Consider the following 288,358-nt stretch of genomic DNA (forward strand, 5'->3'; position numbering starts at 1 on the left):
GGCAACTCCGGACAAGAAATTCAGCCACCACCATGAAAGAATGAAAGGAATTTTACTATGATTTAATATTTAATTACCATTACAAGGATGGGCTAATCAAGGGTAGATAGGGCAACACAAGCCATCGAGACTTCTTATAAATATCCAAGGACCCTCCACCCAAAAATCACACCATTATGAAGCAAGAAATACTGAAAATTTATAGAGCCACCTTATGAAAAAGTTCAAAGTTTTGATCAAAGTGTTGATGTAGTCATCGAAGTGTTGTCCATGTTTGGAAAATTATTTACATCGCTCCATTGCATAGAATTCAATCTTCACCGTTCGGAATACACTATCGTATGTTCTGAATAGCATATCCAAAATTATGCCAAATCCAACTGTTATGTTTTTATATAGAGCTTTCACAATAAAATTGCTCACATTCTATACGTGAATAACATAATTATTGTTTTTCATCCGTAAACATGTCAAAACAACTTCCAAACCCGATTTCGACCATTCGTATTTGACTTACTTGTGGACGCACTATACAAGTTTAAGTTCGATCCAACAATTAAACAAGTCGCAAAGGATTCTGTAAAACGGATAATTTTTCGATCGAAGTGCCGCTGCATTTTCGTAGTGTCTTTTGAGTGATCTTTCTTTGGTTTTCGAATTTTTCAGTCAATTCAAAGGTAAGTTGGATTGTTTTAAAACTATAATGTTTATGGCTTAGTTCATTTTTGAAAGTTTTGATCGAGCATGATTCATCTTCTTCCCCTTCTTGTGGTACGACACCATATGTTTTGGCACTGTGAGGATTCAACCGAATATGAGTCAAAATCATAACATACAATAAATTTATGACCCTTGCATGATGAGATTGTAAATGTAACATGGACTCGTCCCATTAGAGGAATATAAATTAGGGATTAATATCAGTAAGCCGTGGAAAGTTGAAGAATATCAACATCTAAGCCAATTTTATGTTTATGTTTATGGTCATGATATATTTTATACGAACTATGTTATGTATGATATGTTGTGTTCGAAGATCATGTGTATTTGTTATGTATGTGCTCAAACTACCTCACTTGCTAAGAAGGATCATATCACTCACTCCTTACTCTGTCTTCCTAGATAAGTTTGAAGATTAAATAGAAGAAAAACAACAACAAGACTAGTTTTGAGGTTGGTAACCTAGAGGAATCAAGAAATCCATTTAGTTTTTTTTTTTTTTTTTTTTTAGGTTTTATTTAATTCAAGTTAAGACACTTGTGTTTTTAAAAAATTTTACATTGCAACAACAATGTTGATTATGATTTATAAACTAGTTGTTTCTAGACTTTGATATATGAGGCTTGTTATTTTCAAATGTGTGGTTGATAAATAAAGTCGATGTCGTGACAGTAAATTAGGGCGATTTTTTTTTACTGTGTCCCTGGATCCATCACTCGCATATTTGTGTGGATGTATTGTAAATTTTCTCAAGTGCCTTGAGAATCTTTAATAAAGTGTAAGAGGTATGTTTTGGATAAAAGAGTCCAAGCAATTACATATGGATGTATTATGGAACTTTGAAGCATATATCTCAATATTGGATTCATTATTGGGCTTGAGAAGTCGTTAATGCTCCAATATTTGGTTGAGACATGTTGATTAAAACAATCATGTTGCATGCCATTTATTGCTTAACTTTTTTGCACCTACTATCAACTTTCATTTTTTTCTAAGAGGCAATAGCATGTTGTTGCCAAGAGATTTTTATGTGTTCAATCCAAGAGTAAAGGCAATAGTTCCGATATTGGTGCGATGTACGAAAACCAAACCAAGACAAACCATGTGTTTCGAAGATCTTGTTTTTACGGACTAAATCGTATCACAAGACTTGATTATTGATACAAAACGCTAACACAAACGTAGAAAGGTCTAGTGGTTAATTCTATAGTTAGTATAGAAGCCTATATTAAATTTTGGATACTCAGGTTGTAAGGTGATGTAATTATTACAAGGTCGTCGGACTGGCTTCAATTAAAACATGATACTTGATATTATTAATATTGTGGGGACCCGAACTTAATTCAATTCTTAATCACCTTCTGGGAATAATTAATCAATTATAATAAACATGGTCTAATTTTTTTTTTTAAATACGAGAGTACGCAGCATATGAAATAAGTCTTATCTCATTTACAAGATCACTAATCAGATCTAAGTACAAGTCCTGTACAACAAGAAATCATAATAACTACTGTTTCTTCACTACATCTCAGGTGATATAACAGATATACTCCTAAGTCCGGATCTCCACGGTAACTGTCTTCTCTCATCTTCTTCTTGACCCTGATCCAGCCCTATCTGTTGTCATGCACACATACAAAACAAGACAACAGTCGGATAACTCCGGTGAGAATAAATCCCAGTATAAACAATGTACACATGCAATCATATAAAACATATATAAAAGCATATAATAAATATTCATAACATGTATCAAATCAGAAACATAAATCAATACCAAGCAATGAATCACACTCAGACTCAGACTCGACTCAAACAACACGTCGTCTCATACTCGACTCAACTCTAACCTAGGGATCCCGATGTTTGGATAATGATAAATATACCGAATCTCAGTCGATAGGAATGAATCAATCCCTAAACGGCATCGATATAATTTTATATATCCAATGTCTGGGCGAAACAGCCGCAGAATTGACGAATCAGTCAAGAATTAAGCAAATCAGCCAATAACTAGACGAATCAGCCAGTAATTAAGCGAATCAGCCAAAGTTTAGACGAATCAGTCGATAACTAGACGAATCAGCCAATAACCAGACGAATCAGCCGGTGACTAGGCGAATCAGCCAATGACTAAACGACTCTGTAGTCAATACATGCAGTGACTATGAATCAATAGACTACAAACATCAATCTCATCAATTTCAAATATCAATGCAATAAACTAAGTATGTGATTTAGGGAAACTCGAGTCAAACCTCGCTCGAGTTGTGCAATCCCAACACAACATTAATTTATATCTTTATCTTCTCGCTCTGACGAAGACGAAGTTCCGAAGTCAATTCTGTCTATTTCCAATCTGGCAATGACAATATCAAACAGACACAATATCAATATCTAACTCAATTCAATACCTGTTCTGATCAATATCAATCAATCGATGTTTTGAGGGCATAACAGTACAGTCTCGATAACCCCGTCAGTCCAAACATCACAAATATAATACCAGACTTCGTAATCAGTATCAATACAACTCATAATCTCAATAACAATACACCTCAGATATGAAATCTCTGTTAAATCGATTCCAAAAATCATAACAATTTCATAATCAGTCTGTTTCTCAATCTGACTTCGATTCTATGATGTCTAACATGACAAGAACATCGTATATGAATCTTATTCAATTCTGACAATAGCATAATTTCAAAATATGTCAAAACGTAGCAAAACTTACGTCACGTTGTAGCCGTCGTCGCTAGGAACACTGTACTACAGTCGGATTCAAAATCTGAAGGACAGATTGAAATAAAAAGGCGTATTTACGTTTTGCATGCCTGGCGCATATGCGCGTAAGCTACCTCGTCCCTTTCTTCAATTCTCAGAATTTGAATTGCTTGTTCCTTATCTCTATATATATATATAAACATATACACGTCGCACATACAACCAAGTGGCAAATTTACGTTTTGCATGCCTGGCGCATATGCGCGCCCAAACTCCACGCATATGCGCCGGAGGCTTTATCCAAAACTTGCTACTGGAGTGCTCGCGCATATGCGCACTGACACCGCGCATATGCGCCGGAGGCTTTATCCAAAACTTGCTACTGGAGTGCTCGCGCATATGCGCACTGACACCGCGCATATGCGCGAGACCTACTGTCTCCGCACAATTGTCCCTCGCGCATATGCGCGCACCATCTCGGCGCATATGCGCGAGAGGTTCTGGACATTACGCGCATGTGCGCGCTTACTCGTCACGCATGTGCGCGAAAGATTCTGTGTAGTAGCCCGAATTCCAAATTGGGTAATTAACGGAGTAATGGTGATTAAGAAGGTTTAAGGTGTAATTTTGACCGAGTCATGATCGGACGGACCGAAGATGGTTCGGAAGCACCGAAGAGTTCGTAAGGTCCGAAGTGAGTTCGGTGGATCCGATCATTAGGTGTCAAGAGTTGATCGACACGTGGGAGTTCGGACGTTCCGAAGTGTAGGTTCGGTGGATCCGATCATGAGGTGTCAAGAGCAGCTGGACACGTGCATGTTCGGACGGTCCGAAGTGTATGATCGGAGGATCCGATCATGAGCTGTCAAGAGCCAATGGACACGTAGCGTTCGGACGTTCCGAAGTGGTGTTCGGAGGATCCGAACATGGCCTATAAATAGTGCTCGGATTTCTCATTTTTGACTTGCCAATTTCTTGAGTTTTGCCTCATAGTTGAGAGGATTTGGAAGGTTTCTAGGGTTAGTTGTTGGTCGAGCGATAGCCAAGAGCTGCCAGGAGTAGTAGCGTAGCGGCGCCTGAGTTACGAGGCAATCGACATCAAAGGGCTGTCGACGGACGAAGGTAAACCCTAAACCTTTGGTAGTACTGGTTTTGCTAGTATAGCATGGTAGTATTGTTCATTGGGTATGCTTTTGATGCGTAGGCTTGTTCTAGAACTGATTAGCGGTGTTGCGTAAGGATAGGCTTGCTGTGATAGAGGTACGAAAGTACTATCCGAGATATCCTGGTTGAGTATACATTCTTATATGTGTTGCATGATTATGTGGTGCATTGATATATGTCATATGATGCATGCTATTATGTCACGTTTATTACTGCACGTTGCATTTCATGTTGAGCCGTATCTTCTTCGAGATAGCCTTTACTGTTGAGCTGTATCTCTTTCGAGATAAGCTATATCTTGGGGCCGCTCAGCCCTGTCTTGTGGACGCATGGACACCGAGAGTACACAGTGGCCGACGGGTCGGGAGGGCTTCGGTGGTCCGGGACATTTTAGGTCCACGTCTGTCTTGTAGTGGATGCAGTGACCCAGAGGTTGGACCGCGCGGCACTATCCACTTGGCGCCTCTAGACTGAGCATTGTTGAGATCCTTTTGTGACTCCTGTTTCTTGACTACCCCGGTATCATGATCATAGCATGTGCATTTCATATAGGTCTGTATACTCATACTTTTGTACTGGGCGTTCTTATCGCTCACGTCCTCGGTTTTGTTTATTCTTGGACACCCCATTTCCACGGGGCAGGCCTCAGGTTGGACAGCTCAGGAGGAGCAGGAGGAGGACGTGAGTATCTGGTTGGTTTAGTTTATCGGTTTTTTGTTGACTATTTCCGCTGTTATCTCTGATTATTGTTAATTAAGTTAGTTGCATGCTTAGTTTTTGATTAGTAGGTGATTCTGGAACGGGTCACTACATTTATGGTATCAGAGCATGCATACGATTTTGGGATATAGATTTCTGTTTTGGGATTTCCGTTGACCAATTTACTAGTTTCCCCATTCTATGTTGTAGCAATGGCTGACCACTTTGGTGATGAGAGTAGTCAGGGAAGTGTAGGTCGTTGGGGTGACCAGGACGATTTGTTAAGCGTCATAAGTTACCGCATGTTTCTCTAGATGTCATTCTTTCCGTTTCTAATCCGATGGGTCATTCGGTTTTAGCCAAGCGTCTAGTGATGGGTTGTCCCTTAGATTTTGAGGGTAATGATGTTGTTATTTCGTTTTGTTCATTCTCTAAGCTTGATTTCGAGGACGAAATCGTTTTTAAGGGGGGGAGAATGTAGTAGCCCGAATTCCAAATTGGGTAATTAACGGAGTAATGGTGATTAAGAAGGTTTAAGGTGTAATTTTGACCGAGTCATGATCGGACGGACCGAAGATGGTTCGGAAGCACCGAAGAGTTCGTAAGGTCCGAAGTGAGTTCGGTGGATCCGATCATTAGGTGTCAAGAGTTGATCGACACGTGGGAGTTCGGACGTTCCGAAGTGTAGGTTCGGTGGATCCGATCATGAGGTGTCAAGAGCAGCTGGACACGTGCATGTTCGGACGGTCCGAAGTGTATGATCGGAGGATCCGATCATGAGCTGTCAAGAGCCAATGGACACGTAGCGTTCGGACGTTCCGAAGTGGTGTTCGGAGGATCCGAACATGGCCTATAAATAGTGCTCGGTTTTCTCATTTTTGACTTGCCAATTTCTTGAGTTTTGCCTCATAGTTGAGAGGATTTGGAAGGTTTCTAGGGTTAGTTGTTGGTCGAGCGATAGCCAAGAGCTGCCAGGAGTAGTAGCGTAGCGGCGCCTGAGTTACGAGGCAATCGACATCAAAGGGCTGTCGACGGACGAAGGTAAACCCTAAACCTTTGGTAGTACTGGTTTTGCTAGTATAGCATGGTAGTATTGTTCATTGGGTATGCTTTTGATGCGTAGGCTTGTTCTAGAACTGATTAGCGGTGTTGCGTAAGGATAGGCTTGCTGTGATAGAGGTACGAAAGTACTATCCGAGATATCCTGGTTGAGTATACATTCTTATATGTGTTGCATGATTATGTGGTGCATTGATATATGTCATATGATGCATGCTATTATGTCACGTTTATTACTGCACGTTGCATTTCATGTTGAGCCGTATCTTCTTCGAGATAGCCTTTACTGTTGAGCTGTATCTCTTTCGAGATAAGCTATATCTTGGGGCCGCTCAGCCCTGTCTTGTGGACGCATGGACACCGAGAGTACACAGTGGCCGACGGGTCGGGAGGGCTTCGGTGGTCCGGGACATTTTAGGTCCACGTCTGTCTTGTAGTGGATGCAGTGACCCAGAGGTTGGACCGCGCGGCACTATCCACTTGGCGCCTCTAGACTGAGCATTGTTGAGATCCTTTTGTGACTCCTGTTTCTTGACTACCCCGGTATCATGATCATAGCATGTGCATTTCATATAGGTCTGTATACTCATACTTTTGTACTGGGCGTTCTTATCGCTCACGTCCTCGGTTTTGTTTATTCTTGGACACCCCATTTCCACGGGGCAGGCCTCAGGTTGGACAGCTCAGGAGGAGCAGGAGGAGGACGTGAGTATCTGGTTGGTTTAGTTTATCGGTTTTTTGTTGACTATTTCCGCTGTTATCTCTGATTATTGTTAATTAAGTTAGTTGCATGCTTAGTTTTTGATTAGTAGGTGATTCTGGAACGGGTCACTACATTCTGCCCAATGCGCGCATACTTGTGCATCCCGTCGCGCATGTGCGCGACTACACACCCTTGCACATGTATTTCGCGTCTTTTCCCGTCTTTCCCGGTCCACTCTGTTCCGTCTATAATTACCTTGATTAATCAATAAATCATTTCAGATTAATCTCAGATTACGGTAATTATACCCAAATCATTTCAGATTACGGTAATCAAATTCTCGGGCCTTACAAATACAGACGTTGAAACAATCACAATCGCTCTCTAGTATTTATTACATCTAATAAAAATGTGAAGTGTTTAATTGTATAGTCGATCTAAGAGTCAAATTGCATATTCGACATTAATTCATAGGTTGTTTGGTGGTGAAATTATTTTTGCAAGGGAATTGTTGGAGAGCAAATGTCGTCTCTTTAGTAGATCGATTGAAATATGATATTTTGGATACATGAAGATGTTAGAGATTTGAAATACAGGCTCCTACCAGCAATACTTATCACTCGATCATATATCATATACTTCAAACAATATATTTCTTTATATAATTACATGTAATTGTCTCTTTCCTTTATCAATAAACAAATTATTATTTTTTAAATAATAATTTTCAATTGATCCAAGTTTCGAATATGATTTCACACTGTTAGTAAGTAAATGTGGATTTGTAAATAGAGATTGTTATTCTTATTTATATAAATATAGGTCTCGTGTGAGACGGTTTCATATTTGTGAGACGATTAGACCTTGTTCATATATGTAATGAAAATTAATACTTTTGTTATAAAACATAATACATTTTCATGTGTCGGGTCGGATAAGATATTCGTCTCACAAAACTAATCGTCGAGATAATCTGATGGAATTTTTTGTGTTTATATAAAATTTATTATTAAATTGGTGAAATCCTATTGCAAAAAATATACGTATTTAAAAATTTGAAAGAGAGCACAAATTTCTGTTGGGTCCAATAGCATAAGACCGCTTTCCATGGTTAAGATACAACCATTTTCATGGGGTCTTCGAAATATTTTCAAATTTTTGTTTCTAGCAGAGTTTTGGATTTCTTTTTTTATATGTATTAGATTGATCTGAATATGTTTTTTTTTTCTAAGTCTGATGAATCAAAACTTAATTAAGCATATTTTTTTTATTATAATTTTAAGTATCTAGATTCATAAATTTTATATGATGAAAATAATGAATCCAGGATTTTTTTTCCAAGAGAAGAAGAATTTAGATTAATTAAGAAAATTTTAAACTTTTAAATATTTTAAATTCTTGAAAATATTAAATTCTTGTAATTTTAATTTCGAAGCCACTGGCAACATGAGCTTTCTTGGATCGGTAGGTTACTGCTGGAATTTTGTCAAAGGGTTCTACTCGATAACCGTACCACTAAAAAAACTCACGCATAAAAATTTCGAGTTCATTTGGAGTGAAAGTGTGATAAATTTTTTCAGATATTGAAAGAAAAGCTCGCATCCACGCCGGTATTAATCTTGCCCACAGATAATAAGGATTTCACCATCTATAGTGACGCTTCTAAGGAATGTCTGGAATGCGTACTCATGCAAGAAGAAAGGGTGAATGCTTATGCATCAAGGCAGTTGAAACCGCACGAGCGGAACTACCCTACTCATGATCTGGAGCTAGCTGCGATTGTATTTGCTTTAAAAATTTGGAGACACTACTTCTATGGCGTTAAGTATGAAATCTTCACATACCATCAAATACTTGTTCACTCAAAAAGAATTAAATATGAGGCAAATGTGATGGATTGAACTTTTAAAGGACTATGACTTGACCATAAAATACCATCCAGAGCAAAGCAAACAAACTGGCTGATGCTTTAAGCAGGAATACTGGGGTTAAAGTTACCCCAACTTCACTCTCTGCCCAGCCATGTCTGCAAGAAACTATCAATTTGAATCAGGATCGAGTCCCAGAGCTGACTAAGCTAAAAGAACAAGTTGAAAGAAGAAAGTCTCAAGATCTCTGGATCGACGACAAAGGGGTCCTACGGATGAAAAGAGGGTTATGTGTACCTAACAGCATGGCCTTCACCAAGAAGTAATTACGGAAGTGTTAGGAATTGAACTTTTAATGGACTATGACTGACCATAAGATACCATCTGGGGCAAAGCAAACAAAGTGGCTGATGTTTTAAGTAGGAAGACTGGAGGTAAGGTTACCCTAGCTTCACTCTCTGCCCAGCCATGTCTGGAAGAAACTATCATTTGAATCAGGACCGAGTCCCAGAGCTGACTAAGCTAAAAGAACAAGTCGAAAGAGGAATGTCTCAAGATCTCTAGATCAACGACAAAGGGGTCCTAAGGTTGAAAGGACGGTGGTGCGTACCTGACAGCGTAGCCTTCTCCAAGAAGTAATTACGGAAGTGTTAGGATTGGTTAATGCAGTTTGAGTGTTTAGAAGAGGGGGTTGAATAAATATTCTGGATTTTTTAAATCTTTTGGAATGTGAAGCAGTTTTTTGATTGAACTAATTCTGAAATCTTGTTTTTCAATGTAAATTAGTCAATTAATGATAGTTCGGAACTACACTGAAATGCAGATTGAATACTTGGATTGATATGCCACGGAAAATGAGTGGACAAGAAAGTAAAACACACTGGTTTTTATGGATGTTCGGAGACTTCAAATGCTCATACGTCATCCCTTTTATCTGACTCTAAGATAAATTTTTCACTAAAAGACTTTGATGTATTAATACAGATTGTAATAATACACTTCAGTTGGACTTATACATTGTCAAACTGAAACTTTTAGCTTTTCAACAATGTTCCATAGATAACTGAATAGCTCTAGAATACCTGAATGCTACGAATAAATACAAAAAATGAGAGCTATAATATGAGATTTATAAACTAAAAAAATGCTTGAGATTGTATCACGACTGATTGATGATTGTAGATAGTTCGTTTTGCGTGTTTCACTATCCTTCTTCAGCTGAATCGATCAGTTATATATAGTCTTCAACTCCAACGTTTACATTGAATGCATTTAATGATTAATATCCGTTGAATAATCGTTTAGTCCAATGTAGATGTTTTTTCTGATAGTGGTACGATGTATCAAATTGTTCTGCTTTGGTACGGACCATCAGTTATCGGCTAATACAAATGATGATGTGGCTTAACTGATATTAGCTTAAATTGGACTATATCAGTTCTAACTGATGTCTCCTCAGTTATGAACACTTCAGTTGATATATGTCTTTCCAGTTCATTTTTGTGAAGTCTTCATTTCTAATTTCTATTTTGTTTACTGATCTTTGAGTCATCGATTTCAGAACTTATTCGTCTTTTTTCAGTTTCAATCTCTTAGTTATGTTCGATCAGTTTTGGTTCTTCAGTTCTCTTGCGGATTTGGTTGTCAAACTCTAAAACTTACAAGTTCCAACAGGAAGCACACAAGTCAAAGTTCTCCGTTCACCCATGGAATACAAAAAATACCGAGATCTTAAGAAGAATTTTTGGTGGAACAAAATGAAAAGAGATGTGGCAGAATTCATCTCCAGGTATCAAGTTTGTCAGTAGGTCGAAGAATAGCACCAGAGACTTGGAGGATTACTGCAATCTTTAGAAATCCTCGAGTGGAAATGAGCGCATATTTCTATGGACTTTGTGCTGGTATTAACAAAGTCAAGGCAAGGTCATGATGGGATATTGGTAATCGTAGATAAGCTCACAAAATCCGCACACTTCCTACCCATCCGCACGAATTACATTCTTGACAAGTTGGCTACAGTGTATATAGACAACATTGTGCGACTGCATAAAGTGCCAATGAGCATCCTGTATGACAGAGATTGAAGGTTCGTCTCACGTTTATGGAAGAGCTTCCAAGATGTCATGAGAACAAAATTTACTCTTAATACAGCTTATCACCCTCAAACCGATGGTCAAACTGAGAGATCGGTACAAACTGTAGAAGATATGCTGCGACCATGTGCCCTTGAATTCAATGACAATTGGAGCACTCATTTACCTTTAATCGAGTTCGCATACAACAACAACTATCACAACAGCATTGGAATGGCCACATATGAAGCTCTGTGGAAAGAATTGTCAATCACCCCTATATTGGAATGAAGTGGGAGAAAAATCTGTGATAGGACCCGAACTTGTACAAATAACATTGGACAAGGTTTCAATTGTGAGAGAAAAACTTAAGGCAACTCAAGATCGACAAAAGAGCTGAGAAGATCTGAAAATAAGGCCTGTAAAATTCAACGTTGGCGAGAATGCTTACGTGAAAGTCTTGATGAAAGGGGTTGTTCGATTCAGAAAATCTGGAAAGCTAAACTCCCGATATGTGGAACCATCAAAATCTTGGAGAAACAGGGCACGCTGGCATATAGATTGATTCTACTGCCGAACATGTCAATAATCCACAATGTGTTTAACGTGTCCCAACTAAAGATGTACATCTCAAACCCAAGTCATGTGTTGGAAGTAGAAACACTCATGATCGAAAGTAATTTGGGAGAAGAACTGAAGTACGAAGAAATTCCCATCAGAATCGAGGACACCAAGGAGCAAGTGCTTAGGCGACGTGTTATTCCTTATGTCAAAGTGCAATGGTCCAACCACACGAAGCGAGAAGCAACTTGGGAGGTTGAAGATGCATAAGGAATATCCCGACCTATTTGGAGAACAAACAAACTCAAGTTTCGAGGACGAAATTTCCAACAAATGGGGAGGAATGTGACAATATTTTTGGGAGATATAATTATTAATTGATCACATACATATATAAGATATTTTTTTTGAATTATGCAAATAATAATAAATTCGAAAATATTGATTAATACATGGTATTCAAAAAAAATTTCCAGCCAATAAATACATGAAATTCGAAATCTAGTGGAAAATACACAGTAAACTCGAAATTAAGGCTGTATATAAACCTACTGGATATAAACCTAATTGGAAGGATATATTGCATACAAGACAGTTTTCTCAACAAGGAAGCTAGCAAATTTACAGTACGGTCCAGATACATTATGAATCTACATAAGAAAATCGTATACGCTCAACCATCCAGTCTTGGAGTAAATTTCAAAATTCAATACCTAGTATACACGTTTTTTTGGCATGATTTTATCTGTGGAATAAGCATATCGAATTATGGAATAATTATCTCAAAATTTTGGAAGGAATATCAACCGAATTATAGTAAGATTTTTACATCACCCATATAAATACCACCCTATACCACTCGAATTTTCACACCATTCAAACACTCCACATTTTCGAAATTTTTCTCTCCAAATTCTGGAGAATAGCGAAGCTCTGCTGTAGTTCAGACCCAAGGGAAAGTTCGAAAATCCTAGTACACGAAACCCTCCATGTTTCTTTCATCTAGATCTGAGGCAAGTAGGCTTGTTTTAAAAGTATGAATTTTGTTTATGCATCATTTTAAAAAAAAAATTAGTATAGTGCAATTCTTTTTCTATCACCTTTTTGATACGATTAGCATATGTCTTATGTGTTGAAACTGTGAGGATTCAACTAAATATAGGTGAGAATCCCAATATCAATATGTTATGGCTCTTACACATTGAGATTGTAATCGTTATACGGCATCGCCTCCTTAGAAGAGTAAAACTTAGGGATTGATATCAGTAAACCATAAAAATAAAAGAATCTCAATGCCTAGGTCAAAAATATGTTGATGATATGAATCATGTTGTTCTCGAAATTTATGTATGTTATTGTATGTGTTCGAACAACCCTCACTTACTGAGTGACGACCATATCACTCATCCTTTACTTTATCCTCCTTAGATAAGCCTGAAAAACATATCGAAGAAGAAGAGTCAGACCAGTTATAAGGCTGGTGATTCACGAGAACAGTAGTGTGGTATGTCAGCAATCCAAGTCAGCTATCCAAGTGGACGGTTATAAGTGAATCAGTTAAGGAAACTATAAGTTGGTTGGTTGGTTAGGGATGAGCTATTGAACAAGATCAGGACAGACACTTGAGGTCGACTTATGGACATTAAGTGGGAATGTTCCAAGGTGGTTGGCTATATAAATAAGCAGAGAGAATAAGTGGCAAGAGGTACATGGTGAAAGAGTTCTGATATCATCCGAGAAGAGTTCATTGTACTTAATTGATTCAATACAGTGAAAGCACCTCTCGTGGAAGTAGATCGCATTCTTGATCGAACCACGTAAATCTCGTGTTTGTGTGTCTTGTGTGCTCTGTTGTTATTTTCGTTCGAGTGTTCTTAATTGTTGTGTGTATCAAATCGAACACCTGAAATCAGGAACCTGGACTCAAGTTGATAAACACTACAAGTAGTTTAAGTTTACGTTTTATTTAAGTTGTAAAACACTTTCGCATTATTTTATCGTTTTAAGTTATTATGTTGTAAATATAATATTATTTCTTTAGAATTTACGATATAAATTGGCTTTCGTTATATTGTATTACGAGGTTTGTTGTTTTCAATTGTGTGATTGTTAAATAACGTCTGTGTCGACTAACCATAGTCTCAGGACGTGACAATATAGTCTTTGATACGATGAAAAATTGACAAATCAATATTTGATACATACTAACCAATGTGACGCCATTATCAAAATGTTATGTAACTTACATTTATATTTATTTATCGTTAAAAATATTCAAGCTATATATACTGTTGTAACTAAATCCTATCTTTTATGTAGCAACTAATAATCTTTCTCATATACATGAGCAAGTAGGGCACTTTTTTACCCTTATGGGCAAGTAGGACAGTTCCTTTTACACAAGGGATATAAGTTTTCAATCAATAATCCATGAATTTCTTTTACACGTAATATTTTTTATTATTATTGTAGGAACAAAGTTTACCGTTTTTACCAAAAACTATAACTGATAGTAATGTTGCAACTCAAATCTTATAAACTTCGTAATAGATCAAGTGTCGTTATTCTCTATTCACATGGACAATGATTACACCTCAATCATATATCTCCCAATAATTGCACTATTTACAATCAATGAGAATCGAACTTATAACCTTGCCTCTGATATCGATTGTAGGATTGAGTGTATGTCGTTTTAACAAAAGATATAATTGTTGATAATAGTACAACTCAAATCTTTTAAACTATATAACATAACAGATGTCATAATTCGATCGCTCTATCCGATAGTTACAGTTATTGTAACTCAATAATTATTATTATTTAATAGAATATCTTGGTGGGCATTAATGGTGAATATAATTGGGGACAGGGGATGAGCTGGATGAAATCTTGGTAAATTCGAGGACCCCATATCTTGTTATTAAATTGGGAATCAGATTCACTTGTGCTTGCTTCCAAAATGTCCTTAACTAAGAGACACCAAGCATAGTAGAGACTAGAGGTGTTTTTGCATGCATTCTCTATCTTAGGTTTTATTATTGATAGGTCTTCTTCTACACGTATGAGCCAAAAACTACTTGGTGTCATGGATTTCTTTAGAAACCATCTTAAAATTCTCAATTATTTCTTTGATACCAAATGTTGTCGACGATATCGACCAAATCTTTCGCTCTCTTGTTGCCTACAATATTTACATTATCTTCTATTTCATTTTCGAAAAATAAGCCTTGAAATTTTAAAAACAAATTAAGTTTCATCGCTCCGAAGGCGACCATATTATTATATCATGTTTTAAAATTCGGCATGTTCAAAAAATATATATGTAGTGTAAATTGATATAAATTTAATGGAAAGTTTGGTCTACAATCGACCTTAGGGTTCCCCATATCTTCCACCTGCTGAAAAAATAACCAATTTTGTTTCATTTTAATTATTTGGATTAGATCTCTTAGGAGACGTTCTCACGAATCTTTATCTGTGAGACGGGTCAATCCTATCGATATTCACAATAAAAAGTAATAATCTTAGAATAAAAAGTAATATTTTTTCATGGATGACTCAAATAAAAGATCAGTCTCACAAAACGATCCGTGAGATCGTCTCACACAAGTTTTTGTCTATAGATATAGTGCATCGCCACATTTCAAGAAAGATATGAAATACACGTAGTTGATCCATCTTTATTAAATAAATATATATATACAAAGTCAACATATTTTAGGTCTAAAGATTTCAAGTTCTATAAGAGGATCGAGTGAGAAAATGATCCATATAATTTATAGATTTTTGGTTTTGATTTTATACATTTTAAAATTCTAACGATTTTATTCGTTTTTCAATTGAAAATACTGATGTAGAACTGCAAACATAAACGATATCTAACAGTAAATCAACAACGTTGAAAAAAAATATAAAATAAAAATGATATTTGTCAACAAAAAAGGTCAAATCGACCTAGCAAGCGAAGATCAAATCTAATCAAGAGTTGTGTTTGGGATTTGACAAAGGCGACATATGTGGGTGACATCGAGTAGTCTAAATCAACAGAGCTGTTCTTCGAGACTCTATTATTGAAATTCTTGCTACATAAAACAAGCTGCCCCACTTACTTCTTGTAGAAATAAATTCATTTGATATGTCGGAATTTATTTGAGTTTTTGGGAATATTTCACCTTACTTCATGGGATACTGAACCCATGAGGAGATCAAAGGTCCAGTTTTAACCACACATATGCGGGGTCCACCAATTTCTTTAAAATCAACGGCCCAGATCCTGTGAGGACACTGCCCCACAGGTAGCATCGACACTACCGAGTTTTAGATAGATCATAATTATATCTTATATATGCTGAATGAGATGAATTTGAAATCAAGTACAATGATTTCATTTAAAATTCGTTATCAAGTATATTTACCTAAATAACCAAATGGATCTGCTTATGAATTTGAAATCGATAGCAGCCTTATAAATAATTTTTGCTAATCATCATCTATTATTAGTCTCTTTTTAAGGAAATGAAAATTGCCCTCTAATAGGATAATCTGAATCATTGCCCTCTCAAGCTTGTTTTTGACCGAGTTCAAGCCGAGTGACTACTCAAGTTCTAATCAAGTCGAGCTCGGATATACATAAGTGTACAACATAAAACTTTTTATTTAAAGCAGTGTTTAAAAAATCCGCTTAAGCTTGAAGCTCGACAAAAACGTCATGCTTCGGAGAAAAGCGGAAAAAAGCGGTTAAACTGTAGTTTGATCGAATTAAGCGTAATTAAGGCGTTTAATTAAGTGTGTTTAAGTACAATTAATCACATATATTTATTTTTAAATTTTTTTATTTTGAAGCTATGTATTTTTGTTTTAAAATAATTAATTAGTTTTAAAACTTAGATGTTTATTTTTTAATTTTAATTATAATTAAGCATGTCTTGTAATAATTTGACAAATATTTAGAATTTTTTAATATGGTTTAGTTGCAAAAACAAGTAAAGATTGTAATTTTGAGATTTTTATGCTTTTATAAATATGTGAATTAATGCATCAGACTTAAATTTATCATATTTATGTATTATTTTATCTATTTATTGGTTTGAAATAGTTACAATTACACTAAAAATAAAAAGTTTTTTCATGCTTAAGGCTGTGCTAATCTCGCTTAAGCTTGAAAAGCTTGGAGCTTGACATCCGCACTTCGGGACGCTTCACGCTTTTTAGAACCTTGATTTAAAGTGCTAACATCCTTAACACAATATTTGGTACATATTTTCCTGATAGTTTTAGCGATTATTTTTTTATTAAGATTGGTTCCACGATTAATTATTCTATTTTATTTGTTATTCTTAAAATCAAATGATTTATCAATTCTTAAAGCACCTCGTAAATTACTAGTTTTAGTGATTATTTTATATTAAGATTTGATTTTAGCTTTCGACCTTTTGAAGAAATTACGTAGTGTGAGGTTCGGTGTGATGCAATTTGGGCCAAAAATAACGATTTGTGAAAGATGGGGCAAGTATATAGTCTGTGGACCATTGTTTCCAAAATTGATGGGCTGGCCCAAATTTTTTCGAGCCGAAAGCGTAAAATGAAAAGAGGAAATTGAACATGTAACATTTTTTTACATTTTAATAACTATTTATTTACGAAAATATTATTTTTCTATGTTAAAAATATGACTACCATTTTTAAAATTTAATGATTATTTATTTATGAAAATATCACTTTTTTATATTAACACTTTTATATTATTTTCTCACTTTCCTTTTTTGGTTGGTTTTTATTACAAAAAACTGCACCATACGACATACTCCCAAACACTAATATCAATTAGCTTTTTAATACACTATATTAATGATTTTTTTAACTGCTGGTTATTTTCTTTGAATTTCATATTTGAACCAATCATAAAATTCACCATTCCAAATGTAAATCTAAAGGGTATGAAAATAAATAAATTTGAAACAACCATACAAAAATAGAAAGATTATTGCCAATTACACTCATTCAAGCCTCTGCCATAGTTCTTCAAATTTCAAAAAACGATGCCATTTCAAAACCAAAAACCATACATTTCATAGGAAACAAGCAAACAGCAGCTCACTCGACATCTTCAAACAGTAACTTTTCATGAATAAAAATCATGTTGCGATTACCGTCCATCAGGAATCTGGCAGCTCCCAAATTTTTTTAGCCAAGTTGGTTCGGTTAAAACGAATACGAAATCTAAAGTTCGAGTTACATCCTATTCCAAGCATTTCGCAAAGTAGGAAGACAGAATTTTGAACATTAAGACTAGAAAATCTGCAGCTAGAACCAACATCATCCATCCGAATTCATCTAACAAATTTAACAAAGAGACTACAGTACCCTTGAATGCTGGGCTTTGTCAAGTCTTGGCGCACTCAATGACATGGTCCTTGAACTGTTGAAGCTCTTCCAGAACTTCGTCCTTGGGCCGGTATAATAAATCTATCATTCGCCACAGCTATGCCAAACCAACATAAAACCATCAAACACGAAACCAACCGCAGGTCAGTGAAAAACTTGCGCATCGGAAAAGAAATTGAAATATCACCTGCAAGGTACCACCTCCACCAGAGAATTCCCCATCATCCGATACACTAACAATTGTCCATGGATCATTGGCGTTCCAGTGGAAGTCAACAACCTTGTCCCTGGAACAACGATAACAGTTTTTAGAGGAAATCCATCATTGAAACAAAATTACATTCTCTCTATGACATAAATTGTACGATATCAAAGAGCCCGCTTACTATAACACTACAATTATTAGATTATCGGTTATGCATACGACATTTTAGGGGAAAATATAGCCAAAAAACAGAATGCAGACATTGTTTTCAAGTGTCTAGCTTCTGTTAAATAGGACAAGTTTGATTTTTCAACAACCTGCTTTTCACAGAAAGGCATCTGCATATAGCCATGGTATTTCTTCTATCAATTTTATTCTCCCACCACAATCACATTCTTCCTCAATTACTAGGACGTGTCACCTTAAATCGAAAAGTTTACTGATCGTCTTCTAACACATAAATTTAGTTCCTCAAACAATGTTTATGCTATTACACAGCTAGATACTACCAAAGATAGACCAAACAAAGTCATCTGAGAGGAACATTTTAAAAGCGCTTCTAAATAATTTGAAAATAAGATCCGGCAAGATTGTAAACAATACTTCTCATCCATTGTAGCAAAGCATAAAATAATTATTATTGAGAAAAAGGTTGCCAAATACTTCACATATTGTTGCAACGCATTAACTGAAGAATTTGGGGGAAAGGGGTCATGGAACTAATTTACATTATAATACAGGAAATAAATGTACATCTACCATATAAATATAACCGCCAAATGATTGACAGGTTCAATTTTCATTTTCTAAGAAGAGAAAGAGTCTAACCTGTGTCCAGCATGTTGGAAAAACAGCCCTGATGGAGTATTAGGAGATTTGGACGCAGCTTCTTCCTGGTTACCAACCTGCAGATTAATAAAAAATATAAAAAGAGCACGTAAAGATCCATCTGTGAGCAGATTTGTAGGGTCCAGGATGCAGGGCAGGTAGGAAGTTGATCTAATAATGGTGCTTTACTGCTTTCCGACCAATAAGATATTTACATCAACGTTGTTCACATATAAAAATTATTTTTCTAAAGAAAGTGCCCAAAATCTTTGAATAGAAGTTTTAAACCACAGTGAATTTAACTAAGAGCATGAGCTTCATCACCTTCTCATAGTCCCAAATGTTCAACAATCCATCGTCCGCTGAACTCCCAAAGACTGAGCGCTTGTCAGGTGACCACTAAAATTTGAATTATGCATCAGGGATTCAGGATTAAAAATATATCGATAAACCATGTATTAGTTATGCATCATAGAAAAGTTATTTACAATATGAAAATACAAATGAAATACCTGGACACAAAGAACAGCAGCAGTGTGACCTTCAAATTTATGGACAGGCGATCCAACTCCATCAGAGGTTAAACTACGGCGATCAAACATGCAAACTGTGTGATCCGCGGACCTGAAATAATGAGAAAGTAGAATAACATTCTTTTAATGAATCAAGTTGCTAATGTCTGGTAATATTGACATTCACAATCATGGGATAGACAAACACATACCCAGTTAATATATAATTTTCATCCTGAGAATTCCAATCTACACAATGAAGATCAGCATTATGTGCCTTTTCAACCTAATAATTCAAGAAATATTCCAGTTGAGTGAAATACTAAAACAAACTACAATAGAAATTACTATCAAAGGAACACAATTCAAAGGACAAAAAATTAGAGAGAAGAAAAACATGCATCATGACAAAGTGAATTTTCAAACCTTGAACTTCTCTAACCGGTATTTTTCAACCAACATAAAGTTTTCATATTTCACACTAAGATCAACATAAGACAACACCAAAGAGCTCTGCCTTCTAGCAAAGTTCAAATAACCGTGTATGAATAATTAAAAACAAATAAAAAATAATTGAAGTTGACTGATGAGACATGGACAAACGATGACATTACAAAAAAAAAATAAGATATTAAAATAAGTTCTACTGGATGTACGATCAAACCAAATATAAAATCTGGGAAGCAACTATGCTTATGAAAATATAAACATCTAAATGAGGTGGTCTATGGTAATTAAGGAAACGTGAATTAGTTCATTTCTTATGCTCAAGGAATCCAGACCATTCGAGATTGGCGAAGTTCAAATTAAGAAAAACATGTCATTAAGATTACACCAAATAACCTATTTCCAAACCCTGAAAACATCCTGATGTTGCATGCTCGAACAATCTTTAAGTCTAATATCCAAAAGGAAGTAAAGCAAGTCCTATTAACAAATGAAAAAAAAGATCTGCCAAACCTTAACAACCGGACTGTTGCCAATCCTCGCGTCCCACAGTATCAAGCAGGAATCATCTCCGACACTACAAAACTGCTGCGAACTTAACAATGCAACAAATATGTCAGCCACACAACGACATAACCAGAAGCTATATCAGGATATTCAGAAAAAAGAGAAGTACGAAGACAAAACTTTTCATGGTGGAAAGCAATGGCAAATAAAATGAGTTAAATAGAAAGAAAATCGCCAAGTTATAAGAGAAAAAATTTACTTTGAAGTTTAAGATTTTGCAGCTGTTTAACTCAACCCAATCATATTCGTAAGATTGAAGTTACATCACCCATCCAATTCAGGAGATCGATAAATAAAGTAAACCTAGAAAAAAGTTGTTGTATTCAACATTATCAACAATCCAATCACAAGAGTAAGCTACCTTGATGGGCAAAATTGAACGTCCTCAACTGTATCAGTGTGCCCCTGAAAAATTCCACGTGGACCAACGGGAGAATTATCAGCAGCTTTCACAATTGAACTGGTGGATTCAGCAGACTGGGTTAAATCTGTGGCCAGAGATGAAACATGATCCTGAATACTCCACAGTACCACAGTTTTATCCTTCCCTGTTGGAAACCTCATCATTATAAAACTTTACTAAAAAACCTAGAAAAAGCTCAGATGAGAGACATAGATTAAAAAAAGTCAAGTTCAAACCTCCAGAAAGTACGAAAGGTTCAGCTGGGCACATTGCAAGAGCAAATTCTGCATTATCTTGGTGTCCAGACAACACCTAGTGAAACAAACAGTTCATGTTTGGTGCTCCCAATCTCAAAAAATGAGCAATAAAAGTCAACTCCGATAACTAAACTGTATAGTCTTGTGCCTACCAATTTTCAAGAGGCTTAAATGGCAAAGGAATAAAAGTCCAATCTATGAGTCACTAGGAATTATATAGATGTAAGAGACTAAGAGGCTCATCTATTTTGGGAATTACCGAAAAATTACAGGTAACTTTTTGCCATAGAGTAGAGGATTATATATTGAGAATATAACTATATCTGACTCAGTACCACTAGTATGTCCCAAAAAAAAATCTCAAAAAGAAATTTTGTTGTGAGTAATTTAATTTCCACCGACAAATTTTCTGACACTTCAAATTTGTAAGTTAACATTAGAAGAAATATACAGTCACAGAGTTTGAAGTTTTCCACAACTTAAGCAAGAATACAGCACATGGTGTTCTACTGAAAAGCATTAGGTGCACAACGCAGAGAGAGAGAGAGTAAATAGATTAAAATAAAATTCAAGAAACAAAAAATGCACCAAATCCGGACGAGATTCAGCAGCTCCAAGGACAGCATGTCGATTAGGTTGGGATTCAACATCCCAAATAAGAACCTGATAAGAAACAAAGAACCAACAATTTTTAAATGTTCAAACAAAATATAAAGCATGTTCAAATAAATTAAAACATAAACCTTGAACAAACACTTACTTCAGGACAATCAGTGTGTGTTGCTACTATATTTTTATTCTGAGGCAGTTCTCTGATTCTGTTCACCTGATAAATAACCATTTATGTGAACTGGTTGTCAAAGGTTGATGATGAATACAATGACAAAAACTTCTATAGTGACCATAAAAACAATACATGCGATAAAATAATTAAAATTTTCAGAGGTTTCATGGAATATCATCTTCAAGTGTCAAGGAAGATGATATGGACTTCTCATGAAGTGAATTTAAGAATCAGGATTGATCATTATCTCAAAACAATGAATATAAATAAATAAGCATGTCATGCAGGCACATAGTTTTAGGGGATTCAGATAGTTGATACCTCTCCTGGATGTAAGATAGTTTTGTACTTCTTGACGTACGGCGAACGCGCATCTTCATTGAACTAGTAATTCAGAATAAAATAAACCAAATCAACATGAAACCTTATGCTAAAAACATTACAACATAAAACAGTAAATGAAGTACATACATTAGCAATGTGATTTTCTGAAGCAACTCGGGGCTTGACAACTTCACAATTTGCTATAATCAAAGTGTTTGGTTGTGTGTGATCGGTCTGATCAAGGCATAAACAAGGTAGAAGCAATTAGCTCGATGATGTCAAATAAAGGAACGCAAAGCAAAAGCTGTAAATTTAAAATAGTCACATTCATTCAGCTACAAAAAAGATCCAGAAAATTCCATTGGAAAGGAAAATCAATGTGCCAGTAATTTTTCATTTATTTAGACAACAAAAAAACAAATGAAACCATCAAGCACCAAAAGTGGAACTTTAAGAATGAGGATGCAGCACCGGCTAGGAAATAAAAAACATAAAATATCAATTTTTTTAGCTCCAAATGCCCATGAAGCATTGAAACTCGGTTGCTTCGATGCTACATGTGGAGGCACTGGTTTGGATGGACAAGATTCACACACATATGTGATTTTAAAAAATTTAGTGGGCTCCATGTATGTGTGGCTAAATTTGGGCTCTTGATTCTATCATGGAGGTAACGCCCCTATATGTAGGCAGAAGGATGGAATCAAACTTGAAACTCTATGGATTATGCATCCACGGTTAAATAAAATTAATGGTAATCCATATTTATAATTTTTGACATATATTCTTGTTCAATAGATTGTAAAGTATCTATTGAACTCCATACAATATAATTTTCCTCATATATCTAAACTTTAGAATATTGAGGATTATTAAGCCTCATTGAGATTAAGAATAATACCCCCACAGATTAACGACTATATATATAGTTATTATATAAGTCAAACATTTTCTTAATAATCTTATTTTTAAATTCCATAGCAGACAGGGATGTACATGAACCAAAACTCTCGTGAGCTATTCGAGCTCAACTCAGTAAAAAGCTCCTTTAAGATCATTCAATAATCTTATCAAGTTGAGCTCAAAATTAAGAATATTTGACTCGAGAGCTCGTGAACATTCTCGTTTATAAACTCGCGATCCTGTTCGCGAGCTCGAGTTCGGCTTGTTTATGTGTGTTGCGAGCTTGAGCTCGGCTCGTTTATAGTTCACAAACATGTTTGTTTATATGTTTCGTTTATGATTTTTTAGGTTTTAAGTTTGTTGTTTTGATTATTTATGAATGAATTTAAAAAAATTGTCTTAGTTTAGCATTTATTCATACAGATACATTTAGTGTATGTTCGAGCTCAATTATATATTTAACGAGCTCGAATCAAGTTTGAACTCGAGCTCTATGTAGGCTTAAAGAGCCCGCTTAAAGAGCTCGAAAACGAACCAAACTCGAGTAAGGCTCGTTTAACATGATATATGAACTATTATCAAACCAAGCTCGAGCTATTCGCAAGCTTAGTAATTTCAAAACAAATCAAGCTTGAACCTCATAATAAAATCTCGAATCGATCTCGAGCCTAGATAAATCTTTAACGAGCCGAACTCGAGCCTCATACCGTTCGGCGCGGTTTGATTCATTTATATCCCTAATAGTAGTCCACGCGTTTAGGAAAAAAGATTGTACAATTATAATATAGCCAGTATTCATCGGAGGAAAAATAGCCAAAAATATATTACAGGAATAAAATGTCAATTCAATGGTAGAGCAATGCATGAAATTTAGTTACCCATGACTAATAATGATTAAATTTTAAAGTCAAAACAGAAATGAAAGAACATGACATCTGTCTTGGAAAATCTTGTAGAACCACACTAAAAGCAGGCCAAATATTTCCCCCCAAACAACTCCAAACTGAACCATATGCAATTTTTGCAAATATGTCCACCACATATACAAGTGACCGCCAACATAATTATAAGATATAAACCAATCATATGGTTAGAACTCAGTTGTAATGGTTGACAGTCGTATATAATTTCAGTTCAGACATTCACAGGGTAGAAGGGATCCTTGTTTCTTCCAAAATATTTAGTCTGGGAAACAACCATTTGTCAACTGCACAATCGATAGCAATTTCACGCGATATAAATCGCAGGCATTAGTACTACAAAATTGTCGTGGAACTAATTTTTTTTTTCAAAAAAAGGAAAAAAAGCATTCATGGACAAGATGAGAATGCTTACTTGTTCAGATAGATAAAGACGCTGTTTGGTCTTGTAGTTTCCTTGCTCAAGAACTGGGCCCCAACTGTGACCATTAAAAAACATCATAGTAAACCATCATTACATTGTTTTAACGTGTAATTGTTAATCATAAATTGAAAAACAACAAGCACAAACTGAACAATACAGCCTACGGACATTACAGATATTCCAGCCAACAAAAAAAAAGTCCAAAGTTTCAACTTGGGCCCGCATTTCTATCAGATGTAGAGAAATCAAGTTACTGCTTATTGGAGGCAAGAGAATGTGGGAATCACCATACCGCAACCAAATATGAATTCAACATCGCTAGTTGCAAAAAATAAAGTTCCCGAAACCCAATCACATGGTATGAGCACATATAATCCTTTTGTCCATAGCAAATTCAAAACCATTTCACCAGTTTAACCCCAAGCAACACTAATCATCCACGCATACACTTTTCCACATAAAATCACATCATGAAGTATTCCAAACAACACATACACTCGCTTTTCAATAAACATTTGACTGCAAACGAAGACCTCACAAAACCCTAACCAAAAGAATAAAACTCCAGAAAGCTATACCGGCAAGAGAGAGACGGCCAAACTAGGTTATGATGCGCGAGCCAGTCGTACAGCACCGGCACCAGCAGCTTCCAGTGCGCGTAGCTCTCTTCGGCGGCGGCATTTCTCTTTTCACCACCCGAGCCTCTCATTCTGGGCTGCGCCGCCCCTCCCCCACCGCCTGAGTCTTTCTCCTTGTCTCCTTTGGATTTGGTGGAACCCTTGGGCCTCCCACGCTTCTTCGGCTCAGTAGTCGGCGTAGCCTCCATTTTTCCCTCCCTCTCGCTTTGGTGTTATTTCCAGAGTTAGTGAGAATTTAAAAAAGGAGCACGGTGAAAATGGTACGGAGGTGACGTCATCAAGGCTCTGTTTGGCGCATTCCTTCATTAAAGAAATTGGGACTAAAAACTTTGACTAAAAAACTTTTTTTAAAATTAATTATTTTTTAGCAAACTTTTACCCAATTACAAAAAATTAACATTTAATCGTATGATTATTTTTAGAATTTGGGGTGCTTGGATTGATTAATTTGATACCGTAAATTTCAAATTCATTTTGTTTGGATGGAGAAAATTGAAATGGATTTTAATTCTTTTCCAAAAAAATATATATTATTTCAATAATAATTGCGATGAATTTCAAATATATCAACGACGGAGTGTCATTTGAAATCTATTATTTAAAATCCTTCCAAAAAATTTTAAAAAAAATCTTTAAATAAAATAGATAAGAATTTGTCTGGTTTCTTTTTGGGAAACATATTGTTAATATAGAGAACAAATTATATACTTAAGACAAAAATTTAGGTGAGACGGTCTCACCGATCGTTTTTTGTGAGACGGGTCTCTTATTTGGATCATCCATGAAAAAGTATTATTTTTATCTAATAGTATTACTTTTTATTGTGAATATCGGTAGGTTTGACTTGTCTCACAGATAAAGATTCATGAGACCGTCTCACAAGAGACCTACTCTATAATTAATTATTTATGTTTTGAGAAACGAGAATAAAGATATAATTGTTTTGATTTCACGTAGGAAAATTTGTTTCTCCAAATTAAAAGCAAACCGTAGCATAAAATTTTACAATCATTAAATATTTTTTTTTAGAAAAAATATCAGTTTACTAAAATTATGTGATGAATATTTGAAATTTGTGAAATGCACTTCGATTGGACATAAAATTTTATAATCATTAAGTTTTTTTAAAAAAATATCAGTTAACGAATGATTTAAGCTTTCTTACAAGAACTCTCCGGTATTCTGACAAGAACTTAGATATTCGATTTGATTAATTCAGAAATTCGATTTTAATTTTAAAAAATATCGCTCAATTTCAATTTTTGATTTAAAAGACAAGTTAATTAATTTAATCTATATAATAAATTTTTTATATAAACTAAATAATATTATTAATATATTTTTGTTGTAGACAGTAGACTTCAATATTTTATATTCTAGTTGACTTCATTTAACCTTTTTTTTCCCGAAACATCGGTTAATTATATCACTTAACCGATTTTAAATATTTTCGGTTTATTCAGTTTTCGGTTTTATAAAAAAAAATATGTTCAATTCGATTTTAGAAAACTCGTTTAAGTCCGTACTGAACTGACCGAACACCCACCCATATCCGCATAGCATTTGAAATTGCTTAATAAGTAATGAAATATTTGACATGCATCATGAACAACTAAAAACTACGAGTTTAAATGTATTTTAAAAAATATCAAATGCTTAATTCAAATTATTATTTTTGAATATAATTAAAAAAAAATTTAAAGGAACTACGGTTGTGCTGCAACTTGAAGCAATCTATTGAATTGTATAGAACGTGCTGTCAGTAACAGAGAATGGATATTTTAATTTCTTCTAGTATCAAAATGGGAGGAAATGTGAATTAATCATAAATATTGGCATCAACATTCACCAACATATGGTTTTTTTTTCGAGCAAATTCGACGTTCTGAAATCAAACATAGACTCCACTAGAGAGTAGCAAGAACAAAGATCCGAACCCCTGCCCAAGGATGGTAAACTCGATATCACCAGCGAACGGAAAAGTTAAAAATATAACGGTGAGAATAAGATGAGTCTTATAGACGTACCAAGAAGACAGATGCGACAGCACCGGCAGTGAGTTCTTTTGCAAGACTACGGTTCTTCCTCGAGGATGTGGCCTCGTAGCTGCACGTAAATGCCAAATAAGACGATTGCTAAGACGAGGTGATCATATAGCTTTGCCATATTTATTAAAGGCACATTGATATCCTGGAGCCTAGGTGCATGCCAGACATGCGTCTTATATAAACTACTCCACTAAAGTGTTGTATTCTAAAATCTGAAATCATGATATTAATTATTTTAGATAGCATGTAACGTTCATCAGTTTCAGTGCAAATATGATGGCCTCCTACGTCACATTTCACCTTAAATTAACTATATGTTCATCATATAAACTACGAAATCGTGGCCTTCAGCCTATGGCAAGCCAAGAAACATGCACTAGAACAATAGGGTTATGCCAAGGACAAAGGAGCACATAATCAAAAGACATTACTTCACTAATGAAATAGCTTTATACACTAGAAAATAATTGATGATTGAGATTGCTCCTAGATACCGCCTGCCTACAGATAATGTTTCATTTTTTCAAGTGACAGATTTCTTCCCAAAGTAATAAAAAAAATAAAAAGGCGATTTCACAACCTAACAACCACTAATTTTGAAGGTGTGAAAAATAAATCCATCACTTCTTCAGGCCTGTTTTAATATCCGCTATATCCAGCTCAATTCAAGGTAGAATACCATCAAATCTTGGGACATTTTATGAAGGACTGGAAGGCCACATTCATTACCAAAGGTTGGAGGACTCTGCTATATGTTTCGATTCTAATGTATTACTGTGTTGGCCTGGGATGAGATCGACATTTATGCCAATGACAACGTAAAAATTGAAACTTGTTCACTTAGAAAAGTTCCTAAACTCAATAATATCATAACTCTCCGCTAATATTCATCATGGTTTACTTAAATTTAAGCCGAAAGTTTCTACCCATTTAATATATAACAGATAAAAACTATCAAGTGACAACAACCATCACAAAGCTTAATGAATACAGTCGATGCTTAACATAAAATTGTAGTTTATTAAAATTAAAAAAAAAAAAAAAAGAACGAATCCAGATGCTGTATAACGCCCAAGCTATGGATCTTAAAGAAAGAGATACTGCGTGAAGAAAGAATGAACAATGAAACCATCAAACAGAATGAATTCTGGTGGTGCATAACACACAAGGTATGAATGTAAAAGAAAGATAAATTGCATGCAGAAACTATCATGCACCAAAACCATCAACCCCATTAGATCCATAATACTGTCGAGATCATCCACAAGATTAGGCATAATTCCACATAGATACACATGAAGGGTAGACTGTGTCATTATAGCTTCAAAATCATGTAAAATTTTAACAAAATGTAGATTTTGTCACTGCTAACGCGCAAATTTCTCATCAGCCACTGCCAAGGTTGTAAATGGCGGGAGGCGGTGGCGGGGCGGTCTACCGCCTCGGCCGCCCAGGCGGTTGAATTTTTTTAAGTAATTTTTTTTTATAGATAATCATGCCATATAATCACAAATATTCATCGTTTTTTATGTAAAATGTGCAATTAAATAATGTTTGAGCACAAAATATAATATCAAAGTTTCAATCAATTATCCATCATTAGAACAAGTAGTAGACTAAACATAACTAATCTTCCAAATCATCTACATATGCACAATCTACTACATCCATGATCCTCTCATCATCGGACTCAAAATCAACATCTTCTTCATTCTCCTCCTCCGATTTATCTAAATCTTCGTCAAGTTCTCTAATGGGGATGTTCCTTGCACTCCTCCTTGGATATAGCACTTCATCCGCTCTCGAGGCCTCCGCTATCATTCTCCAAGTAAGTCCTGAACCCGGCTCGACCTCGTCTTCATCACCATCATCAACAAGCCAACCTTGAGCTTCACTAGCTTGAGAGGATAAAAACAGATCTCCACCCATTTCTCTTTTACTCTTCTTTCATAAGATTGGCATTGAATTTGACATATACAAGATCATTCAATCTTGATGTCTCAAGCCTATTCCTCTTCTTAGTATGTATCTAAAAATTTAAAACCATTGTTAATAATAATAAAAAATGATAGATAACATAATTTATGAATTAGTTCTCAATATTTACCCCTTCATTCACACCCTGATGAACTACTTGTCAAAGAGAGAAATCTCATTGCCATTTTTTGTAAGTTTGGAGTGTCACCACCATAATTGGACCACCATCCAACTTAAAAAAGCAAAGAGGAAAAAAATAAATAAAACAAAGATGGGTAAAAAAAATACATGTACTGACATGAATAAAAATAAAGGAAAAAAGATTAACCCGGGTCAAAGTCATGTTACACATCCACCTTCTCATATGCCGCGACCGTCAATTTTTCTTCCAAAGTTTCCAGATTTACTCTTATACTTCAGCAATTCATCATTAGCAATGTTAGATTGCATGTCCTCGTCAGTGGCAAAAATTATCTCCAACACAATTCAAAAACTCATTCATGACACTGGTGTCATTTGATATGCTTGAATCTTTGAAGTAAAAAAACGGATTCAACAAGTAAGCGGCATAAAGCAAAGGACTATCAAGTCTACCCTTAGACTTCTCAATTCTCATCAATAATCTTCAAAATAGGGATGGCATTTTCCTCTTTTTGAAAGACTTTTTAATATCTTCTTTGGCTTGTTTAAGAGCACCAAATAACCATTGAGGGCTTCTTATCACCGTCAACAAGACGTAAAACTTCACGAAAGGGGTGAAAACATTCAAACCCAAAGAAACACCATTCCAAAAAGATATACTTGTTACTGTCGCTTCCGCCGCTTTCTCCTTCACACTACTACTTAACTTTGTTTTGCTCCATTCATCAGATGTAAACATGAGTCTCAATTGATCTTTCTTGTCTTTGAGAGTTTCCAAAGTCAAAAATGAAGTAGCAAATCTAGTCACCCCGGGCCTCACAATATCACTCTTCTTGGTATATTTCCTCATAATAGCCAAATTTCTATTATGTGCATAGATGAATATAGTCAAGGCCTTTGCTTTCTCAAGTATTCCGCTAAACTTGAGTAGTTTTCCAATTGCTTCAAGCATGAGGTTGATTGTATGAGTCGCACAAGAGGTCCAAAAAATTTACCTTCAATAAATCTGCCGCCCCCATATTGTTTGTGGCATTGTCCGTCACTACTTGAACAACATGTTGCATGTCAATCTCAATGATATATTTTTCAACAAACTCAAATATATAAACCCCGGTGTGTGTCTCCATGGATTCTTCAATAGAACCAAGAAATGAAGTGCCTATCTTGCAATTAACACATATATTCATAATGCTTCTTCTCTTGCGATCGGTCCATGCGTAAGTCATTATGGAACATCCATTTTTCATCCACTCTTCATGTTTTTAGAGAAAATTTGATCCTCTCAACTTCTTGCTTCAAAAGTGGCTCTCTTAAAAGATATTGACTTGGAGGTTTGTAGCCCGAGCCGAATTGGCCACTCGCCTCTACAAGTTGTCTAAAACTTTGATTGTTAATTGAATGAAAAGGAATCCCCGTTTCTTAAATCCATCTAGCAACATACTCATGCACATCATTTGTAAACTTTAACTTCAAGGCATCATTTATGTTGCCTTTGTTGGATCGATTGCGGATGTCCACTTATCAATAGACCTAAGATTTGTTGGCTTTTTTCTGAATTATCTCCCATCACTTCACAATCACCATCCTCTTCATCAACACATATGTTTACCTCCGCTCTTTCTTCTTTTGGTTCTTCCACCTTTTGACGCTTTTTATCATTGCTATGTTCAAGATAGGCTCACTCTTTTTTTGTCCTCATCGGATGCTTTAGGACATGCTTCAACTTGTCCTACAATACCCGTAATATGATGCTTCATCCTATAAACTCCTCCTTTAATAAACCTCTTACACAACTTGCATGTGATCCAATCTTTTTTCTCTTTATCATACAACACCCCATATTTTCAAACAATATCATTAGACTTTGGCTTAAATTCCAACTCCGGTTGTTTATCTTTTTCCGTCATTAATCTTCAACAATAAATCAATAATAAAATAATAAATTAATTTTTATAAAAAAAATTGATTTTTGAAATCACAAAATCTGAAATATTATAAAAAAAATATATGATAACTAATAAATATGCAATGCCTAACTTAAATATTCTGTCGGCGGCGGCGGCGGGTGGCAGATTTTGTGTGGTGGTTGAGGCTTTAGAGTTGAGAGTGAAAACCAAAAATAAAATAAATAAAGTGAGGCGTGTTAGAGTTTTGATATTTAAAATTGGTTGACTTTGACCAGGTTTTTAAAATTGTTGACTAGATTTTTAAAATTGTTGACTACAACTTAAAAATCTTGATTGTCTGCCTAGCTCGCCTGCTCGCCGCCTCGAGTCACCTTGAGCCGCCTCCCCAACCCCGTATTGTTTGGGCCGCCTAAAACACCCGCCTCATGCATAGGCGGTGCGATCGAGGATCGCCATTTAGAACATTGCTATTAAGGTGGAATTCTACTATTATCATCAATTATGGAAATTTAACAAGCTCCACAGTCCACACCAAACAGCCCAAAATAAACACTAAATTAATTTTTTTAGAAAAACACAAATGGTGGAGAATCCAGGTATCTCTACAAAGCCATTAAAAAAACACTTGTACATCATAAACTAAATAATGCAACTTTTTCTACAAAATCGTACAAGGTGTAGACAAATAAATTTGTGGCTGCGATCCCATGCAGACAACAGCTATATAAATTATATGCATCAAGCACATGGATCCCAGACAAAATAAACAGAAAATGCCACCGAAAACAAGCTGTGCTAAAATTCAGATCCAAACCCCGCAACTAATTTTTTTTTTGAAAAAAAACAAACATTCTGTAAAAATCCAAACTCAACCCACCAAATTACAACAGAATACAAAATCAAGTGAATAAATCCTTACATGAAGAAAGAGGCGGTAACAACGAGGCCAATGGCGAGCATAAAAACGGAGAGCGTTGGGTACCAAGCGTCCGGGACTGGGCTTGAGATCGGTTTCGCAGATTGAGCCTTTTTTGCGAAAATCAAATCCAAATTAGCTTCACAATATTCCGAAAAAACATAAAATCAATTAAAAAAAACAGTGGAGATCAATGCTGATGAGTTCAAGATTACCATTTCTTGTTTCGAGGGTTTAAAGCTGCAGTACTATTACTAATATTATATTATATGGAAAAGAAATATGTTGACTTTAGAGAGAGTCCTGAAGTCGCTTCTTAATAACGAAAAACGCACTTCTCAATAGCAACACGTTTTATAAGCATCAATAATTATTTCAGTTGGATACAAAAATAACTCAAACTAATTTCAGTTTTCTTTGTTTTAATTTGATGGATAACTTGAATAAAATCAGATATTTTAATTCGGGATAAAATCATAAAATTATTAGTTTGATGCTAAGCAAGTGTGTGTAGCACACATATCGAGATTATTGAATTTGAACAGAACTCGAATATATTCGAGTTTAATTTGAACATAAATTATTTTATTCGATAGTTTGTGAGTAATTCATGAGTTTTAATATTTTTTTAATATAATACAATTAAATATATTATATATATTAAATAAATTTATTTCGAGCATTTATTTTTTTAGTAGCTCACGAACATTCTCGAGTACTTCGAGTTGAATTAAAATTCGAGTCTTGATTCAAAATGAATTCGAGCAAAAAGGGGATCAAAATTTAACTAATTACTTGCACCAAACATTCAGAAATCAGTAGCTATAAACATCAGAATGATTCAATGAAACACTAATGAGATCCCGGCCACAGTCGATGGAACATCCTATGCTCGCTCACGCTCCCCCCTGATAGTTGCCTCATCGTCCTCCAAACATGACTAGCTCTGCTTGTTCTCAAAGGTCCGGAGCTTGAATTCCACCTAAAAGATTCTGAATCATCTCTCCCGGGTTTTGTAGAACTCAAAAGCTCCGACATGGAAAGATCCTTGTCGGCATCGAGTCTATATTCATAATCAGAAACCGGGGACTGATCGAGTAAAAGATGGGGCAATCTATCCGAGTTAGTACTTTTCCTAGCTTCAATATCTATGGACAAGTCTTCTTCTTTCGTCTCCTCGCACTCGTTGTACACCAGTTTTAAGGCTTGAACAACTTCTCCCATAAAGGGTCTGTGTGATACCTCTGGTTGGACACACATTGAAGCAATAGCAGCAACTTTCGCTATGCTGTCGAATGGAAAATCGGGCCCCAAGGATGGGTCGATGATCGACTCTAAACCTTCTCGACTAGTTAGGAGCGGGCGGGACCAAGAAACTAGATTTTCTTGACCGGGTGGCTGAGACAAGTCTATGGGTTTTTTCCCCGTGAGGAGCTCTAGAAGGACTACGCCGTAACTGTAAACGTCACTTTTCACAAGAAGATGCCCTGTCATTGCGTACTCAGGAGCTACATACCTGGTATGATGCATAAATAGCGGTTAAAACTCAAAATATTGATACGAAAACAAAAAAAAAATGCAAAAAGAATAAAAAATGATGCTACAATTTCTCCCCAACAGGACGATGCGTGCACGCAAGGACATTATGTTTTTCCATAAAAATGAGTGCTAAGGAGGTGGGTTCATCTTTTCTATTTAAGGATCACATCAGTTTTTTTCAACAAGAGATATTAGAAACGAGTTATACCCGAAGGTTCCCATGACACGGGTCGAAATATGTCTGTTTTCCTCTTCCAATGCAGTACGAGCTAAACCAAAATCAGATACTTTTGGCGTATAATCATCTTCCAGTAAGATGTTGCTGGCCTTGAAATCCCTGTGTATGACTCGGGGGCTTGAATCTTCGTGCAGATATGCTAAAGCTCGAGCAGCTCCAAGGGCAATTCTAAGCCGGGCACTCCAGTCAAGTGGAGCACTTTCCTTGTCAATGCCTGAAAACAAGTATGGGAATAAAATATTGAACATCTAATGGAAAGAAATATAAATTGACGAGATATCAAAAGTTCATACCATGTAAATGAGATTCCACACTGCCATTTGGTATTAATTCATACATTAAACATCTAGTACGATCCTCAACACATATACCAATAAGCTTGACCAAGTTCCTATGATGAAGCCGGCTGAGCATCTCAACTTCCGCTAAGAATTCACGACCGCCCTGCTGATCGTATCTCTTGAGCATCTTCATCGCAACTTTGGTCCCATCTTCAAGCATGCCACTGTAAACAATTCCAAAGCCACCTTCGCCAAGTATTCTCTTTTCGTTGAAGTGATCAGTTGCTCTCTCTATATCACTTAAACTAAATGTTTTCGCAGTGGCAGTATAAGCTGCAATACTTGAACTCAAAGACAAAGAAGGAGAACTGGGGCCACTTCCGATCATAGATACTGCCCTGCCTACATCATATGCATTATATATTCTCCTCAGCTAATTTTTTTAAATATTTTTTTAGAAGTTCATAGAAAAATTTCAGATGGAATTAGTGTCACTATGATGCTTACAACCACTGATGAATGTATGCCAGAGGAAGGGAAAAAAACATACTCTACCTGATGATTTTGCGAGGGAACGGATGGTAGTTGGTGGAGTTGGATTAGATAGGTAGCCAAGCTTTCTGTGTTTGAACATGAAAACCCATGCAATAACACAAAATAAGACAAAACTTATGAAGGCAGATACAATAATTGATGCCAGAATGCCTCTTTTTGGTCCATCGTTATGCTGATTTCTCCTTACGTCCACCCCAAAGGGATGCACTGTTCTTGCATTATTGTCATGACCAGGGTATGGGTTACTTCCTACAATCCCAATGGTTGACGGAGGCAAAGGCGGAGAAGGGGGAAGACCTAAGATTTGTGAGGTGGCAACTCAAATGGTAAGGTCAAACCACAAACACAACCCATTCAAGAAAACTAGGTCCACATCTTTTCAAAAAAAAAAAAAAAAAATCTAGGCCCACGTCATTACCTGGATATCGCACATATAGTACATCATAATCACCAAACAGTGACATACTTATAACCACTTGCTTGTGCCAAAATCTTTGAAATGTTAAATATGCTGTTGTGTCATCAAATTTTGCTCCGAGAGGTATCAAATCAATAAGAACGATGGTCTTTTGTGGATTAACTGCATTTGCATTTGCTCCCATGATGCGAACTTGGCTTAGCTTCATGTATACTCCAGTAGCAATTTCTTTTGCGAGTTCTGAAACTAAAGGAAAGAAGGTGTACAGAGCTACAGTAAGGCTGAGCCCCACTTGTATTGGCAGCACACAGATGCAGGGAGAGTCAGGAGGACCATATGTTAATGGCTCGGTGCACGTCAGAGGAGCACAAGCTGTTAAATCAAATAAATGATTGAGTTCGTTGACAGATAATAACTAAAGCACCAGAGAAAATTGAGTATCTTTCGCAGATAATCTTTTTGAAAAAGGATTCACAAAAAAGTTATTTTTTTTCTTCCTAAGAAAAATGAAGTTTGGTGAAAAAACTTACCTATATGAGGAGGTGGAGGTGGCAGTTCTTGCAACGGGGACGGTGGCGGCATGTTTGGACCTTTTGTTGTTGACCCAGAGGGGGGCATTATAGGAGAAATGAACGGAACTTCAACACGATGACAACACTCGTTCAATCACTCATAGTAAAGTGAAAACAAAACACAAAGGCAGCTTTTCAACCACGTGGAAGGGCAAAAACAGACACAATTACCTTTGGCAGGCTCGGGTGGAGATTTTGGAGGTAAAGAAAATATAGGAGGAGGATGATTCCCTAAGGAAGGAATTGGGGCAAGAATCGGAGATGCATATTGAGAAGAGCCTGTCATTTGACATTATTAGACTTACAAGCACAACAACATTAACGTCATGGTAAGCTGTGGTCAGACAGAGTATGAACAACCTGCAGTTGTGGGTGGTGGAGCATAATGCCAGAAATCTGCCATTGGACCTGAGCTTGGAGCTGAATGGAGAAACAATATGCATCAGAAATAAAGTATGAAGGTAATATCATCAGAAAAAACTTTTGGGAGTATGAACAAACATTGTGTGCTTGAAGTAGGAGGGATTATATGGAACAATGGAGCAGGAGCATTGTTATAAGCCCTTGAATGATGCGACTTTTTCATTGGATAAGGCCCTGGAGCCAACTCGGAATATGGATGAGGAGGAGCACTAATAGAATGTCGACGCAGTTTACTTGTCGAAGGAGCTGAACCAGAAGAGGTGCACATAACTTACACTTAAGAGTCCATTTACTATATGTCCAGATTATCATTAGAAAATAGAAATTTTTTGCGAACCTTCCGATGGGGAATGGCTTATAGGTGCATAATGGATGGCCGGATTATTTCCGGGTGATGCAATTGGTATAGCACCTGTTACACTTGGAGGAGTAGCTGATATAGGAGAGGCACTTTGTTCTGCCAGAAAGGACAGCAAAACAGTTGAACTAATAATATCCTCAATAGAGATGTTAGTAATATCATAGACTGGAAAGCATTTTTTTCAAGAAATATAACTCTACCAACTGTGACTAAAAATTGTTTCTGATTCAAAACAGAATTCATAAATACTGATAAAAGTGAACTTTTTGTTCTTTATCCATGGAAGTGCATATTTGCAAGATACTCGAGCGATATCAAATTTAAACTTCCATGAATTGTTGCTTACTCCACAAGTTTTATGACTCGTTCCAGCATGGAATTGACCCAAAGAAGAGACTCAAGGTTTTTTTAGTGAAAAATGATCAAGGCAACATTCAGCCATTTAGCTCAACTTAGCTATATAGTAGCAAATTGATGAACAATGCAGCTGAACTGGAAGAGTCAATAGCAACTGTGCTGATAAACTCAAAAAAAATACACAAGTGTCACCTGGTGGACTGGACGGTGGTTCTTCAGGTAATATTGGATCAGTAGATGGGGAATTTCCAGGAGAAGGTGGAGGTGAAGACATGTCTGGCACTACGTGATCAACTCGTCAGACAATCATCTTCAAGAATGATTTGGTTGAGATTTACTCAAAGGGTTTTTTCAACAATAATGTAAGAGGACAAAACTCATACCAGGCGGAAGGGAAGGTGGTTCTTCAGGTAAAAAGGAGTGTGAGGGTGGCGGACTGCCTAAGATACTCGTTGGAGCTGATGCATTTGATACTGCATTTCAAAATACCCAATATTAAGTGAATTTAACTGCAGGGTAAAGAATGATGAGATCAGAACAAATCCTCAGCTTTGAACAACCTGGAGCTATTGGTGAGTGGGGAGCGTTATTTTCAGGAGCTATTGGTGAGTGGGGAGCATTATTTTCGGGTGCTATAGCTGGACGAGAATTTGGCGGCGGAGATCTTGGTTCCAACGGCAAACTAATAGAAGGTGGCATACTCGGTACTGCATAATGAAAATCTAAATCATATCGAACCAATACAAATTGACAAGATTTTATAATATTACTAGTTATAACTAGTTACCTGGATTATCAGACATAGAGGGAGAGGGAGGGTGTTCTGCGTGCGGAGGATTCTCTGGAGGAGGTACTGGTGGCATGGCTGGGACAGCATGCTGAATAGATGCGGTGGGAGGAACAAGAATAGTAGGAGGTGGTGTTGAAGGAGAACTTGGGCTTGGGGAAAAGTCAAGACCTTTTGTTGATTGAGGTACCGGTCCAGAGCTGCGAGGAGGAATTATGAGTGGAGGTTGGAAACCTGTCCCTGAAATGGTGATTCATCTGCAGGTTAATTTAATATCGAACGACGTATTGAAAATGATAGTACATTTATGAATACGAATGCTACCATAGGATGGAGGATCTGCAACAGGTGCTATGCTGATTAGGATATTTTCGTCATACAAAAGGCCAGGCGTTCGTTCCCCAATTTGTAAACCTTCAGAAAATAAGGAAAGATGCAAAATTATGAATATGCAAAACAGAAGCAATATAAACTAAAAATAACTAGCACAAGGAATTTTGCATTAGAATTTATAAAATGAGCAGATATCATACATTGCATGGCCAATAATCCAGAATTCTATTTTCTCGAGAATGGAGTCGCAACCAAATTTTTATGCACTCCGGGAGATGGAACAAATGAATTGTGTATAGATACAAGCCAGGTCTTTGAAATTTAATATGCACATATCTACTAACGGGTGGATAGATTTGGAGAATACGCATTGAACTTCGATAAGCCTATGGCCGATGTAGCTTAGCAGAATCTTTCAACTGTCGAAAGGGCCAAGCTTACAAAATTAGAAGAATGGCCACTAAAAATTTGAAGGCATTTGTTGCTACATCAAGAGATTTGAGGCAATTCAATGGTCTGCATCCTTCACAATTCACCGACAAAATCTTTAAGCGGTGGTAGACTGAAATTCCAATTCGGTGCAACGAATCTATCTACATAAATTACAGAACTGGTCTTGGCAAACAAACTTGAGAACATGGAAAAGTTCAGGAATGAACAATGGGTGAAGATTTTGAGCAATGTGTGAAATTCATAATTCACAAATCATATTTGATATCCAGTTTCCACCCTTACTTCTAAAGAATTTTAAAAAATAAATACCAAAAACAACTAATTCCTCTAAATCATGAAATGCATTAATAGTTTGATGTTGCCAAAACCAAATCAAAGTAGCGGCAAGCCTCCAAACTAGAACAATCGAATAATTTGTTCCAAACACTGAGGAAAACAAAAGCTTCTCGGATCTTTGGATAAAATATCAAGCAAGAACAAATTGAAAGAATTACCAGCAAGTGCGTGAATCACCATAAAACAAGAAAAGGCACAGGCTTTCAGCACCAATCCAAGAACTTGAAGCATCACCACCCCCATCTCACTCAAAAATCCAAACAAGAGAAAGGGAAACCCCTCCACTCAATCTCAATGAAAATCCATTCATCAAGAAGCTACATAACACCAAAATAAGGGAAGCCCAGAAAACTGATCTTCCTCACAAAGAACAATTCATCTTCAGAAATTAGTGCAAGAAAGATAGATGTCTTCAAGCAAAAACAAAAGTGGTTAGATTAAAGATGGAGACCCACTGGCAGAAAGAGTGAGAGGTAAGCAAGACACGAAATAAGGAGGGTCGGTTCCTAGCAAAACGCAATCCAAACACTCGATGATGCCATGAAAATAAACCCCAAAAAAAAAAAACAATCTTTTCTAGTTCTTGATTAAATGGGTATTACAGAAATTGGAACCAGATAATAACAAGATTTGGCAGCTGTGAATAAAAGATTCAAAATTTTCCGGGCAGAACAATCAAACAAGTGAGAAACAACCGTTTCCACTGACATATGTGCACTTAAAGAATAGTGCGTACAAAAAGCTACCAATATTTAAACCTTTCTGGCAAAGAAAAAAAAAATGAACAGTCTTATTGCTAACGAGTGTTGGTAGCTGGTAAAACAGCGACAGCCATGTTTGTTTTTGTTCAAGATTTTATGAATTTCTCCCTCCTCACTCACATGCACACATGAGAGACACAGATGGAATATCTGAGAGTGATTCTGTCAAATTTATTTATTATATTTTCAGTTTATGGATGAAAAAATAGTGTATATTATTTATTCTGTTCTTGACTAGAAAGAGAGGAGATTTTCTTTGATATTGATTGCAATTAATAGCCAATTAATGAGATAGTTGCATGAAAAGAAAGAAAGAGATGTCATAATTAGAGCCTCATTGAAATATTTCACAAACTTTTTTTTGTTAAACCCAATTATTTGATGGTTCTTATATAAAAACTTCAATATATATATAAACACGACTGCACAATGAACTTTTTTAATAAAAAAAATGACGCGAAAATATCATAATCACGATTGATATTATTATATAAATTTATTCAGTCACACATTATTATGCTTTTAAAATGGATAAGATTGGTCAATTGATATGTATCATGGACAAATTCAATTAACAACTCAATTTTAGCGCAGAATTTAGATTCAAAAAAAGCATAATTATGTAATAAATATAAAATTTATCTTCAATCAATAAATTTTAAACTTTACTTTAAAAAGATATTCACATAATATTCTTTATTATTTTATTTACAAATTTTTTATTCAATAACTTTTAAAAGATTATTTACATTTAAGTAGCTTACATTAATAGTTTAGTTCATTTATTCAACTAATTATTCAATTGTGTTAATAACAACTCAAGTATTGATATTTTCAACAACTTATATATCATAAAATAATAAATAAATAAGATGTGAGATCGAGTTTTCGTCGTTTTTCCAAAAGTTACCGTTTTTAACAGATTAATAGCATTGCTTATCCTATAAACATATATAATGCTTATAAATATTTATCATAAATGATGAAAGAATAAAATAAGTACTTTAGTTAGTTATTAAGAACTAAACAAATGAATTTAATTACTTACACATTCATCAATTTAATTATTTGGGCTAGTTTTAAAATTATGGACATAATTAAAAACATAAATTAATAAAATACCTCAATGCTGCATCGGTCAGTGAAAATTCAGAGAGGAACTAATTTTTTTTAAAAAAATATTTACTTACTAAATAAATGAATTCAAGTAGTGAATAACACATTTGTATAATAATAATTCAATCAAATCATTTTTAAATTTATTTAAATGTTTAAAAATAATAAAACAGGTGAATACGAGATCGTTGGCGCTACGCGACACCATACTCGACGTCTTATTTAAATGTTTTAAAATAATAAAACAGGTGAATACGAGGTCGTTGACGCTACGCGACACCATCATCGACGTCTTATTTAAATGTTTCAAAATAATAAAACAGGTGAATATGAGGTCATTGGCGCTACGCGACACCATCCTCGACGTCTACAATGACGTTGGATTGGAGATGATCTAAAAATAGAAAGAACTATTAAAGTTTATTGTTTAGATGAATGGTGTAAGAGAAACTTAACTAAATCTTGCATATTGGAACAAAAATTCTTCATTTACTTTTTTTAAAAAATAAAGAAAGGTGGAATCATGAGAAAGTCAGCCTTTTCTATTGGGAATGAGTAACTTTTGCAAAAATAATTATTAGTCCTTAAACTAACAATAGATGGTCAAAAATTGTAAGATAAAGAAGCGTAATTAATTATTTTTTCAAATAAAATAATTAATTATTTTATTGACTCAATTCTTTTTTGAGTATGGGATTTGAGATATTGATGTGTGCACGTGTGAATTGGCATTTGACACCTCACCAATACTTATTCCTACCACAGTTGTAGATCAATAAATAAGTGAGGCAAATCCATTAATGTTGAACTGCATTCTGCGCATTCACTAGCTTAGGTTGTAATGTACTATCAAATCAAGTTAAGGATATTAATCTTTCTGGATCGTTAAAAAGTTCATATTAAAAAAAATTACTTAAATTTGTGTGCTTTCTTGAACACACATCCTCATGTTTACAAATCTGAAACACATGCGTTCTTGTTATCAAAACCATATAAATTATAATAATCGAGATCACACCATTCAAATTTTTAGGGTAACAACCATAAATATATACACACACAACGCTTGGAGAGGCATATACACTGACCATATAACTCTCACTGAGAAGTACGATAGATTGGGTTTTATCCTTATCTCCTCTATTATCGCCAGTACTCCATATATGAACATTACATTATAAGTGCTCTGCTTAGACCACTCATCACCCAGTTGGACTATGGACGTCGTGCTGCCATGATTACCATCCACACACAAAACAGTAATTGCCTCTGAAAGGGTGAATAATAACCCAATATATAAAAAAAGAAATAAAAATAATGTGTACTAAAATGAATGATATGTGAATGTAATGCATGATAAGAGTAAATCCACATGCAAGGGTAAATAAAATAACGAGAAAAGCACAATCGGTAATTGCAGAGTAATAATAGCTCGAGCAACATGCAAAGCTTGGCTACATTGCCGTAGTGACCACTCCACCAGTCTACTACCATGTGTTGGTCAGCTCTTCAGGGACTACAGACATATTGCGTCTTATCGGCCTACAACATCTCTCGGGCTAGTGACAACTCCTTATCATCTCAACAATTACCTCGATCATACACGCGATATCAAAATGACCATAAATAGGATCGAGGCTCAAAATGTCATGCAATGCCATGACATAGATCAATGCTAATTTTATATAAAAATATGTGTGTAAATATATTTATTTTCATGCATCGATGTTTATAAAAATGCCACAAATAAAGGAGAAGTTGGTGAAAAATCCCCAATCAAAACATTTCTTTGGGTTCACTCCCTACCCACAAAATTGGAGTACTATGTCATACAAAATGTGGTACACTTCATGTGGAAATGTGGTACTAAATAAGTACCCAGGGACTGAACACAAAAAAAAATCGACGGCTGGAGATTGAAGGCCAATTTCCCGTTAAAACCACGAAGGCAAATAAATGTCAGTTAATTCATTTTCAACAAATATCAAATTTTACGAGTACCAGTTGCATATTACCCGAAGTTATATTACCCAAAAATAACATACATTTTTCTTATGTGATATGGTTAACTATTGTTAAACGAATAACTGCTCCAGGTAGGAAAATAGTGAATCCAACTTCTATTGAATTAATTGGAAATGTTTGTACAACCTCCCATATATAGAAGCTTAAAGAAACGTGAGTTTAAAAGCAGTAAAACCATAAGATGCGACTTTACATGTGTAAATGGACCAACTTCAGTACATTATATTGGCCAATTACAGATGTACACTAACTTGTACTAACACACCTCCTTCAAGCTTGGAACAGGTTATGGACACCAAGCTTGGACGGTAGAAAACGACGTTGATCGGTACCCAATCCTTTGGTGAAGATATCAGCGAGCTGATGTGAGGAAGCAACGTAGGCCGTCTGAAAACAACCAGCTTTAATCTTGTCGCGGATGAGGTGACAATCGATATCGATGTACTTCGTGCGTTCATGAAACATGGGATTTGCAACAATGTGTAAAGCTGCATGATTATCACAATACAACCTGGCAGGCTCTGTAAACAACACCCCCATATCAGACAACAAACCTTGTATCCAAACTATCTCAAACGAGGTGGTAGCCATGGCTCTATACTCTGCATTGGCCGAAGATCTTGAAACGGTACTCTGTTTTTTAGTTCACCATAACACCATTGAATCACCCAATTTAATGCAGAAACCTGTTAGTGATCGATGAGACATGGGGAAGGAAGCCCAATCCGAGTCACAATAGGCAGATAACTTCAGAGCGTTGTGAGCGGACAGAAAAATGCCCATACTAGGATATCCCTTGAGGTACTTTACAAACCGCATGGCAGCATCCATATGTGAGTGTTTAGGAGAGTTCATAAATTGGCTTAAACATTGAATGACATAATATATATCGAGTCTAGTAATGATGAGATATATCAATCAGCCAACTAATCGTTTATAGGAGTGTGGATCAGTAAGTACACTATCCGAGACACCAGCTAATGGAGAGGGAAGCAAGCGATCAAATTCATGGGAAGTGAGCTTTTGATGCTGTTCAGTTGGGGTATCAAAAGGTTTGGCTCCCAGAACCCCTGCATCAGCAAGAAGATCCAAAACATATTTTCGTTGATTCAGGAGGATGCCACCGGTAGAACTTTCTATTTAAATCCCCAAAAAATACTTTAAAAGACCAAGGTCTTGAAGCTCTAGTTTAGAGTGTAAGAACATCTTTAAGGCATCAGATGCATCCATATTATTATCAGTGATGACAATATCATCAACATAAACCACTAAAATAATATTGGTATGAGCATCATGATGAGTAAATAAGGAATGATCATGCTGAGATTGCGCAAAGCCTGCTTCAATTATCACAGCAGCAAACTTTTGATTCCATTGTCGGCTTGTTTAAGACCATAAAAGGATTTGCAGAGTCGACAAATTTTATTCTGGTCTTGAACGTGATAACCGAGGGGCAATTGCATAAAGATCTCCTCATCTAAGTCCCCTTGGAGAAAAGCATTAGCAATATCCATTTGAAATAAACTCCAACCTCGAATGGCTGCTATGCTGAAGAAACACTGGATGGTGGTAATTTTAGTTGTAGGAGAAAATGTGTCATGGAAATCAACTCTAGCATGTTGAGTATAGCCCTTAGCAACCAACCGCGCTTTAAACTTATCAACATTTCCATTGGGCGAGAATTTCAGTTTATACACCCATCGACACCCTATTGGCTTGACATAGGGAGATAAATCAACAACATCCCATGTATGGTTAGAGACCAGAGCTGCTAGTTCTAAATCCATTGCATGCTTCCACCTAGGATCCATGATGGCCTCATGGTAAGATCGTGGTTCGGTGGTAAAGGAAAGTGCAGTTAAAAAACTTTGATAGGACCGAAAAAATTTTGAGTAGTTGATATGGTTGGAAATGGGATAAGAGCAAGGAGTAGTGTAGACGTGAGACAATGTGCGACAAGAAAAATCTTTTGTCCAAATGGGTGGCTGGAAAATTTGAGAGGATATCCTCAAGGGGATTGGAGGTGTGTGGGCTGGAATAGTTGAAGAAATGGGGTCATCTGACAAATTGTGATCTTCCAATGGGAAGGACCGAATAATGAAATGGATTCAGGAAATATGGAACTGGGCCGAGACTTTTTAGCAAATGGAAAATGAGATTCATGAAAAACATCATCCCTTAAAACAAAAAATCACTTGGTGTCAAGATCCATTACCCTTTATCCTTTTTGAAGAACGGAATAGCCCAAAAACGCATTAGCCTTAGCTCTAGGAGAGAACTTGTGTGTGAGATGCAAAGATATGGCATAACAAAGGCAACCAAAGACTTTCAAATGCGCATATTAAGAGGTATTGCCAAAAATGACTTCAAAAGGACTTTTGTTGGTAAGGAGGGGGCTGGGAGTACGTTTATGAGGTATACTGCAGTGAGGACACAATCTCCCCAAAATGGAGGGGAACAGACAATTGGAAGTGCAAAGCTCGGGCCAAGTCAAGAATATGACGATGTTTCTTTTCAACCACCCATTTTTTGTTGAGGAGTATATGGGCACGAGATTTGATGAAAAATCCCAAGCAACATAAACAGCGAACCACACTCAAATTTAAAGAAATCAGAAGCATTATCGGTTCGAATTGTTTTGACTTTCAAGGAGAATTGAGTAAAAACCATGACAAGAAACTGGATTAGAAGTCTAAGAATATCCAATTTGTATTGCATAAGATAAGCACATGTCCCTCTAGAAAAAGCATCTACAATTGTTAAGAAATAATTTTCTCCATTATAGGTTGGTGTTCGAAAAAGGCCCCAAATGCTCATATGTAGTACTAGTTAAGTTCAAACAAAGAAGAAGTTTTGGACAAACTAACTTTAGGAAATAAACCTTGTTTGTTTCGATTTAGGACAAATCCCACAATGAGACATATCTATGCTCTTTGACAGAATAAGTAACAAATGCATTCTAGAGATGACATATGCCCTAGTCTTTGATGCCACAAATCTTGAGTAACATAGGTACAAGAAATTAAAGTATTACACTGTGGTATGCTAGATGTTATATGGTGTGCAACTTGAACTTGAGAAGGCTGGGATAGTGTTGTTGATAAGTGGTAAAGTCCATGTTGTGCCCTACCAGTCCAAATTATCCTCCCATTTTTACGGTCCTGAAATGTACAATAATGAGGATAAAATGTGACATAGTAGTTATGGGATGTAGTGAATTTGGAAACAAAGAGAAGGTTGAATTGAAAGTTGGGAACATAAAGCACATCATGAATGGGAATGTTGTATAAAACAGCCACGGACCCTTTAGCACTAACTAGAAGTTGAGCACCATTTGGAGATTTTCCAGCCATGTTTACAACATTGGTGTCCCATGCTTCCAGAGTTTTAGCAGCGTTAGTGTTTGATAAATGTAGAGTGGTACCTCCCAGTAGTTGTTATATCTCAGCATATTGAGCTGGGGTAAAGCTAGAGACAACCCCTGTAATGGTCTTTGGTGAGGACTCATTGTCTTCTCCATCAACATTGTGAGCTACAACCCTCATCTTGGGCGTGTCAAACTCTGGACTAAATCGTTTAAAATTTCATTTATCTTGTTGTGGTTTGTACAACTTGTGGACTGGAGGATAGCCTATCAACTTAAAACAATGAGCCTTGACATGTCCATTCCATCCACGATGTTCACATGTAAGCACATCTTTCCTTCGCTCATCGCTCTGTCCTTGTCTTGAGTAGAAGACTGAAGCAGGTTGATCAACCGAGGACAACAAATGATGAGATTCCTCTTGAGAAAGTAACAAAAACGCCTGACTAAGTGTTGGTAGAGGCATCATCATCAAAAGCTGGCTTCGAATATCCATATAGCTATCATTAAGGCCCATCAGAAACTGCAATAAACGATGTTGCTAATCATGCTCGACATATTTTCGCGCTGCAGTACACTCACACGAAGGCAAGGTGACCAAGGAACTATATCCATCTCACAGTTGTTTCAGCCTACAAAAATACACTGAAATTGTGTTGTTTCCTTGTGTCAATCTCCCAGGATCTCGGTGAATAGAGAAAATCCACGAGCCATTCACCTTATCGAATTGATCTTTCAAGTCTAACCAAACCGTAGAAACATCATTAGAATATACAATTCCACTAAAAATGTCTTTCGAAACAGAACTCATAATCCAAGATAATACCAATGCATTACATCTTTCTCACTGATTCAAGGTAACATCTCCTACAGCTGGTCGCGCACACGTTTTCTGTCAATAATCGCTATCTATTCTTAAAACGAAGTGCGATTAACATAGCACGACTTCAAATGCCATAATTTTCAACCCCTGTCAATCGTTCACCAACAATAGTCATACCTGGAGCATCGGATGGGTGCAAGAACAGGAGATCGTTGAAATTACTATTGTTTGCCATGGATCTATCAACTTGGAGCTGGATAAAAACGGATGTGCAAGGAAAAAATGAAGTACTCAACGATCTCAATCGATTGAATGTAAAATTAGCTGCGAGCCAAGACGATTAATAGAAAAATTGGCGATGAATCTCGCGAACATGATTCCCGGGAGATGTGGCTCTGATACAATGTTAAACAAACAACCGTTCCAAGTAGGAAAATGGTGAATCCAACTTCTATTGAATTAATTCAAAAAGTCTGTACAAGCACCCATATATAGAAGCTCAAAGAAACGTGAGTTCAAAAGCGGTAAAACCCTAAAGCTAATATGCGACTTTAATACATGGGTACATGTACCAACTTCAGTACATTACATGGGCTAATTACGGATGTACACTAACATATACCAACAACTATATTCACAATAAAAAGTAACACTTAGCATAAAAAGTAATATTTTTTCATGGATGACCCAATTAAGAGATATGTATCACAAAATACGATATGTGAGACAGTCTTAAACAAGTTTTTGTCATATTCCTATTACGCCGTCTTTGTTTAACAAACATTAGTAACAGCAGCAATATATAAAGAAATATTTACACTAATGATGCTTATTTAGACAATATAGAGCCATCATTTCAAAAGGAAGACTTTGGAAACAAAATCTTATCTTTGTCTATAATTAAAGGTGAGGCTGGACAATTTGTCTGATTGTGAGGACATATTGCAAGGATTATCATAAGCTATAGAATGATTACAAAGGCAAGTTGCGTTTACTCTACGGTCGAAATTTGATTCACCATTTCACCTTTTTATGATTATATACTTTATTCTAATTATTATTATATAAGTAAATAATATATATAATATTTTATAAAGTTTTTGTCAAATTAAATACGAATGTAAATGTATATATGCATACATGAGTGTACCCATTTGTCTAAATATATGTACATTTATACATTTTTGTCACAATATATATATATATATATATATATATATATATATATATATATATATATATATATATATATATATATATATATTATTTTATTTAATATCATTATTTTTCGGGACCTTACAATAATATATATTATTTTATTTAATATCATAATATTAAATAGCTGTGACACAATGTCATAATATATATCATAATATTAAATATATATTAAATATCATAATTTAATATATAATATTAGATAGCTGTGACACAATATCATAATATATATCATAATATTAATACCATAATATTAAATATATATTATTATGACGCAATATCATAATATATATTATTTTATTTAATATCATTATTTTTCGAGGCCTTACAATAGCTGTGAAATTTACCGAAGTAATTTCGTTATTCTAATACGTGGTTGTGGCTTAATAAACAATATAAATATGTGATAGAATGTTCGTGTTTCCCATCCAACCGTGTATTGTAAATTTTATGGTGATTTGCGCCACTTTTCGGGGAATAAATGGTTGTGATTTCGACCAAATTTATGTGATTTATGTTCTTACACGAACACCTCAATTTACACATTTCTTATGTTAGAAAGATGGCAAAAACTTGTGTGAGACGATCTCACGGGTCGTATATATGATACGGGTCTCTTATTTAAGTCACCCATGAAAAAATATTACTTTTTATGCTAAGAATATTACTTTTTATTGTGAATATGAGTAAAGTTGACTCGTCTCACAGATTATGATCCGTAAAACGGTCTCACGTGAGACTCACTCTAGAAAGATTTATTTAATCATTATTTTGACAAAAACTTGTGTCAAACGATCTTACGATCGTATTTTGTGAGACGAATATCTTATTTGAATCATACATGAAAAAATATTACTTTTTATGATAAGAGTATTACTTTTTATTGTGAATATCGATAGGCTTGACTCGTCTCACAGATAAATATTCGTGAGACCGTCTCACAAAAGACCTATTCTATTATCTTTGCGATACGACTATCTTAAACTAACCGTGTTGGAACACATTGTGATACCTATGTCAAATATGCCACGTCATATCTTTGGAACCAAGATAAAAAGAAATAATAACCAACGTGATGTAGCACGACGCGCACACATATATGTAGAGACATTCCCTAAATATTTGATTATGCCAAATCTTTTTTCTAATTCAGTGCTTAAAAAAATTAAATATTAAATCAACTTATATTGATATAAAAAAATTTATCCTTCGTATTTCTTATTTTTTTCATAGTCCCAACACTTATTTGTAAGTAATAGGATTGATTATTTATCCACAACTAATTACATTTAATTCTCAATTATCAGTATATAATTTATCATGTATTATTTACTTGTGCATATGGATTTGAAATATGATTAAATTAATAAAGGAGTTCCCACGTTAAACTATGTTCACCAAACCAAAATTTATATATTTTAAAACAATAAAAACAACCAAATTACAATAAAACAAAAATGAAAAGTATACTTATAGCCACCACCTGGTGGTTGGATTGGCATAGTCCCTGATAGATAGAAGAGAACGTCCCAACGGATATCTCTCCAACATTTGAATTCAATGTTTGAATTTCATTGTTCATCTTTACTATTGGGCTAGCATAAAGCAAATAAATAGTGTACATTTGTATATATAATTCAATATTATTAACAACAGAGAAAATGCCTTTCCATCTCACTTGAGACCAAGAACTCTTTATGGTAATGAGAGGACATGGTTCGAAAGCAAGTAAAAGCATAATACCCCCACTCCCTTGTTGTCATAAAAAAAAGGTATATTTGTATTTAGAGGTTGACTTACTTGCTCTTGTATCAGTGGTTTGGATCATACTCCTCAAATCGACATTTAAAATCGTCAGCCATTTTTGTTTCTTCATCTTTGGTCAGTTGGCAATTCCTCCAATCAGCCTTATCAGCTATATTCAACAACCCAGCCAGAACCTACAATATCAAATGTTGTAAAGTTAAGATGACCAAAATTTCATGTTCGGAGATGAAGTTGAAATTATGGAAGTTCCCAAAAAAGGGGAGCTGATCTCGCATCTAGGTTTGTCGAGTTGACAGAAATTGTGGAAGTCAATAAAAGGGGGCCGACTTTGCATCTAGGTTTTGACAAGTTGAATGAGCAGTCCACTAAAAAGCAACCTGATATTAGAATGCTGAAAAAATCCGAAAAAAATGTACCACATAGGAGGGAAAGCATGTGTTTTCACTAAAAAAATAAGATAACGATAAGAAACTTATAGTTTTCTTAGCGCGGATTTTTTAAGTTGTAAGTTGGTCTACTGAACTCAATCAAGCACTAGCAAGCTTGTATCGCTTTTTAAAAGATCGGGCCCAGATTAGGATCCAGTGTTACGTGAATCGTGCAATTGTGTTATACGGGATATGATATCGTACACACAGTAAAAAGCAACATTGGATTTGTGTTCCTGCAGAAAGAGGTTGGAAACAAGTATACAGTATAATTTGATGGCATTACTTCTAAAGTGTTTTTAGAGTTCAACGCAACTTTTAAAGCCGAGAAGTTGCAAACCTTGTTTTGTAGCAGTTTCATATTCTTACCTCGCGACCAAACTGAGCAGGAAATTTTTCATTCTCCTCGATGACATGTGACATGAATGTTCCCCCAGGAGCTTCCACATAAAATAAACTCTGATTCTTATCGAGATGCATCTGCAGTAATTTCCGTCCTTCAGAACTATTATCATCTGAATAGAAAATAAAGAAAGAGATGAAGTGAAAGTGTTAATGATAAAAAAACATACAACTTTACGTTCATTCTTAGCAGCCCTGATATGTACGAACTAACATGGAAGAAAAACCATAGAAGCACTTGATAGGGCAAGAGGTGTTCCATTCTTATTAAGGTCTAGAACAATTATCTTTGAGTACCAATAACTTTACAGAGCTTGTTATCCAGTTTAACATTGGATAAAGAGTAAAATTGTTGTTTTTCCAATGAAAGAATTTCTAGAGGATACCTGTCCCGGGGGTACTATATTTGGAGTCTTGGCATCATTAGATCACGAAAAAATGAAGTTAAACCTTCCTTGACTATGTTTTTATAAGAAATGAAATTAATTAACAAATATAGAAGTTTATAATCACTGGGAGGGCAAGACATCCTAGTCCTGTACAAGCTTTCAAAGATTTAAGAGTCTTCATCTATCTTGTCGTGCCCAAAGTAAAATCTAGTACTCAATACTTTTCCTCACTCAAGTTTTGGCTCATTGCACTCGCTTGATATCTGCTTGTTCCTTCATGTCATGACTCACTAGTAATTGCTAATACCACAGGCCATTAATTAAGAAGGTAATTTTCGGGTTGATCAACCTCAAGGGAAGCCATAATGGTAGCCACAGATTGTAGCACAGTCAGCAGTTTTCAAGAATATTTCATGATACCAATAATATTTTGGAGATATAATTCGGGAATTGGAAAGCGGGGCCAATGACCAGCACATAGCATACAACTCAAGCCCCCAACTTCGAACACACCAAAGTCTCCATAATACCCAAACTCATTTACTGCACATGAGAATTTTACCCAGGATCAACATGTAGAACAAGCAGCAGCAAAAAATGACAAGTATCTTAAAGATGAGACAAATAAGAAAGGATGAAAAATATCAAGGAATCAGGAAAACGGTTATATGCGGATTTGAATTAACGGTTGCTAGCAAGTGTAGGCGGGTTTAAAAATAATAACGGTCATTTCGAAAATGGTATGTTGGAAGTTTGAGATTTAGATGCAAAATTCTGTTCAAATATTACAGTCCAAAGGAAGATCTTTACATCATAATTTCAGAAATCAATTACATGAGAGTTGGGAGAGATCAAAGTATGTGATTGGCTTCAATTTGAGGCTAGAAGATCTTCCTTTGGACTGTCAACCACCAATGAACCGAGCAGTTGGGAATCCACAATACCATCCATTCCTTATATAGAGCCTATTACATCTAATATTAAGCCAGCAGATCCACCACCGGTTCCTAGAAAACTCAACCTCCATGAGCCAATTCATACCAATTCTGGAAGAAACCATCATCGTCAAGAGAATATACAAGTACCCACACAAATTCAGACTGTTAATGAAATCTCCCCAATAAAAAATGCAGGTACACACTCACAAGAATTAATCATTACTGATACTCATGGGATCAACAACAGTGATCTTGTTGATAGCCTTGATGAAAGACCTATCGTTCTACGAAAAGGAATTCGATCATACACACAACACCCTATAGGCAACTTCATCTCATTTGAACGTTTTTCACCTACGTATTGTGCTTTTCTTTTCAATTTAGATCAGGTCCAAATTCCCCCCACCATAGATCATGCTTTAGATGATCCAAATTGGAAAATTGTAGTCCTTGATGAAATAAAGGCATTGGAAAATAACAATACATGGAACGTCACTGATCTTACATGATGAACAACCCGACTGAGGAACATATGGCAGCTACATATCGTGTGTTGAGGTACCTCAAATGGCTTCCTGGTAAAGGATTTCTACTCAGAAAAACTACAGACCGAAGAACTAAAGTCTACGGTGATGCTGATTGGTCTGGATACCCTACAGACTGACATTCCACATCAGGGTATTGCACATTTGTACGAGGAAACCTAATGATATGGCGAAGTAAGAAGCAACCTGTCGTTTCCCCCAGCAGTGCGGAAGCTGAATTTTGAACATTGGCCCATGGGATCTGTGAGGAGATGTGGCTCAGAAGATTGCTAACCGAGTTAAAAGTGGAAGAAAATCTCCCAGTTGAATTGTTGTGTAATAATCAAGCAGCTATCAGCATATCAAATAATCCAGTACACCATGATCGGACGAAACATGTTGAGGTAGACCATCACTTCATTAGTGAGAAGATTGAGGATGAGATTATTATTGTCACCTACATTCCTACTCAACTACAAGTGGCAGACATACTAACCAAGGCTATGTTTCGTCCAACATTTTATGAATTCTGTTCCAAGCTGGGAATGATCAATCTATACCCTTGAGAAGGAGTGTTGATCATATTTACTTAGTTGGATAAGAACTTATCCATCATTTTATCTCTTTATTTGTATCTTTGTATTTTAAATTCCTAGGATTAAGTTATCTTATCTCCTTAGTTGTTTATTTAATCCTTGTAGACTCTTTAATCCTTGTTGACTCTACATTTATAAAAAATATACGGTGTTTCTCCAATTCTCACTTTATTCTAACTTCATATACCTTATATGTTTTAGCAAGTTTCAAGGGCATTACAGTGTCGGGAAGCTTCGGAGCTAGTGTCGACTCGAGGGACACGCAGATCGAGGCGTCATCAACGGACGGACGACAGACACAAATATAATCACAAAACCTTAAATAATGATTTAAGAATCATTAGGAAGGACTTTAAATGTGTATAAATAATAAAAAAATATATACTTAATCAACCGGATCGGTGATCGAAGCTAAACACCGACATAATCATAAAACCTTAAATAAAGATTAAGAATCATTAGGAAGAACTTTAAATGTGTATAAATAATAAAAAAATATATACTTATCAACCGGATCGATGATCGAAGCTAAACACCGATAGTCAGACCAAAAAGCCATTATATTATATAAATAATAATATAATAAATAATATATTTTAAATGTGTATAAATAATAAAAAAGATATACTTATCTAAGTTTAAAATCTAAACATACGTATAAGATACATATAAATATACAAAAAATATATATTTACCAAAGTTTAAAAACTAAATAACTATATACATATATCCAAAATTCCAATTATAGTTATATATATTTTTAAAACAAAAACAATAAATTAAATAAATTATATAATTACTAAAATAATATTTTTAACGAAGTCTAAATTCCAAATAATTATGTACATATAGAACAAAATATTAAATTTACGATTTAAAAAATTAATTTTTCAAAAAAAAATTCAAAATACTGGTTGAACCGATTTTCCGGCATTCATAGGCAGTTCAACCAGTTTTTGACCGGTTTGACCGCTAAAATGGTTTTTTAAGGTGTTTCAAACTAGACTCAAGACCAGTTCCCGATCGAGCCGGCCTGGTTTTGAAAACACTGTGTGGGAGCCAAAACATGCCTATATATTCTAGATTACACACTTATAGATCTCTAGACTGAACATGAGATTCTTGACTTGATCCTTGATACCGAGCGTATTGCATTTCACATGAATCATATTGCTTTGTATACTCGTACATACTCGTATTGGGCGATTGTCGCTCACGTCCTTGTTTTTATCATGGGCATTCCATTCCACGGTTCATTCGGCCAAGTCACTGACTAGAGTAGTTGGGTTTTCGGTGGTGATCCAATGAAGGTTTTATTTGGTTTCTAATATTCTCGTGCAAGATTATGATTTCGATATCGGTTGTATTAACGTTTAAGACTGCAATCATTGTTCTGATTTCGTTTGGGTTGTAAGATGATTAAGTTATTTGGTTTTCGCTATTTAATTATTGTTATCAAGTTTAATTGTGCATGCTTATAGTATATTTAGTAATGGCTGGGGTAAGGGCGTTATATATGAAGTGTTCAAATTGCAACCAACAACTTACGCATCAATGAACATAATTCCAATCACCCTTTTTTAAAAGTAAATCAAAATGAATCAACTATATTTTTCAAGATACGAATCACATTATTGGACTCCTTCCTACACATATGGCAATGACCTTTGTTTCCAAATACACACTTATTTCAGTCAATGATGCTTGACTGCTTCCAATTTGGCTGTCAACAGTCTGAATCTTCAAGTTAATAATTCAGATTCACAATTTACATTCATCTTACTGTTAGGTTTTATTTATTAAAATTATACAGCGAAATATGACGGTCTTTGCGATTAAACTTGCATCTGTTTCATGATCTTATGCCTAATAACAACTCTGATTCCACTATTTAGGGTTAGTTTCATATCTCAGTTATATGTATAGGTATCTATGAGTTGATAGTAGCACTTGAGGTCAAAATAAAAGCTTACTTTCAACTGTTGTGAACTTGAAACCCAACTTCTTCGCTGCTAAATTGAAAATATCTTTGACAGAAGTTGCACGAGATGATGGTACAGGAACAGCCTGCAAGAAGATAAACCAATGGAGTCTTAAAAATCATAAAAATACTAGAGGAATCACTCAGAGATTTTTCATAAAACTTTAAAGCCAATAACCTATATAAATTGATGGCTAATGAGCAGTTGACATTCATGTATATATTGGTCAATGTACATAAGGGAAAATGATGTGAAGTCGAGAATATAAACTCAATGTCAAATGGAAAAACAAAACACAAGCAACAAAGACATAACACAAAGTAAACAGGACTATTCCAGGTACATATGGGCAACAGGACAAGCCATACTACCAGCAATTATCAGTAAAACGTGCCCAGGATAAAAGAGTATAACTTTTCATACCTGAAGATTGGTATGTGTTCCACGTTTAGATATCCACTCGAAAAAAACTCCTACTTTCCCTTGGCTCTTAAAGTAAGCTTTAAGGCTGCTCTGGAATCTAGATATGCGTGCTTCACATTCTGGGGGTAAAGTAAGTGTGCTCGGCACATGTTCAATAGGTATTATGAGCACATGATCTTGGACTAATGGTCCTTTGGCGAGTGCACAATAGTAATCTTCTCCTATCGAGGCGATTAGATGAGACTCCACACTGGGGCTTGACAAACAAAACCAGCATTCTTTGGACCTGATACACTAATATGTTTATAGTTGTTGATTTATGTCACGCCAGAAATGGAAAGAACCACAAGAAAACAATATAGCATGCCAGTGCTGCATAAAGCTATGCAGACTTTTTAAGTCAAAACTATGATCTATACGGATCTTAGATCAAATTAACAAATTCATAAGATTCTATATTTCTGCTGGGTTTTATTAAATCAAAACCTTGTCCAATTTCAAGCTTTTAATGATACTTCATTTTGGATTTATGATTCTTACAGAGAATCAAAATCATGTGAAAGGGCTTAACTTAACTTCTACCATTTGCAGTAATGTTTTGATCCACAACTAAAGAGTTTTTCATCTAACGAATTTTAAAGTCATTTGTCCATCGGCATTTAAGCTCCACGTAAATTCAAAAGTAACTATAGAACAAAACTTCAACAATCTTGTACCTGTTTGAGCTTCCAGTGCCAGATTCAGATCTCCTTCCAGAAAATCCTTCTCCATCTTCTAGTAAACTGTGCTTAAAGATGCACTCTGGACCTCTTTCACATTTTCCCTTGTTTAAAAAATAAAAACACACACCCCTGACAGATTGTTCTCTTGCCTCTGCGTCATGACGAAAGTGGCACTTCTCTCCTCTTGGACACAACCCAGAGGATACAAATTTAAAACACAACTTCTCACCATCACCATCTCCATGTTTCGGTCTTTTGCGAGAGTCATCATAACGCCAATATTGTGTATCAGAACTACTGTCTCCAGATCTTTTTACTCCTTGATCAGCAGAGCTGGCATTTTCTGAAAATGAATAAGGAGACAAAGTAGTTTTTGGCGGCTTTGTGCAAATCTCAGCAGCAGACATCATAGATGCTGGCATAGGTGAAAGCGCGTGAAGGAACTTCTGGAATCATAAGTAAAAATTATCAAGTGATAGTAGCTTTAGTGTCATAAAAAATATAAAAAGCATAACACTCTACATGACATTCTTCAGGTTTGCAAATCCAGAATTTATAAGTGCAGCAAGAATTTAGAAACATACAAAGCAGAAAGTCACATGTGAGGAAATGATAGAATAAAATTTGAAAAAGAACAAAAACCTGTTTGTTTTTATTTCCAACTGACCCAAGGGCTAAAAAACGAGTCACATGGACAGCACCAACGTTAACATAAGGTTCCCGATCATAGTAGACACCAACTGTCCCTGCAATATGGTAGCTACCATAAAAGTGACCTCATGTTAGAAATTATGTCAAGGGCAAATATTGCCGTATCATAGCAAAACGTTACAAAAATCATTTTCACACGTGTTTTCCAAACACCTACTCTTCGACTTATTTCACTTTTCAGAGATTTTGCATTTCACTTTTCAAAGATTTTTCATTTCACTTTTCAGAGATTTTGCGAGCACTGCTGACTGGGCTAAAACTGTCACTGCCACAATCTACCAACTAAACACTTAGACAGTAAACTTACTAAACTCTTTTAGAACAGTTACCAGTATAATTTACACAATACTACGTGTTACCTGCATTCCGCATGCTGTTTCAGAAGTTATATTTTTTTCCTCATAATACCAGCCATTCTTTTACAGGATTGATTTTTGGGAAATTCTCAATGTGGATCTCTACAAAGCTTCGAGGGAATTTTTTTCTCGAACTAAAACTATTAGTTGGTAGACCCTATCTTAATTTCTCATTTGGATACACATGGCCAAAGTTTTAGATTTGCCTTTTTGATTCGTTATGTTTCTAATTTGGTTTTCATAGGTATTAAAGTCAAAACCATAAACTTTTCATGAGTTTACCAAAATCCTCTGGATAAACAATATCACATGAGCAAATTAAACATTCCTTACCGTGGTTTGATCTCTGATACTAAATCTGATAAGGTGGGGTCACCAGTAGATGAATCCAATATTCCAGAAGTAGCTTCAGATGCAGCAGCTCTATTTGTGACCCCTTTGGGCCATTCATTAGTAAAATCAAGTGAAGGAAGCAAAGATCGTGGCAAGAGGAGAATTTGAAAGAGAGAGATAGTGAGAAAGAATAATCAAGAACTTTATGTTTATAAGTAGGATATGTAAAGAAAAGATCCACAATTCCATGCTCCTCGGAGAATGCCCTCAGTGAATCAACATCATCTTGACTGTAAGTCCCAAATTGTTGAACACTTGCAGACTGCCTACCAGATAAGTACACCACAGAAAGACCTGAACACGAGTTTTCATATTAGCACAGGATGCAAAATGTTAGATATGCATGATACAACCCCTTGAAGGCCTGAACCATAACTTTCAAGCGCTAATCAGCTTTCAAAAATCAAAAAGTAAATAAATTAAGGTTACTTACAAAAAAATGTAGACAAGGGAAAAGCATGAAGAAAATCTACACTAAAAAGCAGGCACTTTAAATTGAAAACATTATGCAACTTCCAGTAGAGATTTGAGGGAAATAACATTGTTATCTAATATGCCCTGTGAAGTTAGGCTGTTAGGGTCCAAAGACACAAGCCCGTTGCAGTTTAAACAAAAACAATAACATCTACTGAAGCTAGTCTGACTTAGATTTACACCCCAACATCAATTATTTTTTCTTTTTTCAATTTTCTTTCTTCTTTTTCACCCTCAACACAAAGTGCCGTTGTTGATATGATCATTAAAAAGTCCAGGTATACAACTTTCATCTACACCCAACAGAAACATCCTACGATTAAAAGGACTATAAACAACACATACAAGGATAAATGTGGTGTTTAACTTCATTTGTTACATTTGGTTAGTAGCCATAGGGATTCGAATAATTGGTAAAGCACATCAATATCTCATGAGGTGAGGCTTCACGAGACAAACAGTTCTAGTTACGTTTTTGTTACGTCCATCTCTTTAATTACTGTGTCGTCAAATTGCAGCACTACATTTCGAGCACTTAAACTTAAAAACTCATCCTACTAAAAAAAGCCATACATACACAGAACGTATTGAAGAACCAGTTCAAACCACGAGCAAAAAGTATTCAATAGGTAACTCAAATTAAAAAGGCAGAATTGTTAAGACTTAAGAGTAGGTAATTACATACCGTGTAGCGTGAACTTTCCACTGCCTCTCAACCAATACAAATTCTCGCAGACTTTCAAGCCATCCATCTTAAACCCTAGGTTTGCCGAATTTTTTGCAGCAGCAGACAAAATCTTTGCGGAACCAACACCATAATCGCCGATGAAGTAAGTCGGAATAGGGATTTGAGAGCGTCCTTCGAGGTAGTCGTTGAACTCCTCGAGCTGGTCCGGGGATTCAGGGAAAAACTGACCAACGCAAAACAACGCATCGAACGGACCTGCCGATTTGTTCACCTGCAAAGTTGAGATGGCGACAATACATCGAAAGTTTAATGGAGTTGGAATCGATAAATGTGTGTGTGTATGATGACGGTGAGTGAGTGTCGAGGTGTATTGCATACAGAGGAAACACGCTTGAAAAGCTGGCCGATGCGGCCGAGGACATCGCCGGAGAGAAGGATTCTAGGAGCGGCGGCCATGCCGGAGACGGCGATTAACTTCCAGAGAGCTGAAACTGAACTACGTGAAATGAAATGGTACGACAAATAAACGAATCTTTGGAAAATATGTAAAAATATATGTTATAATTATGATTTTAATTTAATTAAATAATATTAAATAATTAATATGAAATTATTTTAATTTAAAAAAATTGTTTGATTTAAAAAAAAATTGTTTAGATTTTTTTATGTAAAATATATTATGATTTGACGAGTTTTGGTATGATAAAAATGATAATTATAAAATTAAATATTTCGGTATCATTTAAAATATTTATTTTAAGAGTCTCACAAGATAATATATATCATTGAGAATTACAAATATCTTCTATTAGAAATAATAATAATTTTTTTTACAAACTCGAGATCTTGTAGTTTGGTGAATAGTAAGCCAATTTTTTTACATATATTCAGTTCCTTATAAAAAGGGACGGTTAGAAATAATAATAATTTTTTTTACAAACTCGAGATCTTGTAGGTTGGTGAATTGTAAGCCAATTTTTTTACATATATTCAGTTCCTTATAAAAAGGGACGGTTATAAAAAAAAAGGATGGATACATAAATTTAATTAGTGCATCGACGCGTCGTGTGTTTGTATAATATTTTTTTATAATTTATTAGTTATTCTGCACACGCGATGCGTGTGTATATAATATTTTTTATTATTATCGGTGGATTAAAGTGAAATTTGACAAATTATGGAGTGATTAAATTGATATTTGAATGGTTGAAATAAAAAAAATAAAAATAAAAGTGTGTGTTGAAATTTAAAAAATAAAAACAAAAGTAATATTAGTATCATATAAGGGTAAAATTGAAAAAAAAGTTGGTGTCCTCTCTAGGTAGTTATTATCATATCTTTACAGTTAATAATATAGTATAGATAGTATAGATTTTGTTTAGAGTAAAATGAGGATCAAAATGTAATTATAGAAATAATGAGAGACAACATTGTAATTTTGATATATGAATTAAAAAAAATAAAAAAAAATGAGGAAAAAAAAAAGAAAAAATTAGGAATTGAACCTACAACTTGATGCTTAGAAAACCAAAACTGTTATGGGGACCCGAACCTAATTCAATACTTAATTGTTATTAAGATCAAAGTTAACAATTAAGTAATAATGGGACATAATTTTTTTTTAATATACAAGTGCGGAAACATAAGATAATAGATCTAATACACGTGTCAGTGTAATAGTACAAATCTTGCACAACATTTATTTAACTTAATTAAAGTTCAGTCGTTATGTCAAGTCCTGAAAATCACTCTAATCTAAGTCCAGATCTCCACGCTAATCCTGAATCTCTCATCCTCTTCTTGATCATGATACTGCCCTACCTGTTGTCATGTACACATAAAAACAAGACAACAGCCGGATAGCTCCGGTGAGAAATACATCCCAGTATAAACAATGTATACATGCAATCATATATACAATATAAAAGCATATAACAGATATTCCTAACATGTATCAAATCAGAAACATAAATCAATATCAAACAATGAATCACACTCAGACTCAGACTCGACTCATTCCTAATCTAGGGATCCCGGTGTTTGGATATTGACAAATATATCGAATCTCAGTCGATAGGAATGACTCCATTCCTAAACGGCATCGATATAATTCATATATCCAGTGTCTGGGCGAATCGGCCACATAATTGACGAATCAGCTAATGACTAGGCGAATCAGCCAGTGTGTGAGGCCCAGGGCCGAAGAGGGCGGGGGTGATCGCCGGTGCCATCAGTTGCACGGACAATGAGCGGCTCCTGGCAGGCTTCTAGGTGGAGAGAACATGAATGAGCCGTTCTTACACCGGCAGGAGAAGGATTCCGAGACTGTTCCATGTAATGGACTGTACAGTTGAAGAGGGCTTAAAACATTTGATTGGTACTACTCATATCACGAAGGTGCATCTTCTTTTCGGTAGCTCATCACATAAGAACTCCAAAGTTAAGCGTGCTTGACTTGGGGCAATTTTGGGATGGGTGGCCTCCTGGGAAGCTTCCTAGGGTGCGTGTGAGTGAGGACATAAGCACGCTGGAAAGACACGTCTTGATACAGTGAGGACAGTCGTCGAATCTGGGGAGTTACAAGTGGTATCAGAGCCGACCTCTCCGAGTACGGTGTGGTTCGAGGACGAACCAAGCGGAAGCTGGTGGGCATGTGAGGCCCGGGGTCGAAGAGGGCGGGGGGTGATCGCCGGTGCCATCAGTTGCACGGACAATGAGCGGCTCCTGGCAGGCTTCTAGGTGGAGGGAACATGAATGAACCGTTCTTACACCGGAAGGAGAGGGATTCCGAGACTGTTCAATGTAATGGACTGTACAGTTGAAGAGGGCTTAAAAGATTTGATTTGTACTACTCATATCACGAAGGTGCATATTCTTTTCGGTAGCTCATCACATAAGAACTCCAAAGTTAAGCGTGCTTGACTTGGGGAAATTTTGGGATGGGTGACCTCCTGGGAAGTTTCCCAGGGTGCATGTGAGTGAGGACATAAGCACGCTGGAAAGACCCGTCTTGATACAGTGAGGACAGTCGTCGAATATGGGGCGTTACACAGTTACTAGGCGAATCAGCCGATAGCTAGACGAATCAGTCTATGACTCAATACATTGCTCCAAAAGGTGAAATCGCCCACCTTAGGCGCCTCTCATCCCCGGCCCGACAGGAATGTGAGAGGAGATAAATCATGGTGACTCAGCCAACCAACAACAGCTAGACCTTATGCTACGCCGTGCACAAGGAGCTCCCCCTCATTGGAGGGAATTTAACTCCCACACTACCGCTTGCGAGACTCGATCCCTGGTCATTGCTCCAAGATTCACTGCTGCTGACCAACTGAGCTAAGCCTATACGGGCAAAAAAAAAAAAAAAGGGTGCAACACAAGGACTTCCCAGGGGGTCACCCATCCATTGTCTATGAATCAATAGACCACACACATCAATATCATTAATTGCAAATATCACTTCAATACACTAAGTATGTGATTTAGGGAAACTCGAGTCAAACCTCACTCGAGTTGTGCAATCTCAACTCAACATTAATTTATACCTTTCTTTCTGTCTTTCTGAATCTGTCGAAGTCTCGAACGCAAAGTCTATCAATACTCAGTCTGGCAATGACAATAACGAGGAATACAATATCAATATCCCAATCAATCGGTACTGGATATAATCAGAACTAAATCACATTTTGTTTCAACGGTATAACTGCACAATTTCAATATACCCAGCAATACAACTCGACACATATCAATTCCTGCAACTCATGATCAATAAGGATACAAATCTGATATCATATCTCAACCCAATCAACTCTGAAATTCATAACAATTCCATAATCAGTCTGTTTTTCAATCTGTATTTGATTCTACGATGTCTAACATGTCAAGAACATCATATATGAAGTGTATTCGATTCCAACAACATCATAATTTCAAAACATATCAAAACATAACACAACTTACGTCCAGTTGTAGCCGACGTCGATAGGAACACAGTACCGAAGTCGGATTCAAAATCAGACAGTCGGATTTCTCGCGAATCAAATTCCAGTATCAAGAATCAAAGCTTTCCCTGGATATCCGTTTTCTTCTTGTTCTGAGAAGAAAAGGGCCGATTTATATATATATAAACATTTCATGCATGAAAAGGGGCAAGTGGCTTATTCTTCATAAAACACGTTGCACCGCGGGTGCGCTGAGCCTACGGCCTTTCTTCCAAATTTTCAAAATAGACGACCGCGGGTGCGCTCACTTTTGTACCGCGGGTGCGGCGTCTCTATTGTACTAATATCATACCCTACTGCCCAACTACCGCGGGTACGGTAAAAAAACAGGGCGCGGGTGCGGTCTCCCTTTACCAATAAACTCAAATTTGGCAACGTCGTTTCCCAACGTATGTTCTTCCATCACCTTATTCATAATATATATCAATTCAAAAGTATCAAACTCAAATCTCGGACATTACAAAAACTCTATTTGTTAAGCTACATATGACTTGGATTAAATTTTTAACAATTTGTTAATATATATAATTATTAAAAGCATACAATGATATCAAAAATTAGTTACAGGGTTTCAAACTTAATAATATAATATAAATTTGAGTGAGCTTAAATTTTAAAGTGATAAATTATTTATAGCAAAAAAAAAACACTCATTATATTATATATCCAATGAATTTGTGCCTTAAAAATTGGGTTTTAACTTAAAGTAATAAATCAAATCTAAAATATTGATATGAGAATATTTGTCAAAATGACATTGGTCAATTTTTTTTTTTTTTTAAAAAAACTAAGGATTCAAAGTTTATTTGAAACACTTGAGATCTATCGACCAGTTTCATTTAAATTCAAAATTTTCATTTTTTAAATTATTGTTTATTATATTTTAAGCGTACTTTCAAAATTAAATTTTATTAAATAAAATCGATAAAATAGATGGATATTAATTTGTTTGAAATTCATATTACATTCATAAAAAATTTACAGATTAATATATGTGTAAGATATTTTATATACTAATAAAAACATTAATAATTTATTTTGGTTAACAACTTCACACATCATTCTACAACATTTCTTTAAAAATAATAAATAATAAATCGCCAACAAATTTTTCTTGCGATGTGTGTACTCCATTCTCTAACCTATGACGGGCCTAATGTTGATTTGTCCCTGTTTATAAAGATATACATGTGTCATCACATGATTTTTTTTATTGTTTAAATGATAAATGAGAATCGATGAATAATACTTAAATAAATTAGTAAATATACTATGAAATGATTTTATAGATCTATTTTCGTGAGACGGGTAAATATGATACATAGTTAAAATAAAAGTAATATTACTTTGGATCCTTAGGTTTTCTTTAAAAAAATTAATGTACTTTCAAAGGTAACTTTTATTAAATAAAAATTTGATAAAATAGATCGATATTAATTTGCTAGAAGTTCATATTACAACTATATTGAAATATGTTATCAACATTTATCGAATTTGAAAAAGAGTCGGAAGAAATGGTTTGATCATCTTATCTTGATTTCTCGAACCGATAATTCCATGAATGCGGATCCTAATGCATATAGATACAAATGGTCCAATGGGAGCAAGAATTTCCAAAAAGATTTGGAATGCTTGGGGGAGATGAAAATAAACATAGATCCGAAGATTTCGAATAGGATAATCTTTCGAACTATAGCTGAATCTATCGTCAAGCAAGAGTTTAGAAATTAATATATGCGTACACTAATAAAATATTAATAATTTATTTTGTTTTAACAGTTTTACACATGTCATTTTACAATACTTATTTTTTAAAAAAAAAAAAAGTGGCGAACAACTTTTCATGCAATGGGTGTTGCATACACTTTATACACTAATTTATTGCAATTACTATAGTTTTTTTACCAAAATTTTTGGATGCACGGAAGCTGATCGCACCTTAAAAATGGTGCTATTTTTTTTTTAAAAAAAAAATAGCAGTGTTAGATCCGTCACTGCTTATAAAGACATACATGTGTCACCACGTGGTTTTTATTGCTTAAATGATAAACAAGAATCGATGAATTATACTTAAATAAACGAGTAAATATCTTGTTTGCCGGTTTTACAGATTTATTTTCATGAAATGAGTCAACTCGATCCATACATAAATAAAAAAGCACTATTTTTAATACAAAAAATAATAATTTTTCATGAATTAAGTTAAATTGAAAATTTGTTGATATGTGATAACGTCTTACACGAGTTTTATGTGAATACTCTAAATGATCTTTAATGGGCCTAGAATTTGGACCATTTTCTAAAGCCCATTTCTTTTGGGCCCAAACCGATGTACGATTATGATCGATCGTTAGGTGAAGCCGAAATCAAACTGATTAGCTAATGAAACTTCTTCTTTTTTTATTTGTGTGGAAAATATTTTTTTTTACGACAAGACATATTACAAATCCATTTTTCACAATCTGAAATCAGAAATATTAAAAAATATATACCAATGGTCAAAATGGGTTCACATAAATTTACTGTTTTTTTTTATCACGTGAGAATATGCAACTGTACGTTACCCTTTGATGCATTGGATAAAATCTAGGTTTTAACGCACAGCCTATAAATCAAGTTAGTCAGATAAACAAAACTAGACAAATTATGTTCAACAGATTGACCCTATATAAACTTATTTTGTTTCATATTAAATTAGTCTTGTGCAAAATACTCATCCGAAAAGCATATAAACTTACTTTTTTCATGAGGGTTATGCTTTAAATGATTTTCTTTCCTTCACATTAATATATGTATCTGTTGTAATCTACTTATCTTGTATCGTTCTTACTTAAGATACCAATATTAGAATCAATTGCATTATCAATGAATTGAGGGATGTTATGATGAATTTAAAACTGAGAAACAAATACGAAATTGTGAACATTCTGGAAAAAAAAAAAATTCGATTTTGATTGCAACGAAAATGAAATTTCGGTTCCATTATTATTAGAGTGGTCAAAACGAATCGATGAGACGGATCTACCCAGTATCTTTCATTTAGGAGAGATGAGAAATTTCCAACCTAACCGACCTATTTGACTGGGCGTACCGATCCGAGGACTCAATTTATTTTGACGGCTCTAATTATTTTGTGTGTGTGGCCTTATAGTATATATTGTGGTTTTAATTTGCATTTAGAACTGTTTTCAACAAAGCCCCACCTGGCTACCAAAGTCCATATAAAGCCTAAATAGAATTATCATTGTGTCCAAAAGTAAAACACCAAAGAAAATGTATGATCGTCAAATTTTATAACTCGAAATATTCGTATTACTTTATTTGTACAATTTGATTTGCTTCACGGAGTGTCTCGTCTTTCCTTTCGAATTGGTCTATATATACTTTTAGATAGGAATATAAATAAAAAAAACATTTTATGTTCGTGGAGAGAAATACATTGCCAACTCAAGAAATGAAAGATTATTTTTTGGGAAAATTGTTTTGTTGGTCATTTATATATATTTTTTTTTGCGATTTTGATAATTTATGTTGTTAAATCTCAGTTTTAGTCTCGTATATTTGTTTTTTGACAGTTTTATTCAATTTTTCTACGTGATATGAATGCAATGTTGACGTGACGCTGATGTGTATACTGTCACGTCAACAATCACGATGAAAAAAATACTAGAATTACCAAAATTGGGATATCCTTGACTAAAACTGAAATTTTATAACAAAGATGAACAATATCGCAAAGAGACAAACATACATGATCGAAAACAGAAGAAGCGATTTTCTCTTATTTTTATTGGTCTCAAAAGGGTTGATTTTTAAATATTTGTGTGACATCTCAAGGTAAGCCCCTCGTGCAATAATAAAAGGGCAAAAGTAATAATTGTTCCTATGTTATGCACGCATGCATTGAAACATAATAATTTCTTGTCTATAATGCCAATAATTTGCTAACTTAGCACGTGAAATTGATTTGGGATATGATTATCTAATTGCTTTTCACATATAGATATAATGATTTTGGAATATACACAACAAGATTTTGGACAAAAAATAGATTTTAAAATTATTTTAGTTTTATGTATGTAGGAGGTTTCATAATTTTTTAATATTTAATTTGCGTGAATTAGATAATATAAGATTACGTTACATAATTTCAAATGATTTTTCAAACGATTTAATCCAAATATATTACGAAAGATCCGCCATTTAAAAAATGACTTCAATCATCAAATTAACTTTAAATTAGTAAAGTTGTGCTTGGATGTATGAATTTTAAATATATATTTTTATTGTTTGGAGAATTAAGACTACATACTTAAAAAAAATTCATCTAAAGTATGTTTAGATAATCTTTTATGTTAATTAGAATGAATTTTGAGTTAACTCAATAATCATAATGATATGTAAATAATTAAGACGTGAATTTAAGATTTAAACTATTGTTTAATTGTAAACAATAAATTCAAATATATTTATCAAGAGTATGTCTCTTGTGAGACGGTCTCACGATCTTTATCTGTGAGACCGACGGGTCAACCGTGTCGATATTCACAATAAAAAGTAATACTCTTAGCATAAAAGTAATACTTTTTCATGGATGACCCAAATAAGAGATATGTCTCACAAAATACGACCCGTGAGACCGTCTCACACAAGTTTTTGTATTTTATCTAAGAACATCAATTCAAATTTAAATCACTCCTTCCAATTTTTGTGCACCTTCCAATCCACCCCAAATTCATTTCAAGATTCTTACAACATTTTCTTTTTACATTTTCAAATATTTAACAAAAAAATTACCATTATAATATATTTTACACGACTCTATTTTTAATTAACAAATTGATGTGAAAGGTGATTAACCAACCACTAGTTTTTGTGGGCTACCCTTGTCTTAGCTCTATTGGAGCATACGATGTACAAGGTCAAAATCCTTGAAATATTGAAGGGAATCATGCGACACTTCCTTCACATATGAAACCTTAAATTTTAAAATATTTAACTGAATTAATCTTCACTAGCTACCACCTAATATATGGACTTTTCCCACAAAAATCTTGCTAATTTTTTTTTTTCTAAACTTTACTGTGATATCTTATATTATCTTTGTCGAAGATTCGTCGGGAAATTGGCATTCAGTCCCCAGCCATCGATTTTTTTTTGTGTTCAGTCTCTTGGTACTTTTTTAATACCACATTTCCACATGAAGTGTACCACATTTTGTATGACATAGTACCACAATTTTGTGGGTATGGAGTGAACCCAAAGAAATGTTTTGATTGGGGATTTTTCACCAACTTCCCCAAGATTCGTATACATCGACTGGTTAAATTGTTTTTTTTATCATTTATGACAATATATATGTATGATTGAGCTTATAAGAAACATGCATGTGATTAAAATCATACAAATATATAGTCATTTCTTTAAATCGCATTTTATTTTTGTCGAAAACCGAATTTATTAAGGAAAAAGCTTGTGTGAGAGGGTCTCACGGGTCGTATTTTGTGAGACAAATATCTTATTTGGGTCATCCATAAAAAAATATTACTTTTATGTTAAGAGTATTACTTTTTATTATGAATATCATTAAAATTGACAGTCTCACAGATAAAAATTCGTGAGACCGTCTCACAAAATACATACTTATTTATTAATATGTATGATCTTGGTCTTTCTCAAAAGATTTTATACGACTGTATCATATCTAGCATCGGCTAGTTAGTCCTATTCGTATAGATATTGCACCTATGCTAAATTGTTTTCGTTGAGATTCTTTAGTTAGTCAGTTTTCATATGTCATATCAAGGGCTTCTCACGTGAGAGAGTAATTTATGAAATTATCATGAAGTCCAATCATCTAGAATTTCAAATTGACCAACAATTTATTTTCGAGAGGACTGAAAATGATTTAATTGGGACTATCTTAATTTTAAAAATAAAATGAGAAAAAAATACTAATATTTCCATTAAGAATCAAAGTTTAAAATTTTATATTTAGGAAAATTATATTATTAGTTATGTAACTTATACGTTTTTTTTTGTTATGGTTATATTATCTTTGAATTAACTTAATTCTTCTTATTTGTATTTTCTTCTTCAATTTTAGTCATTTTTCAATCGAAATTTAACATAATATTATGACCGAGTTAGAATTTAGAGAGATGTGGATAAACAAGTTTAAAATTTTCTATTAAACCCTGTCAAATAGTGTGATCGGTCTTGATGGTGTTAAATATCAAGATCAGATTTTTTCAACTTCTTAAAAAACGGTACGATTACAAATTGTGTGAAACGGTCCGATGAATTTTATAACTAATTTATACTAAATAAGACAATTTAAACAAGATAACTAAATATTGTAAGGAAATAACACAATTAAGATTTTGATTTTACAAAACTTATAACAACCCGCTTCAAATTTAGGACAACAGTTGAGACACACATATTCTAACAACGAATATAGATATAAGATTATTAATCCTTCGACTCAAACTGTCGAGAAACTTCTCAAATGATCTTGGCAAGAAACAATCCAATAGTTTGACAGAAACCCTTGAAGATCCTTAATGATTTGAATAATATTATTTGGAACGATAGCTGATGAGCAGTGAGTAAGTATCAAAGTGATAAGTGTTCGTAAGCCTTTTTAAGAATGCATGCTTGAATCGTCTATCTGATATGCTCTTCTTGGCATTCTCTACTAATATTATCTTTTGTATTTTTCTGTTCAATGTTCGAATGTAAATCATTAAATGAGCATTAATGCAAAAACATTGTTGATGTCGCCCTTTCTTGCTTTCTGGTGCCTTTCATTTAATGAGCAGATATGCATATACCAAATATGATTAAAAAAAAAAACGATCACTGACAGCATAAAATAACTAGCTCTGTTGATTGAATTTTGTGGAAAACTTCTAATATTCTAATATCATGTTTGTTGGGTATGATCAATCGATCAATCAATCAATCAATGTTTCTAAAAAGTAGGTAAAGGATCCTTATAAGATGTGTTTGTTTATAGATATTATTGGATACAGTGACCAGTTGAGTAGTTTGCCATAGATTAATATGCAGGAGACGAACGCGTAGCTTAACATTGCGAGATCAGTTGAACGGATTCTACTGAAGTGTTTGAGTGCCTAAAATACGGAGCAAACAGTAGTTTGATCTAACACAACAAGTTATTGTTTGTAATAATCAAAACTAAAAGATCAACATAGAACATCATACAAGTCAGCAATGTTTGTCACTATATCAGTAATTTTCGGTGGCACGCCAGCATTTTCAGATATCATGTTAGTATTAAGATGAAAAATAACTAAAAAATAAACTAAGATTGTAAATTACAGACAACAAGACAAAAAATGGAAAATGGAAGTTTCATAATTTTCCATTTATATTATAAATGTATACTAATATCCTCATAAGTATTTTTTATTAATCAAATTTTCAACACTTTCCATAAAGTTTTTTTATTTATTATATTTTATCCCAGAAATCGTATTATTTTTTTTTTAAAAAAATTCAGTTTCGATCCTTTAATCTGTATTTGTTTTCTATTTTTAGTCTTGTTAACAGTGAATTTTCATTTTTAATCTTTTAACATTTATGCTTTTTTTTGGTCATGTTACGGTGAATTTTCATTTTTAGTCATGTAACTTGTATTTTTTTCTTCCCAATTTTAGGCTTATAACTTGTATTATTATTGTCATTTTTTGATCGAAAAACATGATGAACTCGGTTCAAAAAAAAAACCAAAAATAAAACACACATACAAGTTAAATGAGTAAAAATGAAAAATTCATTATAATAAAACCAAAATACGAAACGTAATTTTCTCTATCTTCAAAATTTAAAATAATTTTACCCCCAAAGAACTGCTCCTCTGGCTTGTCTAAATTTATCCCTGAATCGATCGTACGGCCCTACATGAAGAAAAATAACGTGAAACACTGCATCCTTCTCCTTGTAGTTATTGGAGATGGTACACATCTCAACAACGTAAGCTTGCAAAGTACAACCAATCTCTTGTCCGTGTGATCTTTGAGTCAAATCATCAAAGATTTGAGTTGAACGTTTCATTTAAATTTTTTTTTTTTTATCTTTGATTGGACGACATCAAGCTTATATGCTTAGGAAAATCTAGTTAAGTTTTAGTATACTACTATTCACGTTACGAAGAGATCTTGGTCTAGTCCCACGCTTGTCGTAATATATGCCTATTTAAGTTATAACCCGAAAAAGTTATATAAATAGCTATTAAGCAATTAAAAAACTTACAAAACATGTGAGAAAGGTACAAATAAAATGTACCACGTATTCTCGTGGGGAAAGATGGACAAGGCAATAATGGTTAGAATTTGACTTTTGAGATCTGCACGTTGTCCCTTCGAACACATACAAAAGCGTAATCTTACGACAATCGGGAAAGAAAGAAAGAAAATATGGGCATGTTTCCACTTCTTTTGTCTGAATATTACCCTTCATACATGACTCAATTGATACGTCAAATCTCAATTGATTTGTTTCATTGATTCTTTAGTTATTGCCATCATCACCATTATAATTCTCAAATGCGAAACAGATTTTGCAATCAGAAATGTTTTCCCACCTAAGAAGTTTGTTAGTAGATACCCTCATAAGAGCTCAGGTCGTGAATGACCCGGAAAACTAAATGGATAGTCCAAATCAGAGTCAATATGCAGACTAATTTCTTCAGCAGCCGGGCATGAGATTATACGGGATATGTTCTACCCGGGCAATCAGGAGCCCGAGCTCTCGTGCAAGCTCCCGAGAACTTTTACCCGGACTACCTCGAGAAACGCACCACACTCGAGTATATCAGTATGAACTACCTCATGCTTTACAATCATTACTGTCAGAACTACATGGGTTTGGTGTGTCAAGGAAGTAATCAGAAACAGTGTATGGGCCGCCACCTTACCATGCTTAGCAGGTGGACACTGAAAACTAGGTAATCATGAGATTTCCTCCTATAAATAACAGTTATACATTTCATTTACGGATTCTGGAATTTTGAACTCTAGCACTCACATATATCATCACATATACAGCCATTTTACATTTCATCTTCATCTGCTGACTTAAGCATCGGAGTGGTTATGCCGGACACTCTCCGGCCCATTCACGAGTTCATCTTCTTGTTTGCAAGTCACGGTTGAGGTCATTTGACAGAAGAATAACTTCATCACAAATTGCATTCCCTTGCTCACTTTCCTAACACACAACACTTATATCATAATCTGGTAGATTGCCCCGAATTTGCTCACCCGATTTACCCGGATCACATCATTCGTGTTATGGATAACGGCTAAGGGTATAATCGAATCGAATATGAAGGAAATTTTAATGTTCAAATTTGGTTCGAATTATATATTTTCGAGCTTGAGTCTAATTTGAAACTCTAAATCATAATATTCTTGCTCGAATTTGGTTCAAATCAAGACTCAAGTTCGAGGTCGGCACGAAATATTCTAACACGTTCACAAGTTACTTGAAAATGAAAGCTTGAAATATATTTATTTAACATGGACTCAAGTTCTATCATTTCGAATATACATAAAATCTTTTCGACCTGACTTGATTTATTACACCACTAAATATCATTTTCATTAAAAGCACGCATTCAAGGCATTCCTTGAGTTCATGGGCTCATAGACCATAGTGGACTACAGGACTGTGGAGTAATAATTATCCATATTTGGAAGCGATTTAAACGTGGGTTTGGAATATTGTGCATTTTAAGACATATGACCACCGACGAAAACTTTTGATAAATTAAAAAATTATATATGATAAATGTTATGATATTAAAAATTCTGCACTCAATCTTTTCACAAAAAAAAAATATCTGGACTTAATATATATTTTTAATACCTGCAAGTTAGGTAACTTCAAACATAAAATTCATGTGAAACCGTCTCAATGATCATTTATGTAAGACAGATCTCTGATCCGATCAGGCTTACGAAAAATATTATTTTTATGTCAAAAATAATAATTTTCACTATTGATGCAGTAAATCGAATATGAAATTTGTTTATATAATTGACTCTTCAGTAGTGTAACTTGATCACTTTCAAGTTTTAATCTTTAACTTTTCAAGTTTAATTTGCGTTTTGTAAGTTGGTATTTATTATCATTTTTTTATCAGAATGCTGACGTGATGCTTGAAATTGCTGACAATAGTGAAAATAAACACTGAATCACACTAAAACTGCGACTCGAAAACTCACAAGGCTATAGATGAAAAATAGTCAAGTTACACAACCAAAATTATAATTTCCCGCCATTTAAACCGAGAGAGTATTTGTTATGTCGTTGACTCGTTGGTTGTGATGTTACTTAGCTCCCGAGCAAATTTATATAAATTAATTTTTCTCAATTTTGTGTAATGTGATTTATAACAATATACATTTGATGTACCAAAAATTATCCCAAGAAGAATAAATATTGTTTTAATTTTCCAAGTTTGATATTTATAAACATTCAATAATATTTTAACCTTTCAAAATCACCATGCCCACAAGAACTAGGAATTCTGTGGGTGGCTTTGAAATCTAGCCTTGGTCCCGATTGTTAGTGCACGTACAACACTTGCGAATCGAATCTCAACCATTATGTATATTCGCCTACGCAATCATTTCATGTTGGATTTGATACATCTTTTCTCGCAAACAAAAACTTTGCATGATTTCATTTTTGAAAAGTTTTTTTTTCCCCTAAGAAAGAAATATCTTGGCAGCCTTATAGCTAATTTTTTCTAATTATGAAAGTTGTACGGCATCTTGAAATATTATTCAAATATAGAGAGGTGGAATTAGAATGATTGGAAAATTTACAAAATCCCTTTCGTAAGTTGATTTGGTTTTTCTTTAATTTGGATATGATGATATTAAGATTATGGATATGAGTCAATTCCATCACAAAAGTTAGTTTAAGCGGGAAGATTGTTCAGGTTCATATATACAATTCACCAGAACTTAATCCATCCGATTTTGAACATCTTACACACTCCTTTCTCATGCTCATGAATGAATAACTATAGTGTGAAGTTTACAAGACACTGACAAATGGCCTATAAGGATAATAAAAAAAAATTACGGTTAACCTGACTCTGATACCATATTAATATTATGGGCTTGTACTTTATCTCGAAATCTAACTCAAGAAGAGATTATCCAAATCTATATATACAACTTTCAAGAACTTAGTCCAATTAATACGTGACATTTAACATATAAACCATCAAAATTTTATATTAGTTCTAAAGGTTGGATTTTTCCATCATCTATGTCGGCAAAGTTGACGTCAAGTCAGCGAAGTACACAAATGAAATGGATTAAAAGCGAAAAAAAAAGACAAATTAATCAGATTAATTCAAAATTTGAACCATTTATAGGACTAAAAATTCAAAACCACGAATTTTGCGATTCTTCAGAAGGAATGATGCATCACAAATATGGATAAACGAAAATTTTAGTCACCCTAGCTTGTACATATATTAATGATCATGATATATGAAAATCTACAATAAACTATATAAGACATAAAGTAACATTATAAAAAAAATTTACATCATTGATTATATTTTATATCTATATATCCACTATATATATGTGTGTATTAAGAATTGATCTTTTTTGGACACCCAATATGGGCACTCATATGAGGACCGTTGAGGTAAAGTCTATCTATTAGATGTGATGAAAGTGTAAATCCAATACGTAAATGTCATCTCAGTTGTGCGCACGTAAATGCTGATAGTGAGTGCCCAATAGATCGATCAATCCTCTATTTGTATCTTGACTTGACTCTAATGTATGTTTACTTATTTTTCTAATGAATATCAAATGTCATATTTAGACCGTTTTACAATAATAGTCTCTCCCTATCATAGGTTTTTTTTTTAAATATATATATATATATATATATATATATATATATATATATATATATATATTAATTATTGTGTTTGCTCGTACATCTATATAATTCAACTACATAAAAACAATTAAATTTGATGTCATGGGAATGTCATCATGGTTTAGAACAGAGGCAAAAAAAAAAAAGGCATCTTAAAGTCTTGTCCTTTCGTATCTTTGATATGAATTCATGCATCACATGTCCAAGATTTTTAACCCCAGGCCCCAGGATTCACCTCCCCAGCTTCTTCCATGCAACCCTTTGTTTTTCCTCTACAAATAGCCTCTCCATTTCCACACAATTCCCCTGTAAAATCAACCTCCATCTCTCCATTCACAGCTTCTCGAAAATGGCTGCAGCTAACCCTTCTCCGATACTCCCTTCGTATTTCATCTTCATGTTTTTCATCATTATTCCATGTGCTACAGCACTCCCAGATGAAATCCTGCGAAAAGATATCGCCGGGCATCTCCGAACAGACCCCGAATCCACCTCGAAAGCCTCTGCTGACTACGGGAACCTTGTCCGAGAAACCCCATCCGCAGTCTTCTACCCTTCCACCATCGATGAGATAATCAGTCTCGTCAAGCTATCGAACAACCTCTCGACTCCCTTCTCCGTCGCCGCGAGAGGGTGCGGCCACTCTGTGAGAGGGCAACCGATGGCGGCGGACGGAGTGGTGGTGGAAATGACTTCCCTGGCTGGAAATGGGGCCGGTGTCGGGGTCGGGGTTAGGGTCTCCTGGAACCCCGCATTAGGGTTTTTCGCAGACGTCGGGGGTGAGCAAAGGTGGATTGATGTCTTGGAGGCGACGTTAGAACACGGGCTGGCGCCGGTTTCTTGGACAGATTATCTGTACTTGACCGTAGGAGGAACACTGTCGAATGGAGGAATCAGTGGGCAATCTTTCTTACATGGTCCTCAGATCAGCAATGTGCATGAACTTGATGTTATTACAGGTAAAATTTATTTTATTTTAATGTCTTTTTGTATTATATATTTTTAATGGGGTAGGTTAATTTTTTTCATATAATAGGAAACAGTAACGATATGCGTGATACATTGTATCTATAGATCAATAAATACATGATAGTCGGTCCATAAAAAATGTGATATAACAAGTTATAACTTTCCAATGGATAATTTTTTCTATTTTTTATCTATGTTATATAGTTTCATTGACTCAATTCAAAGTTCATAGATTTTTTCGATTTTAGTCATTTTTCACGTGAAACATCGTAATCATTATATGTAAATGTATGTATATAATAAGTGGGTGGCATATTTTTCTCATGATATATACACTTTGAATGGTTGCTTTCTTCACTTTTACTTTGGTTTATAAGAATGTTCAGTGGGCCAACATTGACAACAGTACTAGGGAGAGTTACCCCTCGGATCTAGGAAAGTGACGATGAAGAAGATTTAATATATTTTTAAAAAAGTTATATTTTAAGAAAATTATGAATGTTTTTAAAATTAATTTTGTACGTGCATGACTTGCTAAATATTACATATGCAGAAATAAACGACCGATTTGCATTTTTTTTTAAAAAAAAGAGATTCTATGGATTAAAGTTGTCTAGGAATATTTTTGCATGTGTTAGGTACAAAGTCACAAAAGGTATTTCGTTTTTGGACTGATGAGTTTGGAGTCAGTCTGAATTGAGTGATTTATCATGTGAATGGAAGAATCTTTCGTGATGGATTTTTTTTTTTGTATGCATGTGATTTATTTTTATTTTTATTTTTGCATGCACGTTTAATATGAATTGAAATATAATCGTCTCTATAATCATATTATAAATTAAACGAAGAATTATAATTTTAGTCTCATAAATTGGTCTGTTTTTAGTTTTGATCTTTTAATTTGTTAACATTTGGTTTTCATTCACCAACTCGGATTTTTGTTTAGTTAGGTCATTTTTTCACACCGAATTCACTCGATCTATCAAATATAGCTTATTTGAACCGATACTCTAATACATACTCATATAACAAGAATATAAAGCCTATATTATACACACACTAAAATCTATATAAGAAAAAATAAAAAGAAATGACAAGCTTTTTTCTCTTATTTTGAAATATTGAATTTCGTTTTGTTTTATTTTTCTCTTTTGTTTTTGTTTAGATTTACTTTGATCAATGTAATATGAGTTTATTCTCATTATATGAGCTATGTAGAAGAGAATTAATGTCAAATAAATAATATTCGAATGAGTTAGTTGCTTTTGACCCAAAAAAAAAAAAACAAAAAAAAAAACAAAATTAAAGTTACTTAATTAAAACTAGAAATTGACAAACTACGAAACTAAAGGCCATATATGTCAGGTTATATACTAAAATTGCAATTTTACGTAAACTAAAAAAAAAAAGAAATATTATGCATACTTTTCTTAAAAAGTTCGATATAATTGATATATAAGATTTTATATCCCCCCGCCCCCCCCCCTTGCTAAGTAACTAATGTTCTTTCTTTTTCATGTATTTGATTCAGGCACAGGAGACTTCATAACTTGCTCTAAGGACATGAATTCTGAGTTATTTTTTGCTGTACTAGGTGGTCTAGGACAATTTGGCATCATTACCAGAGCAAGAATTCTCCTACATAAAGCACCATCAAGGGTAAGCACATAAAAAGTCATTGGATCTTCTTGATTCATGGACTCAAACATATTCCTATACATCAATTAAATTTCTCGTCCCGAAATATTAACACTAATCGATACATGCATGCATGAAACGACGGAATTTTCTGATATGTTTTTTTTTGTGTGTGTTAGGCCAAATGGGTGAGATTGATTTACAACGATTTCTCAAAATTCACAAGAGATCAAGAACATCTAATCTCCTCGGATAGTAATGGTCCGAACTATGTGGAAGGTTCTCTTATTACAGACAATAGCCCTCCAAATAACTGGAGATCTTCCTTTTACTCTTCCTTTCATCAATCCAAAATCAGGTCTTTATTGAAGAGCAACCAAGGTCTCCTCTACTCCGTCGAAATCGTCAAATATTACAATGATCTTACCGCAGACACCATTGATGAGGTATACATTCAAAACATTTATACACTTATACACACACACGAACACTATTTTTTCTGTCTAGTATGTATAATAATTTGTAAGAATTTAATGTGTGAAGATTAACATATGTTCCTGTTGTCTGTTGACATTATTATTTGGATATATGGGTTTAATGTCACAAATGGTATCATAGTTAATGTCACGAATTCGAATGTCCGTACATTTTTCGGGACCGGAGTACTATTTTGTCAACATGCATGCAGCTAACAAATTTTTTTTTCTTGGTGTGGTGGTTGTTTTTCATCAACTCTCAGGAACTCGAAACTATGGCAAAAGATTTGGAATTTGTTCCGGATTTCATGTTCAAGAAAGATGTGCCGGTGATCGATTTTCTAAAGAGAGTCGCGATCGGAGACAACCACAACTCGGAAGTTCATCCATGGCTGAATCTGTTTGTTCCCAAGTCAGCCATTTCGGATTTCAATGATGCTGTCTTTGCCCAAATCATTAGGAAACACAACCACACCATCTCAGGACCCATCCTTTTCTACCCTTTTAACAGAATCAAGTAAAATATTTTTCTAGCTCTTACAAATATAATTAATAATTTCTATTCCATAAATTGATATAACATTTTCTATAGGATAAATAGTAAATTTTACAATCCCTGTTAGCCTGATTAAATTTGATTTAGTCCTCTGATCAGTCAAATTAAGGCTCTTGTGTAATAACTTACTTGTTCGGTATACAAGCAAAGATCAATACTCTTTTTATAATATCTGATGTAATATCAGCACTCTGATAGAAGAAATGATAAAAGTATAAGAGAAGTCATGAACGTTATTGCCCTAACGTACACCTAATTCTGGTTTATTAGATGGCTGAAATAAAATTTATGTCGATACGTTTTATTTTTCCTTCAGATGGGATGACCGGACGTCTGCCGTTATACCGGACGAGGAAATTTTCTACACCCTAGGGTTACTTCATTCAAGTATGCCTGATGAAGTGGAGAATTATGAAAAACTAAACAATGAGATACTTGAATTTTGTGAAAAGAGTGGGAGGAAGATTAAGCAGTATCTTCCACATTACAAATCCAAGGAAGATTGGGTTAAGCATTTCGGCTCCAAATGGGATTCTTTTCGTGAAATGAAAACAAAGTTTGATCCGAGAATGATATTGTCACCGGGACAAAGAATTTTTAATTCCATTTGATTCTTGGATAATTATACTGATCAAGTTATTGTATCAAGAGGACTAGCAATTTGTACAATAATTAATTGATATTCTATCTAGAATATTGGTCTATTTTTATAATACATTTATGGCAATAAATCATTTCACTTTTGTTCTATTTTTTTATGGGAATAGAAATAATTGTTGAATTTTGAATAATGGTTTAAATGTACCGAATAAATCAATTGTCACTCAATCGGAAAAAGAAAAAGATAATTAATCAATTCTGCAAATTGTACCATATAAGATTTTGATTCTCTAGCTAATAGGGACAAACTTTGGTTATAATGCAACAATTTTAGATTCTTTTGTACTTTAAATCCTTTTTAGGTTTGAGTGCTATCTTTAACATGATCTAGTGTCATATTAACTATATGGTAAAAATTTATGTGAGATGGTCTCACAGTTCGTATTTGTGAGAATGATCTCTTATTTGGATAATCCATGAAAAAGTATTAGTTTTTATGTTAAGAATATTACTTTTTATTGTGAATATGGGTAGGATTGACCCGTATAACAAATTATATATATATATATATATATATATATATATATATATATATATATATATATAATTTGTTATGGGTAGGATATATATATATATATATAAACATGTTTGAGATGGACAAACCTATCGTTAAAACGAAACTAATTTCGTTAGCAATAGTTTTTACCACCGTCACTATATCTGTCATCCTTTTTTACACTGAAAAAACCCATTATCGGGCAAAAAGAGGAGTTCTAGGTCATAATAATCATGATGATGTTGATTTAAAAAAAGGGACACAGAGATATAAAATGGCGACAAATCCCAATTAGATGTTCCTTATATTTCATGCATAAAAAGCAAGGTTTTAAAAAGCGTTCCGAACCGTAGATGTCGAGCTTCAAGTTTTTCAAGCTTAAGCGAGATTAGTACGTGCTTATGCGTGAAAAATATTTTTTATCTTTAGTGTAATTGTAATTATCTCAAACCAATAATAGTTAAAATAATACATAAATATGGTAAATTTAATTCCGAAACATTAATTCTCATATTTATAAAATATAAAAATCTCAAAATTACAATCTTTATTTGTTTTTGCAACTAGACGACATTAAAAATTATTGAATATTAGTCAAATCATTGTCAGACACACTTCATCATAATTAAAATTAAAAAATAAACATCTAAATTATAAACCTAATTTATTATTTTAAAATAAAAAGACATACCTTCAAAATAAAAAAATTAAATAATAAACATATGCAATTAATTGTGCTTAAGCACGCTTAATTAAACGCGTTATTATGCTTAATTCGATCAAATTACATTTTGACTGTTTTTTCTGCTTGTCTTTGAAGTTGGATGTTTTTGTCAGCTTCAAGTTTAAATACACTTACGCTTCTTTTAGAACATTGAAAAAAAGAGAGGATAAAATAATATATGATATATCATTCATTGGAGGAACTCGTAGCTGCCAAGATTAAATAAATTTAATAACTTTTTTCGATAATATTTATATATTAAAAAGCAATAATGTTTCATTAAAATTTATCGAATTAATGATGGTGTCGCTTTTATTGGTTAATATTTCATCATCAGAACGGCTTGATATATTTTGTCGGTTGGTGGATCAAAGTATATATGTATCTAATTTGTTAGCTGGCCGGGGAGAGTGTGAATAATTAATTTATTGTGTTTTCGATCGAGGGGATTTTTTTTCCCTGTTATCGAATTTCAATTTTTATTATATAATTTTTCTTTTTTTTTATTTTAATTATTTTTCATCGAGAATACTGATGTGTCACGACAAGTAACAGATGTCAGCTACACATCAACAACATATTAGTGTAATATTAGTATCATATCGAAAAAATGATATAATTGTCAAAAAATTATCAGAGTTTAATGAATAAAAATATTTTTATAATATTTTTAAAATATTTTAAAATATATTTTAATCATTTATACGATTTATTTATATAAAAAATCATTATATTATACATTTATAATTTTTACTTTTATTATAATTGAACATATATTTTTATTATTCAATAATTATAACAGTTTTATACAAAAAATATGATAATTATTTATTAAAAATATTTTAACCAATGAATAATCTTAACAAATAAAATATATATCTAGCTGAATTTAATAAAAATAATTGGACTTAAAAGTAATTTATTTTAATAGTAAAATTGACTTTTTAGTTAGATCATATACTAATTAATTTATTCACAATATTTTATGTACGAATTTGTCAATGAACCAATGGTCAAAATAATTTTTGCTCTTTTATAAATGAACAATTATATTTTATCAATCATGTATAGGATGAAAAAACTAAAAGTTATAGTTAGTAGTAATCGTTCAACTCAAATATTTTAAGTCGTAAAACGATTCAAGCGCCACGTACGGATCATTAGTAATTGTGTTCTCTCTAAGCCAAAAGAATCGATAAGACTACCCAAAGTATTAATCTCAGCGTAGATCCACTGTCATAATAATTTACCACTTTTTTTGGGGAGTAAATAGAAAATTCACACATGATGTACTAAAAATGTAAATCTTTACACTAGATTTTGTGTTAAAATCAACGATGGGACTGTTCCTAGACTACGGCTTCTTGTTAGATACCCATAAAGATTTTATGTATCTGTTCATTTATGGGGGCTGGAATAATTTTTGGACCACATCAATTTCAGGCATTCATAGTGCTACGGCATTTGTTTTGTGTGTGTATATATATATTTTGATATGCTGTACACATACCACCAGGGGCGGATTTAGTGTAGGGCGAACGAGGGCCACGACCCCCCCAAAAAATAAAAAAAAAATTTAGTATATAACGATATAGCGACGGTTAGGTTAGACCCGTCGCAATATAGCGACGGGTTTGCAAAACCCGTCGCCGATCCAGATCGGCGACGGTTCTTGTCAAAACCGTCGCTATATTGCGACGGGCTTCTCACCACTGTCGCTATATAGCGACGGTATCATGCTTTACCGTCGCTATTTTTCTACATATACCGATTTCGTCCATATCAGGTAGTTGTTATACTCTTATCAATTTTTTCGGAGTATCGATTTTTTTTATTTTGTACTGACATTGTTTCGTATTTATCTCGTAGATTTGCTCGTCGATGTGATCTTCCATCTGGTTCTTCGTGGGCTATATTGCTGTAATTAATTAGTTTGTTCCATCTTTTAATATTTTGCTCTTTGTTTTATTGCTGTAATTAATTAGTTTGTAATTTGTTCCACCTGTTTCCAGATTGATTTCCTCACTATTTCCAGTCACCGGCAAAGCTCCGGCGTCTTCTTCGGCGAGCCGCCGTCCCGGGTCAGCTAACAACTGGATTCAGATGCGTTTTTGGTAATTATTGCTGGAAATAATTGACAGTACTAATACTTATTTTCAGAAAGCAGGTAATTCTACATCCTCTTGAACTTATGGATTATTGAATTCATGTTTGATTTATGAGATTTTATTGTGTTATGATGTTAGTTGATTTAAACGATCAGATTTTATTTATTGTTTCAGGTGTAGTTTTTTTTTCATAAATGGGAAAATCTGGTACAATTGATAAATTCTTTAAGAGGAAGATACCAAATCAATTAGATTCACCCAACTCTACAGCTCAGTCCATGGCCTCGGATGATAATCTTCCACCTGAGGTTGAGTCTCAAAAGTTTAGAAAGGTTGAAAATATCGGGGTTGATCTTAACTTGTTAGAGCGTGATCCAGGATTGCGTCGACAAATATGGGAATACTCTCCCAATGAGCAAGAGGAAATTCGTCGAGCTTATCTAAATCTGAAAGCATTTCAGCCAATACTTTCAGAATACCCACTAAACAAAAACAATCTTCATCCTCGCAAGTGTCAATCGTCCTGGTATGAGCTTTTTCCTTGGTTAGAGTATTCCCTAGCAAAAGATAAAGCTTTCTGCTTTCCATGCTTTATCTTTAACAAGCCATCTGGATGTCCGAAGCAAACTGCATTTACAGTTGATGTATTTGATAATTGGAAGAAGATTCGAAGTGGAAAAAAATGTTCTTTCCAATGCCATATTGGAAAAGATAATGTATCATCACCCCATCGTATTGAAGAAAAGGCATGTGATGATTTATTGAACCAACATCGACATTTATTGAAAGAGAAATTGCTAAAAATATTTGTATTGATACTATCACTGAAGATTTTGAAAACTTTAAGGAACGTCGAATTCCTTTTAGTTAGAAATACTTTTGTTAAGAAACGTACGGTTGATGTTTTGTTCAATATAACCCGTAGAATTTTTGTCTTTTCCCTTCTAAATTTTTGTTTGTCTTTTGTAAGCGCCCCCCCCCCCCCCCCCAGTGTCGAAATCCTAGATCCGCCCCCTGCATACCACCGTAAACACCTATGTGAGTACGGATGATGTGTCACTCATCCATTGGATGTGAAGAAATATAGAAAAATTGCGCATCCAATAAGTGAGTGGCATCTCATCGATGCTCACATAAGTGTTCACGGTAGGCGTGCATCCTATCAAAACTGATATAATATGTATATATATATAAGAACTTAGAGTAAATTTTTTAAAATAAAATTTATTCCTGAGTTTTTGTTATGCTAGTTTCTTTTTTCTAATATGGTGATATATATGGGGGAAAATTGGTTTATTTTGGATACGAAGATTGAAATTTTCAAAATAATAGAATATATATGAGTAACACTAAAATTTAATAATATTATAGATCAAAATCACAAATAGGCAGACATACATGACAAAAAAATATCATTTGCCTACACTTAATATATATATATATATATAAATATATATATATATATATATATATATATATATATATATGTATATGTATATATATGTATATGTATATATATATGTATATGTATATATATGTGTATATGTAGAAATACATTATAAACGGATTTACATTAATTTTGTCGATTAACATTAATTTTGTTGGATTGTATATATATATAATATATATTGGGTTGTGCATGTAAACGAGTTTTTCATCGTTTGTATGAATTGAAACTAGGGAACATGAGAAAATAAAAATGGTATAAGTGAGCTTACATTGAGTTGTACTTTGTGAAATTGTAAAAATGATTGGTCAATAGCTCTGTCTTGCGCATGCTTGCGCGGGAGAGGTGCAAATCAAATGCCCGATTTACAGTGGAAAAGGCTTGACTTGTGTTCAAGCATATGAATACGACCTGAGTACGTTCCACGTGCCTGACTGTTGGTGCTCCATACGACAAAGATCCTTCATTATTAAATAGTAAAAGATTCACGCGCATTGCTTGTGTTATTGTTAATTTGATCAAATAATACTAAACAAGTAACACAAAATTATTTTCAATTTAGAAGAGTTGTTCGATTTAAAAAGAAAGCTTTGTTTAGATTTTTTCTATGTAAAATATAGAGTGACTCATGAGATTTTAGTAAAGTAAAAAGGGTAATTATGAAATTAAATATTTTAGTGTCCTCTAAAATAGTTACTCCAATGATCCCATACTTAATAATATAGTATAGATTAAGTTGCATATTTATTGTTATTATGATTATTATTTAATATGTAAACCAAGCTAATGAGATATTCAGTTGAATATTATTGGTAAAGTAAATACATGTGAGTACAAAACTATAAATATAGTATAAGCAATATTGCAATTTTATTCAGGGAATCAACCACTTATTACACTGGTTATCAGTGGAAGAGATGATATTTTAAAAAGTGGGGAAATTTTATTTTATCAACCTTTGAAAAAAAATAATTAACATCTTTTTGATGTAGTGATATAAATTTCTTCGATAGGAGAAAATATAAGTTCTTCGAATCTAATTTAAAACAAAAAAAATCTACCCCTATTATGAGATTATATATACAGAAGAAAATAAGTGTTAGTAATAGTAATATGGGTTCATTTTTGTATAACATTTGTATTGATTATATTAATATATTTCACTTAAAATATGAAAGCTCATTTATTTTTTCTAGAAATTAGATAAATTGATCCAGACAAATCGTTTGGGACTGCTCCATGAATAAGGAAAAATAAAGTTTGAATCGAGAATTTTCTCCGTAATAGATTATTATATAATATTGATAGATTTTGACACACGCGTGAGTGTGTTCTATATATAAAAAAAAAAGAATGAGAGTCTTTAAATTTTAAATAAAAATTGTAAATTTTTGATATTGAAATGGTAAGATATAAAATAAAAATAAAAATGTTATTATAATACAATAAAATCATGGAGTTAGTTTGATAAAATGAATAGCAAAATTGCACAATAAGTACTTTATATAGTTCCTATAAACTACTCTTGTATATACATAGTAATAGATAGGGGCGAGACTGAGTAGGGACCCGTCCCATAATCCTCATACTCAATACTCGGCCCGATAAAATTTGAGAGTTTTTTTTCTCCCGATCTTATACCCAACAAGTGTTGAGACACGAATGTTCCGGATCCCGTAGGGTAGGGATATTGTTGGGTGCAATAATTGTCTTTGCTTGGTAGAGTGATCGAACCGTGGTGCTTGTGCTGCTGTGCGGTTTAAAAGATTTGAGTTGCACCATTACTACTAGCTACAGCTTTTGGTAAAGCGGTAATCACTCGGTCCTACAATTAGTATCAGAGCCAAGGTCACGGGTTCGATTCCCATTGATTGCAAGGAGTGCAATTATTGGGAGGGAGATTGTTGGGTGCAATAATTGCCCATGCTTGGTAGAGCGATTGAACCGTGGTGCTTGAGCTGTTGTGCGGTTTAAAAGATTTGAGTTGCACCATTACTACTAACTATAGCTTTTGGTAAATCGGTAAACACTCGGTCCTACATATATGATATCCCAAAAAAAAAAAATTAAATCCCTTGAAAGATACAATTCAATAACCTAATAAATAAATATAAGAAAACAACGCTGCAACTCAACAAAATGGCAAGCATGCTTGTGCTGATCAAGACATCATATTTGTTTCATCAATCATGAACTGAAATGAATAGCTAAGGGATAATGACTTCATAGTCATTATTGAATTCAAATTCAACTATTTTTATTTGATCAAAAGCATATTGCTTAATCGACCATATGACTCTCAAATTCATAGCATCAAAGTAAACATAAACTGAAATATAATGATAATGAGTAATCAGAAAGCGGTAAAAACATTACATTGATAACAAAATAAAACTGAAACACGGTGACATTAAAGTTTATACCGAAACTTTCAAAGTAAACATTAAATTGAAACGCAGTGAAATAGAAACCGAAAAAAATCTTGATTAATCCACACAAATCCAAAATAAAAATTAACATATCAAGCCAATGTCTCATTAAACAAGCGTTATGAGGACTTTTTTGACATTTCTTTACGAAGGATCTTTCGTGAAGTGCATAAACGTCTTTTCTCTGAAGAATAGATAAAATGTTCTTCTTTGATCTTCTCTCTGTTTAGAAATTGAAAATGTCAATTATAAATTCATAATATTAATAATAATATAAAATTTTAATAATATTATTTTGGATCGGGACGGGAATCCCGTCGTGAGGAGATCATATGCCCGATCCTTATCCCGAAATTAATCGGGACAAGTAAAATCCCAAAAAATCGGGTCGGGAATTTTTCGTGAAGGGAATGGGACGGAATTCGAGTTGAGTCTGGATTTTCGGGTTTTTTGCCACCCCAAGTAATAAATAATCTTTAATCAAATCAATTCGGGCTACATTATCGTAATTTAATAGCAAAAAATATTGCTACGAATAGACACGATGATCATAAACTAATTGCTACGAATAGACCAAAGTTATTATTTTAACGTGTCAATTTTAAAATGAGATATTATGTTTCAACACAATTATAATAATTTTTCTCTATCGAATAAAATTAATTTGAATACTTATATAAAATTATAAACAGATTATGTAATGTAAAAATGTTAGTGTTCTAGTGAGAAAATACAAGAGATCTGAGGTAAAATCACATTGGTAATCAAGGGTAGAAATGACTTTCCACGTATAATTTAGAAAATTTCAATTGAATATGAATTGATGGATTCAATTTGATTATATATCTCATGTACCCCACATGATACTTAATTGAATAAATTAAATTATTATTTTTAAAAAAAATTAAATTAATTATCATTTAAAAAGCCTTTAAGATGTTTTTGACATATTTATTACATTTCAGTAATAAGTTAATAAATAAACTTTACTAATTTTTTTAATACAAAAACTCTAAGGGTGTGTTTGGTTGAGTGAATTAAATAAGGATAGATTAATAGTCACATATTTATCGTTAAAATTTTAAGATGTTTTAATAATCATTTTGACCCGGTTTAAGATCCAATTTTATTAATCAAATAGTTATCCATAAAGGGTGTGTTTAGTTGAGTGACTTAAATAAGGATAGATTAATAGTCCAATATTTATCGTTAAAATTTTAAGTTCTTTTAATAATCATTTTGACCCGGTTTAAGATCCAATTTTATGGATAATTATTTGATTAATAATAAATTTTTTTTTGACAAATATTTTATTGAGATTATTCATAAAAAAATATTATTTTTAATGTCAAAAGTATTACTTTTTATTGGAAATATGTAATAGGTCTCTTGTGAGACGGTCTCACGAATCTTTACTTGTGAAACGGGTACGCCATACCGATATTCATAATAAAAAATAATATTCTTAGCATAAAAAGTAATTACTTTCTTATTGATGATCCAAATAAGATATTTGTATCACAAAATACGACTCGTGAGACTGTCTCATACAAGTTTTTGACGTAATATGAGCAGAATTTACATGTTTCATGATATATCCGTGAAACTGTCTCACAAGAAATCTAATTTTTTTTTAAAAAAATAAGATTATGTTAAAGTTTGATTGACTTTAAATCAAATTTATCTGAAAGCATATTAATTTTTATTCTACTCGATTTATCATTAAAATTTTCAACATATCTAAATAAATTCATGATACAAATACTATATAAATAAAAATTAATTCCATAAAATTACTTTCATATATGTATATGTGCATTTATAAAGACCGGCAGTTATAGTGTAATTTTTTATAAACGAAAAATATCCATATAAAATTACAAAAATATATCATCATTTAATAATAAAAAAATAGCATAAAAACGCATTTTAGTATTTGTTTTTGTTTATTTGTAAATATCACATCTCCATAAAATCTTTCTTTATCATTATCTATATTTTTTTAAGTTTTCCCTAAAATAATTTTTTTTTTTTACAAAAACTATTATTAATTTTTTCTATTTTGATATGATCTCTAGACTTTAATAAAAAATGAGTGAGTCTCATGTGAGACCGTCTCACGGATCATAATATGTGAGACAGGTCAACCCTACCCATATTCACAATAAAAAGTAATACTCTTAGCATAAAAAGTAATACATTTTCATGGGTGACCCAAATAAGAGTTTCGTTTCACAATTACGACCCGTAAGATCGTCTCACACAAGTTTTTGCCTAAAAAAATATTAATTAATATGTAACATAGCGCGTCAAGAAATATTAATTTATATAATAGTTAACTAAATTAAAGTTGACTTGTTTGGACTATGAAAGTAACTAATCAAGTCGGTTAGTGAGCTAACCAGATAAATATTTGATCCGTATTCAAAATTATAGAACTCAAGCCTAACTCAAATATCTTCGAATATATTTTTCGAGTCAAACTTTAAGTCAAAATTATTTTGCGCATTCAAGAACCACTCTCAAACCTTAATATTTATTAATATATTATAACTATATATTATATATCTATACTTCTATACTATATTAGTAAGTGTAAAACCTTTAGAGTAATTGGTTTAGAGAACATCAAAATATTTAATTACATAATTACCCTTCTTACTTTATTAAAAACTTCATCAAGTCACTCCATGTTTTATATAGAAAAAAAATCTAAACAAAACATCCATTTTAAATCGAACAAATCTTCTAAATCGAAATTAATTTCGTGTTAATTATTTATTATTATTTGATCAAATTAAAAAAAATAATAATACATAAACACATATATATTTTTTCACTAGTGTATATAAAGTCTTTTTGATATTTTGAGTTTCTGAAAATTCATTGTCAAATCTTAATGGTGGAGCAATAATTCGGATAATTAGGGAATAAGCTCGGACCAGGTTGCCGGCTTTCAAGATTTGGTTTTAAGGCCCAATTTACGAATGCAAGCCGACCAGTGTTCCTTCTTCTTTATCCATGGTGGCAATATCTATACTGTGACCCTGCATCGTCATGGCACTCTCACCCGCGCGTTTGAAGTTTCCAACGTCTTCACAATCAAATTATCCTTCGCAATGTCCCAGAATTCTTATATTTCATCCAGAAATCCGTTCTTTAAAACGATTTAATTCGCATAAGCTTAGGATTTCTTGTTGCCAGCAAACAGTTCAGCTCAAGAATGATGAAACCCATGAAGGGAATCTCCCCACGAGGAAGAAGAGGAAGCCTAGGCCGAGTTTTCTTGATCAAATTCAAGGCAAATGGTCCCTCAAAACGCCTTCTTTGAGAGAGAGTTTTCCTTGGGAAATAGAAGAAAGTGGTAGTCGAAATCAAAGATTTGAGGCACAGCCGTTACGTTTTCCCAAGGATGTTTCTTTAGAAGCAGGAGTTCAGGTGATTGAGTCGGTTGGCGGTTCTGATTCTGCTGTAAAAAGTAAGTCGATTTTGGCTCCATGGGTTCATGGAAGGGAGAATTCAAGGAAACTTCATGAATCTGTAGGCAACAGAAAATTTCAAGAAAATGATGATATAAAAGGCCAGTGTCAAAAGGAGGAATCTTTTATTAGTTTTGTTCAAGTTTCTGAGGATTTAAAGGAGGAAATTACATTTGATGGCAATTTTGAAGAAAATCATGGAAAGTTTGATGAGTTTCAAATTACATTCTCGGAGAAAAAGGAGATTTTGGGTGATGGGGACGGTGAAGCCGCCACTTTTAAGAAGGATTCATCGCCTATTAGCCGAGAGATAGGCATCTGGGGAGGTTCTGCTGCTGCGAATGGTTTGAATAGATTACCATGGGAAATGGGAACCGGTGAAAATTTGGAGAAAGGGGAGAAGTTAAGGAAGAGTAATACAGAGTTGTCAGAGATATTGATACCCGAGAATGAGTTGAAGAGGCTTAGAAATGTGGCATTGAGGATGGTGGAGAGAATTAAAGTCGGTGCAGCTGGCGTGACCCAGGCATTGGTGCATGCTATCCATGAGAAGTGGAAGAATGAAGAGGTGGTCAAGTTAAAATTTGAAGGGGCGCCTTCTATTAACATGAAGAGAACACATGAAGTGCTTGAGGTTAGCTGCTATAATCGAGTACATTTCCTTGATAGAACAAATAAACGAATATTGATTTAATTATTATGGGATTCATTAGATTCATTTACTGAGTCATATTAATCATTGGGAGTTATATAGTGTTTAATCTTTGAGGTTTATATTGGTGCGTTGTGTTATGTTATTTATCAGAGAAAAACCGGAGGTGTGATAATATGGAGATCAGGGAGTTTGGTAGTGGTATATAGAGGAATGGCTTATAAGCTCGATTGTGTAAAGTCATATGGTAAACACATTGAAGCTGACATTCAAGCATCGGGCCCTTCTGAAGATTTAGTAAAAGATTCTTCCCAAAGCATTGGTGTGAAGCATGTTAGTCGAGCTGCAGAATCCTCCGAAGCTGATGCTTCAAATTATTCGAGAAATATATCCAATGAGGAAGAAATGTCATTGCATGAGCTCAACTGTCTTTTAGATGAGCTTGGTCCGAGGTTCATAGATTGGTCGGGTCGTGAACCACTTCCTGTTGATGCGGATTTACTCCCAGCTGTTGTTCCTGGATACAAGCCTCCTTTTAGACTTCTTCCTTATGGGACTAGACAAGCTCTGAAAGACAAAGAAATGACTTATTTGCGTAGAACTGCAAGAATACTGCCTCCACATTTCGCACTTGGTGTGTGCAATAACACTGACCTTTATTTGCTAATACATACAAATATATATTCTTTGTATTGAGTTTCTTTACATTGCTTCATTTAGGAAGAAACAGAGAACTGCAAGGTCTTGCTATGGCTATGGTGAACTTATGGAAAAATAGTGCTATTGCAAAGATAGCCATCAAGCGTGGTGTTCAGAATACTTCCAATGAAAGGATGGCTGAAGAGCTCAAGGTGTGGGTTATTTAACATGTTAGCTATGTATTCTGCACATGACTACCAATTATATTGTTCCTTCCCCACTAATTTTCCCAAGAATATAAAGAAATAACAAAAATATGAAGAAAAAGAGCGATGATGGTTTCTGAAGATTCTTTTGGTCGTGATATGCGCCAAAAGTATGGTTGATCATACAAAAAATGAATATTAATGATTAAACAGAATTAGTTTATGAGGTATGACCTATCTTATCATTAATGCAGATATTGACCGGAGGAACGCTAGTTTCCAGGAACAAAGACTACATTGTCTTCTACAGAGGTAATGATTTTTTGCCTCCTGGTGTTTCAAGGGCAGTAGTTGAGGCCGAAAAAAGTACTGCTTTCCGACAGGATGAGGAAGAGCATGCCCGGCATAGAGCCGCTACGTTAATTGATTCAAGTGTCAGAACACCCAAGCAGCCATTAGTTGCAGGTACCCTTGCAGAGACGGTTGCAGCAACCTCACGCTGGGGAAACCAACCAAACAGTGCACAGATAGAGAAGATGATGAGAGACAAAGCTGTTTCCAGACATGTTTCTTTAGTCAACTCTGTTAAGAGGAAGCTAGCTTTTGTATGTTTTTATATTGAAAAGGAATGATAACCGTAATGAGTTTGATCACATTCAATTTTGATCACAAGTTACCGTTACCATATCTGGTGCAGGCAAAGCATAAGATCAAGAAGGCTGAAAAATCCTTGCAAAAGGTGCTAGTGAATCAAGAACCGGCAGACCTGCCAAGCGATCTGGAAACATTAACTGATGAGGAAAGGTTTTTGTTTCGTAAGATTGGTTTGAGCATGAAACCTTACCTGCTTCTAGGTAACAGCTACATCATACTATGTTGCTGGCTCATTGTATTATCTGGAGCTTATTTTTTGTTTATCCTGTAGGGAGGCGAGAAATTTTTGACGGCACTATTGAAAATATGCACTTACACTGGAAGTATAGGGAGCTGGTAAAGATTATTATAGATAGGAAAAAATTTCCACAAGTCAAGCATATTGCAGTTTCTCTTGAAGCTGAAAGTGGTGGGGTGTTAGTATCTGTAGAAAAAATTACCAAAGGCTATGCTATAATAGTCTATCGTGGAAAGAATTATCAGCGGCCTTCTACATTCAGGCCGAAAAATCTTTTAACAAAAAGGCAAGCATTAGCTCGTTCTATTGAACTTCAGAGACGTGAGGTAATGCCTTGTTAACCATCAAATAGAAGATGTTTCGTTGTGGTTGTATTTTTTGTCGCTGACTTATCTTTCCCCACAAATATTTGCAGGCTCTTAAACACCACATTTTGGAACTGGAGGAAAACATCGAAAAGCTGACGGACGAACTGGTATGATGTGTATTATTACTCTATCAGAACGATACTAGAACTAAATGATATTTTATCAAATACCGAATACAAACTTACAGGAAGATATGAAGACTGCAAGTGAAAATGATTCAGAGAACTTGAATTTAAGCTTGGATACTGCATCTGATTCATCATGACAACATTGGGCATGCAAATGGCGATTCGGGCATAGAGGTAATCTTATGCATGCTTTGAAAAATTTGGCTAGTCTTGATTGATTCACCTAAGCTTTTATTTTTATGATTTCTTCTACTCTCTAGAAGAATTTTTCTGAGATTTTTGCTTTTTCTTTCTCCCCAAGTGTATTGTAGCAATCACAACAGCACATAATTTTTCAGAATTTAGAACAATATGGTTTCTCACCTTTTTCTATCCTATCATTTCCTTTTGAAGTTTCTGTTTTTATTTCACAAGGCCAATGAGCCCATTGTCACAAGCATGAGAGAGCATCAAGGAGTACAGAAATACTTGAAGAGTCGGTGCAGTAATCTGCAGGTCCCCCACCAATAAGGTTGATAGTTTCTTTTATAGAGCAAGAATAGCTGAATGAGGACCCTTTGAAATGGAAAAAGGAACACATAATGCGGAAGAAAACGTGTTCTACATATTTTAACAGGCACAGTTTCTAGAAAGCGATCGCATGGCGTTGTATAGAAGCCAAAATCTTTCTTTGCATTCCTCATTGATGTCAAAACTGATTTGTTCCATTGCGAATAAATTTTCGCGGAAAGTCAAAATGGCAAATGCTGGATGGAGGTCATTCCTAGGGAATAACCTTTTGGACCAAACAAGCCGTAGAATCTGTTGTCAACAATCTGTGTAATGCCTGGACTTCTTTATATAGTCTAAACCATTTATTTAAAATCTTATCAGGACAATACGACTTTTTCAAGAAATAAAGGCCTCAGTCATTTTCCTTTAGTTCAAATTCAGACATGTACCTTCTCTCCGATTCTGCATAAAACTCGATGGATTAACTATAGGATGACATACATGATATCAAGCTTGTTATTTACACAGATGAATGCTGAATTTTTACCATTATATACCATTATATAAGTTCCATCCAATCAGACAGCACACTAAAAGTTTGGTAGGTATAAAATTTTTATTGAATACTCACTTATATATCACATACTTGAAGTCAGACACAAGACTATACATCATTTATTTTGCTTACTGCAGATATTATTTCTTGCATATAATCCACAGTGGCCTCAGCCAATTTATCTTTGTGTAGTGCAGCCATGAACAGCTCCTTCTATAATCATTAGTCCGTGGTTTGGTATAATCTTGTCGAATTCCTTTGCATCGCCTAACTCGACAAATACATCAACAGACCCGTGGATCGTCAACACCCTGAATAATTTGTGCGAAATTAAGTTTACATAACAGAACATAAAAATGCATAGTTCCAGAACACGAAAGGAGGGCTTTTTTTTAACTTTATGTATGTCACTTTCAAAATTAAATACAAATAATTGACAAAAAATTATCGGCATGGCAACAGTTGTAGTATCATTTATTTGAATTTACGATATATGCTTAAGTGAAACCAATAAAATAAGACAAAAATTTGTGTGAAACGATCTTACGGGTCTATTTTGTGAGACAGATGTGTTATTTGCGTCATCTATGAAAAAAATAAAAACTATAAAATGTGTGAACATTTATAGTTTTTTATTGAATCAACATAAAATGTACAATAAATAAAGTATCTGAAAATGTATGGTTAGTTTTGAATTATACATTTGATGGCCAATACTATTTTCAAAAAATAATTAAATAATTGCTTTCATTTTTTCAGGGAAAAAACGAAGAAGATTTTTTTTTATTAAATAGCCATAAATATTCCAGGTGGATTCTTTTGAGTAGATCTTTTGAGAGACTATCTCACGAGGCTATATCTGTAAGACAGATCAATCCGACACATGCTTATATTAAAAATATATTCTTGACTTAAAAACTATAATTTTTCATTAGTTAAGTCAGGTTATAGATCCGTTTCACGAAATTAATCTGTCAGACTGATACGATCGTGGATGATCAAAATTATAAAAAAGCATGAGAACAACTAAAGTTGCCGGAAGGACTAATAACGAGATAGCGAAGCAAGAAGTATAAGGAAGCTCTTTAAAGACACAGAGTGAGCTACCGAGAAGTGCCTAAAAACATGTCGTCAAGGCTAGAAGGGTTCGGGGACGTGGCAATCAAGTTGAAGGTCATTGCGACATCATTCAAGTGTTAAAGGACCAAAAGGACATCAACAACCACACGTTCCAAGCATGCAGCCCTGTGCGCAACGCACAAAAAAAGCTCCGGACCGGACCAGGGGTGCCCTAGTCCGCCCTGCCTTGTCGATCTGAAGTAAAGAAGTGCAGTAGCCTGCGCGCACCAGGACGACGCGTAAAAAAGATTTTTCTTTCAGTATCTGACTTTTTTTTAACGATATCCGGTCCGATCCAACTATTGAAAAATATTACTTTTTATGTCAAAATTATTAATTTTCATTGCATATGAACCGGGTTAACGCATATCACATATATAGATGCGTAAGACATAAGACACCTACTCTTTTGTTAACTTTCGACATCGCCCTTGTATATTTTGATAATTGTCATTTTACCCCTAATGATTTTATAATTACTATTTTAGTCCTTTAACAATTTTAAACTTTATTGCTTTTACTCTATCATAATGCGGTCATTTTCTTACGCACAAGTTGAATTAATTCAAAGTTGATTTTTTTTTTAAATGATTATACAAACACGAAACGCGTGTGCTGAGACACAAATAATAATAATACTAGAGGATGTTATCTTTGTAATCAGGTTTGCATGGCATAAATCAGGTGTCTGACCCGAAATAGTTGACAACCAAATTAATCGGGTCGGGTGTTTTTCGACTTGATCCCATGTCAGGGAACTATTTTTTAGATAGGCTAGTTCAATAGTGCAGCCAAAAACCATGTTCAAATACAAGTTGGAGCTGATATAGTTCTCTAGAATACGAATAGTTAAATGAAATGCTAGAACAATGGCAATACCCTGGTACAAGATCCGATGGTTCCAAACTAAAATTGGACTCTTAGATCTAGCATGAGATATTACATTATGCTGCCATAACGAACCAAGATTACCTAATTGATATGTATGGTGCCATGATCTTTGGACAGAAGTGCAAGTTCTAGTTTGAAGCAAGTCCCTGAATTTCAAACACGAAACAGAAAATCCTGCTCATCTCCTGTGATGGGTATTAGTGATCTACTTGAGTTTGAAGCAAAGGTTGATCTTTTTCCAGAAGAGCAAGACTCAGAATGGATCACTCACAATGATGCAAGCAACCATAAAAATTTTCAAAGACTCGTCACATCACTGAAGAGCAACATTATCGTACAAAATAAATTCCGTCCAACACGGTATATTTTATTCTCGTCTATCAAATTCTTGATATCTGGAACATACTGTGTTTACATAAGAAAACAATGACACTGAAGAAAATATCCACCTTCTATCATTCACGGCATATCAGACAAGATAGATTGTTGAAGAATGATGGATGGGCACTTAATGTCATTTGACTTAATAAACAATACTGTTTGATCACACCAACCAAGTTTTACCAATCTTTCTATCTTAAGAGAGGAGCAGGGTTCCGGATGAGCCCAATTGTCAAATTTTCAAGAACCATAAGCTCATTATCGGAAGTTAAATTTGTAAAAATATTGCATACTTCAAAGTAAACATGTTCAGTCTCCTATTCGGAGACTTCTTCAGCCTGCTGCATGCATTCCTTTATGAAAGGCAAAACGGCTGAAGATAATGCATCTTGATGTGAAGAATATCCATGATTGGCCCCATCTACAATTTGCAACTGGTGGTTCGGTATGATCTTGGCGAACTCCAGAGCATCTTCAACTGGAATAATTTCATCAACTGATCCATGAACTGTCAATACCCTATAAACGCATTTCGAAAAGTCAAAGACAAGTTCCCGTGCATTATTTTCAAGATTTATGGCCAAGTACTTGGAAGCCAACAATGTAGCATGACGTGATCACCAGAATCTAACTGAATTACGCAGATGCAAACCCAAGATGACAAACCAGTGGTTAATTTTTTCGTCTTATGAAAAAATTCATGACCTGACTGTGGAAACAATTTTTTCACTCATTCCAGAATACGTGACATATTGCGGCAGATGAATTAGAAATTTTAGAAAGAGGTAATAATGGGTAAAATCTAAAGGTGGCTAACTTTTTTCCAGTTGAATGTGATACGACCAAAACGAGCATATCATCAGAAAAAATCGGTATCATCATTACCTGCATCCCTTGTCAATCGAAAGACATGCTTCATGCATGTTTGTATTTAATCGATCCATCAAACTTTCCTTGGTGACTTGATAATCTACTTCTCCTACGAAAAGAAATGAGTGAGGTAACTTTGTCAGTCAAAAGTGCATGTGTGCTACAAATAATATTATCAAGCCATTCTCATTTCTCAATGAAACTCTTACAGATGTACATATCTCAAATTGAGGAAAAGCAATGAAATAAAGTACAGTGCTCATAACCCACAGAGATAGTTCAGTACTCCATGATAGAAGTGTTTAGAAACCGAACAAAACGCTTGAACCATAGGTTTTTAATCAATCACAGTTTGAATTCATTTTACAATCAACTAAACCGAAAATTTTGGTTTATTTCAAATTTTAGGTTCGATAAATATAAACTGTACCAAACTAATCCAAACCAATTACATAAATAAATTTTGTTAATTTAGTGCTATTTTCTTGGATATGGAAATATTTTATTTGTTTTAATTTGTATTATATTATGAATGAGCTTTGAAACAATCTAATACATTAATAACTTATTTATTGCATATTTTAACCCAAATAAACATATCCACATCTCTAAAAATTAAGATTTTTTATAAGTTGCAAAATTCTGAAACCTGCATAAGTATTTTAATTAACTGTATTTTACTTATAATCAATTTTTAATTAATTGTATCTCAACTTCTATCAAGTATCAATTGTTTTTTCTACTGAATTACAATATCATATGTATTAATTCAATATGAAGCTCAAAATTTAAATTAATCTTCCAAACCAGTCCATACCAAACCAAACCGAGATTTATGATATAGTTTGGTATGGATATAAAAAACCCATGGTTTGGTTTGGTTTAAAATTTTGTAAAACTAATATAATATGGTTTCATTGGTTGGGTTCGAATCTTTATCCAAACCGAACCAAACCGTGAACACCCATACTCCATGACAATATACTTCTCTGACAGGTAAAATGTTGCAAAAGAAACAAATTACTGTTTACTAATACACAGCAGAAGTGGAAACCACAACGAACCCCTCAGATTTTTTTTACCTTTTTTCAGATTTCTGTGGCCTCTCATCAAACGGGTTATCAGAATTGTGCAAAAGAGAACTATCAAACTAAGGAAAGCTATCCTTCAGGTTTAAACAGTAGGGTTTGGAATTCTTCTTCTTTCCTTTTTTTTTCCTGGTGGTTTTGGAATTCTGAAGTAATTGAAATTGGAACTAAATATATTAAAAGAAAAAAATTAAGGCTCATAAATTTTACGTCATTATGAAATGTCTAAATATTTATGAGTGACATCTCCTAAAGCACAAATGATGCTTGAGTGTAGGGTCACATATTCAACATCAAGTTAGGAAAAAACAAGCAGGGGTCATCACCTAAAAAAGTGTATGATTACCTGTTCTCGTTTTAATATCAATATATCCTTCCTTGTCGAGTCTTTCTAAAAAATTTTTACCCAGCCTTTCTTCAAGGCCTCTCTTGAGATCATAACGACCAGAGACATTCACGACAGCAGGAATATCATGATATTTAGATGCATACAGGAGGACAACGTTTCCACCTGCAACATGTGATAACAAAAAATGCAAGGAGAATCAACAGATCGCATTTTGAAGCCTTAGCACAATTGAGTGTTTAAAGAGAGGATTGTGGGACGAATTATATGCCATAATCACAAAGCAAAACACTATAAGTGAGAAGAACAATAGATCCAGTTTTAGCATGGATTTTTCCTTATAAGGTTCTATTGTATTAGAAGGAAAGGGGTATTTTTCACTCTTAGGGGGAACACATAGTCATCCACCGCTGCACTAAAGTTGTAGTTTGAAAATTTAAAGAAAGACCAAACTAACCATGAAACAAAAAAAGAGTGGAGAGACAAGCAAAACTCAAATTGAAAGCATTTCCTTCGGACTAAAATAAAATAGGCCTAAATGTCTATGTTGTTGCAAACTTATAGCCCTCAACCATATTACTGCCTTGCATGAATTTCCAGTTGGCTAAATTGAAGGACATTCCAGCTAATAAAAAATTACTCGAGAAAAATTTAAATGGAAACAAGACAAATTCAAGAATGCTCTTCTCTAGACTCAACGAGTAAGTTCAAGAATGCCCCTCTCTGAAGTATATAAGGCGCCGAGTCAGACTATGCTGTCGCCTGTCAGATCATCTAAATGAATCATTTGATACAAGCTTGTCAAACAAATCATCAGTAATAGCTAGATACACTTAGTTGTGCATTTCATTTTATGTACACATGTTAACGTGTCTATTGAAAAACAACAACACGCATAAAGACTTGGGTCTAGTTTTTTTGGATTTGGTAACAAAAGGTAGGGGTACTTGGAGTAAAGAAAAGAACCAGAAGAAAAGTATGAAACATTTGTGGGTAAGTAATGCATGTCTGTGTGTGGGTCTGAGATTTTGAAAAGGGAAGGATGTATTGTATGGCAAACCAGGTAGAAGGAAACATTTGTACCATGGAAATTGTAGAAATTGTCAAATCATGGAAAATCGTAAGATTATGATAATGGACATGACAAAAAATCATTTAAGAGAAGCGGGTGCGGGGTGTCTAGCAATGATGGTATCGCAGGTCAAATAAAATGAGAGAGGAGGTCTCAGGCTCAGCTGGTATTTCCACTCAGTTGGTATTTCCAACAGGTAATGGAAACATACAAGATACTCAGTTTTGGATACAAGTTGATACGACCTTTACTGTGCCCAAGAACCACAACTGCAGCACGTTTTACACTTTTGAAGTATTCAGTAACAGCTCTCAGGTCTTCAACTTCACTTAAGTAGTTGCCAAAATGAAATGAACCTTCACTTTCCCTGCAAATAGGATAAAAGCGTACAACCAAGTAAATCAGCAGAATGTTACTCGAGCATTAAAAATTAAACAAATTTTAGATGTTTATGAGGCAGAGGAAAAATGTAGCATAGTATTCAGATGAGTTGGATATGAAAGCAGGAACTAGTTCTCGGTCTGCAACAACATTTATAAAAAAAAAATAACTCGGGTGTATCAGGTTATTTGCTCCCGCCATCTTATTGTCACTCACCATACCAAATATGATGAAACGTAATACATTTGGCTTAAACCTATCAGGAAACTTTTGCGCCAACCACAGTTATGGGAGGCAAAAATTAAAGCTAACTAAAGTAAAAGATGGAATACTCATAGGTTGTGAAGTGCAGAAAGTTTTATTCCATTGAATAATAAACAGATGCTAGATACAGATTTATATAGATCAACCTAGGAGTCTTATCAAGAAAAAGAAATTCCACTAACAACCTATCAGATAACTCTTTTTAAATACAAACAAAATGATCCAAATCCGCCAATTATCTGGATTATATGTTATTAATATCTAACATTCCCCCTCCAGTTAGGGTCATATATGTTGATCATGCCCAACTTGGAATTCATGTCTTCAAAGTTTGGCCGGTGAAGAGAATATCCGTGATTTGCAGCAAGTGAGAGGGGATGTAGTTGAGATCAATGACTTTCTTCTCAATCTTCTCATTTATAAAGTGTAGGTCTATCACAATTTGCTTTGTTCGATCGTGAACTGGATTCTTGGCTATACTCATAGCTGCTTGATTCTCACACATCATTTTAAAGGGATGACCATCTTCAAGTTTCAATTCAGTGAGTAGTATGTTCAGCCACATTCCTTCATAGGCCATGTGCTAAGGCTCTGTATTCTGTTTCCGTGATGCTGCGTGCCACTATAGACTGCTTCTTACTCTCCAAGTTACTAAGTTCCCCCACGCGAATGTGCAATATCCTAAAGTTGATCGCCTATCAGTATGCGATCCAACCCAATCAGCATTATTATACACTTCGAAGTTTTTGACTGAGGACTTTTGAAGCATCGTCATTTCCTGGGTTTCTTTTGAGATATCTCAATACTAGGTATATTGCATTCATGCGGTCCTCTGTTGAGCGATTCATGACACGCACAAAAAATCCAATATTCAGTCGTGTGTGCGAGAGATAGATTAATTTGCCAACTAATCTTTGATATCTCCCTTTGTCAACCAGTGGACAGTCATTCCCAGATGTGAGTATGACATTAGCATCCACAAGAGTGTCAACTGGCTTCCTCCCCAAAATTTCAATTTCCTTCAAGAGGTCTAACACGTATTTTCTTTGAGAAATTGAAATCTCGTGGGATGATCTACCCACTTCCATTCCCAAAAAATATAATATATGAGATTTTCAAGATCTTTCATTTCAATTCCTTCGAGAATAAGATATTACACATATCATATCCTCGTCGTAATTCCATGTCAGTAAAATATCGTAAACATAAACTAGTAGGATTGTGATCTTTCTTTCATATGAGTGTTTGATAAACAGTGTGATCAGATTGACCATGGGTGTACCCATTCTTTTTCATAACATTTGAAAAACGATAAAACTAGGCCTGAGGAGATTGCTTCAAGTCGCACAGTGATTTCTTCAATCTGCATGTTTTATGAGTTGTGGACTCGGACACAAATCCACGTGGGATATCCATATAAATTTCTTCCTCCAGATCTTTATTTAGAATAATGTTTTTAACATCAAGTTGAAACAACGACCAATCCAAGTTTGCAACAAGTGATAAAAGAACTCGGATGGTATTGAGACTGGCAACAGGAGCAAATGTTTCTTGGTAATCAATCCCATATGATTGTGTGCATCCTTTTGCTACCAGTCGAGCTTTAAACTATTCTATGCTACCTTCAACCTGTTTGTTTCCCTGCAGGGAGTTGAGCGATGACGGAATGTCGCCTTCCATTTTGGATCTTGGAGAGCAATCTCAATGGATGAAGGAATCTAAACCTGGTCCAATCTGGTCACAAAACCTTGATGTGCAGATGATAAATGTTCAAGTGAAACAAAATACATATAGGGTGTAATGAACATGATCGAATCCCTTTCCTTAATGCAATAGGCCTCTCATCAATATCAACATGTTGGATATGGAAGAATCACAATAGGACCAGTATTAACTTGTGCATTTTCAGCGAAAATTGGCTTCGGGGAAGTGTTGAGGTTTTGCTTTGCTGATTCTGATGAGGGTGTAGTTTTCTCCAAGAGTACACTTGCAAGGGCTAATATGGTGGACTGTCAATCGCTGTAGGAGCATGAGTTGTGTTCTCATGAGGTTCTAATCGTGGTATGGCAGGTGTATGAAGTTCCAAATTGTTAGATCCTCTAAGTTCCGTCTCTCCCTTAATCGAAGATTTGTTATAAAAAGGTTCATACCCAGAAAATGTGACATCCATAGAGGCGTAAAAAAAAATTTTGTAACTGGGGAGTAACATTTGTACCCTTTTTGATTTGGTGAATTGTAGAACCCGTAAATTAGACTACGTATAAGCCATGCATAATTCTAGTATTTTAAATTAAAATGATTTTATTCCAAGAGTATTTAAATGCTTTTCTTTAAAGTTAATTATTTTATGCAGTAGTTTAATTTTTATCTTTTCAGTTAAATTCAGTGAGGCCGGACTGGAGTTGGAGATAAAATTTAAAATTTAGAAATCATTCCCAGAGTTTATTTTAGCTAGCTAGTAAGTTGATTTAAGTATCCTATTTTTCCAATTTTACTTTTCTCCTAAATTCAAACTCACCACCACTTCCCTCTATCAGCCGCCCACCGGCCGCCCACTAGCCGCCGCGATTCCGGCCGGTCACCTCCAACAGCCGCTTCCGGCCGCCGTCGGAGCGCAGCCGGCCGTCGGAGCACCTCCGTTGCCGGAGTAAAGAAAAAAAATTATAAAAAAGGACAATTTCGTCATTTTATCAAAAAATTCAAAATTATCCCATACTTAAAAATCATACCAAACATAATACTATTTTACGTCATATATTATATTTCTATCACAATCATTTTTTTATCATTTACATACTAATCATTAGTTTATCCTATCCTTCCAACCAAACGTAGCCTAAAGGTTTAAAATACACTAGCTAAGCAATATTTTTCCCCACTTATTAGCTTAAATTCGGTCACCCCTTGAGTGAGATAACATTTCTTTGACACCTCACCACCTTTAACTTCTTCTTTATTATTTTCTTAGCATGATAATCCTTCATTTTTTTAATCACCATTTAATTATTAATCCATCATTATCCTAGACTTGGTTGACATGTAGAATCGGTCATGGCACATCCATATGATCCCTCCAACAATCATTTGATATCAAACAAATTCAAATTTAAAAAAGAAGCAAGACTTGGTCATACCATTTGAATCCCTTTATTATTGGATCTCCCCTCACTCTCCTAACCATTTCCCCTCTCCCTAATCTCGAAAATCAGTAGCCATTCAGTAGAGGAAATCGAGAGAATAATAGCAAGAAATAATTGAGTAGAAAGAAGATCAAGAAAAACGCTCTATCTCCTCCGCGCCGCGTCGTTGCGTTTCGTTTTCTTTTCAAAACGAAACCAAGGCATGTATATGTTCTTCTTTGCTCTTCAATCAAGCCATATTAATATTTTGAAACATCATACTCATGATTTTATTAAGCCAAAACCGAAATACATGACCATATTTTTAAAAAAATGAAGTGCAGATTTTCGGCTTCTCCTTCCATGCTTCACGGTTTGCTTGTTTTTGTGAGTACAGGTGGTTGGCTCGACTCAAGGCTCCCAATGCTGCATCTAGACATGTTCTAGGACATGTTAAGATCATATTAGTCCATTCGTTCAAGTCTCATACCCGCTGGAAATCAGAAATGACAGCAACTCCCCAAGCTTGTCCCTTTTTGCATTCGATTTTCTTTGTTGCTGTCAAAGGTTGATGGATCTGGTCCTGGCTGCCCTAAGGGCTATAGCCATGGTTAGAACATCTCCTGGTGATGTCTAAGACGTGACCAAGTTGCCTTTTTGGAGCTTGGTCCATGGTGGAATCGGTTTTTAATTCAAACAACAAGAACAGCCCCTTCGACCTTTTTTAAATTCTGCATGTGTCCTCTCGGTTTTGGGTGTTGGTGTGGATCTTTGTTGGCTCTTTAGCCATGGTTCAAACCATACCCTAGGATGTTGGTAAGAGGTTCTGGTCGGTGGTTCAAGACCCAATGTCCATTAGCCTCGCAAACGACGCAAGGAAACCAAAGCACAGCTGCTGTATTTAGTGGACAGCAACTTGCTGCTTCGGTTCAGTGGCTCGTTCGAGTTCTTGGTTGGCTTCTAGCCTATGGCCTTGGACTGGACAGTGTCTCATCGAGTTGGGAAGGTCATGTTTTTGACCGTTCGTGATTCGGATCATTTTAGAGGTCGTACGAGGAATTACGGTGCGATGTGCCAAATTGACTCTCGAAAGAACGTTTCATGTTTTTGCCTCTATTCACCAAAATTTCGGCCCTTGTCATTTTAGGAGCATTATTTCATCATTTTAAGTGTATTTTAATCATGACTAAATGATGGTTCGGGTTGGCACGGAGTCATGATTAAATACGAAGTCGTTGGGCGTAATTGTATCGTTTTTGGATTCAATTACAAAGTTTGGTCAAGAAAATCATTTGCATATTTTTCATGTCAAATTTAGGTCGCAGCGAGCTTGGGAACGATCCAATCAATGCGGTAAAATAATACAGGATATTTCATTATGCCAGTTAATTATATTACGTGCATAAAAATAAGAAAATATTCATTTTTGAGATTTATGCGATATTGGTTTTGGTCATTTCACTATCATGGGAGCATTGTATCATCCGGTCGCCAGTTACCGGTCAGTTCAGTTATGTACCACCCAGTATACTGTGGCATTAATCTGATCAGACGTTCATTACTTCACCCGGTCGCCAGTTACCGGTCCAGTCAGCGCAATTCAATACATGGGCCACTTGCGTAGACCATAATCTCAACAAAAAATTTATGACATGTTATTTTATTCAGGGCTCCAAGGAGCAAACATTTTCACTGCGATTTTCAGTTCAATTATGCACGTAGTATAATTGCTCATGATAAGTTATTTTCACATTATGACTCATGACATGATATTTTTACTCCCATGCAATTTTACTATATTATTTACTCGTTATTTACGATATATGCATGCTGAGTCTTTAGACTCACTAGACTTGATTGTTGTATGTACTGATGATGTCGGGGCCGAGGGCGGGGAACAGTGAGCTAGCTTGGGTCGACAGTAGTGGAACCCGAGGACCTCATTTTAGCATTTACCATTTTTATGCTCAACATTTTATCAGTTGTTGGATTATTCTTAAATTGTTATTTTGCAAACAAATATTTACTTCCGCTGCTATTTTGAATATTAAACTTTATTTATCCGTTTAACTTATGAATGAGACATTTTAATTATTTGAAAAGAAAATTTTAAATTTTTCGTAAATTTTTAAACACGAATTTTCGGGCCATTATAGCTGGTATCAGAGCAATGGTTCTGTAAAGGGTTGTACTACTACTGACCACGAGAAGCTCATGAAGTCACGTCTTCGGTCTTTAAGTTTTACATTTACGCATTTTATTTAAAGCATGAATTATTTAACAGCATGTTTTCATTAAATATTTTATGTCCAGATTTATTTTATTGTTCAGTATTTAAATAAATTATGGAATTATGCATGTTAGTTACGTATGAGTTATGTATGGAACAGTATGCCCCCTAGACGCATTCTCGAGCGCACTAGAAATGACGAGCCTCGCCAAGAGGACAGAGAGGAGCAGAGGCAGAAGAGAGATTTACCACCTCCACCTCCACCTGACATGATGCCCAGATGCTAGCTGGGATGACTCAGTTCTTCGCACAGTTTGCGGGGAACCATGCTGTGGCGCCCAGGCCGACAGGGCCCGAGGCTTTCTATGAGAGATTCATGAAGATGCGTCCTAAGGAGTTTTCAGGGACGACGGACCCCATGATTGCCGAGGGCTGGATCAAGTCCCTCGAGGTTATCTTCGAGTTCATGGAGCTTGGAGATGCTGACAGAGTCCGATGCGCTACCTACTTATTCGGAGGAGATGCCCGCTTATGGTGGGAAGGAGCGTCAATAGCCCTGAACTTGGCTACGCTGAGCTGGACACGCTTCACGGAGGTATTCTACTCCAAATATTTTACTGAGGAAGTGTGCACCAGGTTGACCACTGAGTTCATGAGCCTGAGACAGGGAGATCTGACTGTTACGGAGTTCATCCGTAAGTTTGAGAGGGGTTGTCATTTTGTGCCCCTGATCGCGAATGATGCTAAAGCCAAGTTAATGCATTTTCTGGTGGGTCTACGGCCGATCTTGCGTCGTGATGTTAGGGTGTCTGACCCTACTACTTATGAGGTCGTTGTCTCCAAAGCTCTAGCCGTAGAGCAGGATCAGCGTGATATCGAGAGAGACCGCCAGGGCAAGCGCCCAGTCCAGGTACCGCACCGCCCTCCTCCTCGCAGCATCAGCAGCAGAACAAGAGGCCTTTTCACGGACCGCCTAGAAACAGAGGTCAGCAGCAGCAGCAGCCCCGAGGACTTTTGAGCACACAGTTTGCCCTAAGTGCTCACGTCGCCATCCTGGAGCATGTATGTTTGGCTCAGGGAAGTGTTACAAGTGTGGCAGTCAAGACCACATGTTGCTGCAGTGTCCTCAGAGGAATCTGCCTACCCAAGGCAAAGTTTTTGCTCTCCATGCCACGGAGACGAACCCGGAGACCATGCTTATGACAGGTACCTTTAAGCTTTAAGTTTACATTGGAGATTTAATGTTTTGGGTTAAGATTTTTTAACATAGAACTAAACTTGTAGACATGCAATCCTACTGCAATTCTATGTTCAAAAATCTTAACACAAAACATTAAATCTCAAATGTAAACTTAAAGCTTAAAGGTACCTGTCATAAGCATGGTCTCCGGGTTCGTCTCCGTGGCAGATCTATCTTCGAGAATACCGAAGCTCCCTGCAATTGATCAAATAGATCCTCAATCCGCAGAAGTGGGTACTTGTTCTTCACTGTAACCCTGTTCAATTCTCGGTAATCAATGCAAAGTCTTATCGTGCCACCTTTCTTCTTTACAAACAAGACTGACGTGCCCCATGGTGAAAAACTCGGGTGAATGAACTCTTTTTTCCAGAAGTTCCTGAATCTGCTTCTTAAACTCTGCCATCTCTGTCGGTGCTAGTCGGTACGGCGTTTTGGATATCGGAGTCGTACCTGGCATAAGCTCGATGGAGAACTCCACCTCTCTCTCCGGTGGCATACCAGAGACGTCCTCAGGAAAAACGTCTAGGAAATCTCTAACAATAGGAACATCTGAGGCTGACTGACTGGGCGCCTCGAGGACAGATACAAAGGTCGCTAGAAACGCCCGACACCCTCTATGCATGAGCTTCCTAGCCTGGACATAAGGAATAATACGCGGTAGAGGAAAGTACATGTCTGGCTCGAATAAGAACTGCGTCATTTCAGGCGGTCGGACTAGAACAGATCTCCGCTGGAAGTCAATCAAAACTCTGTTCCGCAATAGCCAATCCATCCCTAGAATAATGTCAAACTCTGGCATCTGCAGTACGATAAGATCCACATAAACAAAATTGCCATGGAGCTCAAGATCTATGTCTCGGATCACATTGGTAGCTGCCATCTCCTCACCAGAAGGCAATACTATTGAATAGGCTACATCTAGCCCAACGGTCTTGACCTTGAAAAATTAGCAAAGACCTCCGAAATAAATGAGTGAGTGGCCCCTGAATCTATCAAGGTCCTTCGTAGCAGAACCAGATATAAAAATTCTCCCTGAAAGATCGGAACTTTAAGTTGAACCCAATAGTTACAAGAACTAAATTTGTAGGCATTCAAAGGCCAGAGTTCTTCTAACCTAATTCCCGAAAATAATACTGAGTAGAGCGTGCAATCCTACTACAATTCTATGTTCAAAAATCTTCACCCAAAACATTAAATCTCAAATGTAAACTTAAAGCTTAAAGGTATTTGTCATAAGCATGGTCTCCGGGTTCGTCTCCGTGGCATGGAGAGCAAAAACTCCGCCTTGGGTAGGCAGATTCCTTTGAGGGCACTGCAGCAACATGTGGTCTGGACTGCCACACTTGTAACACTTCCCTGAGCCAAACATACATGCTCCAGGATGGCGACGTGAGCACTTAGGGCAAACTGGGCGCTCAAAAGTCCTCGGGGCTGCTGCTGCTGCTGACCTCTGTTTCTAGGCGGTCCGTGAAAAGGCCTCTTGTTCTGCAGCTTATTCTGCGAGGAGGAGGGCGGTGCGGTACCTGGACTGGGCGCTTGCCCTGGCGGTCTCTCTCGATATCACGCTGATCCTGCTCTGCGGCTAGAGCTTTGGAGACAACGACCTCATAAGTAGTAGGGTCAGACACCCTAACATCACGGCGCAAGATCGGCCGTAGACCCACCAGAAAATGCATTAACTTGGCTTTAGCATCATTCGCGATCAGGGGCACAAAATGACAACCCCTCTCAAACTTACGGATGAACTCCGTAACAGTCAGATCTCCCTGTCTCAGGCTCATGAACTCAATGGTCAACTTGGTGCGCACTTCCTCAGTAAAATATTTGGAGTAGAATACCTCCAGTGAAGCGTGTCCAGCTCAGCGTAGCCAAGTTCAGGGCTACTGACGCTCCTTCCCACCATAAGCGGGCATCTCCTCCGAATAAGTAGGTAGCACATCGGACTCTGTCTGCATCTCCAAGCTCCATGAACTCGAAGATAACCTCGAGGGACTTGATCCAGCCCTCGGCAATCATGGGGTTCGTCGTCCCTGAAAACTCCTTAGGACGCATCTTCATGAATCTCTCATAGACAGCCTCGGGCCCTGTCGGCCTGGGCGCCACAGCATGGTTCCCCGCAAACTGTGCGAAGAACTGAGTCATCCCAGCTAGCATCTGGGCATTCATGTCAGGTGGAGGTGGAGGTGGCAAATCTCTCTCCTGCCTCTGCTCCTCCCTTATCCTCTTGGCGAGGCTCGTCATTTCTAGTGCACTCGAGAATGCGTCTAGGGGGCATACTGTTCCATACATAACTCATACGTAACTAACATGCATAATTCCATAATTTATTTAAATTTAAATACTGAACAATAAAATAAATCTGAACATAAAATATTTCATGAAAACATGTGTTAAATAATTCATACTTTAAATAAAATGCGTAAATGTAAAACTTAAAGACCGAAGATGTGACTTCATGAGCTTCTCGTGGTCAGTAGTAGTACAACCCTTTACAGAACCATTGCTCTGATACCAGCTATAATGGCCCGAAAATTCGTGTTTGAAAATTTGCGAAAAAATTTAAAATTTTCTTTTCAAATAATTAAAATGTCTCATTCATAAGTTAAACGGATAAATAAAATTTAATATTCAAAATAGCAGCGGAAGTAAATATTTGTTTGCAAAATAACAATTTAAGAATAATCCAACAACTGATAAAATGTTGAGCATAAAAATGGTAAATGCTAAAATGAGGTCCTCGGGTTCCACTACTGCCGACCCAAGCTAGCTCACTGTTCCCCGCCCTCGGCCCCGACATCATCAGTACATACAACAATCAAGTCTAGTGAGTCTAAAGACTCAGCATGCATATATCGTAAATAACGAGTAAATAATATAGTAAAATTGCATGGGAGTAAAAATATCATGTCATGAGGCATAATGTAAAAATAACTTATCATGAGCAATTATAATACGTGCATAACAGAACTGAAAATCAGAGTGAAAATGTTTGCTCCTTGGAGCCCTGAATAAAATAACATGTCATAAATTTTCTATTGAGATTATGGTCTACGCAAGTGGCCCCTGCTTACCCGTGACCGGACCAGTAACTGGCGACCGGGTGAAGTAATGAACGTCTGATCAGACTAATGCCACAGTATACTGAGTGGTACATAACTGAACTGACCGGGAACTGACGACCGGATGATACAATGCTCCCATGATAGTGAAATGGCCACAAGCAATATCGCATAAATCTCAAAAATGAATATTTTCTAATTTTTATGCACGTAATATAATTAACTGGCATAATGAAATATCCTGTATTATTTTACCGCATGGATTGGATTTTTCCCAGGTTCGCTGCGACCTAAATTTGACATGAAAAATATGCAAATGATTTTCTTGACCAAACTTTGTAATTGAATCCCAAAACGAGACAATTACGCCCAACGACTTCGTATTTAATCATGACTCCGTGCCAACCCGAACCAACACCGAATTATCATTTAGTCATGATAAATACACTTAAATGATGAAATAATGCTCCTAAAATGTCGAGGGCCGAAATTTTGGTGAATGGAGGCCAAAACATGAAACGCTCTTTCGAGAGTCAATTTGGCACATTGCACCGTAATTCCTCGTACGACCTCTAAAATTATCCGAATCACGAACGGCCAAAAACATGACCTTCCCAACTCGATGAGGCATTGTCCAGTCCAAGGCCATAGGCTAGAAGCCAACCAAGAACTCGAACGAGCCACTGAACCGAAGCAGCAAGTTGCTGTCCACAAAATACAGCAGCTGTGCTTTGGTTTCCTTGCGTCGTTTGCGAGGCTAATGGCTATTGGGTCTTGAACCACCGACCAGAACCTCTTACCAACATCCTAGGATATGGTTTGAACCATGGCTAAGGGCTAAAGAGCCAACCAAGATCCACACCAACACCCAAAACCGAGAAGACACATGCAGAATTTAAAAAGGGTCGAAGGGGCTGTTCTTGTTGTTTGATTTAAAAACCGATTCCACTATGGACCAAGCCCCAAAAGGGCAACTTGGTCACGTCTTAGACATCACCAGGAGATGTTCTAACCATGGCTATAGCACTTAGGGCAGCCAGGACCAGATCCATCAACCTTTGACAGCAACAAAGAAAATCGAATGCAAAAAGGGACACGCTTGGGGAGTTGCTGTTATTTCTGATTTCCAGCGGGTATGAGACTTGAACGAATGGACTAATATGATCTTAACATGTCCTAGAACATGTCTAGATGCAGCATTGGGAGCCTTGAGTCGAGCCAACCACCTGTACTCACAAAAACAAGCAAACCGTGAAGCATGGAAGGAGAAGCCGAAAATCTGCACTTCATTTTTTTAAAAATATGGTCATGTATTTCGGTTTTGGCTTAATAAAATCATGAGTATGATGTTTCAAAATATTAATATGGCTTGATTTAAGAGCAAAGAAGAACATATACATGCCTTGGTTTCGTTTTGAAAAGAAAACGAACGAAACGCAACGACGCAGCGCGGAGGAGATAGAGCGTTCTTCTTGATCTTCTTTCTACTCAATTATTTCTTGCTATTATTCTCTCGATTTCCTATACTGAATGGCTACTGATTTTCGAGATTAGGGAGAGGGGAAATGGTTAGGAGAGTGAGGAGAGATCCAATAATAAAGGGATTCAAATGGTATGACCAAGTCTTGCTTCTTTTTTAAATTTGAATTTGTTTGATATCAAATGATTGTTGGAGGGATCATATGGATGTGCCATGACCGATTCTACATGTCAACCAAGTCTAGGATAATGATGGATTAATAATTAAATGGTGATTAAAAAATGAAGGATTATCATGCTAAGAAAATAATAAAGAAGAAGTCAAAGATGGTGAGGTCTCAAAGAAATGTTATCTCACTCAAGGGGTGGCCGAATTTAAGCTAATAAGTGGGGGAAAAATATTGCTTAGCTAGTGTATTTTAAACATTTAGAGCCTTAACGATCCTTTAAATAATTTAGTGAATTAACACAAAAAATTATGGAACCTAAATGAACTTATTTCCTACTTACCTCAAGTTACTAAAATAATTCCTTAAACCTCCTTTTAACTTAAATCAACTTACTAGCCAGCTAAAATAAACTCTGGAAATGATTTCTAAATTTTAAATTTTATCTCTAACTCCAGTCCGACCTCACTGAATTTAACTGAAAAGATAAAAATTAAACTACTGCATAAAATAATTAACTTTAAAGAAAAGCATTTAAATACTCATGAAATAAAATCATTTTAATTTAGAATACTAGAATTATGCATGGCTTATACGTAGTCTAATTTACGGGTTCTACAACTTACCCAAGGAAAAGTCATTTGATCGCCCGAGATGGAGTTTACCATGATCATGTAAGTGCATGAAAGTTGAGCAACCAAAAATTTTCAGGGGAATATTGTGATTTAGGTGTGTGGAAGGAAAGGAATCCCGAAGTGTCTGGATAGGGCTTCTGTAATGGAGGACACAAGATGATTTGTTGATAAGATATGTAAAGAATAGTGATCTGGCCACTTCAAGTAAGTGGGGATTCTTTAGCTCAGAAACCCCATTTTGTTGGGGGTATAGACACATGAGATTTGGTAGACTATACCTTGGTTTTGGAGGTAGGTTCCTAGAATGGAATTGAAGTAATCTTGGGATCTGTCAGTTTTCAAGATATTGATAAGGGTCGACAATTGGGTTTGAATCATGACATTGAATCATTTGAAAAGCATAGATGTCTCATATTTGTCCTCAATCAAGAAGACCCAAGAGACACGAGTATGATCGTCAATAAAACGTAATAACCAGCGAGAATATTGGGATGGCTTATATGTTTGTGGTGAGAAAGTAGCACGTGTATGTTTTGACAATTGGCACACATCATAACGAATAAAAATTTTCATGATATAGAAAGTTTGGATGCCCTAATCGAAAGTGCCATGACAAAACATCATTATTCTCAATTGAATAAGTTAAAGAATCAAAAAACAAAGCTCAGGTATTGCTCAAGTTTAGAGGGGAGGAAACTAACGACAATTTGAGAAGATACACCGCGTCACAAAATTCAGCATTGTCAATCTTATTCCCCAATGCCAAGTCGTGAAAAAACACAAGAATCATTCGTATAATGAGTGGTGCACTTAAGATCCCGAGTCAAACAGCTGACAGACAAAAATTACAATCAAGGTTGAGGACAAACAAAATAGAACGTAAAGAACAATTTCTTGATATAGGAATTGTTCCTAAACCCAACACTTTAGAGCACGACCCATTTGCAATTTTTAAGGAGAAGCCGAGGAGGCCGAGTACGGACGATACTCTTGGAAGAATTTCATATTCCCCATATATGCACTGATGCACAGGAATCAATGATCCAAAAAAAAGATAACATGTGCTGCGTTAATAAGGCTGTAGAAATGATACCTTGGTGTGCCATACTTCCAGCACGAATAATCGAGGAATTAGGATTTGGAATTGTCTGATTGAAAAGTCTGAGCAGCATCTCAATTTGTTCCTTGGAGAATGGTTGTTGGTCAATTGAAGTACCCTCCACAAGTCTGCAGTAACAGAATTGGCACGTCTCTCCCGGGTTGGCTTCAAGTTAACAGGCTTGCCATGAATCCTCCCCAACAAGTCTCCGTAGTGTGTTTGGTTTCTTGCAATTGTCACACCAAGGTCGGCCATTCCGCATATTGTTGGAGGCAATGGCTTGGGAATTAGGCCCAAGAATTTGGGAGGAAGAGTCGACAGTGGAGGACGCATGGGGAGGGACGCGATGAGAGGCCAGAGCCATCAATAGTTTCTATTATGAGCACGGGTAAAAGATCGGGTTATGAGCAGGTGAAGGGGTTGATCGTTTAACTCTGAGATTTGTTTATGGCTTTTTCTACCTTATCCACCTATTTTTTTGGACCTTCGAGACTCGTTTGAGAGAATCTCGCGATCTCAATATTAGCTATATTTTTATGAGAAAAATTGAATGTCTTATTCTTTTCATCAGTAGTAGGCCCTCCCAATGCACTAAGACTTCATATTAGCGTTGGTTCATGCGTTTGTCCAGTACTGCCATTAGTGAAGGATGAAATACTTCCAGGAGGGAGGGTGGAGGAGGAAGTTCTGGGTCGGAAAAGGAACCTCCTTTAAACTTCTTTAATGACGAGACATGAAAAATTGGGTGAGTCCTCAAGTTCTCTGGAAGGTGTAGCTTGTAAGCCATTTGCCCTACTTTGGCTAACACCTTAAATGGACCGCAGTAGCGAGCGGAAAACTTTGCATTTCCTCTGGATGCTAAGCTTTGATGTCGATAGGTCGGAAGCTTGAGAAGTACCACATCCCCTTCCTTGAACTCCATTTCCATGTGTTTCTTGTCACAATGCAACTTCATAACATTCTGAGCTTGTAGCAAGCGATCACGAGCCTGGCGTAAAAGTTGGTCACTATGTTGCAATTCGTGATCCACGGAAGTTCTGGGTTGGAGAAAGAACCTCCTTTAAACTTCTTTAATGATGAGACATGAAAAATTGGGTGGGTCCTCGAGTTCTCTGGAAGGTGTAGCTTGTAAGCCACTTGCCCTACTTTGGCTAACACCTTAAATGGACCGTAGTACCGATGGGAAAGCTTTGCATTGCCTCTGGATGCTAAGCTTTGATGTCGATAGGTCGGAAGCTTGAGAAGTACCATATCCCTTTCCTTGAACTTCATTTCCGTGTGTTTCTTGTCATAATGCAGCTTCATAACATTCTGAGCTTGTAGCAAGCGATCACGAGCTTGGCGTAAAAGTTGGTCACTGATGTTGCAATTCGTGATCCACGGCCTCCAGACGTGCCTGGCCGGGGAGATAAGACAGAAGGCTTGGTGGTTGGCGACCATAAACAATCTCAAAAAAGGTGGCCTTAAGAGTTGTGTGAAAGCTTGTATTATAGCAAAATTCAGCCCAAGCTAGTCATTCAAACCATTTCTTCGGTTGATCAATTGTAAAGCACCTCAAGTACATTTCTAGAATGCGATTTATCGCCTCGCTTTGTCCGTCGGATTAGGGATGATAAGCTGAGCTGAAACACAGTTTGGTGTCACTCAAACGAAAGAGTTCCTGCCAAAAAGATCTTGTGAAGGTTACGTCTTGATCGCTTACTATTGTTTCGGGTAGCCCATATAACTTGAAGATGTTGCCGAAAAAGATTTTGGTGACTGAAACTGAGGTGTATGGATGAGCTAGGCCAATGAAGTGAGCATATTTAGAAAAGTGATCGATAACCACGAAAATTGCAGTCTTCCCTTGTGAGGTAGGCAACCCTTTGATGAAATTCATTGAAATGTCGGTCCAAATGTGGTAAGGGATGGGCAGAGGTTGTAGAAGTCCAGCTGATTTCATAGCTTCCGTTTTGTTGTGTTGACATATGGAACAATTGAACATATTGCTTTGACTTGATGTTTCATCCCTGGCCAATCCAAATCTTGTCGTATGCGGTGGAGAGTGCGCGGGTAGCCTTCATGACAGCCTTCATGTACCATTGCAATAATAGGAGCAGTTAGTAGGTGATTGTGGAGGAAGGTAGATTTTGGATTTAAACCACAAAATGTCGTTTTTAACTTCTCATGGTCCGAAAGCTCTCCATCGTGAACCTCTCGAATTATGCATTGCACTTGTGGGGTATTAGAGTGTGCTTCTCTGATGGCTGCCAGAAAATTCCATCGTGGTTTCGAAATGGCCATCAAATAGCCCTCTTCACCTAGGCGTAAAAATGTGTCCGCCACGACATTTGATTTTGATGCCCGATACTCTACCTTAAAGTTATAACCCATTAATTTGCTTATCCTCTGTTGTTGTGGAGAGGTTGAAATACGTTGTTCGATCAAAAATTTGAGATCATAATGATCCGTACGAACGATGAAAGAGTTTCCCCAAAAATAAAAGTGCCAATGACGCATGGCTTTGGTGAGTCCGATGAGTTCGTTTTCATAGGCGGGTAGTTTCCTAGGACGAAGGGCAAGTGCGCTGCCGAAGAATGCAATGGGGAGCCCTTGTTGTTGAAGTACAGCCCACATTCCTGTTTCTGATGCATCACACTCTACGATGAAAGGTATGGAAAAATCGGGAAGAGCAAGGACGGCTGTAGAAGTGAGCACTTTGTTCAATGTTTCAAAGGCACACAGGCTGTCAGTTGTCCGTGAAAAGCCTTGTTTGCGCAACATATTGGTTAATGGGGCAGCAATAACTCCAAAGTTTTGCAACAATTTGCGTTAGTACCCTATTAGTCCAAGGAAGCCCCGGAGTGCCTTTAGAGTCATGGGTTGTGGCCAGCGTGGAATGGGTGCTATTTTATTTTCATCCACACACACCCTTTTCTATGAAACCACGTCCCAAGTAAGCAACCTGACTTCGAGCGAAGTAACATTTGAATTTATTAAGGAATAAGTGTTGCTATTGCAGGATTGTGAAGACCGTACGAAGATGGAAAATGTGATCTTCCCAGGTTGCACTGTAAACGACGATGTCATCAAAGAAAACCAAAACAAATTTCCATAAAATGCCGCCGAAAATCGAATGCATTAATGCTTTAAAAGTAGATGACACATTAGTGAGGCCAAAAAGCATCACCATAAACTCAAAGTGGTCGTGGTGGGTGAGAAAGGCCGTCGTGTGGATGCTACTAGGGTCCATCAAAATTCGATGGTAGCCGGATCGCAAGTCTAATTTAGAAAAATATTAGGCTGTCGTGTAATTCCTCCAATATTCGTTGATCACCGAAATGGGGAACTTGTCCTTCACTTTTTTTGCATTCAAGGCACGATAGTCGATAAAAAAGCGCAAGGTATCATCTGATTTTTTGACTAACAATATGGGTGAGGAGAAAAGGGATGCGTTGGGTCTAATAATTCCCTTTCGTAGCATCTCATCAGATTCTTCTCAATTTCATCTTTCTACATATCAGCATATCGATAAGGTCTAACAACAATGGGGTTTGTACCTTGTTCCAGTCGGATTTTATGGTTGAATCCTCTTGAGGGTAGGAGTCCTTGAGGTTCCTCGAACAGGCTGTTGTAGGTTTCCAGAATGTGTTGTAGCTATGTAAGGGGGGTACCTCATCTAGTATAGTTGCTGAGAGGTTTCGGTGTGACAAAATGTAGGATGAGTCTCTGTGCTATGTAACTAGCATGCCCTCCTTTACAAACTGCATTTGCATTTTGTCAAAATCCCACATGATACTTCTTAAGGAGCGGACAATTTACTCCCATGACAGCGCCAAATTCTTCTAGTGTGAGGACGAAAAAATCAACATGGAAGATATGCTTCCTCCAGTTGGATCGAAACAGCCGAACACATTCCCGAACATGGTAGATGCTTCCCATTTGCGACCTTCATAGATATGTCTCCTCGTTGTGATATTTCAAGGTTCAATTGTGAGACCAAGTTGGAGTTTAAGAAATAATGAGTACCGCCGGAATCAATAAGGACATGGAGAGGCATCGAATGGGTGTATCATATTATTTGTATAGCTTTGGGTGTTACTGATTCTCGTAATGACGTGAAGAGAGACGTCTGGATCGTCTGGATTAATCTTGTCAACTTCATCTTCTGAGTCGCTGTTCTCGACTACTTCTAGGTGAAACAATCGTTTGCAACGATGTCCTGGAACGAAGAGTTCACCAGAGTTAAAGCACAACCCTCTTGAGCACCGTTCCTCCTTCTCTGCTCAATTGCCTTGTGATCGATGAGCCTGTTTGTTGGGATGGTACGTCCTTTTGGATAATTGGGTTCTTGTCGTAGGCTTCTTGTGCGTCTTTCAAACAAACGGGCCAGGTCCATAACAGTTGTTAAATCTTCTGAGTGGTGAATGTCTACCTTAATCGCAATGTGTTCTTATAGGCCGCTGATGAAAATTTCCATTTCTTGCTCGCTCGTGAGGAAGCTCATGCTGAAAGTTGCTCCAATTGACGTTGGTATTTTCCTACCGTGCCTATTTGTCGCAATTTCGATAGTTCTCCCAATTTGTTGGTGCGAATCGGTGGCCCAAACCTCACGTGGCAGTACTATCAAGTTTTAAGAACCACAGTTGAGCGTCTCCTTCAAGACGAAAAGACGCGAGCCCCACGCGCTGGTCTTTGGGCGTGCGTTGATGGCAGAAAAAATGTTCACATCAGATTATCCAACTAATGGGATCGGTTGAACCATCATAGGTCGGGAAATCCATCCTCGAATATTTGGGAATGAATTGATTCGAGTTACCAGCTCATTTGATTTGTGTTGATCTCTCGTGCGTTAGTCAGATGCTCCGCTGATATCCTCATCGTCCTAGCTGGTTTTTGACACTTGAGAAGCCAATTCTTCAAGCTTTTTGTGTAGATCTTGTTTAGTGCGTTCTTGTTCATCTTGTTTGCGTGCTTGGTCTTCTCTTTCGGATTTGAACAGGTTGAAGAAGGTCGTAAGTTGCTGTTGGATAACTTGGATTGCTTGCAAATCGCCCATAATTACTGGCTCTGATACCAATTTGTTATGAGCACGGGTAAAGGATCGGGTTATGGACAGGTGAAAGGGTTGATCGTTTAACTCTGAAATTTGTTTATGGTTTTTTCTACCTTGTCTACTTATTTTTTTGGATGTTCGAGGCTCGTTTGAGATAACCTCGCGATTTCAATATTAGCTATATTTTCTGAGAAAAACTAAATGTCATATTCCTTTCATCAGCAGCCATTTAAATACAAGATAAGCATTAAATTGGCATCCAAGAAATATGCCCATTATTCCCCTATCTAGGCTCGACATCCTAGCATTTATTAAAGAAAAGTAAATAAATTCAATCAATCCAATTCCTTATTTTCTAAACTTCCCATGAGTAAACCTTTGATATAGCACATCCTTGATTTTGCTGCTCGATTCTTGTTTGAGTTGGGCTGGGCCCCGTGGATTGAGTCCCTGACAGTTCGCTCTTCATGGTGTACTTCAGAGAACACCTCGCGCACGCTTGTACGGGCTTTATCGCGAGAATTTTACCATGTACATCGTCCAGTGGTGGTTGAGGTCCATTAAGAACTTAAACACTCGATTCTTTTCAACAATAATCTCGTAAGTTTTTCATCATCTTGGAATTTCCACTCAAACACTTCAAACAAATCCAATTGCTGCCAGGAGCAAGTGAGTGAGGTGAAGTAATGGGTGACTGGTGCATCCCCTTGTTTTAAGTCATGAAGGTGCTTTCCATCTCAAATAACTCAACAATGTCATTGTAGGAGTAGGTGTCTCGGGCAGCCTCCCAGACCTCCTTCGCTGTGGGATAGAGCTGAAAATTTTCTCCAATATCGGGGGGCCATGGAGTTAATGAGCCAGGACACGACCGTGTTGTTTTCGGCCTTCCAAATTTTAAATCCGGCATCATCCTTTGCAGGGCAGTACTAGCACCTGATAATATGTCATCCTTGCCCTTTCCGCATATAAACATCGTCACAGATTGGGACCATTGGAGATAATTTTGGTCATTCAATTTATGGTTGGTGATTGGAATGGATGTATTATCAGAGATAACCAGCGTGCCATTTGAAGGCGAGGAGGAATCATAGGATGCGGATGACATATGGCCATACTATGCCATGGACCTTTCAAAGGCTCTGATACCATTAAGTAAAAGATATAATACTAACAACCTATCAGACAACTCTTTTTAAATACAAACACGGTTATCCTAATCAACCAATTATCTGAATAATATATGCTATTAATATCCAACAATGACAATGTGCATCAATCATATTGTTTTCAATTAAGGTCGAGATCATAATTTCTTAAGAAATCATTTTACAAATATAGCTAGCACCCAATGATCTGAGACCTTACCCGTTTCCAGAAAAATCAAAGCGAAAAGCACTGATTCCATTGTTTTCTAAAACTTGAGCAAGGTTGACCATGGTGTCGAACTCCTGCAAATATGAAATTAAGTTAGATGTAACCTCACATCAACTACCACCATGGTTGTTCACAAACTGCAGAAAAAGTTATCTACAATTTGATTTACCCAACCATAGGAGCCAAATTCTATGAGTAGGATAACAAAATAACTGCATGCGGCTTTGAAAAGTAAAGCCATATGTCCATGACTATATCGTAGCTCCTGTGGTTGATCGATATCATTACTGCTGAAAATTCTACAATATTTTTCCAAGAAAAAAGACAAATATATCGTTTTAAGGTGGATGAATAATGTTATGGTTTAATTAGACTAAATTAGGATCTTTCTAATTGTGTTAAAATTTTAGAATATATATTTACTTATATCTACAGGTATCTTATGATCGTATCCTACAGACATGATTGTATCTTTGTCATTTGCACATCCAACAAGCATATAAAGTATATTAAGAAGAATTCAACAACATAAACTCGAAATTTTAACTCTGGGAGACACTGGTACAGAGACAGTTTTTAATAGATTATTAGGTTTCCTAAGATATAGCACATAGTGTGCGGGGGTAAAGAGAAGTATAAAATAACGAAATCAAAGGCGACAGAGAACATAATATGAAGAGCAAGAAGTCTGCAAAAAATAGGAAGTAGAAACAATAATAAAAATGATAAATGTCTTCAAGAAGTTTTCTTTCAATAATCTGCAGTTTAAAACACGAGATTCATCAATTACATATGAACAATCTCACTGTCATTAATCAGAGTGGGAAGAAACATTGTAGGTATCATATGAATCGACATTTAAATTTTGATTGCACAAAATAACAAAATCAAAGCATCCTTCCAACCTTTGAGGATCGAAAACCATGGCACAAAACCACAACTTTTGCTGATCCGGTCTCATGCAAAACACCAAAAAGTTTTTCGCCACGCTTGTTTGATATTGTAATTTTCTGCTGCATAGCAACTGAAATATAAATTCCACTGATCAGTGATATGTCAAGAGTCAAGAATTCCTATGATCTTTCGGGTATGATGGTGAAGACAGAGGAGGTATATCTTCTATTCCAAAACCCGCATACAGTAAATTTGAGATATCATTAAAGAAAACCCACAATGCAAGTCCACTTCTCAATAACCTTGGATAAGTTTTTAATGGAGAGAGAGAGAGCTTTAAAGAACAAAGTTTTCTAAATATTTAACAGCTAAAAGAACATAAAGTAAAAGGAAAATGAGACTGTAAGGTATTTTTGGCTCCATGAACCTTCGCAACCTTAGGCAACACAATTCTTTCTCGTTACAAGTCTTTTAAGTGATATAGAATGAGTGCAGGTTGAATTTCAAGTAATCGCAGTCAATCTTAGGATGTGATATACTGTGTCCGCTCATTTCTCATCAATATTCTCAACCATCCTCCAGCATTATTTGGTTTCACACACAATAACTTGCTTAAACCACAACATTATATCGAACATAAGGATATCCAGTGGCGGGGTTCGTACAAGATAAACATCGATCACTTAGTGGCACTTGAAGGTTGCAGTCATAAATTGTCATAGCTTTCATGCCTTCATAAACATGCCATCCCCGCACCCACCAAATACCAACAAGAGTAGAGACCCTTTTCAACTCAACACGAGATAAAAATACTTCCTACTTTGGCAAGAATGGACTTAAACATTTCATTCATGTTTCTCTACAAAAGAGAGAAATAAAATAATGGCTTGATTTAGGACATAGCTATTATTTACCAAGCAGATTGAAATCATGGCCATATTATTTGGAGTATCATTCCACAGAATTCCGCGATTTATTCATTGGCTTGGCTTTTCAGATCAACTAACTTGACTATACAAGATCAAAACCATTAGTTGCCAACAAAGTTAGGTACAGATCATGCTGAAAAATGACACTTCTTAGTGGCTTAGTCCTTACTGCGGCAGATTACGGAATAAAACTCATTGGTCCAATTTGCATCTCATTTTTGCCACACACCCATGATTTTTTAAGCAAGCAAATATTGTCCATGACTGAAATTATTATGAACACGTATATTTGTGTAGTAGGGGTTATTGCAAAAAGTGGAGCTTTGGTGCAGACGATTTCACTCCTCAGATTACAATAGCAAAGTAATAAAAATTAATTACAAAGAAGACCAACACCCAAATAAACATCGGTTCTAAAAAGTCAATCTTTCAAAAAAAACAACCCTTTTTCTAACACAAACCAAAACAAAGATTTAGAGGACTTTTTCACCTGGGTTTTCAGCAACAATGGTGCTTCTTTTGAATTGGATCTTGAGGTTGCCGGAAGACAAGTTGACCTGTTGAAATGTGAATCTTTGGCTAGTCAAATTTGAGAGCCCGTTATTCAAAATAATTAGCATATTTTATGGGGAATCTAGAATATAATCATCTAAAAAATTGACTCGAAAGCATATTTACGTAGTGTGTTGGATACGGAACCTGGCGCCACCACCCAAGAAGCAGTGGGAAGGAGAAAAACAATGACGATAACAAATTTGGTCCGCTGAATCTTTGGTAAAAAAAATCGAAATAAAATGAGAAAATGTATGCAAAAATTCGAAAAAAATTATGCGTAAATATTTATAAAAATATAGAAAATCTAAAGGTTGAAAATGTTTAAGTTTGTGCTTGGGTTGAATAGTGATATTATATAAATATTGAATTCATTGAAATAATTGGATCCGATATAGAATAATAATCAATAAATAACTAATAATCGAGAAACGCTCAAATGATATAAAAAAAACCTTCCACACGTAATTTGAACCTAGTTAAAACAATGGAGTAGGTCTCTTATGAGACGGTTTCACGAATCTTTATATGTGAGACGGGTCAATCCTATCGATATTCACAATAAAAAGTAATATTCTTAGCATAAAAAGTAATACTTTTTCATGGATTATCTAAATAAGAGATCTGTCTCACAAATTACCATCCGTGAAACCGTCTTACACAAGTTTTTTGTCAAAACAAGACTACCAACCATATCTACCACAATCTACCACATTTGAATTGCAAATAACTTCAGCTGATTAGATGTTAATATAAAGGTAGTATCTTCACACTACATTTAAATGTTCAATTTTAATTTTGTTATTACATATCTCATACATACAAATCAATTTTAAACATTTGGATTTAGCATTGGTGCAAGTTTTCCAACATCATACATTGTCAAAAATCAAAATGTTTTTTTTACACAATGGAACGTGGGGGATGGTATTCGATTCACTCTTCTTCCGTTGTGTTGCTTCGGACAATTATTTAAAATGCCTTTTTTTAGTACTTTCTCTCTTCAAAATCCCGAGGACCAGAGCTTACCGACCACCACACATATGCGAGGTTCACCAATTCATATGCGAGGTCCATCAATTTCTTTAAAATCAACTACCCAAATCCTATAAAACACTGCCCCCACAAATAGCATCGACACTACCACCCACGAGATCATAATATGCTTTATCCATTCTACCGTGTGTTTACCGAAATCATATGTTCGAAGTTGTTCGTTGTTTTAAAAAAAGAAAGAAATAAACAACAATAAAGGGGTGAGTTATTTTAAAATTTTAAAACAACTTAATGGTGAAACTTGTGAAAAAGTTTTTTAAAGAAAAATATTTAAACTGCGCATTTCATCTAATTTTTTTCTTTATTTAGTTCAGATTGATTTTGAAAGACAAACAATGTAATCATTGAAATTCAAAAAGAACCCTCAACCATCATTAATACAAAATTATATGAGCACTATGCTTGTCTCCATGCAACAAGCAGTTGGCAAGCAACAAGACAACTCCACTACTTGAACATTACCTCACAGAACAATAAACCGAAAAAAAAGCGAATAAAAAAGAAATGATCTTCAGCTGATCCGAAGAAAAATGAGGAATAGACTCTCGAGGCTGCTCGCGAGGGCGTAAATCTATGGTGAGTTGTAACAACCTCTGGCATGATTGAACACAAACAAAGCCACAAGAATATGGAATTCTGATAGACACAATTCAACAGCTACTGCTGCTTGCATTCGGGAGGCCTCTCACCTTGCTGTGCATTGATAGCAGGCGGCCTTCCGCTCTTCTGTAAGTTATCAGATAAACGAAATATCAGGATTTATTTGCAACACATTAAAAAGAAAAAAAAATTGAGAAGTAAAGAATCACACCTTGCGTGATGCTGGTGACTGTAAATTGGAAACAAATAGAACAAAAGGATCAATCAGTCAAATACTAGGTTTTGAAGGGAATAAATTTTACCAAATGACACTTAGATTACAAGAAGAAATGTTATATGACCTTCTTCCGGGTCTTCTTTTCATCTTCTTCCTCTTCTTCGTCTTCTTCATCGTCATCTTCTTCGTCTTCTTCGTCTTCATCATCTTCGTCTTCGTCAAGATCATCGTCTTCTTCCTCGATATCATCATACTCGTCCTGAGCAGCCTCGCCAGTGAACCATGATACTGCATGAGGAATAATTTTGTCTCTAATAGTTGACCTACACAAAATCACTCCACATTTTAAAGAGAGACTTATTTTAAAGGAGATACAAATAATAATTTAACGAGACAAGTCACAAGTGTGCCTAAAGAATGATAATCAAAAGAAACAAGGCAGGAACAACGTGATATGGCTACAGATATAAAATAGGAACCCAAAATTTCTATTTTCACATCAAAATTAAAAAGCTTCCCCCTCGATATGAAATTCAGGCGTTAAAAACACTGTACACTTATCCAGAGGAACAAGGAAGAATAAGAGGGAATGGCATTAAATATCTCTTAGAAGGTTCCCCTTTCATCGATCTATATGCTTTAAAAACATTGAGTTTCGTTAAAAGAATTAGATAATGAAATTTACATATTTTAATGAAAATTTATTTACCTGTAAAACTTAATAGAAGTTCTAATCACAAAATTAGCTAAAATAAAGACAGCGATGCCCCGATCTTAAACCATCAGAGTTCCAACCACAAAACAATTTCCTACAGTAGTTATTTAATTCAACATTTTTCTGATCTACACATAGAGAGCTCAGCTTACTAAAAGGAACCCAGTGAAAAAGATGCAAATGGATACCCATGTAAACTCACCCAATGTCATAATCTTGTTCCATCAAATTTTGGAGTTCTTCAGCCTGTTGAAAGCACACAGAATATTAAAGAAATAAATTCACTCGATAAGCAATCTCCGGAAATAAATCACCTAATTCTTACAGCATCTTCATCGATGTCTTCATCCTCCTCAGGGACTTGTGGTGGACTAAAGAAGTTGAAGAAACTTTCACACTGTTCAGTTTTAGTAATTGGCTTGGCATTTTTGGACCCTTTCTTAGGCTTCTTTTTCAGAATCTTTTGTGTCAAACATTTTCCAGGATACCATTCTATCTCCGTCCTACAAAGTATCATAATTTTTAAAAAAATATTGAATAGGACTTTCAGTAACTGTTTCAAACATCCCTGTAGGACAGGACTGCACATCGGTGATGGAACAGAAATGATTACCCGATTGCTTTCTCCAAAATAGGTTCATCTTCATCAATCATGTGATAAGTCTTAGTTAGAAGAGAGTTCTTGAAGAATGGATTAGTATCAAAATAAAATTCAAGCTTGAACCCTTTGGGATTATCCACTCTGGACCACTTTATATCTTTGAGAAATTTTAGGGCTCCTTCATCACGCTCGGATATCTGTCACCAACATCAACACAAATAACAAAATTAGAAAAAGACAAAAAGTTGAGTAAAAACTGCCTAAAAATACAGAGAGAACGGTAATTTTCTGAAACAACTAACCTCCTCAGAAAGCACTTCATTATTCTTCATTGCAATCAGCCAGAAATCAGGAACTCCTTTTTCTGGATTATTTGTAAAAGTTTTCAGCAAGATAAAGGATTCCCTCTTTAATATGAAATTCTAAATTGACATCAAACAGACCTTCGCCCTCATTGTCCACATGTTTTATTGGCTCTGCATCGGTTGTAGCACCTCCAACTTCAACACCATTCACAATTTCGTATCTCTGCAAACATCTAACATTAGTCATAATGAAATCAATAAAACAAAAATAAATGCACTCTGAAATGCACAATTGCTCACACCTTGACATAGAGTGGCTGATACAGCTTTTGATATTTAGCTTCAAGTGCTGCTCTTTCCTCAGAAAATTTTGCCTCTAAATCATCATGTTGAGCCTGAAAACAAAAAGAAAGGGTTTTAACAGCCACATCAGTAAGAAGACCGAATAAACTAAGATACTTTAGCGCATATCGATAACATAGACAGTGAGAATCATATTATTGAATCACAAATTTCAAATATTTGATCGTATCTCAAATTTGACCAATCCATGGAAGAACAAAGTTTGTGAAGGGGAAAAGAATAGCCGCATAGACTTACATTCAATAGCTAACATAAACAGCTTCATATCAATGAGTTCCAGTCTTAGAAAAGTATATAGCATAAATAAGGACTGGCATTAACACATCTACGAAGTGAAACTAACATTCGAATAGATTAATCTAATACGGACATAATTCTAATATAGTTTAACTAAACACTCTTCTTCCCTAAAAATCAACTTTTTTAACATGAAACTGCAGCAAAAAAAATTCGATCTCAGGCTAACATAAAATGCAACTGCAGACAGGGGCAAACCTGAATTTCCTTTAGCACGTCCACACGTTTCTTGACAGCGGGGGAAAGATTCTCAAGAACATCCGAGTGCTTACCAGCAAGATCCTGAAGTTTGTTCTGCAAATTTAAAATAATAATAATAACAGCATTGCACAGTCCAACATTTACATATAAACCCACAAACTTGAACCGGGAGAAGAAAATATGAAAAAGGGTCAAGAATTTGAGCGGCCAAAGTTAAAAAAAACAAGTGAAAGAAACAGTAACCTTGAGAACATTAACAAGGTCATCCCTGCCCTCCGCATTCAAAGCTACAAACACAAGAAAGCATCCAATTCATTAAAACCAAACGAAACGCGCAACCAATCAACACAAAACCGAAATTAGGGTTCCACTGAGGTGAATTACCGGCATCGAGATCGGAGACGTTGAAGGCATCCTTCTTGTTGTTGCTCATTTTCTACCAAAAACCCTAAATCAGAGAAAGTAAAACCACGGAGATAGGGTTACAGAGGAGGGAGCGTTGGAGGGAAGGAGAATGGTGATAACACACTCGGAAAACAAACAAATAAATAAAAACCTAGCACGTATGTTATTTATATGTGCAAGCTAAGGCCGTGTTTGGATCTTTTCTATTCTCCGATATATTGGGCTTTAATTTATCCGAGTTTTATGGGCTTTTTGCGATTATTTGTCTACAGAATAAACATGTGTGTGTGTGTGTGATGTATATACATATTGTTTTTCTGCAAATTTATTCTAGGACATTTTTCGAGAACTACTATGAGTGGAATTTCTGTTTCAACTCATATATTTGATTTAAATTGGAACAACTTTGTATATCTATGTGTTTAAAGTATGGAATTTCGAAATCTGTATATATATGAAGCACTGAAAAAATATGAACTAATTGTAGAAGTATATATTATGAATATACCTGATTCTAATTATTTTTTATTCATATCTTACCTATGAGACGATTAAAATATAAGACTTATATCAATTGACTATTAAACATGGCAATGGGGTAGGGTGAGGTGAGTTGGGGATATCTTCCCTATCCACGCCTTCATCCTCGTGTTTCTGATCGAATATTCCTCATTTAATATCCGCAGGAGTTAAGTTGCCTTCGAGCCCCATACCCAGTTCTATCATATTGGCCTAAAAATCTCATTCTGATTTCGTAGACATTAAATCTTCACTCTAGTTCTTATCGCCTCTTCAAATAATCTAGAAACGAGAACGAAGTAAGCCGAATTTGTCATCATCATCCCTGACCTGACATGAATTGAATCTTTATCATCATCACCTCTGCAATAATGAATGAATCATAAAAAAAAAAGTCCTCAATCACTTAAAAATATTGATACAATCATCCAATTATATATATAAATACTAATAACAATACAATTTTTTTGTAATTCATAGTTTTAATAAACAAAATATGAAACCACATAATTATCATGAATCATAAACAAGATTTAAACGTTATGAATTTGAGTTTTTTTTTTCTTTTTGTTAATTATTAGGAAAATCAAGTGTTACTAATAGTAGTAATGATATTATTATTGGACATATCGTGAAGGTTCGAGGAGAATAAACTAAGCGGCCCCCTCAGTGTCGAAATCCTAGATCCGCCCCTGTTCGAGGATGAAATAATATTCTCATATATGTCCCCGATTTTCTTCGTGGATCTGAAAAATCTGCAAACATGTCTCATTTCAGGTTTTCTTCGTGAGAAAAACTGTCATTCCCACAAGTGATCACTTGCCAAAACACAACTCTCTTAAAAAAATGAAGAAAAAATGAAAAAGAATAACAAACCAAATTTATGGAGTTGGTGAAAGAAATTCGTTGGATGTTGTTATTGTAGCTTTAGTTTTTATTTCATTGTGTTTGTGTGACATGTAGTAATTTCTGTTATTCCTTTAAAGTTGGAAAGGCAACAGTTTATAAATTCAACTATCAAAAATTACATATCATAATATTTAAATAAAACCGAAAAATTCATTTGGAAATTTAGATAGTTGGATTTTTATTACTTGTATAATTTATTCAATATGCCTCATAAACACATATTTTGTACTTATATTCATTCATATCATAACAATTTTTATTAATAATTGGATTACCAGGTATCTAATCTTAGCGAGGTATAATCCGGTATTTTCTCTTCTACCCGATAGGAAATATATGAGCCAACAAAATCCAACGACACCCACTTTTCAATGGTGAAGTTAAGACAGTAGTTCAGTGTAGACAACAATATATTATTAAAAATATCAAAGACAGGTATGGCTAGACCCAAGACTGACCCTACAAAGAAAACTTTGACCCATTACCCGTCTCACCCGTTAAATATTTTTCGAACCCGCTCCACTTCAAATAAGAAACGGGGCTAGTTAGACCCGTGAGACCCGAATTTTTTTAAAATAAAAATATTAATTTTCTTCTCACATGACTGAATTATAAAAAAACAAGCCTTTAAATTCAACACAATATAAAACTAATTTATGTCTTTGACCATACTAAATAATGACAAACAAAGTGTCTTCATGACATAATGAATTGCATTAAAAAAAAAGTTACTAACTCTCCAAAAAAATCTTGTCATCTCCAAAAATAGGTCATAACAAAACTTAAACATATCAATATAAAATCAGCGAGTAAACAATATTTCAGTTACACACTATTCAGGATCATCTTTCTCTTCATCAAGAATGCTGAGACAAGTTGGAACACTACTTGAAGAATTATCTACAAAATTAAAGAAAGAAAATATACTGAAAAAATAAAACTGTAAAAAAATGTAATTTAAAGAGAAAAAGTACAATAACAAAATTAAAATAAAAGTACAATAACAAAATAAAAGTGTTATTTACTTACCTTCCACTTCAACCGCAACCATCTTCACGAGCACGTCAATACCTCCAAAGTCGATATTAGATATACCTGAAGTCCCAACAATCCCTGAACTACCACTATTTCCCAATAACGTTGTTGCACTGGATTGGTAATCAACCAACAAATCACAACCCAATAATCTTGTTGCCCTGAATTGGTAATCAATCAATAAATCACAACAATTCTATTGAGCTTCGTCAACTTTAGATTGTGATTTTTGACCATAAATTAGGGGAAAATAAAATTCAACAAGCTTTCATCTTATATCTAAGATCCGATATAGCGGCAACCCCCATAACAATATGACAATTAATCCCAATATTCATCATTTTTTTTCAAACATCTTTTGTGTCATACCTTCAATAATTGGATTTTGACTCTTCAACCACTCATCTAACTTTAATTTGATATCAAAAATATTTGGAAAGTAAAAATAGTTGTGAGGTAAAATGTTCCATAAAACATCGTTAGTCACCTGACAAAAAGTTTTTAGTTTCTCACATATATCAATTGCATTCACCTCATCCTCATCAGTTGGCACATTTCTGTAATATCTCTCTCGGTATTTAACCAAGCAGATTCTAATATCAAATAAGTTGAATTACAACGAGTTTTACAATCAAGAGATAAATTTTTACTACATTTAATGTGCCACTGACGAGAAACATCCTCAAAATTTCTATTCTAGCATGTGGAACAGTCCAAAATATAACACTATCATGTATTCTTTCAACTTGCACCACTAATTACATATATACCATCTTTCACAATCAAGTTTAGAATATGAGCACATGAACGCATTGTAAAGTACTTTTTCATTCAATAGTAAATCTCGATTCGAAAGCTTGTCCACGAGAAGATGAATCATAGAATAATTGGTGGTGCAATTATCCAATGTGATTGTTGACAATTTACGATCAATATTTCACTCTATAAATGATTCAACCAATAGACCAAACAACACATCGGACATATGTGGAGCGGAAATATACAAAACTACAATAAATAAATAATAAAAGTACATAATTTTTTCTTTCTAAAAATATTAATGATTCTCAATAAAAGTAATACTCTTAGCATAAAAATTAATACTTTTTAATGGATTATCCAAATAAAGATTCGGCTCACTAAAATACTACCCGTGAGACCGTCTCACACAAGTTTTTGCCTTATAATTATACATGCAATATTAATATATTGTTCAGAATTGTTTATCTATCCATCTATGAGTGATCAAATTTTTTTATAAACTACCTGAACCGAATTACACCGCGTCGTTTTTTCTAATGTCTTATAAAAATCATGATTAAAAAAAATTACTCATAAACTGTACCATCTACATGATTCGGTTATTTTTTTTGTCAAGAATCGTCCTATCTAAACCTCTTGTCATAATATTTGGCCTATGATTATAATAATTTGTAAATAACAAACTCTATTAAAGAAATCATCATCCACTGTATCTCAACTCTTTTCCAAATTATTACTCATACAAAGTTTCTTAATATATTTGGCTAAGAGTATTATTTTTTATTGATAATATCAGTAGGGTTGATCCGTCTCACAGATAAAGATTCGTGAGACCGTATCACAAAAGACCTATTCGATTTGTTAATAATACAAAATATAAAGTATTTATTTGAATGAATGATAGGGAAATGATTTTGTATACAGAATATTATTTATTTTTAGAATTCGGTCTCAAATTCGGGGAGATATTGGGATAATTGATGGATTGCACGAGAGGAGGAAAAAAAAATCCTTCCTATTCCTATTATTTAAAATATTTTTTTATCGTTTGTAAGATGGTCTCGCGGATTAATTTCACGATACATATATTCTATTTGTATCACTCATCAAAAAATATTATTTTTATATTATAATATGAGAAGAGTAAACTAGTCTTACCAACAAATATGCGTAAGAGCATCTCACTTATTAAAAAATTTTTATTATATATCTACTTTATGTATGTGATTACTTTGTATGTATTCCTCGTGTAATGCACGTAAGAACAAAACGTCTGTTTTTTTATTAAAGATGTTGAATTCAACAAAACAAAAAACCCCTACCAAGTATTTTGAAATAAATCGAAATATAAATTTGTGGTTTGTAAATTTAGAAGGTTTGGGAGACATTATCTCAAAATAATGAAAAAATTGAATAATCAAAGATGAATTGTCAAGAAGAACGAATATCATATTAGGACAGTTTCAAATTCACTCCGATCCCGACCAGATCAACGTGTTATTTCTTAAAAAGTTATGAGATTTATTGACGCTATATAATTGTAACTTGTAAGAACAAAACCAAACAACTGGATAAGTACTTCCACTCCACCAAAATTTATTTAGCAATTTTACTGGCTCGAAAACATAACAAGCAGCCGAGCACGTTTACCTACCGCTCAAGAACACAAGTATATTATTGCTTCACCAAAAAAAAAAAAGAACACTAGTATCTTATATATGTATACACACATACAAATACATGTAATCTCATAATATTTTGGGAAATTATATTTTTAGAGAGTTGTAATTTTTTAATTTAGTATTTTCCTTCTGAGTGTTGACGTGACATCGAACATGTCAACAATATCTAACACTAGCTCAAAAAATTCCGGTGATTGATCATCATCATCATCATTTTGTGACGTCATTTCATCATTTATCGATGTCACGTCAACACTCTGATAAAAAAACATAAAGTTGAAAAAAATACAAATTAATAGATTAATTAAGAACATGTAACTAGACAAAAAATTAAGAACATACAAGTTATATGACTTGATTGATATATAAAAAAGACAGCTACCAATTCCACATAAAATAAATTTAAAGATATTTAATTGAATCGTGTGAGATTATTCAACAATTTGTTGATCTCGTTTAATAGATTTATTGGTTGCTACTTTGTTGATTTAGTGTGATAAATTAGAATTGACTCCTCCCATTTCTTTTCAGACGGACCAATCATTATCTGAAAAAAGCTCATATCTCTAGTATTCTTTTATCTCTAATATTCTTTAATATGAACAACAAATACTTTAGATATCTATATGACCATCGATTTGAAACAATTCATTCTTATATATTAGGAGTAGTTGAAAACAAAGAATTTTTTGATATTCTTTTTTCTAATCAAACAATCACTAGTATATCTAATGTGATTTTTAGTTTAAAAAAAAAAAAACACACACACACACACTATTAAGTCATGACAAAAACTTGTGTGAGATGGTCTCATGAGTCGTATTTGTGAGACAGATCTTTTATTTGAATAATTCATGAAAAATTATTATTTTTATGTTAAAATATTATTTTTTATTACGAATATATATTGGGTTGATCCGTCTCCTGACCCACTTTTAAGTCATAACGTTGAAAATCTGTTACGAGAATTTAAAAAGTCCAAATGGTCTAATCAGAATGTGAGGCGTCAAACCGTGACTCAGCACAAGCGTAGTGATACAAATGGCAATAGCTAAGCAGCACAAGGGGGCCGTACACACCTCCATGCATCTTTGGACAATTTTCCAGACAGCGCACCACTCTTCGCATTAAATTAGATCGGATTAGGTTGCTTTTATCAAAAACAAAATGAAATCTTGGGTACTGATGAATTCTTTATTATAAGTTATCTCTCCCTTCTTCGTATTCTCACCACCTGTATAGCGATTTGTCCACTACTGTGCACCTATGCTCCTTTTTTTATTGAGCACTCCTCCCTTCTCCCGACGCGTGTTTTTGGATTTTTGCTGAGGCATCGGTGTTGGGTAGACAATAAAGATAAAGTCTTGTGGTGCCTCGGGATGAGCAAACACATATGATCTCTGTAGTAGCTGGAGATATTAATCAAGAAATGGTGGGAAATGGTGGGGATGGAGCTCTGATCGGTGTGAAGGAAGAACCCTTCGTGTTTCTTGATGAAACTGAGTTTTCTGGAGGTGGGTATAACGTCAAGAATGGAGGTGAGGATGAATGGGGGGAGGAGTCGGAGCATCTCCCCAAGCCGTTAGAAGGGCTGAGAGAGATCGGGCCGCCGCCGTTTCTGAAGAAGACGTTTGAGATGGTGGATGATCCTCAGACGGACTCGATAATATCGTGGAGTGGTGCGGGGAATAGCTTCGTTGTGTGGGATTCGCACACTTTCGCCACCGATTTGCTCCCTAAGCATTTCAAGCACAACAATTTCTCCAGCTTCGTTCGCCAACTCAATACCTATGTAAGAATTTATAACAGTTCTACTACTGTCTCGTATTTCTTGAATTTTCTTGTCGTTCAAGTGGAGACGTGAATTGGGTGGCTTACGGAGCTCTTGATTTGGGTACTGTTTACAGAGATTCAGGAAGATTGATTCGGACAGATGGGAATTTGCAAACGAAGGCTTTCAGAGAAGCAAGAAACATATGCTGAAACACATCAAAAGGAGGAAGCAAAGTCCCCAAATCATGCGGCCACATGAAGCAGCAGCACATCCTTGGCAGTACCCCACAAGTCATGGAGTGGATTCAGAGCTTTACAAGATCGGAGCTGAACAGAACGCACTGAGACAAGAAATCATGAAGCTAAGGCAGCAACAAGAGTGCTCGCAGCGCTACATAGCCGCCATGGAAGAGCGTCTTCACGCCTCCGAAATGCAGCAAAAACATATGATCATTTTCATGCTCAAGTCCTTGAAGGATCCCATGTATTTACTGGATTGTGTAGACAGGATTAACAGGAAAAGGGCACTAAACAGCGGAGTGATCTTGAAGAGGAGGAGGCTGTCCGAAAACTCGGGATCCATTGATATCGAGGACAAGAAGTTCCAAGTTCAGGAAGAGTTGAGTACCATCCAATCCGAAATTCAGACATTGTTCTCTCCCGCTGAATCAAGGAGCCCTGTACAGGAACAAAAGGCCGAATCATCCTCTGAAACGAACAGCTCCGACAATTTCATATTGTGGGAGAAACTTATGGAAGATGACATGATCTACGAGGAGGAAGAAGGCCCGGAAAAGCAACAATCCGATGATGTACGTAGAATAGGAGAATTTACCGCATTGGGATTTGCATATTAGCCTGTTCCAAGGTATGGAGTTTACTCGAGGTTAAAAATGCAGTCTTTTGGAAGAAAAAAAGAAAAGAAGTGTTATATATAAATATTGTATTGAAGTAAATTATTAGTTTTCTTAGCTTGTTAGGTAGGGAACTAGGATTTATAAATGAAAATGGCATTTTGCAGAGTCTGCCATTGATGCCATTGTACATATATATTTCTCAATCAAGAAATAAGACTCCTCCCCTTTCTCTGCTGGAGCGGCCTTCTCTTTGAATCCCGTGTAAGCTGGTCAATTCTGCTCCCAGGGCAGCTTCTTGTTCCATCGTTCAGTGGTCCTTTATCAAGAAATAAGACTCCTCGTGGAAACTTTAAATATGCTTTAAGTGGCCATTGGTGGTGAGCAAGGGAAAGATGCGATTGATGTATACATCACAGCACATGGAACTTTTTTCAGTAAATTTTTTATTAAATTATTATTATTAGGGTTTTTTAAATAATTATTATAAATTAAAAACAAATTTAAACATGTCTCCTTTCTGTCATTGTTTTTTCTGAAACAAATTAATAAAAAGTTTGAGATCTTGTCATGGTTATAGCAGTCATAATTGAAAATGAGTGTTTTGAAAAAGAAATAAAAACAAAAGTTCAAAATTAAATGACAAGTATACACTTGGTCAACGATCGGTTTCAAATAATTTTATAAAATGATTTGTTGAATTTGAACTGTCAGGTTCTGAGAAGAGTTTGAAAAATGAAAACAAAATGGAAAAACATCATAAGTTGAGCTGATTATGTATTAATTATTAGTTGTTAAAATTTTTTCTGGAACAACAAATTTAGTTGGATCATATAAAATTATATTGAGCAGTTTAATTATACTTAGCGATAAAATATATATTCAATATAAGCAACAACTAACAAGATGTCTAGATAAAATCAGTCAAGTAAACACTAAACATGATAAAGTACTCAAGTAAAAACCCAATTTATTAATGTTCAGAGATAAATGTTATTATGTTACTCATTTTTCTAAATCTTATCACTTCTTCCAGTAAAGAACGAATTCATTAAAAATTTTGTTTATACGTTCTCTAACAAGTCACTTCGGTTAGGATTTATTCGGTTATAATTTATTTCTGTCTAAATCGAAATTTTTAATGATATCTCAACACAAACTTCCCCCGTTTAAAACTCTCTGTTCATCAAAAACCAATGCAACAACCAATGGTTAGCTTTGACGGCTAGAGATGGTAGAGTGACACAAAATGATCTCTGGAAGATCTGATATGTGTGTGCTAAATGTGACACCCCTGACCTCTTTAAATAAAATAAATACACAGCGGAAATAAAATTTTCTCTTTTAAAAATATACGGAAGGAGTTTCAAAATACATTTCTTTAAATATCTTTACAAAATAAATACATGATCATTTAAATGACATAACAAAAACAAAACATCATTCCTATGATCATGCCAAAATCATCCTTCCAACGGTGTATGCATATGACCCCCGATCTACAGTCAACGTCCCGGAGCACCACTCTGATCTGCATCACATGAAATAACTGGAATGAGAATAAATCTCAGCAAGTGGAACTCTTATATAACAATGAACAATAACTCTGTAAAACATATCTTTGAAATCATAAATACCATCAACTCTGAACTGTAAACTCTGAATATCAATAACATAGCAATAGCATAAAAATATGATGGTATTTCTCTTTTGCTCTGGGGATTGATATCAATAGTATCTCTGCTCTGGGGTGCTCGTATCCCAAATCGATATAAACCGATAACTCTGAGGGATATAAGCCTATAGGCGATGATCATCTAATATTGCATGCAATCTCTGACTATGTATTTATCAATCCGAAAACATTTAAACTCTTCTCTGGTTTTAACAATCACTTTGAACTCTATATATCTCTTTGTATTCCCTTTAATCAATAATGAGACATACAATGCCTCCAATACATATAACAATACATACTATGGATCAAATGAAAGGGAATAACACAATAAACTCTTTGAAACACATACATATATAATCATGTGAGCAAAAAGGAATGAAATTCCACTTACAAACCACAACAAACACCTCAACTTAGCTCTTGATCACCACCTACAACAAATAATCCACAAATAACACCAATATCAACTAAATATCCAAGATTACAAGCTAAATAATCCATAAATCCACATAAACAACCAACCTAAACAACTCTTAATTTACAACCTTAACAGAATCGCACCAAAAGCTTACCCAAGCTTCCTAGCACCAAGGAGAACGTCGAACTCAAGTCGAAATTCCAAACAAACGCTTGAATCGAAGATATGGAGTGAAAGAAATGATGAAAAACCCTAAAATGGAGAGAAAATGCGAAAATGAGAAGGAAAGAAAAAGGAAAAGTGATGGCCAACCACTCCAAATCGACTAAATATCTCGCCCATACCTTCACCGCGGGTGCGCCAACACAAGGACCGCGGGTGCGCCTAAGTTACGGCATTCTCAAAAATTCTGGAACACAAACAGCGCGGGTGCGGCGACGCAAGCAGCGCGGGTGCGGTCTCTACCGCAGGGGCGGTCTCTACATCACCGCGGGTGCGGTGTGCTCACGGCATTCCAACTCCAAAACAGCACAGTACACCGCGGGGGCACTCCAGTTAAGAGCGCGGGTGCACTCAAGTCACGGCCAAGCACTATTCCCAAGCAACTAAAATCGAACCGACACTCTGAAACGAACAACCAACATCAACTAACACCTCAAGACAATAAAACTAACAATACTATAGCCCAAAAATACAACTCTGAACATCTAATCAAATATCCCAAAATAACAAACGAAACTTAAATCGTACCGTACACCGGGCTCGGCTATTACAATCTCCCCCCCTTAAGGGAATTTCGTCCGCGAAATTGACATCACGGCACGAACAACTCAGGATACTTCTCTCTCATCTCATCCTCTGGTTCCCACGTAGCCTCCTCTATCAAATGGTTCCTCCAAAGAACTTTGACAATGCCGATCTCTTTGTTCCTCAGAACTCTAACTGTGCGATCCAAAATCTGAATCGGAATCTCTTGATACGTTAAATTCGGCGTCAAGTCCAATGGCTCATGGCGAAGAACATGGGAAGGATCTGCAACATACTTCCTGAGCATCGATACGTGAAAAACATTATGGACTCTGTCAAGATCTGGAGGTAGGGCTAATCTGTAGGCTCGATCGCCAACTCTGTCCAATATCTCAAATGGACCAATAAATCTAGGACTCAACTTGCCCTTCTTACCAAATCTCATCACACCTTTGAGAGGTGCTATCTTCAGAAACACGTGATCGCCAACCTCGAACTGCAAAGGCCTACGACGAACATCTGCATAGCTCTTCTGTCTGGACTGGGCAGTCTTCATCCTTTCTCTGATAACAGCAACAACATCGGCAGTCTGCTGGACCAACTCTGGTCCCAACATCTTCCTCTCACCAACCTCGTCCCAATACAAGGGAGATCTGCATTTCCTGCCATAAAGTGCCTCATACGGTGCCATGCCAATCGTCGCCTGGTAGCTATTATTATAAGTGAACTCAACCAAAGGCAACAAAGAATCCCAGCTACCTGGAAAGTCTATAGTACAAGCTCTGAGCATATCTTCAAGAATCTGAATGACTCTCTCTGACTGACCATCGCTCTGAGGATGATAGGCTGTACTGAACGCTAAACGCGAACCCATAGCTCTGTGCAAACTCTTCCAAAACTCTGAAGTAAATCTGGGGTCACGATCAGACACGATCGACACAGGGACACCATGAAGTCTAACAATCTCTGCTATGTAGTCCTCGGCATACTGGTTCATCGAATACGTCGTCTTGACTGAAAGAAAGTGCGCTGACTTAGTCAATCGATCAACGATAACCCAAATAGAATTGAAACCTCTCTGCACTCTGGGAAGACCAGTCACGAAATCCATCGTAATATGCTCCCACTTCCACTGAGGAATCGGCAATGACAACAATGTCCCAGCAGGTCTCTGGTGCTCAATCTTCACCTGCTGACAAGTAAGGCACTGAGAAATGAACACGGCAACATCCTTCTTCATACCTGGCCACCAGTAGAGTCGACGAAGATCCTGATACATCTTCGTACTGCCTGGATGAATCAAATACGGCGCGGTATGAGCCTCTGTCAGAATATCTCTACGAATATCATCGCCAACAGGAACACAAATACGACCTCTGAAAGTCACCAAACCATCACCATTCAAGGCAAACTCTGAATTACCTCTAATCTCTGCTCTATCTCTCAACTCTGTCAACTGAACATCAGTCGACTGCTCTCTACGGATCCTGTCCGTCAATGAACATCGAATAACTAACGCTGAAAGACGAGCAATGGTGCCTGGAATCACCAGATCAATCTCCTCTCTCTGCAAATCCATCAGCAACGGTCTCTGAATCAAAGAATTCAATGAAGCACTCGACTTGCGGCTTAAAGCATCAGCCACAACATTCGCCTTCCCTGGGTGATAACTGATAGTCACATCGTAATCTTTGACCAGCTCTAACCACCTCCTCTGCCGCATATTGAGCTCTCTCTGAGAAAACAGATACTTCAAACTCTTGTGGTCTGTGAAGATCTCACACTTTTCGCCATACAAATAGTGTCTCCAAATCTTCAAGGCGAAAACCACAGCTGCCAACTCTAAATCATGCGTCGGATAATTCTTCTCATAATCCTTCAACTGGCGAGAAGCATAGGCAATGACCTTACCTCTCTGCATCAACACTGCCCCGAGACCCTTCTTCGACGCATCGGTAAAGACCACAAAATCCTCTGAACCACTGGGCAATGCGAGAATAGGAGCTGACGTCAATCTATCCTTCAACTCCTGAAATGCGCTCTGGCAATCTATAGACCACTCGAACTTCACAGTCTTCCTCGTCAGATTGGACAATGGCAGGGAAATCTTGGAAAAGTTTGAAATGAAACGACGATAATAACCCGCAAAACCAAGGAAACTGCGTACCTCAGAAACAGTCGTAGGAATAGGCCACTTCTGAATCGCCTCTATCTTCATCAGATCAACAGCAATGCCATCCCTCGAAACGACATGGCCTAGGAAAGAAATCTGATCCAACCAAAACTCACACTTCTTCAACTTAGCAAACAACCTCCGCTCTCTCAGCAACTGGAGAACAACTCTGAGATGCTCTGAATGAAGCTCTCTGGTCTTGGAATAGATCAAGATATCGTCGATAAAGACAATGACGAAGCTATCCAAATACGGCTTGAACACACGGTTCATCAGGTCCATGAAAACAGAAGGGGCATTGGTCAAACCAAAAGACATCACGAGAAACTCATAGTGACCATACCTGGTCCGGAAAGCCGTCTTAGGGATATCAGACTCCCTAACCTTCAACTGATAGTAACCAGACCGAAGATCAATCTTTGAGAAAACAGTAGCACCCTGGAGTTGGTCAAACAAATCATCAATCCGTGGCAACGGATACTTGTTCTTGATCGTCACTTTGTTAAGCTCCCTATAGTCGACACACAGACGCAAAGAACCATCCTTCTTCTTAACAAATAGAACCGGAGCTCCCCAAGGCGAAGAACTCGGACGAATGAAACCCTTATCTAGAAGATCCTGCAACTGCGTCTTCAACTCTTTCATCTCGGTAGGAGCCATCCTATACGGAGCCTTAGAAATAGGAACCGTACCTGGAGCAAGATCAATAACAAACTCTACATCTCTATCCGGCGGCAAACCCGGAACATCATCCTCAAACACATCCGCAAACTCCCTCACCACATCAATATCATCAATATTCAACTTAATCAGTCTATCAACATCCACAACAGATGCCAGAAAAACATCACAACCTCTACACAATAGCCTCTCAGCATCAAGACACGAAATAAAAGGAAGGACCAGCGAAGTACCTGAGCTGGCGAGAACTCCTCCCTGGCCAACATCTGCAAAAGTCACCGTCTTAGCAACGCAATCAATAACAGCACGATAGGTCGACAGCCAATCCATGCCAAGAATAACATCAAAGGCAACCATCGGGATCACAATCAAATCAGCAAAGACCTCTCGATCAACAAAACGAACGGGGCACGCATACACTATGGAGGTCGGGCACAAAACATCTCCCGAAGGCAAAACAACACTAAGCTGAAGGGGAATAACAGAAGGAACTATACCCAAAGATCTCAAAAACAATTCAGACATAAAAGAATGAGTAGCACCAGTATCAATCAAAGTAGTAGCTACTCTGCCTGAAATTAAAATGGAACTAGAGATTACAGAAGAATTACGATTAATACCTTCCTTAGTCATCGAAAAGATACGACCCTGCACCTTCTCCTGGCTAGCTCCCTTAGGACAATCTCTGGAAATGTGGCCTGGCATGCCACAACGATAGCAAGAACGAGTGCCAAATCTACACTCTCCACGATGAGGTCTGCCACACTTGGGACACAAGGATCTCTCAGAATCAGACGGAGCAACTGGCGCTGAAGGTGGCCTAGGACTCTGATCCACCTTGCCCTTCCCCTTGAATCGATCTCTGCCACGCTAACCTGAACTCTGGCCTCTCTGAACACTAGCCTGGTGCCTTGCCTGTCTCTCCCTGGCGATATCCTTCTCGTCCTGCTCTGCTAGCAACGCCTTGGACACAATCTCCTTGAAAGTAACAGCCTTGGACATATTGATATCACGTCTGATCTCCGCTCTAAGGCCTCGAATGAAGTGAGAGCCTTTATCTTTATCACTGGTAGCAATGTACGGAGCAAATAGGCAACCCTCCTCGAACCTGAGAATATACTCATCTACATTCAAGCTCCCCTGACGAAGCTCCAAGAACTCTGTAACCTTCCTCGCTCGCAGTGCATCAGGAAAGTACTTATCGTAGAAAAGCTCAGTAAACTCAGACCACTTCAAAGTAGAAACATCAATGCCAACCTTGGTCGCATTCCACCACAAACGTGCAGCTTTAACCAGCATAAAAACAGCACAACTGATACGATCTCTGTCCTCATAGTGGAGATGATCAAAAATCGCCTCCAAAGCCTTGACCCACTCTACTGCAGCTAAAGGATCGGAGCTGCCTGGAAACTCGGGTGGATCCATCCTCTTAAACGCAGAAAAGATAGCATCAGAACCAACTGCAGCTGGAGCAACCTGCCCTCTACCTTGGCCTCTGCCCTGGCCTGCTCCTTGCAGTCTAAGCAACTGCTGGATCTGCTCACTGTGAACCTTAGCCTGCTCCTTCAGTAACTTGCCGAACTCGTCGACAACTCTCGAGGACGAACTATCCTCCCCCTCTGACGCCTTACGCTTAGGAGGCATCCTCTACTCTACAATGCTCACAAGACACCAATCAATACATAACAATAGATAGATGCAAAGAAAACATACCCGGACAGTTGAAAGTAGACGAAGTCATATGCATTGGTCCGAAGAAAATCTCGCTCTGATACCACTAAATGTGACACCCCTGACCTCTTTAAATAAAATAAATACACAGCGGAAATAAAATTTTCTCTTTTAAAAATATACGGAAGGAGTTTCAAAATACATTTCTTTAAATATCTTTACAAAATAAATACATGATCATTTAAATGACATAACAAAAACAAAACATCATTCCTATGATCATGCCAAAATCATCCTTCCAACGGTGTATGCATATGACCCCCGATCTACAGTCAACGTCCCGGAGCACCACTCTGATCTGCATCACATGAAATAACTGGAATGAGAATAAATCTCAGCAAGTGGAACTCTTATATAACAATGAACAATAACTCTGTAAAACATATCTTTGAAATCATAAATACCATCAACTCTGAACTGTAAACTCTGAATATCAATAACATAGCAATAGCATAAAAATATGATGGTATTTCTCTTTTGCTCTGGGGATTGATATCAATAGTATCTCTGCTCTGGGGTGCTCGTATCCCAAATCGATATAAACCGATAACTCTGAGGGATATAAGCCTATAGGCGATGATCATCTAATATTGCATGCAATCTCTGACTATGTATTTATCAATCCGAAAACATTTAAACTCTTCTCTGGTTTTAACAATCACTTTGAACTCTATATATCTCTTTGTATTCCCTTTAATCAATAATGAGACATACAATGCCTCCAATACATATAACAATACATACTATGGATCAAATGAAAGGGAATAACACAATAAACTCTTTGAAACACATACATATATAATCATGTGAGCAAAAAGGAATGAAATTCCACTTACAAACCACAACAAACACCTCAACTTAGCTCTTGATCATCACCTACAACAAATAATCCACAAATAACACCAATATCAACTAAATATCCAAGATTACAAGCTAAATAATCCATAAATCCACATAAACAACCAACCTAAACAACTCTTAATTTACAACCTTAACAGAATCGCACCAAAAGCTTACCCAAGCTTCCTAGCACCAAGGAGAACGTCGAACTCAAGTCGAAATTCCAAACAAACGCTTGAATCGAAGATAGGGAGTGAAAGAAATGATGAAAAACCCTAAAATGGAGAGAAAATGCGAAAATGAGAAGGAAAGAAAAAGGAAAAGTGATGGCCAACCACTCCAAAATCGACTAAATATCTCGCCCATACCTTCACCGCGGGTGCGCCAACACAAGGACCGCGGGTGCGCCTAAGTTACGGCATTCTCAAAAATTCTGGAACACAAACAGCGCGGGTGCGGCGACGCAAGCAACGCGGGTGCGGTCTCTACCGCAGGGGCGGTCTCTACATCACCGCGGGTGCGGTGTGCTCACGGCATTCCAACTCCAAAACAGCACAGTACACCGCGGGGGCACTCCAGTTAAGAGCGCGGGTGCACTCAAGTCACGGCCAAGCACTATTCCCAAGCAACTAAAATCGAACCGACACTCTGAAACGAACAACCAACATCAACTAACACCTCAAGACAATAAAACTAACAATACTATAGCCCAAAAATACAACTCTGAACATCTAATCAAATATCCCAAAATAACAAACGAAACTTAAATCGTACCGTACACCGGGCTCGGCTATTACACTAAATAAGTAGCTTGACGTTGAAAGAATAAGTGTGCTCCAAGTCTTGTACATTTGCATACTGAAAGCTTGAGTCTTGCTAAAAATCGGTCTCTTGGGTTGTGGTACTAACTCTCGACAAAATGACATTGGCAATAATTCTTCATTGTACGGTGCAATAAATGCTCATATATGCTTCTTTGGCCTTTACGGTTTCTTCTTTTACCTTCTGAGAATTTGCTTGATATTTCTTTAATCATTCCTCGATATTTCTTTAATAATTCCTGCCAATTGAGAGTTGGTATGTCACTGTGCTTGTCAGTTTATCTGATAGTCATTGGACGGTTTGACTTGGAGTATTCATCTTGATCTGTTAATGTCTTATTGATTAGAGATGAACTATCAAACTTTAAAAGTATCTAAGATAGAGTGGTCCGATTGGAAACATATACAAGCGATGATCTTCTGTCTGCATCTTGACCTTGTGATATTATGCCAAGTGGTCTGATTTTTCGAGCAGTTAGAAACCTGTAAATGCATAGAAATGACAACTGAACCTTGAAACAACTCGATGTTATTTGTCATTACCAAAACTCATGGTAATTTTATATTTCACCAAATTTTCTTTTTTGCTAATGACAAAACCAAGCTGGAAGACTTAAATCATTTGCCATAAAAGTACAAGTATCAGAGACATTTTAAACAAAATACATTTCATTAAGTGAATGAAATAACATTGTTACATGTGCATGAAAAATTTAAATCCTATCACACCTACAAAAAATCTATCTTCTGAAACTTGAATCGCTACTACCACCACATCTCTTTATCCTTTCTTCCTCATCAAACCTCCCCTTATCTTCAGCTTTCTTAGCCTATTCAAGTTTAGCTCTTTCAGCCTCTCTCTTCTGTTCCTCCAGTTTCTTAGAGTATGTTTCTTTTTTTTTTTGACATCACAACGCTGCATATATTCAAGAATTTCTTGTAGTTGGCTACAAAGGATGGTCTGAAGGTGGTCAAGCCGCGCGTCCATGTGATTCTCTACTTGAGTAATTTGCACAAACAAAATTCAACACTAAACTCTTCATTTCGAGCTGGTCAGAACCAAGATTGTTGCAGATTTTCCCAATTAAACTGATTTTCTTCCGAATATGTAACTTGAAGTTCTCAAATGTCAATGTATGAGCAAAATATTTGATCTCCAAGTTGCTAATAGACTTAGAGACATCTTGCGACTGATTAATTATTTGTTGCGGCATACGGTCTTTATCACATTCTTCGATCAACCTCGACTATATTCATCTAACCTAAGTGGTCATAGGAAAACCAAAGAACTGGTGGAAACATTCTACACTGCTCTAAACATGAAGCCGTTTCTTCAAATATAGAAAATAGTATTGAAATAAATGGTATGATGCAAGGATACTTGAAGTTTCTGCAAGACTGCGGCCAAGTACAAAAGACCCAAAAAATTTAACAAAGGTACAAGACTATGAGCAAGAAGAATTTAATCGTTATCAAAAGCATTTGATCGGAGCAACTATATGAGATCTGATTCAGATTGTGGTCTATAGTTCCTAACGTTGCTACCATGAAAATTGAAAATTAGAATCAAAACGAATAAACAGCAACACCAGAAAGTGACATCCCATCACCACTCTCAACCAAATAAAAGGATCAGACATGTTACCAAACTACGAAATGTAGTGAATAATCAGAATCACTCATAGGATGGTTTCTAAATATTCCTGATACATTACTAACATTAGAATACTTTATGCAACATCTGCATTTGGATAGTTGTTCCACATTTATATTCAGCTCATATTACACAATGATTCAACAGGTAAAAAAAGTATCGAAGATAAGAGCCACCTAATTTCATACAAATAAGGATATGTGAAATCCAATTATTTGTGATATCTACCTGGAGAAACACAAAACTCCAGTCAAGATTCTTCAGTCATTACTCATCAGGAAAATTCATCACTAAGTTTGGCTCACTCCTTGTACTGTCCTGTCTGGCATAGTACACAATAGCGCTTCTTTGAATGCGAGAATCTAATTTTAATGGCTAGGCAAGAGAACACCCTGGGGAAACAACACCGAACCGTTGTTAGAAGCTCCCTGGATGCCGAGGATTGTTGTAACCAAGTTGTAAATCTGAACATTCTCAAAAGATGGGACTTTCCGTCCCCTGGCAAATCGAGGTCCATGCGCAAAAAATATGCTCCGCATGGAGAAAAATTCATTGTCATATCCATGTGCTCCTCCACATTCTTGCTTTTTTGAACTCTTCTGCTCCACTTTAAACCCCTCCGCAATCAACCCAATAATCGGCGGGATTCGATAACTAGATGAATAATGCAGCCTGCTAGGAAGTTCCTCTTTGAGATAAACAGTCAAATACTGCCCATTTCCTACATTACCTGACTTCAGACCCTCGTTCATCTTAGCAACAACATCCTTCGACGAATAACCGGGAGACGGAGTAATTGCAAGCAGCGGACTGTAAGATTGAACCCATTCCTTCGGAATCTCAATCCATTTCACTAGATCATCTAAAAATATCAGCTTTTGGTCACAAGTACCCACCATCCCATGATCACCCAACAAAATGATATTCACATCCTCAAAAACCCCTCTCTGTTCCAGACCAAGAATCAATCTCCCAATCAACTTATCCACTTCAACAATAGCTTCAGTAATCCGAGGATCATCAGGACCAACCTGATGGCCTTGATGATCAGGATCCTCGAAATACAATGTCATAAATGAGGGGATCTCGCTACTAGGCAAATCAAAGTACTTCAAAACAGTATCAACTCTTTCTTCAAAAGGAACAGATTTATTATAAAACATGCAATAATCCTTGGGACAATTCCAAGAACCCTTGTGTACCTCAGAACCAGGCCAGAAATAAGTTGAAGCCTTCAATCCATTATTAACCACAGTCTCCCACAGGGGCTCACCCAGCCACCACTTGGGTTCATGACTAGCCATATTGAAGTGGTCACCAGTCTCCGGATCAGTAAAATAATTATTGATAATTCCATGATAAGCAGGGTACAAACCTGTGACAATGGAGTAATGGTTGGGAAAGGTAATAGTTGGAAACACTGGAATCAATCCCAGCTCAGCTTCAGTCCCATTCTGAATCAGTCTATTAATACTCGGAACATCTGTCTTGTACTGATACCCAAACCTGAATCCGTCGGAGGAAATCAATAACACGACAGGTTGTTTTAGCTTTGTGAGAGATCTTGAGAATTCAACATTGGAAGTAGAATCAGATGCTGACGATGCTATAGAAGAGGAAGTGGAACTATCAGCGACAGAGAAAAACAGAAACCCAAATGCAAGTGCAGCAGAAAGAGCGATGCAGGTCGTTAAAATGAGAGAAACGAACAGAATCGTAGATCTGGAGGGAGAATTTTGCAAAGAACTCGATGAAAAATAGTCCGTGTCAAAGGGTAGAAGGGCTTTGGTCGTCGAGCTCGCATGTTCGTCTTCTTCTTCTTTGATCGAGAGCGGTATCGGCATGGTCTCACTTTCGGGGCTCAAAATGGGCACCGAATCTGATCTCATATCAGATTTCAAGATCTTGAGAAACGGGTAGCGAAGAAACCGCAACGAATACTAAACCCCTTCAAAGATTCTTAGATTTTGGTCTCTTCTCTGGTCAGCGGTTCAAGTACTGGAAGAATTACTCGATCGAACAGAAGCTATTGCTCCCCGACATTCCTCTCTCCGCTGCGCATGCGTGCTTGAGAAAATGGCAGGTGGGTCGGCAGAGTGGGTAGGAGACTCTGTGGTGGGAGCACAGTCCACGCCAAGTTTAGGTTCCGTGATTGGTCCGGCCAAGAAAAACCACCACGTGTGAATTGATTGATTGATTATTCCGACACAAGTTTTTGCTTTACTTTTAGTAAAAAAAATAATAATATAAATATCCTTAAAAAATACAAATATTTATTTTATATATACATATAAATTCGTATATATACTCAAAAATTATTGTTGTGGCTTTTTATTTGGATGTATTATAAAAAAAATACTTAGAAAAAATTAAAATTAGTTTATTTAATAAAGGTGGTTAAGTCAGAATCAATTCCAATTACAATTCAGTTTACTAAATAAAGCTATGATAATAGTAAAATTGGCTAAAAAACAAGACGCGTAGATTGTATGGAAGGTCTTGATCAAATAACCTAGATTTAAAAGTTTTGTAATCAAATCCGAAGAAAACGAGATCTCCTCGATAATGAGTTGTTATTTTTAAGATATTGACTCAAACATGTATTTAAATTTAAAGAGTTATTAAAGAGCATGTCTCTTATGAGACGATCTCATAAATTTTTATCTATGAGACAGATCACTAAGTAAAGAGAGAATCTATTGAATGCAGTAGAATACAATATCTCATCCTCCTGACGAATGAGCAAAAAACCTAGTTATTTATAGGAGAGAGGATGACCTTGATTATGGTGTCTGGACGCTGTTTCTAATTAGACATCTGTCCATGCCTTGTCCTCTTACGACTCTCATGTCACGTTCTTTGTCAGTAGGTATGACAACTCATATTGTTCTGATATTATCACGAGCTTTGATCGTCATACTAATGATTTCAATGTATGATGACCCATACTAGTGGACCCATACCGGTGGGGCCAATGGCATGGACATATCTCCTTGCGATTGACCCAAGTGAGAAAGAGCCTGGAAAGATTTTTGCAGGTGATTATGTGAGATGAACTCTAGTCGAACGAGATGAACTTGGTCAGGCGAAATGACACTGGTCAGGTGATCTGAACCATGATTGGGAAATATGAACTCTGATATGGGAAGATGATATTGGTCAGGTGAGTTGAACTCTGGTCGGGCGAGATGAACCTTGGTCAAGGAAGATGAACTCTGGTCGAACAAGATGACCCTGATTAACTTCTATCCGAACTCTACTCAGTTTACCGAGAACAACTTGGAATCTAGTACTGCTTTGGTCATCCTTTTCTGTTCGAGTTCAAGCATGACCCATGCCTTTCCAGAACATCATCAAACTATTAAGCTCATCTTACCATATGGATGATATCCTAAATGTTAATCCAAAAACTATCATAATCTCAAAATCCTTTTGAGAAAGAAGGTTTTAGTTCTTTTAACTAATCAAAATTTGATTTTAGTTTTGGTTTTAAAAATCTCGATTTTTAAATATTCTTAGTCATTTTTCCAATATCCTAAATATTAATCCAAAAACTATAAAGATATCATTTTTTTCTCATGTAACAATGTGTTGGCATGTGTTATAATCCTTGAATTAAGGGTCATGACACTTGCCAATAAATGTCAACCCATAGGGAAAGATAATGCTTTTCTATTTTTTCCTCAAAAAATATTAAAAAAAGGGCTCATCGAAATAATTTAAAATTTAATATATTTGTAAAGGAGTAGGTATCTTGTGAGACGATATCACGGATATTTATCTGTGAGAAAGATCAACCTTATCGATATTCACAATAAAATTAAAACTCTTAACATAAAAAATAATATTTTTTCATGGATGACCCAAATAAGATATCCGTCTCATTAAATACGACTCATCAGATTGTCTCGCGCAAATTTTTGCTTTTGTAAAGATGCTTCTAATTAAATATCTTTTTCCATATAAATCACACCATTTTAACCTATATATAATATGTATTGTAGATTATTTTCATTTAATTTTAAAAACAACATATTTTAAAAATAAAATATAACTTATCGAAAGCATGCATTTCCCAAATCTAATAATGAAATATTTATTATTCTACGTGACTAATTAATGCATCAAAAATGATTTTCCTCGAAGGGAACTATTTTAATCTATTTGCATGTTTAAGACAAACTATTAATAAATATTCGGCGGAATCGATTCAAGCAGCCTCAATATTTAATTACTCTATTATTATTGCGTAGAATATAAGAAATCATAATATATATATATATATATATATATATATATATATATATATATATATATACATATATATATATATATATATATATACATATATATATATATATATATATATATACACACCAAGTTTACCTAACTCAAAAATATTATTTATTTTATTTATCATGTTAACCCTTCCAGTCATATTAGCCTAGTTGATCCTTTACACACGATTAATTAATTATATATTTCACGCGTTAAATAATTGTTTCTTCATTATTTTAATAATCATGTATAATTATAAAAAAATACAGCATTGTTAACTTTGTAACCAAAAGAAATATCTGCCCTCGGCATTGTGAATAATAGCGATTTAAGATTCTCACGTCATAAAAAAAAAGAAATATATGTCCAATTAAAATCATCGTTAACCAATATATAGAAACATATTTGAATTAGTATTCAGCTAAATATTTATTTTTTAGACTGAATGCTAATAAATTATTTATATTTATTCAATTTAAATATTAACTGGTTTTACTTTGACTTATTAAATAACTTTTTTTTTTATTTTAGAAAAATACATATTCATAACAAGTCATGTCGCATAATTAAAATTGTGATTTGTGATCATGATATATTAATAGAAATACAATTGCTTAGAAATCGGCTGAGGATTATATTTATTTCCTCAACATCAATGAAAAGAAAAATAAATTTGATCCGCCTCTCGTGAGTGTTTAAATTGATAGAATAGATGATCGGTTGATCAATGATCAATCATATTGAGTTCTTCTACCCGTATTTAATTTTTTGGACATGCATGTCATACATAGTCGCCTTGTATTACTTGGTTAGCTTATTTTATAAACTATTGCATTATTCCAAAAGTTATAACGTCATAAGAAAGAAAAAGAGAATTTGATCCTACAAATTTAATATTCTTCGAATTATATACTAACTATTATTTTAACCTCCAAAAAATATCATTATAAATTTACCACAGAAATTCAAAATATTTAACTTTGCAATATATATATAAACATAGAAAATACTGTTGATATAATTTTTATAATCCTGAAATACATCTCTTTCATTTTTGACCTCCTATTTTTGAATTAAAAATTAAATTTATGTAGACAAAATCAAAGAAACTTGTTATAAAATACAAACTTATCATTTGAGATGAGATTTTACTGATGCACAAGTTATGTTTTGAAGCGTTGGATAAAAACATGAAAAATATAATGAGATTCATCAATCATTTGGCATAGTTTGGTACCGGGAGAAGAGAGAGATTGATTAATAATCCTTCTTATCCCACATTTGGTATTTTTTTGGGAAGCCCATGATAATATCATGAGCCCTTGATAAACAACTTTATAAAATATCACTTCTATTAGGTGTGATAATTTTAATTTAATGATCAAATACACTACAAATGATTAATTGCCCTCAATTTATAAAAATCTTAAACCACATCTTCTCTCATATCATATTATATAATATATAAAATTAGGTAAAAATAAATAAATCATGCAAGTACTGTCGACGCATGAACAGAAAAGAAATATGAACTCAAGCAACAACTTTGAAATTATAAAATTTATTATGATAATGTTAATTTTTTCATTACAATCTAATATATAAATTTAATCACTCTTATTAAAATCATACCAAACATTAAATATAATATTCTACATCTTATTTATCATTAACTTATCCTTATATTATATATCACATGCTTATCTTATCGGCTGCGTTTGTTTGGAAGGATAAGATAAACTAATGATTAGTAAGTAAATGATAAAGAAAATGATTGTGGTAGGATTGTAGTATATGGTGTAAAATAATATTATGTTTGGTAAGATTTTTAAGTGTAGGATAATTTTGAATTTTTTGATGGAAAGACGAAATTGCCCTTCCCCTTCGCAACGGCGACAGTGGCGGCGGCCGGCAGTCGGCGGAAATGGTCTGAAACGTTTGCCGGAATATTACCGACGGATTCTGAAAAACCGTCGCTAATTGCGACGGTTTTTGCGAAACCGTCGCAGATCTTGTTTAGATCTGCGACGGATTCTGAAAAACTGTCTCTATTTGCGACGGTTATGTAAACACCGTCGCTAATGGCGACGGATTTTTACAAACCGTCGCTAACCTTTTCTTCCTTAACCTTCGTCGTTGTCAGTCTGTGGGGTTTATCTGGAGTCAAAGGGGTATAATAGGAAAATACATGCTGGATAAATTGAAGGACTATTAATACAAGCCCTTGGCGTGAGTTTAATTTATCCACTCTTGTACAACACAATCCAGCGCATAGGGGATAAAGTGGGTTTAATTAACTTTCTACCAAACACTGGATTAGCATCGATAAAAAGCACTTATCCCACTTAATCCTTGCTACCAAACGCTACGATCATGTGTATCAAACTATGCCTTTAAGTATTCACTTGACTTTTGGAGACAAAACAATTGTTTTCGGTGGTGATTTTTAACAAATATTGCATGTAATTCCAAATGGCAATAGACAATATATTGTTCTTGTCACTATCAATTTGTCGTACATTTGGAGACACTGCACAGTCATAACATTGACAAAAAATGTGATCGTAAAATTTAGGTTCTTATAAAGAATGTTATGAAGTTAAGCAATTTTCAGATTGTATTGTTAATATAAGGGATGAAATTTTTCGATAATCAAATTGTAAGAGTTATTTTGTCCGACAGATGCTAATCATAATAAGACTTTCAGTATAAGATGTAAAATAGTGAATTTGTGTTTAATCAGAATTAAGTGTTGTATCAGATGTTATAACATCTCGGACAACATGCAGCAGAATATTAAAGTTTGTAACACTAATTCGTTTGAAATAAATGCGATGGACAAGATTGAATATGCACAAGTATAAATACTTGTGCGGTGCCTTATGACAAAAATTAATCACTAGAAAATCAAATCGATTACACAAAAACCTATAACTAGTGATTTTCACAAAAATCAATTTCCTCAACAAGTTGAGAAAACAAATGCTTTCTAAAACAGATAACCAGAATAAAAACTTAATCAAGAAAGCAAAACGTGATGCCAAAAGAGAATCCACGAAAACAGTCTTCCATCAACTTATTCATAGATGTTGTCTGCAGATGTTCCCAACATTCAAGGCAATACGCGATCACCACTCTTCAAAACAGCACGATCCTTGATGACTTATTTCTCTGATATTCACGACGTGCAAAGTGCACGCAATATGCAGCAACGAAAACTTTCAAGTGAAGATTGAAAAACACACGATCAATAGATCGAAAAAGCTCCTACGAAAATCTCTCCTCCATGAAATACTCTTCCACGAAAAACACTCTTACAAAAACTCACATAAAAATCTCTACGAAAATTTCCTCCAAGTAAAAAAAAACTCCTCCACTAAAACTCTCTGAATTTCTATTCGTCTCTCTCTTCTCTCTTGATTGCTTTTGAATCTCCATCTCTTATTTATAAATGTCACCATCTCACAAGGAAATCTACAAAATAAAGAAATCAAGAGTTAAACCAATAATATCATATCTTCAAGATCTTTATCATAAATATAATATCTACAAAAGGCAAACCCAATATTCCACACAATGTTATCGAGAATGAAATTAGATTTAAAGAAAATATTATATCACAATAAAATCTTAACATAATTATCTAGAAAGACAAAACCATAATTAGATATTATACTCAATCAAATCAACAAGGAAAAGATAATATTAGGGAAATCAATTTAATATGAAAATTATATTTCCCTTCACAAATGATGGCAATGCAACAATTGAAATTTATGGTGAACTTTTGCTTAAATATTACAATAATCCTATTATAACAATTGTTGAGAGTACACACCCAACGTTTGGCATTACTGTAAGTAATACGACATATTTTCAGCAAAGATCTATATTTGACACGGACTTTTGATGTTTAAGTGCGTAAATGAACACATGGTTTCTAAGAAATATTTTGATGGAATGTTGTATTTAAGTTCTAATACGACAAGTTATTCAGATAAACAGGGGCGAAGCTTATTAAGGCCCAGTGTGGGCTGCTGCCCACACTGGGCCAAAAAAATTTACTAGTATTTATAATGTGGGCCAAAAAATTAATAGTATTTATAAATATAGGTGGGCCATTTTTTTAAAAGCCTTCTAAAAAGAACTTGCTGAATCAAATGTGGCCAGGCTCGTTACCCATCAATTATCACGATTATTGAATCAAATGTGGCCAGGCTCTCATTCTCGGCTCTCCCATCTCCAAAGTGGCAGACAACAAACGGCAAACCCCATCTCTGTTTTTGCATTTGTCGTGTGATTTTACTAGACCCGATTTTAAATTTCAGAGTAACGTTCTAATCGACGCAGATCTGTGAGTTTCGGTAAGTGTTTTTTTAGAATATCATTGTTTGTTTATCGACAGATTGATTTTCTTACATGATTATTGTTTTGTGGTGATATAAATTAGGATTTCACTTATACATTTAATTTTGGGAGAATCTAGTGTTGGCCTTTTTTATAGTTGAAGGCAAAGTCCAACCTAATTTGACAATTTCCAAATAACAAAACTAATGCACAAATTTTATTATGTGGAAAAGCTGTGTAAATATATAAAGCTGTGTAAATATATAAAGCTGTGTAAACATTTTTTTTTATTTTATCAGGAAATCAATATTTACAATGCATAGATTTTTTAAAAGAAAAGATTCAGAACCAGAAGTACAAAGCATTGGAGATGTTAGGGTTGAAGAATTTGATTTCTCACAACTACCGGCAGATCCTGGACTTAGGACTCCAATTTGTGAATATAATGTTAATATTAGAGATCAAGTTCGAAGGGCATATTTGCAAAAAGGTCCATGTCAACCTTCAGGCTATGAATTTCCAAAAAGAAAATTTGGAGTAAGCCAATGTAGACGGTTCAATCCTTCATGGTTTAATGAATTTGGTGATTGGTTGGAGTATAGTGTAGAAAAAGATGCCGCATATTGTTTGTATTGTTATCTCTTCAAGACAGCTAAGGGAAAACAAGCGGGAGGGGAGGCTTTTGTTAATGAAGGATTCACAAATTGGAAGTGTAAAGATAGGTTAAATATTCATGTTGGCCAGCATGACAGCGAACATCATAAAGCTCGAATGAATTGTGAAACTTTGATGAATCAAGATGAGCACATTCAATCAGTTTTGCACAAACAGTCAAAGCAAATGCGGAATGATTATCGTATCCGTCTCAATGCTTCAATTGATTGTATTAGAGTTTTGTTGCGACAAGGACATTCATTTCGAGGTCACGATGAAACTGAAAGTTCTCTTAATCCAGGTAACTTTCTTTTACAATTAGAATTTTTAGGTGCTCATAATAAAGAGATTAATGATGTGATATTGAAAATGCTCCTAAAAATTGCAAGTTGACATCACCTGATATTCAGAAGGACATAGTGAGTGCTTGTGCCACTGAAACGATTAATGTTATTATCAGAGATGTTGGTGATTCATTGTTCTCTATTTTAGTTGATGAATCTCGTGATGTTTCAACAAAAGAGCAAATGTCAGTTGTTATCCGTTATGTGGATAGTAGTGGACATGTAAATGAACGCTTTATCGGGATTGAACATGTTACCAGTACTACATCACTCTCACTTAAAGCTGCTATTGATAAGATGTTTTCTAGATATAATTTGAGCATGTCTAAGTTGAGAGGACAAGGTTTTGATGGAGCAAGTAATATGCAGGGTAAATTTAATGGTTTAAAAGCACTCATTTTAAAGGAGAACCCATGTGCATTTTACATACATTGTTTTGCCCATCAGCTTCAACTAGCTCTTATAGCTGTGGCCAAGAAAAATCTTCCGATTTCTAATTTCTTTCGTGTTGTTGGTGATGTGTTAAATGTTGTTGGAGCATCTTGCAAACGTTCTGATCTTCTTCGAGAGAAACATTCAGATTTTATTGTCGAGGCATTGGAGAGGGGTGAGATTTCAAGTGGCCGGGGACTTAATCAAGAAACTACCCTTCAACGTGCTGGGGATACACGTTGGGGGTCACATTACAATTCTTTGATAAGCTTGATTTCCATGTTCTCTGCTGTCGTTGATGTGCTTGAAATAATTTCAGAAGATGATTCCTGTTCTCCTGATCAAAAAACCGAAGCATATAATTTATTGGAGTCAGTACTTTCATTTGATTTTGCATTCAATCTACACTTGATGAAACATGTCTTAGGAATTTCGAGTGAATTGTCGACAGCATTGCAAAAAAAAGATCAGGATATTGTGAATGCAATGGATTTGGTACAAATATGCAAACATCGACTCCAAAAAATGAGAGATGATGGTTGGGATTCATTTTTAGAAAAGGTTCACTGGTTTTGTGAGCAACATTACATTGATGTTCTCAAAATGGATGATATGTTCACACGTTGGGCACCACGTGGTCGTCCCCATCGTAATCCACCAGAAGTGACAAATTTGCATCATTATCGTGTGGATTTATTCTATGGTGTTATCGACATGCAACTTCAAGAGTTAAATGATCGTTTCTCAGAGGCAGGTACAAAGTTACTCCTTTGTGTAGCTTGTTTGTGTCCACAAAACTTGTTTTATGCTTTTGACAAGAAAAAATTGATGCAACTAGCTGAATTTTATCCACAAGATTTTTCAAGATTTGATCTCCTCACACTTGATGATCAACTTGAAACTTATATATGTGATATGCGTTCTAACAAAGCATTTCAAGGATTGAAAGGACTTGGTGATCTTTCAGAGAACTTAGTTATGTCAAAGAAAAATATGGTGTACCCATTGGTTTATAAGCTTTTGACATTGGCATTAATTCTACCGGTTGCAACGGCGACAGTAGAGAGGGTGTTTTCTGCCATGAGAATTGTGAAAGACAGGTTGCGCAATCGAATGAGTGATGATTGGATGAATGATAGTCTCATTGTCTATGTAGAGAAAGATATATTTCTCACCGTTGATAATGAATCTATTGTACAAAGGTTTCAAAATATGAAGACTCGAAAAGAACAATTGTAAGGTAGTTATTTTGTGATGTTTTATGATTAAAAGATTTTTTTGTTTTATTACTTATAGCATATCATAGCCTATACTGAATCAAAATTCTAGCTCCGCCCCTGAGATAAACATGTTGATTTATTGCACGACGTGCATACCCCGGCCCATAATTCTTAAATGGAATGAGATATTCTAGAGTGCCATTCCGATGATGTTGTTGTGAAACATAGAACATTCTTTTGGATTATGCAATGACACTAGATTGATTGTGATAATGTTCGGAAATCATGTTTCGAAGAGAAAGATTCATATTGAAAGTAATGTGGGTCATAAAAAGATTATTCAATAATTTTATTGATTATTTCTGATCCAAGGTTTTTTTCCAAATTCTAACGAACATAGTTTTATTTGATTGTATCATATACAACGACAATAAACAAAATCAGAGTTATTTTTTTATCTAACGTGTGACTTCTATTGAATAATCTCATTTTTATTCATGTTTAACTATATGTTGTTGTATCTAGAGTTACAAGTCCTAAATGTCTAAAATTCTTGATATGTAAAAATGATAACATTTTGGGTTATAATATATATATAATTAATATATGTATATATATAGCACAAGCAAATAAGAAAAAACTTTCAAACAAAGCAAGCTGTGAAATATTGTCTCCACGAAATGTGTATATATATATATATATATATATATATATATATATATATATACACTTCGTGGAGACAATATTTCACAGCTTGCTTTGTTTGAAAGTTTTTTCTTATTTGCTTGTGCGTGGAAATGGTTCTCGTGTTTCTTTCTTGTGCTGAGTTGGGATGACAATGGGCACCCCCATCCTCGCTTTCGAATTATATCTCTGCTTCCATATCCGGCTCGCTTATGTTTGATAGGGGAATCCTCATGTCCGGTCTCACGGGGATTAAATTCTCATCTTCGTCCCATCCTCGCTTTAGAAATAGTAATGAGACGTCTGACTTCTTTTGAATAATATTTTTTTTAGTCATGTTTTACTATATGTTGTTGTATCTAGAATTACAAGTCCTAAATGTCTAAAAATTTTGATGTATGAAAATGATAGCATAAAAAAAATTCAACTGAAAACCATGTATTTAATTTTTTTTTTTCAAAATTTGTGAACTTTTTTTTTTAAATTGTATTATGTATACTCAATTAATTCATTTATATTTTAAATAATGATTCAAAAGTTTATAGTTACTAATTGTAATCAGTAATTATATAAAATTATATATACATAGATATATCAAAGAGTTCTTTTATATTTTGGGTTATCATCTTTTCGTGGAGACAATATTTCGGAGCTTATTTTGTTTGAAAATCTTTTCATATTTGTGTGTGAGTGGAAATGGTTCTTGTGTTTCTCTCAAGTGTTGAGTTGGGATGACAATGGGGCAAACCCGCCCCATCCTCGCCCTCGAATTATATCTTTGCTCCCATACCCGCCCCGCTTATGTTTGATTGGGGAATCCTCATGCCCGACCTCATGGGGATTAAATTCTCATATTCATCTCATCCCCGCTTCAGAAATAGCAATGGATGGGGGAGGGAGCGATTTTCTCATACTCAACTTTGTTTCTGAATTATATCCCCATCCCATTTGATTCTATCTAACTCAGGAATCTCTATCCTCGACCTCACAGAAATTAAATTTGTAAATTATTAAAGATCCAATATAGAATTATTAAACAATAAAAATACAATTTCCAATAATATAAATCCGAAAAATTCAAAATATTTCTCCAATAATATCAAAAGAATTGAATACACCTCCAATTGGCTCAATGATTCACTTACAATCAATAATAAAACGTATATCAACCATCAAACCCAACAAAATCGAACTCAAATACATAATTCGAACCTTAGATTTGAATTTACCTACAACAGTAAAAAAAACCTATTTGGTTCCAAAATTGAGCTCCAATCTTCCCCAAACCTTGGTTCTAAGTTGCACGACAGTCGACGACGGCGACAACAAAATGTGGTAGAACACGAGCCTGTCGAATTAGGAACTAATGATGTCGAAATATTTCTTTAAAAAAGAGGCATAGAAAGATAGTTCTCATCGAGTGCTTCCTGAGAATGTATTTAACTTTGGCAAAAACTTGTGTGACAGTGTGAGACGGTCTCACGAGTCGAATTTGTGAGACGGATCTTTTATTTGGGTCATCCATGAAAAAGTATTACTTTTTATTGTGAATATGGGTAGGGTTGACCCGTCTCATAGATAAGTATCCGTGAGACGGTCTCACAGATTAGTATCTGTGAGATGGTCTCACATAAGACTCACTCTTTAATTTTTATTTTCGGTGCCAATCGAGGTAATTTAGCGGAAGAGAGGTAAAATTATAAACATTTATGGTATGTGTATATGTACATGTTATTATACATGTATTAATTTATTATTATTTATAATAATACGACATATGAGACTATCTCACAAAATATGACTCGTGAGACCGTCTCACACACGTTTTTGCATAATATTATCGGGGATGGTTCATGGTTCAAAGTATGCATATGCATTCACAACGTCCCTAGTGCTGAAAGCCTTTAATATAAAATATAGTGCTCAAGCATATATATTTTCAACCCATAGGAACTTTGTACTTCAAAGATCGAGCTTTGAATTTGATTCAAAAGAAGCACCAAAATTTTGAATGAGACGGACGACCCACCATTTTTTATGCTTTCACATTTCAAGAAAAACATGCAGATTTGTTTGTTGGTGTAAACCCGATTGTCGATTGAATTGAATTCAAACTCCACTGTAGAGTCGCTAATGCACACGTGGAACTCGTCTTTGAAGTTTCAATAGACGAAAGTATATAAATCTGAGTGGTGATTCTAATTTAAAACAACACATTGAGATAAGAAATCTGCATACATCTTTGGCAGGAAAAGGTGATTGGGGGTTCTATTTTTTAAAAAAAATTCTGGGAAATCATTTTTCTTCAAGGAGGGCCAAGATTTGGGGAGATGGGGCTATATCTGACAAGGGTGTAGACCTGTAATTAGGGGGCGAAACTTGAGTTCTTAGCAGAAATTATAATGTTTATATGTTGTTTTATCAATCACCTGCGACCCCTGGCTCTGTTTGTCCATGGTTTTGTTCCATTTGGTGACTGCCTAATAGGTGGAACCCAAAGATTTGATAGGGACTCGGAAAGATTTTCGAAAAAGTTAGCGTCGAATATGGTCCAAACTGTCGCGCTAAGAACTGTTTTGTGGGTCTGAATGATCAACCATTGAATTTTATTGGGTGGTCCGATGTAAAGATTTGTAGTTTTCGCTTGAGACACTGATTCGACTCTTTTAACCCGGCAAGAATTCATTTTCATTGCAGAGCTGTTGTGTGTGTTCCTGTAAAATGTTATATGATGATTGATGTAGAGTTTGAGAACAAACTTTGCAGGTGCGGGCTTTGAAGTCTTGGATGGGATTATCGTTATCGTTGCTCGTTTCAGCTTGGCATCAGATTAAAACGCACGGTCTTCTCAATTTGAAAGTCGATATTGGCTTAGCTGGTGGAAATCAGACAATGGACTTAAGAGCTGCTAGCTTTGATAAGTGGAACTGCAAGCCCCAAAAACTTGTGATTGAAAATACCCTACCATTCAAGAATCTAGTTCAAGAAATCCGGAATTCGAAACCTGATGATTCAAATATCAATTGCATTGGTAGTGCTTATACATCAGTTTCTGCTGCTTCTCTCCCTGAATCCGAGTTTTTATTCACACCTCACCTGGTTAGTGAGCTTGATGAGGCAGCTGTGAAGCTGCAAAAGGTCTATAAGAGCTACCGAACTCGAAGAAACCTTGCAGATTGTGCAGTTATTGTGGAGGAGCTATGGTTTGTTTCTGATCATCGAGTTGCTTGATGTCGTCCCCCATTTTCTTGGCTTTTTATTGGTTAACTAACTCTTTTTTGTTTATATTTAAATTTTATAGGTGGAAGGCCTTGGACTTTGCAGCTCTGAAACGGAGCTCTGAGTTGTTCTTCACTGACGAGAAACCCGAAACAGCTGTCTCAAGGTGGGCTAGAGCACGTACAAGAGTAGCCAAGGTTCATATCCAACTACCTAATTTTACTATTCTTTCTATCTTGTTTTCCTGTAATTTTTTTTTTCAGTTTAATTTTTGTTTTGCGAATTTGGACTAAGATCAAATATCTTGCAGGTAGGAAAGGGCTTGTGCAAGGATGAAAAGGCTCAAAAACTGGCTCTATGGCACTGGCTTGAAGCAGTAAGTCTCCAAAAACTTAGTCTGTCAGACCTAGTCAAGTAAGCGATGTTTTAGCCCCCTGATTCATATTTTGTTTGCTTTGTTTCATCAGATCGATCCACGGCATCGTTATGGACATAATTTACATCTCTATTACGATATCTGGTTCATGAGTGAAAGTTCACAACCTTTCTTTTACTGGTGAATATACATCGGTCCTGTTTGAAAGAACAAAGACCAATCTGTATTTTTTTTGTTTCTCTAGATACAATAAACCGGCTTTTCTTATGTTATTTTTGTCCTGTGATGAAGGTTGGATGTTGGAGATGGAAAAGAAATAAACCTTGAAAAGTGCCCACGAAACAATTTACAACGTCAATGCATCAAGTACCTAGGACCAGTAAGAACACATATATCATTAGTATTGTGATTTCTAAGCTCAAATGTATCAAACATGTCAAGTTTTGCTTTACTGATCCATCATTTATTGTTACCAGAATGAAAGGGAGGCATACGAGGCCGTGGTCGAGAACGGGAAACTTGTGTACAGACGAAGTGGTATTTTGGTGGATACAATCGAGGGCTCGAAATGGATATTCATTCTAAGCACTACGAGAACTTTGTATGTAGGACAGAAGAAAAAAGGCCTTTTCCAGCACTCAAGTTTCCTAGCTGGAGGAGCCATCACAGCAGCCGGACGATTGGTTGCTCATGAAGGTGTTCTTGAGGTAAATAAACACACTCGTGCTTAACGGTTGATTTAATATATGATTCCAACTAAACTTTGTTGAACTTTAACAGGCAATCTGGCCTTACAGCGGTCACTATCTCCCAACCGAAGAGAACTTCAAAGAATTCATAGGCTTCCTCGAGGATCACCATGTTGATCTTACCAACGTAGCGGTAATTATTGGAAACGTCCAAAACAAATTTCATCTTCAGATTAAGTTCCCATCTGATCATAATCTTTCTGATCTCTTGTTTCATTCAGAGATGTGCGACAGACGATGATCTTCCTCCTATCACTAGACCCGAATCGCCTCCAAGAACTGACTCTACTCTCAAGACATCAGAAGATAATAAGCCCGTATACAACTTGGTTAGACGCATGTCGTGGAAATGGAGCACAGGAGCCGGACCACGCATTGGATGTGTCCGCGAGTACCCTGCAGAGCTACAAACCCGAGCACTCGAACAAGTTAACCTTTCACCTCGAGTGGCATGTGGACCTATCAACATTTACGGGCCCATACCATCACCACGACCTAGTCCAAAGGTTCGACTCTCTCCACGAGTGGCATATATGGGGCTGCCGAGTCCGAGGACCCCTGTTACTGAGGTTAACCAGCTAAACTAGATGAATATGGAAATTTAACTGGTACTTGCATAGGAATAGCACCAGCTGGATTCATTGATCTTTGAGTCTTGGATAGAGAGAACTAACTCAAATAGCTTGGTTAATTCATTATTTGAGAATGATTTTCTGTTCAAAGTTCGGAATTTATATTTGTAAAATCTTTCTTTTGAATAAGAGTTATTCAAGAATTTTGTGGAACATTTCATGAAAAATATAGCGAACGACACACACGCAATGTATAAAATAATATATATTACATATATGAATCATAATGATAATCATTAATAAATTGAGTTCATTCATAAAATTTTGTTATAGTTTTTAATTATTATTTGGATAATAATAATGAAATTATATTAAATATGTAACTTACAAAAATAATATGTGAATTTTTAAAATTTTAAAGTAGATTAGATATTATAGTCATTTGTAAAATATATGAAAAACATTATTTATCGAAATAAATATAATATTTTCGTAAAAAAACTATTTAGTGTCACAAATCCGATCACCAACCATATAAAATTTTCAATTTAATATCTTTATATTATGAATATTTTATTATTACATCTATGAAATCAAACCGAATAAACTCATAAACAATAATAATAATAATAATAATAATAATAAAAAAAACATACATGGTTCTAAGAATTTAATTACATCTCAATACGTATTATATTTAGCTACAGATATTATATTATATTTTATTAAAAAAAATAAATAAATTTTATGCTATAATATTTTGTATTTATAAGGTGCAAAAAGCTAACTAATGTTGTGAAAAAGTAAAAATTTATGGTAAAAAGTAAAAATCTCAAACTCTCAAAATTTACTAAACTACACAATTTATAATATTTTTCTCTCTACTCAATTGTGATTTTCTTCACAAATGAGAGATCTATTTATAGAGTTTCATTACACATAATCCAAAAATAAAATACATCATTACCTACATCATCACACACAAATTTCTAACTTTACAACTCTTATTTTCAACATTCAAATATTCAACTATTACTTTTTCCATATTAAAATATATTATTTCAACACTCCCCCTTGTGATGATGATCATGATACGATGATGTCTTCATTACGTGTTTTGTACTGCCTCGTTAAAAACCTTACTAGGAAAAACCCATTGGGATAAAAACCATAGTAAGGGAAAAAGAGTGCAGTCACGTGAACTCCCCCTCATGTGACACGAACAACTCTTCACAAATTTCGTACATTGCGCATCCCAATATTATATATGTGCTTTCTGAATATTGACGTAGGTAGTGCCTTTGTGAAGAGATCTGATGAGTTTTCACTTGATTGAATGTGACGAACATCAATACATTTATTCTTCTCAAGCTCCTTGGTGAATGCGAAGAACTTAGGAGGAATATGTTTAGTTCTGTCGCTTTTTATGTATCCTTCTTTCATTTGAGCAACACATGCAGCATTATCTTCATATAGTATCACATGCTTCTCATCAAATGATAATCCGCATGAAATTTGGATATGTTGGGTCATTGATTTTAACCACACACATTCACGACTTGCTTCATGTAGTGCAATAATCTCGGCATGATTTGATGAAGTTGTTACGAGTGTTTGTTTCTGTGAACGCCAAGATATTGCAGTGCCTCCACGAGTAAATACATATCCAGTTTGGGAACGTGCCTTGTGTGGATCAGATAAGTATCCAGCATCGGCATAACCAATTATACTTGGATTAGCATCTTTTGAATACAAAAGTCCCAAGTCTGTCGTTCCTCGTAGATAACGGAATATATGTTTAATTCCGTTCCAGTGTCTCTTTGTTGGATATGAGCTAAATCTTGCCAACAGATTCACGGCAAAAGATATATCAGGCCTTATACAATTTGTAAGGTACATAAGGGCACCGATGGCACTTAGATATGGTACTTCTGGACCAAGAATATCTTCATCATCTTCACATGGACGGAATGGATCCTTTTCTATGTTTAATGATCTAACAACCATTGGAGTACTTAAAGGATTTGCTTTATCCATATTAAAACGTTTAAGGATCTTTTCTGTATAATTTGTCTGGTGAACAAACATTTCACATTCTTTTTGTTCAATTTGTAAACCCAGACAATACTTGGTTTTTCCAAGATCCTTCATTTCAAATTCTTCCTTCAAGTATGACACAACTTCTTGAATTTCCTTATTCGTTCCAATGATGTTTAAATCAGCAACATATACAGCAATAATTACGCATCCGGATGTTGTTTTCTTAATGAAAACACAAGGGCATATTGAATTATTTACATATCCCTTTTTCATCAAGTGATCACTTAGTCGATTATACCACATTCGACCTGATTGCTTTAACCCATATAATGATCTTTGTAATTATACAGAATAACATTCCCTGGGTTTTGAACTTTGTGCTTCAGGCATCTTAAATCCTTCAGGGATTTTCATATATATATTACTATCAAGTGATCCATATAAGTAAGCTGTAACAACATCCATAAGACGCATTTCTAAATTTTCAGATACCGCCAAGCTAATCAAATACCGAAACGTAATTGCATCCATCACAGGAGAATACGTTTCTTCATAATCAATTCCAGGCCTTTGAGAAAAACCCTGTGCAACAAGTCGAGCTTTATATCTTACTATTTCATTTTTCTCATTTCGCTTTAGAATAAAAACCCATTTGTATCCAACAGGTTTTACACCTTCAGGTGTAAGGACTATAGGTCCAAAAACATTACGTTTATTTAGCGAATCCAATTCAACCTGGATGGCTTCTTTCCATTTTATCCAGTCCTGCCGATTTTTACATTCACCAAAAGATTTTGGTTCATGATCTTCATTATCATTTATGATGTCGATTGCCACATTATAAGAAAATATATCATCAATTTCATCTATATCTTTTCGGTTCCATATTTTTCCAGTATTAATGTAATTGATAGAGATTTCATGATTCTCGTCAGTTTGTGGTTCTGACAGAACATTTTCATCATCATGTGTTTCTTCAGGAACAACATTCTCTATTTTGTGATCATCATGTTTCTCTATGAATTTTCTTTTTCGAGGATTTTTATCCTGGGAACCGACTGGCCTTCTACGCTTCAGGCGTTTAATGACATCATGAGTATCTTCCATTTGTTTCTTTGGAATTTCAATTCGAGCAGGGGCATTTGCAGTATGTATATATGATTTAGTTACCCCTTTTGTGTCTGCAAATGCATCTGGTATTTGATTTGCTATTCTTTGCAAGTGTACAATTTGTTTTGTTCTTGGATCCAGATGTAACAATGATGATACATACCATGTAATTTCTTTTTCGGTATGTTTTTGTTCTCCCCCTAACATTGGGAAGATTTCCTCATTAAAATGACAATCAGCAAAACGTGCTGTGAACACCTCTCCTGTCTGAGGTTCAAGATATCGAATGATTGATGGACTATCATAACCGATATAAATTCCAACATTTCTTTGAGGTCCCATTTTCTTTCGTTGTGGTGGTGCAATAGGCACATACACCATACATCCAAAAATTCTCAGATGAGAAATGTCTGGTTCTTTACCAAATGCAAGCTGTAATGGGGAGTATTTATGATATGCACTCGGTCTGATGCGAATTAATGAAGCAGCGTGTAAAATTGCATGTCCCCATATAGAAATAGGGATATTTGTTTTCATAATCATTGGTCTAGCAATCATTTGCAGACGTTTAATCAATGATTCAGCCAATCCATTCTGTGTATGTACATGAGCAACATGATGCTCAACAATGATTCCCATAGACATACAATAATCATTGAAAGTCTGGGAAGTAAATTCACCAGCATTATCAAGTCTAATTTTCTTGATTGTATAATCGGGAAATTGATTCCTCAATTTTATTATTTGAGCAAGTAATCTTGCAAATGCAACATTTCGAGTTGACAATAAACATACATGTGACCATCTGCTGGAGGCATCAATCAATACCATAAAGTATCTGAATGGTCCACATGGTGGATGGATTGGTCCACAAATATCACCCTGAATACGTTCAAGAAACATTGGTGATTCAGTTTGGATTTTGACTGGTGATGGTCTTATAATAAGTTTTCCAAGAGAACATCCTTTACATTGAAACTTATTATTCTGAAAGATCTTCTGGTCTTTCAGTGGATGACCATGTGTATTTTCTATAATTCTTCGCATCATTGTTGAACCAGGATGTCCCAATCGATCATGTCAATTGGTTAATATCGAGGAATTATCAACTACCATGTTTGATTCAATGGGACTTATATGTGTATAATGCAATCCAGTAGGGAACATTGATAGTTTTTCAATCACATATTTCTTTCCTGATTTATATGTGATAAGACACATATATTTCTCATTCCCTTCATTCATTGTTTGAGTATCATACCCATGGGAATATATATCATTAAAACTCAACAAATTTCTTTTCGATTGTGGTGAATATAAAGCATCATTGATCAAAAATTTTGTACCATTAGGTAACAAAAATTGTGCTTTACCACATCCTTTAATCAAGTCTACAGGACCTGATATTGTGTTCACCGTTGTTTTTGTTGGTATTAGTTCCAAGAAATATTTTTTATCTCGGAGGATAGTGTGCGTTGTACCACTATCGGGTATGCAAACTTCAGCTTTGCTCATAGCATTTTCCATATTTGTATTTCAAAAAAAATATGCAATGAAATAAAATTACTGACAATACATATATAAATATAACACATATCATAATTGTACAATAAAACATTATTATATGAATACATGAAAAATAAATTATTGTACATTTATATTCTACCACTATATTGTTCATTTTCAGAAAAATCATTGAGAAAATCTGCAGCATCAAAATTGTTCATTTCTATCCCACCAACATGTTGATCATTTCCAGAGAAATCATTCATAAAATCACCAGCATCAAGATGAGTTGAATCACTCAAACGGTCACTGCGTTCAGTGAAGTTGGTCTCCTTTTCTTTCCCCTTTAATGATTCTTTATAAAGTTTACAAAGGTGCTCAGGGGATCGACAAACTTTGGACCAATGTCCTGGAGTTCCACATCTGTAACAAGAACTTTCATATCTTTTTGAGTGATTCTCATTAACACTTGTATTCTCATGATGTCTTTTCTGTGGATGGTTTGGGACGCTCTTTTGAGATGAGTTATAAAAATAACTATCTCTATTATTTTCAAAACCACGGCCGCGTCCACGACCACGACCAATTCCACGTCCACGTCCACGTCCACGTCCACGACCTCGACCTCGACCTCGACCTCGACCAAAACCTTGTCTTTGAAATTGATTTTGGTTTCCAGGTATAAATTCATTTTTACTTACATCATTTACTTCTGGAAATGCTGTTGATCCAGTGGGTCGGGACTGATGATTTCTCATTAATAGCTCGTTGTTCTTTTCCGCCACAAGAAGACAGGCGATGAGTTCAGAATATATCGCAAATCCACGTACTCTATATTGCTGCTGTAGAGTAATATTTGATGCATGAAATGTGGAAAATGTTTTTTCAAGCATCTCAGATTCTGTGACCTCATGTCCACAAAATTTTAATTGCGAGATTATTCTATACATCGCCGAATTGTAATCACTGACTTTTTTAAAATCTTGGAATCTCAGTGTGTTCCATTCATCCCGGGCGGTCGGAAGTATAACTTCCCTTATATGTTCAAATCTTTCTTTTAATCCCTTCCACAAAGCCATGGGATTTTTTTCAGTCAGATATTCACATTTCAATCCATCGTCGAGATGTCGACGCAAAAATATCATGGCTCTTGCCTTTTCTTGTGACGTGCATATGCCATTTTCTTTAATGGTCTCGCTTAGACCCAATGACTCAAGATGCATTTCTACATCTAGAGTCCATGGCATATAATTCTTTCCCGTGATGTCGAGCGCAATAAATTCGAGCTTTGTTAAATTTGACATGGTGGTACTAAAAAAAAATTACGATGCATTTTATTAGTTAATAAATATTGCAATACAAAGTAACGGATAAACAACAAGTACAAGTATTTGTAAAAATAAAGAAAACGCAGGAGGAGGATATTCTCCGATAAATACAAGACTCGTGAGTATGATAACCAAAATAATTAAAAATATCCTTGAGAAAGCCATCTTCTTTTTTCTTCGAAAAATTTGATGATGAATAATTTTTAGAGAAAAAGAGAAAGTTGGAGTGATTGAATGTGTTTGTGAGATGATATTTATAGGGCAAAAACTAGCCGTTTGTTACCGTTTATGACCGTTGGTGTACAAAAAATAAATGTATGTATTTGTATAATTTTATGGTAATAATATGATGTATATAATATTAGACATGTTTAAATAATTATGTATATCATATCATAATATTATAACGAGTGTCATAATTTATTTTGTTTAAAAACTTTATAGGCTTTTATACTTGTCGTATCCCTTACCGGGAGTGTGGGATGTCGTCTTAACATCCTCCCAGGATTTATAACAAGTTTATGAAAAATTTATTTTTATTATTTCTAATAATAACATTATATTGTATATTAAATAAATACACAATAAATAAATAACAGTAAAATAAATATTATTACTTTTTGTTTAAAAACCGTATAGGCTTTTATATTTGTCGTATCCCTTACCGGGAGTGTGAGATGTCGTTTTAACATCCTCCCAGGATTTATAACAAGTTTATGAAAAATTTATTTTTATTATTTCTAATAATAACATTATATTGTATATTAAATAAATACACAATAAATAAATAACAGTAAAATAAATATTATTACTTTTGTTACTTTTTTCTTCTGTTTTCTTCTGTTTGGAGCTTGGAATAGTATGTAGGACTTTTAGAGCTTCGTGCTGATAACGTGTTGTGAAAAAGTAAAAATTTATGGTAAAAAGTAAAAATCTCAAACTCTCAAAATTTACCAAACTACACACTTTATAATATTTTTCTCTCTACTCAATTGTGATTTTCTTCACAAATGAGAGATCTATTTATAGAGTTTCATTACACATAATCCAAAAATAAAATACATCATTACCTACATCATCACACACAAATTTCTAACTTTACAACTCTTATTTTCAACATTCAAATATTCAACTATTACTTTTTCCATATTAAAATATATTATTTCAAACATTTTCTTTCTATAAATGCTTTTATTTATTTTCCAAAACGAAAAAATTTCCCCCGAAATTGACGTTTACATATGATTCAAATTTTTTTATTTTGTAATATTGTAATAAAAAAATAATATTGTATTATATTTAATAATTATTAATAATAAATTTAGGATGTGCGAGAGAATGGAAGGGTCACGTGTCTCACGTGACAGTGGTCCCCCACGACCCATCATCACCAGCGAACCCGATCCTATGCTTTCAGCGAAACGAAACCTACCACCACACGCGCACTCAACGCGTGCTGTCCACGCACATATCTTCCATTTTTCGAACACCTAAAAGCAACGTAAAAGAGTATATTTCGACCAAGATATGCAAATTCTTTTTCTTTACGTCTGCTAAACCTAGTGTGTTTTTCTTAAAGTGGGAATTAATTGCTTTCAATTCTTTCAATTCATGCTACAAATCCCTAAAACGAGCCTGTAAATCTCCGTATCTTTTTCCTGGAGTTTGGTTTCCGATGAATTTTGTGTGCGAGGAGGAAAGCTGAAATCTAGGTTTTTTTCGGTCAATGGAACCGCGAGTGGGGAACAAGTATCGATTGGGTCGGAAAATCGGCAGTGGATCCTTCGGAGAGATCTATCTTGGTACTTACAAATGTTTGATTTTCATGCAATTCCTTCGGTTTTGGACGTGACTTTGTCGATTCTGTGTTAATTGTTGGTTAATTTACTGGTGCAGGGACTAATATTCAGACTAACGAGGAGTTGGCAATTAAGCTCGTGAGTTGTGTTGTTTCCTTATTTTGTAGTGATTTTTTTTTCGTGTCATGAAAAATTGTTTGCTTCTCATTCACGAAGTTGTTTGGATGTTGATCATATGGTTGTGTAATTAATTAGTTGAGATTTTTGCTCGGGTTGAGCTGAATAATGAGGTCTCAACTCTCATGAGATCGTTTACTTTTCTATTGTTTGATTTTATATATGGATACATGCATGCATGCTGTCAATTTGTTATTTAATTGGGAATTGGGGTTCTTAGATTTCTTCTGTTGCGGAAGTATAATATGTTAGCTATGGTAAGTTCTTACCAACTGAGAGAATTAGTTATGTTCAGGAACTGTGGTGTGGGGTATGAAAGTTGAGACATACAGAGTGAATTTTGGTGGAATTCAAACTTTGAATTTACAGAGAATTTTCATTCTAATTGTCTTCATGTACTTGTGAATTTTGACTAGTTTATCGGTTCTAGAAACTTTGTTATTTTTATACTAAAATAATTGAAGTCCATGATTCTTTTTATATTTGAACAGAATAATTTCTCTTAGTTATGAATTACTAATGGAGATTTTGTTTCCCTTGGTGAGTTGGTGGGAAGGATGGAAATGACTTGATATTTTTGCATATCTTTTCCTCTATCATGGAAGATAACTAGATAAGTAGAATCTACAGGTACAGGATTCTGTAGCAGATTGCATGGTTAATGCTATGGCTAGATTTGTTTTAATCTTGTTATCACGCATAATGTGATTGTCGCTCTATTATGGCTATAGTATGTTGTTCCTAATATAGCTATATACTTTAAAATTACCGAAGTAGTTAAAAGTCAGTATCTGAAGCATATGCTTTGGTCTGAAACATATGCCTTGGTCATTTATTGCTATAGCTTGTTGTTTCTAAACATATCCATATCCGTTTAAATTGCCAAAGTGGTTAAAGGTCAGTATCCGAAACATATGATTTGGGGATAATAGTTCATTCCTAAATGGTTTAAGGTGGTGCTTCTTAGACTTCTTTTCCAATCTTTTAATCGGAAAGAAAAAAGATGGAACTACTTCCTTTTGTAATTAGAAAAATTGTTCTTTTCGGCTACTCAGAATTACAAGGAGAGTGTGCATAGTAATTCATTTTGGACAAGTTGAATTGGCTTCTCATACTTCCATCTTCTTGATAAACTTGAGCTATCTCGTGAACAGTAATCATTTCTACTGTTTGTTTCTTTCGTTGAGGAAGAGTGTGCAAGTTTGTTGTTTTGATCATTCAAAACTGTTCATTTGTTCGCATGGGATTCCAGATTTTTATCCTGTTTTATTGTTTCAGGAAAATGTAAAGACGAAACATCCCCAGTTGCTGTATGAGTCAAAACTGTACAGAATTTTACAGGGCGGAAGTAATGATTCATTTGGAATCTTGTTTTCATTCTTGATCTAGTGGTGGATTTTTCTCGAACATATTATGGAACCAAATTCTATTTGTTCATCACATTGCAGCTGGGGTACCGAATGTGAGATGGTTTGGTGTTGAAGGAGATTACAATGTTCTGGTTATGGACTTGCTTGGACCAAGTCTTGAAGATCTATTCAATTTTTGCAGTAGAAAACTTTCACTGAAGACGGTGCTCATGCTTGCAGATCAAATGGTTATTTTAAATTTCCTTATACTTGTTACCATCATGGCTATTGTAAGAATGCATTTTCTGTAGCATTTACTGATAAACATAGTTTTTTCGGCCTAATATTTCTTTCAGATCAATCGTGTTGAATTTGTCCATTCAAAATCATTTTTACATCGAGATATCAAGCCAGACAATTTCCTCATGGGCTTGGGACGGCGTGCGAATCAGGTTCCTTCACACGTGTTTCTGTGCTTTATTTGGAGGACTTCTACAGATATACTGATGTGACGTTTTAATTTTGACATTAATATTAGGTTTACATTATTGATTTTGGTCTGGCCAAGAAATACAGAGACAGTTCAACTCATCAGCATATTCCTTACAGGTGAAATGAGTGTCTTGATCACTTTCTCTGTTGACTTCCTTGCATCAGCATTGCTTTCAGCAATCATGCATAACTGACAACATTGACAATAATGGGTGGTTGGTTCTCGTGAACTACGTTTGTCAGAGTTATAAGAATGCAACTGTTTACAACTGCTTAACCTCTAGGAAGAGGGGTTACATCATAATTTTAATCAAGAAAGAGAAGGAGAATAAAATTACTTTTCAGATTAAAATCTGTTCAAAGTGAAGTAGATCAGAGTCTATTTACATTTTATCTTCTTGTGTTTAATCTTAGTATCATAACTCCATGTATGGAAGGCTTAGGTCGTCAATCGCTTGCATATCTTTGAAAAATTGTTCTCTCCCTATTCTTTATGAAGTTGTGCTGGTACAATTAAGTAATTAGGAACTAATGTACCTCGAAGTCAAGATTAAATGAGACTGTGCTCCACATAGTGGTAAATAAAAGTGACACCTCTTGAATGTGGGTGCTGATTTCATTTGTTTCTATCATGTATTATCATATTCATTTCCAAAAGTAAAAGTTGAATCAAGATGTCTCTGTTATCCACATTCTCAATAATAATAATAGATAATAGATTTACTCTATTTTATTGTATGTGTCCATTTTTTCTTTACATTCATGCTCGTCTTGTCTAGTCAAGTTTGACATGATTTTCTTTGGACTTACACCTGTGGATTAGACTTTATTGTGTTGACAAGTGATGAATTTTCTGAATCAAGCTCATCTTTACCTTTCTTCTGTTGTTCACCATTTCTCTCTCACTTGAGGGATGTAGTTCAGTGTGAAACATCGAGGTCTTCTTTAGATGACTTGTTTGGACTTTTAATATTTTTGTGCCTTCACAATGAAGGGAAAACAAAAACTTGACTGGAACTGCACGATATGCTAGCATGAATACTCACTTGGGTATTGGTATGGATCTCTCGATATTGTATTTAACTTCTTCCTTGCAATTATTTTAGTCTAATTTCTAACTTTACTGAGATGCTACTGATATGATTTTTAGAACAAAGCAGGAGAGATGATTTGGAATCTCTGGGATATGTCTTAATGTATTTTTTAAGGGGAAGGTAACTATTGGTTCAGAACTTCATGATTTTGGCTCCTAATTATGTGGAGATCTGTATCATTAATTTATACTCTGCGCAGCCTTCCTTGGCAGGGATTAAAAGCAGGAACTAAGAAGCAGAAATATGAGAAAATAAGTGAGAAAAAGGTTTCAACTTCTATTGAGGTAATCTTATGCCCAGTGTTGTAAATGGCGGTAGGTGGTGATGGGGCGGTAAGTGAGGCGGTTGAATTTTTTTTACTATTTTTATACATAATTATCTGTAATCATGTGATATATGCATAAATAAAATGAGGATGATTGGGTTGGCTATTATGTTTTGAATAGAATGTGTATAATGTATTAATAATTAGGGTTTTTAAAATTTTGTTGACTTTTGCTCGCCTCACCTGCCTCGGCAACCCCAACTTACCTTTGACCGCCTAAGGCGAAGGCTCACTGGTCGATGGCCACCTCCCTCCTAGGCATCCTCCATTTAGAACACTGCTTACGCCTGAACTTTGTGCTTGGTAGTATTCTTTCGTTTTTGTATGGAAGTTTATCTGTGATCTTGCATTTTCTTCAGTCACTGTGCCGGGGCTATCCAACCGAGTTTGCATCATATTTCCATTACTGCCGATCACTGCGCTTTGAGGACAAGCCAGATTATGCTTATCTTAAGAGAATATTCCGTGACCTCTTCATTCACGAAGGTCTGGAAAATTTGGTCAGAGAGTAGTGATTTTGTGAACTCCTTTCAGTTCTGAATCTGTAATGCATGTATATTTGCTTCAGGTTTTCAGTTCGATTATGTTTTTGATTGGACTATCTTGAAGTATCAGCAGTCACAGATGGCCACTCCTTCCCGGGTAAGTGATTTAAATTTTATTGTGCTAAAAATAAAGTATAATTAGGTTTTGTTGCATGAGTATGGTACTTGATTTTTTTGATGAGCTTAAATACTGTGTTTTCCGAAAATTCCATTCCGTCTGATATGATATTAAAGCAACATGATACTTCATTTTGCTTTTGAGTGATTCCAAGATGTCCATTCCCTGCATTTTTTTAAACTCCAGTCAAACATTTGTGTTCTCTTTTCCATATTGTATGAAGCCTTAGAGATATGCCACATGAAGCATCTTGTAAGTGTTCGACTTCCATTTACATACTCTATTGGATCAATGACAAAGACATTGTTAAAAAAATGATGAAATGAAAATTGGATTCATGTGACTGGAGAAAGATTTCCCATTCCTTAGCCGGAAAAATATGTGGCTATGAAAGAGGGATTAGGTGGAAAAATTGACTGTGTAATGGATACATTTTATATATTAGTTTCACGTTTGTAAGATAGCTTATTGTTATTTACATCAAGAGAGAGTTTAGCGACATCCCTGGGCAATTTTTTTGGTTCAGAGTGACCAAATCATGCACTGTTACCGTTCACTCTCTTCTCAAAATTTAAGTCGACATAGTATCGGAGAATTGGAATGACTTAACTTAAAGCTAACCTTAATGCTGCTAGCTAGCAGCGCCTTTCTCAGCAGAAAGCAGACTGAAAGGCATCAGCTGTTTCAGGTTACTGTCTAAGCAAACCCAGTATTAGAACTCCTTGAGTAAAGTGTCTACCTTTATTTATTGCAATCAATGCTGCGAGTGCTTTCTCTAGGTCATCCATTCCAATGCACGTTTTGTGTCTTGTTTAAGTTTGGTTGAAATCAGTTTTTTTAATACGTATTTAAATCTCCAGCTTAAGTGACCTATTGGCTTGAGTGATGAGTCATGACAAACAATGTGAATCCCCCCTGGTTCCTTACCTCCTATCGATCTGGGAAATTTTCTGTTCATTATTTTCATTTGAGAAAACAATGTATGCTTGTTTCAGGGCCCAAGTGCTGTTATGACCTCAGGACTGCCCCCTGCGATTCCTAATGGTGAAAGGTTGCCAGGTACTTTTCCATGCATCTGTTGTCCACCTTTCTTATTCTGGATCAGCTTATTTACGGTAGCTTACTATTAAGATTTATGCAAGATCTCTAGTCCATATATTTTTCCAAAATTTATGTGGTTTTTATTGTAGGTGGTGAGGAAGAGGGGAGGCAAGGAGGAACTTCTTCAGCCGATCCGCCCAGAAGGAGGAGTTCTGGACAGGTTGTAAATGCTGGAAGCTTTTCTAGAAATAAAAGCCCTGTTGCAAATGATTCAACAAGCAAAGATGCCATGGTAAGCCGTAATTTTAGCCCAATCTGGCTGTAGATTAAAGCTCTGTGGTTGTTGTAGGTACAGCTGGATTTGAACATGCGACCCAGTTGGTTCCATTTCAATGTTCTACAGACTAATCTGAACAAAGTTCCTAATATCATGAGATAGCATGATTCAGTTAGAATAGATTGGTGCTTCTTGGTTTGAGTAGCCAAGCTCGAGAGAGAATGAATAACTCAACAAGTTTCACCAAAAACAAAAATCTGAGCGCATTTTATAATTTCATATACTTGTGTCGCCTGTTCATTTTGGCCTGTATTATTTTGTAAATTGCATGGTTGGATTTTGCAGCAGTCAAGCTCCACTTTGTTTGGAAGGTCTAGTGGATCACTGTGGCGAGGTGCTGTTTCTGGAAGTCGCGAAACATTAACATTGGGAAACGATTCTGAACCCAATCGTTTTCATACTCCTGAAACCAGTCCAGCAACGATAAACAAAATATCAAGTGGACAAAGAATCTCACCCCTTGGTGGATCCTCGGAGCCAAAGCATATTTCCTCTGGGAGGAGCAATCCTACCACAAAGAATTACGATTCCACAATAAAGGGTATGGAAAGCTTGCACTTTGATGATTAAGAACGTTGTCGTTCTCGAGCGCCACCTACATCCTAACAGTCCCGTAAGTCATCAAATTGTGTTATAGACATGAGATCAGATTTAAGAACCTTGATAATTCTCTTCCGGAAAGATGTGAATTCCAATATCAAGAGAACAGTTGTGCTCACAACGATTCATAAAAACGCCAAGAGTGGATTGTGTAACAGAGTCAGAGAAGGAGAAGTTATGTTCCTTCAATTGAGTTGTAGTGGCGTGGGTCTTTAATACCATGTCCCCTTGCTCTTATTTTATAACCTTTGGATAATCCTTCCGTCTCTCACTTAATTTTAGATTTAACTTGTGGAGTATCCATTTTCACTATTACTTATCAGTTCCAAACCTCTTAATACTGTAAGTATCCCTGCTTTTCCATGTTCGGGTTACTAAATTGTGCAGTCACTTAAATTATATAATTGATAAATCCTCCTCTTAAAATGAAGTATCGTCTTCCAAATATGGTAAGTAGTATTCCCCTGGGCACGACCTGTTTCGGCCCTCACCCAGTTTCAATGTCTTCAAAGAAAACTTTGTGCTGCTAGCTTATTCCAGCGGGTCGAGTGTCAAATGACTCAAATCTCAAGTCAGTCAACGAGAGTGACTCGAGCTGTGTCAAATGACTCAAATCTCAAGTCATTCAACGAGAGTGACTCGAGGCTCAGATTGTCAAGAAAGGCTTTGTAGGTTTCACAAAGGAGCCGGTCGTCATCTTGCAAGTGGATATGTATTCAAATTCTATGCGTGATTCATTAAAATTTGTGTTTCCTCTCGTTCAACAGCAGCTGATTCATACAAGAAAGATCGTATCCACATCTACATGTAGAACAATGATTTGTTTCCTTGAAAGACATTCAAAGTGACTAAATTGGCTGATCCAATCCAATTGTATAAAATCATAGGTCGAATACGATGGTTTTGGAAGCAGTATCAGCAGAACATTAGCAGTTACGTATACATACACGATGATGATACACAACTCTTCTCCTCCTTTGATTTAAATGTCGTCAACACATGGAAAATCCTAAATAAAAATACCAAGATTACAAAGGAGTCGTACCATCCGATGAGGTAATGTGTAGAAGCAAAAAATATAACCCAGTTCAGCATATCAAACTGCATCACAACCCGCCAAAGTTGTCCAATAAAATATATCGAAGGTACACACAAACAAGGACCTTATAGATTATCCATATCAACACATCTCTATTTAAACTAATCTGCTTACACAAGTGTTTATTTGTAAATTTTCAAACATCAGAAAGCTGATCTACACAAGGGACTTAACCTTGGAGGGATGTATCGATGTGTTATGCTTTACCATCAACGCTTGGAAGCAAATCGCGTGAACTCATTCTGTAAGAACACAAGCACGCGAAAAAACAGTTGAAGAAACACCATAAATGAAGGATTAGCCCAATGATTATGAACAATAGCCAGCATTTGAAAAAGGGTTTTGTTGAATTAGAGCTATGAACTTTTCCCTTTTTTTTTACAGATGCTTAAATTGGTCCCTCAATTCTTATCAGTTGAACCAAAACCATGACCATCGAGGTTGTAAGACCAGATAATAAACTTGTTTCGGTCTCATGGGCCCCGGCGAAACAGAGTTTTGGGGTAGAGAGGCAAGCAAGCTCTAAGGAATAGAGGTAGATGGGTGAAACTTGAATTTTTTCAGAAAACTTCACATAAGATTGTAATTTCTTTTGTCTCTTCCTACAACTCGCAAAATAAAATTCTGTATTTCAGAAGAACCGGGACGGTTACGACGAAATCAAATAAGATTACAGATCATCCACGACGAGCATAGCATATGCAAGGGAACCAGAATTGTAATCAACAGCAAAATAAAGCAACTTCAAATATACAAGTGAACCAAATTGCCCAGTAGCAAAGCATACGTTGTCCTAAGATTAGTTAAGTTTTGGGAACGAATCACGTGTGTGAGCGTCTTAAAAACAACTGCAAGAAACAGAGAACTAGAAAGCAAATGATACCAGCATACATGTTATTGCCAGAAAACAATGCAGATGGGTAATGCATAAGGAAAACAAACTGTTGAAAGAACCCCATTTCTTGTACAATTGTTCATCAACAAATTATATATAAAGTACTCAATTATTCATGATAAGTACATACTTTCCACCCATTCTTCCTTTCCGACCTTAGCTTAGCTGACTCATATCCAAGATTCCCGTACACCAAACAACACATATCAATACACAAGTAGATCATATCAAGGACGAAGACAGGTACCAAGAACAACAAAAACATGGATCTTATTACATTTAATTTAGACCATTTATCAGAAAATCTTCATCTATATCCATAGATCATCAGATTACACCTCTCTTTAATCCATCTAAAGCTTTTCTTTAGAGAACCCTTAACTTTACCTTCAACAGTGTAAGCCTTGTAGCTAGCGACCCTCTTCTTCCTCTGCAGCTCAGGATCAGTAAAGTTCCAACTTTTGGAACTCACACCATTTGTTGATTTGCCTTTCTTGAACTTCCACGGGTCTCCGGCCGCCGGAACCACGATATCCATCTGCCCATTGGTTTGTACAGAAGATGTTGCGTATGATGCGCTGTAGCAACGCAGATCTTGCATCCCATTTGGGTTCGACGAGACTCCATCGTAATTGTCGCCGCCGAGATGATAGTTGTGAGTGTTGTCCAGTTGAATTCTTGGGTCCTTGTGCGATTTGGATCTGAAATCCTCCATGTTTCCAAGAGTTTCTTGGCCTTTTTCTTGATTTTCTTCGCTGGTGGGTTTCCTTTCCTACTTGCTAATAGTCCATTTATGTGGGATTCGGTGTTTTGGTAGCTGATTTTAATTATCTTGATTACCTCGCTAAGATGACGATGTTTTGTACAAGATTACTGTAATATCTGGCGATAATCACGAGGCTGTCTTTTTTTAAAAAAAAAAAACCAAAAAATATTTACATATAATAATTTAATTTAACACAGAGGAGTTGGATTTGAAATCCATGTATTTCGAAACAGAATGAATTTTAAATGAGCAAAAATTTGTATGAGACAGTCTAACGGGTCATATTCGTGAGACGGATCTCTTATTTGGGTCATCTATGGAAGAGTATTACTTTTTATGCTAAGAGTATTACTTTATATTGTGAATATAGGTAGGGTTGATCCGTCTCACAGATTAAGATCCGTGAGACGGTCTCACATGAAACCCACTCTTTTAAATGATACAATTATTGGATGAACTTGAAATTCATCATAATTAACATGAAATAGTATATAAATATACAACATATAGATTTGAAATTTACGATCTTACTTCTCTAAATAACAAAAATACATTTGAAATCTTTCAATCCAAACCCAACATTCATAAATTTTATGAGAAATATTACCATTATATTACATTATTATAAACAAAAAAAATATCGGTGATTGAATATTTTGTGGGACTTACCTTCGAATCCAAAAGGATGAAACACAAAATTTATAATCTTTCTTGAAGAAGACAATTATAAATTCTTGTAATATATATTTTAATCTTTGACTTGATCATGGGAAAATTTCGAAGAGAAAATGATTATTATATATTACATTTATCTCTTATAATATATTAAATGTTAGTTCTTCGATTATCAACATATATGTCAACTTTCAAAAAAATATAAATGACCTACATGATTTAATGATATTAAAATAAAAAAATGAAATACTCTCGATATAAAGATAACATCGTACTTGATTTTCCTTACGGTCAATGAATCAAATGTTATTACACTACTTATGTGCTAAGATCGAAAACGTCGTTCACACTCCTCACACTAACACGTTAAGTGACATGACACTCTTTAATTAGATGGCCAATGTAATACTTATATTACTTGTTTACACATGATTAAATTAGGTATTTGAATTATAAAATTTCAATTTTACTTCGTCATTTTTATCTTTTTTGTAGTTTATTTTTTTCCCTCACATGAAGGTGATGTGACATCTATACAGCATTTGTGGGGACCCGGACGCTAATCCTCTTTTAATCATGATTGGGACTAATTAATCAATTATAATAAACATGGTCTAAATTTTTTTTTAAAATGCGGAAGGTAATGGAATCAAACTTCTATACATATCAATATAAAAGTACAAATCTGATAAAATATACAATCATACATACTCAGGTTCAACAACTACTATCAAGTGTTTAAACCCTAGCTCTAGTCCAAGTCCGGTATCACCACTCTAATCTCAGTCTGTCTTCACCTCTGTGACCCTGTACCTGTCCCACCTGTTGTCATGCACACATACAAACAAGACAACAGCCGGATAACTCCGGTGAGATATGAATATCCCAGTATAAACAATGTATACATGCAATCATATAAAACATATATAAAAGCATAAACAATCATCAAAACATGTATCTAGTCTGACTACATGAATTAATGACTCGTGATCTAATCTTATCTTATCTCAAATCTAGGGATCCCAATCTAATTTAGACTTTGGTATGCTGTATCGAGTGTGTCTGAGATAGACGTCGGTCTACATCTGAAGCTCGTCGATACACCGTAAGTCTAGAGTCTTATCGGTTCTGAGAAAGACTCGGCGGTTCTGCCCTAGCTAGGATGTCTGCCCTAGACTCGGACTCTGACTTTGTTCTAAGTCAATACATGCACATATCAATCTGATAATCTACAACTATCAATGCAATATCAATCTGATAATCTGCAAATATCAATGCAATAAAATAAAGTATGTGATTTAGGGAAACTCAAGTCAAACCTAACTTGAGTTGTACAACCCCAACTCAACATTAATTTATACATTTCTTGCTGTCGCTCTGATACAATCGAAGTCTCGATTCAAAGTCTGTCACTGTTCAATCTGGCAATGACAATATCAATATATTCTGTATCAATAATCTAATCAAATCACAACATCTCTGTTTTATCAAATTCTGACAGTGCAACAGTACAATCTTGCGATACTGATAATACTATATCAGTCTATATCAATTCCAATCATTTACAATCAACCACCATACAAATCTGATATCAATTCTAGTCAATGTCATTCTGAAATTCATAACAATTCCATATTCAGTCCGTTTCTTAATATGACTTCGATTCTACACTGTCTAACATGTCAAGAACAACATATATGACGTGTATTCAATTCCAACAACATCATAATTCCAAAACATGTCAAAACGTAATAAAACTTACGTCCAGTTGAAGCCTACGTTGATAGGAACACGGTACCGAAGTCGGATTTAAAATCTAACGGATTGAAATATAAAGGCGTAAGGATTCTAGGCTATTCTCGGAAGTCTCCTCCTTATTTCTGAAGGATATCACGTTTGTATGTATATATATCCACCTTGCATGTTAATGGAACGTGGCATATTTTCTTGCATTTTGGTCGGCGCTCGAGCGGTGCAAAACTACCGCTCGAGCGCGGCAGTTTCTGTCCAACAATTTCTGAAGGCACCCTTGGCGCTCGGGCGATCAAAATCTACCGCCCGGGCGCCGAACCTTCTGCCTGTAACGTGAATTACCGAAACATTGGCGCTCGGGCGGTTGTTTTCTACCGCTCGGGCGCCACTAGTTCTGTCCCCACATTATGTAATTCATAAGTTTGGCTTAATTCGATCTCGTAATGGCCCGGCTATAATCACATTAGTTTATACTCAATAATATCCACTTAACATGATATAAAATCTAGGGCATTACAGCATTGATGTGACACTGACATATGTATTACCACTTTAGCAATCCAAATGAAAAATAATTAAAATCATAAAAAATCAGAAGATGCATGACTAAATCAAAAATCTTATAATATAGACGACTAAATTTGCAAAGATATAAACATACATAAATAAAAAACAACAGTTTTCCCTAAAAATGACATATTGTACTATAGTCTATAAGCATATTATTAGGTATCCTCTCTATTTATTTATTAATTATTTTATTTAAATCGATAGGGATTTAAACCAAAATTTCCATATGTCCCAACTCCCAACTAAAGGTTGATGAGAAGATTAGACGTATGTGTAATTGTGTATAAGTAGTAAATCAAAGCACGTGGTATAATGGTTGTGAAATGCATATATATATATATATATATATATATATATGTTATGGTCGTGATTTTTTTTTTTTTGGTTCTAGAAAATTAGGAAATGAACGGTATTAACTAGGGCTGCAAACGAACCGAACATGTTCGCGAGTTTTTCGAGCCGGCTCGATAAATATTCGATTCGTATTCGAACTTATCGAATTTGAGCCGAACTCGAACACGTTCGAACTTTTTTTCGAGCTGAACTCGAGCCCAAATTATTTTGTTCGATAGCTCGCGAATAGTTCGCGAGCCTTAATATTTTATTAATATAATATAATTATATATATATATATATATATATATATATATATATATATATACATTTCGAATATTTCGAGCATTTCGAGCTTTCCAACCTTAATATCCGAGCAATAATTCGAATAGTTCACGAATATATTCGAATATTTCGAGCCGAACTCGAACTCGAACTTCATTTCGAGCCGAGCTCGAGCCCAAATATTTGAAATTATCGAACTTCGAATCGAGCTCGAACTCGAATATACCTATTTCGAGCCGAATTCGAGCCTGACTTTTTTACTATTATTCGGTTCGATTCGGTTCGTTTGCACCCCTAGTATTAACGAATGAAATAAGACATGACATTGGAATAAAATGAAAATGAGAATGAAATGATAGTTATATTTCATTTCAATTATTGGTACCGAGAAAAATGTAAAAAGAATCGAATCAACTTTTTTTAACAATCTAATATTTTTTATTAAAAAATAAAAATAATAATTTATTCAAGAAATATTATTATTAAAATAATAATTATCGATGTTATATAATTATTTTAAAAATAATGTTATTATATGATTATATTAATATTTATTTTATGATTTTATTTGTATTATGTTTTTATATACTAAACATCATTATTAAATTATTATCATTTTATATTTTTATTATTTATATAAGTATAAATTATTTTATTATTTTTAATATAAGTATTATTTAATATTATGCATTGTTTTATTTATTATTATCATAATAAATAATAATCATAATATATTATTTATTATTATTATTATTATTATTGTTATCTGAATATATATTTAAATTAGCTAAACTAAATAAGGTAAATATTTTTGTAAGATAGATTAGAATTGAGAGTGGGAATAATAATTATCATTTAAAATTGATGGAATTACCATTCCCATGAATACATGAATAGTCACTCTTTTATGAAAAGAGCATTCTTATTTCAATGTCTTACCAAATACGAGCACATGGAATGAGACGAGAATGTTCATTCCATTCTCATCTCATTCTTTCGTACCAAGCATGTCTATCATCGAGCAATTCTTCAGAAAAAAGCTACAGAACTGCACGAATTTTCGCTTGACGTGGATTGTCTAAATTTGCTCACTTTGCCGGAAACTATGGATCATGAAGATCAATTTCACAGTTTACTAGTCGGAATCAGCAATGAGTTATTGCTATATGGTCGATCATCTTTATATATAAGATCCTTTAATATTTGGCTATGAGATATGCAATCCTATATCCGGGCAAGCCCTTCCTCGATGCGAAGGCCAAAAAACTTTACTGAAAATATATTTTTTTGATATACGATACTTATGGATAAGACAATAAATTGTAAAATAATGATAATATATTTTTTCTTCGACAAAAAACAAAATTATTCATTTTGTGTCACATTTTAAAAGCTAAAAACATGTTTTTTTAGCCCAAATCAATTAAACAAGAATCCAACTTGGCTGGGAGCAATTTAATTAGCCAAAATCCATGAAGTCCAAGCCCCAGCCCAATAGATGAAACCCAAGGAAAGTTGCAGTTGGCCCAGTAAAGGAACGTTGCTGCCAGTTACGGCCATTACCCAAGGTGGAAGATCGTGGGATGATCGTGGAAAGGAGCAGATGATAGACAGAGTGTGTCAAAAGAGAAGGGAAGGGAATCAGAAAAAGCACCGACAAAAAAATCGACAAAAAAATCTACAGCAACTTCTCTGCAACTTTGCTCTCCTATACTTAGTCGTATTTTTTTATTTCCAGCAATCGTCTTCCATAGATTTCAAAATGTTTATTCAAGTTTCTTGTAAAAACTTTGTTCGAATTTGTAACGGCATAATAAATATTGATGTTGCTTATGAATTCCTCCTTTAATTTCATTATATTCCTCATTTCACGTTTTTATTTTTGGAGTCATTTCGAGGGAATTAGAACAAATGATCGAATCGAGATTCGCAACGCCTGATTAGAAGTCAGATTATTTCACAAATTCGGCACGAACACGTGCCTGGCACGCCCGCAAATTTCGTGACAAACAAGTTGGCACGCCCAATGAGACTAAATGCCTCCAAAGCGTACTGAGAAGAATGAAGGAATTCCTCCATCACAGAGAAAAGATCGTCGTCCACAGGAGGAAGAGACCGATGTTGATGGAAGATCAGTGGAACGACTGGTACACAAGTTCGAAGAAGAGGCTGTGAAGGAAGGAATTTCATTTTCTGGTGGTGAGGGACTTCCAGCAACTATTATGTTGTCCATGGAGAAAAATATCCGTGGGGATCTCAACGAAATGACCAAAGTCTTTTATTGCTGTTATGATGGAAGTTATGGCAGAAATAAGGGAATGGAGGAAGTCTTTGAAGGAAGAGAATAAGTCACCAAAAGATGATAAACCTAAGGAAACTGGAACTAAATTGTCTGAAGACCAACGCCAGGGATCGGGGAATCCTCAAGCAGGTGAAAATCACTGCTTAGAAGAATCACTGACTCTCGGGTTTGTTGGGGAAGGAAGGTATACTCCTCCACACAGGATGGAATATGAGTTGGATCCTAAACGGCAAAGTTACAGTAACGGTAAACAAGTAGCATGGAATATGTTTGCTGTCACTTCTCCTAGCAAGCATCCAGAGATGTATGGTGATGGGAGAATTCATGGGTGTTCAGTTCCAGGTTCGGGGAATAACACTCGGGGGACAAATTATTCTCCGCACCCATTGCGAAAAACTCTAGTCTTGGAATCTGAGACTGTACATGATGTTATTCAAGAGTATATGGCCCGGGAGTGAGGCTATTCAACCGATCAGAGTTTCAGAAGCCATACCCCGATGTTGTTGATCGTGAAAATCCTTACCCACGAGGATATCACATTTCAGACTTTACTTTATACTCGGGGGAAGACCGTCAATCTAACATGGAACATGTGGCGATGTTTACAATACAGTGTGGGGAACTAGCAAATTTGGATAATTTTTCCAACTACAAGTTACATTTGTTTCCCATTTCATTGACTAGTACTGCTTTTATTTGGTATGCCACACTGCCTCGAAAAATGATGTTTGAGGTAAAGGAGAACAAGACAGAAACTTTTCATGGAAAAGGCCGCTGTCACAGTGGAGATGATATGTATTATAGTGGGAGGAATATGAGGTACAGTAGGGGATCCATGGCCAAAAGGCCGGAGAACCAGTACCTCGGAAAGGTTTCATTTCATGGGTCAATGAATGGCGAGGGGAGGAGTGACCGACAGTCATTCCAGAAGCTAATACAGAGGCCACCACCTCTAGACACCGATAATAGATATGAAAGAAAATATCGTTTTGTTATTGCTCCCAGAGCAATCCCCAATGGTGTATGGAAACGGTTGGAGCATCCAAAGTTCCCAAAACCGCTTTCTCGGACCCAAAAAAGACGTTTGTTGAGAGAAAAAGCTGTTGAGCGCAGATCTAAGGTGGATGAATCATTCAAAGAAAAGAAAATATTTGAGGAGGAATATGGAGGTAGCAAGGAAGAAGAGTTACAAATGGAGGATTTAATCTTAGCTCCGGCTCAGATGAAAGATCGACAGCCGGAGACGGATGTTTTATTAAGATGGAATAGATGAGAAGTATTGTACAAAGTAGGCTGGATAGCCACTTTGGCTAATTTTGAGATATTGACTTGTAGAAAGTTTCTATAATATGCGAGGAATAGGCTTTTAAGCCATTCTCCACTAAACTTGTTTGCAAATAGTGATGGACCATCTGTGAATAAATAAAAAGAAAATTTGCTCATGGAATCCTTTGCAGCTGATGTGATTTTATTAGAATAATGTGTTGTCTTGATAGTCGAATTGATGACGTATAAAGCACGTTTATTACATATTTCGATACTTTGATGATGTTTGGAAAGTATGGGTGATAATGAGCAATGGTGATAACATGTTGTGATAATATTGAAGAAAACTGGCTATTTAGCCGTTGTTCTTAATTTATTTTACAGAAATCCGGGCAGAGTTTCCCCTGTAAACGTGACATCCCAGAAATACAAATACATGAAAACAAATCCCAAGCAGCATGTATAAGGTAAACAATATGTTTCCAACAACAAAATTTGACTTTCAAGCTACTTTTCCAACTCTACACATCATAAAAGACACTTGCCAAACAATGGCAAACAAGTGCAAAAAAGATATTCATCAAAGCTTGGTAATTTTCTTTTGGATTGGCCGGCGGCACTACCATGAGGATTTTTCATCTCCATTGATCTTTAAGCTTGCAAGAAATCCAAAAAATGGGATATCATCCTCAGTGAATTTGGTGGAGCATCACAATTCCTTGTGCTGGTGCATTTTTTTAAGTACATAGAAGATTATATAAGTTGCACAAGCTATAGACCAAGCTCTGAATATGCACAACAAGGAAGTTGCTCTGTTGAGGTACAAGAAGTGAGCTCGAGTGACATAATTAATGATGGTCCGGAGAAATTGTTGGAAGCTTCTGAAATAGTGGAAAAGTTCCAAGAGGAAGAATGTGCAAATTACGAAATGCCGATTTCAAGAAACATGTTGGAAAATATTGAAGACGTTGACGGTGGTGCTCTCTGAGATATTTTTAGAAGACAATATGTCTCAAAATTGGAGGAATATGTGAGGAAGCACTACAAGGAGTTCAGACACATATATGAGAATCCCTTGCCACAAGTGTTGCAAGGTGTTGCTCATCAAAAAACTCATTCAAACATAGACACAAACACCTTGAGAGCAGCATGAAATGTGGCAAATTCTACTGTGTTTTTGTGATAGAGGATTGGGAAAAATGGTGAAATATACATATCTTGAGAAGGTGTGGCTTGATGTAAAAAAGTTTGATGATGACAATTTTCAGAAACTTGGATGCCATCACAAAGGCGATGTATTCGGCAGCGACATGTGACATGGGATCTCCATGAGTGGTTGAGTAGTTGTCTCAAAGTGAAGGAAGATTGGTTGTGAAAGGCAGTGAAAATGGGAGGATTTTGAGGGAAGAAGGCAAGGAAGAAGTTTATAAGGAGGAAAACCACACTGCTACCTTTTCTTTTTTCTCCTCATCTGTCTCCTCATCATATATGTCGTGTTAGCATTTGGGCCCAACTTATAAACGGGTCAATACATTAGAATCATTACACATATAGCCAAATTGGCCCATGAGCTAAATTGGCTACGGGGGGCAATTGTTTAGCCCAAATCAATTAAACAAGGACCCAACTTGGCTGGGAGCAATTTAATTAGCCAAAATCCATGAAGCCCGAGCCACAGCCCAATAGATGAAGCCCAAGGAAAGTTGCAGTTGGCCCAGTAAAGGAACGTTGCTGCCAGTTACGGCCATTACCCTAGGTGAAAGATCGTGGAAAAGAGCAGCTGATAGGCAGAGTTTGTCAAAAGAGAAGGGAAGGGAATCAGAAAAAGCACAGACAAAAAAATCGACTGCAACTTCTCTGCAACTTTGCTCTCCTATACTTGGTCGTATATTTTTATTTCCAGCAATCGTCTTCCATAGATTTCAAAATGTTTATTCAAGTTTCTTGTAAAAACTTTGTTCAAATTTATAACAGCATAATAAATATTGATGTTGCTTATGAATTCCTCCTTTAATTTCATTATATTCCTCATTTCACGTTCTTATTTTTGGAGCCATTTCGAGGGAATTAGAACAAACGATCGAATCGAGATTCACAACGCCTGATTAGAAGTCAGATTATTTCACAAATTCGGCACGAATACGTGCCTGACACGCCCGCAAATTTCATGACAAACACATGTAAATCTTGCTATTTTACTTATTGATGGGATCATAAATTTGTTAGTTGAATAATAAATTATTAATGTATTTTTTTAATGAAAACGCTTTAATTAATGTATTTTTATCAATTTAATGCCATATGAACACAGCTTACACTTTGTATTTATAATAATATGTCACTTGAAATAAGAAAAAAATTAAGGCACAAACCATGTCAAGGTTTCAATATCGTTTTTTGACGATGATTGTATAAGTAATTATAATTTTTTCGATGTGTATTGGTTAAACTTTAGACGACAGACTCATACGAGAAAATATTTATGATGAGAGTCAAAGTGATATTGTATAGTGTAAATATAAACATAATTGACTCATCTCACGAATAAAGATCTGAGACCGTTTTATTGACATACACATGTATTAAATACTTGTTTTATTTTATTTTCTCAATCTAATTAACTTTTTTTTCAGTTTTAATTTTTCAGTTTTAAAAAAAAATTATTTATAGGGGCAAAATCAAAATCCCCCCAATTCCCAACTTCGTTTCTGTTGCCCTAATTCATCGGTCATTCTGATCAAAGAACGAAACATCCTCCTCCGGTCTTTATTGCCTTACTTCTCACAGGGAAAAAGTTCGTATATTTACGTGTGAAGTATATTCTCCTTGTACGTAAATTGTGTTCTCCATACACTCAAAGGTAAAGCTGTTGTTTGTGGGGGGAGGTGATTAAGTTGGTTTTGTTTGTACTATATGTATTGGATTTCTTTTTTAAAGTTCAGATTTCTCGAAAATGATTGTTTGTATGGGTAGTTGGAGGTGTGATTCTGGAACAAAATTACCGTTGCTTTTAAAAAGATTGAATTTCAAATTTCCTGACCTACTCAGTGTTGGTGGTGAAGTTTCCGAGCTTTGTTTGCTGAATTTCTCGTATTTGGTTGCAGTTTTATCGAGAATTCATATACTTACTCTAAGAAGAATATGATTTACACCGCGATTGATACATTTTATTTGACGGAAGAGCAGCTAAGGAGCTCACCGTCTAGAAAAGATGGAATTGACGAGGCCACTGAAACTACGCTTAGAATCTATGGTTGTGACCTCGTTCAAGAAAGTGGCATTTTGCTTAGATTGTATCCTTTCCATTTGAATATATTATTTGCTTTTCAGCGCCTATTTCATTCTGGAATATTTGACTTATTTCACATCCTTCCTAGATTGTATCATATGATTTTTTTTACCTTTTACCCTATATCGGATTATGTATCTCCTTATCTATATGATTCTCAGACCTCAAGCTGTTATGGCCACTGCACAGGTCCTATTTCATCGCTTCTACTGCAAGAAATCATTTGCTCGGTTCAACGTGAAGGTCTCCTTATTTTCATCTTACTTTATTTTTCCCTTCCATTGTAGCAATGCACTTTCATTTCGCCATTCCGTGTGCTATACTTATTTGGACCAGATTTGATTTATTTTTCAGCGGGTTGCCGCTAGTTGTGTTTGGCTTGCTTCAAAACTTGAAGAAAGTCCGCGAAAAGCAAGGCAGGTTCTTATTGTTTTCCACAGGATGGAATGTAGGAGGGAAAACTTACCAATAGAGCATCTGGATACTACTTCTAAGGTAGCTTTTAGTTTCACTATTTTCTCCTGGACTTGTGATATCAAATTTTTAGTTCTGTCTGCAAGTATCTCTACCATCTCGTGTATCATTCGGGTCCGTTTATGTGGGCTTTTTGCTGACTTTCAATGTTAAATTTTAAGAAGGGTCTTGTGGTTTTCTATATGAGATTTTTCATACAGGGTTTGAATATTTTTCAAAGTTGATATGATGTCGTGAAATGGCCGTGCAACGCCTGTTGGAAAATGTAAATTGTATATTTATGATGGGAAACAAAATGAAGAGAAAACTTTTAATTGTTTAACAACTATATTTTGAATATTTGATGTTTATTTAAAATGAAGTAGGATCACATGTACAGGATTTTCAGAGAACACGTGACTTGAGTTTAAAGCAGAATGTGTGAAATGAGTGCTTGTTTTTTCTTGTTCAACAGAAATATGTGGATCTAAAAGCACATTTGATCCGAACGGAAAGACATCTTTTGAAGGAGATGGGATTCATCTGCCATGTGGAGCATCCTCATAAGTTTATATCTAGTTACCTTGCTACACTGGAAACTCCCCCAGAACTCAGACAAGAAGCTTGGAATCTTGCAAATGACAGGCAACATTTTCTTTTTAGTTACACAAGCATGTACTTGTAGGATATTTATGGTTCTTTAAGTCTACATTTTTGCTATGCTATGACTAGCATAATTTCCTGGAACATTAGAGGCTCTTGTTTGTGGCTTACCTGGAAATTTGATTCTTCGTTAGACGTTAGTATGATACCGTGATTTGCAGTTAGATGTAGGATGTGCAAGATTATCATTAAAAAATGCTTGATTTTTTCTTGCTTGGTGGAGGAAGGATCGAGTTTCTCATATAATTGATATTATGTGTCTCTGAAAAGATCCTTAATTCCTTATTCACGTTATCCTCGTATGTCAACATTTTCACCCCTTATAACAATCCTCTTTTTTCCTTTTTCTTTTTGTGTGTGTGGACAATAAAGCAGCTTGCGCACGACTCTTTGTGTGAGATTTAAGAGTGAGGTTGTGGCCTGTGGTGTTGTGTATGCTGCAGCCCGTAGATTTCAAGTACCACTACCTGAGAATCCTCCATGGTGGAAAGCATTTGATGCAGACAAATCTGGGATTGATGAGGTTTGCAGAGTTCTGGCTCACTTATACAGCTTACCAAAGGCCCAATATATTCCTGTGTGCAAAGAAGGGGGTTCTTTCGCAACATCTAATCGATCATGGGATTCACCAAATCAGTCGGTTTCGAAGGTAATTACTATTCTCCAGGTGAATTGCTTTGCAGTTTGATTTGGTTTCTAGTCTATTTTTCCCTGACCTGTCACGTGTGCTGCTTAACACACTGAGATATATTGGCCAGCGTCTCTCAACACATTCGATCATTTACGACATTAGCGGCCTTAAGATTTTGTTCCATTGTTTTTCTGCAGGATGTCTCCTTGGTGGGAACAACCACAAATGAAGGTGCTGGTACTGTAAAGGTGTCTTCCACTTCTTTTAGTCAAGAAGTTGGTAAGGATGAAACAGTTAAAGCTGCTCTTGACAAATTGAAGGAGTCAAAGAGAAGTGATGATGAATCTAAAGGCATCCCTATTGAGGAAGAATCAAGAGAAGAATCTGAATCAAAATTGATTCCTAATCATAGAACAGAAACTGGTGGAGAAAGGAACAAGGAGAGAGAAAGAGGCAGGGAAAGGGAAAGGGACAGAGAACGGGAAAAGGAGAGAACTAAAAGCAGAGATTACGATAGAGGGAGGGAATCTGATAGGGAACGTGGACGGGAAGACACTGAAAGAGACAGAGATAAAGTGAAGGAAAAGGGTCATCGCACCAGGGAGAGGGGAAAAGATTCGGGTGAGGCTCTTACGTTACACGCTTGATCTCTGGCATTCTGCTAGCATCATTAAATTTCTCTATTCACAACTTTGTTTTTCAAATTTGATTAGTCATTTTGATTGTATAATTTGCAGGACGTCTGGAGAAGTCTAAACATATCTCATCCAGAGGTATATTTGTTATTTTTTAGTTTGAATGTTTTGAAACCAAGTTATACAGTCCGTAGAACAGTTCGGACAATAAAGTATATCTTATATTTATGAAAAATCATTTTTTACCAGATCGTGAGTACCATAATTCTTCATATTCATCAAGGGAGAGGGAGAAAGATCGTCGCAAGCATCATTCATATGTTTGAGCAGGTTAGGAAATGGCTTGGTTTTCTACTTTTCAGCTACGCTGTTCTACTCCAAGACCGTTTCCAAAGATCACTTCAATTCTACAAAATTCCATCAAGAAGCATTTTTATTGGAGCTGATGAAACTATTTATGAAGTGGTTAAGTAACAATTTCAGAGTTTAAGATGCCGAACACCCGAATTTTCATTAGTAGGCTTCTTCTCTTTATTGTACACAAGTAAAGTTATTACGTCCTCTAGTGAGTATTTTGGCATGCATTAGCAAACGTGTATTTCGAATCGTATTCTGAATAAATTCAATTGTGTGGTGTCCCACACAACCATAAAACTTTGAATCATAATTGTATCATCCTTCCAATGAATCCGTTGTAGACTTGATTCTCTCTTAATCTATATAATTATAAAAGTGTGGATGATGGACAAAGTTTTTTGATTGTGATTTTTATACATTGCCCAAAAACTATGCATTGTTTGTATTAATTGCATGGGCATTGATGGAAAAAATATATAAAATTTAGGGACAAATTTGGGATAATGGATTTGTAATGTATTGATTATGTATTTAATTGAGGTATTTATTTTTTTGAACTCATTAAACACATGAGGATCATAGTGTTTTTATTTTTTTAATAGAAAATTGTAAAATAAGAATTTTGAAAATAATATTACATAAAAATTGAATCGATATTCGATAATAAAAAATATATTAGAAAAATAATATTTTCTTCATACATAATTCTTACAAAAAATATTAAAAAGAATATATATTTAACTATTATACTTATAAAAGTACAAAAAAAATAACAAAATTTTCCTTGTAAATTTTCTACTATTCTCATAAATTGTGTATTGTTAAATTAATTGCATGAAAATTACACAATCATTAAATACATAACGATTAAAATAGTGTTTTTATTTTTTAATAAAAAATTGCAACATAAGAATCTTTGAAAATAATGTTACATAAAAATTGAATAAATATTTTATAATAAAAATACATTAGAGAAATAATATTTTCTTGATATATAATTCTTAGAAAAAATATTAAAATAATAGCTTTTTTTAATTTTAAAAAATCATTAAAAATATTAAAAGAATATATATTTAACTATTATACTTATAAAAGTGTAAAAATAATAACAAAGTTTTTCATTGTAAATTTTCTACCATCTCCTTAAATTGTGTGTTGTTAGATTAATTGCATGGAAATTTTCTACATAATTTATGGGAAATCAATGCATTAAAAATGAATATATGTTTGATAATAAAAATATTTTTTTTTTATCTATAAACCTACGTAAGTGTAGATAATTGACAATTTTTTCAATTGTCAAAAGATAAAAATGACATCCTCATCAATACAAATCCAAAAATTCAATAAAGATATATTTGTAAATTTCTAATTGTTGTAAGTAAAAAGAAAATATCAATTTTTTTTATTTATTCCACCTAATATATAATTAATTAGTAGCCTAATTATTCCACATCATATATAATTAATAGTCTAACAATTGCTAATGAATTATCATTACAATATATATTGATTGTAATAATTTATATCACTTCAAGAATAAAATGTAATTCCTAAATTAACTTTCTCAAATAATCCATCTTTATACTAAGTTTAAATATTTTATCCTTTTAATTTTCTTTCTACATGTTATTTTATTATTTTAATGCAATTTTGTAATTATATTTTAGTGTAGTTTCTAATTAAGTAATAAATTATAGTATCACATGAAAATATAAGAAAAAAATAATTATATATGCAATAGTACAATAATATGATAAGTATATAATAATATAATAATATGAAATATAATACTAATATATTTTATTATTTTTTAACTAAGAATTGAAAGTAAAGAATTTAATAAATTATTTATTAGAATTTATATCAATAATTATGAATTTTAATATACTAATAATATCATAAAATACGAATATGATAGAAAAATTAAAATAGTTAGCTATAATAAGAAGTTTAAATATTTTAGTCGCACTTATAAATATATATATTTATATATATATATAAGACAAAGTCTTTTAGTGGAATCCTTTTTACAGAGGAAGGAGTGACGTGTGAGTGTTTTACATCCATAAAATTCCCGTGTCTTTACTATTCACAAGTTTTTACATTTCAAACTAGGCAAAAACTTGTATGAAACGGTCTCACGGGTCGTATTTGTGAGACGGATCCCTTATTTGGATCATCCATGAAAAAGTATTACTTTTTATGCTAAGAATATTACTTTTTATTTGAATATGGGTAGGGTTGACCCGTCTCACGGATTAAGATCCGTGAGACGGTCTCACATGAGACTAACTCTTCAAACTATATCTTGTTGTTTAGATTGTCAACTGGTTGAAAATATCATTAGAAATATTGAACCGTCTTTCACACTTTTCACGTGGTTAATATTTATAACCGTTTGAGAAAATCTTTCAACCGTGTAAAAATGATTGAAAACAAATTTTAAAAGCAAATTTTGAGTATTATAGGTTATATTTTATTATCAATTATTATTATTTCATTAGTTTTGATAATATTTTGACGAGTTAGTCATAAATATTTTAAATTGACAATTATTTGTCCTTAGTGTGCTTCACTTATATAAATTATGATTTATGCATTTATAAAATCCATAATCTGGTTGATTTTTAGGTTATTATACCTTATACGTGATTCTTAGATATATATATTTTCAAAATTTGTTTCAGTTCAATTCATTCTATATATTATGCTAATTTTAATTTATTATATAACATAAAATTAACGACTTAAATTTCAATTTGAGAAACAATTTTGAAAGTAAAGTATATAAGTTCTTAATTAATTTATTCGTCTAATATGACAAAAGACTAAATCAATATAAATAAAAAAATGAATCAAATTATTTTTAAAAAAATCAAAATTTAATTTTTATTAAATAATTAATATTTACGTGCATCGCACGTGCTTCTTGCTAGTTTAAGTTAAGGGTGGGTTTTAAGTCCAATTCTCCACTTTTCCTCTTACAAAGCATCGTTAGGCATGTGGGTTGGTAGGACGCATTGGTTATATCTCTTTGTCAACGATACTCAACCGTCAGGCAACCTGTATGAAACCCCATGCGATTCTGGAAGAAAACAGATTTACTCCATTCTATGCCCTAAGTTTTCACCTAATGGTGTGCAATGATCCACGTCTATTTTTCATATTGTTCATTGCACAGTCCCTTCCACATGAAAAATCATTCATATTTTTCTTTGCATAGATCCACGTGAAAAATCATATGTATCTATTATATGTTATTGGATCCATTCCTAGAACAATGCTCTAAGGCTAGCATCGAACAAACAAGAAAAACATATATATGAAAGTTATAATAGGGCATTGTATATATTGCCATTAAATGAGATGAAATTACAGCAAAATCTGACATAATTTAACATTTTAGCCTAAAAGTCGATGACCTTGAGCATCAGTTGCTATTACAAGGATTAGTTATGTCCCGAAGACCTAATAACATGAGAACCCAGCATCCAAGTGTAGCAGCAACTAGAGCAGAGCCATAATGCTACACCATATGATGAAGTGCAAGCTACAAGGTAGCACAACATGGAACCAGACTAGAATTCACTGCTTCTGAAAATCTGCTCTTTCATAACTGGGGCGAAAGTTCCAAGCGCCAGCAATGAGGATAAAGTAGTTTGACAAGTTAACTTATATGCTTCTGCAACGGAATGTACACGAGTGACTTCCAAATTGCGAAATGATGTCTACAAGAGCTCCATAACCAGATACAGACGTAACCTGGAAAGAAACAAATGTAACACACAATGATTGAGGTGAGTTGATGTGTATTCAACTAGAGATAACAAAAATATAGATGTTTTTGTGTTACTTATAATATTCATATTTCATACGTACAAATCAATGGTTGGGTTGGAGTTCTACTTCTCAAATATAACTTTTCAGTTCAGTTGCCTTATTTTGTTAGGTTGATATTCTTTTATTCTCCCAATTGAGAATCGCCTAAAGCTTTTTTTGATGAGGTTATGATTTGTGTTAAAATATGTAATCTAAGATGAAATTGTCCAGTGCCATACAACTGTTACTACTGGAAAACTGAAAAGGTTCAGAATAGTGCAGGAAAGTAGTGAATAAAAAGGAACTTACACCGGAAGGATGCAGAGAAATTGAAAATACAGATTGAGGAGCACATTGAATCTGTGAAAGATTTTTTCCATTTAAGTTGAATCTGGTGAGAAATGGTTCTGCTCCAACAGCTAAAATCTGCAGAAATAACATGGGATGTCAGAGATAAGATGGCCCAGAAAGGTGTGCACGAAACAAAAGGAAGCGTTTAAAACACAATGCCCAAATAGTGGACAGTGAACGGAAATATCACTGTTATATCACAAGTTTTAATATTTAGCTGAACATCATTCACACTAATAAGGGAGATCCAAATAGTTGGACCTGATGGCTTCTGAAAAACCATCGTAACAGGTACAGATGAGAACTTGAACCTAACTGACAAGAAGAAATAATGTGTTGATAAAATAAAATATGCACAAACTAACTTGATTATTATCAAATAGAACATCTTGAATACAAGCATGAGTTGTCGTGCTAAAAACACATTCACGAGCAGGAAGATTCCAGACTGACAAAGATTGGCCCTTTCCACAAGCCTGTGACAGTACAGATATATGGAGAAGTCAATACTTTGAGCCAGAACAAAGTAGCACAGATTAATAAAATTATTAGGGCCAATAGAATAAACTAAGAATGACTATGAAAAACTTGATCAATTTAATATAAAATATCACCATTTGCAGCTCATTAAAATAGAATCAGAAAGGATAGGTTAGTGGTGCAAGTGAACATATTTAAAGCATGGTAACATTTTATCGCATAATCTCTTACCAACCAGCTCTCGCTAGAATCAATAGCGACGCAACTAACACATGGATAAGATGTGTTTGATTTCTTATCTGGTATGGGATCAATTATTTGGATGCATTTCCCAGCTGTGCAATCTACATCAGTTCACAAAATTCAATCAAGTCATATACATTGGTAATAAAAAATGAAGACTACTCAACTCGTATATAAGTGGCAGAAACCAGAAGAAACATGATTAGATGTCATTTTCTAATCAATTCATATCATCATGTCCTGGTTGTACAGTAAATTTAGTACCCCATATTCGTGCAGTGCCATCTTCTGAACCAGTTATGATCTGAAACGGAACAAAAAATAGCAGGTATAAGAGCATGAAATAAACTTAAACGTTTTTGAGAGAACTTCAGTTTGTACAAATCTGCAGCCTCAGCTGACTCCTTTTACGTGATTTTGTATTATTTAGAACTTGTATTTTGCAAGTAAATATTTATATGCTTTCCAGTTACTTCATGTGGTTTCATTTTTATCTCTTCCTTTTCCCCCTCTAAGCGAAACTGTAAAAGCTTTTATGTTTCTTGTATTAACAGATCTGTGCATCTTTTTCGGCTGGTGTCTTTATTGAACCATACAGCTCATAAGAAGTAGCTTTAAGGGAGCTCCTTATTAGAGATTGGCTGCTAGTTTTATAAAAGCTAGAGTGAGTTTCTATTTGCTTTCTTGGTGATCCTACTCATAGTTGTTTTCTTTGGGTCCCTGGGAGCATAATTTCAGGACTCAATTTTCCTATGCAAATTTAAGTTCGAACAAAAATAACCCAAAAGAGGCAAATAAGACGGAGGAAAGCTGAAATTGAATTAGATATACGAGTTTTTGGTTCTACATTGTTCATGGAAAAAGAAGAGAAATTAATGACCTGATTGCTCAACTTGCACGCAGCAATGCTGTGTAGATAGTTTGAGTGCCCTTTGAAGACCGTTTTAACCTCACATTTCTCCTGATCATTGTACCAAAACTTGATCAAGAATGTTGGTCATTTCATTATTCACTAATGATTTTCCCTATGTCGAAGGGTAGTAAAATCATGTCACGCATATTGGGGCAGCAGAGTGAGAAAATACATACCACATCCCAGCAATACGCATAAGAATCACCGGCAGCTGCATAGATGGATCCCCTCTATAGATAATCATGAAAATTCCACATTATACACGCAGAACATGACAGGATGAAGTATGACCGACAAAAGCAGGTATAATATGATTTCTCAAATTGAGAGCAAGGACTGATAGTGCCTGGAAAGTTAGCAGTTCTCTCTCCTAAAATTTAGAAAAGCAAGTTTGCAGAGCTATGAATGTCAACTCTTTCAATATCAGAAATTTATGCACACTGTTGCAGTTCACCTGTCTTAATCATTCATCTTGTAACAGCAAAAGGGAAATAAATCTTGTAGGTGCCATTTCCTACCGCATAAATCCCTTCCCACGTAGCTACAAGAAAAAATAACTAGGCAGGAAATCCTATAAACTCCATACTGCTTATAGGATAACGATTCAGGTAGATAGATGACAAAAGAACACAGTACTGTTACTGAATTTGTGGAAGATAAAAAAGGAAAGGTGAAAATGTTTCAGAGTATCCAAAAATGGTTGGGAAGTAAGTTCAAGAGCAGTATCTAACAAAACCAAATAAATACACTTACATGAGAAAAAGAATGTTCAATCTTGCCCATCATTCAATTAATTTTGCTCATGAATACAGAATGCCAAAAAAAATCACATTATGGACTCTAGAGAAACCATGTGCTCCCATCTCAACATGTCAAAGACTTGTAAATTTCAATAACTAGATTTTCCATGAAATAAATCTAACAGCAGCTAACTTGAAATAAAAACAGTTAAAAAATGCATAAACCTGGCAATCAACTGCCAAAGCATTGTTCTCTGGAATAGGAGAGAGAGCACCCCAAGGACCTCTGAGATATAGAGAGGAAGCACCATAAGAAAGTAGGTGGAAAAAATTTCATAATCAAGAAGAGGAAGCACCATAAGAAAGTAGGTGGAAAAAATTTCATAATCAAGAAACCCACAACATTTTACTACTACCTGCATGCCATCTAACTCAAAATTATTATGTGGACCAAATACAAAAGGAAAAGGCTTTTGTAAGCTAACATTGTCATTCTCTTCAATTAAAATAAAATCACTAACTTATGCTGAGGATTCACCAAATCAAGCAACGGCTTCAACTTGCCTCCTGCAAAATAAAATGAGCATTGAATTACGCATAATAATGGAGTTTGGATGTTCTTTTAATAAAACAAAAGAAAAAGAAAATTTAGCAATAAAATTGGAGAGAAAGCCCATCCACTTACATGCAAAATAAAAGGGCTCAAATCCTACAAAAATCTACTAAAAACAAAAAATTGGGCATAAGACACAGAAATTCATAAAAGTTGGACTGATGTTGCACTAAAATACACTAAGGTTTCAGGACATCACACTAAAATACACCGAGGTTTCAGATTAACTCTAAATGCCATAGGTCTGAATTTCTTATTTATCTTAAAAATCAATCACTTCGAAGCTGAAGCTTTCCTTTGACGGGCTCCACAACAATGTAAAAAGTTCAGCCAGGGCTCTACTAGATTGGCGCCAAAAAGCAACTTTACAACATTTACAATATTTCAAAGTATCCTCCTTTCTGCCGAGGATTTATAGCTCATTTGACATCAAGTTTTCAAGTTTGAGACGAAGTTTCGGGTTCGAGTCCAGTTATAACAACCCCTCCCCCAACTAAAAAAAATCATGAACAATGCATCAGTGACAACCTAAAGCAGTTAAAATTTCACAAAAGAAAGCTAGAAAAACAAGGTTCATACTAAGTTCCATTCAAGGACAACCAAATAATCTCAAAATATTCTTTGAACCGATACCACTCTAATGGATAAATTACCTTGTGTAGGAGCTTCACTTCCCATAACCTCTTTCCATTTCCACCCTCGAACTCGGCCATCATCACCACAACTAGATAACCCAGTCCAAAGTCAACAAACATATTCAAATGCCATTGATATAAACATAAAAAAGAAAGCCAATTTCACCAAAATTATCACCCAGCCATCACTACCAGTACTATTTGTTAATATGATGATCAAAATATTAATCCAGTGTGCGTTTCAAAACACAGTCTTAATTACGAACAATATCATTTCAACCCAGAAAAATAAATGTAAGATCACAAGACCACGCTCAGAATAATGAAAAGCAACTAGTACCTCAGTAGCAAAGAATCATCATCTTCACCATAAAATTTAACATCATAAGCAGGTCCATCATGCCCTTGAGTCAAAAAATTCGGTTCCGCTGTCAACCAACTTCACAAAACAGAGACTCGTTCACTAAAATTTCCATCACTTAAAACTCGAGACTGAATCAAAGCCGGTAACATTATAGTTAAAATAGACCAGTAACAGCACCAATCTATATCATTGCTCCAACACATAGTGATATATACTTACTTTTCACCCCTTGCAGTCCCGCAACCATATGCCTGCCAACAAACAAAGATTGCATATTTTAAAAATGAAGTACACTTCAAAAATCACATGGAGTGTATGAGAGTACGAACTGCGTTTATCATGACTATAGAACGGAGTAGTCCCAGATATTAATTAGAAAGGATCATACCAAGCAGGAGGAAATGGAGTAAGAGGCAATAGAGCCGTCGCTGGAGGCGGTGGCTATGTGATCGGAATTGGGATTAGGGTTAGCGTTTGGAGCAAATGTGGTACGGAAAATGGTCCGGGTAAGGGATTCTCTCTCCCCTAAAATGCTTTCTCTGTAAGCGTCTTCGTCCCAGTTCCTGCAGTCCATTCTTTCAACTCCCATTTCTCGTTTCTCTAAACTCCTCTCGCGAGCTACTGGCGCGCCGCCGCAAAAAGCAAAAGCCCAGTGGGAAATAAATTGCAATGTAACCCTTCTAGAAAAAAAGAATTTTGCGATCACCCCCAAAAACTTCCAAAAGATTCGCAATTTGGGTTATTTTTTCTCCCACGAGTGGCTTCTTCTATTCACCGGGCGAGCTGGGAGTTGTTCCAGTTGCGTTACAGTTCAAAATCTTGGTACTTTCTTTAGCTCATGGACTTTCATGTGAATCAAAACCAAGTCAAATGTCGTCTCTTTATTTATTTGCTTGATTATTTCTGTAGTCCACAAAATGGGTCAAAATCAAATCGAAGTCTTTGAAGAGCGAGGGGAGATTCCCAGGAGGAGGACCAAGAAAGTTTCAGGTCAACTCAAAAATGCTATTAAATGCTGGCACAAAGCTGTTCATTTTTCTTGCTCTATTATCTTGTAAATCACCCCAACTAGAAAACACGAATTAAGGGGAAAAGAGGCTTCTGATAGTTCGAATTCTAATGGATTTTGTTACGCCGTTGTTATCACCTCTGAGTTGTTTGGCTGATTACCTTTTCAGAAAAGTAGATATAGCTGCAAATGTGGATCAGAATATCGATTCTCTTGAAGCTTCACTTGAGGCGCTTTTTGACATGAGGGACGACCTGAAAAAAGAGGTTGACAGGAACTGGAACAACTAAGATAAGTTGGTTGAGCTTCCAAAAGCATCTGCAAATTGGTTGAGCTTCGGCATTTTGATTTATCAGGAACTAAGATAAGTACATTACAAAAAGAATTGGGATGTCTGACTAATTTAAGGCATTTGAATATTCAACGCAATCCAAACCTCAGAACTATCCCACGTGAAGTAATATCAGGGCTCTATCAATTAAGGCTACGTTTGGTTTGAAGGATAGGATAAACTAATAATTAGTACGTAAATGATAAAGAAAATGATTGTGGTAGAATTGTAATATATGGTGTAAAATAATATTATGTTTGGTAAGATTTTTAAATGTAGGATAATTTTGAATTTTTTGATGAAAAGACGAAATTGTCCTTCCCCTTCGCGAAGGCGGCGGCCGGAAATGGTCTGCCGGAAAAGGTGGGCGAGTGAGATGGTTGGAAACGATTGCCGGAAAATTACCGACGGACTCTAAAAAAACGCAAATAGCGACGGTGTCTCAAAAACCGTCGCTATTTGCGACGGTTTTTCAGACCGTCGCTAACCGGATGAGAGGGTAAAATAGGAAAAGGTACGTCGGATACAAAGCCTGACTAATAATAATGAGTTGGGCCATGGGTTTATTTAAGCCAACCTTGTACAGGATAGTCCATTGCATAGGGGATTGGGTGGGTTTAGTTAAAAACCAACCAAAGCAATGGATTGTGAGGGACAAACTTAAACAATCATCCCTAATCACCCAAACCAAACACTACCTAAGGGTCTTGAATTTATATAGTTACTCTTGTTAAGATGTGCAAGATTTCACGTGAACTGAGATTCACGGACTTAGAAGGTCTCACAGATCTCGTCTCCCTGGGGATCACAGTGAATGAATTATTTACATCGAGTAGTGTGTCACATAGCAAGTTTTTGTAACAGCGTAAACAGTGTATGTACATCAAGTGGTGTGAAGGTTTACACCATTTACCTATATCATCATATTCTGGATACTCGGATCAGTTATGCAGGCCTAGCATCAGCAATTGTAGGAAACTGAGATACTTGGAGATCAATGTGGCAGTAGCAGAAACGCATAATTGGTTACCAAGGAATGGTGGGATAATCTTGAACGGGATGACTCTGGCACCAAAGAGACCCTCCTTCCCCGCTTCATGAAAGCTTGATAATTGGAAAATTTACTGCTTTTTGTTGCTCAAACAACCTCCCTTTAAGCAACATGTGCTTTTGTCTCCTCTCCCACCTCTGTAAATAATTGATTACAAGCTCCGGTTGGCAAGTTTTTGGTGGGGCGGTGACAATGTGAGTAAGAAGTGTTGGACTTATATAGGCCTATTGGGCTTGTTCTTTGAATGAGAAATTTGACAAGGCCTAGTAGATGACAAGTGGGAAATGTCCCACATTGGAAAATAAATATAGCATTGGTGAGTTTATATTGTGGTATACTTTATGGAGGTGTAACAATGATTGGTCAAGAGGCTCTCTCTCTCGCGCACAGGCGCAGGGGAGGTGCAAATCATGGGCCCGATTTGCAGTGGAAAAAGGCTTGACTTGTGTGCAAGCGTACGAGCGTGACCTGGGTGCGTCGAATGTCGGACCGATCAAGGCAAAATTTCCCACCACGGCTCACCTGGCTTTTGTGCTATATTTATTTTCGAAAATTTACATTATGGAACATGACCTTTGGTATTCCAGCCGAAAACACTCCCCTACATTCTGATATTTTTGAAGCTGCTCTTGTCTTCCTGTCTCGGCACCCGCTGCTTCCACCGGCTGCTGCTCTTCTGTCGTTACTCTGTCTCGTGATAAGGTTCAGGTACTTTTTCGGTTCGCCGTCGTGGTGCCTTGTGCTACGGTACTACTGGTTTTCCGTTGTATCCTGGGAAACAGACGTCCACGTTCATCCTCGCAGCACACACCAGAGGGGACGAATCTGTTTTAAGGACACTGTATTATTGACAGGTCACGGTTTGCGTTGTTTTAAGCATTGTGCTATTTTTTTTTTCGCAATAATAGTTCGCTGTTCTCGTTTACCTTTCTGTTTGTGCATATACATTTTGATTAACAATCTTAAAACAGATTACTTATTACGAGCTTTGTTTCAGATATGGCTACTGAAACTAACGTGCAAAGGGAAACTGTTCAAGTTGTCCCTCCTCAAGTTGTCCCTCATGGTACCCCACGTGCTGCTGCGGTTTCTGTTCCAGCGAGTCACGGTGAAAAACCCGAGAAGTTTACTGGTGTGGACTTCAAAAGGTGGCAGCAGAGATGCTGTTTTACTTGACGATGCTGAACTTGGCCAGATTCCTCACTGAGGATGCTCCTAAACTCAACGAGAGTGAGGGAGATGTTGAATCTGTTAGTGCGGTTGAGGCATGGAATCATTCTGATTTCTTGTGCCGAAACTATGTACTAAACGGATTGGCAGATTTGCTCTACAACGTGTTTTGCGAAAAGAAAACGACTAAAGAGCTGTGGGAATCCCTTGACAGAAAGTACAAAACCGAGGATGTCGGGGCCAAGAAGTTTCTTGTTGGTCGCTTTCTAGACTTTAAGATGGTGGATTCAAAGCCGGTTATCAGCCAAGTTCAAGAACTCCAAGTGATTCTTCACGAGATTCACGGTGAGGGGATGACTTTGAGTGAATCATTCCAAGTGGCTGCTATTGTTGAGAAGCTACCACCAGCTTGAAAGGATTTCAAGAATTACTTGAAGCACAAACGAAAGGAGATGAATGTTGAAGAGATCATTGTTCGACTTCGTATTGAGGAAGACAACAAGAGTTCGGAAAGAAGATTGTTCTCTCCTGTTGCTGCTAAGGCAAATGTTGTCGAGCATGGTCAAAGCTCGAAAAAGAGAACCTTCTCCTCCTCCAACAGAAAGTTGAACATGGGACCCAAAGGAGGCATTTCAAGGAAGAAGTTCTCGGGAAAGTTCTATAATTGTGATGGCATGGGTCACAAGGCATCTGATTGTAAGAAGCCGAAGAGAAACCGAGAGGCGAATGTGGTAGAGAACATATCTCAAGAGGTTTTGAATATGAATCTCTGTGCTGTAATATCAGAGGTTAATCTGGTGGGTTCGAATCCAAGGGAGTGGTGGATCGACACGGGTGCCACTCACCATGTTTGCTCGGATAAAGAGATGTTTGCAACTCTTGAGGAATCTGAGAATGGGGAAAAGCTGTTCATGGGAAATTCCGCCACTTCTGAAATCAAGGGTCAAGGAAAAGTTGTCCTAAAGATGACATTGGGAAAAGAACTGACTTTGAACAATGTGTTGTATGTACCTGACATCCGCAAGAACTTGGTGTCCGGGTCGCTTCTTAACAAGCATGGTTTCCGCATTGTGTTTGAGTCAGATAAGGTGGTTTTGTCTAAGAGTGGAATGTTTGTTGGCAAATGTTATGTTTGTAATGGTTTGTTCAAACTAAATGTAATGGCTATTAAGTCTGTGATGAATAAAGTTAACACTTTTGCTTACTTGCTTGAGTCTTCTTGTTTATGGCATGGTAGACTTAGACACGTTAATTATGATACAATCCGTAGATTAATTAACATGAAAAGCATTCCTGCATTCCAAATTGATAAACAACACAAATGTGAAACTTGTGTTGAGGCAAAACTAACGAGATCATCTTTTCGAACTATTGAAAGAAATAGTGAACCACTTGATATAATTCACAGTGATGTATGTGATTTAAAAGGTGTACAAACTCGTGGTGGAAATAAATACTTCATTACTTTTGTTGACGATAGCACAAAATTTTGTTATGTGTATCTCCTCAAAAGCAAGGATGAAGCTATTGAAAAATTTGTCCAATATAAGAGTGAAGTTGAAAATCAACTTAGTAAGAAAATTGAGGTGCTAAGAAGTGATCGTGGAGGTGGATATGAATCACCATTTGCTGAGTTTTGTGCTCAACATGGGATCAAACACGAAAGAACTGCACCCTATTCTCCTCAGCAAAATGGCATTGCAGATAGAAAGAATCGCACATTAGAAGAAATGATGAATGCGTTGATATTAAGTTCTGGTTTACCACAGAACATGTGGGGGGAAGCTGTTCTAACAACAAATTACCTTTTAAATAAGGTGCCCCGAAAGAAGCAAGATAAAAGTCCATATGAGTTATGGAAAGGTAGAAGTCCTTCCTACCAATATTTGCGAGTGTGGGGGTGCCTTGCCAAGGTAGCAGTACCCACTCCAAAGAAAGTAAAGATATGACCAAAATCTGTGGATTGCATTTTCATTGGATATGCTCAAAACAGTAGTGCGTATCGTTTTCTTGTACATGAATCTCAAATACTTGATATTCACAAGAATACGATAATGGAATCAAGAAATGCTTCGTTCTTTGAACACATGTTTCCATGCAAATCTAAGGAAGAATCAAGTTCATCCAAAAGATTGTATGAAACAATTGATGAAGAACAAGAGCTTGATCAAGACATTGAACCTAGACGTAGCAAGAGAGCCAGGACTGAGAAATCCTTTGGTCCGGATTTCATCACTTTCATGATGGAAAGTGAACCTCAAAGCTTCAAGGAAGCAATTAGTTCATCTGAGGGACCTCTATGGAAAGAGGCTATCAATTCCGAAATGGAATCCATTTTACAAAACCATACGTGAGAATTAATAAATCTTCCTCCGGGTAGTAAACCACTAGGCTGTAAATGGGTTTTCAAAAGGAAAATGAAATCAGATGGAACCATAGATAAGTATAAAGCCATATTGGTAATTAAAGGTTACCATCAACATGAAGGGCTTGATTACTTTGACACATATTCTCCTGTATCGAGAATAACCTCTATTCGTGTGATACTTGCGATTGCCGCCTTGCGGAATCTTGAAGTACACCAAATGGACGTAAAGACTGCTTTTCTAAATGGAGATTTAGAAGAGGAAATTTACATGGAACAACCTGAGGGATTTTCTGCGATTGGGCAAGAAAATAAGGTTTGTAAACTGGTGAAGTCTCTGTATGGCTTAAAACAAGCACCAAAGCAATGTCACGAAAAATTTGATAAGGCCATGATGGAAAGTGGATTTAAATTCAGTGAATGTGACAAATGTGTATACATAAAGAACACTGAATTTGGATATGTCATGTTATGTCTTTACGTAGATGACATACTTATCATTGGTAGTAATGATAAGATGATCAAATCCACCAAAAAGTTATTGAACTCAAGATTTGATATGATTCCATTATATTTGTAATTCTGAATTTGTCACTTGGTCAAGATTGAGCAACCTCGCCTGGAATGATGAAAAACACGAAATATGCAAGAACAGAATCTTGAGTTTTTATAAATTTTATCATGAAGGATATCAAATTGTTGCCCTCAATTTAATTTTTCGTGTTTTCTAAATTATTGAAAACTAACCAACCCCATGTTAGCTAAAATAATAAACTTGGAGTTTTGTGAAATCATAATAATCCGAAAACTAACTACAATCTGCCATCCTAGGTAGCAGATTCTGTCTTCTACTCTAGGATGGAGAGAATAGCAATAATAATAACAACAATACCCCATAACAACTCAACAGATCAACTTTGGTGCCATCTTACTATTATTAGTGTTTCTTCGGTACGCACGCGATATATGTGTAAATATTAAATAAAATTTTTAGAAAATATACTAAAATTTAAATATGACTTTTTATAATATTTTCTGAAAAATCTAGAAAACATATTCAAACTAAAACCTTAAAATGTAATTTTTTTAGGAAAAAATTTGTGTGAGACGGTCTCACGGGTCGTATTTTGTGAGATTGATCTTATTTGGGTCATCTGAAAAATATTACTTTTTATGCTAAGAGTATTACTTTTTATTATTAATATCGGTAGGTTGACCCGTCTCACTGATAAAGATTCGCGAGACCGTCTCACAAGAGACATACGCTTTTTTATAATAACTTTTATGATATGATAATTTAATATTTATAGATAAAAATAAAGAAATATACCAAAACAAATTTTTACTATATTTTTTTTAAATGAAGATGTGTATGTTTGTGACTTGAAGAATGTATTTTTGGCTTATAAAAAATTATATCATGACTCCAAATATTTAAAAAATTATTGTTGTTATTATTTATTTAATTTAAAAAAAGTGGTAATAATTTTAAAAACAACCGTTAATTTTGGACTTTTAGTTCGATATAATTGCAAATTACCGCCTTACTTTTCAAATAATTGTTATTGAGCCAGTTTGCTTTTATCCCCAGATTCAGCTAGATTGAGCTCTCAACGGTCGGTTTCTCGAAATTCAAAAGCAAAATCTCACACACTCATTTCAAACTCACAAAAGTTTCCAATCTTTCTGTTCTAACACCCGACAGATTCGCAATTCCTCAAGAAATCGCAGCGCAATAGCTTTCACATGGATAATTTCGAGCGGCACTCGTTTGAGAAGATTCAAGACATTAATGTGCCAGATCCATTTGCTTTCTCCATGGGTTTTGATTGTGAAAAGCCCAAAGGTTCTGATCAGGAAAATGAAGTTCTTGCTGTGGAAGAAGCTGAAACCGAGGAATCATTGGACGATATTATGGTCTGTGATCCTGGTTCAAGATTTGTCCGAAATGGGTTCACGAATCCCAATTCAATAGGTTGCCTTTCCATTTTCAGCATTTGAGTAATATATAATATTTCTTCCAGAGAAAACGTTAAGCTCCATTTTTTGATGATTTTATCTTTATCAAGTTGCAGTTTTATGACATGTTTTCTTTTTTAACTCGAAGATTCTATTTTGTGGGGGCTTGCTACCTAAATTTGTGTTCTTAAAAAGATTAAGGACTGTCTAAATCAAATGGACTTTGGCAGTTGTTTAGGTTCTATGACATTGGTATGTGACCTTATTTGGACAAGCAAAACATTCGGTAAAGCCGAGAGGGTTGTCGTTTCTTAATATTTTTGTGGATCTTTATTTGATATCGTGATAAATGATAAATAAATTCACTCTACGACCAATATTAAACATCATTTCATTCTTTAAACAGCTGAAATATGAGTGGAAATTAATATGATTTTATTTAGTGGATGCAACTGGAGCATCATATCATGCTATGGTGGTGCTATTCACTGAGTAAGGTGGGTACCTATTGTTGGCCAGAAATAACGGTAGGTCACAACATTTTTAGCCATGGGAGAATCTTACTATGTATTGGGAACGAAACTTAGAAAAGTGATGTGTTTCCTGCACTTGCATTCCCTGATTCTTTATGCCTTTTGATTTTATTTTACACTGTTTCATGTATTCCATAAATATCGGGTACAGTATTGGGCTTACATGGCATCTGTTGTTGAATCAGAGGATATTGTTCTTTTTATTAATGCTGGGGCCATGACATCAATTGGATCGGAATTCGATATTACTTTCCAAGATGACAAGTACTTTGAAGGGGGCGATACATTTCAAACCAGGGATACTATCTTCGAGGGTGGGGACTATCCATTTATATATCAGTCAGCACGATTGGGGAATATTTGTTACAGCATTGATGGTCTTTCCCCTGGAGATTACTTTCTTGATCTTCATTTCGTGGAAATAATTAATATAAATGGGCCCAAAGGGATGCGAGTATTTAATGTCTTCTTGCAAGATGAAAAGGCAAGTTCGCTTCTTCTATAAATTCCGTTCTTTGTTGATTAGCAAGTTTGTTTTATTTTATTATCTGTTTTAGTGATTCACACATGTTATTCAATCAGATTCTTTCAGATTTTGATATCTTCGCAATTGTTGGAGCCAATAAACCTCTGCAGTTAATTGATACTAGATTTTCAATTAAAGATGACGGAATGCTTGTCTTAAGGTTTGAAGGCATAGCGGGAAGCCCAACAGTTAGTGGAATCTGTATAAGGCGAGAACCTAAGGGATCTGGTATTTTTTCAACCCTAATCTTCTTAAGGCAAGTGGATTCATTGCCAGTAAAATGTATGAATTTACTGAATCTTGCTACATCATGTGTTGCAGCCTGTCAAGAGAATCGTGAATATTTTGTATGCAACACCTGTGGAACTGAGATAGAATATACATCAGCTCAGGTATGATGTAATGCATGCATGGATTATCAATGTTTTCATATTAATGCTTCTTTTCACTGTTGACTTTTGTTATTCTGCACTTGTAGAAAAAACTAGTGAGGAAGTATTTGATTAGCAAGTATGAGAAAACTATACAAGACTTGAAAGATACGTTGCAATGCAAAACAGATGAATGTTATCAATCTTGGATGTCTTGGACTAATGCCAATGAGCAGCTAGAGACAGTTAGAATGGAGCTTGACGATAAGACGTTTCAAACAGATTCTCTTGGTAAGGTTAAAAAGTTGTCGACAGTGAATTTGTCTATACTTAGTTAATTATTTAACTTAATTTTTCAAACTCATGTGCTTATATTAAATATAGCAGTCTAACCTGCACTCGTAAATGGAATGTTCTATAGACGATATTAGGTAGAAGAAGATGTGTGTCAATGAAGGAGATTTTGCTTAATGTTCACTCATTCTTGCCTTCACTGTAGACCATACAATAAAGAAACAAGCTGATGAGTTAAGGGACATTTCAACCAAGTATGATCAAGACAAGAAGTCATGGACAATGGCAATCAATATTTTAAAGAAGAAAGTAGAGGTGACTTTTCCCTAATAAAATAAAATATTTATGTAATCTTGTATGTATGATGCAAGTCAAAATGGCATGCTGTGTAGGTGATGAAACAAGAGCATTCTCAGCTTTCTAGAGAGGCACATGAGTGCGTTGAGTCCATTCCCGATTTGAATAATATGACATTTGCAGTTCAATCATTAGGTAAGTTTTTGTAAAATTAATAATGTAATTTTTTATACAACATCGATATTATGGAATAAGGATCAATCTTTGCAGTCACCCAGTGTGAAGATCTCAAAATGAAGTACAATGAAGAGCAATTGAAGAGACGGAAGCTATATAATCAAGTGCAAGAAGCTAAGGGTTCGATCATTATTATTTTTGTCCTGTTTATTATCTGTTAAATTCTTTATGAATGCTTCCCTTTTGGGGTCACTCACATTTTTGCTTTGATATCAGGAAATATCAGGGTATTTTGTCGTTGTCGTCCTTTGAGCAAGACAGAAGTGACAACTGGATGTGCATCGGTGGTGGATTTTGATGCTGCCGGGGATGGAGAACTTGGAATTCTAAGTAGTGGCTCCACAAAAAAGATTTTCAAATTTGATCGTGTTTACACCCCAAAAGATGATCAAGGTGTGCCACCTGAGTTCTTATAATGGATGAGTCATCATGTGTGAAAACTGATGTTAACTATTTTTTAGAGATACATTAATGTCGCAATTTGTGATTAATGCGTCTTGTCTCTTCTCTTTCAAACAGTTGATGTTTTTGCTGATGCCTCGCCTGTGGTGATATCAGTATTAGATGGATACAATGTCTGTATATTTGCTTATGGACAAACAGGAACTGGCAAGACATTCACAATGGAGGGAACTGAGGCTAATCGTGGTGTTAACTATAGAACTTTAAAAGAATTGTTTAAAATTTCCAGTGAGAGGAGAGACACTTGCTCTTACAGCATTTCAGTGAGTGTTCTTGAAGTCTACAATGAACAAATAAGAGACTTACTTGCTACAGAAACATCAAAAAAGTAAATTTCTGTTTCTCAGCTTCATTATATATGAGTATCACATGGTTTAATTAAAATATAATTTTTTTATGTGAATTATGGTAGGTTAGAGATAAAACAAGCTTCAGAAGGATGTCACCATATCCCGGGCATTGTGGAAGCCAAAGTGGAGAGTATAAGAGAAGTATGGAGTGTGCTACAAGCTGGAAGTAGCGCCCGCGCCATTGGATCAAATAATGTCAACGAGCACAGTAGTCGTTCCCACTGGTAAAGAATTTTCTATCCTTTTTGTTTTGTTGCTTTATAATTGTTGCATAGTAATAAAAAAAACCATTTAACCTGTTTCATTAATATCATTGTCATTGACCAAAGCTTTTATTACTGCAATGGCCCAACATTTAGTGTGACTGTACTCTTCTTTTATAAAATCTGCATAAATTTTCGAATAATGTGGTTCCTTTTTCCTCAGCATGCTTTGCATAATGGTAAGAGCCAAGAACTTGATCACCGGAGAGTGCACTAGAAGCAAACTCTGGCTTGTGGACTTGGCAGGAAGTGAACGGCTAGCTAAGACTGACGTCCAAGGCGATCGGCTCAAGGAAGCTCAAAACATCAATAGGTCACTTTCAGCACTAGGAGATGTGATATCTGCTTTGGCAAATAAAAGCAGCCACATTCCGTACAGGTTAGTCCACTTTAATCGTGAGTATCATCTTGATTCTGATATTTCATTGTACATCTCACCTGACTTGATTATTATCTTATGGTTATTGCTTTTAGGAACTCCAAGCTAACACATTTGTTACAGGATTCCTTAGGTAACAACAAACTTGAACATTAGTTTTTTTTTTTTGTGACAATGACATTTGTTTTCTAATTCTGCAAAGTGTCTATCCTTTTTTTAAAATCAGTGGTAAGTGTCTATTCTTTCTTCTACTACAATTTTTTCTTGATGTTTTAGGTGGTGATTCAAAAACTTTGATGTTTGTACAAATCAGTCCCTCCGATCGGGATTCAAGTGAAACTTTGAGTTCTCTGAACTTTGCAACCCGTGTAAGAGGAGTTGAGTTGGGTCCAGCTAGAAAGCAAATTGATACTGTCGAGATTCATAAGTTGAAAATGATGGTATATTTTTTTTTCTATCACTGTATCAGATAACATATCAATTATCTTTTCAAGGATTCTCTTGAATTCAGAAATCTAATCTTCTCCATTTACAATTTTCTGTAGCTTGATAAAGCCAGGCAAGAATCTAAGTTCAAAGACGAATCTCTGAAAAAGCTCGAGGACAACTTACAAAACCTAGAGACTAAAGCTAAAGGTAGGGATCAGATTTACAGAAATCATCTAGAAAGAATAAAAGAATTAGAAACCCAAGTTGAGTTCAAGACGTCATTGCAATGCCAATCCGAGAGACAAATTTTGAATCTTTCACACAGCATAAAAGAGAATGAGGAAATTTCTGCCAAACTTCAACTGAAGGTAATACATTAAAGGTGACCATTATACTTTCAATTTGTAAATTGGAAGGATATAAAATAACTTGAAAGGTAACATGTCTTCGAATTGATATAATATTCTTTTTTTTTCTTCGTAAAGGTGATGAACTTGGAGAACAAGCTCAAAGAAAGAGAAAGCCTCGAATCAACATTGTACAAGAATAAGGTTCTTTTTATCAATTCCTTCTGTACTCTTCCCTTGGCATTATGTTCAATAACTTCAATCGAAAATGAAAAAATATTATGGAGTGTACGGTGGATTTTTAATTTCTGCGATTTATTTACTTCAATTCTACTTGGTGAAGGTTAATGAACTGGAGACCAAGCTGAAAGAGCAAGCACAAGAGTATGAGTCTTCTTCAGTAATTCTTCAGAGCAAGGTTCCATTTTTTGTTCTTATTTGATTATCCTGCTAATCCATTTCATTTCAGCTAACCAGTCATAAATATGTAATTTATCGTTGTTTTAGATCAAAGAACTCGAGAGAGGGCTTAAGGAACATGAACTAAATTCTGAGCCTCTCTTATTTCAACAAAAGGTGTTTCCTTTCTAGAAATCAATTTCCACTTTAGGATGATTGCTCTTGTGAATATAACAATGCTTATTTCTCTTTTCTAGTTTTCTTGGTTCATAGTTGAATACATAGGTTGTAAATGTATAAATTTGTTGGATACAATATCGCCAAGTTCCTTGGTCAACGAGGATGAATGAATGAATTTCTTTGCTGATGGCAGATTAAAGATCTTGAAGACAAGTTAAGAGAGCGAGAAAAACAGCTAGAATCCACGACGCTATCTGAATCTTCCAATTTGTTGAGATCCACACCCGTTGAAGCCAAACGAGTGATAATAGATGAGGTCGCAAATGAGGTTGAGCATCATATCTTAAGAAGTACAAATTCAATGAACCGCCAAGTCATTCAGGCCCCATCTGTTATGGTGAAGGAAAACGACTCTCTTCTTCATGAGGCCCGAAAGAAGAGATTTTCAAGTAACAGTGAAGTTGAGAATAAAGTTGTAGTGCGAACTCCAGTTGGCGACAACAAAGGGAGGCATTCGGATCCACCCAAACAATTTGCCAGGGTTTCAAGAATGAGCAAGCCAATTGCCCCTGCACAAAGGCCATTGGTTCGAAAGGTAGTTAGCAGAGATCCAGTTCAAGAGATTAAGGAAAGGGATAGCAAGAAAAGGATGTGGTCTAGATGATATAAAATGAATGAACAGACAAATGATATTTTAACTAGAATTTATTGTTGGCTTGAAACTTTAGGAATATTGTTGGGATAGTTTTCAGCTGTCCAACTGTGTTTACATGTAGGATTTATTACATTGTGCTTTGAAGAGGTAGTAGTGTGTTTTGGAGGGCCCAAATTCGACATTTGGGATTTTTCTTTATTGGGGTGTGTAATATGTTTTGGAGATTAATATATTCTGTTGTATTTTTCTCGTATCATGTATTAAAGTTAATGAAAAATCAAGCAAGAAAGTTTCTGTCCAATTCTCGTTTCAATAAGTGTTTCTAGTTTCAGTTACCTGAGAGACCCATTGAGCAGTGGTATCTGATGACATCTGCAATGGGGTTTATGTTTTGTTGACCAATAATTACATGAGAGTGAATCAAAACATGTCCCTGTTTGTTTCTTTGATGTTCTTCGATGGGTTTGTGTCCTCCAGTGTGTTTACACGCGTTGGCTAGTGGTGGTCAAAAGAAAGCTGGTCGCGTTTATTTACTTTGGTTTCTCCAGGCTTGCTAAACAGATGACATCGAGCCAACCAAAAATGAAATGGAGCACTGATTACTTGATGTCTCTTCTAGGATCATCTGCTTCAACTGATGTAGGATGTGCTTATAATCGCAAAACAAAGCAAATTTGACGTTTGATTCGCTCGATATCATGGAGAATGGGCCATTTATGCAGTACCTCAAATTTGGACATGGTGATTAACAATTGAATTATTACTCTTGCAGTTCAGCAGCTGGACTCATTCTTGATTTATACCTGTATTGGCAGTTTATAAACTTGGTTAAATATATATATATACTAGAAAAGTGCACGTGCGTTGCACGTGAGTAACTAAATTATTGGAAATATAAGTACGAAATTTATTTAAATGAATTAAAATATGGCTAATAACATTTATTAATTGAAACAAACAAAACCACAAAATCAAAAATCATGATCATAGACGGTATATGAATCGAAGAAGTTATCTTATCCACATGAAACATTGTTCAATATACTTCTTGGTTGATTTTGATAACTTAACAACTCTTTGTCATAATTTGTTATAATATACATATAACCATTTTGGTATACTCAGCAAGTATATATATGATCGTCTTTAACATCTATTATGTTATTTAAAATCCTCATCTGGAATCTGACATATTTGTAGTTTACTTCTCTATCAGGACCTTTTTTCGGTTTTCTACATTGTTTTTATCCAGTAATCTTATTTTCCAAATATTTATTTTATTGTTGAAAGAATTTTCAGTTTTTGACCATCATTAACTATAACTCATAAGAATAAATATTTGGAAAATAAGATTACTGGATAAAAACAATGTAGAAAACCGATTTAGTCATGATTGGATTTTACACTAAAAGTATGTATGATATATATATTCTTCAACAACATAACCAATGAATAGTGCTGTAATTTCTTCAAATATTGTGATATTTGTAATAAAATTTAGTATCAATATTATCAACATATAACTGTAAGTTTAATAAAATTTTAACAAGTATTTCTCAATAGTGTGAGAAAGACTTGAAAATCTTTTTCAAATGACTATATCTTAGAATTATGTCATCGTTTAATTTGACGCAATTCAGGAAAGTCATTTCGTTCGTCATTTTTTAGAAGATTTGGAACAATGATTGCGTGCATCATATCATGAGGATGATATAGTTTCAATCTCATAAACAAAACAAATTTTATTCTATCGAGTTTACATTTTATTTTGTAATATTTTATATATTGTGGAACGACTTACAAAATTAATTATTGTATTTTAAAAATATTGAGAAGAACACGGATAACATGATTAAGATATGATATGAGATATCATTCAAATATATATATCAAAGTATTTGTCTTATTCAATATCTCATCTAATAATACAAATATTTCGATTTCATGAGCATCTTATAATAGACAAAATTAATTTGATGAAAAATTGTATAATTCAATTTGAATTTCACTATTCGGCTAAGTGAATTTATTTGGCGAGTAGTTCTCTATATTACCATCATGTATCTCATGAATTAGTTTGTTAGCCACTTTAACTTAAAAAATAGAGAAAAACAACCTCTTAGCCACATCGAAATCTATCGAGATAATATCGGAAGAAATAAAGTTCAACCGGCTCAATCCCAATTTACAAAAAATGCACAAAATTGATATATTGTGTCAACAAAGCTTTAGAATTGTTCTCATACCAATAAAAATGGAATGAGAATTATACACATTTTTTTCATGTATTTCATTTTCTGAATGAAGAATTTTTCTTTTTGTTTATTCTTTGAGAAATATTGATATTTTATATAACATCAATATGTTGCAAACCACGAAGTAGCAACATAATCACTATATAACCCTTAAAGGTTTACTCATACAATTTTCCAATTTCTTCTTCATTGTGCTGCGTTGAAATTTAAATATGAATCATTCTTGATCTTAATATTTTGCTTTAAATACGCCTTCAAATATATATATATATATATATATATATATATATATATATATATATATATATATATATATATATATATTTATATATATATAAATATATATATATGTGTGTGTGTGTTTCATGTCAATTAGTTAGACCTAATTTCAAATATTTAAAAAATGTGTTTGAATTATATCATACAGAAATAGAGACATAGTAATACGCAACATTATTTTTTTTAAATATTTTTTTCATTCATTATGTTTGTCATAAATTTTTTGTTCAAAATTTGATTCATTTTTTAACTACATGTATGAAGAACCAATAAATTATATAATTCACAGAAATCATATATTACTCTCATCGTAGAAAATAAGACCCAAAATATGTGGCTTTGATTGGTGTACTCTCATACATATTTTTATATAAACAACAAGACAAATAATATAATATCAGAAAAATCAATTGCCGCCAACAATACTAAACAAAATGAATTTAAAAAATTCATGACACAAAAACCTCCATAAAAAAATGATAACTCAAAGTTCAAAAATAATTTATTTAGTACAATAACAAAGAAATTGAAGCATATACGAGCAACAAAAAGTATAAATCACTCTCGAATTAAATACTAACTCATATTATTCAAAATATTTATAAATTTTTCAATATTTTTTTTTCAAATAAAGAGAAGGCGCCTTATTAACGTCATGGTTTCATAAATATTTTACTTTTTTAAAAAAAAACACAAAGGAAAAAATGGTGCCTCAAAATCATCATGAAAAATCCTTTAACAAAACATTAAGAAATAAAAATATAATACGAAATCACACAATTTTCCTTAAATAAAAAAAAAAATATTGGACCGTTGACAAAATATATCCGGCAACGACATAACATATGTTAACTTGTGATACAATTAAAATTTAAAATCATGCATAATCATTTAATTAGAACAAAATCGTATGCCAAAAATCTACTCGATATTATCTCTTTTAAAAATTTATCGATGTTTGTGGTCTACCAGAGGGCTCATAGATCCACTAATTTTTTTAGTCCACAAATTAATTTCATAATAAATAATACTTCAAAAATAATATAATCAAGCACATAAAAACTCAAATTCAAATATCTTTAATCAATTTAAATAAAAAAATTTGAATAGAGAATATAATAATGTTGTAAATATTTTGAATACTGATTTATTGACAGAAGTCTGGAAATACATTTGTCCCAATAAATAAAAAAATATTATCTCTTTATATTATGAGATATAAGCAAAAAACGAATGAACATTTCATCTTTTTAATATTTACTAAGTCGCTTCAAACTAAGTAATCTAAGCAAACATGCATGATGTGTTTAAGAATTAACAAAATATTTCAATGTAAAAAATTAAAAATAATCATTTTTGTGGGATATATGATTTTATTTTATATTTTCTTTCGGTAAACAGACAAATCACATAAGGAATCCAAACAAAACATGATCAATACAAACGACATATAACACCAAAACATGTAATGATGTGTTAAAAAACTCATATCATTGTAGGAACACAAAATGATCAAATGAAGCATATTATTTAGTAATATTTATTTAGCAACATATATAAAAAATTGACTAAATAGCTTAAAAACAGTGTTTGGAATAACTTACTGTGGGGATCCGGACGCTAATCATCTTCTTAATCGTCATTTGGACTAATTTAATCAATTAGAATAAACATGGTCTAATTTTTTTTTTAAAGTACATTATCAAAGGCGGAACGTAATGACATACATCTTAATATACATGTCAGTATTAAAAGTACAAGTCTTGCACTATATACAATCAGTCTCAACTAAGGATTAACAACTATATAGCAAGTGTTTAAACCCTATATCTAGTCCAAGTCCGTAGCCTCCACTCTAATCTCGATCTTTCTTCACCTCTGTGACCATGAACATGTCCCACCTGTTGCCATGCACACATACAAACACGACAACAGCCAGATAACTCCGGTGAGAATAAAATCCCAGTATAAACAACGTATCAATGCAATCATATAAAACATATATAAGAGCATAATAAACATCAAAACATATATCTAATCTGACCACATGAATCAATACAAATCTGTACCTAAATCAAGGACTCATATCTAATCTAGGGATCCCGATCTAATTTAGACTTTGGCATTCTGTATCGAATGTCTACAATAGAAGTCGATCTACATCTAAGCTCATCGATACACCGTAAGTCTAGGGTCTTAACAGTTCTGTCAAAGACCTGGCGGTTCTGCCCTAGCTAGGCTGATCTGCCCTAGACATCATGACCATTATACAAATAACTTAAAGAACTAACGTATTAAACTAACGTACGTAGAAAATAACTTAAAGAACATCATGACCATTATACAAATTATAAAACAAAAAAAAGGTAAAATAGTAATTTATAAAGTAAGTTAAGTGCACTATTAATAATTATCATATTAAACTAATATGAAAAATGATAATAAACAAAACAGTAAAATAATAATAAGTTTACAAATAAAAGTAACATATTTATAATAATAAAATAAAATAAAATAGATGTTAGTAATATTAGCAAATTTTCTAAATGTATAACATTATGATAAATTTTTAATTAGAATCAAAATAATTAATTTTATTGAGTTAAGTACACTTTTAATTATCATATTAAACTAATATGAAAAATGACAATAAACAAAACGGTAAAATAATAAGTTCATAAAAAAAGTTACACATTTAAAAAATTTACTATTATTACTAACATCTATTTTATTTTATTTTATAAGTACAATCAAAATAATAATTAATTTGATTGAGTTAAGTACACTATTAATTATCATATTAAACTAACATGAAAATGACTTAAAGAACCCCATGAACACGACAAAATATAAAACAAATGAAAGGGTAAAAAAGAAAAATCACAAATGAAAGTTAAGTACACTATTAATTAACATATTAAACTAACATAGAAAATTACTTAAAAAACCAAATGAACATGATAAAATATAAAATAAATAAAAGGGTAAAATGTAAGCTCACAATTCAAACTCATATATTTATAATAGTAGTAGACTCGAATTCTTGCTCTGCTATAATTCAATAGACTAAACATATCAATCTGATAATTTGAAAATATCAATGCAATGAAATAAAGTATGTGATTTAGGGAAACTCGAGCCAAACCTCACTCGAGTTGTGCAATCCCAACTCAATATTAATTTATACCTTTCATTTTGTCGCTCTGATACAATCGAAGTCTCAAACTCAAAGTCTGTCAATGTTCAATCTGGCAATGAAAATATCAATATACAACATCAATATTCTATTCAAATCAAGACATCTCTGTCTTATCAAATTCTGACGGTACAACAGTACAATCTTGCGATATCGATAATACCATATCAGTATATACCAATTCTAATAACTTATAATCAACCACCGTACAAATCTGACATCAATCTTAATCAATTTCATTATGAAAAATCATAACAATTCCATATGATATCTGTTTCTTAATCTGACTTCGATTCTATGATGTCTACTATGTCAAGAGCACTATATATGAATCGTATCTGATTCTGGACATAGCATAATTTCAAATCTTAATAAAACGTAACATAACTTACGTCCTGTAGTAGCTGTCGTTGTTAGGAACGCGGTGTCATACATGGATTTAAATTTGGACGGACGGATCGAAATATAAACGCGTACGGATTTTACAAGCCTTTCTCGTTCCTTTTTCTTTCTTTCGTTTTGAATTTGAAGGAATGATACTTGTATATTTATCAGTTGCATGTTAATGATACGTGTCATCCTTTTCACAACTTTCAGGCGGCGCTCGGGCGGTCGAGAATTTCCGCCCGGGCGTTTGCTCGGCGCTCGGGCGGTTAAAATCTACCGCCCGGGCGCGGGAGGTTCTGTCCTCACCCTTAATCATTGGCGCTCGGGCGGTCAAAAACTACCGCCCGAGCACCACATCTTCTGCCCGAAGCCTACCTTATTGAACATTGGCGCTCGGGCGGTCGCTTTCTACCGCTCGGGCGCCAATAATTCTGTCCAAAAATGGCATTCTTCATATGCTTTGGCCAATCTAGTCTCGAACTAACTCGTCTATAATCATATTAGTTCAAAATCAATAATCTCATATTAACAAAATCAAAATCTCGGGCATGACACTTACATACAAACATTTCTATCAATCATATATCTCTATTGACACATAAAGAGTTTGAAAATATCTTTATTCTAAATGGAAGAAAGAGGTTTTATATAACCTTAATATTTATTAATAATGTATTTTTATTCAATCCGACTCATCTCCCTTCATCTGCCTATTATTACCTATCATCAATATGGTAGATATTTTTCATGAATTTGACGAAAATGTATAAATTTAGTAATTAAAATTAAATTTAAAAGTAAATTAAAACAATAATTAGTTTGATTGAGTTAAGTACACTATTAACGATCTTATTAAACTAACATAAAAAATGGCTTAAATAAAATCATGAACATGACAAATTGTAAAACAAAAAATGGTAAAATAGTAATATTGTTACAAATGAAAATAATATATTTAATAGATAATATTTATTTAACATCATATATCGAAAATTAACTAAATAGCTTAAATGTTTATATTGAAATCACATACATATAAATATTTTCTCTCGATCACATATATTTGTTGATACATAAGTAGACTTAATATATCTCTATTGTAAATAGGGAGAAGATGTTTTATATGACCTTAATATTTTTAATTATTTAATTTTTTTTCAATGTCTCTCATATTCATTCATCTTTCTGTAATTACTTTAATGTTCGTAATATTAATAATTGTTTTAATGTATAACATTATGAGAGTGGTTTCCTATTAATTTGATATCAATGTATAAATTAAAGTAATTAAATTTAAATTTAAATAAAAGTAAAATTAAAATAATAAATAGCTTGATTGAGTTAAGTGTTCTATTAATAATCCTATTAAACTAACGTACGTAGAAAATAACTTAAAGAACATCATGACCATTATACAAATTATAAAACAAAAAAAAGGGTAAAATAGTAATTTATAAAGTAAGTTAAGTGCACTATTAATAATTATCATATTAAACTAATATGAAAAATGATAATAAACAAAACAGTAAAATAATAATAAGTTTACAAATAAAAGTAACATATTTATAATAATAAAATAAAACAAAATAGATGTTAGTAATATTAGCAAATTTTCTAAATGTATAACATTATGATAAATTTTTAATTAAAATCAAAATAATTAATTTTATTGAGTTAAGTACACTTTTAATTATCATATTAAACTAATATGAAAAATGACAATAAACAAAACGGTAAAATAATAAGTTCATAAAAAAAGTTACACATTTAAAAAATTTACTATTATTACTAACATCTATTTTATTTTATTTTATAAGTACAATCAAAATAATAATTAATTTGATTGAGTTAAGTACACTATTAATTATCATATTAAACTAACATGAAAATGACTTAAAGAACCCCATGAACATGACAAAATATAAAACAAATGAAAGGGTAAAAAAGAAAAATCACAAATGAAAGTTAAGTACACTATTAATTAACATATTAAACGAACATAGAAAATTACTTAAAAAACCAAATAAACATGATAAAATATAAAATAAATAAAAGGGTAAAAAGGTAAGCTCACAATTCAAACTCATATATTTATAATAGTAGTAGATATATATATATATATATATATATATATATATATATATATATATATATATATCCACATTTTGCTTTTTACTTCTCCACTTCACTAGGTTCCCCCCCCAGAATGTGCAGTAGCCGGAACTGGACCTTCGATCATCCAAGGAGCCCGCATAGTCGGCGTCTGTATAGGCTTCAAGAGTCATAGCACCCCCTTTTGTGAATAATATGCCTTTTTCCTGGACTGCCTTTAAGATAATGTAAGATCCTATGGACTGCCTTGAGGTGTATTTCCTTCGGATTTTGCATATATCTGCTAACTACACTTACAACATACAAAATGTTTGGTCTAGAGTGAGTTAAATACAGTAACTTCCCAACCAGCCTCTGATAAGAACCTCTATCTACCACTGGGTCATTTGATGCATCACATAGTCCGTGATTGACTTCAATAGGGGTGTCTACCGGCTTGCATCCCATCTTTCCTGAGTCTTTCCACAAATCCAGCACATATTTTTGTCGGGAAATGAATACCCATGCCGTGAGTCAGCCACTTCAATTCCTAGAAATTATTTTAACTTCCCAAGTTCTTTGATATCAATCTCTTTGAGTAGGCACTGCTTCGGGTCCGGTATTCCTCATGTATCATTCCCGGATACGATCATATCATCAACATACACCAGCATAATAGTCACTCCCCCTGAAGCCGAGTGCTTCACAAACAAAGTATGATCCCCTTGGTGTCTGTATCCCAAGCTAGTCATTGCTTTACCGAGTCTTCCAAACCAAGCACATGGTGATTGTGTGAGGCCATAAAGTGCCTTTTTCATCCTACACACCATCCCTTTTTTAGATTCAAAACCCGGTGGGATATCCATATACACTTCTTCGGCAAGATCACCGTGTAGAAATGCATTCTTAACATCAAATTGGAACAGATTCCATCCAAGATTTGCTGCTAATGACAGAAGGATCCGTATTGTGTTCATCTTTGCAACAGGTGCAAAGGTTTCCCATAGTCAAGTCCATATGTTTGGGTGTATCCTTTTGCAACTAGCCTCACCTTATAATGTTCAACTGTCCCATCTGATTAATATTTGATAGTGAATACCCATCGAAAACCAACCGGTTTAACATCGTGTGGCAATCTAACCAGTTCCCACATTTTGTATCTTTCAAGAGCTTCCATTTCTATTTTCATGGCATCTTCCCATTTCTTGTCTCTTAATGCCTCTGATAGATTTCTTGGACTGGATATATTGTGAAGATTGGTCAACAAGGCTTTATGGTTGTGGGACAGGTTCTGATAGGTCATAAAATTATGTAAGGGATGTTTAGTACAGGTTCTAATTCCTTTTCTTAATGCGATTGGCAAGTTCATGTCCTGATCAACATCATCTAAGGTCTTAGAATCTGTTAAGATTTTGGGTTCAACGAGTATTTCACTCTCAGCTATGGATTGGCTTTTTCCAACTGATAGCGTGGAAATTTCAGGAACTCGTGCAACATTCACAGGTGGTGGTGCTACTGTAGAGGATGGAATTTCTTTTTCTGGAATAAGTTTTGAGTGGCTGTGTTGGGTTTTCTTTTTCCTTATCCATGATCAGATCACTTTGTGGGGCTGATTTGGCTGTTTGATCAGGCAATATAGATGGTGAGTTGTGTAGTAGTGGCAGTGTGCTAGACTCGAAGGGAAGATCAAGTGAAAGGCTTATATCCCCCCCATCCTTATCCGTTTTGTTTTCTGGAGATTTTGAGGGAAAATAAGACTCATTTTCGACAAAAGTGACATCAGCAGAAACAAAAGTTTTTCGAGTAGATGGATGAAAGCACTTATATCCCTTTTGAGTAGAGGAATACCCGATAAACATACATCGAAGAGCTCGAGGGTCGAGTTTTCCTCTATTTTGGGAATGTATGTGAACGAAGACGACACTTTCAAAAATTCTAAGAACAAGATTATTAGACGCAATAAAATTAGGAAAAATTTTTGTGAGAATTTCTATTGGAGTTTTAAAATCAAGAATACTAGTGGGAAGTCTATTAATAAGGTGTGCAGTGGTAAGGACAGCTTCTCCCCAATAGTGTTTAGGAACATTTTTGTGAAACAATAATGCTCTTGTGATATTTAAGAGGTGGCCGTTCTTTCGTTCAACCACGCCGTTTTGTTTTGGTGTATTGACACAAGAGGATTCATGCAAAGTTTCTTCCTTTTGAAAGAAAGAGGAAAGAGACAAATTGAAGTAATCTTTGGCATTGTCTGACCTAAATCTTTTAATTCTCACATCAAATTGCGTCTTAATCATGTTATAGAAATTTGGAAAAATAGTGCTAACTTCGGATTTATTTTTCAAAAGATAAATCCATGTCATGCGAGTGCAGTTATTGATAAAAGACACAAACCACTTGGCACCAGAAATATTTTGAACACTAGAGGGACACCATATATAGCTATGAATCAAAGAGAATGGAATACTAGTTCTTTTATTGCTTGCTGGAAATGAAACGCGTTTGTGTTTCGCAAATTCATAGTCATTACAATGAAAGACTCTAATTTATTTTCTTTAAACCATAAAGGAAACATTAACTTAAGGACCCTAAAGGAAGGATAGCCTAAACGACGATGAAAAAGCCAAATTTTATTCTTAGTTGACAAAACAGACTCAGAAAAGAATGACGTGGATCTATCCATCCTAGTTCATCCATTTTGACTTTTTAGATAGAAAAGACCATTCCTCTCATTAGCACGTCCAATCATCCTCTTCATTTTCAGTTCCTGAAACTCACAATGGGAAGAGAAGAAGGTCACACAACAATTGGAATCCATGTTGGCGAACAATTTTGGAACATGGAGGACATTTTTAAGAACAAGGGATGGGCTTATATAGATATCATTTTGACCAGCAATGGTAGTGAAAGATCCATCAGCTAAGGTGATTTTCTTGTGGCTAGAGCATGGTGTGTAGGTAGAGAATGATTTGGAATTATAGGTCATGTGATCAGTGGCTCCGAAATCGATTATCCATAACTTTGGAAAAATCTTTTCAGAGATATTAACAGAGCAAGAAGTAGGAGTGATACCTGAAAAAGCCAAGGAGCTAGTACCTGACGAGGAGAGTTTCTCAAGTGACACTAAGAAATCTTTCAACACCTTGATCTCCTGCTCACTTAATCCTGCACCAAGGTTTTGTTCGATTCCTTCATTATTCGATGGTGCACTTACCATATGGGCCTTGCCTCTTTCATCAATATTTCGATCAGGCCTACCATTCAACTTCCAACATTGATCTCTGGTGTGACCATTCTTTCTGCAGTAAGTGCAATATAGAGATTCACGACTGTTGAATCTTGATTTTTTGTGTTCATTGTTGAACTTGGATTCTTTTATCCCAGCCGTTTTAGCAACAAGTGCAGATCCTTCCTCTCCGCGTGTCTCGAGCATCACCTTTCTACGGCCTTCTTATGCCCGAATGTTAGAGATTGTTTCATTTAAGGAAGGCAGATCTGCCTTTCCTAAAATTTTCACTCTGACTACATCAAACTCCATGTTGAGGCCAACCAGAAATTCATAGGTTCGTTCCCTTTCAATAAACTGCTTTAAGACTGTAGCATCTGATGCACAAGTCATCTTAATGCACTGGTATTGATCCAGCTCTTGCCACATTCCTTGTAAGAGATTAGCGTACTCTGTTGTGGTCTGATTTCCTTGCTTTGTTGTTGCGATCTTTGACTTAACTTCGTAAATCTGGGCTGCGTCATTAGCCCTGGATTAAGTCTGTCGCATGGCCTCCCAAATTTCTTTGGCTGATCCAAGGAACATGCACGTATCGCTAATCTATGGCAGCATCGAGTTCCATAACCATGACATTACCATGGAATCTTGTTCATCCCAAGATGCAAATTCGGGATCTTTCTCCGAAGGTCCATTACCTGTTAAATGATCCAGCCGTCCTCGACCTTTCAGAAAGGTCTTGACAAGTTGAGACCATTTCAAGTAAATTTTTTCCATTCAATCTATGAGCAGAATGAAGATTTGGTAATTCCCATGTTGTTGCAGTATGTTAGACAGTGACAGCATCAGATCTAGGGCTGATTACAGTACTATCGGACATTTTGCTGGAGATGGATGAACTTCGCTCTGATACCAAAACCAAGAATAGAATTTCTTATTATTTTACAACTGATTACAATGGTATATATAAATAAGAGCATAATCTTCTATCTAGTAATAAGATCCCTAAAAACTGGAATAGAATATCCACAATATAACTAACATAATCTGCATGATTATCTACTATAATTAAAAGATTAATTCTAATAATATATTATCTACAGAATCTGACTAGGATAAAAAGCAATCGATATCGAATTTCAACATTGTGGTTTTCATCTTCAAAATGAGAGTATATTCCGACCATGTTTGGACGAAGGAATCTGATAATTTTAGATTCAAATTTTAAATTCAAATCCACTTCACTTGTTTGTACAGTTTTAAGATCGATAAATTAGAAATTTCACCTCAATTTTAAGCTATTTTTATTTTCAAATTTTAAATTATACATATCAATTCAAATCCATCCTTTTGAATCTACTCTTAAACCTTCCAAATCAAGCCAAATAAACACGTCTCATCCCCCTAGTAATAGTATATTCGAAATAATCTTCTTTTCCTTTATATAAATCTTGTTTTCAAAATATTATATTAAAACTAAAAAACATAAAATAAAATAAATAGACAAACTAGTTTTCGTCCTCCTAGAACTCCCAAAATCCTTTAGCATCATGCTCACCCTTCTTGTACAATGCTAAAATATTTGAGCTATGATTGTTGGCTTTGTATCAAGTTAAATTTTAACCTTCTATTCATGTAACAAGTCACCGACTTTAAATTTTTTTACCTACAGTTTTATTAACATATCTAAGAATCCAATTGAGTTATACAAAGTTGGCTCATTCTCAGTCAGAACCAACATTTTCTTACTTTTCAAGTTCACCTTACAATGTGCTAACATCCGTGGCGAACTTAGCTCATATTTACTCAAGCTCCAGAACATATCGCAGCTACGTAACAGATCGATCTACAAATTTCTTCATAGGTTTATAGTTTCTTTTGTGAGATGCAATGCAGATGCTACGTCATCAGCAGAACCTCACCATGCAAACCTGCCCAAGTGAAAAACACATTAATTCCACATTTCTTTAGATGATGTCTAGACAGTTGTGGGTCTAAAAGATTTCAATTGCATCATCACCACCATATGTAACATTTGATACGGTAAAAGATACATAATAGCAAAAAAGAGAAAAATAAAAGAAAGATGAATTTGAATGAATACATTGATCAAAACAATCTGTGGTAAACTGCAGGAGGGCTTCCATTTCTTCAGCCATCATTGCTACCCTTTCTGCCTCCTTCACGGCTTCAGCAGATACAAATGATTTATTTTCAGCCTCTGCAATTCTGAAAGCAGTGGACCTCGCTGCATCTTCAACAGTATCCCCAAGTAATCCAATGCTCTGAATCTGTCTAGGGTGGGAGTCTTTCAGTCCCACGTTGGGGGTTTTCGTGTCTGGTAGTGCATCTCTTTTCATTCTGTAACAATTATGAATCTGCATTTGGAACTTCGAAGATTAGACAGATGCCCGCACGATTTAATGTTTTCTTTTTTTACATAAACTTGGGTTTCGAAGAAAAACAGTCAGAATGCTTCCACGACTTTCCTGGTTCCGGATGTATCAATCTATTTTCACAATAACAAGGCATGAAATCGAGTGATTAGATCCGTGGAATCATTTACATTTCAAGCGTTTGACAGATAACGTGGAAATCCAACCAAGAATAAGGAAATCTAGCCATAATTTGAATGGTTAAGTCAGAAGCAAGAACTGGATTACAGAACAGAGAACAAGATATAAAACAGCTCAACCTTATCATTTTTAGCTGGGTTTTCTTTCGATACTTTTGCCAAGGCAATCCACATACTAAAGTATGGATTTCTAAATGCTATATAATCACATGATCCGTTAATAAGACAATTTTCCGAACTAACAATTCATGAACAATGTTCAAACCAGTTATGGAAACTGCCACCAAGTCAAATAATCTGACACACTAACAATGCCGTTAACAGCTCTCATAGAAAAAACATGGTGTAGAGTCTCGTTTAACCAGTAATTTAATCATTAAAACCAGCAATGAATCATTAACAGCCACCACCAATAATTAAAAGGCAGAATTCAATTCAAAAGAATCTCCAGAAAAAATACATAAAAAAACGCAGACCCAATCATACAAACAGGACACAAGTTCCATACAAGATAGGGTCATAGGGATAAGTACAAAAAAGATACAATTAGGACTGCATTGCATTGTAGAGTCGAGAAAATTTTTACCTTTTCAAGTTTGTCTTGAAGAACGAGCCTCCTTAATCTAGAACTCAGAACCCGTTTGAAATTTTGTGGAACCTCTTGCCTTTGCTGAATGAATCACTCAAAACAGAAAAATCTTTAGTTATTCTGAACAAGAAATATCAGCAGGGAGAACAACAATGATAAAAAAAGCAAAAGACACTGTAACATTTGACAATGAGCTGATAGATATCAATATACCACAACATATCTTGTTCATGAGCACAATCAGCATATGATCAAGCTACCAAAAGTATCCAAATTAAACAGCCTTCTTTCTTCTGATTCACAAATAAGCTGAAATTTTAAATATATATATATATGGCCAGGCAAATTCATGTTTCAGATATAATGTAAAAATCTCATAGAGCAGCAGAAGTACTCTGCATCAGTTGAAAGACTTGAAATTCTAAAACATGTAAACTTTATGTCACAAGTCACAACGAACAGTTTCATTGTTTATAAAGATTAGAAGCAGTTTCCTAATCAGTTAAAAATACAAGGTTTTCCATTAAGACTGTTATAAATCATTAATCATAAATAAAATGGTAAGTTATCCTATGTAAATTTTAATCTTATAAAAGACTTTAGTTTAGTGGAGAACATCACATATAGTTAGATGGCAGATAAAAAAAACATATCAGATAAACTCCTAAAAGAAGCAATATTTAGATAGCTAGCATGGGGATCATTAACTTTTCATCAAAAATAATCTAAAGGGATTTAAAACAAAGTGTAAGAAAAACACAGATACACCAGAGCAAGAGATACATGCAGCTGTTAGGATTCCTGATGAGGCCACCAAAATCATAATTAATTCAAAATGTAAACATAAAGAACACCATCCCTCGGAAGACGAGCTAAAAACTACATCTTAACTGCAACATTATTTATGGCAAGGACATGTCATTATCAAGCAAATACTTGTGTTGTGGTGTATTATATGTGTTTCACTTAACTGTGGCTGCCAATTTATTTGCATACTGCAGCTTCTAGCACCTGGCTTGAATCATCAATGAATGCCACCAATATATCTCTAGATATGTAAAACTATCTTGAGGACACCGATACCCTTTTATTTCTCTAAAGTGACAGTTCTCAAAATGTAAGTTCATATTGAAATATCTGGTAGCTACTAAGGGAGAGCCATACCTCCTCCTCAATGAAAATCAATTTTCATGTATATTTTTTTCTTAAAACTCAACTTTCGCATCCCCCACCACAATAATAATAATAAACTAATTGTATCACCCCTATCCCCTCTCTGAATTGTGTAAACATCTCTCGTACTTTCCACAATGATAAATCACTGATAAGAAACCAGACCTCGATGAAATCAGCAATTGTGCCTGAATCTGATCCATTTGGCTCCTTGAGAGTAGACAGTGCCTCATATATCATGGCATTGTACCTGAGAACAAAGTAATAATCTCACATGCCTCAAATAAAAGAGAGGAGAAAGATAATAGTATTTACAAATTACATACTCAACATGATTTCGATAATGCGATATTTAGCATAGGAATATTTGACGAAACTAACTTGGCAGCACTATTTCCTTCAGATAACGGTTTTGCAGAATAAATCATAGGTACGTCCATAGGTGCATCCAGTGATGATGGAGTGACAGATGCAGAGGTCTGCACAACGGGCAGTGGAGCAGCCGGAGAGTCAGGATTTGCCTTCACTTTCGGTGACTTCGATTTATCTCTTAGGCTTTGGCCATTTGCAACACTCAAATTCCTCCACTTATCCTGCATAAGAAAGCCAATATGATGATCATATTTGGTTTAAAAAGGGTTTGGTTTCCAACAAGTTAAATGACTGGCAAAAAAGTAAGCTTTGGCTTATTGAGCATAAGATAGCACGGGGCATATGTATCTTAACCTACAAGTAGTAATAGAAGCCAAAACTGGTAGAGACCACAAGAGGGAGAGGGAGAGGGACTTTGTCGATTCAGAAAAATTTATAGGTGATGAGAAGATATTATAAGGAGAACGTTATTCTTATATCTTCATCTGATGTTCTAGTTTAATATAATCACACAGAAAATATAATGGTTCGCTGAGCAATACTCTCAAATGCAATTGACCCGTTTCTATGCTAAAAAATGATAGTAACAACCTTTTCATCATCACAAAGAGTGTCATAATTACAAATGTAAATCGGTGTAAAATTCATAAACCTACTCACTGAAACATATCCACAAAAAAAAATTTCAACTTAAATAAGCAGACCACAATTACTAAGCTAGATACAGTTTATTTCTTTCACTTCTTCATACGCATCACCATACAAATCCATAATAAACTACAATTTTTAAACTTTACTTAACAACCCCTATATCAAACAAAAAAAAATGAAGGCTATACGAGTTCCAAATAACCCTAGTAGAAAATGTCTACACGAGCACAAATTACAACGGTAAATTCAAATAAAAACAGTTTAGCTGCGCTTACGCGGCCGGTTTGGCTTCCTCTCTGGCACTTTCCTTACCTTACCCCCGCTACACTCTCACTCCAAGCTACGTCTGCTGAGCAAGATGCATTGCGATTTCCTCTTCTGTGGACGCACCGGAGTATGACCCGGGACGGGAAGAGAAAGACTTTTTTCTCCTTTTATGCAATGATGCTGCTAGGATACTCACACTAGTATACGGCGCCACATACATTAATTTAAGCAAATAATGTGTACCTTCAGATCGATGTTGGAGCGAGCAAACAGAAGGTGGTTGAATTCAGGGTCTCTTTGAATATTCTTCCACTTTCCTGCGCCGTGCTTCGCTACTCCGGCTCGCAGCGCTTCCTCCTCTTCTGAGGTCCACTTCTGCTTGGGATTCCCCATCTCTTCCTCCCTCCGCCGCACAAATTATTTATGTCTCCGTGATATATTTTCGGCCTGTTGCTCTTGAGGAGTTGCGGCGGCGCCAGTCGTAAATTGGGATATTATCAATAATAAATGGGGCCCAGAGAAATGTTTTAGTGTACATTACTAATATTGTGAAACTTTGGGGACTAATATATTCTAAATACGGGTGGGCATGGGTTTGGGTGAAATTAGACCACCAAATCTATGTCATATTGGTAGTTTTATCCTCTGTATATTTATATAAGATGCTCGGTTGATCATTTTATTTAAAAATAAAAAATGATCGATCATCTTATACAAAACAAAAATTGGAATTATATCTTCGAGTGTAACATAAACTCACCCAAATAAACAGGTACCCATTACCTCGATTTTCAACCCGATCGGGGTCGGGTCGGGACCAAATGCACCCCCTTTATCAAATGTCTATACAACTTACGTATCAATATCATTTGAGCTATGAGTCATTCTATATATATATTTAGATTGACATACGAGATGACATTTTTTTTCCTTTTTCAAGATTGAGAATAAAAATCACAGATATTATATTAACATTAAAATTTTAGATATTATGTTATATTTTTTATTAGTTTATTACAATAATTATTTAAAAATATATTTTGTTGCTTTTAAATATATAAATTTGGTATCAATAACATAACAATTGATTGTTTAAAAGTTCAAAAGTATATTTTCCATATAATTAGGGGCATTCAGAAATCGAACCAAATCATATGGTGCAGATTGATTTTCATTAATCACAGTTTGGAATTATTCTAAAATCAACCAAACCAAAAATAAAATTGTTTTATTTAAGCTTTTAATAAAATAAACCTAATCAAACCCATGACATTAATATAAAAAAAATGTAATCAATTTTGTTAATTTAGCTTAATTTTTCTTTGATATAAAAATATTTTATTTGATTTTATAAGTATTCTTCATCTTTGTCAAGTGATATGCATATAATATTTCGGTTATTTTTGGCAAATAAAAAGAGTTTGACAATTTATACTTTATTTTTCATCTATTTAGCAATAGGGATGACAATAGGTAGGGTATGAGACGGATTTCATACATCCATCCTCATACCCATTTATTAAATTCATCCCCATACCCATCCCTATGCCCATCGGGTATTGAATTTCATACACATCCTCATACCCATCGGATTATCGGATACTCATACCCTACCCAAATACCCTATTATCATATACAATTGATTTTTTCAAATTTAAATTGTTTCAACGAAGTTATGAATATTTAAAAAATTATTTAAATGCACAATATGAAAAATTATTAATGATAAAAATTTACAAAATAAACTGTATAGAAAAAATAACAAAATATTAAAAATAGTTTATATTAGTTGAATAAAAATACGCAATTCAACAAAAATAAAATATTTTTCAAATTTTGAAGTCAAATATGGAATAAACTTACCAATGGAGAAGATGAAAATTTGAACGAAAAATAAAAGAGCGGTAAAACCTTGAAACGTAAAAGTGAAAGCGAAAGGGAAGAGAAAAGAAAAAGTATCGATTTACTTGAATTTGAGAAGATGAATCTTTAATATAAATAAATATAATTACTATATATGTATGTTTACTTGGATTTGAGAAGATGAATCTTTAATATAAATAAATATAATTAATATATATATATATTTATATTTAATTTAAACGGGTATTCGGGTCGGGTGTGAGTTCGGATTATATCAAACCCGCCTCCATACCCAAACCCGAAAATCCTCATACCCGATTACCTAATTATTTAATCGGGTCTAAAAATCACTTCATACCCTCTTCTATTCGGGTCGGGTATCGGATCTTCCAACGAGTTCGGAGGAAATTGCCATCCCTATTTAGCAAAATCTTTGCAGTAGTTTATATTTTGTTATGTCATATCAATTTTTATAGTATGTTTTAATATATTGCTTTATTTATTTGGTATATTTATGTTGTACTTGGATATGATTAGATAAAATAAATATTTTCTTATTACACTACAGTAGAGAGGGTTTAACTTATGCATAAAATGTCTAACGATAAATACAACTTTAATTGTTTTTTTTTTCCAATTTATCAGCTGAATTTAGAAGAAAATTCTGAGGTTTTTATATTCAATAAATTATAGTTTGATGATGTTCTGATATTTTTTGGACAATATTTTAACTATTTTTTTTACTTCTTTTACAATTGAATTTTATCATTATTTTACATGAGATATATCACGATTTCAAACGAATTTTTTTTCTTCTCAAAAATCATATCATATAAAGTAACAAATTGGGTTTGACAGATTTATTTAGATTTTCTAATTCATTGACCTTCATGATTCAAGTACAAAATTTTTTGGTTTCATGATATAATATATTAACATCATATATTCATGACACATGCAACGCATATACCTCGGTGACCAATATTTTATAATATGAGAGTTTTGTAAACCAGCCCAACTGTATAGAAAATTTATTTATTGTAAACTTTAGCTCAACCAATCCTTATTACTTTAAGTTTTCTCTATAAAACAGCAAAATTTTGTACATACATAAATATTTTTATTTATGATATTATATTTATAATTATTTTTGTCCACAATCAAATAGAATATGCACACATCTATCAAATATCAATTGCTACAATTTTTTTCAGATTACAATATTTAATGCACTAATTTACTATTAAACTCAAACTTAAAATTATTTATTTAAACCGAACCGAACCGAACCGAACCGGACCGGACCAAACCCAGATTCGTGGTTTGGTTTGGTTATATATACATTATATTTTTGTTTGAACTTTTATTTAAAACCCAACCGAACCATAATTGTACGTCCCTTACATATAATTAGGGCCGGACCTTTTATGAGGCCAAGGAGGCCACCGTCTCAGGGCCCGGCAGGTATGCTTATCGGTTCCACCGGACCGGTTTCGGACCGGTTCCTACCGGTTCTGGGTCCGGTGAGTTCGGAACTGGTCCAAACCGGTTAAGAATCGGTTTCCCACCGGTTCCGGTTCCAAGTTGAAAAACATGGAACCAATCCAAACCAAGACCGGTTCGGCTTCTAATAAACCGGTTCCGGTTCGGATCAAACCGGTTCCGAACTCTAATTTATTATATTTTACTATATAATTAAAATTAGTAATATTAATGAAAAAATGTCTGAAAAAGTCGAAGGGACGCGTCTGTGCGCACATGTGCGCATGCTGGCACAGGCGTGCGCGCGCGCGCTGCCGCACGGTGCCGAGCAGCGCTCGACAGCTCTCGGCAGCGCTGCCGAGAGCGATCGGCAGGCGCGCGCACCCGCGCGACTGTTCATGCGCGTTTTTTTTTTCCTTTCGATTTTCGTCCCTTACATGTTCCGACTACTCGTTTTAAGTTTGTTCAACATTTGATGAACTTGTTTCGAATTTAATTCAGAACCACCAAACTTAATATTCGTTCATTAAGCTTCGTTTTTCTTTTCGAATTTTTTCAATCAAAAACATTGATTAATTTGCTTAATTATCATTCATTAAGCATCAAATTTTCCAACAAAATTAACAGAATAACTTAAACATTTTTTTTTTACAATTGAACATCTAAAATTCATCACGATTTATTAAAATATATTTTGAATATTCCGGATCTTCGTCGGAACTTGAGCTTTAGAATTCGTCGATCGCGCCAGAGGTCCTATTCTTTTTTTCTGCGGCAAACCAATCTTGTAGGCACGTTAGAATGAAAAGTGTTTCTGGCTTTAAATTAGTTCTTTGGTCACCAATGATCCTTCCACATACCGAAAATGCTGATTCGGAAGCAACACTTAAACTTTGAATTAGGACATCTCTTGCAATTGCAGATAACACTGGATAAAGTTTAGAATTTACTTTCCATCAATCAAGCACATCGAATTATCTGTAGTCTCAATATATTGACTTGGATAAATTTGGATCTCATTATAATTGGTTGTTGTCACCAATTTTCCTTTGAACTTTTGTCGTTTCAAACTTTGAAAGAAGTTAAATGCTCCACTTTTGCTCTTATATGTCGGCATCTCCTCCGGCTGCGCACTCGGTTCATCACATTATTCACTAGCATACAAATCAAATAATTCTTGGAGAGAATGCATGCTTGACTTCTTTTGATCGTCAACATTCTTCCCAAGATATTTAGCATAATATTCAAAAAAACACGTCTAATCCTCATTGATTTTGAGTAGGATCAAGTAATGTTGCTAAACCATGCACAATTGGGATAGTTTCCCAATATTTTAAAAATTTGTTTTCCATATTTGAAACAAAATCACGCATAACAGAATCATCGCGATATTCAATAAATTTATAAAACATATTAAAAAGCAAAGGTAGAAACATGGTTGAAGTAGGTAGTTAATGTCAGAAAATTTTTCGGTTGCTTCTTTAAAAATTTCTAACAAAAAAACACATTTACTCAAAATATTCCAATTATCGTCACTTAGCATTAAATATTGTGTTATAATATTATTATAATATAGAGTAACTAAATCTTGAAAACGTAATAAAGTATGAAGCAAGTGATATAAAAAATTCCATCTAGTTTCAATAGGAAGAGTAAATTTTTTAAATTTAATTCCGGTTGATTCGACTAGTGTTTTCTAGTCACGTCCATATCTTCTTTCACGTAATAATTTCCCACACAATTTGAATTTTTCTATTACAGTGGACATTTGTTTATCACATGCACATTTAACACATAAGTTGATAATATGACACACACATCTAACATGAAACAAATTACCTTCTAAAATTGGTTTTAGTGAATCTTTAAGATATTTAATTGCAAGAGTATTGGCACTCGCATTATCTAACGTTATCGACATTATTTTATTTTGTATGCCATAAATCTTAACAACATTTAAAACATATCTAGCTATAGTGTATGCGTTGTGAGACGATTCTAAATGATCTAGCGCTAAAATTCTTTTTTGCATAGTCCAAGTTTCGTCAATCCAATGACATGTAACAATAAGATATGATTCATATTTTAAATTAGTCCAAATATCAGTTGTCAAACTAACTCTACAAGAAATATTTGAAAGATGCGATTTTAGTGTCTCTTTATATTTTTTGTAAATATCAAAACAATATTTTTTAAGTGTGTGCCTAGAAATATTTTGAAAACCAGGTTGAATAGCACTAGTAAATTCAACAAAACCTTCTTGTTCAGCTATTATAAAAGGTTGACAATATTTGGTAACAAACTTTACGATGACTTTCCGAGAAATTTCTTTTGTAATTGTAAAAGCTTTACTACTAAAAGGATTAATTTGTTGTTATATTGGTTCCCTACCGAATGGTTGTAGCGTATCAAGGTCAAGTTTATGTACCTTAACTAAATGTCTTTTCAAAGTACCGGTACCACCGGAACCACCACCCGTTTTGTAAGAATACCTCGTTTTGCAAATTTTACAAATGACAAAAGAGTTATTTGTACCTTGTTGTTCAATATCAAAGTGATCCCAAACTTTGCTTCGCTTTGCACGGGTTGTCGTCGTGCTCGTTGACATTGTGTTGCTTGCTCGATTAGACGATGGCGTCCCTACATCTTTGTTAGGGAGTTCCATGGCTTCTTCATCCTCGTGGCCAGGTTCGACTTCATCAAAGTCGGGGATGTAGCCAAAATGTTCACCAAAGTCAGGAGCGTATTCGCCACCACCACCACCACGACAGTTTGAAGATGATGCCATTGAAATTCGAATATTTGTATGAGTAAATTGCGAAATAATAAATAACAATAAAAATAATATGGATTTTAAATAAAAATATAACACAATTATTGAATATATTTGGAGAAATGATAGCAAATAGATATCGATTGTAGAGAAATGAGAAGTTGAGAGAAAATTGATATGTGAAATATAAAAAATGAATTGTACTTATAGATGATTTTGATGGTTAAAAAAAATATATATTTGCAATTTGGGGGCCAAATTTTTTTTTAAAAAAAATAAGCATTTCAGTAGCTGTTGAAGAACGGCTACTGAAATGTGCAGCAGCCGCAGACTTTGGGCCAACGGCTGCAAATGCAGCCGTTGGCCCAAAGGCCCTTATTATTTTTTTTAAAATTTTCGGATTATGGGTTTCGGATCCGGTTCCAGGCCAGTTCCGGATACGGACCGGAATCGATTCGGAACCGGATCCAGAACCGGTTCAGAAAATGTTGAACCGGTTCAACCCAAAAATATACGAATTGTACATGGTTTCGGGTCCGGTTCTTCAATATCGGTTCCGGTTCCGGGCTTAACGGGCCAGTTCCGGGTCGAACCGGGCCGTTAAGCATGCCTAGGGCCCCGGTACTTGATGGGGTCCAATATATATATTTTGAGTTGATAATCTATCGAAATAAATTTTTTTGCCCAACATTAAATAAAAAGAAGAGTAATTTAAATATTTTTTGTTTATAATTGATCAATTCGATCTTTTTTCAAGTTCGGTTTGAACAATTTAAACAATATCAAGAGACTTTGGGACATTTGTTGAGTTTTGAGAAGTTAACGAGTTAGTCTTAAGTAATCTTGATGAAGTTTTGTATAGAACTTCAACAAATTTTAAAGACGTTACAGTGTTTGGCAAAACCGAATGATTTTTTAGCAAATACTTATATTTCATATAAGAATTTGTTAATTATCTTAGTAACTGTTGCATAAGTAGAAACAAACCTATCGAACTTGAAGTTAATAAATACTTATCTTTGATAAAAAATGTCACAAAACAGACTAAATGAGCAAGCTATGTTGCCAAAGAAATGATTCGAAATGGATTATACAAATTTGATATATATATTTTCCTCTAAAATAGCTAGAAGATTATTATTTATATAATTATTTCAAATATTTATTGATTTTTATGTAATATATTGTTTCTTGTTTATTTATGTATTATTTATTATTTACTAACTGAATTTTAGCATTATTTATACCAATAACACAATTTATTTTTAAATTTTCGCTTCAGATCCTATTGAATATAGGTACGGCTCTGCATATAATACTGACATTTCTACATTATACTTGTATATTAGTATATATTATTTGTTTTCTCATTCGAAAATCATAGTTACTAAATTCAATTCCAATAGTGTTCACTGCGTTTACTTCGAGTTTTAGGACATGTATAAATAACTTATCCTGTGATTATTAAAGTAGATTAATAGGTTCTCAAATTATTATCGATAAATAATAATTTATTTGATTTGTTGGATTATATTTGTTTTCCCATAATAAGATTGAAATTAGGGTGTCAAAATCAGACACGACCCATCAACCCGACATAGTTCAACCCGAAAAAAATAAGGTTTGGGTTTGGAGTTTTCGGGTTCGGGTTGGACCCAATAGCTGACCCAAAAAAAAATGATCGGGTTGGGATGGGTTCGGGTCAACCCGAGTTGACCCGGGTTAACCCGAATTTTTTTTTAAAAAAAAATATAATATTGCCTACATTTTTTTATATATATTTTATGTCTGAAAAATATTTATTGTGTATATCATAATTTTTCATAATTTAATATTTATTTTGAACATTTTTTATTTTTTTAAATAATTATTTAAATATATTTTATTTTTCTACGATTAGATTTTCAAATTTAAATCATATATATATGATGGAGATTTGATTATTATATGTTTAAATTAAGATATTATTTTTTTTTTAATTTGATTTAATTTTCTTTTTAAAAAAATCAAAATCAGGTTATACGGGTTGATGAGTTGATCGGGTTTCGGGTTCTGGTTCTGGTTGAGAGTTTTCGGGTTGGCTCGGGTTCGGGTTCGGGTTCAGCAATTTTTGAATAGTATTATTGCTCTACCCGACCAAACACACCCCAATTGACAATCCTAATTGAAATTGTAGTTTTACTACAAAAAAAAAAAATTTAATTTTTCACATGCCAACATTATATATTAAAATATTTACGGTTAGCGAATTAATATTGCGATGGAAGGAATTTTAATCACTTTTGGTATCAGGTGGATTATTTGCAATTTAATCACTTATATAAATGCATTTTTATTTAATATATTAATATTAAAAATAAACCTAGACTTTATTTTGGAGAAAAAATTAACTTCTGACATAAATTGTTTATATATATATATATATATATATATATATATATATATATATATATATATATATATATATAAACACACACACACACACGTTATCATATTAGTACTTCAACAAAAAAAAAATACTAAAATGCAAAATATATCAAATTATTACACTATAAAAGTGTTTGGAAGCTCTTATAAACTCTCATTGATAATTTTTTTAATAAAAAATTTATAAGCTGTCAAAATAAGTTGTGTCACGATTTATAAATTATTTAAAAAAAATCGGGTATCCTCGACATTTTTTAAGATTTTATTTGAGTGTCTTATAAAAACCAAATCATCTTTATATATTTTATAATATCTCAGACACACCATCGTATAAAATTATATAAATTGATTAATATCCAATAATAATTATTAAAATAATAATATTATTATAATTATTATCACTGTATGTATTAATATATAATTAGTTGTTAGGATGAAACGTTTATCAATAAGTCAAAAAATACATTTGTTAGCCAATGTATGATTTTATTTCTTTATATTTGTGTCAACACATAATAGTCTTATAGTAAGTTACATGTGTATTTGAGTGAATGCACCGAGTTGGTGCCAATGGGCTCGGCTGTTAGGCCGTTAATCGAGAGATGCTTTAGAATTGTGTCTCACTGTTATCTCAGTCTCTAGATATCAATCTTATCATTATATTATCGTTATTGTTATCCTCAAAAATCACAGTCTTACTCATTAAGATCTTACATCCTTATTTTACAAATCACGTAACCAACCATACGAAATGATGGAGCGTCATCAGCATTATTCACGACAGCATTTTCGAGAAGGTCATCTGTCCCATTATTTTTCTCACCCTTCATACTTAACCCAACAGTATTATCATATTATTAATTGTATAATTATATCCTTAACATTTAATATTTTTACTGTTATTACATGAATAATAATTAATATTCTTAACTTACTAAAATCCAATTTTAGCCAAATTATAGAAAAAAAATCCATAGAAACGGATTGTTTTCATAAATTTAATTAAAATTTACCATTGAAAATCTTAATTAATTAAGTTATTTTTTTTAATATTTAACAAACATGTTAAAAATATAGAATTGCTAACACTTGGTTAGTTAAGTAATGCATTATAATCATATAATAATATTTTTGCCCTTATTTTCTTATAAAATTCACATGAGAGAAAGGAGGCTCATTTCTTTATTATTTTTTTAAAAAAATCAATTAATTAATTTAAAAAATGACGGCGAATCATATGCACGCACGTGGCAGGCAGTGCATGACCGTTGAGCACCTCATCAGAGGGCGCCTGTTTCCCATCCATAAGCTTCGCCTCGCCCGGGAACAAAAATCAGAAAAAGTGTTCAAGAAACATCGAGCACCGACTCTACCGTTCCTTTCGTAGCAGTTCATATCATGGTTCGCTGTCGCGGAGATCGGAACAGATGCTATCGTTCCAGTTACAATGAAATTTTGCGAAACGATCGTGGAACGGGTATTTTAAAAAAATATTATAAATATATAAAAATTAAAAATTTTGGAAAATATTTAGAAATATGAAAATTAAAATAAATATCATTTAAATAGATTATTTGATGTAAATAAGAAATTAAAATATTTTTAAAATTTTATTAACAATTTATCGAACACAATTTATATCTTCATTATATTTAAAATATTCATAACCATATCAAAAATTAAATATACTATTAAAAATTATTGTATTTAATTAATTAAAACTTTAAAATATTTTCGATTGGATATATATAAGTTCGCACAAATTTGAATCTATTTAGAGTGATGGACTTATAGTAAGCATCAAATCTTATATAAAGTGATGTTACAAATTATTTAACATCAATTAAAATAGAAATATTTTATAATTAACTTAGTTTTTTTCACACTTTGTAATGAAAATTTCCCAATAGAAATAGTTGACTTGCGCTCTCTTCTTTATTAGTCTTTCATTGATGGATGCAGCGGGAAGAAGACTCAAGATTCACCATCTCACATCAACCGATGTGCTTTGCTTTCCAATGTTCCTAGTGAAATTAATATTAAGCTTATTAAATTACTCATATCATATGATAATAAAATAACAATGAGAAATGAAATATAAGTTGATGAAAACAAACATTTATGTACAAGCCATCAACCTACAAATCCCTTCCGTTCCGCGTGTCCCGTTCTGTTCCGCCATTAAATCCCCGTTTTCGGTATATGAAACGCCGATACAAGCCATCAACCTACACACCCCGGAACCTCGTCAAGGTTGCATCCGTTCCGGCCGTTCCGTTCTCGTTCCGGCGGACCATGGTTCATACGATTCTTCACTCCGCATTTCCACACCCCAGCTCAAGAAACATCCCAGAATCCCGGCCGTAACTTCCCTGAGGCAAACCGGGTGACAGTGCACAGTGAAAATGGAGTGTGTTGCTTCAAGGTGTTAGAGATTTTTCTCAAAATGATGTTTCTGCACATATATAAACATGATAATCAATATGCGTAAATAGATCGAGCATTACCTCCGGTCATTGAATAATTTGTAATTCTTCTGATTTTCCTCCGATTGAAGCCTTCTAAGCATTTTACGCTCTCTGTAGATGATGTATATTTCTTATGAGATGTGTGCTTAGGGAGCTCAATCACTTTTATTTATAGGTGTTTCTCATACCATCAACGAGAAAAGTCGGGAGTCTGAATGTCAAAAGAAGAGGCACATGCCGTCTCAATTGTCAAAAATTTGAGGCTGCATGTACTGTTCGTAAAAAATAGTAGGGTTCTTGGCCGTCGTCAATTCCTACACGCTACTTTTTTTAATATTTGTCATATTTCTTACATTCTCTCACTTGACACATATATCTAATTTAACATAGGAGAAAATAAAATACATATTGAATCATGGCAATAGGTTATCTAAAAACCATTATTATCTTCCATGTTTACAATATATTATATCTCTCAGATAACTTAATGAATAAACCCTATGTTTATTCGAGGTTCAATTTTATTGATATTTCTCAAATCAATGAATGTGTATACAACAAATATGAAAAAATATCACATCATAGTTTCATTAACTTTGTTCTTACAACAAAATTACATAAAGGAACCAAGTCCCATTTTTCTATACGATCCTTGAATTTCAATTGTGGCATGTTTTTAGTCAAATAATCTGCAATAATCAATTCAGTGCTAATGTGTTCGATAAGTAACTTCTTATCTTTAACACGTTCTCGTATGGCTAAATACTTAATGTCGATGTGCTTTCTTCAACTATCACTTTTGTTATTTTTAGCCATAAAAATAATAGCTGAAATGTCACAATATATTCTTAATGGCCTAGATATAAAATCTATAATTCCAAGCCTCGAAATGAAACTCTTCAACCATACACTATGTGAGGTTGCCTCAAAACAAGATACGAACTCAGCTTCAATAATGGAAGTAGCAGTCAATGTCTGCTTTGCACTCTTCTAAGATACAGCTCCACCAGCTAGCATAAAAATATATCCTGAAGTGGATTTTCATGAATCAATGTAGCCAGCGTAGTCTGAATCAGAGTAGCCAATTACTTCCAAATTCTCAGTTCGTCTGAACATAAGCATATAATCTTTGGTCCCTTGAAGATATCTCATGACTTTCTTTGCAGCTTTCCAGTTATCTAAACCTGGATTACTATGATATCTTCCCAAAAAATAAATGCAATGTCAGGTCTAGTGCAAACCTGAGCATACATTAAGCTTCCAACAACAGAAGCATACGGTACTTTGGCATAATTAGAATAATTATTGAGTTGTAAATTAAAATAACTATTTATGTCAAATAAATTCAAGAAGTGTGTTAAAAATATGTGTTTTATAATATCGGACAATTTAACGATATAAAATACATATAGAGTTTAAATAATATACAAGAGCAAAATAATGCAAAACCGGGATAAAAAGGGGCATGAATATTACATTATATACAAATATATACACACATACCTCATTCATAAAGAAGAAAACGAGATAAGGAAGAGAGAGGAAGAAAACCCATTTCACTCAACCCCATTTCCCGTAACCTTGGAGCAGCTGCGGCAAAGTTGCGATATCTCCTCCGTCTTAAGTCGAAACTAAAAAATTCTTGAAGGGTTGTCTTCCTAACATCCAAGGCTTCGATTCAAGCCATAAAACGCGAATTATGATCAAGGAAGCAAGCAGATTGAAGCTCCATTACGTGAGCCATGTTTCTGTGCAGAACTTTTGGTGAGTTTCAGTTTTGTGCTTCTGAATTTCGGGGTTTTGTGTATTGTGCGCTACGAATCTCGACTTGTTATTCAAATAGAACTTGTAAATTTGTTTGTTATCTTTCTAGATCTGCTATAATCGTCGAATTTTGAATAGAAATGGATTTGTTATGATTTATCTACCAAAATGTGTCAAAATTGAATTCCGGAATTGAGATGTGTACAATACCTACTGTAATTCGGGATTTTAACCTTTGTGCCTTCGGCTTCTGAATTTTGGTTTCAATTTAAAGTTGTAGAGATATGTATTTTCTTCGAAATGAGACTTGAATCTTTAAACTCAAGTAAGAATTGTGCAAGTTATGTTCGTTTTTCTGGAACTGCTCAGTGGCTGGAATTTTACCCGAGAGCATATTTGATATCTTGGGTTCAATGTAATGTTGGGTTCAAATGATTGGGAATTTGAATATAGTTTCAACTGAAAAAACTTAGATAATTGAGTTTCTTTCATTTTCAATTGACGGATATTGATTTGAGTTAATATTGAGTGAGATACGAATTTTATACTCTTTTGTGCCAAATCGAACATTGGTATAGAATGTAGTTTTCATGAACGGATTATTGTTGTTTTGTTTGGGCCGCGAGTCTTGAAGTAAAGACGATATTGGATTGTCAAGCTGGTATAGGTATGTTACAGCTCGGTAACATACGACGGTAAAACATAAATTATGTTTTAATTTTCATTTTGTGTGCACTGATCGTGTCTATGATTTGTTGACTGTTGTAAATTGTTAAGTGCCTTCGTTGTGATATATGTTTATTATTGTTACATATTATTGTCATTTAGCATAGGGCATACTGTTTATTAAGTTGAGTCCTATCGTTCTTGTTACCCATTGTTGATATCCATTGTTATCTGACAATGTTCTTTATCTCAAGATCAGAGTATGGCTGATAGGCCTATACACATGAGACCGTAGATGTGATTGAACAATCTCGTGGTTAGTGTAGCCTTTTGAGGTGAGCGCTGGAATTGTGTCATCTAGTTCATTCTGTTGTGTCATCTTGTTATATCGTATTAGCTGTATGGAGGCTTTGTTGAGTACATGTTATATTCGTCTGAGTTCTTCACCGTGGGGTGCTCCGATTCTATTTGTCAAGAAGAAAGATGCTACGCTGCGGATGTGTATTGATTATCGGCAATTGAATAAGTCTATTGTCAAGAATAAATATCCACTTCCTAGGATTGATGACTTATTTGATCAGTTTCAAGGTACTTCGGTGTATTCTAAGATTGATCTCTGTTCTGGGTATCATCAGGTGCGAGTTGGACAAGAGGATGTGCCGAAAACATCTTTTCGCAATAGATACATACATTTTGAATTTTTGGTTATGCCTTTTGGGTTGACCAATGCTCCTGCTATGTTTATGGACTTGATGATTCGTGAGTTTCTTAAGTATCTTGATTGTTTTGTGATTGTCTTCATCGATGATATTCTTGTCTACTCCAAGTCTGAAGAAGAGCATGTTAAACACTTGAGAATAATTCTTCGAATTCTTCAAACGAAGCATTTGTACACCAAGCTATCCAAGTGTGAGTTTTGGTTAGATAAAATTATGTTTCTGGGCCATGTCATATCACAACATGGTATTTATGTTGATCTAAGTAAAGTGGAAGCAGTTCTGAACTGGGCACGATCGACCAATGTGCCAGAGATTTGTAGTTTCACGGGTTTAGTTGGTTAGTACCGGAGATTTGTCGAAAATTTCTCAAAGATTGCTAGGCCATCACTCATTTGACTTAGAAAAATCAGAGATTCATTTGGTCTGATGAATGTAAGTCAAGTTTTGTCGAGTTGAAGAAGATATTGACTTTTGGACCAGTTCTTACCATTCCAAGTGGTCCTGGAGGATTTGTGGTCTTCACTGATGCATCTAATCGAGGTCTAGGTTGTGTTCTGATGCAGCATGGCAGAGTTGTGGCCTATGGTTCTCGTCAGTTGAAATCGAATGAGTCTAAGTATCATGTTCATGACTTGGAATTGGCTGATATCGTTTTTGCTCTCAAGATTTGGAAACATTATTTTTCTGGGGAGCAATTTGTAATCTATTCTGATCACAAAAGTTTGAAGTATCTATTCTCTCAATAAGATCTGAATATGAGACAAAGACGTTGGATGGATCTTTTTAAAGACTATGATTGTGAGATCCAGTATCATCCGAGAAAAGTGAATGTCATTGCCGATGCTTTGATTCGTAAGGTCGTTGATGTTAATTTATCCTCGATTCGTGTTTCTAAGTTACGAGAGGATATTGGCACTTCTAGGTTGGATTTTCAAATCCAAGGTAATGTTGTTTGTGTATCTCATATTTATGTTGAGCCAGAGTTGATTCAGATTGTAAAGTCGGCTCAGAAAACTGATGATCGAGTTCTGAAATCTTATGAGTTAGTATATCAAGGACACCAATCTGGTTTCTCAATTCACTCAGATGATTCTCTTCAGTTGAATGGTAGATTGATTGTCCCAGATATTCTTGAATTGCATACAACCATCCTCAAATAAGTTCATTGTACTCAACATAGTATCCACCCAGGAGGCAGGAAAATGTATCAAATTTTACGGCCTTAGTTTTGGTGGAAGAATATGAAAAAGGATGTGGCTGAGTTTGTGTCTCGTTGTATGATCTGTCAGCAAGTCAATGCCAAACGTACGAGACCTGGAGGATTACTGCATAGTCTTGAGGTTCCTCATTGGAACTGAGAGCATGTGGCTATGGATTTTGTCACGCATTTGCCACGTACTTACTGCCATTTCGATGCCATTTGGGTGATTGTCGACATATTATCTAAATCGGCACACTTTATTCCGTATGAGAGGACGTATTCGTACAAGAAGATGGCTCGTCTGTATATCGAAAATGTTGTGAGACTGCATGGAGTTTCAGTTGCAATAGTTTCAGATCGTGATCCTTGTTTCACATCAAAGTTTTGGACTAGTTTCCAAAAAGAAATGGGTACACGACTTGCAATGAGTACTGCGTACCATCCTCAGACAGATGGTTAGACAGAGCGTACGATTCAAATGCTCGAGGATCTATTTCGAGCTGTAGTCATGGATTTTAAAGAGAGTTGGCAATAAGCTTTACTATTAGTTGATTTATCTTATAACAACAGTTTTGAGGTGACTATTGGTATAGCTCCTTTTGAGGCTTTTTATGGACGACGATATCGATAACCTCTTTATTGGGATGAATTTGGTGAGAAACAGTTGACTGGACCTGAGATTGTTCAGCAAATGCATGATAAAGTCCAGTTGATTCGTCAGAGAATGAAAGCTGCCCAAGATCGGCAAGCTAGTTATGCTAATAGACATCGTCGACCTCTAGAATTTCAATTTGGAGATTTTGTGTTTCTGAGAATCTCTCCGTTTAGAGGTGTTATTCGTTTTGGTATGAGAGGTAAGTTGTCACCTCGTTTCGTTGGCTCCTACGAGATTGTTGAGCGTATTGGAACTTGTACTTATCGTTTGGATTTTCCCCAGTCTTTGTCTGGCATCCACGATGTTTTCCGTGTTTTTATGTTGTGTAAGTATGAGCCCGACCCATCTCATGTGATTCAGCCTGATGAGGTTGAATTAGATCATTCTCTATCGTATAATGAGTATCCTGTTTGTATCTTGGATCGTAAAGATAAAGTTTTACGTAATAAAGTTATACAACTTGTTCGTGTTCAGTGGTCGAGGCACGGTGTAGAAGAATCAATGGGGAAACAGAAGAGAAGATGAGAGCATCTTATCCATATCTGTTTGATTCTTAGCATTGTATTGATGTTTTGTATCATGTGTAAGTTGTATGTGTGTAAACAGAAATTTCGAGGACGAAATTTGTTTTAAGGGGTGGAGAAATGTAAGGCCATGTAATTAATTATCCGGTATTTTGGCATAATTAGAATAATTATTGAGTTGTAAATTAAAACAATTATTTATGCCAAAAAAATTCAAAAAGTGTGTTAAAAATATGTATTTTAGAATATCAGATAATTTAATGATATTAAATACATATAGAGTTTAAATAACATACAAGAGAAAAAAAAATCAAAACCGAGATAAAAAGGGCATGAATATTACATTATATACAAATATATACACACATACCTCATTCATAAAGAAGAAAACGAGATAAGGAAGAGAGAGGAAGAAAACCCATTTCACTCAACCCCATTTCCCGTAACCTTGGAGCAGCTGCGGCAAAGTTGCGATATCTCCTCCGTCTTAAGTCGAAACTAAAAAATTCTTGAAGGGTTGTCTTCCTAACATCCTAGGCTTCGATTCAAGCCGTAAAACGCAAATTATGATCAAGCAAGCAAGCAGATCGAAGCTCCATTACATGAGCCCTGTTTCTGTGCAGCACTTTTGGTGAGTTTCAGTTTTTGTGCTTCTGAATTTCGGGGTTTTGTGTATTGTGCGCTAAGAATCTCGACTTGTGGTTCAAATCGAACTTGTAGATTTGTTTGTTAGCTTTCTTGATCCGCTAGAATCGTAGAATTCGATGATAAATGGATTTGTTATGATTTTTCTACCAAAATGTGTCAAAATCGAATTCTGGAATTGAGCTGTGTATAATACCTACTGTAATTCAGGATTTTAACCTTTGTGCCTTCGGATTCTGAATTTTTGATTCAAATGAAAGTTGTATAGCTATGTATTTTCTTCGAAATGAGACTTGAATCGTTAAAGTCCAGTAAGAATTGTGCAAGTTATGTTCGTTTTTCTGGAACTGCTCAGTGGCTGGAATTTTACCCGAGAGCAGATATGATATCTTGGGTTCAAATTATTAGGAATTTGAATATGGTTTCAACTGGAAAAACTTTGATAATTGAGTTTTCTTTCATTTCCAATTAATGGATACTGATCTGAGTTAATATTGAGTAAGATACGAATTTGATACTCTTTTGTGTCAAATCGAACATTGGTATGAAATATAATTTTCATGATCGGCTTATTGTTGTTTTGTTTAGGTCGATAGTCTTGAAGTAAAGTCGATATTGGATTGTCAAACTGGTATAGGTATGTTACAGCTCGGTAACATATGTCGGTAAAACTTAAATTATGTTTTACTTGTCATTCTGTGTGCACTGATCATGTCTATGATTTGTTGACTGTTGTAAATTGTTAATTGTCTTCGTTGTGATATAATTATTGTGACATATTATTGGCATTTAGCATAGAGCATACTGTTATGATATTTATGTTGAGCCCTATCATTCTTGTTAGTCGTTGTTGATATCTGTTGTTATCTAGCACTGTTGTTTATCTCGAGATCAGAGTTTGGCTGATAGGCCTATACACATGAGACCGTAAATGTGATTGAACAATCCCTTGGTTAGTGTAGCCTTTTGAGGTGAGTGCTGGGATTGAGTCATCTAGTTCATTCTGTTGTATCATCATGTTATATCGTATCAACTGACTGGAGGCCGAGTCAGGGGTGTTATTCAGCACATCTTGACATATCTCGCATACTTGGCAGACGGTTTAGCTGCATGATGATGTAGCTCCCCTGTGTTGTTACTGGAGCATTATTCCAGTTGTTATAGTACAGTTTATTGGCTCCTGTTATCCCGATTATTTGTTGAGTCTTTCATGCATTGCATATTACATTTTATTATATGATTATGCATGATTTATTTTTATTGTTGTTATTGTTGGATTGTTTCATAATAGAATCTTAACATCAGTTGTTTACTAGGGGCTATTGTGATTGATTTTGGGCACCATGGTAGATCTCCCGAGAGGTTTTGCAGCACCAGGTGGAGGTTCCGCTAGCGGAGCTCGTGATTGAGGTGAGATTGCTTGGTTGTGTCTAGTGGAGTTTTCCCATATAGTATTTATGGTTGTTTGGAGTTTTTGTCAGTTATATGTCAGGTGTTATTATCCGGAGAGATGCCACGTGTATCTGGATTGTTATTTGGATTTGATGTATGTTGTTTGGGAGCTTTGCCGGTTTGGTTGAACTGATGTTTGAGGATTTTTGTTGTGTGCCTGACCGGTGCTTGCATGTGATTGTTTATGATTATTGCGGCGTCAGTCTTGAGCCATTTTACTATTTTCCGATGCTTGAGTTTTTTTGGGATATCCTATTTAAGAGGAGGTCATGCCGGAATTTTTCTAGGTCTTGAGGTCTGCTTTAAAGTATTTTAAACTATTTCCGCTGCAAATCTAAATCAAATTATTATTGTTTGATCATTAATTATCATTAGAGTAAATGAGCCTCATAGTGATGATTTCATTAGTAACCAAATAATTAATTATTTGTCTATTTAAAGTTATTATTATTTAAAAATAATTTAAACATATTTAAATAAGGTTTTCAAATTTCCGCATATATAAATTATCTATGTCTCAATGTGGAATTATTTCACCCTACCCCTGCAGGGGTACATCCAAGGGCCAAAAAATTTTTTTTTTAAATTTTTTTATTCCCCATGATATGAATCTCAACCCTTGATCATGGGTGTGGGCACTGCCCCCACACCCAGGATCGAACCTTCCCTCAATGTGCAACGCACGTGTATTTATCTAGTAAGATACACAAATTTATTAAAATCTATTTCTATAATATTTTTTATTTAATAAAAATAGAATAATTTGATAATATTCGAGGGCTAATGTAGATATTTTAAAAAATTGATTTGACATCAAAATTAGGTACTCTAAATACATCAAACTTAACAATATAATATAAATTATTCATTCATTTCATGAACAAGGCAAAAACTTGTGTGAGACGGTCTCACGAGTCGTATTTTATGAGACAGATATCTTATTTGGGTCATCAATGAAAAAATATTACTTTTTATCCTAAGAGTATTACTTTTTATTATAAATATAGATAGGGTTGACCCGTTTCACAGATAAAGATCCGTGAGACCGTCTCACAAGAGACCTACTCCATGAACAATAACAAAAAAATAAGTCACTAATATTATAATATGACACGTTTTCATAATATAATTATGTCAATATATATTGGAAATTTAATAAAATATATATTGTGGTATGATATTTTATAAATATTTTGAAAAAGACATTTTGTTACATATCAAATACAATATTGGGAAAAAATTGATGTGAAATGTCTCAAGATCATATTATAAGATCGAGTTTGAGTGTTGATAATACTCAATACATCGTGAGACTAACATATTTGATGCAAATATATTAAAATAATAACAAGACAAAGAACAGAAGAGAGATCGAGTGTAATATGTAAGAGTTTAGATCAAGTGTAATATGTAAGAGTTTAAGACATACAAGAACAGACCAATGTGTTGAGAGCAAATAAAATATTCAAAGAGATCAGAGTTTAGTGCATCAACTAAAGATGAGATGTTAGATCAAAGAAAAGATCAGAGTATCATTACTCCAACACATCTTAGAAAATTATCATAATCAGACAACCGAAACCAAGTTGTGTCCGATAATTTTCAAGAAACCAAGTGGATGGGTTGCAAGGATAAAAAAATCAAGCCGAGAAAGTAACATATGTCATTCAAGAAATAGAAGACCGAATGTCCATGAGGAGAAAAAGAAACAAAGAAAAAAAGGACGAGCATGAATTAAGATTCTCACTCGAAGTACATGTAACTGGAGCGCGAACAAGCCCATGTTCGTGGGTATTCCTAGGAGAAGCGGAAAACATAACTGTAGCAAACAACAACAAAAAACCCATAGAGACAAACATAGACAAAGAAGAAAATTACCTCGTTACAAAACCAGAGATAAAACTCGATCTCCTTCCACGAGCCATTATAGACAGAAAATGGTAGGATAAGGCAACAAAATAGAACAAGAGAAATAGAACACCGAAGAGTGGGCAAAATGAGGTGACCAAATATGTATTCATGAAAGTGAGTGAAAGAGTCAACAAAATAAATAATTGATCAATAGATTAACTAATTACACTAATAGAGATGAGGAAGACAAATTGTCATAATAGTAATCTATATAACAATTTACAATTACGATTACAATTATGATCATTACAATTACAATTACAATTTACAAATATAATTTTAATGAGGATGAGGACAATAAAGTAAAATCACATATATAACCATTACAATTACGATTACAGCTACAATTATCACAATTACAATTTTAATGAGGATGAGGACAATAGAGTAAAATCATATATATAACAATTTACAATTACTGTTAAAGGTACAATTATCACAATTACAATTACAATTTACAAATACAATTTTGATGAGAATGAGGACAATAGAGTAAAATCACAATTCAATCTGTATAGATATAGATATAAATATAGATACGACATTGAGTTTATTTGTGAGGCCCATGTACTCTAAAATGGTTTGATTTAAAGCTACAGCGGAAAAATGTTTAAAATACTTTAAAACGGACCTCGGGGACTAAAAAAATTTCGGCATGACTTCCCCGTAAGTAGGACATCCCGAAAACTCAAGCACCAGTTTATATCAAAATATACTCCAACTAGAGTCATTAAATCAAAAACCGAAGTTAAACAACCTATAGTCGCACTGGCCAGGACTACACAGAAATTAAAACTTACCAAATACTCACTAGATCAATATCACAGAGTCGACTCAGAACATCACAAGAACAACCAAATATCACTACTGATACACGGGGCATCTCCCGGGCAAATAACTACAATACAAATTGAAACAACTCAAGACATACATATAGACTAACTGGGAGACTCCACTGAACAGAATAAAGTAATCCAACCTCAATCCTGAGCTCCACTGGCGGAACCCGGCCTGATGCTGCAAAACGACTCGGGAGATCTACTATGGTTCCCAATAGCAACCACAACAGCCCCCCCAGAAAACAACTGAGGTTAGGATTCTGATATGAAACAGTTCAACAATAACAACAATAATCATAAATCATGCATAATCATATAATAAAATGTAATATGCAATGCATGAAAGGCTCAACAAATAATCGGGATAACAGGAGCCAACAAACGGTACGATAACAACTGAAATAATGCTCGAGCAACAACATAGGGAAGCTACATCATCATGCAGCTAAAATGCCCTACCAAGCATGCGAGGTGTGTCAAGCTGTGCTGAATAACACCCCTGACTTGGCCTCCATACAGCTGATACGATATAACAGGATTACACAACAAAACGAATAGATGACACAATCGCAGCGCTCACCTCAAAAGGCTGCACTAACCACTGGATTGTTCAATCACATCTACGGTCTCATGTGTATAGGTCTATCAGCCACACTATGATACCGAGATAAACAACATTGCCGGATAACAACGGATATCAACAACGGCTAACAAGAACGATATGGCTCAACATGAATGTCATAACAGTATGCCCTATACTAAATGCCAATAATATGTCACAATAATAAACATATATCACAACGAAGGCATTTAACGAATTACCACAGTCAACAAGTCATAAACACGATCAATGTAACACAGAATGGCAATTAAACATAATTTATGTTTTACTGTCGTATGTTACCGAGCTGTAGCATACCTATACCAACTTGAAAATCTATTATCAACTTCACTTCAAGACTCTCGGCCTTAAAAAAACCACAATAAGCCGATCATGAAAACTACATTCCACACCAATGTTCGATTTGGCACAAAAGAGAATAAAATTCGTACCTCGCTCAATATTGACTCAAATCAATATCCGCCAATTGGAAATGAAATATAACTCAATTATCTAATTTTCTTTAGCTGAAATCATCTTTAGAATCTCAGTAGATTATTCTCATAATTTTCAAGAACACACTGCTACTTCCAAATTCGCGGACATAATCTCATACACGGAGCAGTTCCAGAAAAACAAGCATAACTTGCTCAATTATTAATGGAATTTAACGAATTTTATATCATTACGAAGAAAACACATAGCTCTACAACTCTTATTTGAATCACAAGTTCATAAACCGAGCGCATAATTACCAAAACTCGAATTACAGTAGCTAATTTACGCAGCTCCAACACATAATTCTATTTGACACATTTTGGTAGAAAAATCATATCAAATCTGTTTCTTATCAAAATTTGATGATTCCAGCGGCTATAAACAGAAAACGTAAACCACTACAAAGTTTATTTATTTCATTTCTACAAATTCAAGTTGTAAAAATCACAGCAACACAAAACTTTCACCGCAAACCGGAAGAATTCGCGCAGAAACAGAGCACCAGAACAACAGCTTCGATCTACTCGAATCCTTGCTCAAACTTCGCGATTTCTAGATTGAATTGAATCTTAGGATGTTAGGAAGGCATCCCTTCAGACCGATCGAAATTTAGACGCCGAACATAGGAGACATCACAACTTTCCCGCAGTTGCTCCAAGGGTTGCGGGAATTGGGTTTCTTCTTTCTTTTCTTTTTCCCTTCTCTTCATTCTCTCACTTCACGTAAGTTATGTGTGTGTGTGTATGTATATCTATATATTGTGTATTTGGTGACTAAAATAGTAACTCAAGCTCATTTATTCTGGTCTGTATTTATTTTGCTCTCGTGTGTTATTTAAACTCTATATGTATTTTATATCGTCAAGTTCTCCGATATTCTAAAATACGTATTTTTAACACACTTCTTGAATTTATTTGACATAAATAATTATTTTAATTTACAACTCAATAATTGTTCTAATTATGTCAATTTATCGGATAATTAATTACAGAGCCTTACATTGTTTTTGGGAAAAAATAGTTTTAATGATAATGTTAGATATTATAAGTTCCATATACACAATTTTTTATTTCATCATAACTATATTATTTAGATAGTTTAACATTTAGATTCAAAATAAAATTTACTTTTTTATTCAATCAGATAAAAAACCAATAAATTTTGTAATATAATTTTCAATTTAACTAAAATTAAATCGAAAATACAAAATCTTTCCATCGACACCCCTGCGTATCATCATATTGGTAAAACTATGAATATATTAAATTGGAAGTTGTACCAAAATTGATCATCACAACATCAAAATTCTATCATAAAGATCTCATACTTTTATAATATCTTATTATTTAGATAATATTATAAAGAGTAATGTCGAACTTCACGACAACATATACGGTTCTAGTACAAGATGACCTAGTTTTGGCCATTTTAAAGAATAATGATAGAAAAAGCTATGACAATTTCATTCACTATCCATTGCTTGGAGGGGTGCTTGGAGGGTTAATGGAGATCCTACTTATGTGGCACTATCTTCATATTTTTCAAACGGATAAAATTTTGACGCCACAATACAATTTCAAAAAAAAAAGTGGATCTTATATATTCATATGGGCAATATTGGGTCATCTATCCTATCATTGGGGACAATATCTATGTATGAATAGAATGAATAAACCGTTGGAGGATATATTCGCTTATAGATCTCCGCTCTTGCAATGGATAGTTTGCGATTATAAAATTACATAACTCCAAAAAGGTCATCAACAATAAACAAATCAGCCACAGGTTTTCAAGAGATGGTGTGGAGGAAAAGAGTGATTCCAATTTTGTCGGTATCCCATGTTGCCGAGTATTCCAAAAATTCAGTCCACCCCTCGTACTTTACTTAATCCTCATTCCAGCCCCTCGGTCGAAACTTCAATAGCAGTTCCTCCCCATTTCCTCAATTCCCAAAACGTGCCTTAATTGTTATCCAAAAACTTTCACCGCGTGGAACATCCTTGGAAAAATCAAATCCTCTGGCCCACACACACCGCGAGTCACCGTCAAAAACCCATCGCCCCACTCAAGGAATCTTCCTCCGTACCGCGTCTCCCCACTTCGTCCAATGGAATGTATAAATATGAAGGTATTCAATCCATTCTTCACTTCAATTCTGTGTTCACATCTTCTTTGTTCAGACCACTTTTATTCCATTCAAACACACGAGCATCTGTGAATAAATCTTGATGGAAATCTCGTCCTTGTCATTTCCTGAAGACGGGCCTTCCTTGTTTTCCTTTCTTCAGGATTCGGAGCCGGGTTCCATATCGTTTGCGAATCCCAGTAAGCGGCCAAGGCGTGATGATTTCTACGATTCGTCGGTGGAGGATTTGCTGAGCAAGTTGTTGGATTTTGATGCTCAGGCGGAAGAGAAACCGGTACAGAACGTGGGTTTCTTGCAGAATTCTTCAGTCTCGGTGGGTTCAAAGTGTGCCAATCAGGAGATGGCTGACAGTGGGTATTACTTCGGTAGCTATCCTGATGTGGCCGATTCCGGAAATTCATCGAATAACAAGAGGCCGCGATCCGAGCCTGAGAATGCAGTGAAACCACCATCTGATGAATCGACCAGCGCGGCGAACGGCTCCACCCAGCGTAGGTTGTGGGTGAAGAACCGGTCGAAAGCATGGTGGGAGCAAGTCAACGGCCCAGATTTCCCTGAAGAAGAGTTCTATAGAGCTTTTAGGATGAGCAGGGCCACCTTCGATATGATCTGCGAAGAACTGGAGTCTGTTGTCAACAAAAAGAACACAATGCTGCGGCTGGCGATCCCCGTTCGGCAGCGTGTGGCTGTATGTATATGGAGATTGGCAACCGGTGAGGCTCTTCGGGAAGTTTCGAAGCGTTTCGGATTAGGAATTTCGACTTGCCACAAGTTGGTTCTTGAAGTCTGCACGGCAATAAAGACTGTTCTGATGCCCAAGTACTTGCAGTGGCCTGATGAGGGTAGAATCAGGGAGATTAAGAGGAGTTTCGAATTGGTTTCGGGTATACCGAATATAGGTGGTTCGATGTACACCACTCATGTACCGATCATCGCGCCTAAAGTCAGCGTAGCTTCGTATTTCAACAAGAGACATACCGAGAGGAATCAGAAGACTTCATACTCGATCACGGTTCAAGGGGTTGTCGATCCTAATGGAGTTTTTACAGACATATGCATCGGGTGGCCTGGTTCAATGACAGATGATCAAGTCTTGGAAAAGTCTGCCCTTTATCAGAGGGCGAATCGCGGCGCGTTGAAGGATACTTGGATTGCCGGGAACTCAAGTTATCCGTTAATGGATTGGGTTTTGGTCCCTTACACTCACCAAAATGTTACTTGGACTCAACACGCATGTAACGAAAAGATCGAAGAGATCCAAAGGGTCTCGAAGGAATCGTTCATGCGGTTGAAAGCAAGGTGGAGTTGCTTACGGAAGAGGACTGAGATGAAACTTCAAGATTTACCGGTGGTCCTTGGAGCTTGTTGTGTGTTGCATAATATATGCGAGATCAAGAACGAGGGGTTGAGCCCGGATCTGAGATTCGAGCTCTTTGATGATGAAATGATCCCCGATAACAACGTTAGATCGATTAATGCCGTAAACGCTAGAGATCAAATCGCTCGTAAGCTCTTGCATCAGAATCATGCAGGCACAAATTTTATGTAGTGGTAGAAGTTTTTGCCACCCTTGTTATGTAGCTATTAGCATTTTTTCATGGCTTTGTGTGGTCATGTTGAGTGAATAAAGTGGTTTACTTGATTTTTTTTCACATCATGTACAATTTTTCCAAAAATCAATCGCCCAATGACAAGGATCTTGTATTATTCATTGCGATGTAAATATGTAATTAATTTTTTCCAAAACATCGATATCTTTTCACTGTTAGAGCATGTAAATACTTGTAAAATCCATGTGATTGTAACAGAAAAACAATTTACTACATGCAATGAAGCGTGGATCTTTCATGATTTTTTTTGTAAAAAAAATTTAGAAAAATTTTAAATTGGTTCTTTATCTTGGTCCTGATACATAACAGCTGGTTGACCACTGAATTTTTAAAAAATGTGAACACTTTCTTGGACTGATTTCCAAAGTCAAATAGTTCATCACGGTATGCTGCTGTCGCATTCAAGAGCAAAGAAATGCAATAACGTTGACCAGATTGAAGTACATCAACCGAAGAATAGGGAGGGTCAGTCAAAGGTGGGCTCTGACTTCAGAGAGAGAGAGTAAGCACTCGGTATGAACCAGTGGGCTGATTTTTTTAAGTGTTTAATCCCAAGTGTCTATCAGAGAAATTGACCAGTCAATCTTGAAAATGAGAAGTTCACATAAATTTAAATCTAATGTAAACTATAATTTTATATTTTTGACTTTTTATTTTAATATATTTTATTTATTTTTTAAAAAATTAATCGTATTACAGGAAAGGTATATTTTGGGAATTAACGAAATTTTGATGTGTGTAAGACCAGACGTAGTTATTATATGTGTTTCGAAATTTGTTATACGGTATAAATATTATATCAGAGTATTTTACTTATGTACAATTTAATCTAGTGGGGATACAGCATAAATTAATATCATATGAAAGATTAAATAAACATATATATTCTGAGCTTAGTCAAAGTCTATATTAGTAGAATTGAAATGGAGAGAATCAGACATCGGCAATATGTTCATTTACAAGAGTTTGACTCTGCAACGGAGGGAGGGAATCAGTTCCATTCTTTATGTGAAAATGGTTTTGTAAAGAGTCAGAATTGAGATAAAAACTTGTGTGAGACGGTCTCACGAGTCGTATTTGTGAGACGAATATCTATTTGGGTTATCCATGAAAAAGTATTACTTTTTATGCTAAGAGTATTACTTTTTATTGTGAATATGGGTAGGGTTGACCCGTCTCACATATTAAGATCCGTAAGACGGTCTCACATGAGACTCACTCCAGAATTGAAGTTGCCGGATCTTAGAGAGATAAGATTTCATCGGATTTGTAAATTGTATTCCTTATTTACATGTAATGTTTTTATGTGGAACTGTATACATGAGAATTATATTGAAAAAAATGACCAAAATTTTCACAAAAGTAGCAAAAATAACGAATTGAAACTGAAATTTAACAGCTGAATAATCGAAATCATTATATAACTCCACAACGCGGTGTTTTCATAAATATGTAATCATCAAATGGCAGAAAAAGGAAAAAAAAAAAAGAGATAACAACCCGCCAAAAAACGGTACAAGGTGAGAGCAACCTTAATATAGTTACATAATATGAGTAGTATCATGATTGTAAAAATTAACGAAGATTGTATGCAATTTTATAGGATGGATGGCCAAGATTTGCCCCTGCATATATAGGACCCACTTTTTTTTTGAAATTGTATGTGTGACAAGATCTTACCCGTTTAAATGAAGTGAGAGTAGTGCCCACATAGATAGGATCTCATCTACTCAATTTGAGAACCTCACAAAGTAACATTTCCATAAATATATAATTATCAAATAACAAAAAATAAAGGTGAGAGAACCACACCATCCTACCAAAAAAAGAGTCTAAGGTATATAACCTTAATATAGTTATAAATAATGTTAAAAGTAAATTTATATATCGTTATATCGATATTTATAATTATTATATCGTTCTATAGTTTAACTAAAATAATTTTTTTTTTAATTTGAATAAAATAGTTTTTATTTCTTTGTGAGAAAGTTAAATTCCAAAAATATTTCAATTTGTTTACACTATTTTATACTCCCAAAATAAAAGATGAAATAAATTAATGTAAATAAAAAAGTTATTATACATGAGTTCATTTATCAAGATCATGGACTTAAAACTAGATCCATCCAAAGAAACTTACAACACATCCATCGAATTCGAGCTCTGATACCATGATATCATGTTAAGATAATCGACTGAAACATAACTTCGCCGTCGAGTCTATTTTACATGAATATAGAACTGTAAAATCATCTGACAAAAAACATACTCGTCTAGAAAAAAATATGTAATTCTAAATATGAGAAACTCAGGCTAACGCAGTACGTTAGTCAAATAATGGTGTTGGTTGGAGTATATATGACCACCAATTTGATAGCACAGCTGGGAAAGTAACAAACACAATCTAATTCGTTCCTTCATTTGATCCCTCTCTCGTTTCTTTCCACGCCCCCGCAATTTTCACGCGCACCACACACGCTAATTAATATATACAAACCCCACCCGCCGCGAGCCCGCATTTATGTGCTTATAAATGGCGGAGGAGATGGAGGAGGCGGTGGATGTGGATGCGGAGGAGGCGGAGGAAGAAGATTTGGGGTCAAGTTTCACCATGGAAAAGGTCGCCGCTGCTAAGAATTTTATCGAGAATCATTTCAAAAGCCATATGAAAGACATGCAGAAACGCAGACAAAGGTCTTATGTATATCTGTTTATTATTGCAATTCAACTCAATACATGCATGCAAGCGAGCATGATTTTCATTAATTTTCAGGGAAATCATTATATTCTGGCATCGACCGACAATGTTTTTTTTCTTTTAGAAAAAATTAGATCATCTTTATGTGTGAGATTTTAAATTCAACATGAAACGCTTGAATTTCCACCAACTTTGTAAAATATGTACATTTTTATTGATCTTAATCGTGGAAGGTGGTGTGGCTTTCGGTTTTGTCTCTCTTCTGGCCGATCGAGTTTGTAAAATAGTGTGAAACTGGAATCTTCATCAAAATGAGATGCAAAAGTTTTTCTAAAAAAAATAAAAATAAAAATGGATGTTGTCTTCAATCCTTTTGAAATAAAGACCTCGTGAAATTCCAACCGGGCGTGGAAAAAAATAATTAATCAGTATTTATTAAAGTTTCCTTGAATAATAAGCAACTGTTGAGATGTTCACTTTTTTCGCCAGAAATGACAAATCTTTACTTTCAGATATGTTCAAAAATATCAAAATTATGTGGTTATGTTGCAGAATGGACAAGAACAATCATGTATGAAACAAGTTATGAGGAAAACATATCGTGTATGTTTTGTGGATGGCGTGGTTGACAATGTTTATAGGTCCACAGAACTAGAATAGAATAAATGTTAAACCACAAGATTTCTGCTGCCATTCTAGCTAGTACCTCGTTGGTTGGTGCTGTATTAAAACAGAAATGTTTTCTTTTTATGCTTACTATTTTATGAATGAACTGGTTTTCTTCCTTAAAAGGCAACATATTTATTAATGAGCTTTAGTTAGAGTTATACACCGGTACTTGGTATTAATACATACAAATTGCAGGCGTCTCATGTTAGAGAAGGTATTAGCTAATTCAGATGTATCCGAGGAAGAGCAAATGGATATTTTGAAAGACTTGGAACGCAAAGAGACGGAGTATATGCGACTTAAGCGGCACAAGATTTCAGTTGATGATTTTGAGCTCTTAACCATCATAGGGAGAGGAGCCTTTGGAGAGGTTTGAGAGTTGTATATTTATTTAATAACAGTTGGTATATCCATTTTCTGTTTGCATTTAATGACATCCACATTTCCTTCAATTGGACAGCTGATCTTTTGTTTTTTGAGTATACATTTCTTTCTTGAGAGAAGTTGTCGTTTCAACATCATTTCATTTACTTCCACCAGTTTGTTTTGGCACAATAGTATCTAATCTGTGAGTCAGTGTGGATTTGTTTATTATTAGATCCGAAAGGTTGATAGCAAAATATCGTGTCTGGTACCTAAGATATTTATATGTTTATGTATTCCTATATAAATTTGATAGTTAATCATATGGCTTTTCTATGGTCTTCATTTGTGAAGTTGGGATTTGTTTTCTCAATCTGGTTTTAAGTTCTCCCTTGGTCTGTACCAGCTCTTGATGCTAGTTTAAGTGGTCTGCCTTTTCCAATCTTCACTTGCATAATAAATGTTTGTAATTTGAAATTTTAGTCTCTTGGGCTCGGTAATACACAGTTTATCAGTACATGTATTTTGTTTTATCGTGCAATATAGTAATGTCATTTGTTTTTTATGCGGAATTTTGTGGCAGGTTAGACTCTGCCAGGAAAAAAAATCCGGTGACATTTATGCAATGAAGAAGTTGAAAAAGTCAGAAATGCTTAGTAGGGGACAGGTTAGTGCAAATTAATGCTCAAAATATATGATCAATCAAAGATTTCAGCCAGTAGGCATTTTATCCCCATTAATAGATACCACCAAAAAGAAAGTACCATTAACTGCAAATTTAACTCTGAATTCTCTCGAGGACAGTAATTATCTATCAAATATCAACCATTTCTTTCATCTCTATGTTCATATTATATTATTAGTTTTGTAACTCATTGTAAATGAAAAAGAATTTGGCGCTGTCATTTGTACTTAAATGTAACTATCTATCAAATATTCAGCCTCTGGTGACTAAATACCAAAACTCACAATAGAAAGTCACTGTGAATAAATTAAAAATACAAAGTGATGCTTTTTTGCCCCTTCCTTCATCTACAATAAAAAGCCACTACTTTTTTGTCCCCAGATTTACTTGAGAAGATATGTTGCCTCTTGCCCGTTCCTATCATAATATTTAAGTTCAGAGATTGAAGATTGAAGTTGTGAACCATTGTGTTGAAAAAAAAAATAACTTTTATGATAATTCTTTTTATTAAGTCTTAGCTTAAATTAATTGGGAAAGCCATATTTGGCATCTTTACGATGAAAATTTTAAGGTTGAAACCAGCTTAGAGTCAAGTTAGCAGCATAGTATCTTTTTACTGAACTTGATAACCAGGAGCTTGTTGCTTGGATCAAATCAAGGCAGCCATGAACACGAACTTTCTAAGAAAGATAAAAAATGCAGCTATTATCTGTAGTATAATAGCAAACCACATAAAATATAATTGCTATATAAAATTAATATTTATTTAGTGGCCTCCTGTACTGCACAACTGCAGCCCTCCTCTGCCAATCACTTTTGCCAATGGTGCATGTGCAATTTTTCGTATAAAAGAACTCATTTTGATGATTGTATTTACATGTTATGTAGGTTGAACATGTGAAAGCCGAGAGGAATTTGTTAGCTGAGGTGGCCAGTGCGTACATTGTGAAACTTTATTGTTCATTTCAAGATTCTGAATACTTGTATTTGGTAATGGAATACCTACCTGGTGGAGACATTATGACATTACTCATAAGAGAAGAGCATTTAACTGAAACAGTAGCTAAATTTTATATTGCCCAAAGTGTTCTGGCGATAGAATCCATCCACAAGCATAATTATATCCACAGGTCAATGTTTCAGAATTACTCTTTTTCTATCAGATTGCCGAACTTATCTGAGTAAAATTTAAAAATAGTAATTACATAATTCAGAGATTCTCCGTCATCTTGTTTGCAGGGATATTAAACCTGATAACCTTCTGTTGGATAAAAATGGTCATATGAAGCTCTCTGATTTCGGCCTTTGCAAGCCTCTTGACTGCTCAAATTTGACTCCCATAAATGAAAATGAACAGATGAATGAAGAGAACTTTAAGAGACTTGTTGATGCCAATGGATGCTTACCTGATAAGGGAGATGGAAGCCATTGGAAGAGTTCTCTTGAGCAATTGCAACATTGGCAAATGAATAGGAGAACACTGGTAAAAGAAAACTTCCTTAGCACATAATCAATAGAGCTCGAGATATATCACGTGAACCTCAAAATTCTTTACCAGACTAGTTTTTTTTTTGGTATCTAATTGCCATGCCCATGGGGATCACGTTAAGTCAGGGCAGTACGAAATGGATGTTGAGAAAAGAACTATTTTCCTAAAAAATAAAAAATTTGGGGAGGGAAACTGACATTACAACTGCTGTCATTGATGATTGCAAGAAGTTACTATTGAAACTGGATTTAAGCGACTATTTGATATGCAATGACTCTTATTATTCTACTAATGCAGGCATTTTCAACAGTCGGTACGCCTGATTACATTGCTCCAGAAGTATTATTGAAAAAAGGCTATGGGATCGAGTGTGATTGGTTAGTTTCTTTGCACTAAATAGTAGTTTTCTTATTACTTTGTCTTATGTTTCTGATTGATCGTCTTTCGAAGATGTATCTAGCTCTCCGATGTCCTATACGGAGTAAAATTGTCTTGATCTTTTGGATACTCTTCTTGCAGGTGGTCTCTAGGTGCCATTATGTATGAGATGCTTGTTGGTCACCCCCCATTCTATTCTGATGATCCAATAACAACATGTAGAAAGGTGCTCATTTCTCAAATGTTTTGTATGATATTGATGCTAAAAGATTATATCTCTAACAAGTCTAATTCACACGCTCCCCCGCTTCATGTACGTGATATCTGGTAGGTTGTTCTGCTAACTGTAAAGAGTTTCTGAGTTCAATCAAATGGGTGATCAGTTGACTTTTGTTTTCGTTTCAATGTTCATGATGCTTATCAAAATGTATATGCCAAAGAAAAATGCTTCATCAATTATTCCAGAGAATTAATTGAGAACTCAACTGTTTGTGATCATCTTAATTGATAGTAATGCGATGGAAACATGATTATTTATATTATTTAATTTGTCAACCACATGCTTTTCTCACTTATTTTCAGCTTGGTTTTTGATTGGTATTACATTGTAAGGTTTTATTTGCTTCCTTTCAGCTTGTTTTTTTTATTGCTATTACATTGTAAGGTTTTATTTGCTTCCTTTTCTGATTATCAATGTGTTGTCCCAATATAATGGTGTGCCATTAGGACAAAATTTTCTAATCAAATATAAATTGGGATTAATTCTTCGCCAATTGTAAGGTCTAACACTTTCTACAGGTAGCAGCTTTCTGCACTTTCAAATTTCTGTTCTACTGTGAACTTAAATTTAGCAAGAACTATGGGACTCCATTGTCGTGTTTTGAAGTAGGCAACTTTAATTTTCTGCTCTGTAGATTGTAGTTGCTCATGGATAACTTCTGTTATCAGCCTTTTCAAAAATGTTGGCAAATAATTTAATTCCTTGTGATGTGATTATTTATGTAAGCACATGAAATTAACACTCAACTCTCAAATATGCCCTTATAATGTCCAGTCAGTTATTCAGATGTTTCCATTGAACCACTTTCATTAGTTACAATGTAAACCTGTATGGATATGTTTCTCATCAATGTTGTATGGATCACATACTGTTACATCAGATTGTGCACTGGAGAAATCATTTAAAATTTCCAGATGAAGCAAGGCTAACTCCTGAAGCAAAGAACCTGATCCGTAGGTTAATTTGTGATGTTGAATTAAGGCTAGGCTCTCATGGGGCAGAAGAAATAAAGGTGTCTTTCCCTTCCCTGTTTCATGCTTACAATTACCGAGATAGTAACATTTCAGTATATCATTATCAGGCTCATCCATGGTTCAAAGATATTAAGTGGGACAAACTTTATGAGATGGAAGCAGCATATAAACCAGAGGTTAATGGGGAACTTGATACTCAGAATTTTATGAAATATGACGAGGTACAGTATCGATTCTCTCTAATATCATAAGAACTTCTTTTTGGTTGTTTCTGGAGAAAAAGGTGAAAGATTAAGCAAACTAGAAGATGATTTATTAAGAATTTACTTAAATATCATAAAGAAACTGTTGTTAATTCCTGTTGATTCTAGTAGCTTCTAAATGCGAGAATGACAATGATTGAGCCTTCTTTGCTTGAATGTTTAACATAAATAATCTCAATTGTTAGAAGCTATGACTTTAGTGAACATGGTCCACACAGATCACGGATGATACATATTGTTATTTATGTTCAATGAGTTGAATCTTGTTAACAATAATGACTTTTGAGTAACATTTGAAAATTCATATCATCTTTTTATCTCTATATAAAATTTACCAGGATAAGACAGCATGTTGAATCTTCTACGTTATTTTCATCTCCATGCCTTTTTCAATAATTCTTGAGTTGGTCTTTAATCTTATCTTATCTTATCTCTCTCTACCTTGATCAAGAAAACTTGAGACCAAGAAAAGATAGTAAAATTCCAAGTAATAAAATTGGAAACAAAATCTATATGTCTACTTACACATCCTTTTATTAAAAAAAATACATCTATAATTATAGTAGTCGTGAATTAATAGTTCGAGATTCAAAATATTATCTTATTTTCAACATGTTGCTGATCTATGGTGGCTTCCTTTTGTTTACTTCCAAATGTAACAGCTTATGTATTATTCAGCAGACATCCTGATATCCTTTGCATATAATATAATAGGTGGATCCGCCGCCAATTAAATCTAGTTCAGTGGCTTGGAGGAAGGTCTGTCACTTCAATCTCATCCTCTAGAAAAAGAGAATTTTGGATCCCCCATTTACAATAAGGGTTTCTCATTCTTTTTGGCTTGCCTTTGTATGAATAAGATAGAGAATCACTATTATGAACATGAAATATTTTACACTAGTTGTATTTAACGAAAGGAAATCTAAAAATTTGTCCTCAAGTGATTCATAAAAACATTCACTTGTTTCCTCTGAGAAGTTGTTGCGTGCTTAGAATTGGTAATCGACATTATATTGTTTCAAGTTATGGATATTTTTCTGTCAATTCATAGGTTTCTCAAGGGAAGAAATTGAATTTTATTATAGTTATATTTTTCCCTGATAATTTTGTGAAGACTTGAATGTTGTGAAGTGAGTTTGCTATACATACCTTCTGATGCATCACATAGAAAAACAGGGTTCGAAACTAATCTTCCTTTATTACACATATATATAAGGTGATGAAATATGGTAAGTCCGGTGATAAAAACCCAGAACTCTATTGAGATCAATAACACCAATCTATTTAACATCCTTCCAAGTATGAATTATGCCTATGTATAGAATTTCAGTTATATCCTGTTGACAATGTATTGGCCAACTAGCTGGTAAAGAGTTTGTCATATTCAAGAAATCACATTAATGCTTCTCCTCATACGGACTCGAGGTATGACATTTGTTTCAAAACCAAAACCAAAATTATACTGGCACCAAAAGATTGGCCTAATCTGCATTAGTTAGGTCCCCGTTCAATGAAAAATAATAATTATGAAATATCTGTCGTAAAAAGATTGGTGTGTCCTACACGTGTGAGAAACTGGTAGCTACCTGGAGTATTGAGTCCAACACTCTTCGTATATGGGCACATCCCTTAGGTCTGGATAGTGCCTACTTATTATCTTTCCATTAAAGGTGTTCTTTGCCTCAACTTCAATTCATTAGTGCAATTAATTACTGGATTGTTTATTGTTTTGGTTCTCTGAAAGTTTGACAGGACAGTGGGTTTTCCCCTCTTGATGTCATCGAATACACATATTTTATTTAGTTTTTATTTACCTGTGAAACACATTGTATTATCTTGCACACTGAAAAGTTTCCGCTTTTATTAACACCTGGCATGTTCTTTTGTCCAATACTTACTTTTTGTGTCATTGTTCATTTTATTTTTAACAGTTGCGTAATCCAAAAGATTTGAGTTTTGTCGGTTACACATATAGAAATTTTGAGGCCATCAAAGGAACCAAGTCTCTTGGTAAGTTGCTTTTATTATGTTCAACATTGAATGTGCCTGCCTTTGTCTCCATAACCTCTTCTAATTTCTCTTTCTTTTTGTTAATTTTGATGTGTATATCATGATCAACAATCTTTAAGCCACATTGATTATGTCTTCTCTTTGATCATCCTAATTTGGGATTTTCTACTAATTCTTTTAATACTCAAGACTATCACAAGGAAATGGTTTAACGAGAATATGACCCTTAGTTTATTTTTCCAGAATTTTACTTGTTGGCGGGTTTCACTTTCTGTTTCATTCAAATTCTCTGTATGCTTCTTGATTGCATCATGTAACACCGGTTTTTTTCTTCTTTTACATCCATCTTCTCTGTTATGGATTCTGGAATTGCGTATGTTGTTGCCAAGCTCGATGAACTCCAGAAATTATGTTTTATGTTCCTGTATTTGAAAGGAGAAATTATCTGTCAATGATTAGGCTGTAAAGATGTAAATTTTCTGATATTTCTTAATTTGAAATCACAAAAAATGGACCTTTGGAATCACAGATATTACGACAATGCAATGTTTCGGAACATGGAATTATGTTGTACAGAGCACTCCTTGTTATGCTATATGTTTATGTATACTCTGAACTGATATCCAGGAGGTGGCAAACACTTTATTCACATGACAAATATGAATTGGGAGAGATGATTTAGTTCTTGCAACATATTATGTTTAACTTTTATTTTTGACCGATTGTGTTTGCTTGTGCAACAAGTTCCACGTTTTAATATCTTGAAGCTGACAAACACTTTCTCTACATCTCTGTTTTCTAGTAGTATGATGTAACTGAATTGGTTATCTATAATTGCGAACTTGATCCTCGAAACTCTCTTCCATCTCAAACAGGAGTCCCCTTTAAATACAGTTAAAATATAGAGTTCTATAGGATACTATCAGTATCTATGCAAACATTATTAGCATAACCATTCTCTAACAGAGATAAGGGTCCTTTGCTGATTTTTATCATGATACAACAGTCTTTTCTTATCATATCTCACCAAAATATTTAATGAACAATGACTGGTTTTCCCAAAAATATAAAAATATGTTAACCTGAAATCTTTAATTTCTGCTATTTTTGAAGTGAATGAGAATGTTCATAGTATTTTGTTCTTTTGGTTTATTCATTCAATTGATGATCTGATGAATTTTCACTTAAAACTCGTGTTTTCGTAGACAGTGGAATGCCTATATTAGTCGATCGCTTGTCAGTCGATTCTACTCAGAGTTAGTTCCCTATTTCCAATTACACATTTTTCATGGAGTGTGACTTAAGACTGAGTTTATCTAATGACCATTCTACTTTTCAGGTGATCATGCATTGGATTATGCTGCATAGTCCTTCATTAAACAATCCTCTTTCTCAGTCACCCAACTTTCTTGCATACATACATGTCCTTACTGATAGAAGGCTGGAGGTAATTGTTCATAAAGCGTCGCACGACTTCACTCTATCTAGATGCTCTGAAATCAAGAACCAGCCAACATAGAAGCATCCAAATGCATTGTAATATAGATGGACTTTAGGGCTTGCCTTTTATGGTTAGTTAGATGCTTTAGTTGGCTATTGTCTGTCTCCGTGTAGTCGTGTCATTACAGAAACCTCTTTACACTTACCCTAGTTATACGTACAAGCTGTGGTCAGATGATCATAGATAGATTGTAATGTCATGTTTGTCTTTACTTTAATAAGTTCTTAATTGTGCCGAAAACAACATATTATTACCTTTATTAAATTCGGAAACATGTTGGTGGGTGTCTTGTGCTCAACTCGAGTGATCTTATTCTTACACGTTTTATAATGAATAAGATTTTATTTCTGCAATATTTTTCTTTTGAGCTCATGGTTTCCCAAGATCTTACATGTTTGTTATTGGAGAAATTTTGCATAAATTTTTATAATATGTAATGATACAATTTTCTATTTGTTTTGGTAAATAGATGTCTGTGTCATTCTAAAATTTGATTGTAATGTGGATAGAAACGTGACAAATGTAAGATATGAATATTATAAATATAAGCTGACGAAAAACAATCATTTTTTGCTTTAAAATATATCAAGTTTACAACTTACAATAAATTCTTGTCAATTATATAATATATATTTTACCTTTTAATCAAGTTTCATGAGTAATAAGATTCGAATGATTTAAAATTGCATTTAGATAAGAGGATTTGTTTTTAATAAAAGAATGATCTGATGTGATTTACACAATAAAATTTTAAATTCTTTATATATATATTCAGTATAAAAATCCATATATGAAAGAAGATAATAATTATGTATAAGTGAAAATTATTTTTTTTTAAACTAAAAATAACTTTAAATTTTTATTTAAAAAAAGTAAGTAAGAAAGAAAAACTTTAAATTGTAAAGATTTTTTATAGATAATTAAATTCACAAAAATTATTATGAAATCGTTCATAAATGGATCTCTTATCTGATTCGACTCGTAAAAAAATATTATTTTCCATTTTATGATTAAATCTACCTATATCTATGACAATGAAACCAAAATTTGGTGAAAAATAATCATCTATACATTCAATCATTTTAAATTAATTCTCTCATGCGGCTAATTTGTTTCATGATTTGAAATAATTTTTTCCCACCGATTTAGATAATTGTGATTTGAAATGATATTCTGGCCAGTTTCAACGAAAAAAAGATGTTTATTTCTTTTTTAAGCTTAGATAATCTTTTCAAAACCCTAATTAGACCCGTAAATGGTTGATTGTTTGCGATGTCGTGTTGATTATCGACAATTACGAGCTACAATTGTTTAGATTACATGTTTTTTCGTCGGATTTATCAGTGATTATTGAAGAGTTTAGTGTACAAGTAGCATATATTTGATAGTTATTACACAGAAATTTGTGTTGGTTCATTATTTGATAGTTTGAAGTGAAATTAATGAGTTGGATCAGATCTAGATGACCCTTCTTTTTCATTTTTCCGAAATGAGGATCAGATTGTTTGATCGTTTGATATGTGCTTTGGACAAATATATAAAACTTTAGATAATGAATATATTAGTTTGATGTCAATCAATAATTTATGTTTTTTCTAGTTTTTGGGGATTTCTACTATTGATTCAGTTTTTCTTTTCTCCCTAAATTGTGTATTTGTGTGGCTGGTGGGAAGGTAATGAAACTGTTGATTTTTTGTTTTTCGTTTTCTCTTGTGTTGTGTGTTTTCATAAAGTTATGTAGCTCAATCCTTTTCCATTTTAGGAACAACTAGTTAATAAATGGTGTTTAGACGAAATTTCAACTATAGTCGTCTTGCTATTGGTGAAGATGATTATGACGATGATGGAAACAAAAGCCAAAACGATCATAGATTCAACTACACTCTGAAAACATTTGATAAAATTCCTTGGAAGTCCATCATCCTCGCAATTTTGTTGTTGTTCCTTGGATGTTTACTTCTCTTGCTCTCATCCTTCATCTTCAGCGGTCACGTGGAAGGGGAATCATCTCAAGCACATGGCCTCCTAAGACTTGTGCATCTTACCTTCCTCTTAGGTATCTCAAAATTCTCATTTTCATCGATTGATGCCAGTGTTTCGTCCAAAAATTGGTTAAATTATCGCTTGTGATAAATATATCTTTCTTATATGAGTGCAGGATCATTAATATCTCGATCTTTGAACTAAGTTTTTGATGAACTTTATTCTAATTGCGTAGCAAGTACTTCTCAGACTCATCATCTTTTCAGAATCTTGATCCTTGTACTCTTCATCCTTACCCATCTTGATTAATCTCACTTACCTCTTGCTTTACCATTGCAGGATTTTATGCGACTCGAAGTGCGTAAATTCATGGTGAGGTGCCCAAGGCTATCGGTTTATGTCAATTCCTGATTATTGACCCTTCCGCGGCTTCATCCCATATTGGCGTCATTGTTTAGCTTCTTTTTTTGTTCCGTGACATGTGTGGATTCAATATTATGTAAAAAATTCCTCGCGTTGTCTAAAATTTGTCGATGGTGCATGTTGTAATATGCACTCTATTTTCATTATCAACCATCCCAACCTAAGGTAGGTTGCGTGTTAGGAGGGCCAGCCCTTGGGCCAACCAATAAAAAATGAAAAATATATATAACTCATTGAATTTGATCATTTCATATAAAAAAATTTCTAAAGAAATCTTAGTAAAATTCAAAATTCTTGGTTTTATACTTCTGCATATTAGCCAAAGTAATTAACACAAAAAATTCACGATTTATAAGTTCGATTTCGGAAAGATCAAAAAGTTCAAACTCAAATCATTCCACAGGTTGACATATATCAACCGATAATTGTGAACGAAACCTAATTGTTTCGCCAGAACAAGTGTGATACCTCTTATCCCACTTGGTAAAAATTTAAGATCTAAAATGAGTTTATAATGGATCACAGTAGACTTTTATAACAACTTGAGTTAATCATTTTCGTAAAACGGTGAAGAAAACAAAGTAGTTGCTATAGGAGTCCACTGTGCAGCCCAGCAAGCGTAGGCCCGGGCTCGGAGCATGACAGAATGTTATCAGACCCGGTCACCGACAAGGAACACCGAGAAATAAGTGCTAGGCGGGGCAAAGTGATACGTGCATGGGAGCCACCTCTTGAACATGTAGGACAAAGTGTTATATGACGGGAGCCATCTCTTGAACATGTAGGAGCCACCTCTAGATTCTCGGTGCTGGTGGATCGGAGGGTTAGGCCGCGACCAACTCTTGAACCTGTAGGAGCCACCTCTAGATTCTCGCGCGCTGGTGGATCGGAGGGTTAGGCCGCGAGTGTATATAATTTTTTTTATCATTATCGATGGACTAAAGTGAAATTTGACAAATTATGGATGAACTAAATTGATATTTTAATTGTTGAAATAAAATAAATAAAATAAAAGTGTGTGTTGAATTTTTTTTTAAAAAAACAAAAGTATAATATTAATATTATATAATGATAAAGTTGGAAGAAAAAATTGATGTCCTTTCTAGATGGTTACTATCATGTCCTCAACTTTAATAAAATAGAATAGATAGAATATATTACAATTATACATTCATTATTAAATTTTATTAATAATTTTTTTTATTTTTGTAAATAGTTTTTTTTTTTAAATCTTCACATTATCTTATTAATATTTTAAAACTCAATCTTATCTTCATCTATATTTTAAAATTCAATTATATCTTTATCAATATTTTTTAAAATTTTTTGATAATCTATCCCTTTTAATAAAAAAATATATAAAAATTAATAAAAAAAATATATAAAAATTATTAATTTAAATGTAAAAATAACAAAATTATTATATTTAGATAATTTTTTTTTAAATCTTCACATTATCTTATTAATATTTTAAAACTCAATCTTATCTTCATCTATATTTTAAAATTCAATTATATCTTTATCAATATTTTTTAAATTTTTTGATAATCTATCCCTTTTAATAAAAACATATATAAAAATTAATAAAAAAAATATATAAAAATTATTAATTTAAATGTAAAAATAACAAAAATTATTATATTTAGATAAAATTTTAAACTTTATCACAAATAAGAATTATTAATATAAAAATAAAAATTATTATAATGTAGAGATAAATATTTCGATTGTACTGATTACACAGTTTCTTTTATAATTGGGGCTAAAAACCGCCAAAATTCGGTGAAATTAATTATCTGCACCTTCGATCGTTTCGTCGACCACCGATCGTCCAATTCGTTCCCGGCGGGCAAATTTTTCTCGACAGTTTTGTGCAATAATTTCAGGTACTTTTTTTCTTGGCTTTATTTATGGTAATTTGAAGTAATATATTAGGTTAATTTCAATGATGAATGGACGTTCAGGTAATGATTGTATCACGTCTTCGTCGTCTGTTTGTTTCTGTTTTTAAGTTCCGTTGATATTTTCAAAACCCTAATTGAACCCGTAGATGATGGATTATCAACGATGCTGTGTTGATTATCGCACGATTACGAGCTGGAGTTGTCTAGATCACACGCCTTTTTTTCGGATTTATCAGTGATTATGGAAGAGTTCAGTTTGCGGATAGCATTTATGTGACAGCTATTGGAGAGAGGATAGTGCCGATTCTGTGATTTTATGAACTTTTTGGGTTGTGGGACTTATGGGTTTTGAATCTGAGCTATAGATGTTAAGTTTTATGAAATTCAAGTGTCTTTTGTGGATTCTGGTTTGATCAGAGAGGCGTGATCTGTTATTTGTCGTTGATAGTTAATATCGGTTGCTGTGGTTAGTGAGAAATATGCATATAAGTCCGGATGTTTTTAGGGCCACTCCTTACAAGCAGAATCTAGCTTATGCTTAAAACTTTCTGTAGAATTGGACTTTGGCTCGTGGAGATGAAAAGTGAAGATTCTGAGGTCGATGAGAATTTTTTAATGAGCTGAATAATGCTGCATTGTGGTTTAATGCACTAGCTTTTGAACGTGGAATCTCAGAAATTTTACATTCTGTCATCAGAGGAATATTCACCCAGGGAACCTGAGATTTTATTTATGTTGCAACATTAAATGTTAGAATTCAACGCGAATTGAATTGTCGGTGTAGAAAAAATAGTGACCTTGATGACCTGAGACACTGTTTATTCATTTGTAATGTACTATTCACAGCATTAGCTTTAGAAAGGCTTTCTGTTTTATACCTCAGAACACACTGGTACTTACATATGATCAAAATTCTATACTAGCTCTGACAGATGCATTTGAAATGTACTCTGACCGCCTGATTCTACAAATTGACTTTGGTGTATTCTTTTGATGAAGCTCTCTTATATCTCTTGAACTGGCTCTTATTCTTGTTTATGTCTTGGAATTTCTGTGTTTCTGATCCAAAGTTTCAATTATAAGGAAAATCGTTAGAAAAATCGCATCTGACTTTTTTGAATTGGGATTCTTTCTGCATTGCAGGTGTCTTCTTCTCCAATTTGACACTTCAACAAGTTGCTTTTATGCACTGTAAATTTTAGTTCCAAAACTTGTCATGCGCAATTGTGTTGACTGGTTTTCTAAGACAGAGAGTGTGTGGAATCTGATGCAATGTCAGCTTCTAGCAAGTTTGAACTTTCTTCTGCTAGCCCAGATAGGCCATTATACACATCTGGGCATCGTGGATCTTATGGTGCTGCTGCATTGGACAGATCTGGTAGCTTCCGCGAGAACATGGAGAACCCACTTTTATCCAGTCTACCAAATATGACAAGAAGCACTTCATCTGTAACTCAAGGGGACATGCTTAATTTTTTCCAATGCGTGCGTTTTGATCCGAAATCTATGGTGGTTGAGCATAAGTTGAATCGACCAGCGGAATTTAAGCGGCTTGCAAGTGCTGCTGTTGGATTTCCTTTGGAAGATTCTGAAACAGCACCTACAAAAAGCACACTGTCTACTCCTGCCCCTGAGGATCTGAGACGACTCAAATCTGGTGTGCGGGAGAGTGGGACCAAAGCTAGGTATTCTTTTAGAAAAAATGCTATTTGTTTTGTTCGTGCATCCTTTATGGATCGGATGAGGCATATATTAAAGTTTCACTGTTTGTTAGGGAACGAGTGAAGATATTGAACGACTGTTTGTCGGTAATCAATAAGTGTTTCCCCACGATTCCATCCAGAAAGAGATCGCGTCTGGATTCCCTGTCCAATGACCGATCAAACACATTGTTGTCAATTGACCGTTCCACACCAGCAAGAGGCATTGGTAAAATTGGATCTCAAAATCAAGCAAATACAAGTGGTATTGAATTGGAGCAGCAAAAAGCCGATGAAAGATCCAAAAATGCCTTTCCAAACAAGCGGACTCGAACTTCTTTGGTTGATGTTAGGGTTTGTTTCATTTTCCTTTTCAACTATTGAATTTTTGATTGGAAGTTAGCGAACTTTTCTTTGAGCATAGTTGATGTTATGATTACTGTTAGGGACATATTTTTTTGCTACATTATACTTGTCAGCATTGTCCATTTATATAAGAATAATATGGAAAGATAGTACTTCCACAAAATGTTTCATGAGGGATTGATTCCTATCTAGTTTTTGGCTTTTCTTCAAATATAGTAGATATTTACCCATTTTAATGTGTTTCAGTGATTTGTGTAAGATTGTAATTTTGAGATTCTTAATCTGGACATCAATAACAGAAGCTACTCTTACCCATTTTTTGCTTTTTCTTTTTTGTTTTGAGGTTTCTGCTATTACTACTTATGCTTTCAATCAATTTTAACTTTTTTGCTAAGAAAATAATTGACCATGTGACTAAATTATATAGACGGAAATGCGTGCCAGTACCCCTTCTATGGATAAGGACAGGGATGCTGTAAGACTCTCCAATAGCAGTGGAATTCAGGGTGAGGAGCGTTCTTTATCAAGTAGTGTTGATGGTTGGGAGAAGTCAAAAATGAAGAAAAAGCGTACTGGAATAAAACCAGATGTTACTCCCAGTTCAAGGACAACAAAACCTGTTGATGGTTATCGGGAAACCAAACAAGGAACTCAGCCAAGGCTTCCTACTGAAGCTCGTTCAAGGTTGTATGATTCTCATGGCTTTAGGTATCCTCTTATATTTCAGTGACTCGGTTACATTCATGTAGTTGATCATTTTGCTCCAAGCACTAGATATATTTATAGAAATTTGGAACTTTTTAGTTGTCCATCCATCAGATGGATTATTGTATTATTAGTAACCATCTTATCATTGTTGTAAAGGGCGAGCGCCCAGGCGCAGCCAGGCGCAACACATTAAACAAGTGCGCGCCTTTGGGCCAATTGTGCCATATATGGTACAATTAGGCATATATGATTCAATTCCAATAAGTTTTTAAAGCCCAATAACAAACACAATCCCTATTTATGTTTAAAAGCCCTGCATGTGTTCTTTTCCAGTGCCTCTCAAATTTTTTTTCTGTGTATAGCTTTTTCTCTTCAATTCTCAAACTCTTTCTGTGGATACGTGCGTGGCTTTCTCTAGTAAGTCTCAAACCTCTTTCTGGTTCTGTGCATCTCTCAGTGTCTTCATAAAGTTCTCTGCGTCTCAGCCCTGCATCTCTGTTAGAATGTTACTGTTGCTAATTGCTTATGTCAAATATGTTTATTTACTTTGTTCTCTACAGTCTACGTATCTATCTTCTTCATTCCAATTATGACTACTTTCTTGGAGATCTGTAATATTTTTAAATGCTGTGTTGATGTATCGAATGAATTTAGCCCACAATAGATTTTTAGTCATATAATTCTTGAGTTGAAATTTCACCCCAGTTTTTATTCTTAAAAATCATTCATAAGCCAGTGTTTGTTATCATGTCTACCCCAACCCCAGCCACCAATACCAACTTTCATTGCTTCCCTGATGATTGGATTAATTAATATATTGTATTTCACTATTTCAGCAATATATTTATATTTTATATTTTGTATTTATTCCTTTAATTTTGTATTTCAACAATTTAGAGCTGAATTCTAGAATAAAGCTTGATCTTGCATATAAAATGTCAAATTCTGAATCACAAGCCCTTCGAAAAGATCCAGAATGGTATTATGCAACATTAGAAGACCCAAAAAATACCAGTAAAGTGAAGTGCAATTTTTGTGGGAAAACAACTAGCGGTGAGATTTATCGACATAAACATCTTGTTGGAAGCAATAGAATACGAAAACTTGCTCAAAATGTCCAGAGCACGTGAAATAAGAAATCAGTTCTTATATGTAAAACAAAAGAACTGAAAAATCAAATGGATGTTATCCCTCACTTTGATGAAGATGCAGTACACCAATTTCCGGCTATAGGCATTTGGTTCTAAAGTTTTCGTAGCTTCTATTCCTCAACGAATCTTCTTTCACGTGCTCTAGACATTTTGAGCAAATTTTCGTACTTCTATTGCCTCCAACGAGATGTTGTTTATGTCGATAAATCCCACCATTAGTTGTTTTACCACAAAATTGCACTTCCTTTATTGATATTTTTTGGGTCTTCTAATGTTGCATAATTCCATACTGGATCTTTTCGAAGGGCTTGTGATTCCGAATTTGACATTTTATCTACAAGATCATGCTTTATTCTAGAATTTTGCTATAAATTGTTGAAATACAAAATTAAAGGAAAAAATAAAAAATATAAATATATTGCTGAATTAATGAAATACAATATATTAATTAATCGAGTTATCCGAGAAGCAATGAAAGTTGATATTGGTGGCTGGGGTAGGCACGATAACAAACACTAGCTTATGAATGATCTTCAAGAATAAAACTTGAGTGAAATATCAAATCAAGAATTAGATGACTAAAAATATATTGTTGATAAATTTATTTGAATACATCTACACACATTTAAATAATATACAGATCTTCCAAGAAAGTAGTCCATAATTTGGACGTGAGAAGTCAGATACTGTAGACTATAGAGAATAAAGTAATAAACCAATTTTGACATCATGCAATTAGAAACAGTCTAACAGAGATGCAGGGTTTGAGATGTAGAGAACTTGATGAAGACACTGACAGACGCATAGAACCAGATAGAGTTTGAGACTTACTAGAGAAAGCCGATGCACGTATCCATAGAAAGTGTTTGAGAATTGAAGAGAAAGGCCGCTGCACGCATACGTGTACACAAAAAGAATTTGAGAGGCCACTGGGAAAAGAACGCATGCAGGGCTTTTTAAAACATTAATAGGAATTGTGTTTATTATTGGGCTTTAAAAATTATTGGGCTTGAATCATATATACCTAATTGTACCATATATGGCACAATCGGCCCAGGCGCGCCTGAGGCTTGCGCTTGTTTTAGGCCAATGACAGTCGCTCGCCTTTTACAAAAAATGACCACACTGTAGAATTTTTTTTTTGAACTTAGAACCAAAGGCTTCCAAAAACTTTTAGCAGTGTATGGAGTTTTAATTTGTGGTTTTAGCTAAGGAAAATTTAATTTATCGAACTAACATATAAGCTTTTTTTTTTGCTAGTCAGGACTAATTAGTGCGTTTCCAGTTTACTGGGCATTGTATCTGAGAAACATCTCGTTCATTGTTATAATTTGTAGGATTCTTTGATGAATTAAGTGTAGGCGTGACATAAAGCAGCAGATTTCCTAAAGTTTTTGGTGCTGTGTCTTGTTTTAAATTGAGTTTGGAAATTTCTCATGTTAATATGAAGGAATAAGGGGGGAATTTAAAGAGATAGAGATGCTAGAATGCCTACATGTACTTGAAAAACCTCTTGACAGATTTGGTGCTATGAACTTGGCTTCATTGAATTTCCTCTATTTTAATTATTAGTGACATTGAGGTTTTATTTACTCCATCAATTTCATGACAACGATATTTTATGTTTGACAGCGGGTTTTTATTCCAGTTGTGTATGACAAAAATCAGTTATAGGCTTATAGCACTCTAAAAACCGTGTAATTTGGGGTTGAAGTATGACGGGTCTCAGTACACAGTTTTTCCATACTCGTGAAGAAATGAAAATTTTCATTATGCAATTTTCATCTTCTATCAGTATCACAAGATATAATATTGGATTCTAAAACATGATGGCCCTAGATATCTAGGGACACTTTTATTTTTTGGACTTTCCAGATTAAAATGTCTTTTTCATGAAACTAATAAGCACGAAAATTTTTAAGTCTATCTCTCTCTATTTGTTTCCTTCTGGCTTTACTTTATTTGTTTCTGCTTGGTCTTTTGTTATCGCCATAATTATGAACCGCTTTGTTATCTAATTATGCACCTTGATTAGAGCTGGAGTTGCTAATGGAGGTTTGGGAGTAGGAAAATCTGAAGCCACCTCACAGACTAGCTCGGGCATTCGTTCATCTATTTCCAGAACTGATTCAGACAATAGTTCCTTTCTCCACGAGAGGAGAGAACGTCCAAGTGGTCAAGAGAAAGAAAGGGTGAATCTGAAAGCTGGAAACAGGTAACAATCTTTTCTCTTTCTTTGTCATTATAAATCTCAAAATTTCATTGATGTTGCCATTTGATAATTTTATGCTTTTCTCCCTTCTTATTTTCTGATAGTGTGTTTTTTGTTTTAAAAGCTAACCTTTTTTTGAGTACATCGGCCTTTGAGTAGTTCATTTGCCTCAGCTTTTGATGCATACTTTCTGTGCTATGCTGTCTCCTGATAATTTGGCTGTAGAAATGGTTTGGCGCTTTTGAGTGGGGGACAAATTGATTGGGAATTGTGCTAAAAAATGTGCAGTTCTTAAAACAGAAAACACACATTTTTTAATTTGATCCAAAAAGTATGACAAGATTTACTCTTATTGGCCAAAATAATGAATTGATCTAAATTTTCATCAACACGTGTCCATGCTCTATTAAGTTCAGGCACCTAGAAAGATTAATTGCACGAGATAAGTGAATAAAGCTGCGAACTGCTTTCTCCAATCTCAACTCCCTTTCTTCTTTTGGATTTAGGGATTTGTAGCTTTTCACTTATTTTTAGCTTACTGGTGATTGCTTTTCATGTGCTAAAGAGGATTCGAGAGTAGATCATTTGATGTTATCCCCTGCAGTTAACAGTTAACCTAGACCTGCAGTTGAAAGCTGCTCAAAATTTCAGTACAGCCTTAGTTTAAGCACAGGAAGAATCAGCTTCAACTGCTGCTATTTTTTAGCGTTGCAATTCTGCTGAAGACAGCGGTTTCTTTATTAAGTCTTTCTTTGAATTTTTTTCTGGGGTAGAAAATAAGACTACATTCAACTGTAGTTGAATAAATTATGACGATTGTTTAAATTTGGAATTGGAAATATGCAACGAGTTGGATTTTGAGGTGAATTATGTTTTTTTTTGTTTATATTGTTTATTTCCCCTTAATTAACTATTAAACATAAATCATGTAGCTTTTTTAAATTGAGTTTGCTCCTATAAATTAGGGCAAGTTCCCGAGAAGATTTAAGTTCAGGCAGCCCGACCTCAAGCTCGAAGTTGAATGGTAACTTACGTGCCCCACGGTCTGGTTCAGTTGGCGGGGTTTCCAAGTTGTCTCAAGTGGCACAACGTTCCGTATCTTCAGATGATTGGGAATTATCTAATTGCATGAGTAAACTTCCCTGTGTCTTTGGGCCTAACAATGGGGAGCGTTCACCTTCTGCACGGTCTACATCTCCTCCGGTTGCCAATTGGGTTCAGAAGCCACAGAAGATTTCTCGAACTGCAAGAAGAACTAATTTATCACCCATTGTTCCTGGAATGACGAGAACCCTACTTTTGATACGGCTGAAGTGATGGTAAATGAAAGGCGTTTGCCTGCTCATTCTCCTCAGCATGTTAAAATAAAAGGTGACAATTTATCTCCAGCTGCGTTATCTGAAACTGAGGAATCAGGTGCTCCTGAAATTAAATCAAGAGACAAGAATAAGAAATGTGATGAGATAGATGAGAAAAGTGGCCAGAATGTCCAGAAAATGTCAACCCTACTCTTACCACCAAGAAAAAACAAGGCCGCCTGTGAGGATGATCATGGGGATGGTGTCAGACGGCAAGGCAGAACGGGTCGGGGGTTTACTTCATCAAAACCCCTCTTGCCTTTAACAGCTGAGAGGCTTGGTAATGTGGGAACAACAAAACAAATTAGAAGTTCCAGACTTATTCTTGACAAGACTGAAAGGTTAACATGATGTCTAAGTTTCCTTTTATTTTTGGTCCTGTATATGTTTTAATTTTTTCAATTTGTGCTTCTTTCTGATGTACCCTTGGTTGTGAACTGGTTGGAGTATTTTTTATGACTTGGTAAAACCTTCTTTTCAGCAGAGCAGGTCGGCGACCTACAAGAAAGCTTTCTGACAGGAAAGCATATACACGTCAAAAGCATATGACTATAAGTATGACAGCAGATTTCCTGGGTAAATTATTTATGATCTCTCTAATGTTTGTGTTGGTTTTCATGGACACCATTATTTATTTACTTTTATTGACAGTTGATTGATTTTTACTGGATAATTTTAGCAGTTGGTTCTGATAATGGACATGATGAGCTCTTGGCTGCTACAAATGCTGTTACGAACAGAGGTATTCTTCATGTGAAATGTTTAGTTTTCTTTTTCTCAAAGCTTGTTGTTCTTCAGGCAATAACTATCTTAATTAAAATGCAGACCAATCCCTTTCTAGCCCATTCTGGATGGAGATGGAACCTTTGTTTCGTTTTATAGCTGACACAGACATCTCCTATTTGAAAGAACAGGTATGAAGATGTTTTATTTTGTGATTTTACTCAACTTTATTCAGTCTGGAAGTGATCATTCTGAATTACTGATGATTTCAAGTTTAATGCTACCGTAATACCCTTTGTTAAAGCCCATGTATAAAATGCGTAATTAGAATTGAAGTCACTTTGTGATGCTGCAGTCGAGAAGAAAAGTCGTTTTTATAAATTTACAGCATTCTCTCTATTGCTTTGAAGCAGTTCTATTAGTAATAAAATGCAAGATAGTGATCATTTCATGGAAAGTACTAATCTATTACGTTATCAAACGTTAGACCATGGACCAAGCATAAATGAAAAGTTTATCATTTTCTGCTCAGCAGCCACGGACAAATGTTAAGCCTACCATGCTAGTCGTCTAATATCCTTGATTAGCTCTCCTGGGGTTATCAGTTTTTTTTTTCGATTCCAAGTCAGTATGTTTGATTGATAATATTAGATTTTGGCTTGTAGTTTTGCCTTTTGTGCGACAGCGATTTTATAATTTGTTTCACATTCGGCGTTGTCTACAGTGCACCGACATGTAGGAAAATCACTATGTTTGATATCTTACTCAAACTCTCGCGTGTTGATTTTTTTTAAAAAAAGTTCCACACTGCCTTGAACATGCTGAGAAACTCGTGCATGTGATTTCTTATTCACCTTCAAACTTCCTGCTTAGATATGCTGGTGGTGCGGAAGTGTAAGTGCATCCAGCTTTACCGTGACATGCTTTACCTGCAGACAGCGGAACAGATGCCTTGAAAAGATTGTGTGATAGTGGGGGGGGGGGGGGGTTTGTAATTTGTATAACCATGAGGTGTCTTGGTGGTGGTAGGGAATAGTTGTCAGAAACCACTTATCTGAAAGAGAATGAAGTGCAGGTGAAGAGGTAGGCTGTGCGAGGTGCCCATGAGTGTTATTAACATTAGGTGGTCGTGTTCTATCAGCCGCGTTTTTTACTTTCATGTGCCAAAGAATGCATGGGTATCCATATTTCTAGTCTTCATGTGGCACTAAATGGTTGATAGTTCCTTGTATCAGAAACACAGGGATTTTCTTTTTAAGTGCAAAAGATTAAAGGACCATACCATATGGTCCAAGGTAGCTTGATGATACTTGGATGGATGGTTATCACAAATACTTATATCAACCACCGAGATTCCAAAACATAACTTTACCCCCGATATATAATTTTGAATATTGTTTATCTATACATTCCTATTTACAGATTTTTTTTCGTTCTTAAAATGTATTGTTTATATTTTGCTATTTGTACCTTGTGTTTCAGCACATGTTTCTGTGTGGGCCTCTAGAAACTTGTACGGTTCACATTTTCATTTCATTGTACTGTCAGGTAAATTCTACTTAATTTCATCAGAGTTGACAGTACAATGAAATGAAAATGTGAACGGAACAAGTTTCTAAAGATGACGACACATTATATTTATGATGATATTTTGCCTCATTCTGTTTATTTATTTTTCCTTCTAGGTGACCCTTGGTTCAGCTGTAGATACTCCAGCAGTAGCACCTTTTGCTGGAGATAGTTCCACTTCAATACCTAATGGCTGCAAGCTAGATGAATGTAAGGAGATTGAAACAATAAGTGTTGAGGTTAGCCCAGAACGATTAGGTCCAAGAGCGAAGACACACAATGACATTTCTCTGTTCCAGAGACTTATTGCAGCTTTGATTCCTGAAGAAGGAAATCAAGAGCTTAGCTGCAGTATGGAAGACCTCAAGCAAGATGTGTATGAATCACGAAATAAGATGGAAAATGATACGGTACCTGACATATTCTTCCCCAAGATGTGTCGAAGTAGTGACCTTTCTGGTTATCATTCTTCTAATGGTAATGGCGTAAATGCCAATGGTAATTCAATCTATGAGCTGAACCACACTATGCCAGAAAACAATATTGTATCCATAGCAAACACGGTGTTTATACCAAGCCATGATCATACGCAAAATGGTATAGTTTCGGACCAGGTTTTACCTGGCACTACATACTCCGAGTATCAGTACTATAGCATGCCAACGGATGAACAACTTCTTGTGGAGGTTCACAGTATTGGAATCTATCCAGATCTAATGGTATGATGGATCTCGTTCAAGAAAAACTGCATTTAAATTTGTCAAGTTCTTTACATATCTGTATATTTTCCCGTCTGAATGAGTCTAATTTGTCACAGAACGGAGATGAAGGCATAAATGAAGATGTTGGTAAAATGGATCACAAGCACCAGGAACAGGTAGGATGAGATCCCTTCTGTAGTCTGAAGTAGGGGTGCAAACGAACCGAATCGAGCCGAATAATAGTAAAAAAGTCAGGCTCGAATTCGGCTCGAAATAGGTATATTCGAGTTCGAGCTCGATTCGAAGTTCGATAATTTCAAATATTTGGGCTCGAGCTCGGCTCGAAATGAAGTTCGAGTTCGAGTTCGGCTCGAAATATTCGAATATATTCGTGAACTATTCGAATTATTGCTCGGATATTAAGGTTTGAAAGCTCGAAATGCTCGAAATATTCGAAATGTATATATATATATAATTATATTATATTAATAAAATATTAAGGCTCGCGAACTATTCGCGAACTATCGAACAAAATAATTTGGGCTCGAGTTCGGCTCGAAAAAAAGTTCGAACGTGTTCGAGTTCGGCTCAAATTCGATAAGTTCGAATACGAATCGAATATTTATCGAGGCGGCTCGAAAAACTCGCGAACATGTTCGGTTCGTTTGCAGCCCTAGTCCGAAGTAATTATTATGTATGGAATTAAAGCATGGGCAATTGAATTTTGGTTTGTTGCCACGATTCTTTTAAATCAGCTCTTAATTTTTCATTTTTTCTTTGAGTTTCATTTGGTTGTGCGCATAACATAACCCATTGTGCTGCTATTTCTTGCTATTTTAGTTATACACACACATGTGAACATAACACAACCCACTACTGCTGCTATTTCTTGCTATATTGGTTATACACACACATTAATTTACTCCTTTAGAATGATCCCAACGCCCTTCCTTTCAGTATCTCACTTTTAGGAAAAAGGAAATCAATACAGGACAATTAAGTACCTGAAAAAGGAAACTGGTGTGAAAGATGCTTCACTGGCTTCTTGTACTTGAAAATCAGGAGTTTAGTTAATGTGGTCAGCTTGGGAATTCCTGTTTCAGACTATATATTTGTTTTTATACATGTTTCTGATGAATTTTAAGTAAAGCCCTAAGGAAGTTATTTCCCACCCCTCTTTAGATTTACTCCAGCAACTTAAATGAACTTTTGCTGTAGAACCACTGAGCTTTAAAAATTTGCTTTTCCTTTTGTTCTTCCTGCTGAAGCTGATTCATAGTCGATGTAGATCAGACTTGAGACTCTTTGGTGTTGGATGTACGAGCATATTATTGCTATTTCATCAGTATAGCTTCAAATTTGCGGTCATTTTAGCAATCTTAACTTAGCCTACTTATAGGTGTCCGAGAAGAAAAGGCTACTTGGGAAATTACTAAGTTCCACTTCTGAGGCTAAAGAACTCCAGGAAAAGTATGAAATTTCTCCTATTTTATTTGTGATATTTTCTTTATGATATCTGGACAATCTCTATGTCCTGAACTCCTGATTATCTAATCATTTTAACAAATCATAGGGAATTTGAAGTACATGCTCTTGAGAATCTCGTGGCAATGGCTTATACAAAGTACAGGGTAATTTTCACTTTCCTGAACCTGTCTCTCTTTGATCTACAAAATGAACATTGCTTTAAGTTTGAGGTGACTCTTTTATCAGCAATATAGACTTTCTGTGGAACTGAGGTCCTTTGAAGTCTGTCTATTTGACTGGTATCTATCATATGATGAACTCATTAAGTCATGATAGTAGCTGCCGTTAAGTTCTTGAGATAAGTTCAATGAACTTTGATTAGATCAAAATCTCACCTTAAAGTTGTTTGAATGGTTTGAGTTTGGTTGGTCATAAAATTTAAAATTAAAATTTCCGGACAACTGTAATGGTTTTAGATTATTGAGACCATGTAAAACATAAGAAATGGATCGCATAATTAATTATCATTTCGCTATAGTAAGTTAGATCAACAGAATATCAGAACCAAGCTGAGCTTCATGCTAGTTGGTCAAAGTTTAACTCGAGATTGAATAATTCGAGTGCTCTCTCGAGCTGAGCTCGAGCTTTGATGTCTCATGCTGAAGTACTCAAGCTCAAAAACTAATTTATTTATTTTTTTTAAAAATGTCAACTATTTTTTTTACCCTTAATTTTGTCATACATTACATATTTTTGCATTCTTTTTTAAAAAAATTAAAGGGTTTTTTTGTAAATAAAGTTTTAATACTCGAGCTTGGGTAACTCAAGAATTACTCGAGTCGAGCTTGAGATTTAGAAGCACTACTCAATGAGTATCAAGCTTCAGCTCAAGAACCATTTTTGTTGTGTTGAGCTTTGAGTAGGTTGCTACTAGAGCTGGACTTAGTGCAATCAGTAGACCATTGTATTAGAAAAGTCTGTTTACTAATGACATGGTGGTTTGACATTGCAGAATGACTTTTAATGATAGTTGTGCAATGTTTCTGTTTTAGTTACCTGATATTATCTCGTTTGTCAGATTGCAAATTCTTTTTTTTTATGCGATGAGTTTGGCAGTTTGAATATTTTATCCTGAAAATAAGACGAGTTGAATGGACATTTTAGGCTTTTTAGCATAAAGAAATGGTTAATTGTGTTCTCGGGAGTAATCTGGAAAAGAGTGGGGTGAATATAAAGATTTTTTACTTCTTTGTTTCTCTCGAATAAATATTTTGATAAGGTTCAATTTTAATTGGGATAGGAAACTTCATTGTGATACTTGCTCTCTTACCTTTGATGAAGTCATATCTATACATCAAATTCCGGTTCAATTTATATAATTATTTTCTGCCACTGAACCAAGAAAACACTGACATTCCTCTGTTAATATGAAATTAATAAGTTTAGGCTTCTTGTTCTGCAGAATTTATGGTGTTCTAATGTTCACGGGATGAAGAGTGCTACTGGTAAAATGGCCAAACAAGCTGCCTTAGCTTTTGTTAAGCGTACACTGGAACGATGCCAGGAATTTGAGGCAACCGGAAAGAGTTGCTTTGACGAACAGTTGTACAGAGACATGTTCCTTGCTGAAGTATCACGGCTCACTGATGAACAACCTCCAAATTTAAACACTGATAATGAATTTTGTGAACCTTATCTTAGGACATCTGGAGGCTCTATGGAAGTTAGAGCTTCAGGTATGTGGCAATGATACATATCACAATCCTATTGTCATTTATTTGTTTTAAATAAAAAATAGTTTCCTTCGATTGGGTGATGATCGTCTCTTGCTTTTATGAATATCTTAGTTTCTTGAATAAATTTATATTGCAGCTCATGTGGGCGCGCAGCAGAGTCCTTCAAACAATCAGGAAACATATTATTCTGAAGTTTTCCCCTCAAATTTGGGGTATGAACCAAATTCTGGTAAAGAAGATAGCTGGTCAAATAAAGTGAAAAGGAGGGAACTACTACTTGATGAAGTTGGTGTTAGCACATCTCCAGGTTCCCCATCATGCCTTAAAGGTTCACTTGTATGCAGTGCAAAAGGTAAAAGGACTGAGAGGGACAGAGAAGGGAAAGGATATAGCAGGGAGGTGGTATCCAGAAGTGGAACTGCTAAAATTGGTCGCCCTGCATCAGCCACTGTCAAGGGTGAGAGGAAGTCCAAGGCAAAACCTAAGCAGAAAAATGTTCCTTTATCTGCTTCTATTAATGGTCTTCCAGGAAAGATGCCAGAACAAACAAAAGGAATGCTGCCATCAACACTTAAGTCAAATGATATCAGTGGAAGAGACGTTGCTGAGGATAAAAACGATTATAATCTGGACATATTGGAGGAACCAATAGATTTATCTGGCTTGCAACTCCCTAACATGGATCCCAATGATTTTGGTGGTCAAGGAGAAGATATAGGATCATGGTTGGATATAGAAGATGACGGATTACATGATCATGATTATATGGGTGGCCTTGAAATACCAATGGATGACCTGATGAATTTAAATATGATGATTTGAGGCTTCTACGCTATACATTTGTTACATGGTACGATCACCAGGAAAAGTGGTCTTCATTTGTTGACCTATCGCTTGGAGGTCTCGTGACCATTCAAACCATAATTAGTTTTTTGACCATTCAAACCATAATTAGGAAACATATTTGTTCAGTTGAGCACTGCGCAAGTTGATTTTTTAGTGATTTTTTAGTAAGCCCTTCCGACGTTGATTATGCTCTGTCGACTGTAAAGATCTTTTGGTTCAACTGCACTAGATCGTGTTGTAGTGATAAGTTCTTAGCACATGGTTTTAGCAAAGATCAGAGAACGATGTCCAATGTACATAAATTTATATTCTCAATAAAAATATGTTTTTTGTTCTTGAGTTCTCATATCTGGTGATAGTAGCTAGATGCTTCCCGTTTGTACATTGCAGATGAACTCTTCGTTTCAAGATCCATATGATTTATGGTTGCAATTGGTCAGTTCTTCCTTGTTCTGTGGCTAAGTTTGTTTTAGGATTACAAATCTTGCAGGAAGCGCTAACCATTGCTGTTCCGAACTGTCTTCTTCATGAATAAAGTGTAGAATCCGCGACAAGTCTAGGGAAGAGAATGTGCCAGATTGCAGAATTCTTGATTATCCTTTTCCAGCCATCGGTTATAGATAGATTGTAAGGTAAGATCACCTTCTCTTTTACATGACGAGTAGCTATTGAGTCACCTGGTCAATTTGTTACAAACTATGTTCTTAGACGATATGTGAATAACTCTATTTCTGACTGAACTTGTAAACTTTTGAAGCACAAAATAAACCAAGTTTACTCTGTTGATCTTAAAATGCCTTGCTCTGTGTCTGCGATTTCGGATTCATTTGCATGTTATTAATTCTAATCCCGATCATCAGATGCACTAGAACCTGAACATGAACTTGAACTACTACCTCTACATGAAGTTAGCCCATAATCTTTGTGCTCTAACTTGTGGCTAAAAGTGCAGAGGTATGCTGGCTGGTATCCTAATGTTATTCTGATTGAGGAATTGCGTAGCGATGAGTACTGACCGATTATTTCGGTTGTGAATAAATCTAGCAAGCGGACTAGGTCAAGTAATAATAATTGGATGATGAGTCTAGGTATCGTACCCACATAGATCGATGTTTAAATACTAGAATATGAATTATTAATTTTCTAATTTAGGCTAATCAAATTTAAGTGAGATGAGATAAATTAATTGAAATTAAATTAAATAATTTAAATAAATTAACTAAAACCAAAAATAATCCAAGCTATTAATTTAGACGAAAATTGAAATTATTTAAAAATGACTATGACGCACAACGTATTGAGACAAACTTATAATCCACGAGTCAAATTTAAATTCAATAAACTAATTAATTCATTCACGACGAAATTCTCAAAATCATCTATTCAACGA

General features: G+C 34.9%; 21 protein-coding genes and 2 long non-coding RNA genes across 36 annotated transcripts; 12 read left to right on the forward strand and 11 right to left on the reverse strand.

Moving 5' to 3' along the window:
* Positions 1–17,499: 17,499 nt before the first annotated feature.
* LOC140817769 (WD-40 repeat-containing protein MSI4-like) lies at positions 17,500–25,399 on the reverse strand. 2 transcript variants are annotated; one of them, XR_012114885.1, is made up of 16 exons: positions 25,116–25,399; positions 24,529–24,592; positions 22,438–22,524; positions 22,288–22,350; positions 21,943–22,008; positions 21,771–21,845; positions 21,162–21,237; positions 20,884–21,070; positions 20,469–20,550; positions 19,721–19,794; positions 19,509–19,620; positions 19,321–19,395; positions 18,997–19,073; positions 18,151–18,250; positions 17,794–18,060; positions 17,500–17,574 (listed from the first exon to the last, which is right to left on the reverse strand). XR_012114885.1 is itself a non-coding variant. In XM_073177553.1 (15 exons), the coding sequence occupies exons 1-15, from the start codon at positions 25,361–25,363 to the stop codon at positions 17,962–17,964; spliced, it is 1,485 nt and encodes a 494-aa protein (XP_073033654.1). In that variant the 5' UTR covers positions 25,364–25,399; the 3' UTR covers positions 17,500–17,961. The 2 variants fall into 2 exon arrangements, 1 of the variants encoding a protein (XP_073033654.1); XM_073177553.1 differs by having other exon boundaries at positions 17,500–18,060.
* A 1,488-nt stretch (positions 25,400–26,887) lies between these two features.
* On the reverse strand, positions 26,888–32,436 carry LOC140817770 (uncharacterized). The gene is made up of 4 exons (XM_073177554.1): positions 32,380–32,436; positions 32,168–32,274; positions 27,203–27,281; positions 26,888–27,114 (listed from the first exon to the last, which is right to left on the reverse strand). Exons 1-4 carry the CDS (start codon positions 32,380–32,382, stop codon positions 27,067–27,069), a joined length of 237 nt encoding a protein of 78 aa, XP_073033655.1. The 5' UTR covers positions 32,383–32,436; the 3' UTR covers positions 26,888–27,066.
* On the forward strand, positions 27,301–32,081 carry LOC140817772 (uncharacterized). The gene is made up of 2 exons (XR_012114888.1): positions 27,301–28,627; positions 31,724–32,081. It is a non-coding gene; the product is annotated as an uncharacterized lncRNA (long non-coding RNA).
* LOC140817771 (uncharacterized) lies at positions 28,258–31,724 on the reverse strand. Its single transcript, XR_012114887.1, has 2 exons — positions 29,529–31,724; positions 28,258–29,432 (listed from the first exon to the last, which is right to left on the reverse strand). It is a non-coding gene; the product is annotated as an uncharacterized lncRNA (long non-coding RNA).
* Positions 32,437–32,813: 377 nt separating the features above from the next.
* LOC140817682 (uncharacterized) lies at positions 32,814–39,719 on the reverse strand. Its single transcript, XM_073177396.1, has 16 exons — positions 38,976–39,719; positions 38,020–38,109; positions 37,696–37,935; positions 37,469–37,615; positions 37,292–37,381; positions 37,101–37,190; positions 36,528–36,647; positions 36,269–36,436; positions 36,128–36,187; positions 35,939–36,046; positions 35,726–35,833; positions 35,196–35,567; positions 34,778–35,074; positions 34,235–34,624; positions 33,912–34,155; positions 32,814–33,680 (listed from the first exon to the last, which is right to left on the reverse strand). Exons 1-16 carry the CDS (start codon positions 39,058–39,060, stop codon positions 33,017–33,019), a joined length of 3,273 nt encoding a protein of 1,090 aa, XP_073033497.1. The 5' UTR covers positions 39,061–39,719; the 3' UTR covers positions 32,814–33,016.
* Positions 39,720–49,579: 9,860 nt separating this feature from the next.
* Positions 49,580–59,438, reverse strand: LOC140818359 (zinc finger CCCH domain-containing protein 64-like). 2 transcript variants are annotated; one of them, XR_012114962.1, is made up of 10 exons: positions 59,293–59,438; positions 58,912–59,185; positions 57,917–58,046; positions 57,693–57,812; positions 56,935–57,052; positions 56,287–56,738; positions 55,571–55,856; positions 55,139–55,232; positions 50,686–50,796; positions 49,580–50,061 (listed from the first exon to the last, which is right to left on the reverse strand). XR_012114962.1 is itself a non-coding variant. In XM_073178290.1 (10 exons), exons 1-10 carry the CDS (start codon positions 59,368–59,370, stop codon positions 49,933–49,935), a joined length of 1,827 nt encoding a protein of 608 aa, XP_073034391.1. In that variant the 5' UTR covers positions 59,371–59,438; the 3' UTR covers positions 49,587–49,932. The 2 variants fall into 2 exon arrangements, 1 of the variants encoding a protein (XP_073034391.1); XM_073178290.1 differs by having other exon boundaries at positions 49,587–50,061; positions 50,686–50,831.
* A 15,748-nt stretch (positions 59,439–75,186) lies between these two features.
* On the forward strand, positions 75,187–79,111 carry LOC140818739 (cytokinin dehydrogenase 3-like). Its single transcript, XM_073178789.1, has 5 exons — positions 75,187–75,820; positions 77,362–77,489; positions 77,648–77,914; positions 78,208–78,461; positions 78,817–79,111. Exons 1-5 carry the CDS (start codon positions 75,211–75,213, stop codon positions 79,109–79,111), a joined length of 1,554 nt encoding a protein of 517 aa, XP_073034890.1. The 5' UTR covers positions 75,187–75,210.
* Positions 79,112–89,298: 10,187 nt separating this feature from the next.
* On the forward strand, positions 89,299–93,649 carry LOC140818070 (CRM-domain containing factor CFM3, chloroplastic/mitochondrial-like). Its single transcript, XM_073177897.1, has 9 exons — positions 89,299–90,477; positions 90,649–91,129; positions 91,216–91,346; positions 91,595–91,945; positions 92,038–92,194; positions 92,266–92,558; positions 92,648–92,707; positions 92,788–92,902; positions 93,143–93,649. Exons 1-8 carry the CDS (start codon positions 89,422–89,424, stop codon positions 92,863–92,865), a joined length of 2,607 nt encoding a protein of 868 aa, XP_073033998.1. The 5' UTR covers positions 89,299–89,421; the 3' UTR covers positions 92,866–92,902; positions 93,143–93,649.
* A 2,483-nt stretch (positions 93,650–96,132) lies between these two features.
* Positions 96,133–122,228, reverse strand: LOC140817706 (putative uncharacterized protein YDL057W). 3 transcript variants are annotated; one of them, XM_073177431.1, is made up of 8 exons: positions 122,148–122,228; positions 121,939–122,005; positions 120,531–120,649; positions 119,617–119,699; positions 99,789–99,910; positions 98,472–98,636; positions 97,053–97,146; positions 96,133–96,686 (listed from the first exon to the last, which is right to left on the reverse strand). In XM_073177431.1, exons 3-8 carry the CDS (start codon positions 120,642–120,644, stop codon positions 96,485–96,487), a joined length of 780 nt encoding a protein of 259 aa, XP_073033532.1. In that variant the 5' UTR covers positions 120,645–120,649; positions 121,939–122,005; positions 122,148–122,228; the 3' UTR covers positions 96,133–96,484. The 3 variants fall into 3 exon arrangements, with proteins under 3 accessions (XP_073033532.1, XP_073033531.1, XP_073033530.1); XM_073177430.1 differs by having other exon boundaries at positions 122,127–122,214; XM_073177429.1 differs by lacking the exon at positions 122,148–122,228 and having other exon boundaries at positions 121,939–122,120.
* Positions 122,229–123,375: 1,147 nt separating this feature from the next.
* On the reverse strand, positions 123,376–126,901 carry LOC140818318 (nucleosome assembly protein 1;2). Its single transcript, XM_073178246.1, has 12 exons — positions 126,740–126,901; positions 126,599–126,642; positions 126,353–126,448; positions 125,797–125,889; positions 125,633–125,717; positions 125,492–125,553; positions 125,202–125,386; positions 124,914–125,091; positions 124,791–124,834; positions 123,998–124,196; positions 123,868–123,885; positions 123,376–123,782 (listed from the first exon to the last, which is right to left on the reverse strand). Exons 1-12 carry the CDS (start codon positions 126,786–126,788, stop codon positions 123,714–123,716), a joined length of 1,122 nt encoding a protein of 373 aa, XP_073034347.1. The 5' UTR covers positions 126,789–126,901; the 3' UTR covers positions 123,376–123,713.
* A 6,000-nt stretch (positions 126,902–132,901) lies between these two features.
* On the forward strand, positions 132,902–134,531 carry LOC140818776 (heat stress transcription factor A-7a-like). The gene is made up of 3 exons (XM_073178821.1): positions 132,902–133,459; positions 133,575–134,308; positions 134,462–134,531. Exons 1-2 carry the CDS (start codon positions 133,061–133,063, stop codon positions 134,295–134,297), a joined length of 1,122 nt encoding a protein of 373 aa, XP_073034922.1. The 5' UTR covers positions 132,902–133,060; the 3' UTR covers positions 134,298–134,308; positions 134,462–134,531.
* Positions 134,532–145,026: 10,495 nt separating this feature from the next.
* On the reverse strand, positions 145,027–147,219 carry LOC140818068 (uncharacterized). Its single transcript, XM_073177894.1, has one exon. The coding sequence runs from the start codon at positions 146,924–146,926 to the stop codon at positions 145,406–145,408; it is 1,521 nt and encodes a 506-aa protein (XP_073033995.1). The 5' UTR covers positions 146,927–147,219; the 3' UTR covers positions 145,027–145,405.
* Positions 147,220–153,977: 6,758 nt separating this feature from the next.
* On the forward strand, positions 153,978–156,331 carry LOC140818740 (uncharacterized). The gene is made up of 2 exons (XM_073178790.1): positions 153,978–154,617; positions 154,677–156,331. The coding sequence occupies exons 1-2, from the start codon at positions 153,978–153,980 to the stop codon at positions 156,329–156,331; spliced, it is 2,295 nt and encodes a 764-aa protein (XP_073034891.1).
* A 3,054-nt stretch (positions 156,332–159,385) lies between these two features.
* Positions 159,386–162,112, forward strand: LOC140818822 (IQ domain-containing protein IQM1-like). Its single transcript, XM_073178880.1, has 8 exons — positions 159,386–160,199; positions 160,298–160,412; positions 160,526–160,591; positions 160,683–160,771; positions 160,883–160,970; positions 161,068–161,298; positions 161,372–161,473; positions 161,562–162,112. The coding sequence occupies exons 1-8, from the start codon at positions 159,784–159,786 to the stop codon at positions 161,925–161,927; spliced, it is 1,473 nt and encodes a 490-aa protein (XP_073034981.1). The 5' UTR covers positions 159,386–159,783; the 3' UTR covers positions 161,928–162,112.
* A 7,244-nt stretch (positions 162,113–169,356) lies between these two features.
* Positions 169,357–176,203, forward strand: LOC140818765 (casein kinase 1-like protein 2). The gene is made up of 14 exons (XM_073178815.1): positions 169,357–169,698; positions 169,793–169,833; positions 171,151–171,220; positions 171,321–171,469; positions 171,578–171,673; positions 171,760–171,830; positions 172,708–172,769; positions 172,864–172,927; positions 173,007–173,091; positions 173,492–173,618; positions 173,701–173,774; positions 174,791–174,854; positions 174,986–175,128; positions 175,459–176,203. Exons 1-14 carry the CDS (start codon positions 169,623–169,625, stop codon positions 175,741–175,743), a joined length of 1,407 nt encoding a protein of 468 aa, XP_073034916.1. The 5' UTR covers positions 169,357–169,622; the 3' UTR covers positions 175,744–176,203.
* A 1,871-nt stretch (positions 176,204–178,074) lies between these two features.
* LOC140818741 (uncharacterized) lies at positions 178,075–178,482 on the reverse strand. The gene has a single exon (XM_073178791.1). The coding sequence runs from the start codon at positions 178,480–178,482 to the stop codon at positions 178,075–178,077; it is 408 nt and encodes a 135-aa protein (XP_073034892.1).
* Positions 178,483–188,399: 9,917 nt separating this feature from the next.
* Positions 188,400–192,075, forward strand: LOC140818272 (cyclin-L1-1). Of its 2 annotated transcripts, none has more exons than XM_073178190.1 (9): positions 188,400–188,576; positions 188,821–189,009; positions 189,167–189,248; positions 189,360–189,500; positions 189,934–190,103; positions 190,497–190,770; positions 190,950–191,373; positions 191,490–191,525; positions 191,637–192,075. In XM_073178190.1, the coding sequence occupies exons 2-9, from the start codon at positions 188,858–188,860 to the stop codon at positions 191,711–191,713; spliced, it is 1,356 nt and encodes a 451-aa protein (XP_073034291.1). In that variant the 5' UTR covers positions 188,400–188,576; positions 188,821–188,857; the 3' UTR covers positions 191,714–192,075. The 2 variants fall into 2 exon arrangements, with proteins under 2 accessions (XP_073034291.1, XP_073034292.1); XM_073178191.1 differs by having other exon boundaries at positions 188,487–188,510.
* Positions 192,076–195,070: 2,995 nt separating this feature from the next.
* On the reverse strand, positions 195,071–200,820 carry LOC140817755 (THO complex subunit 6). 3 transcript variants are annotated; one of them, XM_073177528.1, is made up of 13 exons: positions 200,294–200,820; positions 200,125–200,156; positions 199,882–199,980; positions 199,560–199,630; positions 198,815–198,860; positions 198,519–198,579; positions 197,730–197,783; positions 197,521–197,601; positions 196,905–196,944; positions 196,629–196,741; positions 196,283–196,393; positions 195,876–195,992; positions 195,071–195,509 (listed from the first exon to the last, which is right to left on the reverse strand). In XM_073177528.1, the coding sequence occupies exons 1-13, from the start codon at positions 200,492–200,494 to the stop codon at positions 195,420–195,422; spliced, it is 1,116 nt and encodes a 371-aa protein (XP_073033629.1). In that variant the 5' UTR covers positions 200,495–200,820; the 3' UTR covers positions 195,071–195,419. The 3 variants fall into 3 exon arrangements, with proteins under 3 accessions (XP_073033629.1, XP_073033628.1, XP_073033630.1); XM_073177527.1 differs by having other exon boundaries at positions 195,876–195,995; XM_073177529.1 differs by lacking the exon at positions 197,521–197,601 and having other exon boundaries at positions 195,876–195,995.
* A 6,591-nt stretch (positions 200,821–207,411) lies between these two features.
* On the forward strand, positions 207,412–213,807 carry LOC140818503 (kinesin-like protein KIN-14R). Of its 2 annotated transcripts, none has more exons than XM_073178480.1 (19): positions 207,412–207,806; positions 208,509–208,807; positions 208,906–209,077; positions 209,171–209,241; positions 209,328–209,511; positions 209,720–209,829; positions 209,907–210,006; positions 210,082–210,168; positions 210,265–210,441; positions 210,568–210,838; positions 210,923–211,084; positions 211,287–211,502; positions 211,598–211,635; positions 211,779–211,942; positions 212,048–212,299; positions 212,417–212,482; positions 212,622–212,696; positions 212,786–212,854; positions 213,051–213,807. In XM_073178480.1, exons 1-19 carry the CDS (start codon positions 207,578–207,580, stop codon positions 213,519–213,521), a joined length of 3,213 nt encoding a protein of 1,070 aa, XP_073034581.1. In that variant the 5' UTR covers positions 207,412–207,577; the 3' UTR covers positions 213,522–213,807. The 2 variants fall into 2 exon arrangements, with proteins under 2 accessions (XP_073034581.1, XP_073034582.1); XM_073178481.1 differs by lacking the exon at positions 207,412–207,806 and adding an exon at positions 208,236–208,287.
* Positions 213,808–226,571: 12,764 nt separating this feature from the next.
* On the reverse strand, positions 226,572–231,071 carry LOC140818119 (telomere repeat-binding factor 4-like). 2 transcript variants are annotated; one of them, XM_073177975.1, is made up of 6 exons: positions 230,811–231,069; positions 229,659–229,870; positions 229,443–229,527; positions 228,102–228,185; positions 227,045–227,318; positions 226,572–226,871 (listed from the first exon to the last, which is right to left on the reverse strand). In XM_073177975.1, the coding sequence occupies exons 1-6, from the start codon at positions 230,958–230,960 to the stop codon at positions 226,840–226,842; spliced, it is 837 nt and encodes a 278-aa protein (XP_073034076.1). In that variant the 5' UTR covers positions 230,961–231,069; the 3' UTR covers positions 226,572–226,839. The 2 variants fall into 2 exon arrangements, with proteins under 2 accessions (XP_073034076.1, XP_073034075.1); XM_073177974.1 differs by lacking the exon at positions 226,572–226,871 and having other exon boundaries at positions 226,907–227,318; positions 230,811–231,071.
* A 28,131-nt stretch (positions 231,072–259,202) lies between these two features.
* LOC140818637 (uncharacterized) lies at positions 259,203–268,187 on the forward strand. Of its 2 annotated transcripts, XM_073178667.1 has the most exons (13): positions 259,203–259,505; positions 260,374–260,548; positions 261,125–261,208; positions 262,115–262,356; positions 262,466–262,709; positions 263,013–263,092; positions 263,235–263,319; positions 264,254–264,385; positions 264,455–264,568; positions 265,325–265,369; positions 266,542–266,620; positions 267,826–267,876; positions 267,960–268,187. In XM_073178667.1, exons 1-13 carry the CDS (start codon positions 259,345–259,347, stop codon positions 267,986–267,988), a joined length of 1,521 nt encoding a protein of 506 aa, XP_073034768.1. In that variant the 5' UTR covers positions 259,203–259,344; the 3' UTR covers positions 267,989–268,187. The 2 variants fall into 2 exon arrangements, with proteins under 2 accessions (XP_073034768.1, XP_073034769.1); XM_073178668.1 differs by lacking the exon at positions 267,826–267,876 and having other exon boundaries at positions 259,204–259,505.
* A 5,516-nt stretch (positions 268,188–273,703) lies between these two features.
* LOC140818742 (uncharacterized) lies at positions 273,704–279,885 on the forward strand. The gene is made up of 5 exons (XM_073178792.1): positions 273,704–274,116; positions 274,206–274,485; positions 274,925–275,205; positions 278,392–278,571; positions 279,534–279,885. Exons 1-5 carry the CDS (start codon positions 273,704–273,706, stop codon positions 279,883–279,885), a joined length of 1,506 nt encoding a protein of 501 aa, XP_073034893.1.
* Positions 279,676–287,310, forward strand: LOC140818816 (uncharacterized). 4 transcript variants are annotated; one of them, XM_073178873.1, is made up of 10 exons: positions 279,676–280,267; positions 280,408–280,502; positions 280,606–280,668; positions 280,752–280,840; positions 282,335–282,937; positions 283,036–283,095; positions 284,319–284,389; positions 284,493–284,550; positions 285,849–286,122; positions 286,259–287,310. In XM_073178873.1, the coding sequence occupies exons 1-10, from the start codon at positions 279,885–279,887 to the stop codon at positions 286,942–286,944; spliced, it is 2,382 nt and encodes a 793-aa protein (XP_073034974.1). In that variant the 5' UTR covers positions 279,676–279,884; the 3' UTR covers positions 286,945–287,310. The 4 variants fall into 4 exon arrangements, with proteins under 4 accessions (XP_073034974.1, XP_073034975.1, XP_073034976.1 ...); XM_073178874.1 differs by having other exon boundaries at positions 280,609–280,668; XM_073178875.1 differs by having other exon boundaries at positions 280,411–280,502.
* The last annotated feature ends 1,048 nt before the right edge of the window (positions 287,311–288,358 follow it).

Source organism: Primulina eburnea, chromosome 17 (genome assembly GCF_022965805.1).
Source record: "Primulina eburnea isolate SZY01 chromosome 17, ASM2296580v1, whole genome shotgun sequence".
NCBI classification, from domain to species: domain Eukaryota; kingdom Viridiplantae; phylum Streptophyta; class Magnoliopsida; order Lamiales; family Gesneriaceae; genus Primulina; species Primulina eburnea.

Excerpts from the sequence above, each read along its gene's own strand:
- LOC140817769 (XM_073177553.1), bottom strand. The coding sequence starts at position 25,363 with ATGGAGGCTACGCCGACTACTGAGCCGAAGAAGCGTGGGAGGCCCAAG. Across the intron at positions 19,621-19,720 it reads GAAAATTATATATTAACTGG|GTCCGCGGATCACACAGTTT; the intron begins GTATGTGTTTGT and ends TCATTATTTCAG. Across the intron at positions 18,061-18,150 it reads GTGGAGGTGGTACCTTGCAG|CTGTGGCGAATGATAGATTT; the intron begins GTGATATTTCAA and ends GGTTTGGCATAG.
- LOC140817770 (XM_073177554.1), bottom strand. Across the intron at positions 27,282-32,167 it reads GTTACCGCCTCTTTCTTCAT|CTACGAGGCCACATCCTCGA; the intron begins GTAAGGATTTAT and ends ATTTACGTGCAG. Across the intron at positions 27,115-27,202 it reads CTGTCGCATCTGTCTTCTTG|GGGTTCGGATCTTTGTTCTT; the intron begins GTACGTCTATAA and ends ATCCTTGGGCAG.
- LOC140817682 (XM_073177396.1), bottom strand. The coding sequence starts at position 39,060 with ATGGGGGTGGTGATGCTTCAAGTTCTTGGATTGGTGCTGAAAGCCTGT. Across the intron at positions 38,110-38,975 it reads GGTGATTCACGCACTTGCTG|GTTTACAAATTGGGGAACGA; the intron begins GTAATTCTTTCA and ends TATTTTCTGAAG. Across the intron at positions 37,382-37,468 it reads CCACTCACCAATAGCTCCAG|TATCAAATGCATCAGCTCCA; the intron begins GTTGTTCAAAGC and ends TTTGAAATGCAG.
- LOC140818359 (XM_073178290.1), bottom strand. The coding sequence starts at position 59,370 with ATGGCCGCCGCTCCTAGAATCCTTCTCTCCGGCGATGTCCTCGGCCGC. Across the intron at positions 57,813-57,916 it reads ATTGTGGATCTTTTCTTTAC|TAATGAATGGCCCAAAGGGG; the intron begins ATATCCTACTTA and ends ACTTGATTTTAC. Across the intron at positions 50,062-50,685 it reads CTGCTCAGTTTGGTCGCGAG|GTTCTGGCTGGGTTGTTGAA; the intron begins GTAAGAATATGA and ends TTGATATTGTAG.
- LOC140818739 (XM_073178789.1), top strand. The coding sequence starts at position 75,211 with ATGGCTGCAGCTAACCCTTCTCCGATACTCCCTTCGTATTTCATCTTC. Across the intron at positions 77,490-77,647 it reads TACATAAAGCACCATCAAGG|GCCAAATGGGTGAGATTGAT; the intron begins GTAAGCACATAA and ends TGTGTGTGTTAG. Across the intron at positions 78,462-78,816 it reads TACCCTTTTAACAGAATCAA|ATGGGATGACCGGACGTCTG; the intron begins GTAAAATATTTT and ends TTTTTCCTTCAG.
- LOC140818070 (XM_073177897.1), top strand. The coding sequence starts at position 89,422 with ATGGCACTCTCACCCGCGCGTTTGAAGTTTCCAACGTCTTCACAATCA. Across the intron at positions 91,130-91,215 it reads GCCTCCACATTTCGCACTTG|GAAGAAACAGAGAACTGCAA; the intron begins GTGTGTGCAATA and ends TGCTTCATTTAG. Across the intron at positions 92,708-92,787 it reads AAAAGCTGACGGACGAACTG|GAAGATATGAAGACTGCAAG; the intron begins GTATGATGTGTA and ends ACAAACTTACAG.
- LOC140817706 (XM_073177429.1), bottom strand. The coding sequence starts at position 122,068 with ATGCTAATTATTTTGAATAACGGGCTCTCAAATTTGACTAGCCAAAGA. Across the intron at positions 120,650-121,938 it reads CATTGTTGCTGAAAACCCAG|TTGCTATGCAGCAGAAAATT; the intron begins GTGAAAAAGTCC and ends TTTATATTTCAG. Across the intron at positions 96,687-97,052 it reads TCGATTGACAAGGGATGCAG|GGTATTGACAGTTCATGGAT; the intron begins GTAATGATGATA and ends ATGCGTTTATAG.
- LOC140818318 (XM_073178246.1), bottom strand. The coding sequence starts at position 126,788 with ATGAGCAACAACAAGAAGGATGCCTTCAACGTCTCCGATCTCGATGCC. Across the intron at positions 126,643-126,739 it reads CGTCTCCGATCTCGATGCCG|CTTTGAATGCGGAGGGCAGG; the intron begins GTAATTCACCTC and ends TTGTGTTTGTAG. Across the intron at positions 125,092-125,201 it reads ATTTTGGAGAAAGCAATCGG|GACGGAGATAGAATGGTATC; the intron begins GTAATCATTTCT and ends GATACTTTGTAG.
- LOC140818776 (XM_073178821.1), top strand. The coding sequence starts at position 133,061 with ATGATCTCTGTAGTAGCTGGAGATATTAATCAAGAAATGGTGGGAAAT. Across the intron at positions 133,460-133,574 it reads TTCGCCAACTCAATACCTAT|AGATTCAGGAAGATTGATTC; the intron begins GTAAGAATTTAT and ends TACTGTTTACAG.
- LOC140818068 (XM_073177894.1), bottom strand. The coding sequence starts at position 146,926 with ATGAGATCAGATTCGGTGCCCATTTTGAGCCCCGAAAGTGAGACCATG.
- LOC140818740 (XM_073178790.1), top strand. The coding sequence starts at position 153,978 with ATGCATAGATTTTTTAAAAGAAAAGATTCAGAACCAGAAGTACAAAGC. Across the intron at positions 154,618-154,676 it reads TGAAAGTTCTCTTAATCCAG|ATATTGAAAATGCTCCTAAA; the intron begins GTAACTTTCTTT and ends ATTAATGATGTG.
- LOC140818822 (XM_073178880.1), top strand. The coding sequence starts at position 159,784 with ATGGGATTATCGTTATCGTTGCTCGTTTCAGCTTGGCATCAGATTAAA. Across the intron at positions 160,200-160,297 it reads GTTATTGTGGAGGAGCTATG|GTGGAAGGCCTTGGACTTTG; the intron begins GTTTGTTTCTGA and ends TAAATTTTATAG. Across the intron at positions 161,474-161,561 it reads TTGATCTTACCAACGTAGCG|AGATGTGCGACAGACGATGA; the intron begins GTAATTATTGGA and ends TGTTTCATTCAG.
- LOC140818765 (XM_073178815.1), top strand. The coding sequence starts at position 169,623 with ATGGAACCGCGAGTGGGGAACAAGTATCGATTGGGTCGGAAAATCGGC. Across the intron at positions 169,834-171,150 it reads AGGAGTTGGCAATTAAGCTC|GAAAATGTAAAGACGAAACA; the intron begins GTGAGTTGTGTT and ends TTATTGTTTCAG. Across the intron at positions 174,855-174,985 it reads TAATGGTGAAAGGTTGCCAG|GTGGTGAGGAAGAGGGGAGG; the intron begins GTACTTTTCCAT and ends TTTTTATTGTAG.
- LOC140818741 (XM_073178791.1), bottom strand. The coding sequence starts at position 178,482 with ATGGAGGATTTCAGATCCAAATCGCACAAGGACCCAAGAATTCAACTG.
- LOC140818272 (XM_073178190.1), top strand. The coding sequence starts at position 188,858 with ATGATTTACACCGCGATTGATACATTTTATTTGACGGAAGAGCAGCTA. Across the intron at positions 190,104-190,496 it reads TGGAATCTTGCAAATGACAG|CTTGCGCACGACTCTTTGTG; the intron begins GCAACATTTTCT and ends ACAATAAAGCAG. Across the intron at positions 191,374-191,489 it reads GGAGAGGGGAAAAGATTCGG|GACGTCTGGAGAAGTCTAAA; the intron begins GTGAGGCTCTTA and ends TATAATTTGCAG.
- LOC140817755 (XM_073177527.1), bottom strand. The coding sequence starts at position 200,494 with ATGGGAGTTGAAAGAATGGACTGCAGGAACTGGGACGAAGACGCTTAC. Across the intron at positions 200,157-200,293 it reads ACTCCATTTCCTCCTGCTTG|GCATATGGTTGCGGGACTGC; the intron begins GTATGATCCTTT and ends GTTTGTTGGCAG. Across the intron at positions 197,784-198,518 it reads CTTTGGCAGTTGATTGCCAG|AGGGGATCCATCTATGCAGC; the intron begins GTTTATGCATTT and ends GATTATCTATAG.
- LOC140818503 (XM_073178480.1), top strand. The coding sequence starts at position 207,578 with ATGGATAATTTCGAGCGGCACTCGTTTGAGAAGATTCAAGACATTAAT. Across the intron at positions 209,078-209,170 it reads GCGAGAACCTAAGGGATCTG|CCTGTCAAGAGAATCGTGAA; the intron begins GTATTTTTTCAA and ends CATGTGTTGCAG. Across the intron at positions 210,442-210,567 it reads CACCCCAAAAGATGATCAAG|TTGATGTTTTTGCTGATGCC; the intron begins GTGTGCCACCTG and ends TCTTTCAAACAG.
- LOC140818119 (XM_073177974.1), bottom strand. The coding sequence starts at position 230,960 with ATGGGGAATCCCAAGCAGAAGTGGACCTCAGAAGAGGAGGAAGCGCTG. Across the intron at positions 229,528-229,658 it reads GAAGGAAATAGTGCTGCCAA|GTACAATGCCATGATATATG; the intron begins GTTAGTTTCGTC and ends CTTTGTTCTCAG. Across the intron at positions 228,186-229,442 it reads CAATTGCTGATTTCATCGAG|CAAAGGCAAGAGGTTCCACA; the intron begins GTCTGGTTTCTT and ends TGATTCATTCAG.
- LOC140818637 (XM_073178667.1), top strand. The coding sequence starts at position 259,345 with ATGGCGGAGGAGATGGAGGAGGCGGTGGATGTGGATGCGGAGGAGGCG. Across the intron at positions 263,093-263,234 it reads TATGGGATCGAGTGTGATTG|GTGGTCTCTAGGTGCCATTA; the intron begins GTTAGTTTCTTT and ends CTCTTCTTGCAG. Across the intron at positions 265,370-266,541 it reads GTTCAGTGGCTTGGAGGAAG|TTGCGTAATCCAAAAGATTT; the intron begins GTCTGTCACTTC and ends TATTTTTAACAG.
- LOC140818742 (XM_073178792.1), top strand. The coding sequence starts at position 273,704 with ATGTCAGCTTCTAGCAAGTTTGAACTTTCTTCTGCTAGCCCAGATAGG. Across the intron at positions 274,486-274,924 it reads CTTCTTTGGTTGATGTTAGG|ACGGAAATGCGTGCCAGTAC; the intron begins GTTTGTTTCATT and ends TAAATTATATAG. Across the intron at positions 278,572-279,533 it reads AATCTGAAAGCTGGAAACAG|GGCAAGTTCCCGAGAAGATT; the intron begins GTAACAATCTTT and ends CCTATAAATTAG.
- LOC140818816 (XM_073178873.1), top strand. The coding sequence starts at position 279,885 with ATGGTAAATGAAAGGCGTTTGCCTGCTCATTCTCCTCAGCATGTTAAA. Across the intron at positions 280,841-282,334 it reads TCTCCTATTTGAAAGAACAG|GTGACCCTTGGTTCAGCTGT; the intron begins GTATGAAGATGT and ends TTTTCCTTCTAG. Across the intron at positions 282,938-283,035 it reads GAATCTATCCAGATCTAATG|AACGGAGATGAAGGCATAAA; the intron begins GTATGATGGATC and ends AATTTGTCACAG.